The sequence below is a fragment of the Lissotriton vulgaris genome, chromosome 3_1 (genome assembly GCF_964263255.1).
Source record: "Lissotriton vulgaris chromosome 3_1, aLisVul1.2, whole genome shotgun sequence".
In the NCBI taxonomy this organism is placed as follows: domain Eukaryota; kingdom Metazoa; phylum Chordata; class Amphibia; order Caudata; family Salamandridae; genus Lissotriton; species Lissotriton vulgaris.
In genome coordinates, this window is record NC_141689.1 from 1,571,495,686 (window position 1) to 1,571,784,043 (window position 288,358).

Here is a 288,358-nt window from a genome sequence, read left to right on the forward strand (position 1 = left end):
TCCGATGAGCCCCAAAAGGTGCGTTTTTCTCAATCCTCGACCAGTGCTCAACTTTGAGTCTCAGTTTCCCAGAGCTCGGTGGCCCCCTTCACATGGGGTGGTGCAGGCTCAGCGGCAGGACGGCCGCTTGATATGTTCTGCTCAGTGGGGTGTCCCTTGCACAAACTGCTCACTAATGCTAGTAAGCTCTCCCCAAAGCTCATTTATTCGGTATGAAAAACAGCGCCTTTTAGTCTATATAGCATCTGACTGCAAACGCTGAAGCGCTTTGAGAAAATCCCTTCTTCAAAGCACAAGCAGTCAACGAGTGCGAGATGAGCCCCACCTTCCTTAACCCATTCCATGCTGGTGACAGAACCACTCCGTCACCAGCCTCAGACGCGCTGTGCTGGTGACGGAGCGGTTATGTCACGGCCCGCCCGGCACGACTGCACGGCAGCGATTTCGCGCCTGCGCAGCACGTTCTATTGAGCGGGCGGGGCCGTGACGGAACCGCTCCGTCACAAGCACAGCGCGCCGGAGGCTCGTGACGGAGCGGTTCCGTCATGAGCATGGGAGCGCCGCTCACCCCACCCTCCCCCTAGTGCTGCGGCGGAATTACCGCCGCAGCCAAGGGGTTCATAAGCGCTATCACACGCCAATTGGGCAGCACTGTATGAGACTGTGTGTTGCTTGATGGTAGATTGAGTTCTTTACTTTTTGGAACTCGTGAAAATTAAATGCAAATTAAAAGCTCAGATGAGTCTCAAAAGGTGCGTTTTTCTCAATCCTCGACCAGAGCTCCACTTTGAGTCTCAGTTTTCCCAGAGCTCGGGGGCCCCCTTCACATGGGGTGGTGCAGGCTCAGCGGCAGGACGGCCGCTTGATATGTTCTGCTCAGTGGGGTGTCCCTTGCACAAACCGCATACTAACGCTGGTAAGCTCTCCCCAAAGCTCATTTATTCGGTATGAAACACAGCGCCTTTCAGTCCATATAGCATTTGACTGCAAACGCTGACGCGTTTCGAGAAAATCCCTTCTTCAAAGCACAAGCAGTCAACGAGTGCGAGATGAGCCCCACCTTCCTTAATAAGCGCTATCACACGCCGATTGGGCAGCTCTGTATGAGACTGTGTGTTGCTTGATGGTAGATGGAGTTCTTTACTTTTGGGCACTCGTGAAAATTAAATGCAAATTAAAAGCTCTGATGAGCCCCAAAAGGTGCGTTTTTCTCAATCCTCGACCAACGCTCCACTTTGAGTCTACCATCTACCATCAAGCAAACTCGATAGAGCCGTTTTTATTCTCATGAAATATTGTCGCCTTGATTTAATAGCCCCTTGCCAATGCCCTGATTGATTAAACACAATGGTCAAATATGAGAAGGAATCTGTAAACTGGATGGTTGAACCCTCAATAAAAATGTTGGACCCGATTCACAGAATGAACTTACTACTTTTGGCATTCACAGAATGCACTTACTACTTTTGGTATTCACAGAATGAACTTACTCATTTCAGTATTCACAGAAGTTAGGACTACTAACATTAGGACTCCTAAATGCCTTCTGTGAATACCGAAAGTCTTAAAATTAGGATTTTTCTCAATTTGGTAGTAGTAAAGTTAGGACTACTAACTTTAGGACGCCTAAATGCCTTCTGTGAATACCAAAAGTCTTAAAATTAGGATTTTTCTAAATTTAGTAGTAGTAAAGTTAGGACTACTAACTTTTGGACGCCTAAATGCCTTCTGTGAATACCGAAAGTCTTAAAATTAGGATTTTTCTCAATTTAGTAGTAGTAAAGTTAGGACTCCTAACTTTAGGACTCCTAAATGCCTTCTGTGATTACCGAAAGTCTTAAAATTAGGATTTTTCTCAATTTAGTAGTAGTAAAGTTAGGACTCCTAACTTTACTACTACTAAATTGAGACAAATCGTAATTTTAAGACTTTCGGTATTCACAGAAGGCATTTAGGCGTCCTAAAGTTAGTAGTCCTAACTTTACTACTACTAAATTGAGAAAAATCCTAATTTTGAGACTTTCGGTATTCACAGAAGGCATTTAGGAGTCCTAAAGTTAGTAGTCCTAACTTCTGTGAATACCGAAATGAGTAAGTTCATTCTGTGAATACCAAAAGTAGTAAGTGCGTTCTGTGAATGCCAAAAGTAGTAAGTTCATTCTGTGAATCGGGCCCGTTGTGACTAGACGCTAGCCTTCTTCTCAATTTTCATGGCAAAGGTTTTACTTATGTTGATTTTTAACTCCAAATTAGACATATACTGAGCAAATTTGTCCATCAGGCGCTGCAGAGCAATGGGAGTACGGGCCATTAGCACCGCATCGTCAGCATAAAATAATGCTGGAATAGGCCTTTGTTCCACCTGAGGTAGATCTACACATTTACTTGGCAGTATATCTCCTATGCTGTTTATATAAAGGTTAAATAGGAAGTGGGTCATTACGCATCCCTGCCGCACCCCTCTATGGTAGGTAATGGATAGCTTTGGACGGATACCAGGGCCAATTGTCTGGTCTTGTTGAAAAAGATGCCAGTGCTTCAACAGAGCCTTCCTAACACGGATATGTTGTTGGTTATAAGTGGAAATGAATTTGCATTCAGTTTCTGTCGCCAACCATTCCTCTGTTTGTTTAAAGAGTATTTCAGTTCTAGAATGTGCATTGGCTCTGGACCTTGCTGTGTTTAAGGTGTCATTGCTGTAACCCCTCTCTTTCAGTCTGGTTGACATCTCACTTTGTGTCTGATCATTGAGAACTGCTGTGCTGCAAATTCGCTTTGCTCCTAAAAATTCCCCATAGGGTATACTGTTCTTCAGTGCTACAGGGTGACAGCTCTTAGCATTCAGTGTGGTGTTCCCTGACGTCTCTTTCCTAAGTACTGTGGATGTCAGAGGAGACCCTACCACTTGTAGTTTGACGTCAAGGAACTCAACACAGCTGGTATTGATGTGACTGATAAAAGATAATTAAGATTGTTCACATTTCCTCTGCCTCCTTTCCACACTGCCTCCTAATCAACTGCAGATCGACCTCACTACACGCAACGGACTTAGCCGAAGCCATCCTCACACATGACATTGACGTTGCGTTCCTCACGGAGACTTGGCTTAAATACGACATCCCCTCCCTGCCTAGACATGCTGGTTCCACCCGGCTTCTCCCTCATCTCCAAAGATAGGAGTAAACAACGAGGAGATGGGATTAAACAACGAGGAGGTGGGGTCGCTATCATCCACAAGGACAGCTGGAGCATCACAGAAACCTCCTCCTTCGAGTATGACTCCTTTGAATGCCTATCCACCGTCATCAAGACAAAATACAATGACTCTCTACTGTGCCACCTACTCTATCACCCCCCGGGCAGAAATAACGAGTTTGGAGAACAACTATCAAACCTGATTGCACAAGACACACTTGGCGACTCCAAAAACTTAATTCTTGGTGATCTGAACATCCGATGGAATGAGACCCATAACCCTCTAATCAAAACGCTATCTAGCCTCCTTGATGAGAACAACCTCACCCAACACTGTACTGAGGAGACTCACTACAAAGGAGCCACACTGGATGCCATCATTGCCCATAAGAATTCTATCACGGTCAACCACATACTACCAGTTGACTGGTCAGATCACCACATGATCTTATTCCACATCAATCACCCCATCGTCTCGCTTAAACCTCCGCAAGACCCCCCTAAATGGTCGAGAAACCTCTTCCAAGTACCCCAAGACATCTTGGAAGGTCAACTAAGCGCACTTCTTCCAAATAACACAATGCACCTCTCGACCAACGACCTCGTCGACCACTATAACTTGGGGGTAGTCTCCATACTTGACAATCTAGCTCCTCTAAAGCTCAAAAGAAGCCGAGCCACTCCATCCAGAACCTGGTTCACTGCGGACCTCAACGCAGAAAGAAGAAACCTGAGAACCAAAGAAAGAAAGTGGAGAAACAACCCAACCGCCATTCTCCTCCTTCAACTAAAATCAGCCCGTAGGAAGTACAACAACCATATCAAAAACAAGAAATCCAGCTTCTTCCGCGAGGCATTTGTCAAATCCAAAAATAGACCCAAGGAACTCTACAACATAATCAGACAACAAACAACAAAGCCCCTGCCCTCAACCCTACAGGCTTCCAAAGAACTCTGTGACAACTTTGCCAACTTCTTCAATGATAAAGTCCTAAAAATCGAACTATCTCTAGACATCAACAACCCACACCTCCAGAAGAGCTACTCGGCCACCCCAGTGGCACTCCCATCCGACTCCTTTCCCTCCCCCTGGCTAAGCTTTCGCCCCGTCCAGGAAACTGAGATAATCGCGCTGATTTCGAACTCCAAACCTTCAGCACACATTTTAGACCCCATTCCCCCATCTTTAATAAAAAAAATGAAGCTTACCTTAGCGCCCATCTGGGGAAGATTCATAAACAGCTCCTTACAAAGCGGTGTGGTCCCCGATTGTCTAAAATTGGGACAAGTCACTCCTCTTCTGAAAAAACCCGGTCTCGACTCAACTGACTTGAACAATTTCAGACCGATATCCAACCTCCCTCTACTCTCGAAAACACTTGAACGCTGTGTACTCCTGCAACTGACGCAACATCTGGACAACATCAATCTCCTGGACCCCCTCCAATCTGGCTTCAGACAAGGCCGTAGCACTGAAATCGCGATGCTGAACATCATAGACGACATCCATGGATCTCTTGACGCTGACAAGTGCTGCCTCCTCATACTCCTTGATCTCTCAGCAGCGTTCGACACGGTGGACCACAAGCTCCTCCTCATGACTCTTCAAGAAAGAGCCGGCCTTGGCGAAGTAGTTCTCAAGTGGTTTTCCTCCTTTTTGCATAACCGTTCGCAATTAATAAAAATCAAGAACTTCACCTCCGATACCCAGCAAGTCAACAAGGGTGTCCCTCAAGGATCAGTGCTCTCCCCCCAGCTCTTTAACATCTACATGGAACCACTCGCCAAGTTACTCAGGAACGCCAACATCCACTTCCACCTCTACGCGGATGACACGCAGATTTACCTGGAAACCTCCTCTCTCAAAGACATCCACAGACTCAACGATGTCCTAAATGAAGTGCAAGACTGGCTGACAAAGAATCACCTGAAACTCAACCCCGATAAGACAGAAACACTCCTCATCTCAAACAAAGAAGATAACCCTCAAATCACCGAGTGGCTAAAGTCGATTGATGCTCTCAAAGGTAACCTCACGCTAGCCGACTCTGTTAAATCCCTGGGCTTCACCCTAGACCCCAAACTAACCCTGACAAACCACATCAAGAACTCAGCGAAAAGCGCATTCTTCAACCTCAGACTTTTGAACAAGATTAAACCTTACATTCCCAACAAGGACCTCAAACTAGCCACGCAATCTCTAGTTTTATCAAGACTGGACTATGGGAACTCAATCCTAACAGGCATCCCCAAATCGCACCTGGCACCACTAAAAACAACACTTCACGCGGCAGCAAGAATGATCACAGGCTGCAAAAAATATGACCACATCTCCCCGGCACTCAAAGAACTCGAATGGCTCCCTGTGAAAATGCGAAGTACCTTCAGAACGGCCTGCCTAACCCACAAGGCCCTCCACACCGGCAAACCGGAATACCTGGCTAACAAGCTCAAAAAAGCAGGCCAAGCCAGAAATTTGAGAAGCTCCAACTCCCTGCTGCTCATCCTACCAAAAACCAGAAGGAAGAGAACTGCGGACTGCTCTTTCTCAGGAAATGCCCCCAAAATATGGAACGCCTTCCCCCCGCACATCAGAACTCTACCGTCCTATGCAGAATTCAAGAGCCAACTTAAATCCTTGTGCCTTATCCGCTCCCTTGGTTGTGGATAACTTGGAGCTGCAAACGTCTCAGAATCCATGTGGTAACGTTGAATCCAGCACCAAGAAGCCCTGCTGTCCGAACTTTTCTTCTTTCCAAATTGTCTCTCGCCGATTGCTTTATTGGGTTTGTCTCATGTTGTTCTCTTTCTCATGTCCTCTACTGTGAAGCGCTCTGATACCTTCGGGTCTTGTTAGCGCTATAGAAAACTTCTAAATAAATAAATAAATAAACATTTATTTTGTCTACAAATTCTTCTGCAGATCTCTGACTGCCTTTCCACATCAGGAAAGGGTTGTCTATATACCTAGTCCACAGTACAATGTGTGGGGACCATTCCTGTAATACCTTGCCATGTATCACCTGCTCCTCCCACCAGCCCATCTGCAAATTAGCATTGCTGGGGCGAAGCAGGTGCCCGAAGGAGTCTCCTGTAGTTGTTGGTGTATGACATTATTGAACAGAACTTTTTTTCTGGCGAGACACCACTTAATCATGTCAGGCAGCATGTCATTGTGTTTCAGGTAGCCTATTGTTCTGGATTTGAGAAAGTGTTTTACAGCCCTTAATCCATCCTCATGTCTGATGCTTGCATATAATGAGTTAACATCTAGACATACCATCAGAAAGTCGTCTAATCAGAGTCCGCGTTAGGCTGCGCTGCCATGTGGGGGTATCGTGTGATCCGGGCGCGGTACACAGCCTCAATAAATCCAAACGGTCCAAGAAGCCAAAGGCATGTGCATGCAGAATCGGTGGAAACTTCAGCAGCCCATGCAACGAGTTTCTACCTCCCAGTCCACTCATGCGTGAGCGAAGCCGGCAGGCTGAAATGCATTACATGAGCTGGTGAAGTTACCTGAATGCATCGAATTCCTCAACGATCCTGAGTGCGCGTGCCTTCATTCTTCTTCGAGCTTTTGGATTTTGCACACACACACATATATATATATATACATACATGTATATACATACATACATTGATCACCAAGTATAATATATGGAATAAAGTACCCCCTTTAGTAAATGATATGGGTATTTCAAGTCACAGAGGAGTTCCATGACCAGGGCCAACTTTTGGTATGGGTGAGGCCCAGGGCACCAATCTTCGGAGAGGCGCACAGAGCTGCCTGCATTTAAGTCATGCAAACAGTTACATCCAGTAATTCAAGTTCAAGTGCTTTTAGTCACTTGTTAACATGCTGCAGATGTTTTTTAACACCCGTTACCCTGTTCCTTCTCCTTCCCTTTCACCCTCTGCTGCCACACACCAACACTACTCCCAACAAGTAACTTGGTTCCAGCATGACAGGCCTGAGCTGTTAGTGATTCCGGTGAGATGGGTAAACTGTGGAGATGTTTGTTTTTAGAGGCAGTCACTGCTGTGATGTTATCAGTTTGCAGCTGATCTATGAATACACAAGGGGCTCCCTGCTGCTTTATTTTATTAATCATCAGCAGCAGCAAGGGTGCCAACTTTCTTTGTGCTCAAGCTCTATCCGAGAAAGGGGGGCAGAGTTGTCCGGCTAGTGTTCGAAGCCAGGCTTTGTGGTTTACTATTGCATTAAGAAACCCAGACACACAACAAAATGATCATTAAATTAACAAAATAGGAAACATTTTAAACCAGGGTTCTCCAACCTTTTCTGTAGTAAGAGCTACCTTGGATCAGTGAAAATTGTGAGCTACTGAAGCCTAACCAACTTGCATGTTTTTTTAAATTTTTTTTAACTTTATTTTTGTTATTACAAAATAGAAATAGTCCAACCAACTTGCATGTTAATACCAGGTGCCCTAGTTCCCAGCTTAATTGACTTTTGGCCTAATGTTCATAGAGCCAGATGCTATGGTTTGAACAAAATACTTTGACTAAACAGCACTATGACAGGGCTGCCATGTTTGTCAATGAGAGTGTGGTATGTGGGGATGTATGCACATGTGTGCATATGAATGGGATATATGTGTACAGGCCACTGTGAGACTGTGTCGGATGCACAGGACATACCTTTCACCATAAGTGGCACCATGTATAAAACAAATGGGAGAAATTTAAAGAGCAGAAAAATATTCAGCAAAAATGTTCCGATTATGGAATATTTTTCTATACTTTAGATTTCTCCAATATAAAATTATGGCTGTATTTTTCAATTATAAATATGGCACTGTATCGAGAAAATTAAGCTGAAGAGTTAATTTTGTTTTTTTGGATTCCATAAAACTCATAATTTAAATTTTCTCACATTTCCAAGTGTCACATTTTCAGACACCAAGCATCTTGCTCCCAGTGGCCTGTAGACATGGTGCCATATTTATAACAGAAAAATACATTTGTATTAATGGGATGAATTTTAAGTGAATAAATGTGCTTCATAAAACATTAAGACATATTTGGCTTAATTAAAAGTAGAGAAATACATTCATATTTCATATTTCATATAAAAAGGTTTCTTCGCTTTAAATGTATCCCATTTGAAAAAAATGACTATTGTTCAGCTATAAATATGGCACAGTGTCTAGTGGCCATTGGGAGCAAAAGGGCTGCTGCTTGTAAATGGAACACTTTAAAATGGGAGAAAATTAAATTGAAGAGTTAATCATTAAGGTAAATTTTCTTTTTCATTTTCTCCAATTTGAAAGTGCTCAGAAAAATAATTTTGTTCTCAAATTCCAATCAACAAGGACTTTTATTTAAAAGTGTAATATTTTAGTTCTTCATCCCTGTGACCCAACCTGGCCCATAAATCTGACTGAGCACTTCTCATTATTAGGCTCTGCCATCTACAGCCTGATGATAATAATGTAAAGTAAACACAGGCTTCCCTTAACATTAAAGTAAAAATGTGACCTTGTGTTTATTTAAAAATGAACTCAAGGCTTCCAGCTACTTTGAAGGTGTCTGGGAGCTATATCAACTGGTGGAGACACCTGTTTTAAACCAATGACCTATGACCCCTCTGTGTGTGCACTGCAGTATTTTGCAACAAGTGAACAATAATTACTCCCTGATATTGCCTGATGATTCAGTTCAAGAAGATATGCTTTTGCTAGTTGACAGATTTTGGGAGGCTGCAGATGAGAGTGTGATACAATCTTATTCAGAAACTTTTAAAGGTGCACACACCTTCTTAGGACAATACAGTGCTAATGAACGCATCATCAGCAGCAATAGTGCCAAATTTATTACCGCCAGGGTACTCTCCTAGCAAAGGACGGCTCTGTCCCTGACCAAATAGAGGAATGAAGCTGAAGGCTGAGTTCCTTTTTAAGGTTATGGAACTCTGTGGTGACTTGCAATATCCTTATCATGTAAGGCAGGGGATACTTTATTCCATATAATACATTTTCCCACCGTTACCCTTCAAACAAATCACTTGAATCCTTGGCGCATAGTTCTTTCATCTGAAAGAGAGAGCATGTTTGCGAACATGTAGAATAAAAATTGAATCTATTGTGCAAAATAAAACATGTAAAAACTGATACATTTTTGTTGCAACAATAAGAAATAGTTTAATACTTGCCCATATTTTTTTTTAAAAGAGAGGTAGCTCAGAATTTGTAGAAACATGAAGAACGATTTTAACTTTACTATAATTACCCAAAGAGTGCAAAAAATAAACATATTGCCATAAATATCTCCTTTCTGCTTGTCGCTATATAGCTAGAAAAACAGATCAGAAGAAACAAAACCAATTAGAGTTGAGGTATGGTGTCATTTCTATATAATTGGTGACTGGGAGTGTCACAAGTCACCTATTATGAATCACAAGTCACCTATTATGAAACAAATTAAAGACAGGTTTTTATAGAGGGATTGCAGAATCTGGGATGTGGCTAGGGTATTTTACAGAACAATATTTAAAAAGCAATATTCTGATAGATAGTAGGTCAGATTGGCAACAAGGAATTGGAAAAGAAAGCATACACAAGAAGCCTTACGAAGGCATCAAGGAGACGTCACAAGTGGATGCCAGAAAAGTTTTTAAATATGAGTTTCAGATGTTTCTTTTTTCCTGAAGAGGATTTGTAAAGTTCGCAATTTTTGTGCGTTGCATAGTTTCTGTTTTTCCACATTTCCTTCATTTTTCTCCATGCTAAGCTTTGTCTCCATGTAACACTTTCAAACTGATAAAAAATAGCTGCACCTAAAACACCCCCTCTTGTGCAATTAAATCCTTCTTGCATAATTACATCATAATTCAATGCTGGAAATTAAGTGCAGAAGTTTTCACTTCAAGTTTGCATTTTAGGGGGGCGCTAGAGGGCGCACTGCAGCATGGCCGCACTGCCGTGAGGCTCCTGCAGCCCGGAGCCTTCATCCGTCTAGGAATCCTGTTTGACCGTCGCCTTTCCCTGCCCTGATCCCGGATTCTGCTTTGGTGGACCACGGACTGCCCTCGGCTTAAATCCTGTCCCGATCGGAGGTTCCTAGCCGAAGCTAGAGGATCCGGAAACTTCACCGCCGCACGCTCTGGAGAGCGGACGCTCTGCGGCCCGGCGTGCCGGCCCACTTTTGTCCGCGGCTGCACACGTGGGTGAAGGCCTTCTCCCCTCCCCCTCGGTGCTTCTCCGTGCCTACTCGGCTGGAGGCGACCGGTGGCTGCCCCTGTGGCTCTTGATCGGCGGCGCGTGGTGAGAGGCGCCGGTGCGGGTGGCGCCGGGGATTGTGGCAGCGGAGTTGCAGTGGGAGCTCCGATCTATCCCTGGAGCTGGACGCGGCCATTGCGCAGAGGGGAGTGGCGGGGCATGTACGCCTGCTCGTGCCCCCCATCTGCATTACTGCTCTAGCCGACTGGAATCTGCATGGTGTGGGCAGGAGTGCACTATGGACCGGAAAAAGGATTATATGTGGCATTAAGGATCGTGATACTGTGAAACTGGGCTTTTTACATTTGGCGCCTTTTCCCACCGCAGCGGTCGCCATATTGCGGAGCCTGCCGTGATAGGCTTCACGACGGAGTCCTCCACTGGACGTTGTGGCGCCAGCCTCATCTGCCTGCCATAGTCCACGGTTGCCCCCTGCTGCGCCACCTTTGCCTGGCGATCTTGGATTGCACCGCCTTGGTCCCTGAGAGACGATATTGGTGCTGACTCCTGTGCACTGTCCCTGTCCAAAGCTGTAAGTGGCACTACCCTTTCTACTCTGTGGTGTGTTGGGCCGGGCCGCTGCAGTGCCCTATCGGACTACATCCGATTGCCTTCAAGACGGCTGCCCTGCTGGCAGCGACGGCGTGCTGTGACTGAGCTGAGGGTGCTGGCGGCGCTGTGTGGAGGTGAGCATCCTACGCCCCGCTATTGACAGTTCTTGCGTTACGTGTCCTGTTGGGTGCATAACAGTGTTGGCCGTGGACTTGTACTCGAGGATCACCCCCCTTGCCTCTTTATTCACGTCGCTGCTGCACGCTGTGTGTGTATCAATATGGGCAAGCCGGACAATAAGCAACCTAAGCTCTCCTTTGACTCCACGGCTTCTAGGAGGGGCGCACACCTAGTACAGGAGGCGGGGACCTCACGATCTCCCCCTCCGCCTGTCGCTGATGCTATCTCGCAGCCCGCCACCCCGGATTTCCAGCAGATGATGCAGGAGATGCGACAGGGCTTCGCCACCATAGTGGACAAAGTGGACAAACTATCCTTCCGCATGGACGCGGTAGTACAGAAACTTGATGTCCATGAGGAGCGCCTGACCACGGCGGAGCAGCGAATCTCGGATCATGACGACACTGCGGCCACTCATACCACTCAATTGGCGAGGATGGACAATATCCTAAGAGTAATAGCTGCCAAGAATGAGGAGTTGGAAGCGAGGAGTCGAAGCAACAACATTCGCGTGGTAGGTGTGCCGGAGAGGACGAATGTTGGGAAGATGGAGACATATGTGGAAAAACTACCGGTTGGAGCGGTTGGGGCGGAAGCCTTTTCTACCCAGTTTATTGTGGAGCGGGCACACCGATCGCTCGGACCGCGGCCGGCCTCTGGCGCGGCTCCGCGCCCTATCATTGCTCGCCTCCTGAACTATCGGGATCGTGACGCGGCTCTTCGTGCGGCTCGCACTTCCCGCTCACTTTCCTTCGAGGGGATCAATTTCACCATCTACCCGGACTTCACTCCCATGGTGCAGGAGCAGCGGCGCAAATTCTTGGCAGTTAAGAAGAAGCTTAGGGATCTGCAGGTGGACTACGCCTTGCTCTACCCTGCGAAGTTAAGGGTCACTCATCAAGCGAAGCAGACTTTCTTCACGAATCCGCAGCAGGCGGAAGACTTTGTGAAGCGGCTAAGGAGGGAACGGGCTGCTGATGGCCGCCAGGATGGACTTGGACTGGGACAGAATGGTCACCAATCGGCGGGAGAGGAGGAGGACGCCTGATCGGGTTTCTGATGGCGAGATGACTGAGCTGAACATTTCGTATTGATACTGATGTACCTGCCTCTAGAGGCTGTGTTTCCACAGACATGTGCTCTTGAGGGCGGATGGGTGGATCTCCGGACTGCTCCGAGCGTCCGCTTGTTAAGTCTATTAATGTGGCGATGGTTGGTTTTTATTCTTTGCTCCGGGCACCCACCCCAGCACTGTGCCTGACTCGGACCTTTGCCTTGCGGCTGGAAAGTCGGCATAGTGTGTGAGGGTGGTGAAGTGCACCTCTGGTGGGCACCCCCAACGGGAATACCCCTCCAATGTTTAACTTTTATTTTTTTGTTGTGCGACTGATTTACTGGACGGATGGATGGATGTATGTGGTGTGGGGAGGGGGGGTGGTAGGGGGTCCTGCCAGTTTGGAGTTGGTCAGGTGGGCGGTGGGAGGAGGGGATGCGTTGGTAATTTCTCTTTCACTTGCTGGTTGTAACGCAGGCGGAATGTTATTGAGTGGTGCTGCGTGCCTGTTGCACGGTTGTGCTCTGTTTGGTTCCGGGAGGGGGGGGGGGGTTGGCTCTGTGTATGGAAGACGGCATGGATGGCTGTGATGTACGTGATGCTAGATGGCAGGTGTGTGCAGCGGCTACGGCCTATTGCATTTGTTCGTGTGGTGTGCCTGATGCGGGGTTTCAGGGTTCCCTGTCACATGTTCCTCATGAGTAATGTCGGTCGAGATGTTGGATAAGATATCGATTTTATCTTGGAATGTGCGTGGGCTCAATGATGCCAGGAAATGTCGTTATGTGCTGCACTATCTAGATAGACATGCCATACAGGTGGCGCTTCTGCAGGAAACGCATCTGCGCCGGTCGCCGGCACATGCGTTTGGAGGGAGGTGGGCCACTGTGAGGAAATTTTCATCGTACTCCTCTTATGCGAGGGGGGTTGCAATACTGATCAAGAAATCACTTACCTTCCAGGAGTTGGGATCACACGTAGACTCAGACGGGAGATATGTGCTGTTGTGGGGGAGGATTGGGCAGATCACTGTGCTTTTCGTTAATTGTTATGCACCGAATGTTGATACTCCTGCCTTTTTTCTTGCACTATGGGGTCATGTACTTGCGGTAGACGCTTCCCATATTGTGTGGGGGGGGATTTTAATCTGGCAATGGGGGCTCTTGAAGACAGGTCGGAAGGGAGTCATCAGTACAACGTCCAGGCCAGGGATGTCTTGCGGGGCATTGTGGAAGAAGCAGGTCTGGTAGACAGCTGGCGATATGTACACCCCACTGTTAAGGAGGGCACGCATTTCACGGCGCAGGCCCGTACCTGGGCGAGGTTGGACTATATCTTCCTTTCCAGGGGACTGGTGGCGGGATTGCATGGTGTGACACACCTCCCCAGGACATACTCTGACCACTGTCCAGTTCGGGTTGTGGTATCGGTGCCTGGACTGCACCGACCGCAACCACCTTGGAGGCTTTTCCCTTCGGCCCTTTTGGACCCTATCTTTAAGGCAGAGCTGGGCGAGGAAATAGAGGCTTTTTTCCCGAGGAATAAGGGGTCTGTAGACAGTGTGGAAGTGATATGGGAGGCATTTAAAGTTACAATCCGGGGGGTCACGATCTCCAAGAGTTGTGGGGTACTCAGGACTATTGTTCGCACGCTCGCTGGCTTAGAGACCGATCTACGACACCTAGAGCGTGGGTTGCTTGATGGCTCTGACCCTGATCTCATGCACCAGTTTAGAGGTAAACTTTCGGAGTACGAGGAGGAAGCGGCCAGGGAGGCGAAGCATAGGGGGAAATACTGGATGGCTAGAAGGTATTGTGAAGGTGAGAGACCGGGGAAGGTACTTGCTGCTCTTACGAGACACCAAAGGCATAGTTCGGATGTCTTGGAACTGGTCTTGGCTGATGGTACGCGCTGTACAGATACGAAAACTATTCAGGACACGTTTCTGCAACATTACACACACTTATACACTTCCCAGCACTCAGGAGACGTGCGATATGGGGGGTTTCTGGACGAGCTGTCGCTTTGCTGGCTATCCGACGATCATAGGGCTTTTCTGGGTAGGCCCCTGGAGGTTGATGAAGTCAGGAGTGCCATCATGTCTCTTAATAATGGCAAGGCTACAGGCCTGGATGGTCTCCCCGCCGAATTTTATAAATGTTACGTGGATATTATGGCTCCGGTGTTACGGGAGGTATTCGAGGAATCCCTTGAGGTAGGGCGTCTACCAGGGTCTATGAGGGAAGTTGCTATCACCTCTTTGCTCAAACCTGGAAAGGATCCCCTTGACGTGGGATCCTATAGGCCTCTTTCATTGCTCAACTGCGATGTTAAAATTCTAGCTAAAGTGTTGGCGACACGTCTCTCTGAGCTTATGCCCGTTATAGTGCTACCTGACCAGTCAGGATTTGTGCCTGGCCGGGCGACGTCCCATAATCTTCGAACATTATTCTCCTTGATTCCGACCATAGCTCCAGAGCTCCCGGTGGCTGCTGTTTTTCTAGACGCGACGAAAGCGTTTGACTCGGTGGAATGGGGTTATTTAATAGACGTTCTGTGCAGGATGGGCTTTCCCAGGATATTTATCTCATGGGTTAAATTACTTTACACTGACCCTATGGCCAGAGTGGTTGTGAATGGTGTGTTGTCCTCCCCTTTTCCGATCACGAGAGGGACCAGGCAGGGGTGTCCACTCTCTCCCCTCCTGTTTGCCATTGCCATAGAGCCTCTTGCATGTAGGGTTCGACAATTGCATCAACAGAGCGCGTTTAATTGTCTTCAGCGTCAAATTGGTATATCCCTGTATGCTGATGATGTTACCCTTTATGTGAAGGATCCGCAGTCGAACCTTAATGCGATACTGCATGAGTTTGTTGTCTTTGGCGGTATATCTGGAGTGCATATCAATTGGCAGAAATCCCAATTCTTTCCGCTCACTGCAGCGGTTCATCGTTTCCCACTTGACTACCCCCTGGAGTGGTGTGACTCGGAGCTGCGATATCTGGGTATTGTTGTGTCATTGCTCAAAGAGGAGACGCTACGGCTTAATTACGGTGTAGCTATAACTAAGTTAGCAGATAACATAACGAGATGGATGTCCTTACCATTGTCTATGGCGGGTAGAGCCTCTCTCATTAAAATGGTGGTGTTACCCCGCTTCCTGTACTTGTTTCAAAATATTCCGTATCATCCTGGGGCGTATTTCTTCACACGTCTCCGCTCGGAGCTGCTTCGGCTGTTCTGGGGGGGCAAACAGCCGCGGGTGGCGTGGTCTACACTGACGCTGCCTTATGTCGATGGGGGCTTCGACATCCCTGATTTTGAACTATATTATGTCAGCGCCCAGGCGCACTACGCCTACCACTGGATGCGCCCCACGCCGTTTATGCCTCAGGTGGCTGCTGAACAGTGGGTTGCTCATCCTCTCCCATTGGAAGGCATGGTCCTGGGTAATGTTGGGGATATTGACACACACCAGACGACGGTTACCTGCACGGTTGATGCCTGGAAGCGTGTCGCAAGGACGCTGGATGTTGACTTTCTCTACTCGCCTGCGTTACCTCTGGTATATCACCCTGCTCTGTCTCTGCTGCAGGAGACAGGGTTCCAGCGCCTGTGCAAGCGTCTTGCGATACTTACCTGGGGGGACCTGTTTCGTGAGGGCACCTTCCGTACCCTGGAGCATTTCTTTGGGGGTGGGGAATATTCCCCGCTTGAAATGTTTTATTATGTCCGGCTACGACAAGGCCTGAGGACACTGTTACCTGAGTTCCCCGGGGAGCCGGGTGTGACCCTACCGCTTCACGTGCTGTTACTTTCTGATGGGCGCCATTTGGTGTCTAGGTTGTATGGTGCCATCAGGAAACAACGAGCTGCCTCGCCTGGGCGGGCGCGAGCCCAGTGGAATGTTGAGCTTGGAATTTCTATCTCTGATGACCAGTGGACGTATTGTTGTGGTGTGACTGCCAACATCTCCTCTAGCTGCCGCCTAAAGATCATACACTACAAATTCATACAACGATTTTATTATACTCCGGCTAGGAAACTTAGGTTCCGGTTAGCGGAAGATGATAGATGTGCTCGTTGTCATATGCCGGGTGCCGATTTTCTTCACTTGGCGTGGGAGTGTGGGGTTATTTCGGAGTACTGGGTGCAGGTCCATGATGCTCTTCAGGTCATGACTGACAACGGGGTGCCACTCGACCCTATGGTCCTATTGTTGGGTTATACCAAGGAGGTGCCAGCATTATATCGTAGGTTTGTGGATGTGGCTCTGCTGCTGGCGAAGAGACGTGTGGCCTGTTGCTGGGGGCGGGGCAGAGTGCCGCAGTTCCGGGACTGGTTGAAGGATATCCTCTATTGTCAGGACCAATATAATGTTTATGCAGAAATGATGCCTGTGCGCTGTAGGCCCAGAGACTTTTGGAGCCCACTTCAGGTGTATCTCCTTACCAGGGCTGTGCAGGATTCTGATTCTGATAGCGCGGATCGGGTTGGGGTGGGTTAATGGAGTTTCATTTGTTGGAATTACACGTCTATTTGCCACATGTCAGGTTTACACGATGAGCGGGTCTGTCTATTTCCACTACTGCTTATTTAGTTACGTGGGGTATGCTATATGATCGTCGGTGGGGGAGCGGGGATTTAAGGCCCTCTCCCTTGTGGTGCTGCTTGTGATGCCTTACCTCAGGGACTGATGAACTGTGAGTGCACACCCACTGTTCTCCCGCTGCTCTCCTCCCTGGAGAGATGTATGCTTGTTATTCGCATTATTGGTGTATTTATATGCTCTGTACAGATGTGTAACGCCACATGTCATTGCTGTTAACGTGACCTCATTTCCGCCTGCTCTGTTCCCCCATCTGGACCTGGCGCCTGGTCGTCCCTTGTGTGCCGCTGCACTACACTACACCTGAATCCCTGTATGCTTTGTATGTATGTCACTGATGATCTCTTGCTTGTCTTCCACTACTTGTTGAAAATAAAGGTTTAAAAAAAAAAAAGTTTGCATTTTAGAGGAGAACAATAAGAATCAGTGTCATGAAAATGATTGTAAATCTGCACCTACCTGTTTTCACAAATGGTTGGCGGCAGATTTACGGAATTCCAGGAATTCCTAAACCTTTCCAGGAGTACTCCGACAGTTGCAGGTTTAAACCAGTACTAGGTACCGCTCGTAGCTGGACTTTGGAGCTGCTGTTTTCACCCGGGGACCACAACAACCAGGAGCCCTGCAACTCTCCCACCTGTGCTGGAACCCGCCCACAGCGCTACTTCATGGCTTGCGGCCCCCGCTTCGTGGGCGCCGCTCGTAGCTTGTCTTTGGAGCTGCTGTTTTCATCTGGGGAACACAACAACCAGGAGCCCTGCAACTCTCCGTACCTGTGCCGGAACCCGAACACAGCGCTACTTCATGGCTCGCGGCTCCCGCTTCTCGGGAGCTGCTCGTAGATGGACTTTGAAGCTGCTGTTTTCACCCGGGGACCACAACACCCAGGAGCCCTGCAACACTTCCCACCTGTGCTGGAACCCGCCCACAGCGCTACTTCACGGCTCGCGGCCCCCGCTTCGCGGGAGCTGCTCGTATCTGAACTTTGGAGCTGCTGTTTTCACCTGGGGATCTTGTCGTCCCGCAGGACAGTGCATGATTGGCATCGAGGAACCGCTGACGAAGCATCGTTTTTGTCCACATTGCGTTCCTTGCCTCACACAATCAGGTATTAGAGCTCTACATACGTCCTGCCACTATTCACAGTTTATGTTTTAACATCTTTAGACTTAATACATTGTTTGACGATTGTCTAAATGTTTATCGCTAGACTCTGCAGATATGCTAGGTAACTCAGTTACTATTGTGTATTTTCACCTACCGCATGCGATTTACACCCGCAGTAATTAATGATCCCTTTAACTTTTCACTAGTCGGCAGCCCTGTATTTGTTCCTTTTTCTCTAAGTTAAGACCTCATCGCTCGGTCTTAGAACCAAATAATCTTCTTTAGTTTTTCCATTTATGCCACTAGCTTTCTCATGGGGCCACCGGGATAACATGTTGCTCCACCCTCTCATTCTAGGAGGTTACTACATTTACCTTACCAGACGGCTTTCCCTCTCGATTTCATTCATTAGACTGCGGGACCCAATCTTTTTGAATCCATACCTTCACATATCACAGGCACTATAACAGTTACAGTCTGTTTTTGAATTCACTCCTGGCTTATTTGTTTGTAATGCAAGGACCGTCTGCCACGTCTTTAGTTTTTTTATTATTTCTTTCCCTTCTGGTATCTCCTCTATGTACTCTATCAACAACCCCTTGGGGGATTGACAGTCGGCATTGTGTTCCTTTTTCACATTTTAGGAACAGAATACTGGGACCCCCCCAGTTTGGTGCATCGATATTTGCTTGATTAGGACTACGCTGGGATAGTACTGGAAGCTACAAACCTCATTCCCTACAGGTACTTCAGCTTGACCACCATATCTTGTAAATCTGTATATAAGTCCACAGAGTTGTTATCCCTTGGAATTTGGCCCCCTATTTGTGGGACATACTATTTTGAATCAACAGCACTATTCCAGGAGTTCCTGTTGGTTTACAATACCCCTTTTTTTCCAACAGACATTATCATCTCTGTTTACTGACTACCTCCAACTGGAGCTATTTCTTGACCAGAAGTGATTTCCAAAACTTGCTCAGTCTCAATTGACCTAAAGGTGTGTATGATCTCCGTCATAATACAAAGGTGTTCCTCTAGACTGATCATAAGCTTAAGCATTGGGTATAGTTTCTTTAGGTGTGTATAGATCACCGTTACAACGCATAAGTGTATCTCTCAATTTATCACAGTTTTATGAATTGTCATTTAGGGACCCTCCATCCCCTCCCCTTTTTTTCCTTTTCCTTGATTGCATGTTTATCCCCTATATCTCCCCTCCACACCATTCTGAATGATGTCTACACTCATATTGTCATTGTGTTTTTTGTATACTGCCTTGTTCCTTTTTTGTTACTCGGAATCATAGTTCTCATATACTTTTCTTCTCCTTTTCACCCACAGATATGCTTTGTCAGCCCAAGATTGAAATTATTAATTGATCCTTACACTAATGGTGTGCTATTAAATTTGGATCGTACTAGACCGTCCAGATCCATCGAGAAAATACATGCGCCCTGATGAAGGATTCTCTTAAATAATTTTTAGTTTCCGAAACGCGCGTCGGCGCTTTTTTCCACTGTATGTTGTTTTTGATATGTTTTCGAGTGTGTATATATGGTTTGCTTGATAGAGAGAATGTATATGAATGATTGAATGAATGAATGGTGTGTCATGCTTTTACTATCGTATTTGCACTTGGGCTGAAGTCTCTTTATGATTCTATAATCCAATGTACTTTTATACATTAAGAAGCTTACCTTTTTCAATGATGGACTAAATGATTTTATTAAAAATGATCTATTGAAAATACATTTTCTAAAATAACTTAGCTGCTCTGTGGGTGTTTCTGGCAAACTTTTAGTGATGTATTCCTTCTCCTTGGGGAAGCTCCCTTTCATGTTTATATAAGTTCACCTGGGGACCACAACAACCAGGAGCCCTGCAACTCTCCCCACCTGTGCTGGAACCCGCCCACAGCGCTACTTCACGGATCGCGGCCCCCTGCTTTGCGGGAGCTGCACGTAGCTGGACTTTGGAGCTGCTGTTTTCACCTGGGGACCACAACAACCAGGAGCCCTGCAACTCTCCCCACCTGTGCTGGAACCCGCCCACAGTGCTACTTCACGGCTCGCGGCCCCAGCTTCGCGGGATGCGCCCGGGCGCGGGCCGGCCCTTTTGAGCCCTTTCGAGACTGGGAGAGGCTGGACTGGGCACCCCCTCTAAGGCCTGGAATAGCAACGCTTGAGCTGCCTATAAGTAAATGGAAATAAAGACCAGTATGTGACTTAATTTAAATTATCTCTGTTTTACTCGCCGAACCGTATATACTTTATATGGCAGCACGTGATGGCAGAGGGAGGAAAGAGGCAGGAATTGGGTATGTCGCAGGGACAATTGATCAGTTTATCACCAGGGCCACTTCCGTGCTCGCACATGAGATTGCTATCACGGACCGACGTCTGTCCCTTGACCCGGTGTTCGCAAAACGATCATCCCTGGGGGCATCATGAATGCGCGATCACCGTAAAGACACTGTCAGCCTGCATCCGAAATGGGGCCCCAGTCTGGAACTATAAATGTACAGCAAACCCGACAACTCTCAGTGAGACCGGAGATCCCTTGAATTCTTACACATTGTCAGGCAGTAAATTTCCTGGTCTACCAAAGAGCACGATTACGTGTGCGGCAGAAAGCCATAAAGAACCCTCTCAACCTATGGACCACACGCAGGGGGTGGCCACTAAAAGAAAAAGAGGTGGTACATGAGGAGGTGCTCAGCAAAAAGGAAAGAAGGCCAAGATCTCTAAACCACAGACAGAGCCGCTGCACACAGACTGGCCACTTATCGAAGTCTCACAAGAAACAGTTCCCGCAGCAAATGTTATAGCTATGGGTGAAATTGCAACTGGCTTTCCATTGTCTGAGGAAATATACTGGCAGAAAATAGGGTCCCTTATATCCTCTTCTCTGGAGCCACTATTGAACAGACTTGAAAACAGACTTGAGAAAATGGAAGAACTGATAATGTCAACCTTGGGAGGGATCGAAAATAAAGTAGTAGGCTGGGGCCATGCAAAAGAACCAACGAGGGAGGGAGGGAGGGACTCTGTTGCACGTTCTATTCTCAGCATCCAACGGGCCAAGACAATGCAAGGGGAGGGATAAGGAGTGGTGGAAAGGTGGTTCCTACAGAGACACATAGGGCAAGTGGCCGTAATGACAGGGATAGGTATAAGAATGTAGGAAGGAATCTATGTTCCCATCTAGATCTACCCCCAGACTGTACACCTTATGTGGCTGTTCTGACAGGTGTTCCTGGGTGGCTGAACTGGAAGATGGCAAAGTTGAATTGTATGATCAATTAAAAAACAAGGCAATACATTGGCTAAACAATAATAGACCTCTGCCCGAGACGTAAAGTGTAAGATTCTCTTCGTAAGGAGAGTTAGCTGGGTAGGAGGAAGGCCAAAAAATCTAACAGGAGACTGTATTGTCATCAATTTTAATGACCCTAAGGTGGTGGACTATGTCTGTTGGGAAGCCCGGACACACTCACGATCTTCTATTGAGGCCCGGAATTTAAGTTATTTTTATATGCCATCGGACTATATACCCAATTTTGAGCATTCTGAAGGCCACAAGGAAAGGATTTGTCAGTTTGGAAGGGCAGGAGCAGGGGTGGTGCGGGTGAAGAATGAGCCTCGGTTTGCAGTATCAGGGGGAGGAAACACACACGGACAGCAGGTAGCATCAATGAGGGAGGGGGGAGGTTCGGCACTCTCACTGTATAACAGATATGCACCACTTCACTGGGGCAGACACCATAGTGAAGTTGACTGACTGCAAGGAGAGAGGTTAGGTCAAGAAAATGTGTTAGCTCTGGCTTCTCCAAAATCAAGATCACAGGTTGTGGAGCAGGAAAGGGGAGTTATATCGAATACATATCAGTTGCTCTCAAATAAAAAAAGACTTTGCGAACTGAGGTATCCCAGGGTACCGAGAGCCCAAATATAGATATTTGCTCTCATGCAAGTACACCAGTGAGTGCAATAGAATTAGTATCCTGGAATGTAGCAGGCCTGTCAGCTAAGTTTCAGAACTAGGAATGGCTGGAATACATTAACAAATTTAAAATAATTTGCATCCAGGAAACCTGGGAGGTAGACCATTTTAAATTTCACCTAGCTGGGTAAAAATCGTTTGGGATCCCCGCAATTAAGTCCATGGCTGGAAGAGCGAGGGGAGGTCTCCTAATATTCGTAGATTTGTGCTTGGAAGGGGAGTTGACTGAATTAAAATGGAATTCAGAAAACATAATAGGCCTCGGTTTTAAAAGCAGGGGCCTCAATATAATTCTGGTGAACTTTTATAACTCGGGAGGCAACAGAGTGACAGAGCTTGATGAAAGATTATGCCGGCTGAGGGAGCAGTAGCAGGGGCATACGGCACCCATGCTTTTAATAGTGGGGGATTTCAACTGCCATCTGTGTCCCAAACTATTACTAATAAAAGAAGTTTGGACTTCACGTAACACAGAGGAGGGACCACATTTCGAGCATACATTGGAGGGAAAGAACTTGACCAGGGTGATGAAAAATCACATGCTCGAACACACAATGGACTTACTAGTGGTGGAACCTAACAAACTGATTACCCCCACCTTTAAAGGAAGGGGTTGTAGCTCCTTTATTGATTTTATTTTAGTGTCCCAATTGCTTAAGAGGCGGTTACTGGGATTTTCAATAGAACTGAGTGGTTTTAGCGATCACAACCCCATAGTACTGTCCCTAACAGACCCAATGAGAAGGAGGGTCATAAAAAAGGGGATCGGGTCTTAGAAAAAGTCACTGATCAGGGCAGGCGTTTGAAATGGTCACGTATTAATGGTGAAAAATGTTATAGGTCGCTAGTAACCTACGGGAAACGGCTCTTAGAGGAATGCCTAGACTTATCAGTGGAAGGGCCGCACTTAGTGGAGTCATTTGAGGAAATGGGCTACCTAATTGACGGCCTTTTAAAGACAAAAGGGCATGGTAAGCTTAAAAACTACCCCAGATGGTTTGATAATGCATGTTACCTTGCACAGAGAAAACTAAGAGCTGCCCTAAGACTTAAACCAAGGGATAAATATAGGGTCCTGCAATGCAGGCTAAATTATAAGCAAGCAGTAAAGCGTAGGAAGTGTGCTCTCCAGACACAAACCTGGGAGGACCTGAGAGGAGCGGCCGAAAGGAAAGATATGACCACCTTTTGGAAGATAATCAATACTCCTTGCTTCCAAGATGGGAACAGCTTGCAGATAGGATCTAATGTTCTTCCAGAACAGTGGTTGCTGCATTTCAGAGGGCTATACAATCAGGGGAACAGCGTGCCATCATATAATGGGGAAGGGATGGGGGTGGGGAATGTAACACTTGAATTTACCCTGGAAGAGATTACCGCTGGCATCCTGGGTCTTACCAGAAATAAAGCACCGGGTCCGGACGGGATCCCCCAGGACCTTTTCCTAAGTCAGGTGAATCTATGGGCACCAATTGTAACAAGAATAATAAACGCTGCTATAGCCACGGGACTCCCTCGTTTGTGGTCATCGGCTATAATTGTGCCCATTTTTAAAAAGGGGAATAGAGACAACCCCCAGTGCTTTCGCCCAATTTCCCTTATAGATGTCACTGCTAAAATTTTGGGACGGGTTGTTTTAAATCATCTGATGAATTGGGCTGAGGAACACCATATTAATCCTGATGTTCAGTACGGATTCAGGGCTAAAAAGATCTACAACAGACCAATGTCTAAATTTATATCTATTGGTGGCAAAATACACTGTTGCCAACAATGAAGGGGTCTATTTAGCCTTTAAGGATCTTACCGCAGCGTTTGACTGCGTCCACAGGGAGAAGCTATGGGCATTATTGACCACACTTGGGGCAGATCAAGAACTGATTAAGATTATGAAGGCCCTACATTGGAATACCACGGCCAAAGTCAGATACAACTTAGAGGGCGGATGCACTGAGTCTTTTACTTGCACTAGTGGCGTGCGACAGGGGTGTATTTTGGGCCCATTCCTGTTTTCCCTATATATAAACGGTTTAGAACAAGCCCTAGTAAGTCTAATTGTGGATTCACCTAGAGTAGGCAGAAGAGCAATCCCTGTTCTGCTTTATGCAGATGACTCAGTACTGTTGGCACGCGCTCCACTGGGACTACAGCGATTAATAGACGGTTTTGTCGATTTTATGAATAATTTAGAGCTGTCTGCCAATCTGACCAAGTCATATGTAATGGAAACAGGGACCAAACCAAGGAAAAATTTCAACTATAGAATAGGTGACCATAAACAAGAGAAGGTGCAGTCCTTCTCGTACCTGGGCATTTTATTTGATGGGCATTTAAATTTTAAATTATTAACTGAGGAGCGTTGTAACAAGTTAGTGTCCAGCACAGGGGCAATCATGAGCTTTGGGCGCAGACTTGGACGCTGGTCTCTGGCTGAAATTATGAAATTAAATAACTCAATTTGTTATTCTAAAGCGGCATATGGGGCAGAACTCTGGGGATTTGCTGATCTTAACAAACTGCAGGTAGGAGACTAAATTTATGAGAAGGTTCCTCAAAGTTCCACAGCGCGTCCCATCTCATATTGCTCATGAAGAACTGGGTGAGACTTCGTTATAGAGGACAGGCTCCAGGTCAGACCCCTGATAGCATGGCTAAAGATCTGGGACAATCCAGAGGCAACATTGACTAGACAAATAATCATGGATTGTCTTGCTAGGGACAGGGGACTGAACATCCCATGGCTGAAGTATTTAAAGGCGGCATTTGAAAAGATTGGCTGTATAGACCTCTTCTCAAACCCGACCGGAATTATAGGTCGGGACAAGGGTTGTGTGAAGAGGAAGTTTTTTATGCACAAAGTCCACACAAGAGAAGAGAGGGTTTGGAGCAAGCAGTCGATCAAAGACTACAGTCTAGTGAGGACTAGCGATGGAATGGAACTGTACCTCGCCCTCATACAGAACGCCCAGGATAGATTTGTAATCACACGTTTTAGGCTCAATCTTTTACATTATTTATTAGCCGACCCGGCAGGTTTTACCACTGTAGCTGTGCCAAAGGGTCCCTGCGGCTGCGATCAACGATCTCTGCAGGAAACCCTTCATTTTGTATTATTATGCCCTTTTTATTCAAATCCCAGGCGCCGTTTTTTACTTAGCCTACTGAAGAAAAATAAATTTAAACATGCTAAGGTGGCTCTTTTATATTTACAAAAGGTACAAGACCCCTTGACCCTACTCTCCATTACGAGTTTTTTAAAATTAGCAGTCAAACTAAGAGAGACAAGAAGGATCCGCTGAAAGGAGGGCCCCCGAAAATAAAAGTAAAATGCAGGGGTGGGATTGGGGTTTAATGAATTGTAATTGACACAGTCTATATGTATATATTAATGTTATTTTAAATTGTACTTTTATGGTGTTTCTTAATGCCAATTAAAGAATTATGATGATGATGAACCAGTACTAGGGTCGGACTGGCCTATAGGCAGGGAAGTAGTGGGATGAAAAAACTGGGGGGTTTGTCAAAGGAGCGTGGCCAAAGTAATTAAGGGCATGGCTTAAAACACATAAGCTAAAAATCTGTGCTTGGCATAGTGTGCTGCCTGACTTGTGTTTTCGCTGTTTCTGTTATTGCATCCAAATATATGATACAACAAGCAATATCATACCTACAACGTCAGTACAATTTGCTTTGTCAATGGTTGTCAGTTGCATCAGATAAATAAGCAGCAACTATGGCTTGTGCATAATATCGAAAAAGCTTCCACTTAAAGCCCTGCTGACACCACGATGATGTTGCTACTCCTGAGTTTCAAAAAAGAAGGGAAATCCAAAGACAAAATGACTCTCTGTAAAGGATTTCCCTTCCCCTACAACGCTCACCTGGAATGACGTCATGCTGTAACTTCTCCACCAGTGAGAAGTGAGCATTGTGAGCATGCGCACACTAGTGAGAAGTGAGCAGTGTGAGCGCGCGCACATCGATGTGCCTGCTGTCAACTGCAGTCCGGAAAAAATGGACCGCATGGGCACAAAACGCAGCCGACAGAGACCCGTTTCAAGGCCCACTTAAAAAAACTACCAGTGCTCAACACTGGTGAGACTCGGCCCACTTAAAGCCCTGCCTATAGAGCAATCTCGCAGTGTCCGAAGGGCTGAGCTAACAGGCCAGTGTGGTAGACGTTTTTGGGCTGTTTGTGGACCTTTTTTGGTCTGATGGGGATGGGCCTATTTTTTCTCCGGAATTACTTCAAACATTGCCTCTAGCAAGCATAAATGTACGCATTTGCCAATACCGTGCAGTGCACATACACTATTTGTCTTTACAAGTTTAAAACTGTCCTGATTTACAAATGCGAGTCATTTGTTCCGCTATCTGATTCGCTAATGGGGGGCTCTTTTATTTTGATGCCTGGGGCTTTTTTCTGCCCCAGTCTGACTCCGAAGAGTGCTCCTGAAAAGGTTTTTATGAATTCCTAATTACGTCTGTGCGAAGGCGGTGCTGCATGCTTAACTATGCAAGGAAGGAAGATCCTCTACCGACTGACCCGGTCCCCTGGCTGCCGACGGATTCCACTAAGTTCCGCGGCCCCCGCCGCCCGATTTTGGGCGCCGTTTTCTCAGCTGCCAATTAATTCGAATACTGGCATTTAGAGGCTATATATTTTTGTTAAGGCTTTCAATGTAACTGTCCTGATGATGGTCCCCGTGATTCACTAGGGGTCCGAAACGCCGTCGACCTTTTAAGCACCCAAACAAAACGTGATTACTATGTGTTCTGCGGTGCTTAGTTGTAATACTCTGTACATTTGCATTTATGTCAGAGAAACTTGTTTTGCCTTATAAAGCCCTTCTTTGCTTTGTATATCCACCCTTTGTACCCGTTCTGTAAGTGCTGGGCACAGGCTTGTGTCCCACACTGGTTGATCTGTGGAAGGTACTCTGTGTGATATGACTACATGAAAATTGAGTAAAAACTCTGAAAGACCACTGTCCGGCTGGACATGTCTCTCTAAATATAGATTGACTCTGTCTATGTTTTATTTGCTCTCAAGTAATTTGTATGCATGGGACCAATGTTGTTTGATAAAAATAACTATGCAAAGGGCACACTTGTGCAGGTGAATCGCTTCTAAGTGAGCGTAATTGGACTTTTCTGTTTTTTGTTTGTTTGTCTCTCCTCAGATACATTAATTTGCCACTTCGGGAAACTCGCCTTGCACTGCACCTCAAACAACACATGGATGTTCTTTTTAAGTTCCAAATCTGTAAACGGATTTACTCCTACCCATGCCAGGAATACATCTGCAACTGTTTCCAGGGAGGTTCCTAGTAATTCTCATTTTTATGAATAACTATTTATGTGCTAAGACTTTCAATGGCAATTGCGCCCTGGAACGCCCACTTCTTTCCTTACTTATATTTAGCCGGTGTTTCAGGAGGTGTATTGTATTGAAATTGTATTTATATAAGGCTTTCTACCCCTGACGAGGCATCAAAGCGCTTTTCGGCGACTAACACACTACTCTGAAACCTAAATGGATTAGTGTGAGTCTGTTTGTTGAATTGAATAGGGTAATGTGTGTGTGTGTGCGTGTGAGATAAATCATGAGCATTATGAAACTAGATATTTATTGCCTTCATTACACCCACCACCGCCCAAACACAAGCCATCATTTCTGGCACTTTTCCTAGTCAAATGATCCTTTGTGTTTGCTAAAAATACTCCCTGCCCTCTGTGACTCCATTCAAAACAGCTGCGTCACACCCAGGATGCTCTTCTCCGCCTACTGGACCCAGTGAAGAAATGCTGCGCCTCTCGGAAAAGTTATCTCACCAACCATTAATTTAACGTAACTGTAAGATCCAAACAGACACTGAACTGACGAAACAATATTTGTGACCGCTCTTACGAGAAGTGGCAGAACCAGTGTTTTGCGAGCCCCGAGCAAGGAAGGAAATTGCCGCCTGGCTGCGGTTTTAATTATAAAATACAACAATAATCAGGCTTCAGTGGGCCCCTCAGGCCTCTGGGCACTGCTGCACAAGCTGCACCAATGGAAGTTACGCCACTACTTAAAGGCTGCTGAGGGGGATATTTTGTTAGGGAAGAGAGCTGTAAAGTGTGTTGAAGCAAATCAATGCATAAACTATGGGTGCCGTGCTTAAAACCTCTTTGAGAACTTACACTAAATAATGTGCTATGCGTGAGAGAAAATCTACTGTCGTTTACTACTTTGCTTTTCTTTTTCTGTTAGAATATCTTGATTTTTCGCGACAGTTTGTGTTGCACATGTATATTTAACAGTAAGTTTTTACGGGGTGGTGCCCAAGTAAAAACAATCCAACCAGGGGCGTTAGCACAGTACGTTTCAAAAGGTAGGTTGGGATAGTTAAACAATTAAATGCACATAATTAGTGTTGTCTGTAAAACAAACAGTTAATTATACGATTCATCACATATAAATGTAAATGTGGCGTATTTGTATAGCGCGAACAGTGACCCAGAGGCATCCCGGCGCTTGTACTCCTACCACAAGGGAACCCCTCCTGGCTTTTCCTTGTGGGGTGTCCACTCCTGGGCATCCCATGGTGAAACCAGGCATCCCTTGTGCATCGGGGGCCTTTGTGGAGACTAAGCAAGCTATTGCCCAGAGTTGCAGCGTGGGACCCAAGCTTAGAATCAGCACTGAGGCGAGAATATCCGGTCAGAGGAATTTAAGCCCGAAACCCGCCGAGGCGGGAATCGAACCCTGGTCCCTGGCCAGCGTTCTGCATCAAGGTCTGCCGCTCTAAGCATTGAGCCACACTCCTCCACGCTTGCAATAAATCAGTTAGAAAGAATTTAATTTCCAAAATATTTAACAGCATTCAATGCAATTAGTTCTCAAAGCACCGATATACATTTTATATTTGTAGTGCTCATGGGAGTTGGAAATGGAGGGATTCAAGGGTACTCAAATGTAACCCAGAGCAATGTATATCTAGGAACGTACTGACTATACATAGGCTGTGAAGGTCTTATTTGTAAATATTGTGTATTTTACTTTCTGTCACAAACACCTTTACCCTGTCCCCCTTGAAACTTGAAACTTGAATCTCTCCATTTCCAACACCCATGAGCACTACAAATATGAAATGTATATCAATGCTTTGAGAACTAATTGCATTGAATGCTGTTAAATATTTTGGAAATAAATTCTTTCCAACTGATTTATTGCAAGTGTATATATTTTTTGGTGAATCGTACATTAACTGTTTGTTTTACAGACAACACTAACTATGTGCATTTAATTCTTTAACTATCCCAACCTACCTTTTGAAACATACCATGTATATTTAACAGCAACAAAACGGCTCTGCATAAGGTATATTTCACTAAAAACAGTTAACGCCCTTCTGCGCTATGCCATTGTGCATAGATAACCTGCACAAATGGTAAACTTGGAAGACAACACTTCTGCAAAAATTAAAGCAAAAGCCTATGTGATGAAAATGATTTCGCAATGTGAAAAAAAAAATTTGCAGGCAGAGGTAAACAGAGAAACTGTAGAGAGCGGAAGTCAGTTTCTTTGCATTATGTCACTGGTGCAAATCAAAACCTTTGCACAGATCTGAATTAGAGCACAGCTGCACATTTAGGAGAGGAAGGAAGAAAACAGATGGACTGTTGCTCCACTACCTCACTGCACCTGCACTCACATAGGATATTGGTGCATAAGTGTGCACTTTCCAGTTACAGGCATTCAGAGGTACTTGGAGGACCCAGCAGCGCGCCAATACAACCTTCGGAGGTCATTCTTCACACTGTCCCTCTCACTACCCACCCCTAGCTTTAGCAGAAGGAGTCTCCTCGTGCCTAAAAAATATACGGAACGCATCCCCTTGGATCGTAACTGGTGTTCATGTAAAGTGCTTGAATAGCTTCGGGTCGACTTTGCTACATACAATTACAGAATAATAAAAAAAAAGCATTTGCAATGCAGTAGGTCTGCATTTACGAGAGTTTGCGCTTTGGCATAGTAAATGGCAAAGACAATATCTTAAACTCTCACAAATGCGAGATTTATTCGTTTCCTTTGTGATAACTTTATTTCGGTCAACGACCATAAAAGCACAAGCAAAGTATGTACATACAATAAAATACATAAATAATTAAGAACCAGCGGTTAAAACATTATTAAACAATCAGTTATCAAACGAAAAATGGCCATCATTAAAATTAGTCACAATTAATCAATGTGAACCTTCTGCGCCACATACCGTACAAAAAGATTTATTGCACCGCATATGTAATTTTGGGAACGAGCCCCAGGCTGCACTTTCATGTTAATGTCGGTGAAGAGAAGCGTCCAAAGAAAGGGGCGCCGCCGCCATTAAAGTTAAAGCACAGTATTGGGCGGATTTAAGATAAAAAGCATCTGTTTGTCAAATTGACAAACAAATTGTTTTTTTTTTGTAATTGTGCCCCATGCCCTAGCTTCACTTTAATAGTGCTTACAGACTAATTTAACATACCATGTAACAACAGAAGTAACAGGGCAAGTCCTCATGGGAGGTTACAAATTAAGACAAGGCAGTACTAAGGAGGGACTAACAAGCCTACTATTGAATCAGAAGCCAGCATTTACGAAGGACAATGACACAAGCCAATGAAAAATATGGGCAGAGAATGGGTGTGGCTTCAAGTCCATACTTGAATACTACATGCCACGCAGAGCAGTGCAAGCACTGCCCAGGCTCGACCTAAAAAAAATAATACAGAGTATGTTTTTAGGGGTGTCCCGCTGATGTTGACCTGGATAAGAAACTCATTGATTCCATCAAGGCTCAGACCTGGTTTGACATGCCACAGTGGTCCAACAACATCCCCAAAATGTACTTAGACACAGTTGCTAAAAAGGGAAACGTGCAGAGATTTGGAATGTTTTTAATATTAGTTTGATGCTTCCTTCCACACAATGGTATTCCTCTCTAGTCGTGTCTAGCCAAACTATATATAGGGCTGTACTATGTGAAAATTCAGTACAAGAAGCTAGCTAAGCTTTCCTATGGTTGTGGAATATGTGTGTACTTATGAGAATGTGTGTTGGACTTGGCCCTTCTGGCTGGTTCACCCCTAAACTTTTTGCTTGTTATATGTGACTTAGTGTTAGTTATTTTTGGCTTCTGCGCACTTTCACTGCGTCCTAATCGAAAGGGCGTGCACACTCTGAGTGCGTGTGGTGAGATAGGCCTGCCCTCCCATAGGAATGCATGGGGAATATATGTGTCCCTGATAGTTCCCGATGCGTGGGGTGTGCAGGCTAGAGTTTGGTATGTGCAGACTCGTGTGATTAAATGCTGCGCGAGGATGTGTGCTGCATGAATGTGACTAGTGTGGAAGTCAAACTTGTGGTTAGTGACACCTAGGGTAGATGCCAGCTCTCTGAGCACAACCGCAATGAAACAAGCAAGTTTCTTTATCAAGTGTTCCAAATATCGCAAAAGATTAAACCAAATTTGTTTTCATGTTCCTCATGTTTAATTCACATGAATCTCTCATCAAAATCCATGAAGTTCCATTTCATTTGTAAATCCAAATTCATTGTGTACATAATGACATCATATCCCAATGCATTTCGGACACATGGTCCTTCGTCAGGGGAATCCTAAAAAATGATAATAATACAATCTAAGTATGATCCACCGAGTAACAAATTAAATGTACAAATTTATTCTTGTAATCATGAATGTGTCTTATAAGTGATAGTAAATGGTGAGCATAGCGTAGGAAAGAAAAGCGCCCAGAAACGTGCTAGTCCCAATATCACCAATCGTGAAGGAAATGAAAAACGAACCAAAACTACAGTAAATGCTGATAACTGAGCAAAGCCAGATAGGTCGAGTGTCATCGGAGAAAGGAAATTAGTCAAATAGTCACCGTGAGCGAGAAAGACAAAACACATAACATTTGTGAAAAGACCGCGAGTTCAGAATCAAGTTAGAACGCATTGCGTGATGTGTCAGCACTTACGGAGAGAATGAAGCAAGATCACGCGTCCTGCTGATGCGCCCTTCGCCATAGCATGTGAATCACGCGTCCCATATATACGGAAGTAAGTATGAAAGGAGCAATGTGTATGGAAAGAGGACTAGAGATTTGGCGGCCATGTTGGAGTGGTGCCACAAAGTAACGGAAGGAACCAAACATAGACGGACAGGTTGACGACTATGAAGGGAAGGAAATGAAAGAGAAACTAAGCGAAACAATACTCAAATAAAGTAAAACCTATGAGCAGATAACACAAAACATAATAGAACAGTACATATCAAAGTCGCTTCTCTGCAGTTAACAATGAAATTCTCTACAAATAACATTGAAATTCCATCCGATCATTAAGACCAGATGGTTTCATAGATTGAAGGAATTTAATCCAATGATTTTCACGCTGCAATAAAAAGTTATTATTGTCTCTGTCGTCTCGCTTATAGACCACTTCCACAGCAGCGAACATGAGCTGACTGATGTTATGTCTGTTGTCTTTAAAGTGTAGAGCCAAGTTGGATTTCATGTTGACAGTTCTTATATTGCTCTTATGTTCATTTATTCTCAGTTTCAGTTTGCGTGTGGTTTTCCCAGTATATATCAGTCCACACGGGCATTTAATGATGTACACGACATTTTCAGTGTCACATGTAGCGTTCAATTTCAATTTGATATCGGTGCCCTTCATAGGGTGTTTGATCACGGAACCTTTGATCATGTTGTTGCAGTTCTGGCAATTGAGACAAGGTTGATTGCCTTTGTATTTGACTGTGGATGTGGATTTAGGGTTTTTGATAAGTTCTTTGAGATTGTTACCTCTTTTGTAGGCAAACAGTGGCTGTTCACTGAAAATTCCATTAAAATCCTGTTCTCGACAGATGATGGGCCAGTGTCTCAGAATAGCAGTTTTATATGCCCTTGAGGCCTCAGAGTATTTGGATACGACCACAGGTCTTTTCTTGTTGTCCTTGGGTTTTGTGATCAATGCATCTTGCCGTGTGATCTTGTCACAGCGTTCTTTGGCATGGGCCAAGATGGTTTGAGGATATCCTCTTTTTACAAAACGTTCCAGCATATTGGATGCTTGTTCATCATATTTGGTAGTGTCAGATGTGATCCGTTTAACACGGAGAAGTTGTGAGAACGGCAGGTGATTTTTCAATGGTTTTTGGTGGTAAGAACTGTAATGGAGGGTATTGTTTTTGTCAGTGGTTTTCCTGTAGAGATCAGTCTCTAAATGATCTTGAAACCTTGTCACTCTCACATCTAAAAATGTGATGGTTTGCTGGTTCATCTCCGATGTAAATTGAATCCGATCATTGATTTGATTAAGATCAGTTACTGCTTTGTGTAGGGAGTCATGGTCTCCTCTCCACAGAACAAAAATGTCGTCTATGTATCGCAAGAATGTCATGGCATGCGTGGTCCAAGGTGTCTGATTCAAGATGTTGTTTTCCTCAAAGTATATCATGAATGCGTTAGCATAGACAGGTGCAGCACAATTGCCCATAGAAGTCCCGGACAACTGTGCAAAGAATTGATCATCCCAAGAAAAATAACTCTGATATAGAGTGAAATGCATAAGTTGCATTAGAAAAATTTGAAAGTCTTGTGCGAGATCAGAGTGTACTAGGATATTTTTGATTGCTTCCATGCCTAGATCGTGAGGGATACTTGTGTATAAAGATTTCACATCTATTGAACATAGCCAGATTGTTTCATCCTCTTCAAAACTGATTCCATTTATTATCTGTAAGAAGTGTGTGGTATCCTTTATGTAGGTACGAGACTGTTGAATTAATGGTTGAAGATATCTGTCAATGAGTTTACCCGTGTTCTCATGAATGCTGCCCCGTGTAGACACGATGGGTCTGAATGGGGGTTGGGTTATGCTTTTATGAACCTTTGGCAGCATATACATGCTTGGTATGCTGGGATTAATGGGTGTCAAAAATCTATTGGTTTTTGAGTCTATGGTTCCATTTTCTTCAGCCATGGTTACAATGTTCATCAACACTTCTCTATATTGACTGGTAGGATTAAAGTGGATGAGATCATAAGTGTTCTTGTCTGACAAATGTTCTCGGACTTGGTCCTTGTAGAATGTGGTGTCCATGAGGACTAACGCACCCCCTTTGTCGGCAGTTTGAAATGTGATATCCACTTTGTTAGCTAGGTTGTTGAGCAATGAGTATTCCTTTTTGGTTAGATTCAAATGTTTATTCTTCCTGGTGTAATTGATGTTGCTGATGTCATTCTTACATACTTACTTCCGTATATATGGGACGCGTGATTCACATGCTATGGCGAAGGGCGCATCAGCAGGACGCGTGATCTTGCTTCATTCTCTCCGTAAGTGCTGACACATCACGCAATGCGTTCTAACTTGATTCTGAACTCGCGGTCTTTTCACAAATGTTATGTGTTTTGTCTTTCTCGCTCACGGTGACTATTTGACTAATTTCCTTTCTCCGATGACACTCGACCTATCTGGCTTTGCTCAGTTATCAGCATTTACTGTAGTTTTGGTTCGTTTTTCATTTCCTTCACGATTGGTGATATTGGGACTAGCACGTTTCTGGGCGCTTTTCTTTCCTACGCTATGCTCACCATTTACTATCACTTATAAGACACATTCATGATTACAAGAATAAATTTGTACATTTAATTTGTTACTCGGTGGATCATACTTAGATTGTATTATTATCATTTTTTAGGATTCCCCTGACGAAGGACCATGTGTCCGAAATGCATTGGGATATGATGTCATTATGTACACAATGAATTTGGATTTACAAATGAAATGGAACTTCATGGATTTTGATGAGAGATTCATGTGAATTAAACATGAGGAACATGAAAACAAATTTGGTTTAATCTTTTGCGATATTTGGAACACTTGTTAAAGAAACTTGCTTGTTTCATTGCGGTTGTGCTCAGAGAGCTGGCATCTACCCTAGGTGTCACTAACCACAAGTTTGATTTCCACACCTTCTCTGTCAGGGGGTGATATCTTTGATGCACACCACAACTAGCTCACCTTAATTTCACTGAGGAGTGCGTGACCCACACCCCAATATCACTAGTGTGGAAGTACCACTTCTAAAAGTTGGCATATCTGTGTAATTAAGGTGAAATGACTGGCTGGCTTGTGATTGGCTGGAGCTGGCTGGTGTGCCAGGCTCCAGGAGTTAGGATGGGTCTTCCCCAGTGGTGAAAGGGAGATCTGCATGTTGATGGCCGGGGAGGAGTGCACCTGGGGCCTGAATAGGGCCGGGCTTCCCCATACAATGCTGGCTCCGCCCCCTGTGGTGCGACTGATGACCCTAGCCTGGCCAGTGAATAGGGAGAGGGGCTGAGAAAAACAAAGTGTTCCAAAACCAGCTGCGACTGATTTTTGCCCCACCCTACAGACACAGACAAAGGGATTTCTATGTATAAAAAGGGGCCGTGTCCCCTTACAAATTGCTCTTCTCTTGCTGATCCTAACTTGAGGGGGGCCTGCTGCTGCTGGGGGCCAGGAGGAACCGCCACTGGGACAGCCTCCTTGCCTAGGAGGACCCTGTGAGCTGGACCCTGGGCCCAGCCCTTGCCCCCCTCTCCTGCCTTACCTCTTGGATCTGGTCCCTGCACCTTTGGGGCTTTTTGTGGCCTGCCAGCCCCTAGGGAGTGCTTCCCCCCCAAGAATAGCGTGTGGCGCCGCTGGTGCTGCAAGCCCTACCTAAAGGGATTCTGTGCCTCTTCTTTCAGAGCAGGTGCCCACCCTGCATTTGGCCTGCATCTTAATTAGAAATCACTGGCAGGTGCCCACCCTGCATAGTGTACCTACCCCACTGTAGGGGTTAATTCGAGGGAGCCCACCCCTCATCCTTTGCCGTGTTAAGATCACCGCCCCCGGTCCGGGGATCCTCTGTGAGGCACTGTTACCGCCTCCACACCCCAGGGCCCTGCTGCCATTGGCTACCACAGCCGCAACCCGGAAGTACCCCAACCCGAAACCGAAACTGGAAGCAGGAAGCCACGGGAGCCTACCCCGCACTCCTGCGTGTGCTGGAGACACCTTGCCGCCCATAGCCGGTCCCTCGTGTGGAGAGGGAGACCGGCAGTGTTCCCCGCCCCAGCAGCCGTCAGCAGGGAGCACCGGCCGCCAGAGCAGCGAGGCTCCCTGAGTGAAGGGAGAGCCCCGCAGACCGAAGCAGAGCCAGAAGAGCCCTGCCTGATGACCGGATCCTCCGCGAGTGGCCAAGGACTCCCGGAGACCGGAGCCCGGTAAGGTGGGGGCTTGGGGTTGTCTCTGGGAGTTCTCCCGGGTGGTCCCATGTTGTAGCGGGACGCCCCCGCATTCCGGGGCATTTCGTACTCTGAGTCCCCAGAGGCGGGACTCCAGCGCATTTGGGGGCATTGTTCATTCCGGTCCACGAGGGTCCAGCGGGCATTTTGTGATTCAGAGTCCCCCGAGCGTGACTCCAATGACCTGGGCATTCTTTCTTCGAGCCCACAAGAGGCTCAGGGGGCATTCATTGTTTAGAGCCCACGAGGCTTAGAGGGCAGTTGTTGATTCTGAGTCCCCAGAGAGGGGACTCCCAAAGACGGGAGCATTTCTGTCGAGCCCACAAGGGGCTCCAGAGGGCAATTGTTTCTTGAGCCAGAGGGCTCCAACGTGGTGCAGGTTATTCACGGGGCTACAGAGAGCCCAGAGGAGACCCCCCAGCTGCCCAGCACTTAGTGGGCAGCTGCTTCATTTAGGCTTGCCCCTCTGTACAATCTTCCCTTGGGTGCCTGCGCAGCCACCCTGACTTTCTGGACACAGGGCATTTCAGCCCCTGGGAGGCAAGTTGGCCTGGGGGACAGTTCTACGTGTTTATGCCCTCTGTGATATTTTTTATACAATTGTGATTTACCTGCATAATGTGCTTTCTGCATCATGTGTAATTTTGTATACCTCTGAATGTATGTGATGCTTAGGAGGTTGTTTGGCCTAGTACAGTGACGCTAGTGAGTTCATGGTTCCTTGCGTGATATTTTCCTAAGGTGGTTATGGTTGCATAGGTGGTACTTACCTGTTACCAGTGGTTACTGGTTGTGTGCTACATTTGCTAATTGGTGCTACAGTTATTATATGTTCTATGTGCTAAGCGTTATTCCTACAAAGTGCTAATTCTACCAAGTGCTAGTTCTAAAAGTGCCTATCCCTGACAGTGGCCCACGTGGCCCTGTCCCATGTCCATACTCCCCTGTAAATTCTTCCCGTGCCTATGGCACATTGTAAAGTGTGTGTTTATTATCTAATGTGTTTGGTATAATACAAAGGCTATTTTTATATATAACCTTGTGTGGAGTTTCTTTTGTGTTGGGCCTTGGGTGTTGTTTCTGGGTGCGCGCGCAAACGCTTTACACCATGCCTCCGAGATAAGCCTGACTGCTCGTGCCAATCTACCAAGGGGGTGATCAGGGGTTATCTTGGCGGGTGACTTCCTTGCCCTGACGTAGAATGGTGGTTTCTGCCTGACTTTGGCGCAAACCTTAGCCAACCAGAAATCCCTTTTCTAACAATGTGCATATGTCTGCCTTTTCAGATGTTGTTAATAACAATGTTTAGAAAATATACATTTCTTTTTTTTATTGCAAAAATTGTGTTTGGTGGAATATTTTTTTAAACTTTGTATTTATCTACCAAAAAAATGGAGGTCATAAACATTATAAAATATGAATAATTAGTACTTCATGGATTGGATTTAGTAAACACTACAATTCTTGACTCATTCACATGAACACATTGCGACATTCCTAGTTTTATCGTGACAGAGTTGAATCTTCTTTACAGAAGTTTGGGCCAAATTTAGAGGTTGGCATACAGGTTCTCCATCACAAACATGATGGTTATCCAGTCCAACCTGTTATAAGTGCATTAGGATATAATACATGGGATTTTCAATCCCTGTTTAAATGCCTGCCTCTATATGTCGTACCCAGTCCTCGATTATAAAGAAAAGATGTCAGAACTCCAATACTATAAGCTATTACAGTCGAGTTCTGATGTCACAATGTCTGCTGCCAGAGCCAGCTTCGAAGGTAAGCAAGCATTTGTAATGCAATCGGTCTCGCATTGGTGAAAATTAGAGCTATTGGTGTTGCAAGTGACTGAGAATGTTTCTTAGTTATGTTTATGTTTTTTTGTTTGCAGTGGAGTGAGGATTTGACCTATTTAAAGAGATAGAAAAGAAAGAGGATGGAGAGGAAACAGTTGAAAGTAGGATGGAGAGGAAACAGTTGAAAGTAGGTGAGTACCAGTTGTGCTTTAAAAGAAAGCGGAAAGACAGACAGTAGCATAAGCAATAAAATAAAATCCGTAAAGCAAGGAAACGGTGCAGTACCTTAGGCTGTTACTAGGTGTCTGTCGGAGGGAGGGGCAGAAACAGAAGCTAAGAGGCTGGATACAGTTCTCAATTTTGGCTTGTTTATTCAATGATTGTAAGTCTGAACAGCATTATAAGGCTGGAAGTATGAAATCTCCTTCGAAGCATTGATGGACTATTCTCTTCTTTTCTACAGGATGTTCTTCAACCAATGGATGGTTCCGTTGGAGGCTGAAAGAGAGAAGACATTGGCGGTAAGAAATTGGACTTACTTTCATTTTCTTTGTAGTAACCTTCACCACACCCAGTGGAAAGTGTGCAAAGATGATTTGTCTCACTGGATTAGTGCTCAGAGTATGGCTCAGGAGTGAAAACAGAAACAAAGTAGGACGTAAGTGCAAGGGTAATCTCCAGCTCATTTCCTATTGAGTTACCCGTGTAGAAAAAGAATATAACTAAAGAGGATAAGGAAAACAAAGAAGTCTTGATAAACCCCCCCTTCAAAGGACAGCAGAGGCATGATCAAATGATGGCCGTTTTTTACGTCTCGCCTGGCGTTGCAGCGCGCATACGCTGCTTGCTCTGTGAGGTATATTGTAGTAGGGTAAGTTTTAGAAGCGGGTGGAAGCCCCTCCCCTTCTTTCCATTGGCTTGCGTCATCGTTCATGCTAAACGCTGGCTTTTGATTGTTTGTAAATGAGGCTTCTTAATCCCTCCTTGTTACTGCCCTGTCTCCTTCTGGGACAGCCCATCCGGACCGGATCATTTACTTGCGGTGTTACACAGTGTCTTTTAATTACTGGGTAAGCAGGTTTTTTTTACCATTCGTGTAATGGCCATATAATATTGCAGTAGCTTCAACACTCATAATGGCTGCCATGTTATTTTGTAAGTTTGTAGCTTGTTATTGAGTTTATTGCTGTGTGTTTTTCCAATGGCCCGGCCCGGCCCGACACAGAGTACTGAAGCTAGGGAGACGGAGAGGTAGGCTTTTTTATTATCGTGTGAATGTGCTTTTTTTATAAGGTGTAACTTTAGCACCCCTCGAACCTCATTATGTCTGGGGTCCGTTAAAGGCAGCTTCTGCGTGTTTTTGCTTTCACTCTTATTTTAAGTGTTTGTGTGTCCCTTCCAAAACTAGCTTCTGATTTTCAAATAACATATTTATTTTATTTCTGTGCTGAACCATTAAAACATTCATATTTTTTTCCGTGTATTCAACCTTGACATTTTATTTGCTATTTATTCATCTATGCAGATGGTACCATCAGTACCACCACCACTACTCGGATGATGTCGCAAGCCGGTCTCTTCCTCTGATATTTACAATGTAAAATGCAATCGAGAAGGCCCTTTATTGCAATGGAATAGATCTCACATTTGCAAAAGTTGAACCTATTAGTATTATAAATAACAATGCCTTTTGATTTAAGTTTTAAAACCCAAAACATAAATTAAAGACATTGGGGCATATGTAGGTAGGCGTTTGCGGTTCGCAAACGCCGGAATTCGCAGAATTCCGGCATTTGCAAATTGCAAACGGTGCTTTGGTATGTAGGTGCATATTAGCAAATTAAGGAATCGCAAAAATTGTGATTCCTTAAATGCTATGTAGGAGTGAATTTTAAAATGCGATTGTGGCTTAAGGAATCGCAAAATACCACCTACTCCAAGTAGATGGTATTTTGCGATTTCCTTTCAAAATGCATTTTTTTTAAATTGAAAATGCCATGTGGCGCACAGACATGCCCTTAGGGCATGGATGTGCGCCACATGTACTTCGAGGCACATTCCAGGGGTGCAACAGGTGTTCTTTGGACACCCTGGCCCTCTTGGAATTGCGGTTCTCAAATTGCGATTTTCTCATAGAAAATCGCAATTTGAGAATGTATCCCCATTCATTCCTTTGGGCCTCTTAGCCCATAAGAATGAATGGGACACTCATTCCTTAATTGCGATTCGCAATTTGCTAATCGCAATTAAGGAATGTTAGAGATTCTCAAAAAATTGCGAAATATTACCTACATTCCATTTTGCTATTCTCAAATAGCGATTCCTTAAAAATCGCTATTTGGGAATCGCAAAATGGACATTACCTACATATGCCCCATTGTCATTTACAATGGCAATAGCTCAAACTCGTGTCAATGCGAGACCTATTGCATTGCAAATGCTTGTTATTTCACTCCTTTGAGGGACCTGGCGGCCGGGGTCTCCTGACTGGTTCCCTCCGTGGGCGGGCATTCCGTCGGCGTGCACAGGAGAGGGTGTGGCAAAGGGTTTATCCCTTTGGTTAACGTTCTCTTCCCCTCCATGACAATGACGTATTCTTGAGCTGGAAAAAGTGGCTTTCGGTGTGCAAATGGGTTGTTTTCATAGAGGTTGAAAATGGCTCAATGAAAATTTTAACCTAAGGTTAGTAACTTTAGTATTTGCAAGAAAGCTTGTGAGATAAAAAGTTTGCACAAGCCGTAAACAATGCAAGCCACGGAGCATCAGGACCGCCAATTCCGTTGAAAAGTATTTTAGAAATGTTTAAATAATTTCAGATGGAGTATTAGGACAAACAATGGCGTAAATAACATATAACAAAAAAAAATTGACAATTGTACATAAATTATTTTGAACCTGACAGCAGTTGGCTGTTGCTGGAATCGCAAAACAAACCAAAAGGCTGTATATTTTTCTGAGCGGTGACAAGCTTACGACGTGACTCTGCATCCCATTACAGCCCTGGGGCCTTATTTATGAAGGCCTTGCGCCGCCGGTGCGCCACTTTTAAAATGGGAAAAAGTGACGCACCGGCTGCGCAAGGCCTTCATAAATAAGGCCCCTGGACTTTGTATTTTTTCAATAGCTTGCACGTGACCCTGTGCCCTGCATATCCCGTCGCAACATTTGGATGTTTAACCAGCAGCACCGTGCATGCTTGGATTTTCAAGCAGATTATGTTGCTGCCTTGCTGGTTCCTATCAGAAGAAGGAAGTGACAACCTCCCTGAGTTGTTTCATGCCGGAAGCAGCTGTCCTTAACAATGCCCTTTCATGTCTTCGCTCTGCCACTAGACACCCGAGGCAGGGTTTCACGCCCATTGTATTTCCTGAATATTTGTAGCTTTTAGGTATGCCAAATTAGCATTGCACTTAAGGGAATCAGATGCTTCAGTATCTAATTACACTGAAGTTCACCTTATTCATAGTTCTTTCTGTAGGTCTTGCAGTACCACGTTTTTGCCAGCAGTACAGTACAACCAGCCTGGGGGTGATGTAATTTTTTGAATTTGCATACCCATAGTTGCACCTGCACTACAATTGTTGTAACGCAGATTTCTTTTCCACATCTAAATTTTTTTTAAGGAGAAGGTGTAACTAATGTTGAAGGGAAGCTACTACAAGTGTAATACCCAGCTATCTAGTATGGGATGGCCTCCCTTAGTAAGTAATTTTTTGCAATACAGACTTCAAATACTCCTCGTACAACATTAGGTTTGCGCTCACTTCGGCAGCACACAGGGCAAAGAAGGTTATCCTAAGATATTGAGTTGCACGCTTCATTAACATGACACAGAGGCCTACTCTCCTTCCAGGTGTGGATCTATTTAAAGGGGTGACTCCTAGGCTATCCACGTTTCCCCTGATGTCACCAGATGTGACCGATTGGCTCCTGGAACGAGTAAAATCGGGGTCACCCTTGGATCCCTGCCCCTCAAGGTGCTAAAAATTGACCATGAGCGGTTCTTAATGTTGCCATCTCAGAGGGGCAGTATCCCACTTTGTGGAAGACAGCAGTGGTCAAGCAACTTTTGAAGAAGCCTTCTTTGGATCCGGTAGAATTGTAAAGTTATTGGCCAATTTCTTTACTTCCTGTCCCAGCCAAGATTCTGGAATCTTACTTAAACTCCCATCTCCATGCCTACCTGAAGGACCATCAATTACTTGATGGCTCACAACATGGGTTTAGAAACCACCGTAGTACGGAAACAGCATTGATTGCTGTTTTCAACAATGTCTGTATTCAAGTGGACGCAGGGCACACCACCCTGCTTCTTCTACTTGACCTCACCACAGCCTTTGATACCCTATCTCCTCTGAGGCTGGTGGAACGCCTCAGAGAGATAAGGATCGGGGGGTCGGCTTTGGGACTTCTTGCCTCGTTCCTCAGTGATCGGGCACAGACAGTCAAATTTGGCCAATTCTACTCGGCCGCTAAACCCCTGTCGTGCGGTGTCCCTCAGGGCTCTTCCCTTAGCCTGACACTGTTTCATATCCATGTTGCCCCACTGGCCAAGGCTGTGAGATCCTTTGGGCTAGAGGTGTTGTACTATGCGGACGACACCCAAATTATGGTATCCATCTCTCACAGTATCAGGGACTCTGCCCTCAATTTCAGGAATTGTATGCAGGCAGTCTCCTCCTGGATGGTGGAATTTGATTTAAAAATTAAACAGGGAGAAGACGGAGGTCCTGATTTTTGGCAGGAAACCTGAGATTTGCTATAGGGATTGGTGGCCGGAAACACTAGGCGTCTGTCCCTCCCCGGTATCCCATGGGAAAAACCTAGGGGTCATAGTGGACAACTCACTCTCCCTTAGTTTGCAGGTCAACAGGACGATTTCAACATGTTTCGGGATTTTCAGGATCCTCAGAAAAATCTCCCATTTCCTCTCTTATGAGTCACGCATGCAGGCTGTTATTGCTTTGGTAACGTCCAGATTGGACTATTGTAATGCCCTTTATCTGGGCATTAGGAAAGACCTGGTGTGACGTCTGCAGCTGGCAGCTGCGGCCCGTGGAGGGAGTTCCGTGGGGCATTGGGGCGGGGGAGGGGCAGGGTGGGGGGGGTAGTAAACACTTGAATATGGATGTACAGAGGTAAGTAAACATTTAAATAAATAAAACAAATTTTGTTGTGCGCGCTGCATTGCATTTTGCGATGCAGCGCGCACAACAAAAGTTGTTTTATTTCTTTAAATGTTTACTTACCTCTGTACATCCATATTCCGGTGTTTACTACCCCCCACCCTGCCCCTCCCCCGACCCGCTTCACTGCCCCAGAGAACACCCTCCACGGGCCGCGGCTGGCAGCTGGTACAGAATGCTGCGTCTAGGCTGGTGATGAACTTACCGAAATACCTTTCAGTCACAGCTTTCATTAGGACGCTGCACTGACTCCCCTTGGACCAAAGGATACTTTTCAAAACACTGTGCCTTACTCATGATGCCTATTGCGGCTCTGGTCCTGATGGGATTGAGGCAATTTTCCATCAATATGCTCCTACCAGACAGCTTCGCTCCTCGGATCAAAATCTGCTAACAGTACCCAGGTTTAAAAAGGCAAAATGGAGAGGCAGGGCCTTCTCCATTCCTGCTGCGAAGCTGTGGAAATCCCTCCTGGAAGAGCTCTCCAGACAGTTTCTCATTCTCTTTTCTGCAAAGCCTTAAAGATCTGGCTTTTCGCACAGATTTCAGTATCAACCCCCACAAAAATACCCTTTCAAACATGATCAAGCATGCCATTGCAGGTCTGTTGGGGCGCGCATTTGCACTTATGCTCAGGTTGGTCTTTCTAAATCAGTGGCCAATGCTGAGGGAGCCTTTTACAGACACAAGAGCACCCCTAGGGTGATCCATAGGGAGTGGAGCCAGTGATAGTTGAAAGGCAGGGCAGGTACACATGTGTGCTCCCTGCCCAGGTAGTGAAGAACCCCCATGTGTGTTTTCACTACCTATGAGGTTTGTTCTCCCCATAGGTTAACATAGAGGAATGGCTGAGATTGATTTAAGCTGCAGTGGTGGCTTACAGTGGAGCAGCCTCATGTTGTTTAGTATCATTTTATTCCCAATGAAAAATCCTCCCCTGTGGTAAAGGTGGATGTGTCATTAACAGCTGAAAAGTGCCACTTCTAGAAAGTGAAAAACAACAATAGGGGGTTGGGCCCTTATCTGCAGCCACCATGGACCTCTATATACAATCAAAAAACAAAACAGTTGGTGGTTGTGTTTCTTTCTGTTTTTTTAGTCTTCACACAAGATCATTCTATTTAATAAATATGACCTGTAAATCAATTATAACATTTTACCATCCTGACATAACATTGCTCAATATTCAAGAACGGAGAGTGACAACAAAAAGAATCGCAAACCTACAAAAACTTTTTCCATATCCCAAAATAAATCAAACATTAATAAACAAGATGACACAAATCAAAAATAGAACCAATCAGTTTTAGCTAGTCCAAAGGTATAAACCAGAGCGACCCCTTTTAACACTCTTGATGTCAATAATGGGTTCCAAAAGCATCACATATGGAAAATGAAATACAAATAATTGCTTTTCATAGAAAGTCCTTAGTTGTCCTGCATATTAGTGTAGTTTGAACAAGAAAACCCAAAATTAATAGTCAACACGTTTTGAACCATATATATTATAGGTTCTCCTCAGGACCAGGGCTGGATGATTTCTTAGATGTTCAAATATGATGTAAGAGGAGGAGCCTCTTTCATTCGTGTCCGTGTTTTCAATCTGGATATGATACTGAGTGGCAGCAAAATGCAGTTCTACATGGTGACTGTGTTTCATTCCTATTTAGGAAATATCTTGAAGAATATAGGGGCATATTATCAAAGGGGTTTATCTCCGCTTTTTTGGCTTTAAAAGCCAAGAAAGCGGCGATAAAATTATCTCCCTATTACCTAACTATCGCTAACACCAGTAAGCGACAGCTAGTAGGAGATAGCGACCATCTTGGGCCCCACTTTGCATGTCAGTGATATTTATCACTAATGACATGCAAAGTGGGCGTACCAAGATGTTAGCGACTGGAAACAGTCGCTAACATCGCTATCTCCTATTACCAACTTTTGGAGTTATTCGCGCAAAAGCTAACACCTGCCCTGAGCAGTTCTTAGCCATGTTATCCAATGGGAGGTGGATAACATGGCTAAGAGCATTAGCTCGGTAATGCATGAATATCGCAGACTTTTCAGCGATATTCATGCATTGCGGCCGATTTTTATCGCATTTGCGATAAACCTTGGTAATACCAAGGTTTATTTGCGATAAAAATCGCCGCAGCCCAGCGGTACATTTTTGCCTCTAACCAAGCAATAGCGATAACTATCGCTATTGCTTGGTAATATGGCCCATAGACCTTTGACCTTTCATTGAAAAACCAGTGAACAAGACCCCAGTTTTCCTCCACTCCAACTTCAATCGGATTTGCAAATGGCGATCTGCTGCTAAGTGGACATTTATTAGCGCTAAACTCTTTTGTGGGCCTTTTAGTTTAACTCCAGTCCAACCTGGAATATTCTATGCATTCCCCAGAGTCAGCCATAAAATTGGGCATGCAACTGGAATGACAGCCCTCTGCCATTTGATGGCTTGGCTGGATAGATTGGGGAAGAGGTTTGGATACTAGACCTCTGGAAGCCAGATCATGGGCCCACTAAAGATCAAGATCTGCATTCCAAGGCCTCCTGGCAGACAGGACTGAAATTTAGGAAAGGCATCTGTTGTTCAAAGGAGAACCCTCTGAACCACCCCAAACTTCAAAGGCACTCTACAGTATAACTACTGTTTCATACTTCAGCAGGGCAGAGATACACTTGTGGAAATGTGGGACCAGAGATCCTATACTGCGTGGGGCTCGGCCTCGTGCCCCGGTAGGCTCCCCGCCGTCTGCGCCGTCTCGACCTCCTCTCTGGCCGGCTGCCGTCCACCAGGCCTGGGGGCCTTGTCCCTGTCCACTACCCCGTCTCCTCTAGCCAGTCTCAGACTTCCGACGGGTCATCAAAGAAACGGGTACCTTCCTTCGAGACCACCCTGAGGCGGGACGGGAACAGCATGGAGTAGGGCAAGTCTAGCTGTCTTAGTTAACACTTCCATGCCATATAGGTGCTTCTCCGCCTCTGCACCACTGCTGTGTAGTCCAGGAAGAACATTACCCGACTGTTTCCCACAGTCAGGTCACCCAATTTCCTGGTTTCCCGGAGCACCACATCTCTTTCCCGATAATTAAGGAGTTTGAAGAGAAACAGGCGAGGTCGAGCTCCAGGCCTTGGCTTCAGTGCTGGCACTCTGTGCGCCCTTTCCACCACAAACTGCTGCGATAACGCCCCCTGGGGTAGGAGGTTACGCAACCAGTTCTCAACCTACTGCTCTGGATTTCTGCCCTCCTCACCCTCCGGAAGTCCCACCACACATACATTGTTGCGCCGAGAGCGCCCTTCTGCATCTTCTATGCGGTCTTCAAGCGCGTGGACTCGGTCGATCATGTCTTGGTGTGCTGTAGTGTGATTTTGGACCACAGGTAGGATCTACTGAAGTGTTTGACTTTGCGAGGCTACCTACTCCACTAGTGTACGATGATCGGCGTGGAGAAGGATGAAATCCGACGTGACTTTATCGATCCGTGTCTCTAGGGACTCCTTGGTTTGCTCCATGGTGGTGCCGATCCGTCCCACCGCTGCAAGCACAGCGTCCATTTTGGCTGCAAGGGCCGCCGCCTGGGGTTCCATGTTTCCACTCTGGCGGCCCAGCAGAGGGTCAAGACTGTCAGCCCTCCACTGTCCATGCTTCGATTTGTTCCACAACTGGCCCATCACTTGCTGCAGCGCCGTTGGCATCCGCAGAGGGGCTGTAATTCGGACAGGCGTGATCAGCTATAGGCCACCAGAACCTAGGTCTCTTCCTGTTGTCAAAAGAGGAGTCTGCCTTCGTGCGGCTGCCTCCTGTCCCGGGCCCGCTTCACCTCGTAGCACCCCATAGCGGCTGTAGGCAGCAGGGGATGTCCCCACACCTCAGCAACGCACTGCTTGTGCACCCTCATCAGGACGCCATACACCGCCGGGGCAAAACAGGGACAGGTTCTCAGCGCCCCTAACAGCGTCGTTGTGCCGTCTCAGGCTCCGTTGGCAGCCGTTGGTTCTCGGAGCACTTTTTGTGCCCTCTCCTCTGAAGCCGCGCCACTCGGCCAGACCGCAGCCCTCTCTTCCACGCCTCACAATCGGGAACCACCGGGCTTCACAGACTCCCCGCTGCGTCCCCTCACCATTCCCATGTGCTGCAAATGTGAAAGACACCTCAAAAGGAGAAATGGCAGGAGAATTATGGGTTGTTGGTCGGAGCGCTAACAGCTCGCGTCCGCCATGTTGGCTGGCTGGCCACACCCCCTAGTGGGAGGGGAAGGCTTTTAACATTGTTTAACATTGTTTCAGTATACTTCCCCCCAGCTCTCCATGCGATAGATCACCCTGCACTTACTGCCTTTTTACTTGCTCTCACTGCAGGAGAGATGTTAATTGGAGAAGACTTCAATGATATAATGGATGGCACCCTGGACAAGTACTACCCATACACCAGGGTTAATAGATGCCTTGGGACTTACAGATGCATGGAGGTATCGGCACCCCGCCACACAACAATACACTTTCCAATCTAGTGTACACAATAGCCTTTTGCGAATTGACTACTTCCTGACCTTAGCTGACTGCTTGACAGGTGTGGTGGACGTGGAGATCCGCCCTAGGGGTATCTCCGATCATTCCCCAATAGTACTGACATACACGAATCACCACAAAATACGGTGGTGCATATATCCCATATATCCTGGATATCTGCTTATACCCAAGGTATTGAAAGACATTGCTAGGGCAACTCAGCAATACTTCCAGGACAATGTCTCGTCGGTTCAGTCATCCAGTATCTTATGGGAGGCTTATAAAGCGGTTGTATGTGGGCAAGATATAGCATCGATCACGGGACATAAACGGAGGGAACAGGCAGGGTTGGACACCATGGAGTCTGAACTTGTTGGGGCCACTGATCGGCATGCAGAACACCCCTAAGCCCAGACCTCTCAGGCTGTGCGTCTTAAGCAGCGCAGGTTTGTGGATTATCAGAAAGAGATGGTTAATGCGCAGCTTCAGGCCACTCATCATAGAGTGTACGGACTAGGTGATAAGGCGGGTAAATTGTTAGCCTGGCTAGATAGGAAGGAACGGGAGGACAGAACGATTGCGCAGTTGCGAACTCTGACTGGTTCCTTGGTGACTGCTCCACAAGACATAGTAGATACGTTGCCCGACTATTTTGAGCAAGTATATACCTCGCGCTCAGCCTTAGCGATAGAGGAGGCTCAGGACTTTATTAAAGATATCAATATGCCTAAATTATTGCCGTAGGCGGCCCTACTGCTTAAGGCTGACCTCTCGATTGCTGAACTGCAGACGGCCAGAGGCTTCCTGCACTCCGGAAAAGCGGTGGGGCCTATTGGAATCCCTTGCAAACTTTATAAAAAGACTGCTGATTTGACAGCCCTCTACCTGCTAAATATGTTTCATGAAAGTCTTGAGGCAGGGGAACTGCCACGAGATCAACGACTGGCCACTATAGTAACGATCCATTAACCGGGTAAGCCTCCCGAGGACTGCTCCTCCTACCGCCCAATATCGTTGATTAACGCTGAAGCCAAAATTCTTGCTTAGCTTCTGGCGACGCGCTTAATCCCTCACCTCATGACCTTAATTCACCCAGATCAATGGGGGTTTATGCCGCACAGGAGCACAGGTCTTATTTTACGGCGATTGCATGCAGTTGTTAGGCTCCTGCCCAACCCACACACTGCAGGAACGTGGTGAGTCCCAACCACTTCCCCGACTCACCGGTCACTCACTAGATGGTACAAATGAGTTAACCGTTGAACCAGAAAAGGGGGTGGAAATAAAGGCTCCAAACCTTCCACCCCTGTAGAACGGAGATTCAAACAACACCCTCCTCCTCGCTTCCGCACCTGCATAGACAGGGAAACAAAAAAGGTATAGCACACAATAATCTTCAGTCCCCAATCCTGACAAAGCAACAAAAGACCATATCCAGCAGTTCACCACACTAACACTTACCAGTAACAAATGCAGGTTTTGTTTCGAGGGGGATTATCTGGTAACCACAAGACAGGTATATCGGTGTTTAAGGTTTGGGCGTGATGGGATTTCACAGGGTAAAAAACATGCAAAAGAAACGTGCATGAACAAAAAACCCCTGTATACCAAAAAGGGAGGTGAGTGGGGATAACCAAAAAACTGTGAGAAACGATACTACTCGTCTCACGAGTGAATGAGTGTAAAAAGATTCCCAGCCAGGATAGTGCTCACTACGTCAGATCCGCCCTAAACGAGGCGGATAGTTTCCACAAGACTTGCCGAAAGAACGAACGGCTAGCGCCCGTACTAAATGAGCCACAAGTCTTTGGTTCAAATAGGAAACAAAAAAGATACTAAAACAGTGTCTGACAAACAGGAGCCCCTGGATGTCGTTGGTTAGTCTCTAACAAGAGACGGGGGGGAACGGGAAACAAGTACGCTAACTAACTCACTACGGGAACAAGGGGCGGATAACAACAAAGGAGCAGAAGGGAACAGGAACAGGGAATTTACCACACTGGGAATCAAGGTAAGGGATGAGGGAAAAAAGGGCAAGATTTCCAAGGTTCCTCACGAGCCTGTGAGGAACGTCAACAACCAACAGCTTCACAGGAACCAAAAATAGCAGGAACCCACAGGTTTGCAATAACAAGCAACAACACTATGGTAGGACTCCCTTTTATACTGCTGGCGTGTCATGTGATGGTGAAAGCTATGGTCAGCAAAAGAGGACTGGGGACCGAATCCTAACAGCAGTATTGGTGCGTCAGTCATACATCCAAGAGCCCGCAGTCATCCTTTCATAAGATGCACGTATGGCATTCGATGTAGTGGAATGGCCTTATCATTTCACGGTTCTTAGACACCTGGGCTTCGGTCCAACGTTCTGTGCGTGGATACACCTGCTGTACTCCAACCCACTGGCGAATGTTGTGGCCAACGGTCATATGTCAATGGACTTCCAGCTTTCGTGGGGTACGCACCAGGGATGTCTGCTATCCCCATTGTTATTTGCCTTGGTCCTAGAACCGCTTGCGGCATGGATCAGATGGGAACCATAGATTCGTGGGCTCCGATGGACACAGAGTTGGGAAGACCGCATTTCTTTATATGCGGATGGTGTGTTGCTATGCCTCAAATACCCTAGACGGTCCATTTTAGTACTCCTGGATGTGTTCTAAAACTTTGGTCGGGTGTCAGGGTACACCATTAATTGGTCTAAGTCTGTCCTGCATGTCCTACGAGGTCCGCCGCCATTGCTGCCCGGGAATTGCCCGCTGCGGAGCACCACTGAGGCCTTTAAGTATTTGGGCATTTATGTGACATCTGACTTTGTTGACTTTTATAAAAAAAATCTAAGGCCCCCGCTGGAGCGGTTTAAGTGGAAACGACGTATTGGCGCAACCTCCCGCTGACACTGCTGGGTAAGGCAGTGCTTTTTAAAATGATGACACTCCCCCGCTTTTTATATGTCTTAGAAAACTTCCCGTTCGCTGTCCCACTGACATACTTTACGGCAATAGCGGCTGAAGTCTCTAGTTTGTTATGGGGGAATAAGCCAGCGCGCATTGCAAAAGATAAACTCGTACGACGCTGGTATCATGGGGGATAGCCCTCCCAAATATACAACTGTATTATTGGGTAGCTCACCTTAAAATAATTAATCAATGGATACATGCCCCCCAGACCGATCCAGAGTTTAAAGCAGATCAGCAGGGGTTGGGAGAAGATAGCATACTATTGGCACTATGTAGCAAGCTTAGACCCCCCTCCCTGATTGGCCCAACAGCACACATAGTTGACATATGGTACAGGGTGCAGGCCAGATTAAAATGCACAGGGATTATCACACAGATGATGCCTCTCTGGGACTCGTGGCAGCTTGGGCGACTTAGAAATAGTAAAGGGTTTACGGCTTGGGACGTCATAGGTATATTCACAGTAGGCAACCTTTGGAGAAAGGGGGAGGTGGTCAAATTTGAACATTTGAGAGCCCAATATGAACTGACGCCGACGGAACAGTTTAGGTATATGCAAATTTGGCACGCGCTACAGACAATCTTATCACTTGGTGTTGTCCTGCCAGAGGCTACTCCTCTGGAGGATAGACTACTGACGGAACATATGTACAAAAGGGCCACATCTTTCACATATCATAAATTAGTTAATAACCTTCCAGACCCGATGACAACGCTACGACAAAAATGGTCCCAGGACTTGGGAGACTTCGAGGATGCGGAATGGCAGGAGGCATTATCATCTCCGAGAGAAGCTGCCATACCCTCACGATTAAGGTTAGTGCAACTAAAGGTGCTGCATCGTTCATACTACACCTGGTCCACCCTCCACAAAATAGGAAAGGCTCAACATCAGTTTTGTTTACGAAATTGTGGGGAGGAGGGTACATTTTTTCACACCCTGTGGCAATGTCCACAAATAGGAGCCTTCTGGGCTAAGGTGATGCGCACCACATCACAGACGGTAGAAATATCATTGTTACCGGAAGCAAGACGATATCTGTTAGCTGTGTGGGAGCGCAACAATCTTACCCACCAGATGCAGGATTGGGTGACGTTAGGACTGAATTTTGCTAAACGTAATATTGCTGCGCTGTGGGGGTCAGGTGAACTACCTACACTCCGGAATTGATGCAAAGTTATGGATGAGGCCATGGTAGCAGAAAGGGCGGTCTTTATCCACCGCGGCTGTCCACGGAATTGGGAAAAAGTCTGGGGAGCGTGGAACAAGTTTAGAGGTTATATTTGCGATCCCCCTGAACTGGAGGCAGACGATGTGTCTGACTAATGGACAAGAAAAGTGGGACGACCGTGAGCAGGGGTCAGCTGCAGCATTTGTGCCAAACTGGGTGTTGTTGAAATATGTAATATTGTCTAATCCTAAAGCTATGCTTACAGCCATGTATGTGTATCATGTGACTGTATTTTGTTCTGATATTAGTACCAATAAAAAAGTTTTTTAAAATAAACACAGGTAGGATGTCTGCAAGGCACATTAAAGGCAGACTGGCCATTGTCATTCTTTATGTGATGATCAACAGCAGACAGAATGACAATGGGCCTGTCCACAGTCTGCTTGAGGAGCTGCTGCAGCCTCTAGAGTTCAAAGAGAAGTGCGAGAGGCCCCAATGTGAGAGAACTTTTAAACTCCTGGGGCTTCTCGCAGGGGAACAGCACAGCCTGCTGTAATTGTGAAAATTAAGGGGACCAAAGGCGTCCGTAAAAGGAATGTTGACGGCCTCCCTGTGCGCTGCCTGAGTGATAATACCACATGATCACTGGGCCAGCACCAGCGATCCAGGGGGGGCAAGCGCACCCCCTTGCCCCCCCTGTGGACGCCCATGGGGCCATGAAAAATCCATTTAGCAAGTCGCAATTTATTTGCGATTCGCTTAATAGGAATTGTGAGTCGCTATTAGGAAGGGGCGTTATCAGGGAGTCCGTTCCTAATAGCGAGTCAGAGACCTATGTAAGAATGTTTTCGAACGCAATTGCGGTCACAAAAACACTCACAATTTACTGCCCTCTTCAAGAGGGTGGTAAAGCACTTGCAAATAGGAAGGGGCCCCCAGGGGATCCCTTCCCCTTTGCGAATACAGGCAAATATTTTTTAGGGGCAGGCAGTGGTCCCAGGGACCACTATCTGCCCTTAACAAAATGAAACTAAAGCGTTACATTTTTCTTTTTTTAAATGCATCCCGTTTTCCTATAATGTGTTAGAGAAAACACAGCAGTGCGCCGTATTGTAGTGAATAAGGCACTTCCCTGCGCTTTGAAATGGTAGAGCGCGGTGTTGCCAAATTTGGCGCAGCTCGGCTCTCCAACATTTTCTGGTAAATAGGCCCCGTCTTTCCTTAAACACTATATTTGTGACTGATTTAGGAATCACATACCAGTTACTATATCTGCCCCATAGAAACAAACCAATTAAGAAGCACAACTGTATGAAACCCAATGCTATACTGAAATCATGCATGATAACGGCAATAAGAGGACGCGATTGTAAGTGCAGCCTCTAGCATACGTTGCGTCATCCGAAGGGACCCCCTGGCGTTGGTGATGGAACATGGTGACATTGTAGTGTGGGAAAGGGCAATGTCTGGTGTGGCTGCCAGAAGAGCTGTGGAGCAAGACATACTAGTACTTAACTTGCGGTGTTTTTTTTATCAGTGGCGAAATGGGCTCTATCTGCGTATGCGACAAGTAGTTGCGTGTTCAAAGGAGTTGAGCAGTTGTGAATATTACCCTGAAGGCAGTGCCAGAACTCTGCGTAATGTCTGAAGAAAAGGATTTACATATGTTAGAGGAAAGAGAAATTCATACGATGACCAATAGTCCTGGGAAAAAGGTAAATTACACGATTGTCAACATACATTGTTACTTCCTAACGCATCCTTCAGCAGTCAAAGCACACACCTGACGTTCTCCTTGGAAGAAGCTTCCTGCAGGCCAAGCTTCGAGAGCACAAGCCGCATTGACGCTCATGTATTAAGTAAATTAAATGGGGTGATAGCTAGGGACAGTCCAAAACTGTGGTGCATGTTTTTCATAGGAAAAGGCTTATTCCTTTTAGATTTTGGACAATTTGCAAATTTTCCACGGATTCTTAACAGTTTGGGAATTATGTGCACATTTTTTATCAATGCTTGAATTTCTAGGCAGAAAAAATAGGTAGAAACTTCAGAAAGGAAGGACGAAGTATTGGGGCCAAAGAAGCTAGGAGACAGTGTTAAATATTAGTATAAATTAAGTACACTATAAGCCCTGTCTGTGTTACACATTGTAAAAGCTTCTAAGCTGAATTGGAGGCTGGGCGGTGCAGTAGACATCTGTATAATGAATATGTACAGGAAGCACCCCAATTCACTCACTGACGTCTGTCCCAAATAAACAGAGCTTTAAGTGGGCTGCGCCCCCCCCCCTCCCCGGTCTCAGACCCGGTAGTAATTAAAAGTCGACATTGAAACTGGTCCCTATCTGGCCCTATATTCATATCTTTAACATTCCCGGGAAAAACACTGATCGAGTTCTAAACTATGAATTAAAAAAAACGTTAGTTATCCATGTCAACAATGTCATTTCGAAATGCTAAAGGTGGTAACAGTTCCTAAAACAAAGAAAGAAGGTTGCAGCCTATTATGTTTGCAAGTAAGGGTGTGGTGTCCCCAAAGAGAAGGAATGAGTGTGTTAGAGTGAGGAGTGGTACTCCTGTGTGTGTTGTGCCCTCACACACCCTTGCGAGTGTAAAGCATCATCATTGGGCACTGCTCCTCGTGGGGGTGGCGCTGCAGTCCCTCACGGGCCCTCAAAGAGGGCGCTTTGATGGAGATTTTTCAGGAGTTGCCGCAGTTGTTCATGTGGGTGTGTGGGCCAAGTGATGAGGGTGAGTGACGGTAAAATAACCAGTTGGTAACCACGTTAACGCATCAGGGTCTGGCGCTTTACCGTTAGGTAAAGATTTAATTACTTCAGTTACCTCCTCTACTGTGATCGGCAAAGACAAGTATTGATGCTGCGCGTCCGATAGCCAGGCTATTTCTATGTCCTCCAAGTATTTCATTATTGTTTCCGCAGATGTTTTGCATTTGGAGGAATACAGGTCGCCATATGTAGCCATGAATTCCTGTAGTATTCCCTGTGTGTCTTGATGTAATGTCCCAGTATTATCCTTTACTGCTCTTACCGTCTGTGGCGCGTGCCCTGAGCAGATTTTAGCAGCTAGTGCCCTCCCCTGTCTACCACCCTCACCATAGGATCTTGCTTTCTATCTCTTAGTGACATATTTGAGTTCATTCTCTGCATAGTCTTGGTATTCTGACATTACAGTTCTGATTTGATCCAGTGTCTGTGAACTTTGTGTACGCTCATTTTCCTGCTCCGGTATTCATAGTTTATTTTCCCGCATAGTGATTTGGTGTCTAATGTCCTTAAAAATACCTGCTGTGGTGCTTATACAAATTCCTCGAATGGTAGCCTTAAAGGCTTCCCATAGGAGGCTTGTATCGTCAGTAGAGGGTTGGTTCAATACAAAGTAGTCCGTGATAGCGTGATGGATAGCATCAGTATACACCGTATCCAATAATGCTTTTGCATTAAACCTCCAAGTGTAAAGTGGTGGCATATAGTTAGGCATAATCAAGGAGATGAGCACAAAGTTATGGTTGGACAGTGTTCTAGGTAGATGTGTCACTGATAACCAATAGTCAATACGCGACCAGCTATTATGTGCTGCTGATACATGCGTTGCTTCTAGTTGGTCAGGGTGTCGTGACCTCCATATGTCAGTCAGATGCATGTCCGCCATGATATGTCGTAGTTTACCCCTAGCCCTTTTTTTGTGGTTCTGTAGTTCCACCAGATCTGTCCAAGTCATCATGTAATGCGACATTAAAATCTCCTCCCCATATTAAAGGAATGTCTGGTAGCTCATTAAGTTTGTGCCATATGTCATGGTAGAAATCAGGGTGATCTATATTCTATATTCGTTCTGTATGTACTGATTATAGCCAGTTTTTGTCCCCTTAGAGTGCCTGTCAGCATAACGTAGCATCCTAGGTCATCAGTTATAGTAGTGTCTATACTAAAGTTCAGCCCTTTCCTGATTAATATAACAACACCTCTAGAATATGAGGAGTAAGATGACGTATACATAGATTCCGCCCACCTCCGTCCAATATGTGCAGTAGAATGTGGGGCAATATGCGTCTCTTGGAGGAGAGCAATGTCAACCCGCTGTCTGTCTAAATAAGCAAAAATCTGCCTAATTTTCTTCAGGTTGTTCAGTCCCCTTACATTCCAAGTTTACAAGTTCAATTGTTTAGATTGCAGCTTCTCATTCGACATTTCTATCATGCCATATCCAAAGCAGCATCATGTATATCTCACAACATATAGCATTGTTATTTCGCAAAAAAGTATTTAACGTGCAGCATATCACAACAGTTTCCTGGATCTCAGCGATGTTTCTTATATATATTGGTCTCAGTAACTGTACATAACAACGCACTCTCCACCCCCCCCCACTTCAGCATCCCAATCATGCCAAAGACAATCCCCTATTGCAACAGACAACATATCCCAAGTTTTTATTGGGGAACACCCGCTTGAGGGGTCCACCAGATTCACATAACACCATCCAACTGAATGGAAGTGGCCGGGCGTGTTTTGGTGATGCAGAAACAATACCGTCTATTATGCATAGAGTTTGTAATAATCATTGTGTGTGTGTGTACCCTTCATGCATGGAAAGTCCCAACGGTTTTGGTATGTAACCAACTTAGACATTTTATTCGGTACTTAAGGCCCCAGGTGGTATATTTGGAGTCACAACAGGTCGGCAATGTGCTTGGCAACCTAGTGCTCGTACTTACAGTATCTTATTACAGAGTCTTCTAGTTTAAGGTAATATCTTAACATTTAGTTCTAGTGCATGGCTCTGATAGCCACCACAATACCCGGAAGATACCATATGACAGCTTGCACACATATTAACATCCCATCACAGGGGGAACCAGCACATGGTTTGCAGCCACAGATCTTACATATTAGGTGTCTGCCCCTGTCATGCACCAAAGTTTGTCTGTTTAATATCAGACAATTAGCCCTTGATCAGGTTCTTTTTGTTAGCAAGTGAGCCGCATATGGATCTGTTTCTTGTCACCCGTCAGTGACATCATTGTGTGTTCGGGCCCAGTGACCATGTTGCCCCTCCCCTTTTGTTCCAATACTGTTCGTTTCTAGTGTGCTATTTTATACTTTACCCATTTGCACCATTGAATGTCAATCATAGCTGTTCTCTTCCCTGTCAGCTATTCTGAGTCTTGGTTTCGCTCCTGTCTTTGCTGCTCTTTTCGTCGTCCGTTGAATTTTTTCAGAAAGTCTTGTGCTGCCGCTGGGGTTTGGAGAATCGTAGCCCTGCCCTCGTGTGTAATCCTTAGTCATGCAGGGTACAGCATGGTGTATTCTATCCCCAGCTCCCGCAATGTCTTCTTTGCCCGGTTGAACTCCTTGCGTGCAAGTTGAACTGACATAGTGAAGTCTGGGTAAAATTCCAACGAGTTACCCTGATAAGAGATCTGTTTCTGTTCCTGAGGCAATCTTAAAATCACATCACGATCTCTATAATTTAGCACTCTGGCGATTATGATACGGGGAGTGGTGCCCGGTTTTGGTCGCGGAGCCAGAGACCGGTGCACCCTTTCAACCAGGAATACCGCAGATAGACGTTTCGCGCCAAAGATGCTTCGGATCGTTTCTTCCACATACGTTCGCATCTTTCCGGTATTTGTGGATTCCGAAACTCCTGTGATCCTAATATTGTTGCGGCGGGATCTCGCTACCAAATCCTCTGCTTTGTTTCTGACAGTTTCCAGCAGCTTCTCCATCTCCGTACATTTTTTTGTTGTGTCTTGTGTTACATCCTCCACCGCCGATAATCGGGTTTCCGCTTCCACCAGTCTCTCCCCGTGCTTGTCTAGCTTGGCCGCTATGTTGTCTACTCGTAAAGTGATGGTGTCTAATTTCCCATTGATATCCTGCAGACTCTACTGGATTGTCTGCAGCACCCCTTCCATGCTTGCACTAGGAGTCTGGCCATTGTCTGGTTCAACATCGGATTGTTCCGTTGCACCCTGCTGCTCTTTTTGGCTTCGAACTGCAATTTGGATTGCTGCTTGTCTTGCTTTCACATTTTTCGCTTTGGTCACACACCTTAGATTGGTGCTACAGTCACTGCAGGTGCACCTTGTATCTATGTGAGACGTCACTCTTCTTGCACCTCAACAGCCAGACAGTTACCTTGCGTCGTCTTTTCGATGTTCAATCAACCTCCTCTTAGCCGTGTAATCTCTGGCGGACACAGCATTGTCCGGTAGCAATGGGTAGTAACGTTAGAGACACAACTGCCTCATGGGGGCATGTTGCACCTTTCTTCCCATTTGGCACCAAGAGCTACACCCAATGCTTCAGCAATATTGTTTTATTTATTTTTGTTGTACATAAGTTCGCTAGTTAGTCTTGTTATATAGCTTGTCATCCATGTGCCACATTCGCCGTTTCGCCGTTCTGTGTTCACTCAGGGTCCAGCAGTGTCTCCGCCATCAATTTAAGCGCATTCTGGATTGGCCCGCAAATTACTTCAAGATCATTCAGCGCCCATATGCAATTGCCCAGCTACACTGTTGTCGCTATATCGGCCATTTCGTTGGGCGTGCATTTCTTAAGGCCAGACACTGAGGCACTCTGACGTACAACGGGATTATGCCTTTGCCAGCCCCGCCGTTCCTGCATTCATCCGCAACTGCTGATCTCTCCAGAGCTGCCCGCCATTTTGTACCGAAGTCTGAAGCGCATTGCCGTTCTATCACGCCTTCTCCCTGGTGTATCGCCTGTGTCAGCGTGCCACGGAACGTTAACTATTTGAGTTCTTATTTATGCCAGGCACAGGGTGGCTTAGCTGCAAATCACTTATTTTCCGCGATTGACTCACCTTACTCAGACCGATGTAGAGACTCTGCTGGGCGCCGCCATCTTAGCCAGCTCAGTGTTCTGTACAGCGTCAGCTCTCGTTTACATTTTCCGACCTGTTCCGTCAGTTGTTCAGGCTATTTTTGCTTCCTTCCCACTCCAGACACCTTCCGACACATAGCACTGGTATTTTTGGCTAATTATGAGTCTGCTCTCTGCTGGAAACCTCCATATTTTGTTCCTGACCGGCGGAGCTGCCTCACAAGGCAGCCATTCCGCTGTGCGCCCTCTAGCGCCCCCCAATAGTCTTGTTTAATTTTATTTGCTGTTATTCATCTTCCCTTATTTCCATTCTTCTCTTCTTGTTTCGTCCATTCTTTTTTATTACCCTACTATCATTCCCTTTCCCCTTCTTTCCATCTATCTTTCTTTTTGTATTCCTTCCATTCGTTAATACTTTTTTCCTTCTTTTGCCTTTCCATCCGTCACTCATTTGTACTTTACATTCTTTCATTCTATTTTTTCGCTTTCCTACTTTCTCTCCTTTCATCTCCTTTCATCTCCTTTCATCTCTTATTTTTATTTCTTTGTTCCTTTTTTCTTCCTGCTATCCTTCTTTCTAAGCTTCATTCTTTTCTTCCCTCTCCCTTCCTTTTTTCCTTAATTAATCCTTTTTTTCTATTTTTTATTTGTATTTATGTTCCAGCAAGCTTTTTTTAAACTTTACTTCTTTACTTATTTGCATTCTGCTTTCCTTCCGTCCTGCTATCGAATTGCCTTTGATTTGAACTTATTTTTTCTTTCCATTTAAATAAATGATCTTACTTTTGTCACAGTTTTAAGCTTTATTTTTGACACACTGTTATATCCTGGGTCTTTATTAGTCCAGTATTTATAAGTTTCTCCTTCGGACTTTCAATGGCATTCGAGCCAGAGATGAAAGTTAAGAAGAGCTGTAGAACAATTAATCTGTCCCAAGCACTCACGCTTAAGCTGGTATGCTTCCCTACGTCCTTGTCTGCTTATATTTCACATTTACATTATGTTGCATTACAGTAGGGTGTGAGCTATTTCCAGGATGATATGTTTAACTTTTTTTTGTAAAACAGATTTCTATTGTAATGCATACTTCGAACTAAATCGCATCGGGAGTGAGGCTAGCTACAATTGAGAGCTCTGAATTTGACCCTGAAGACAGTGCAAGTTTCTCATAGTGTGTGCCAGTGAGTTAGAAAGGTGTTCAGAACACATGTTCACCCAATCTCTTTGGCCTCTCTGTAGAGTGCACGTAGCAATGGTCACGTATTTGAGTTGCATTTGTAATTCTGTGGAAATTAGTGTGAAAGAGGTACACAGCTGTCAAAATATTCTTCAAGGTGTAAGTAAAAGAGATAGCAGTGCTTACAGGCAGGTGTGTTGGGGTGTGGTGAAGAAGATGCTAAGAAGTGGATTTAATACAGATTGAAAAGAGGACGCTGAAGAGGAAAGAGGTGAGGTGTAAGATATGCAGATGGATGGGCAGTGCAGAGAAGAAGGGCGTACCTGCCTAACATAGAGAACACATAACAGGAGGGTTTGAGACACTATGAACACTACAACCCTTTACACAGGCCTCAATAATGTTTAGTTCACAGCCTTGGTTTCAGAATTGAAACATTTTCAAAATGAATTGTTTAAAATAAAATGTATGTTGTTTCTTATTTAGTTTAAACAGCAAACCACCTCTGGCAAAGCCAATAGTTTTGGCTGGTTTTGGTGTATGGCAGTAGTTGTGTTATGTGGCTTCTCCAACGAGTAGCTCTCCAACTACCTTTGAGTAGCTCTCCTTTGTGAAGCCCAACATACTTTCGAAGCTTTTGCTTGCATGAATTAACGCCTTAACCACAGCGGCGATTCCGCTGCGGTGCGGGCGCTCTGAAGAGTGGGCGGGGCCGCGTCGGCCAACAGACGTGCGCAGCACTACGAAGGTAGTGCTCGCGACGGCCGTTGGCCGACGGCAGCAACAAAAAGGTTAATATATGTATGCCAAAATTGAAAATTGTGTATTCAAGACATAAAAGTGGGTATTTTCAGAACTCATTCAATGGTGTTTGGAGAAAAATGGTTGAATTTCCAAAATACCTTTAAAGCTGATATTTGAGTAGTATATTATGTGGTGTTGAGGAGACTTAGTACTGATATTATTACCTTGGTGCCACAAGCTTTGTGACTATGCATTTTTGTATTACCTATGTAAGGGCTTTCAAATTGACAAAGCTTTTTTGACGTTACTACTGGCAACCATGCCAGATGCCCTTAGGTTATAACTGCTGGTACTCTTGCTTAGGGTGGCCACTAATGTAACCTTGTTGGATGGTGGTTACAATTAAAGCTCTAATAATATCAGTAACATGGGATAATTTTCGTTTAACATAAGTAGCTCTTCTTTCAGAAAAGGATGGAGATCCCTGATTGGCTGTAATAACAAAAAGTGCAGAGAGGAGCCAAAATATAGGTTTGGTGGCACACTTTGGGAATTATGGTAATTTTGTTTACGTGTTTAAGCCACACCCTTAATTTGATAGGCCACACTCTTTTCAGAGACACCCCCCCACACACACACACACAATTTGTATTCCACATAAAGCCCTGCTCATAAGTGAAAGCATCACAGAGATGTTCACTGTTAAGTATACAAACCTAAAAGGGCAGCTGAAGAGAGATGTGCGGATACCCTCAGAAAGATGTGTTATGGAGTGATTTAGAGTTTCATATGGAGATCCCCATAGACTAGGAGTAATATTCCTTTTCAGTTATGAAGCTCTTGCAGTGAGCTTGATTTCTGAAGCTTTTGTTAGGAAAGATGTTAATTCAATATTAGTGATACTCGAGTACCTACATTTGGCACCTGCATTTTGTAGGTTAGGGCTTTTTTTCTCAAATTACTTTATCATGGAGCTTTTCTATTCTGATGGGTTTTGAAGATTTCTTCCCGCTGAAAGTCTTTTTTGTTTCGTTTGATACTGTAACAGTCTGGATCTGCTTTCTGATGTTGTGTGGGTTTACTGTTGCAGTCCTTTTTAGGTCAAGCATTCAAGACCTCTTGTATATACTTTAGTATATATTTATATGTTTATGTACTTTGTGGGCTCTGGAGATCAGTCCTACGACTTGTCTGCTTCCGCTTAGGGACTTTGGTTTCTGTACAACTGCCTCTATTCAACTGTCTTGATAGAAAACGACCAGTAGAGGTCAGTAAAATACCAGAATTGCTTTCTGCTAGTTCAACTGCCTCTATTTAACTGTCTTGATAGAAAACGACCAGTAGAGTTCAGCAAAATACCAGAATTGCTGTCTGGTTAGGGACTTTCTTTTTTAATTTTTCTGGCAACTGCCTCTATTTAACTGTCTTGATAGAAAATGACCAGCTGAGGTCAGTAAAATACCAGAACCCCTTTAGCATTCTCCAGATTCCAGGCAATTGAAATTATCTTCCACGAGCACTTGTGAAATGCAACATTTCATGTGTTCCCATACCTGGCGTGTGACACAGTTTGGTGCTTACTTTACCTCCATGTTAAAGAACAGTAGATGTTTCAGCACCCAGGGTAATGTGTGCATAGCTAAATACATATAAGTTCCCAAAGGCAAGACCGATTGCACTGCAAATGCTTGTTTCCCAATGCAGCCTGCTTCTTACTGAGATTACAACTGGTTGCATGTTTTATTGAGGTTGTATTTATGACACTGTGCTGTGATGTTAGTGGAGTAGTTGTGTTTTAATGCTGTGTAATATAATGTTGCTCTTCTACTTGTGGGTTACACACTCTCATCTGTTTGAAATTGATTTGCATGGGGTTATTTGTGGCTTTTGCGCCTGTTACAGTTGTGATCTGCTCCACTTAGAGTGCATTGTTGTTTCATTAGCATTAATTAACTGATCTTTTTCGGTAGAGGAGAAGGTAACACATCTGAGCTTTCCACTAATGAATTATAAAGTTCCTCTTTGGATAGGAGGCTTTGATGATTGTTTGTCCATCTCCAACCATTGTCCTTCCTGTGCATCGCTCTATGAAGAAAGTACTTCTGTCATTGTGATTCTCAGCACTTAAAATTGCGCAAGTCACAGTTATTTACAGTTTTATTGTGAGCTAGCTGGAAAGAGGAAGCGGTGTCACATCTCTTCCTGGTACTTGAACATTACATGGTCATTGAGGACAACAGTCAGAATCTTATTACGTTTACAAATCGTCCCAGATTGATCTTGGGGCCAATCTGATAGTACTTGGTAGCCAGGTTTACAGATGTTGGGTCTTTTCATTTAGGAATTATGAAGTCAGGTATAGTAACGTTCACTTTATGATTGGATCCCAATAAGTGGTTATTTGTGGGTGTTGGTAGTAGTGTTCCAGTCCTTGTCAGAGATGCTGGTATAGTTTCTGCAGGTTGGTCTGGCGGTGGTGCGTGTGCATTGGACCAGGATGGGGATGCTGAACTTGATGAGGGAGTGGTCTGTCCAGGGGACTGGTATGGGCTCATCGACTCAGATGTTGTAGAAGTTAGTGAAAATAGGGTTGAGGAGGTGTCCCGCAACGTGGTTTGGTCACTTTACCCCTAGGGTGAGGCCCGGGCTTCCAAGGTCTTCGATGAATGCTCTTAAGTTGGGGTCAGCATGGCCTTCCAGTTGGAAGTTCAGGTCCCTGAGTAGGATGTATTCCCTAGCATCGAGGAGGAGTGGAGTGACGAAGTCTGTGATGGTGTCGGTGAAGTTGGTATATGGTCCTGGTGGTCTGCAAATGAGAGTGTCGCTTGGGGTGAATTGGCTGTGATGTGGAGCTTGAACAACAGGTGTTTCATGTTGGAGGATGACATGTCTGTGGATGTGTTGCAGCTGATGGTGTTTTTGTGGAAGATAGCGATTCCGCCTCTGGGCTTGTGGAGTCTGTCTTGCCTGGCAACCTTGTAGGCAGGAGGGATGACTATAGCAATGTCAGGAGCCAATGCAGGGTTGAGCCAGGTATCAATGAGGAAAAGTGAGTCAGGGGCATTGTCATTAAGCTGGTCCCAGATCTCTGTGACGTGTTTGATGAGAGAGTGGGTGTTGAGGAGCACGCATGCAAGTGTGGAGTGTTCTGTGGGTGGTTTCAGGAAGGTGTGCGTGTGAAAGAAGGGCGTATTGGGTGCTGGTGGTGGGGTGAGTGTTGGGTGTGTGTAAGTGCATTAAAACTTCTCGGAAACAGAGGAGAATGCTCCCTTGGTGTTGTGTTGTGCAGCCTTACAGCTGTACATTGGATCTAATGGCACAAGCACAGAAATCTGTTTCTGTTGAATTATAACAAGCCTGACTGCATAGTAATCCATAGATGGCTCCCAGAAACTCCTCTGATATGCTCTTGTAATGATTAGCCTGCATAAGCTAGATTTTTGCATTGATTTGCCTCACGAACTAGCAATCAAACTGGGAGGAAGAAGGCATAGCAGAACCCCTTGACTGGTGGCCGAGGTCTCTCAATCAGATGGATCTGAAGATAGCCACTGCAGAAACCAGTCCCATTAGCCCTGCGGGTGCTCAATGCTGACTTAGTGTGTGGCATCCTGACAGGCATCCCATCAAGGAAAGACCACTCAGGCTGAGAGTCACTGCAAACAACTGCACCCCTCAGTGACCAGTGGCTTTTCAACATTGTTGTTTTGCCCCTGAAACCGAGCGCCACACTGTGAAAGGTAATAGTCTGTCATTACTGCACAAACACTATAAATGCTTTTTTTTGTTCAGATATTTTTTATTTTAGACAAAAATGGAAAAGAATATCAAACAGCAAACAATACAAAGATAAGCAGTACACTCCAAACTTCTTTCTAAAGAAAATTAGTGCTATTTTAACTGAAGTAAGAAACATCTGGCTTTGTCCTTGTCCACTCACAGTAGATGAGGTGCCTGGATTCCAGGATGGGAAGCCTTCAGCGTTTCCATCATTGGACCTCGAGGCCTCAGCACAGTCAATGGCAGCAGTTAAATCTGGCTCGCCGGAAGACCATTGCCCTCCCAAGAATGACCTTTCTTGTGGTGGGGGTGAGCTGCTTTCCTTTCTGAACTCTTCCCTGGTGTTAGGGAAAGTGCCACTCGGTTTTAAGAAAGCTATGGTAAGCCCATAATTGAATAAGGCTGGGGCAAACCCCAAAAACCTAAAGAATTACTGCCCAGTATCTAGGTTACCTTTCCCTGCTAAGATTGTGGTACAACATGTAGACAGAATTCTTGTAGAGTTTATGGAGGAGCACCAACTGCTCCATGCTTGCTAGGCAGGGTTTAGGGCCCATCACAGAATGGATCTGGTGTTGCTTTCAGTACTGGATGATCTCAGGCTGGCGGCTGATAAGAACATGCCCTCTGTGCTGATCCTATTGGATCTTACAGCCACATTCGACACAGTTGACAATCAAGTGTTGATGGATCGATTACGGGTGCAGGGAACCACAGGTTTAGTGGATCTCCTTGTTCCTGAAGGACCGTCACAGAAGGTACGGCTGGGTTGAGGTGTGTCTAGCGAAAGAGTGCTCCTGTGTGGGGTTCCCAGGGACTTGCTCTGTCCCCACTTCTATTTAATATCTATCTTCAGCCTTTGGTGGCAGAACTAGCAGAGTTAGACTGCCAACTGTTTAATTATGTAGAGGACACCCAGCTGATTCTGCGGATTGATAATTTTAAGCAAGCGCAGTTGAACATGCACAATATGCTTAGGTTTACGATGAACTGGATGATGGTTAATTCGCTCACAGTTAGCCCAGATAAGACAGAGGTCTTGGCAATTGCCATCAATGGTAATCTTTGGATAGATGGTTTTTGGCCCTAGGTGTTAGTTGTTACCCCAAAATCTGCGCCTATTGTGAAGAGCCTGGGTATTAAGTTGGATAAGAAGTTGGCAATGACCGGGCAGGTGACCACAGCGGTGGGAAGCTGCGTAGGCATATTTAGGCAGCAGCGGAAACTTGTGCCTCTTCTATCTTTCTCAACGATGCGAACAGTGGTGGCAGCATTGATTGTGTTGCTGCTGGATTATGGCAATGCGTTATACATTGCGCTCCCGGACAAGCTGCTGGGTAAACTCAAAGTAGTTATGAACGAGTCTGCAAGATTAATATATAATCTACTAAGATGGACGCGTACCTCGCCGTTGTTGTAACAATTGCACTGGCTTCCAGTAAAGCAGAGGGACAGGTTCAAGAGCCTATACATTGCACATAAGACCCTGCATGAGATGGTACCAGTGTACATTAAGGACTGTCTAAGGCGATATGTACCAGGACGCTGTCTTTGCTCTTCTGAGGCAACTTTGCTGACCTGTCCACGCTTTAACAAATGGACCATGGCTGTTAGGCTTTCTTAGTCTTGATTCCTCAGCTGTGGAACGGATTCGCAGAAAGTCTGCGAAGAGAAAACGTTCTCCTTCTATCGCGGAAGAGATGGAAAACATTTTTGGATGAACAGGCCTTTGGTATAGCCGGATCGAATGTCTCTATAAAGTATTAGTTGGTGCTAGGTGGCTAACCCTTTGACAAGTGCTAAGAGACCGATGGAAATTAGGTAATGTGTGACTAACATAACATAACAAATGTCAGAGGGAAGAGTGGGACAATGACATCAATTGCATGATATAGCTGGTAATAGTATACACATAATAACAAGTGGTTGAAAAATGTCTCTTACTACAAAACAGACATGGTATTAGTTATGTCAAGCGATTGGTTGGTCTAGTTAATGCAAAAATAACACTTGATGAACAGAATGCAGAACAATGTCATACATTCACCCCAGTACAGAGATCTGGGCCTAAATCCATAGTTTTTTTGCTCACCATGCCATTCCAGTTTGGGCCCAGCCATATGCAAATCAGTCTTGACCCTGCGCCCAATGGGAACAGTCCAGCCCGAACTGCCAGGCCAGGTCCTAGGATTTAACCCAGATCTCTTGACTGGGGGTGAATGTTTTGATTTGTTCTGCATTCCGTCCTTCAATTGTGTGTCTTTTACTTTCTCGCCTAAGTGTGCCAGGTATGCCCAGACGTGGGTCCATCAATTGTGTGTCTTCTGGTTGGTCTAGTCAATCACAATTCAGTCTGTCTGATCAGTTTCCAGAATTTGTAGAGCGAACAGCTACCCGAAATCGGGCTTCCCAGCGCTGTCAGACTGAGTGGAGTGAGTGAGTTAAAAGAATACAACAGAATTCAGAGAAAAGATATGCCTCAAAAAATTGTCCTTCATTCTGAGGGTGGTAGACAAAGAGTTCCAAAGACTGGGTGCAAGGTAAAAAAAAGACCTGCCACCACTTCTAGCTCTCTTGAGTCTGGGGACAAACATCAGTTCAAGGTTGTTTGATCGCAGGTCCCTGTTGGCATAGTAGGGGATGGCACGTTGCTGCAGGACAAATTGGCCTGTGTTATGCATTGTCCGATGCAAGTGCACAGTGCCTTATATTGTACTCTGCAGCTTATGGGCAGCCTGTGAAGAGTTTTGAGCGCAGTGCCAGCTGATTGTGTTTTCTGAATACCTAGGGGTATCCGGGCAGCGGTATTTTGAGTAATCAGGAGTTTATTCATTACTATTTTTTAGTTGCCTCAGTACAAAAAGTTTCCACAATCAAGCCAGGGCAGGAGTAGACCTTGAATCACAATTCTATGTGATTCTACTGTGAGCCATTTCAAGACCTTTCACAGGCCTCTCGAAAGGCGATAAAGCTGCCATCCACCGTTTTTGCTTGGGTTGTCCAGTGTCATCCCTAAGCTCTTTACTTATGACTCGGGAGATGGCCAAATGATCTGATCCCAGAGCATTGGGTTGTTACCCAAGACCATTCAGTGTCAAACAGCTGGCTGTCATCCACTCAGACACATTTACTAAGCAGCTGTTGAGTCTCATGGAAACAGAGCCCATGTCTGGTGATAGCATATCAATCAGCTGGGTATTGTCCGCATAAGATTCCATCTTGAAACTAAAGAAACACATGGTATCTGATAGGGAGAGGACATAAATGATAAAAAGCATAGGGCTCAAGAACGAGCCCTGTGGGACTCCACAGTACGGCTGTTTGAAAGGAACGGCCCCTCACTGACCTGGATGCTGCGTTTATCCAGAAATTAGGCCAACCCTTTCAGGGCCTCCCCTGTAATACCAGCTTCTTCCAATAAGCGAAGAATGGTAAGGTAGGAGACCGTATCAAAAGCGGCACTCTGGTCCAAGAGGACAGATCCACCCTAGTCCAGGACCGCCTTCAGATCCTCTGTGGCCTTAGAAGAGCTGTTTCTGTACTACAGCGTGCACAGTGTGAACAGCAAACACGTTTGCTGGCTCATGAGAGGAGGGAGGAAGAGAGCAAAGAGGGGAAAAGGAGTAGGTAAAGAGAGAAGAAGGATACGGCTACACTGGGCATGGGAAAACTAGCTATATCATCAATTCTGGGCATTACCACAAACAAGAGAGGAAACAGAAGAGGACTTTATGATGGTTTGTTCTCCTGTAAGTATTTATTGTATATGTCCCAAAGCCGCCTGGGGGCTGGAGGAGCCATGGAACTTAGAGTATAAAGTGTTATCAGTGCCTCTAACTGAGCATAGTAAGTTTCATCATTTGTCAAAGGTTCCAGAAAATGTGAATTTCCAGACCAAGAGAACTGTTTTGGTGCCTGAGGAGAGGAGGGGCTTCCCTAGTGAGGAGGCGTAAGATTTAAGTTCTGCCGCACAAGAGTGGGCAGATAGTCCTAAAACAGTTGTTAGGAAGTCAATCTCTATTGGAACTATTTTGATTTGATGTAGCAGGTCTTGGATTTTTGTCCATAATGGAAGTGTCATCTTGCATTTAAGAAACATGTGTTGGAGGTCCCCTGTGCCCTCTTCACATCGTCAGTATGTGATCGCGCCTCTTAGTCCAAGTTTGCGTAATCTAGCTGTGGTCCAGTATGTTTTGTGAGTATACCAGAATCAAGATTGTGCAAGAATGGGGGTGATTTTTGCATTGAAGGGGAATTTCTAGATCTTTTGCCATGTTGTTTCACTAAGGTGTGAGGCATCCTCCATTTGTGTATGCAGTTCCCATTTTCTGTTAAATAATCTCAGATCCTGTCCATTGTGTGTCAAGACATTTATAAAGGTGGGAAGCGGTATGACCTCTTGTTTTAGGGGGGCCTAACAGAGCAGGGTGGTCTGGTTCATGAAGGGTTTTCAGTTTGCTTAGTACACTTTTGAGTCGTAGAAATTTAAAGAAGTCTATATTTGGTAGATCGAAGTTAATTTGCAGGGTGGCAAAGGGGACAGGATTGGCCCGTGATCCTAGAGTGTGCATAGTGTTTACACCTTTTTGAGCCCATGTATGCCAGAATAGTGTTTTCTCATCCAGTTTAATCAAGTGGTTACACTACAGGGAGGCTAGGGTCGAGTCATGTAGTCGAAGTTCTAGGCATTTGTCAAGTAGGAGAAGTTACACTACGGTGTCCATGAAAATTTACCTGGAGTGTTCCAGTGGTAGCTTAGAAATGTTGTGAAATGGAAGGGTGGAGCTAAGGGGTAGTTGGTTCAGTGAGGCTGGCTTCAATGTTGAGCCATGGACGGGGGTTAAGTTCCTGTGATCTCAGCCGCCAACTTCCCTAGGAAATCAGGAATGCTCAGTGGTAGCGGGGATAGTCTGGGATATATATAGCCCTAGAGGATTTGCTTATTTTTAATATTTTCACAGTGATTCTCGTTTTTTCCCCTTTCCATATGAATGTGGGAATGGCGATATCCAGTGATGTAAAGAAGGTGGGGGATAAGAGCACTGGGATCATGCTAGATGTGAAGTTAATCAGTGGGAATATCATCATCTTCACTGTTCCCACTCGTACCTACAAAGAGATATTTTTTGGCGGCCATGTGATAAGAAGTTCTTTGATTTTGGTCAGCGTTTTTTGATCATTAACATGCATGTTTTATGGGAATATGTCAATTTTATCTTTATTTAAGAAATAACCCGCAACTTGTGAGTATCTGTTTATTTCTTCCATGATGATTGGCATGGCTTGTGAGATGTCTACAGTGAATAGCAATACGTCATCTGCGGCTAGTACTTGTCTGCCAGAAGAGAAGTTGATACCCGTGATTCCTGGCTTATTCTTAAAGGCAGAGATTATGGTTCACATTTTGCGATGCTACGGTGGCACAGGGGCCCGCTCCTTATTTACCAGGCAGCACCAAGCCACTTTTTTTTAAATTAATGCTGCCTTTTAAATATTGTTCCCTCTAACTTCATTTTCTGCATTAAAGGGGCGTGCAATGGGTGCTGGTGGGGGCATTCCCAGCATCATCCATAGCTTTTTGACACTGCCCCCGATTTTCAAGCAATCATAACTCAGAGGCAGAGTCAAAAACGTACACCTTCCCAGGGTAGGCGTAAGGAAGGCACAACGAGGAGAAATATCTTTATTTCTCCTTGTTTTTCCTTTTTCTGTGTGTGCTGTTGATAGATACAGTGCATTCCTGCCCTTTACTTTTGCCGTAGGGCAGTGCTGCAGGAAGGCCTAAGGCGCTGCCCTACGTCTAAAACTCACATATGAGGCCCTCACTGACCAGTAGGAAGAGCAATGGGGAGATTGGGCACCCTTTGCGAGAACATTGTGAGAGACTGAAAGGTTGGGATAAGTGACCATTAATCCTTACCCTTTCCATTGAATTCGAACAAAGGGGCATAGTCATGTGTATACATTCCTTGCCTAGGCTGTATTTGTGTGAAGTGGCACGTAGGAAAGGCCGGGAGACCTTGTTGAAGGCTATTTCTGTGTCAAGGTCTAGGGCCCCTGATGGTGAGTGGGATCATTTTTGTCTGCGGCGAGTCTGCCCTTAAGGAAACCGGTTTGTGAATTCGGGATCAACTGTTATACTGAATTACCAACTCAAGTCTGCGGACATCAATTTTTGCATAAAACTTCCAGTCGACAGAGATTATGGATAAGGCAGGCTGCATGCAGCGTTCCCTACCAAACATCGCCCAAGTTTTCGCTTTTTACTATGAAAAACTATACTTTGTTCCGGTGGACAAGGATCCGATGACAGGCAGTCTCTTCCTGGACACAACCATCCTCTCAACTCCCTCCAGGGAAAACTCCCAACTGCTTGATGGCCCAATTTCAGTGGAGGAGATTGGGGACACCCTCTTGGGATGGAGCCCTGGGAAAACGCCCGGATGGGTCTTCCCTGGAGTACCTAGTGAAAAAATGTTTTCGAGCATAGTCAGTGTCCTATAGTCCTCGCCCCGGGTGTGCGTGAATGGGGTTCTAACAGACTCCTTCCCCATAAGGTGAATTACGAGACAGGGTTGCCCCTTGTCTCCTCTCCTCATCGCCTTAGTAATGGAACCCCTGGCCCAGCTTATCCGTGGTGACCCGCTAAACAATGGGTGGCTGTGGGCCGCTAACCATGATGATCGCTTTTCCCTATACACAGACGACGTCCTACTGTACTTGGCAGACCCAGCGAGGAGTGGCCCCCTCCATGTCAATTAAGAAGAAGGATTTCCTTCATGGTAGAGGAATTGACTTCACCTCACCTGGACCTTGCTCAGGTTCTACGGTTCTGAGACTCAAATGGGAGCTTGAGGTACCGACCGAGAGTGCGGGGCCTCGTAGAACCTGAGCAAGGTCCAGGTGAGGTGAGGTCAATTCCCCTACCATGAAGGAAATCCTACTTCTTAATTGACATGGAGGGCTAATGTTTCCAGTTGTTACAGGTTGTATCGTATTCAACCGTTTTCCTTATTATTCCACTTTGTGTTGGTGGTGTTTCTTTTGTTTTTGGAATCACTAAGTGCATCTACTGAAAGATCAGAGGCCATGATGAAAGCCAAGGGACAGAATGCCCGATAGGCAGAAACATGTTGGCCCATTACTAGACAGATATTTGTTGACTGTCTCTCTTGCACTGTTCTAGGTTTTTAATTAGGAGGTGTTGTACGCCCGCAGAATAAAATTTATATAAGGAGGACACATCATCCTATTTTAAATTCACTATATTGTTTTTGTTGCACTACAATTCACTTAACCATCAAAGATCAGCCATCATTGGACGGTTCATTTGTGTTGGTGGACCAAATCCTAAACCAGCAACAAATGGTGTGGCTCTATAGGTCCCAATGATCAGGAGACTAGCCTTACTCACACCTGGGTATGGCCAGATAATAGGACTGATCACCAAGTCAATTTGATGGTAACCCATTGCTTAACGGTTTGGATTTTGTAAACCATTTTCTGAATGACCTACACAATGTCTGTGTTTCCTATATACATAGTGTTCATCTTCATTTTAATAGGCTGTCTTTATGTGATTTAGACACTCTGAGATTTTGGTAATTCGGATTGGCAGCTCAGCTACATAATTAGGCTGTTAGACCCCCTGTGTTCTTGTGTTGTATATGTAGAAGTAGCTGGGGATAATAACCAGGTATGGGTCTTTAAACTTTATATCCCTCAGGCCCTCTCTTAATGGTTTGTTTTTGATATTGACTGGCAGTCATCCATTCCTCTTCACAGATTGAGCTTCAAGTACCTGGGCATGTGGGTGACATTGCACCCAGAATTCACATGGGCACTTAACCTGCAACCACTGCTCAAAAAGGTAAAGGCGGTCCAAACTAAGTGGTAAATTCTCCCCCTTAATGTAATAGGCCGTATAGCGCTGTACAAAATGATGGCACTTCCCTGTTTCCTCTATATCTTTCTAAATTTCCTCTCCAGATTCCAAGGTACAGATTCCAAAAACTGGAAGGGGACACACTGACCTTTTTATGGGGGGGGTCACAACCCGACTAGTTTGACGGTGGTCTGGGCATATCTAATCTGTACCACTACTATCTCGCCTTTCACCCCCTCCTCATCCACGACTGGTTCAACAGGGGTGGTCAGACCCTACCTATAAACTAGGGCCCGATTCACAGAACTAACTTAAGCCCAAATCATAAACTTACTACCATTTTGGTATTCACAGAAGGCACTTACTCATTGATGAATAAGTGCCTTCTGTGAATACCAAAATGGGTAAGTGGCTCTATTTTATCCATTGATGAATTGTTTTTATGAGGAATTTTGGAAAAATTAATGAATAAACATTGAAATATTTGATTGATTGGCTAGTGAGTAAGGCTAAATGAACCAAAAGGGGGAGGATAGAGGTATGAGTGATAGAAGCAACCTCCAGTACAAATGTTGCCAAACAATAAGATTCTATCAAATAGTATTTTTATTTTTTACTTTTAAATATATATAGTGAAATATAGGTAAAGTGAGTGTTACTGATCCTTGTAGTTGATAAGGAAAAGCACTATGTGTTTTTAAAATACCCCTCACACACTATGAATCCCATAGTGTCATGCTTCATCATTGGGGTCTTCCCGTCCCTCTACGGGGCGGGTCGTGCTACGACCTGTGGACTACACGGGAGCACTTGTTGGTATGAAGATAGGCTATGTGCGGTGTGAAAATGGTGTGAGTGGTAGGGAGTGGAAGGATTGTGTGAATGATGTGAAAAAATTAAAAATTCCCTTGCTAGTAGAAAAAATAATTTATTCACTTCTCTAGCTGGAAATGTTAAAAAAGGGGTTATGGTAAGGTTATTTTTATGCCCTACTTGGTCAACAAATGGAGCGGCACTGAGGCATAACATAGAGGTATTACCAGCGGCAAATGACCGTATGAATAGACCTCGGGTGCCAAGCTCATGGGGCACGATAACAATTGAGGAATAGACCAGACTAGGTCATCATTTTTCTCCAAAGGGCCCACTCAAGCCCTGGAATAATGGACTAGCTTATTTTTGCTAGTCTATTTTAGGAAAGTAGGCATATGACACACCAGTTCGTTTTTTGAGTGTAGTAGGGATCAACATAGGTCCTGATGAGTAAAGCAGGGGGGACAGCTTACGAAACATGTCGACCAAGTAGGGCATAAAAATAACCCTACCATAACCCCTCTTTTAACATTTCCAGCTAGAGAAGTGAATACATTATTTTTCTACTAGCCAGGGAATTTTTAAATTTTTATCAAAAAGAATCCCCTTTGGATGAATATGAGAGTAAACCACAGTTTTCTATCAAACAAACACATATACATACAATAAGGAGCAATAAATGATTAACATGAATCAGACATACAAAAGACCTTGTACATTTTATTCATAGAAAAAACAAATTAAAAAGCAGTACATTGTCAGAATTAAAATTCATAATAAAATGTGGGACAGTGCATAGGGAAAATGATTCCAATTAAAACCACAATGTCTGGAAAAAACAAATACATACAATAAGATATACAAACTCTTGACTGTCTAATTACAGATGAAACAACATGTAATACAGTACTGCTCCTTAAACAAACACAATGTCACAAACTATGCACATATCTGCGGAAATACATCACATATATTACACAGATAAATAAACAACTTTTGATATGCCTGTTAAATGTGTACAAGTGCATATACGACATACCGGTTACTTCGACTCGGTGCATATATAAGGCATTGATTTGTAGATATATCTACACCTAACAAGGCCAGTATTTTTAGGTCCAATGATAGATGCGAGAGAGAATAGATATCAGTCATATGTCCTTATAAATATTTCGAAAAAAATGTTGGTAAGTTACCTTCGTGGAAATTCAAAACAAGTGTTGTCTTAAATACGGCCACTTCTATTACTTCACCACCTTCTCGGTGTGTCTACAAAGAAATATTCATCGTCACTATAGATACTCTCTATATATCTACATAAGGCGATTCTTCTGCTATCATTTATACGGGATGCATTTAGAGATGTGCATGCTAGGGGAATAACTTACACAATTAAAGCACTGGTAGCTTAGTGTTGTGGGAAGTTTTAACGTCTTATTGCCTAATATGCCCCCCAATTGTATAAAAAACCAAGCACTAGAGTGCCCGTGATCCTAATACGATCCCAATGAAACTCCATTAACAAAAGCGACACTAAATTAAGGAAACATTTAGAGCAATGAACATTATGTAATTGCAGGCAGAGCTCAACAATTATCTATGGACCGGGTAACAAACATTAGGGAATGTTGGGTTAAAAACACCGTGAATAGGAAATCCCAACGTTTTAGACGTGAAATATCAACACTAAACATGTATGTAGTAATGCGTCACTCCAGGTCACAATGTTAAATTAAAACGTAACGGCCAAGCATAAGTACCTCAGAATAGTAATAAGATGCGCATAAAACTATGCTGCACCATGATGATGAAAGACGGCACGTCTTCAAGATTCGCCTTCCTCCCGGTCAGACCGCCCGCAGTCTACAAAAAATATAAATAATGCGGAAACTCCAGGTTAGCAAAATACCGGCATCGTGATTCTAACCAATATTCAAAAGGGATCCCTATCATACTATCACCCAACTCGCACGTACCTGCAGGTCAGATGGACGAAGTAGTAACGTGGGGTACTGCGTGGTAAGACCTCCGCTATTAAGTGAAGTCTGATGTAGAGCGGTTTATATCGAAAAAAACGCGCGTTTGGGATAGAACATATCCGGGTTAGAAACAACTTCCGAATCGGCGGTAAGAATAATAGACAACGGACTACCTGAAGTCCAATGTTGTTTGTATTGGCGGTACTGGATAGCCATAGAAAACAAGCATCCAGCTATGTCAGCTTTATAAGAAACAAAAAGCGGACTGCTATCTGTCAGTTTTAATGTCAGCAGTGATGAACAGGGTTGTCTATTAGATAGCAAAAAAACGGCCTTCATATGCACCATGTTGTCTTGCCATATTACCTGCTGTTATCGGACACACATTTCTAATTGGAACATTGACTGGGCATTAAATGCTGAATGATCATCAATATATGTATACTCTCATAATAGTGACTGAACTTTACAATTAATTTTCACAGAAATGGATGGTATTAATTCATCATGAAAAGCCACCTGTAACATTATAAATTAGTTACCTAGCAAAAAACGTCTTGAATACATAATAGTCAGTAACAATTTATACATAATATATCAATAACAGTCTGTACATAAATACATGCATATTTATTAATGCTACCGTGGCTAACCAATTTACACAAACAGTCTCTTATCTTTAGTTTTCAATATGACATATGCCAGAGTACATTATGTTGAGAACAAAAAAGACTAATTATTCAAAAAAGGGGTTAATCATCACAAGAATATGTTCAGAACATAGTTATTTCAGAAAAGTCAATGCAACAAAGTTATTTCCATAATTTTTTGTAAATAAATAAGCATTTGCTAATGTATTTACAAAATATCCTCAGTGTACTAGAACAGCCTATTGAGGATTGGTTAGTGTTCAGAAAACAATCTCACAATGTGGGACAAATATTACGCTTTAGTACACGGATTCTTATATTCTTTGTAAAAAGCTATATGTCCATTTGTTATTTATTAATTAAGTCATCGATTACAGATTATTAGTCCTATTTCTCACACCTCAGACAACATCTATTTTAGACCTAAACCGGTCTAATAAGGAGTTCCCATTCCTCTTTTGAGTTCAGACCGTTTCTAACGGTATTGAGGATAGATATATACCACTGTTCACGTGATTTGCGTTTTAGTTGCATGTTACCACCTCTCTTTCCAATGGACACCTTTTCCAAAATAAACCAGGTGAAATCATTCTCACTATGGCATAATTTCAAAAAGTGTTCCACTAGAGGTGCCGTAATCTTTTTGGTTTTTATGGCTGACCTATGTTCCTGAAACCTTGCCCTTGCTTCTCTACCGGTTTCTCCAACATAGCCCAAACCACATGGGCATTGTAGAAGGTAAATGATGTTTTTACTCCTACAGTTCGTAAAGCTTTTTGAAGTCAGTTTTCTTCCATTGAAATTGATCTCTTTAGTTTGTATACATTGCGGGCACATATTGCAGTTTCCGCATTTGTAGTTTCCTACTGCCGGAGTATTGTCAAGAGTTCTCTGACATATTTGCGGTGCTTCTCTATACGTGTGAACTAAAAGATCACGTAAGTTTTTGTTCTTCCTGAACGCAAACATCGGTCTCTCAAGTTTGTTCTGCTCATCGTGATTTAGGATATGCCAGTTTTTGTTTACAACGTTTTTAATCTGATTACTTATATTTGAAAACTGGCTAACAAATACAATTTTTTTGAGGGGTTCTTTCTCTTTTTTCTCTTTGTTGTTACTAACGAGTGCCTCTCTATCGTAGAACCTGGCTCTTTTGAATGAGTGTGATAGGAGTTTCTTAGGGTAGCCCCTATCTCTAAATTTCTTTTTCAAATTTTCAGAATGTTTATAAAAATCATTAAGGTTCGAACAATTCCGTCTCAGCCTAAGAAACTGTCTGAAGGGAATGCTCTCTCTTTGAGTTTTAGGGTGGAAGCTCGTAAAATGTAAAAGGATATTTTTAGCAGAAGGTTTTGTGTAGAGTTCAACCTCTAGCGTACCCCCCACATCTTTGATGGTAATATCCAGAAAGTCCACACTGGATGTTCTATATGATGATGTAAATCTAAGGTTCAAATCACCCAGATGGAGCCAACAGATAAATTCTTTCAGTAGGGCAGTGGAGCCTTCCCAAACAAAAAAAATGTCATCAATGTAGCGGTACCAGCCCGCTACATTCTCAAAAAAAGGCGCTAACTCATTATAAATATGTTTCATTTCAAAGGCTCCTACATATAGACATGCCAAACTGGGGGCACAGGTGGCCCCCATGCTGGTGCCCTTTAACTGCTTTTTTTACAGAATTTTTAAATTTTTCACATCATTCACACAATCCTTCCACTCCCTACCACTCACACCATTTTCGCACCGCACATAGCCTATCTTCATAACAACAAGTGCTCCCGCGTAGTCCGAAGGTCGTAGCATGCCCCGCACCGTAGAGGGACGGGAAGACCCCAATGATGAAGCATTACACTATGGGATTCATAGTGTGTGAGGGGTATTTTAAAAACACATAGTGTGTTAGGCTCCTGACGTTTGAGTGGATTGTAAGGATTCAGTGTGCCATCATTGATTCCCAAAGGGATCAATTTCTTTAGACAATATAAATATCAACACATACTTGTTTTTACATTATGAACAGGTAGAGGGGAGAGGATCTGGCGCTGACACAGAGATGTACACTTATGTAAATCCCATTAATAATGTGGAGTTGTACTAGGATTAATACAATTTTTTGACAGACAGATATAAACCCCCCATAATTGTATTAATCCTAGTACAACTCCACATTATTAATGGGATTTACATAAGTGTACTTCTCTGTGTCAACACATTTTTTTTTAGAGTTTTATATAGCACAAACTCGACCCGAAGATATCAGGTACAGAGAGCTTTACATGTGCACCAGTTTTGTTACAGATGGACAAGTTCATTTTTGTTAGGCGCGGGAAGATTATGTGATTTGCCCAGAATCACAAGATGTTGAGCGTTCTTGCCGAGACTCGAACCTGGTTCCCCAGCTTCAAGGTCGACCGCTCTAGCCGTAAGGCCACATCCTCTCCCCTAATTCATGTTATCATTGAGTGATCATCCCACAAACATCTTTTTGTTCCTTAGATCCTTAGGGGGCTTGAGGAGAAAGAGAGAAAAAAAGAGTGAGATGTGTTTACAAGAGAGAGAAGAGAAACAGAGAATGGAATGGGTGGATGGGGAAAAAAAAGAGAGGAGGAAGGCAGGGAGTGGGGTTGGTTTTGGTTCCCAGTCTGGCCCTGGTGCTGCTGGTGGATGACGTCATTGTTTCATACTGTGCTGTATGCTCTTATTGATTTTTTCTCCATGCTTTGTCTTAATAAAGCAGTGTATTTGATTCATTTTCTTCTCGCCATTTCAGTGTGCCAATGCAGTGTGTTTTTCATTTCTTCTGCTTTATGTCGCTGACTATCTGGCTAATGGTGGTGGATCAGTGGGGTTGCGCCGCTAATTCTGGGTCCAGAGCTCATTATGTCAGCTTGTGATCATGTTTACAGATGGTGCAGTTAGTTGTGCAGCAAAGAGCCCATTATCTGCAGTGTCTTTGTCCATCCCTCTCAACTTTCTACTATTATTTTGCCTCCATATTGCTCATTGGTTAGTCGAGCTCCGGTTTCCCTTGTTAATCATCTCAAACACCTAGTATTGTAGATGGGGAACTAAAATTTAAGTGAGGGTTGGTTGCCACCAATTGCATTGGAAATGAAGCTAGGCAGGGAGCTGCCTTCAGGGCTGAATGGGCTGCCATTAACGGATGTACGTTGTTACAACACATGCTTTTAGCACGCATGCTGTAACACGCAGTTTTTATAACGCATTCTTTTACAACGCATAATACAAAGGGGTGTTGGAAAGTGAATATTTTAATTTACTATTCCAACACCAGTCCCAGTTGACACTAGGGAAGGTGTTGGATAGTAAATTTAAAGTATTCCCTATCCTTGAGCGCCCCCCAGAGTCATGCGTTGTAATAGAATGCGATTTAAAAACCGCGTTGTAATAGCACTGCGTGCTAAAAGTTGCGTCGTAAACGACGTTCCCCGCCATTAACAAGTACTGAAACTGCTGAGCCAATATAAATTATTTGCAACTTTTGAACTCGCTTTTCTTTACAACATTTGCTTGTGGGAAACGCCACCTACACACACCAACATCCCACAGACGCAGGCTTGCTCTCTATATGCTCTCTATACTCACTAGTACAAAGCAATATGTGGCTGCTTTGAAATTTTCGCCATGGCTGCTTTTAGTTCCCAGACCCTCCACTGAACTGGAACATTGCTTTGCTCTGAAAAAGTGCATGTTTACATATTGTATAACTATATTTGACATTCTGAAATCAGGGCTCTTTTGAACACTTCTGAGCTAAAAGTAATCCAATTCAGTTGTAAGTCAGAGTATTGATAACAAAAATATTGTTTGATAAATATTTCAGCTCCACCAAAATATCGTCCATTGGGTGTAGATTTTAACTCCAGTTGGGTAATTTTTTTAAATAAACTATAGGACATATTTACAAGCCCCTATCGCCACAAGAAATGTCACTGTTAGTCAGGACAGGCTTTAGAGCTGGGGGCGCCCAGTGCAACAGTCATTTTTGGCGCCCCCACACCCATTGACCGCCTCTTCGGATTCTCTCACCGCCACTAGGCAAAAGTTCCCCTCATTTCTCCAAGCATAAGTTATTGCTAAACACAGAGCCCCACCCCTGAGATCAGCACCCCCTCCATAGATCAGCACCCTGTGCTGTTGCACCGGTCACACTGCCCTAAAGCAGGCCCTGCTTTTAGTGACGTTCCTGTGGCGATATGTGCTCCACCTTATATACAAGGCTAAGTTTAGGCACTTAATGAGGCTTAAAGCTGATTTGTAAATAAGGCCCCCTTTTAGACTGTACATTGCGTGAAAGGGGTGGGCAATTGGTGTTACGGTGGGCATTCCACTACAACACCCATTGATTTTGAAGCTGCCCCATATTTACACAGGCAGCGTAAATATTGGGCAGTGCCAAAATTAAGACCAGGGAAAACCTGATCTTAAACAGGCTAACAAAATGTTTCATTTCTCCTCGCTTTTGCTGATTCCACGTGTGCTGCATTGTGCAATGCCCATAGAAATAGCAAAAGGCCTTTGACTGTTTTTGTGCAGGAAGGTGTCCCTTCCTGCACATAAACAATTGATAAAATAATTACGTTTTCCAACTTCTATGTGTGCTGTATTAAGCAGCACACAAACAAGTTTCAAAATGCCATTTTAAGATTTTTTATGTGCAGGAAGGGACACCTTCCTGCACTTAAACAATCTTCCCCTCAACGCAGACACCCAGCACTATGATGCATAGGTACCTGCGTTGGCGCTAGGCTGCTAAATTTAGCGCTAGCGCAGGGGAAACGCAGGACTGCACCATATTTTTGTAAATATGGTGAAGCCCAGCATTTCAAAAGTGGCAGACCGTGAATTTAAGCCAAAGACGCTACCACCACACACTGCCACTTCTCTAGTAAATATGCCCCTATATTCAGAATAATATGGGGCTATTCACAAAGGTAAATTCAGTCATAAACATTACTACATCTGCCAGGAATCTAAAAAGGTATTCATGACAAGCACATATGCATTTGATAGTGCAGATTTCTTCATCACAAGTGCAGAGAATTACACACTTGTAAACCCCACGGAGGGGGTGGGAAATGGGAGTTGTACAGATGGTACGCTTTGAAAATCAGGGTACTCCCAAAGTCTCTCTGTCATATTACTGCTGTGGAAATGGTTAGAGATTTACTTGAGCTAAGGATTGGAGTAACTCCCTTTCCAGGATAGGAAGGGGAACAGGTCATCTCAACATCTGATAGGAGTAAACGAAAAGGACTTTTTCCACATAGAACCACGATTTCTACATGGAGAAAAAAAGTGTGTTTGCACAGGTGGCCCCATTCCCCTTGTGCAAACTTCTCTGCTATGGAAAACTCCATAGAGGTATTTAGCAGTGGCGTAACAAAACGTGAAGGGGCCCCCAGAAAGATATACTGAATGCTGAAGGGGCCCCTCATACTCACATGAGTCGGGGCTGAGGGGGCCCTCTCCACTATGGGTAAGCCTGGGGCCCCCTGCAACACGGGGCTGCGAGGGCCTTTGTTACACCCCTGGTCCTTAGAGTGCTTTGAATGGCCTTTGTCCCAAGTATCCATGTGCTATCAGGAAAAAAAACTTCAAGATAGTGATTCCTGATTGCTCTATAGCGTGCCAAAGGCTTTCATAGAGAAAGAAATGAAGGGGCATATTAGCAACAAGTAGCGATATTTATCGCTAAATGCGTTTTTTTGAATTGCTGCCTATCGCCAGATATTATCGCAGAGATAACGTGCTATTAACAACGTTTATTTCCAATGCAATAAAATATCTGGCAAAAGTGACTCAATGCGAGAATATCGCTGGAAATCCAGCGATATTGACGCATTAACGCCAATGGGGGCTTAATGTGATAATCCACCCCCCATTGACTATACAGGTAAGTCAACTTTTTAGCAGTCGTTAGATTCTAGCGATAATCGTGCCTAGCGCGAATTTTTTTATCGCTTCGCCTGCTTTGCTAATAGGCGATAGCTGTTTTAGCAACTGTTTTCAGAGGCTAAAAGTTTGGGTACGCCCACTTTGCATGTCATTAGCGATGAATATCGCTGACATGCAAAGCGGGCCCCAAAACTGTAGCTATCGCCTAAAAGCTGTCGCTAACTGCTGTTAGCGACAGCTTGCTAATAGGATGATAAAAATATCGCCGCTTTAGCGGGAAAAAGTCCTGCTAAAGCGGCGATATCGCCCTTGCTAATATGCCCCTAAATTCCTCTTTATATGCGTGAGTGGTAGGCATTGACAGGCATGTACTCATGGTTAAATTAATATGATGATTTAGTGGTGGTGCTGACAACAGGCTAAAGATTGGATTGCTCTAGTTTATTTTTGGTTGCTGTATTTCTGCTCTTTGCGATGTGGATATCGTTGGTGTGGGTACCGAAACATGTTGATCTGTATATGAATAGAGGAATGTTAACAGGATATGTATATAGACAGACAGATCAGTCCTCTCTTTTTGAGTGGATCAAATGCCGCTTCCAAAAGACAGCCTGCATATTGGGTTGGGTCTTGTGTCTTTAACTAGGGTAATCTTAGAAAAGTTGCTGCTTATTTTGCTCTGTCATGGAGAGAAGATGTCAGATGACATTCACCTCTTCGTATTAAATATCAACAGCCCTAACATTGTGCAAGGAATTGATAGATATATAATAAAGTGGTAGTGTGTTTAATCATTCCATAATGGCCACCACATGAGCCTATGGTGGACAATATTTAGCTTCTTAGATAAGTCATTAAAGGGAGTGCTTCCAATTACCCATGAGTTGATTTATGGTAGATGCCGCTGGGTAATCAAGAGAGTAAGGGTTACCCGAGAAATAGTTTGTTATGAGATATATATTGGTGAATGAATTGTCAGGCAAAAGGAAATATATATTATAATATGGGGGCTGCAGTACCAATGAGAAACAGCCACAACTTTGAAAGGGAATATCAGGCGAAACAGAGATTGCAATTAACTATCAACAAGTGAAAAGGTGGTGTATTCCCAAAGTATTTACAAACATCAATATTTGTTGGATTTTTAGAATTTCATCATCAATACCAGCCATGCCAAGTACCATGCATCAGGTGTTAGATTAACGCATTTTAGTGCTGATGTCCTCATCACCGCAGTAAAATAGGCGAGTATGCTTTTTAGGGGTGGGCGGAGCTCACATAGTTGCACTACGCAGAATTCCACGGAGTTGCATAAAAGCTCAGTGGAATTCCGTGGAGTTCCGCTGAGCCCAAAGTTTTTTTAATTTTATCTATTTTATTGAGTTTTAGGGTACGGTATAGCATTAGGTATACAGGATCAAGCACTGTTTGAGGGGACATCTAGCATATATGGTTTAGTGCATACTTGCTGATCCCGAAGTGTTTGTATCAATTAATTTAAACAAACTCTGCATCTTTGTCAGAAGAGCTGTACAATATTTAACAAATATGGTGCAACATATCAAGCCGGCCAGAGGTCACATACACTGAGAAGTGGCTTCAAGGTGAAAAAGACATTTCGGTGAACCAGTGGCTATGTGAAACATAAGCAACAGGCGCTGCACAAGCCTCAATTCAAACACAGTATGCACGGAGATAGAGCACACAGTTCCACAAAGCGGTTTAGTTAGCAGTGAGCTCTGTAAATCTTTTCTCACTCAAAACCCAAGTAGCGTAACTTCTATTTACTGTGATATCAGTCAAGTTGCATAGGAAAACGTGCAAAGAGAAGCTAGTCAGCAATGCAACCTATTCAGAAATTGCAATCTTAGTTTCTCTCTACTTCAAATCCCTATAGTGATGTATCCAAATTTTTAAAAGATGTGTAGTAGCAGAGAAGGGTTGAGTCCCAGAGTGTCAGCCACTGATTTTAAAAACACTTAAAAAAGATTTAAAACAAGAATCACGAGCTGGAGGAGGCACTGCACCATGCAGGCCGACCAGCACGTCCCCGCAGGGGACACAAGTAAGAGGGCGGCCCCCATAGTGCCACAAGATGGCATACGGGGCAGCCCAGCGCTATGAGATCCCGTAGGGTCCCGCGCGTCACCTGGTGTGGGCGGGGAGAGTATATATTCCTCCCCCACCCACCTAGCGGCCTCTTTGTCCGCTGTCCCCTCACCCTGACGCCGTTTCCCTCCCTACCGCATACCCGGCGCTTCCAGGGTGGGGGGGAAATGTCTTCTAATCTTTCTCATTTGTGTTGCAGGCAAAGTTAAAGGGCGATCCAGAGGCGGAAAAGTACCCGGGAGTACCCTCTTCAGGAGCACAAAGGATGCTGAGGCCTAATATCCCCAGGAAGTCTGTGCGGTGGACCCTGGTGTGCGACGGCGCCTCGCTATCCTACGGGCGGTTGGAAACCTGTACAACCGGGGGTCGCTTGAACGCTCCGCCCCTCGTAGGGGGGGGCGTGAGCAAGAGGGTGGACCTATGGTTCACCGGAAATGGGAGGGGCTATCTTCTCACCACAACCGCTAAGCAACAATTGGCTAAGGCCACGTTGCAAATTGGCCCATCAGGTGGTAGGCCGTGAGGGGCTGCTTGCCTTTGGATCGTCTGTAAGATAACCCACCTTGTTGGCATGTGTATATGCTAATAAACCTGCAGCTACTTTTCTCCAACAAAAAGTTGTCTTGTCTGCTTATTTCTGCGACATGCATGTTGCTGCGAGCGGGCTGAGTGGGCGATATTGGCACTATGATAAATGACGCAGAACAGGGTGTCCCCGTAGAAGGAGCTGAGGGTTTGCAGCAGCTTCAGTGCATGCTGGGGCCAGCACTGACACTGCCTCCGGCATCTCCAAAAGTAGAGAGCTCAGGCCTGGGAAGGGACTGGGAGTTGAGCTGGCGGGAGGGGTCGGCGCCCCCAGCAACGTGCAGTGTGCGCTAATTGCTGAACAGAAGGCTATTCCCTAATGTATCACATAATCCTGCACTGAATATGATGCACTCTGGCCCCTCCCCAGCACTCCGTCTGCCCTGCCTTCTCACAAATTGATTTCTGTGTTTTTAACTCCACCCACGTCACAGTCCCACCCATTGTACTGTTTAACCCTGCCTCCCAAGTTAGTTTCCGCATAACAAAAATGTTCCTTCAGAGTTATGCCTGACTCTAAGATGTCCCTTTCTCAGGACAAATGTGCACTAACTAGCCCAAGTCCTTTGGCAGTGGCATGCAAAGAACGGCTGTAAAAGCAGGTACTCCGGCCAAACAGACAATTATTTGTCAAACTCTGCATTCCAAGCGGAGCACGGAGTGGTAAAAACTACGCAAACTACACAGGCAGAGCGGAGTTAACCGCCCACCCCTACCTTTTAAAGCTCCTTGGAACAACGTAATAAGGATAGTACCTCTATTCATATAAAGCAGCCAGCACGTTTTGTATTTGGCTTGCCCAGCTGCAATTACCATCATCAGACTCTCATTTACGCAGCCAGGCCAGGAGGGCTACTTTATTTCATAGGTGTCACCTTAAAAGGAGATTTGAGTTTGTTTTGTGTAAAGATTTAAGGGGCCTCCTATTTCATACAGACCTTAAAATACCTTATACAGAAGTGACATTAAGTTTGCGGGACTAGCACAAATCGCACAGATCTCTTTCAATGCAGAAGCAGGCACAGCGGCAACAGAATCCCAGAGTTGCCCTTTTCAACAAACTGCTTTGGAAAGGAATAGTTCCCCTCGCAGTGTCATAATGTTGCTAAGTTTATCTGTGTTTTGTGCGTAGCTGACTTCACACTCACTTCATCCTTGTTAGTGTCAAAGCTGCTGTAAGTACCGTCTTTACAAGAAGTGCAGCAATTTGAATGTGTTTCATTTAGTCAGCCTCAGCCCATCCTAATGGGCAAGGGGGCCATGCCCCCACACCTTTAGCCCAAAACGAATCGTGTCTGTCAGGCTGAGCAAAGGTCAACCTGACAGACACTCTTCATTTTCAGGTAAGACAGTCAGGAACTAAACGTGCTAACTGCACAGGCTCCTAGATGCCTGAGCTGAACTTTGCCGGACTGAAGATATCACAGCTCCTCTGGGCATTACCTCTTCAATCTCACAAAGCACCTTAAGGCCTTCCCCCCTTATGATGAAGAGGAGTGTCACTGATTGCCTCAGACATGGGCACTTCAGTTCTAATCCCTGAACTGCCTAGGTCTGTGTGTCAATCACTGACACCTCATCACAAAGTTGGGTGGGGTCATCAGATCTCATTGATCACATCCCACTGTATGACAAGTAGGGTCTGCTGTCTCCCCTCATTGGCTGATCTATGGTTAGCCAATGAGGGATGGCAGGAGTCCCAACCTTCCCGAGACCTACGAGGCAGAGCTGCTGTGCAGGTAAGTGTGTTTTAAAAAAAATGTTTGGTGCATGTGTGCATGAATATATGGGAGTGAGTGTTGAGAATGGATATGTGTGTGTGTGTGTGTATGCATGCTTTTGAGTCCCATCTGCCCCCTCCCTGCTAAAACTACCGGCTGCCACTGCAGTCAGTGCACTCTCACAGAGTGTTAGTGTATTAGCAATATCAGAGAGTAAAAAAAAGAACTGTGTAATTCTAGGTTGGCCTAAAATAGGAGCTGTGTTAGCAATATCAGACAATTAAAAAAATCATTGTCTCATGCTAGACCTGCCTAAAATACAAAGAGCCAACATTGCATTAGTGTGTTTAACTCCATAAAGATCTGGCGCACATGTTTTCCAGCACATTTATTATATAGCTCCTGGGACCAATACATTATAATGGGAGCTGTATTGTTAAACTGCGTTGGCAGCACGTTTGCAGTAAATAAATAATTGCCTGACCTCTCTGTACCATGGATCTGCCGTCAATGTAGGAGAAAGAACAGGAATACAGCCTGAATGAATGGTGCCGTATTGTGTTTCAGCACAGACTCCTAATGATTGGCCCGGGCAGGCAGTTTATGTTTTGCAGCTATGGCTTAATTTGTGCTGGTGTTTTCCATTGCCCGGCACTGGCACTTATTTGTAAGCACTGGCACCTACTAATGAAAACCTGCCACATGGTGGTGCTGTGCATGTAATTTAAGCAAAGATCATTAGTGGGGTATTTAACTGTTTAATTTATCTTTTAAAAAAATGATAAAACTCGGACTTCAACCTGAAGTTTAAAGTGGCATGTGGGTTGCACAAACTGCAGTGGACCTATGAGAACCCTGGCACTTAATTATTTGCAAATTAAGCACTGATCACTGTGTGACCCTTGTGCTCTGTGTAGCACTGGGGCAGGAGATCAAGGTGGCAAGCAGCGGGCAGAATAGGATGTTTTCTTCAACAATTCCCAATGGTTTCTCTTCCCTCCCGCCAACCCCTTTAGGCCCCTGTTGGATGCTGTTGACTTAAATGTCAGCAAGCTGAAGCTTCATCTGCCCTCTTGCCTTTTGCGTGGGGTCCCTGTAGTCTGGTCTGATCCCGACGGCCTAGCACCCATTTCAAAAGCGCCAGTCAGTCTGCCCTCAGCTGTCACAGGTCTCCCCTCTTCTGCGCCTATAGCAGTATGATTGTGATTATGCCTGAGCCTGCCAGTAGTGCTAGAAAATGGCCTGCAATGCTGCACTCAGGGGAGCACAATCATTAAAGCCAGTACACAGTTTGCATCCTGTGGTCCTCACCACGGTTCCAGTACCAAGATTCTCTCTGCTGGCAGAGAGTTGGCCTGTCTTGGCAGCAGTGACGTTACACAGGCCCCCGCAATGCGGGGCCCAAGTTCCAGGGGGCCTCCTCAGCACAGTACTCTTCCCAGAGAGCTCCTTAATGAGTCCGGAGGGGGCCCCTCCAGTCACCTAGCAGAAGGGCCCCCTCAAGTTTTGTTACGCTAGTGCATGGCGGGTGTAGTGTCGGAGCCACCTGGCCCGTACCCTACATTGTTGCACCATGTATCACCCCGGAGGGGGGCCCGAGGGGATAAATAAATGGGCACATGACCACTCGAGGTCTTGGCCCATACACAAATACTGTGTGCGTGTCTGTTACTGCAGGGTTCCTTTACCGGCAGTAGGCCTTGCCGCGTGTCGCCAGGTCATGCGCCACCTTACTCACCACATTGGCGATGAGGCTGGTCTCACCCACACGTCCACCGCTCCAGGCAAAGACTCCAACACGGTGATGCCGCAGCAGTTGGAGCATCACCCACACGGCAGCCCCTGTGCCTTCGGGGGATACCTGCGTGTGGCTGGTGCCACAGGCCTGGGGGTTCTCTCGCCAGCCCCCCTTACACAGAAGACTCCCAGAGGAAGTCGGAGGACTGGAAGACTAGAGAAGGAGGCCACAAACAGACGCGGTCACAGCACAGACCCAAAGACACCACCCTGGCAGTGGCGAAGGAAGCCCAATGCCCAAGGTCAGTCTATGGCTCCATGGAGCACACTGATGGGAGCTGCTGTCACGTGGCCCACTCCATCTCAACCCCTCTCCAGGGGGCCTCTTCCTCCACGTTGAGAGCCTGTAGACACAGCGCTCCCAAAGGCCATCTCTCTCTCTCTCTCTCTCTCTCTCTCTCTCTCTCTCTCTCTCCCCTCCCCGAGGACTCTGCTTAATCGGCGAGGGCGGAGGGCAGTCTACCGGAAAGCAACGGTGATACACGTGCCACAGAGACACGATAGGGGCACAGAAAGGATAAAGTAAAGCAATAAGAAGGCACAAAGGAGGAAGTGAGCGAGGCAATCAAGCACCTCTCCAGGGGGCAACAAAGTAGGAAAAAAAAGCAACATAACACAAGAGTGGAAAATAACATTTCGGTGCACACAGTTTTGAGCCCACGTCAAGACACCATCAGAGGTGTGCGGCACAGGCCTGTACTCTCCACCTCACGCACATAAAAGAAAGGGCATTCTGAAGGTGTTGGATGCCCGGATACACAGGCTACAAGGAGCAAAATGCCCACGTGCCACACCGTGAAAACATGGGTGCACCAGCTCAGGCAGCAGAGGCCTGCCCACAAACAGCTGCCCCGCCGCCACCGCAGCAACACCCACAGCCTCATGGCCGCACGGCTTTGTTACCCCTCCCACCATTCAGCAAACTAGAGTTCCCCGCCACAGCAGCCCCACGTTGGAGGTCGTGGATTGGCCGGTAGGATCACTACTTCACCGGCATGAGGGAAACAGATGGCACGGTCAAGCGGTCGTTGCTCATGTGTTATGGAGGAGGGGAACTGTACGACCTTCTCAAAACACTCCCGAACACCGGGGTCAATGATGACTAGAACGCGGCAGTAGCAGCACTGAATCAGCATTTTGACCCTCAAATCAATCCAGACTTTAAGCGGTTCCAGCTCTGCCAGGCAAAGCAAGAAGAGTTGGAGTCCATCGACTTGTTCTATGCCCGGCTACGGAAACTGGTCAGATTGTGCACATTCACGGACCAACGTGAGGAAACATGGACACAGATCATACAAGGGTGCAGATCGGTGCTACTACACTGGCTAATCCTCAGACAACTGGGGATGTCGCTCGATTAAATATTGGTGATGGCAAGATCCCACAAACTCTCAAATGCTCAAGCAAACGAAATGGAAGCGGCCTTAAACCGGCACCCGGCCTTATCAGGGCCACACTGACCTCTGACAGTCAAGGAAGAGAGGATAGAAGCCATCCAAAGATGCCCAATGGCACCATGTGCAAATCCAAGGACGTCCACGAGGGGGACCTGTGGAAACTGTGGCATGGAGCACACTCCAACAAGCCCATGCTTCGCAAATGGCAAGACATGCTCATGGTATGGCAAGCTAAACCACTTCGCCAAGGTGTGCAGGAGCGGAAGGTCAAGAACAAACGCCACCAGACAGCACAGAGCGTCGGCTGCCATCAGACAGCTATCTCTAGATGACCCCCTTGGGCAGAAAGATGCCTCAGGCCCGGGCTACGGCCTAGGAGTGGATGATGACGACATATTTGTGGTGTCATTTGTCAGCTGCACTGGTCCGCGTCGTGGGCCGCCTCCCATGTGCTCGATACTCGTAGCAGGATCCACCATTCAAGCACTCATTGATACGGGAGTGTCCATCAATGTCATGGACAGTGCATAATATGAAAGGGAAGGGTGCCGCATCCCCGCCAGATTTCATGTCACAGAGGTGAAGAGAAGCACTCTCCTCAGCTACCATGTGTCTGAGGACTTAGAGCTGGTCTTCTTCACACACCAAGTCTAAGACCTACATGTGTACGCTATCTTGCGAGAGTCCCCATGCTGTTTAAAGGTCTCAGACGACTCAAATGAAAACAATTCAAGTTACACATCGACTCATCAGTCAAGCCAACTGCACTGAGGCATTGAAGAGTGCCCTCCACTTGCACCCGCAGGTTGAGGAGGAGCTGCAGAAGCTGGAACAACTGGGGGTCATTGAAAGGGTATCCGGCCCCACACCATGGGTGTCTCCTCTGGTCGTCGCCCCCAGTCAGGCTGTGTGTCGACATGTGCCTATCCAACCAGGCAGTGAAGTGAAAGTGAAACCTAACACCCACAATGGATGATATTGTCGCTGACCTCAATGGAGCAAAATGGTTCTCCAAACTCGATTTAAATGCCGGATACCACCAGCTCGAACTCACCCCGGAGAGCAGGTACATAACCACCTTCTCCACACAAGTGATGCTGAGGAGAAACAAACGGTTGGGCTTCAGGGTGTCGTCGGCCGCTGAAGTGTTCCAGAACGCAATCCGAAAGACCCTCTCAGGACTACACGGAGTCATCAACCTTAGTGACAACATTCTCGTGTTTTCAAAGACCCTCGAGGAACACTACATGCACATGAGAAGCACTCTCCAGCACCTTTCAGACAGGGGACTATCCCTCAACAGGGCAACATTCTCATTTTACCAGGAATCGGTAGAGTTCTTTGGGTACATCTTTTCCCTTGAGAGGTTATACATGGACCCACAGAAGGCCGTTGCCATCCACTCAGCGCCAATGCCCACATCCCCGACTGAGGCCCGCAGGTTTCTGGGGATGGGCACGTACTGCGGCTGTTTCATCCTGAACCTGGCATCCCTATCTGAACCCCTAGGAGCCCTCACGGAAAGCAGGGTGCTATGGAACTGGACAAATGAAGCCAATATGTTGTTTCAAGCCATCAAGAAGGCTCTAATGGACAAGACCGTGATGGCATATTTCCACCCCAACTGCCGCACAGCGGTAGTCATTGATGCCAGCCTGGTCAGACTGGGGGCCGTCCTCCTACAAGAAACAGCCAGCAAGGAGTGGGTCCCCATGACTTACACCAGGGGAGTACTGTCGGAGACGGAGGCGAGGTATGCCTAGATGGAGAGAGAGGCTCTCACCATTAAGTGGGTTTGCCACCACTTTCACCTCTACCTCTATGGGCGCGACTTCAGAGGGTGATGGATCACAAACCGATGATCCTCCTATTTGCAGGAACGACACGCCTGTCTCCACCAAGGATTGAAAGGTGGGCAGTGCAGCTTCCAGCACATAGTTTTGAAGTGGTGTTGTGTCCAGGGGTTAACAACCTGTGGATTTCCTGTCACATCACCCCATCAGGGCAGGATCCTTGGCACCACCCCCTGACGAGGAAGACAACAAAGAACTTGTGCGAATAATAATGCAGGAAGCATGCCCCAAAGCACTAACCCTGAAAGAAATAGGAACCGCAACGATTCTTAATGAAATTCTGGGCAAGGTGAAGGAAGCGCTGGCCGACCGGAGGTGGCAGTATTTCTTGGACGGTGCCCAGACTCTGAACGTGGAAGACAACAACTATGGAGAGCTTGCAGTGAGCTCAGTGAAGGCCACCACAGGGTAGTGTTGAGAGGCACTGCCAACGTGGTCCCAAGGAGTTTACAGCAACGAATAGTGAATCTCGCCCTTGTGGGACACCAGGGAATAGCCAAGACAAAACTCTCCGCAGCCGAATGTGGTTTTTTGGAATGGACGCCATGGTTGATGACACCATCTGAGCATGTCACTCCTGTGCCATTACCAACAGTGATCTGGCACCTCACCCTATCCTCACTAAAGAACTGTGTCTAGAACCCTGGTCACAGGTCAGCATTGACTTTGGGTGTTTCCCCGATGGACAAAGCACGATTGTCCTAATAAACTCCAACTCCAAATTCACAATTATGGAAGTTGTACCATCCACGGAATTCCTGCAAGTCAAGGCCACCCTCGACTGGACCTTCACAATGATGGGCCTCCCTGAAGAGATATGGTCAGAAAATGGACCGCCCTTCAAAGGAAAGGAACTCCAGGATTATCTGCCGGCCTATACTGTCCAACACCGCAAAACAACACCACAGTGGCCGCAAGCCAACAGGGAGGTGGAGGGCTTTATGAGAACCCTAAATCTGGCACTGAGGATCGGGTTGTAAAGAGGTAAAGGGGAGGAAGAATGCCTGCAGCGGTTTCTGAACGCGTACCACCAGACCTGACACTGAACGACCTGAGGCGCTCCATCGCACTTACTGTTCCAGCAAGCCCCACGATACAGCATACCTACAGACCCCGCCTGACGTCCCGTTGAGCTCGACCGTGAAGCTACTCAGGCAAGGAGGAAGGCCAGCAACCGGCAGTCAAGCAGGGCAAAGAGGACACAGGTGACCAACATACATGTGGGTTACCACGTGATTATCAAGGATCAGAACTTCCAGCTGGGGTGCCGATCGTCAAGGATCGGCACCCCGGCCGGAAGTTCCAAAAGCCATATTAGCCTGACGTGTGGGAAGTCGATGGTGTCTGCCAAAAGAGGCTTGCGCACGATCACGAACAAGCACAGAAGGAGACTCTGAGCAGGACTTACTGGGGGAAGAAGCCATAGCGCAGCCACACTCTCCAATGGCGAGTGGTGTTTTACTCCCAGATGAAAGAGTGGGAAGACCAGTCACACAGGAAAATCCCATCTGCTCAACTCAGAGGCGGCTACCTTCTTCTAACAGCCCGACAAGTTCCAGCTCCCGGAGCCAGACGTATGGTCCCCGGCCAAACCATGCCCCAAGCCAGATTCTCCAAGACTTTGTGTGTTGCATGCTGTAAGAAGCATCACCGAACAAGAGTCAGAAGCTAAAGAAAAGAAGGGATGTAGTGTCAAAGCCACCCGGTCCGAACCCTACATTGTTGCACCATGTATCACCCCGGAGGACGGGCTCGCCCGAGGGGATAAATAAACTGGTGCATGACCGCTCGAGGTCTTGGCCCATACACAAATACTGTGTGTGCGTGTGTTACTGCAGAATTCCCATACCAGCAGTAGGCCTAGCCGCATGTGCCAGGTCACACGCCACCATCCCCACCACAGCAAGCACTTCTGGGTGGCACAGGTAGGCCTGACAGCAGAGCACTGAAATGAGTCCAAAGGCGACAATGTCAGAGCATGTGAGAGGCTATGGGAAAGACATGTTTAAAAAGGCCAATATAATTCTATTTTTTTGTTGGTCTTTTACCTTCAGATAACTACATATAAAATAATGCACACACCTTACATGAATGTTAAATGCAAGTTCAAATAATGGGTGGGAAATGCACTCTTTTACGTTCTGAAATCTCAATTGGTTAATGCAACTTCTCTGCACAGGGCTGTCTGTGTGTAACCAGAGGGAAACAGAGGAGAAATTTGGGTGGCTTTGTACGGAATAGTGACTGGTCTACTTATAGTGCTACGAGGTCCCATCCTCAGACTCCTCGAACTGGTAAAGCAGTTTGACTATGCAAGCCATTAATTATATTGAAGACAGTGTAAGGTGTGTCACTCAAAGTGTCACGCATTTAGCTATACAAAGTCACTCCTAAGTACACTGAAACCATGGATATGTCACTTATCAGCAATCTGAAACCTTGGTAGCTATGCATTACCCTGTCTTCAATGTGAGTCAAAATCTACACATTTTGAACTCTGTTTCCTCACATGAACCCATGAAGGATTTGGTGGGCAATATTTTTACTGTGGCAGATACCAATAGCACTAACTTTGTAGGTTAGAGCACTAGATCAGGTTTAAAAAGTTACAAAGCGACCATTTGAGTTAAAATAGTTTCTTGCCTCTGTAGATAGTATCTGACTAGACTCTCGCTTGAGTTTTGTACTTGATAGAAATTTATATCTTGATACACACGCTTATAGGTTACTAGCAGCCAGTCCCGACGTTGTCCGGGTATGAATTGCTGCCGGCGAGTAGTATATTGTTTTGTAGGATTTCGTTTTGATAGCATTTCTTATCTGTGACAGGCCTGTGAAACGCTCTGATCCACAGTGCACTGCTGATGCACTTAAGAGTGCGCGTTCAGTAGTGTGTGAACTCGAGTTTCCCTACTTTATTTTTCCTTGCAATATTATATAGCACGAACTCGACAACATGGCATGAGCACAATTTACATTACAGAAGAACACATTCATTTGTGGTAGGCACGGGGAGACAAAGAGATTTGCCTGGAATCACAGGATGTTGAGCTGATGCAGAGATTCGAACGTAGCTCCCCAGCTCTAAAGTTCGCAATTCTAGAACTTGTGGCAGGAGGTGTGTCTAAAAGTGTATGTCGGTGCTGGCCATTAATGAAAGAGACCTGTGCATTTTTCAAATGGGTGGTGAAAAAATATGAGTATGTTGCTGGAGATGTGGGCCGCCGTGCCACCAATGTACTTACCGGGGGAGGGTAAACACCCATTATTCCGCAACTTTCTTTCCGCATACCATCACTCTGCATACTTTCATTACAAAAGTACCATGACTCCGCAATGCCATTATAACGCATGGCATTACATTTTATATGCTTTTACCACGCATACATTTACAACGAAATTCGTTGTAAATGCATGAACGGTAAAAGCGTGTTTTTTTTTATGTTTGGATAAGGTAAGTATGGGTATAGGGGTATATGTTTTGGGGTACTGAGGTATATGTTTTGGGGTGTTTGGTTATTTTAAGGGTTCAGATATCATTTTGGGTTATGGGGTACAGGGGTAGTTTTAGGGTTTAGGGATAGGTATGGGTTTTGGGGTACAGGGGTATTTTTAGAGTTCAGGGGTAGGTTTGGGTTTTGGGGTACAGGGGTATTTTAAAGGTTCAGGGCTAGGTTTAGGTTTTGGGGTACAGGGGTATTTTTAGGGTTCAGGGCTAGGTTTGGGTTTTGGGGTACAGGGGTATTTTAGGGTTCAGGGGTAGGTTTGGGTTTTGGGGTGCAGGGTTATTTTTAGGATTCAGGGCTAGGTTGGGGTTTTGGGGTACAGGGGTATTTTTAGGGTTCAGGGGTAGGTTTGGGTTTTGGGGTACAGGGGTATTTTAAGGGTTCAGGGCTAGGTTTGGGTTTTGGGGTACAGGGGTATTTTAGGGTTCAGGGGTAGGTTTGGGTTTTGGGCTACAGTGGTATTTTTAGGGTTCAGGGCTAGGTTTGGGTTTTGGGGTACAGGGGTATTTTTAGGGGTTAGGGATAGGTTTGGGTTTTGGGGTACAGGGTATAGTTATAGGGTTAAGATGGGTTAGTGTTTAAGGGTGTTGGGGTATTTTAAGCAGTACGGGTGGGTTATGATTATGGGGTGCAGGGGTATTTAACGGGAGCAGGGTGGGATTAGCACACGATATGAGACATGGCATGAAGGGCGGAACGTACCACCCGCCCCCAGTGTTTGTCACGCCCCCAGCACACGCCCACAGCACAACGCAGACACGCCCACAAGGGACTACTTTGCTGGCACGGTTCTTTTACCTTTTAAATGAATATGTTGGGCGTCTGCATAGCCTATGTCCTTCTGCTGCAACTGCCCTTTCCAACGCTGTATTGGGTGTTGTGATTGGTGCTGTGGTTCCTGAGATTACCCGCCTCAAAGGTTTGGGCTCTCTCATTATTATATTAGTATAGATAATAATTTTGGAGATAATGACTATGTTGTGATTTTTTTTTTGGTGGGATGGGAATTAGGTGTAGCTGAGAGTGTGGCCCATTTGATTAAAAGTCGTAGTATGCAATATTAATGATCTATGAAAAGGCGTGTCAAATTATGCAATGATTTATTGCATTAAGTGTGCTGGAGCTCTGGCCCACTCAAATGATTTTCACCAGATCGATGATCGTTATAGGTGCATGACAGCTAAAGGGAGAAAACTATGACTAGTTAACATCTCATTACAGTGTAACCAATGTGGTCACACAATAACTCACTCAACAACTTAATCATTGTTCTAAAAGTCCAGATTTTCACGCTAATGTGGGGAAACCACAGCGGTGCATTTTCCACAGAGCTGCAAAACATTTGTGAGAAAAAAGCTTTTAAACTTTGCACATCCGGCTGCACGCTGGTCTAACTACAAATTAGGAGAGGAGAGTCAGGCATTAGTAATGGCAGAGGTTCTCTGACGTATACAAACAAGTTTGAAATATCGATATGCCAGCGCCTCAGATGTAAAGGCTTGTAGAATTGGGGTTGAGCCAGTCACATCATGTAAGGTCCTCAGCTTTTTAGAGGTACCACACTCCTGCCAGATAAGGGCATATTTTCCTGTGCATCTGTCGCAATCAGAAAGCTGTGGGGTGGTTGAAGTGGAAGAGTAACAGAGACACAGAAGAGGCAGGGTCAGGGGTTGAACAGAGCAGGCATGAACTGGAAAATGGATGCTGGAAGCTAAGCATCCTGGCGTCATAGGAGGGGCTTACAATGACTTTGGAGGTTCAGATCTGCATGGAGAATGTGGATCTTGTGGTGTTCATAGAGTAAATTGGCAGGTTTTGTGGCTAGGCTATTTTGGAAGAGATGTGAAGGATGTAAAGGGTCTTTCCAAGCAAATGGCACATTTAGAAAGGCTTTTCTTGAGGACAAAGCTCGGAATTTTGACTTAAATTGCTACAAATACACAATGCTTGCAGTTTTTGGGCTTTCCTTTTGGAAGTCATTGCTTCATGTGTGTTAGTCCCTTATCTTGTCAAATGAAAGTCCAGGATCAAAAAAGTTAAGGTGCTGTTAACACAGAGCCACTATCTATCCGGCAGGTATGGTTTGTGCGGACTATCATTGGAAATGTGGCTTCTTAACTCCTCCCACATGTCACCAAGTGAACAAAGTCTCTTATTTTTGTTCAAAATGTTGTATTAATTTAAGAGAGAGAGTATAAATAATTAAGGTACTAAAACATGTAACACATAAAAAAAAACCATCTTGAACAATAACTAATTCATAAATATGAGCAATAATATATATAATGGATAAACCCTAATAAAAACAGATAGATAAGAACCTAATCATGTCATTTCATTTGTATAACATTTAACTAAGAATAATTGTACACAGAAAGGATAAATAAAAAGACCTACAAGAAAAAAGAAAAACTAAGAGAGAAAGAAGAAGAGAAAAAGGAAAGAAAAGAATAAAAAGATAGAGAGAAATAAGAAGAGAAAAAGAGAAAGGTACTGCAGCCTTACTAAAAGAAAAGGGAAAATCAATCAGCAGTGATAAAAGGATATTGAGCCACCAGACCCTGAGAGGCTAAATGGATATATTTATCAAGTAATCTCCAGACACCAGAATAGATAAAAGGGGTATATTGTCTCTCCTCCACCGAAGTGTGAGCACCGCAGAGAAACAATACCCATGCCCACCATGTGTGATACGATAAGGAATTAAAGGATATCCATTCTAACAATATAATCTTAATAGCTATTGATAACAATAGATCCAGAAGTTGTAAATGTAACTCGTCTAAAGGAAGTGGAGATGAAGCTGCCCAAGCACCCAACAAAACTAGAGGAAAGGGAAGCTCAAATTGGATATTAAAAATTAGTAGTAAGTGCTTGTGGATTAACTCCCAAAACTTTGGAGAAGGGAGCACTCACAAAAAGAAACACATGCTGAGAGGTACCAGAAGCACTTTTAAAGTTCTAGCAAAGATGATCATCTTTAAGTTGGAGTGTATACAGACGAGCTGGGGTCCAATGTAGAAGATTGATGGTGAAAAACTTAGATTGAATCAGAGAAGGAGCAATTTTATTACGAAGGGAAAATTTCCTAGTGGTTTTCCAAGTGTCCAGTGTAATATGTTTGAATACATCAGAATCAAAATGGTGTATCCATTTGAACTGTGTAACCGTAGAAAGTGATGGCAGAGTGATAAACAAAAACTTATATATCTTAAAAGCTACATGTCCTGCCTTACCCCAAAGCTGTAGGAGAGAAACAGTATTTGAGTCCGGATGAAAAGTACTTTTGGACAAAGCTACCATAATTTTAAGGAATGAATAGAAATCAATAATATTGAGACTATATATTGAGGCCAACGAAGAGAAAGGTAAAGTATCATTGTTAACATCATAGAAATGCTTGACCAATGTAAAGCCTTTGTTGGCCCAGTGTAACCTTGTCTCTGCGTCCACCTGAATCTTAATCCTGGGATTGTGCCACAAAGAGGACCATCTGGAGTTTTGAATGTGTAAGGACACTCTCCTATCAATCTTTTTCAATGCCAAAATGGTGTCTGATATGATACGTCCAGAGAAGGGGAAAGTCAATGTAGACGCAGTCATCAAAGCAGAGGTAGGATAGGGAGACCACAAATGTTATTCAATATACAGCCATGACGGAATATGCCTAGTATCAGAAGAAAACCATAGAGCCCCCTGAGAGGCTAAGAAAGCTAACTGATATAAGCTCCAATCTGGAAATTACAACCACCCATATCATAAGATTTCCTCAATTGTTTGTACACGATCCTAGCACGTTTGTAATTCCAGAGAAATTTAGAGGTGATCACATCTATTTCATGAAAAAAAGAAGGGGAGAGATTGATAGGAGCATCAATGACACAATGTTGACAATGGAAGGTATCATCATTTTCAATATCTGGAGACGTCCCCACCATGAGATGAACTTAGGCGACCAGGCATCCAACAGCTTTTTCAATTTATCTAATACTAGAGATTCATTATAAGAGACGGTATCCGACAAAGTTGCACAAAACTAAATCCCTAAGTATTTAAGCCGCTCAGACTGCAACTTGTATCCCGCATCTCCCATGTGATAAGAAAAGCATAACCGATTAAGAGGAAACATTTCAGTTTTGTCTTTGTTTAAAGTATACCCTGAATCAAGAGAATATTCTTTGATGATGCGATAAATAGCAGGAATTGCTCCTTCTATATCTTCTGAGAAGATGAACCAAATTGAAAGCCCCGAATGTTCTGATTAAGATTAAGTATTCGAAGAAGCGGGTCAATAGACAATAAAAAGCGAAGTGGTGATAACGGGCAACCCTGCCGGGTGCCCTGGCCATTATCAAAGAAGGATGAAGTAGCTCCATTAATCCTAATATTAGCCTTAGGTTGAGTATATAATGACATAACCATTCCAATGAACACAACTCCTAAGTTATGGGATTGAAGTACTGCTTGAAGGAAAGGCCAGGAGACCTTATTGAAAGCTTTCTCGGCGTCAAGTGCAATAGCTGCCGACGGAGAACTAGACCCCTTTGCTTTCTCTAAAATATGACAGAAAGTGCAGATATTATCCCTAGCCAGTCTTCCCTTAACAAAACCCGTCTGGGAGGGATGAATGAGTATAGGAATATGGCGCTCCAATCGTTTTGCCAAAATGTTTGCAAATATTTTTGCTTTCATGTTTAACAAAGAAATTGGACGGATATTCTTGGGGTCCGAAAGATCTTTCCCTTCTTTGGGGATAACCACTATAGTGGCTTCTGTTGCCGAACCCGATACCTTCCCTGAGGAGACAAAAGTGTCAAAAACCTTTTGGAGTTGTGGAATTTCTTTAAAAAACTCTATAGAAAAACCATTTAGTCCTGGAGCTTTCCCTGATCGAGTTGCCTTAATGGCTTGAATAATTTCTTCAGGCTCGATTGGTTTACTTAGAGATTCTATATCCGTGTCAGCAATGGTGTAAGTAGGAATAGAGGCCAGGAATTGTTGGCACTGCGCCAAAGAAGATTGGTGTTTAGGGGTACATAGATTGGAATAAAAATCACAAAATACCTCCAGAATATCCTTAGTCAGGAATTTCCGAGTACCCGCAGTATCTGTAATACAGGTAATCTGAGTGGATTGAACGTTAGTGTCCTGATATTTTTAAGTCGCCGCTAGAACTTTACCCGCTCGATTTTTTAATAACAAACATTTTTATTTTTGTAGTTGCACCCCAATGTGTGCCCTCTTGGTCAAGAAAGAGTTATACTTATATTTAAGATTTTGAATTTCCTGCAATAACATTTTCTCTTTAGGACCTCTATATAATGATTCTTTATGCTTAATATTATCTGTCAGCGAGAGGAGCTCTTTTTTAATAACACTGTTCCGTCGTGCCATTATGTGAATAATATCACCCCTAAGGGTACATTTGAAAGCGTCCCATAATACTACAAGGGATGTCACGGATGCTTTGTTCTCTCTAAAAAAGGTATGTATAGCTGCATCAAGCAACTCAACTTCTTTGTCATCATGTAAGATTTCTGTATTAAGACGCCAAGTACGTGGTCCACAACTATCCGTCAAATTAAGAAGAGTGAAAGAAACTGCGGCGTGATCAGAGACAACTATAGGATGAATTGTCACATTTGTAGTATGTTTCAACATATTAGCTTGAATCAAGAGGTAGTCAATGCGAGAGAAACTAGAATGGGGAGAAGAAAAAAAGGTAAAATCACTACAAGTAGGATTATGCATTCTCCACACATCAGTAAGCCGTTGGGAAGAACACATGTTAAGCATTTGTTTGTGCGCTATTTGTGAACGGAATTTGAATGCAGAGTATCTGTCCAACATAGGATCCATTTGCAGATTAAAATCCCCCCCAACAATCAATTTATCACTTATAGATAGTTCCAAGAGCTTCTTGCTTATTGTTTGCCAGAAGGATGGGTCATCACTATTGGGAGCATATAGATTCATAATATAAAGATCAGATGACCCATTAGATAGATGCGTAAGAAGCCACCTACCCTCAAGATCGTGTTCCGCCGAGACAATGGACAGACCCGAATTTTTAGAAATTAACGTGACCACCCTATTTCTTTTCCCAGGAGCCTCTGAACACGACACATCAGAAACCCATTGCCTACGCAAACATAAGGCTTCTTTATAAGCCATTTTAGTTTCTTGCAGTAACACTATATCGGTAGAACGACTTTTGCAGTAATCTAGAATTTTTGATCTAGAAAAAGAGAAGCGTAGAAAGATGAAAGAAAGAAGCGGTGAGAAAAACACTACAAACTGCACAAATGAGGAGAGAAACCCCACCAGGGGAAATCTATAATAGTTTTATAATCAGAAGGGGGAAAGGATCACTGGTCCTGCTTAAACCTTGGGCTCACAAGTCAAGGACCTGGTATCTCCCAAACATATATGACTCTCATACACGTGTATATTGATGGTGATGGTCTCTCTTTTGCGGTATATACTGTGTCCCCGCTTTTCTACACGTGCGTGCGTAATCATTGAGTCATTTTTTGTCTTGTGCACCCTCCACCAGGAGGTTTGCCTTAAGGTTTAAGGCAGTAGTGATCGTGGAAAGTGGGGGGTAGTGGTGTGGTTAATAAAAAATCCGGAAAGCCAGACAAGAACACTTTAATAAGTCTGGGTTCGGACTATAGTTAAAAATTACGGATGCACTTTGCGAATTGATAAGGGATTCTAGTGCATTGCATTGGTATTGTTAAAAAGAGGTCAACATGTTTCAGCCTTTGGTAGTCAATAGATCTATAGGCTTTCGTCAGGACCAATGGGGATAAGTGAATGGTGAAAAAACTGTGAGAAGAATAAAGGAATATTGACCTGATTCTTCGTGACTTTAAGGTTTCATTGTACCTGCAAATGTAAAAAACACGCACACAGACAACGACAAAATAGGGAGAAGGGGTATGGAAAAACACATAATTATGTACAATAGTACCTTAATTTTTATAAGGAACTAGAAAATGGCAATACTTCCCGTCATACTCATATCGGGCGTCAACTCTTCCATTCTCATGCTTCGTTTCGACTTATATTGAGGTGCCCATAGTTCTGACCATAATACTGTAGTGAAGTGCTCATAGTTCTAACAATTTCACTGTGCGTGGTCTATAGTGAAATGCGCTAAACAGTGCGGATGTTCTGTGTCACTGCATACATTCTGAGTATCCCAAGGATGTGGTTATGTGGGTTAAAGGCGTACTAATGGTACCAATAAGGTTTTCCACGAGTCGTTGGTTTAGCGTGGCTGCATTCATGCTCAATACGCTGCGCGCGCTCTTTAAAAATGCGCATACCTTGTCTTATTTCGGAAATTGCTCCCTCGGGGATTTAGGCTGATCGAGAGAGGCCTTACTGCAAGGTATCAGAAAGGAGGAGTTATCGAGTGCGCTTTATTTACTTACGGTTTCCCGTTTGTTGAATGCGTCTAGTTTTACCCAGTACCTTAGTGCCTTCTTACTCGGTCCCGGCAGCATGTGCTGACTCTGCCTGTCCTCACCCGGAACTACAGGGTGATACGGTTCCTGGTCGATTTTAACTCCGTGGCGGTAAAAATAAAAGAAATACTTCAGCAATTGGTGCCGAAGGTCTCTTCTGAATTAAACCCACCATTATTATTGGTAATTGTAAGGAGTGCAAATCGGTTCTTATGATTAATTCATAAATAAGGAAAAAATGGGGGAATTTTTTGTATATATAGGAATCGTTGTTATTTTGTTTAAATATCTCATTTAGTGAGAGAGGCTAGAGTGGGGTCATGAGTTGTTGCGCTTAAGATAGAATGCAGAGATTTTGTTTGGTGGGTCTTTTTTTGAACTACAGTATCGGGCTTAATTTTTGGGATCACTAGTAGAGTACATATTTTGTGGTCACCAAGGATGGGCAGAGATACTAGGCCATTGGGGTACCCTATTTAGGTGGATTGTAGGGAGTTGAAGTCTCAGATCATCTGTTGAGAGATAGCCATGGAACAGAGTCGTTCAGGCCCAAGGTATCTGTTTTTAACCTGTGAACCCAACGTTGTTCTTTCTCGAACAGTATGTTTTCCGCGTTTCTGTCGATTGTCTCAAGGCTTTCCAGGATCACCCAGTGGAGATCATTAACAGTGTGTTGTTTTTCTTTATAGTGTGATGACATCTTGGTTGTGCTTTTCTGACAGTTAACATTACTCCTGTGTTCACTGAGTCTCTGTTTTGCTTTTCGGCATGTCATCTCAATATATCTCATGTTGCACGGGCATGTGATCATATATACCACGTGACTGGTGTTACAATTGGTGTGTCTTTTCAATTTCCATAACATGTTTGGGAGTAATTGCAATTCTTTTGTTGGTTTTGTAGTAGCACAGGCTACGCAGGAACCACAAGGATAGTGTCCAGTAATTGGAGGATTATTCCAGAGGCCTGGTTGTTGTTTCTTTTTTCTTGGTGGAGGTCTTGTGTGGACCAGCAGATCCTTGATATTGGTGCTCCTTTTGTTCGCAAATCTTGGTTTTGGCCAGGTCAGGGTGTTTGATGTTATAATCTTCCAGTTGCGGTTGACTATTTTTTTCACCTGATTTGTTATTGGGCTATACGTTGTTACACACGTAGTCCTGTCTTCAGTCTGTTTTGGGTGACTTTCGAGGAGAGATTCTCTCGGTTGATTTCTTGCTCGTTTCGCACAGGAGTTGATTATTCTTTTTGGGTAGTCTCTAGTTGTTAGTTTCTCACAGAGATCTTTTGCTTGAGTTTTATAGTCATTTATTGAGCTGCAATTTCTTCTTAGCCGTAAGAACTGGCTGTATGGAAGGTTCTCCCTTAGCGGGCGGGGGTGAAAACTGTTGAAGGATAGTAGACTGTTTTTTGCAGTGGGTTTGAAAAACGTTCTTGTTTGTAGGCTGTTCTCCTTGGCAAAAATGGTGATGTCCAAGAAGTCCAAGCTCTGTGCATTGGATGTGTATGTGAACTTGAGGCATTCGTCCTGATCGTTCAGCCACCTGTGGAAATCTGTTAGTGACGTATTGTCTCCTCTCCAGATTAGGAAAATATCGTCGATATATCTCTTCCAAAAGAGTATATGACGAAAGAAGGGGTTCTGTGCGTTGTGTACATAGGTCTGTTCAAAAGTGCTCACGTACAGACCCGCTACGCTAGGCGCAAAGGTGCTGCCCATAGATGTTCCATGTTGCTGGAGGTAGAGGGTGTCCTTGTATTGGAATTTTTTTTCCATAAGGGCCAATCTACAACACTCCAATACGAAATGTCTTGGGGTCCGGTGTGGCCAGTCAATGTTAAACAAGATGGTTTCGAGAGTCTCTAAAGTTTTCTGTTGAGGAAGACTTGTATAGAGACTTTCGACGTCCAGTCCTACTAGGAGCATACAACTTTCCGAGTACTCGAAGTTTTGTAGCATATTGATCAAGTCTCGTGTGTCTTTTAGGTAAGTAGGAGTGGCTTGGACCAGTGGTCTCAAGTACTGGTCCGCAAATTGCGATAGTGGCTCTAAAATAGAATTGATCCCCGAGACAATTGGTCTTCCTGGTGGTGGCATCTTGTCTTTGTGCGTCTTGGGCAGAGAATAAAAGTAAGGCGTGACTGGTGTTCTTGTTACTAAATAGTCAGCCTCTTTCTTTGATATCCAGTTGTTACATTCTGCTTCCTCAATCATTAATGATATTGTTCTTTGTAGGCGCGCTGTTGGATCGGTTGTGATCACTTGATAGAATTTGGTGTCTGCCAGTAGGTCCATGCATTGTCTATCATATCCTTCTGTTGTGAGCAGGACAATCCCTCCGCCTTTGTCCGCAGGCTTTATGACTATGTCATGATTGTCTTTTAGTTCTGTCAGAGCAGCTTTTTCTGCTTTAGTTAGATTCTGGAAAGTTTTTTGAGGTTGATGATTCAATTCTTCAACTTCTTTCATGATGGCCTGTTCAAATGTGCTTATTTCAATGGGGATTTGTGAGTTAAGCGGGCAAAAGGTAGATTTTCTTCTTAGAGTTGTGTCTCCTTCTCAGGGTTGTTGTTCTCCTTTGAAAAAAGCTTTCAGTTTCAGTGTGCGGCAGAAGTTGGCGAGTTCGCATTTCGTTTTGAAGACGTCTGTTTTTGGGGTTGGCACATACCCTAATCCTTTGTTCAGGACACTGGTCTGGTTCTCTGTGAGTTCTAATCCTGTCAAGTTGACTATTAGATTGTCGGACCTTGTCCTGTGTTGGCTTTGGTAACGCTCCTGGTTTGGACCTGTCGAGCCTGGTCGGACCAGGTCACTCCTTTTTGTCTTGACCTTCGATTGTTCTGGCCATTCCCTAAAAAAGGACGGCTTTGTTGATAGTTTTGGGCCCCTTGTGGTGGCATTTGTTGATTCATGGGTACTTGAAAATATGGGTTTGGCCAACCTTGGAACTGGGGATTGAATGGGTGGAATGGTATTCCTTGCAAATTCTCTTGGAAAAAAGGGGGGCGCCAATAGTTGCCTCGACCTCTTCGTTGTCCTCTTTTATTCCTAAAGTTCCCACGGCCTCTGATTGTTGTTTCGTCTCCGCTCTGATCTGAGCTATTGTCTGAAGACATACTTGTCGTGTCCGAATTGTCATTGGGTTTGTAGTCTTTGCTACTTTAGGGGTGAATGCGTTCCAAAGAGAATCTTTTTAGTTCTTTTGCCAACTTTTGCAATTTAGTCTGCGTTAGGTATTCTTGACTGTCTTTCATTTCTTTATTAATTTCGTCAAGACGTGTTTTGTAGATGGTTATGTTGATTGTGTTGTTCAGTTTTGTTTCCAAGATCTCGATCTTGACCGTGAGTTCATCCGTAAGTCTAGTTGCCGTTTTTATTATTAATACCAGGTAGTCTCTGGTACATTTCCAGGATATGAAAGACCAATCCTTCCTAAATGCCAGGTCTTTTAGGAAAATCCGTGGTGCATTCGTCACCCATAGACCCCTTGGTGCAGCATTAACTCGGAGGTACTCGGTCATTATTATACCGTGCACTGCTGTTCGTACTTGCTCTTTCTTTAATTCGCTTAACTCGTCCCATTCTGCCGTTGAGGACAGAGTCTGGTTGAGGTCACCTTCTATGAGTAGAGGCGGAGGGATTGTCCTGCTCACAACAGAAGGATATGATAGACAATGCATGGACCTACTGGCAGACACCAAATTCTATCAAGTGATCACAACAGATCCAACAGCGCGCCTACAAAGAACAATATCATTAATGATTGAGGAAGCAGAATGTAACAACTGGATATCAAAGAAAGAGGCTGACTATTTAGTAACAAGAACACCAGTCACGCCTTACTTTTATTCTCTGCCCAAGACGCACAAAGACAAGATGCCACCACCAGGAAGACCAATTGTCTCGGGGATCAATTCTATTTTAGAGCCACTATCGCAATTTGCGGACCAGTACTTGAGACCACTGGTCCAAGCCACTCCTACTTACCTAAAAGACACACGAGACTTGATCAATATGCTACAAAACTTCGAGTACTCGGAAAGTTGTATGCTCCTAGTAGGACTGGACGTCGAAAGTCTCTATACAAGTCTTCCTCAACAGAAAACTTTAGAGACTCTCGAAACCATCTTGTTTAACATTGACTGGCCACACCGGACCCCAAGACATTTCGTATTGGAATGTTGTAGATTGGCCCTTATGGAAAAAAATTTCCAATACAAGGACACCCTCTACCTCCAGCAACATGGAACATCTATGGGCAGCACCTTTGCGCCTAGCGTAGCGGGTCTGTACGTGAGCACTTTTGAACAGACCTATGTACACAACGCACAGAACCCCTTCTTTCGTCATATACTCTTTTGGAAGAGATATATCGACGATATTTTCCTAATCTGGAGAGGAGACAATACGTCACTAACAGATTTCCACAGGTGGCTGAACGATCAGGACGAATGCCTCAAGTTCACATACACATCCAATGCACAGAGCCTGGACTTCTTGGACATCACCATTTTTGCCAAGGAGAACAGCCTACAAACAAGAACGTTTTTCAAACCCACTGCAAAAAACAGTCTACTATCCTTCAACAGTTTTCACCCCCGCCCGCAAAGGGAGAACCTTCCATACAGCCAGTTCTTACGGCTAAGAAGAAATTGCAGCTCAATAAATGACTATAAAACTCAAGCAAAAGATCTCTGTGAGAAACTAACAACTAGAGACTACCCAAAAACAATAATCAACTCCTGTGCGAAACGAGCAAGAAATCAACCGAGAGAATCTCTCCTCGAAAGTCACCCAAAACAGACTGAAGACAGGACTACGTGTGTAACAACGTATAGCCCAATAACAAATCAGGTGAAAAAAAAATAGTCAACCGCAACTGGAAGATTATAACATCAAACACCCTGACCTGGCCAAAACCAAGATTTGCGAACAAAAGGAGCACCAATATCAAGGATCTGCTGGTCCACACGAGACCTCCACCAAGAAAAAAGAAACAACAACCAGGCCTCTGGAATAATCCTCCAATTACTGGACACTATCCTTGTGGTTCCTGCGTAGCCTGTGCTACTACAAAACCAACAAAAGAATTGCAATTACTCCCAAACATGTTATGGAAATTGAAAAGACACACCAATTGTAACACCAGTCACGTGGTATATATGATCACATGCCCGTGCAACATGAGATATATTGGGATGACATGCCGAAAAGCAAAACAGAGACTCATTGAACACAGGAGTAATGTTAACTGTCAGAAAAGCACAACCAAGATGTCATCACACTATAAAGAAAAACAACACACTGTTAATGATCTTCACTGGGTGATCCTGGAAAGCCTTGAGACAATCAACAGAAACGCGGAAAACATACTGTTCGAGAAAGAACAACGTTGGGTTCACAGGTTAAAAACAGATACCTTGGGCCTGAACGACTCTGTTCCATGGCTATCTCTCAACAGATGATCTGAGACTTCAACTCCCTACAATCCACCTAAATAGGGTACCCCAATGGCCTAGTATCTCTGCCCATCCTTGGTGACCACAAAATATGTACTCTACTAGTGATCCCAAAAATTAAGCCCGAAACTGTAGTTCAAAAAAAGACCCACCAAACAAAATCTCTGCATTCTATCTTAAGCGCAACAACTCATGACCCCACTCTAGCCTCTCTCACTAAATGAGATATTTAAACAAAATAACAACGATTCCTATATATACAAAAAATTCCCCCATTTTTTCCTTATTTATGAATTAATCATAAGAACCGATTTGCACTCCTTACAATTACCAATAATAATGGTGGGTTTAATTCAGAAGAGACCTTCGGCACCAATTGCTGAAGTATTTCTTTTATCTTTTATCGACCAGGAACCGCATCACCCTGTAGTTCCGGGTGAGGACAGGCAGAGTCAGCACATGCTGCCGGGACCGAGTAAGAAGGCACTAAGGTACTGGGTAAAACTAGACGCATTCAACAAACGGGAAACCGTAAGTAAATAAAGCGCACTCGATAACTCCCCCTTTCTGATACCTTGCAGTAAGGCCTCTCTCGATCAGCCTAAATCCCCGAGGGAGCAATTTCCGAAATAAGACAAGGTATGCGCATTTTTAAAGAGCGCGCGCAGCGTATTGAGCATGAATGCAGCCACGCTAAACCAACGACTCGTGGAAAACCTTATTGGTACCATTAGTACGCCTTTAACCCCCATAACCACATCCTTGGGATACTCAGAATGTATGCAGTGACACAGAACATCCGCACTGTTTAGCGCATTTCACTATAGACCACGCACAGTGAAATTGTTAGAACTATGAGCACTTCACTACAGTATTATGGTCAGAACTATGGGCACCTCAATATAAGTCGAAACGAAGCATGAGAATGGAAGAGTTGACGCCCGATATGAGTATGACGGGAAGTATTGCCATTTTCTAGTTCCTTATAAAAATTAAGGTACTATTGTACATAATTATGTGTTTTTCCATACCCCTTCTCCCTATTTTGTCGTTGTCTGTGTTTTTTACATTTGCAGGTACAATGAAACCTTAAAGTCACGAAGAATCAGGTCAATATTCCTTTATTCTTCTCACAGTTTTTTCACCATTCACTTATCCCCATTGGTCCTGACGAAAGCCTATAGATCTATTGACTACCAAAGGCTGAAACATGTTGACCTCTTTTTAACAATACCAATGCAATGCACTAGAATCCCTTATCAATTCGCAAAGTGCATCCGTAATTTTTAACTATAGTCCGAACCCAGACTTATTAAAGTGTTCTTGTCTGGCTTTCCGGATTTTTTATTAACCACACCACTACCCCCCACTTTCCACGATCACTACTGCCTTAAACCTTAAGGCAAACCTCCTGGTGGAGGGTGCACAAGACAAAAAATGACTCAATGATTACGCACGCACGTGTAGAAAAGCGGGGACACAGTATATACCGCAAAAGAGAGACCATCACCATCAATATACACGTGTATGAGAGTCATATATGTTTGGGAGATACCAGGTCCTTGACTTGTGAGCCCAAGGTTTAAGCAGGACCAGTGATCCTTTCCCCCTTCTGATTATAAAGTTACCTACGGAGACTGAAAGGATTCTCACTCTGCCTCCCCCACCCCCATGATTATACACAGAAATCTATAATAGACCAGAAACATATACGGGGGAAACATGAAAAGGGCAGCCAAAGAAGCCATTATTTATCACCAGCCATGGAAGAGATAAAATAGAAAATGGAAGTATTAAAGAAAGGAGAGCAACACATACATAGAGGAACAGTATATAACAGAATCAGCTCATTAAAAGATTTTCCTTTAGAAAAATTTAAAAAAATTAGCTATCATGTACCATATTTCTCTACAATAACAAATTCATAAAAGATAGGACTGAACAAGAGAAACATACCACTGTTACAGATAAGAAGTAAAAGACAATCAGAAAAATTCATAAATATATAACCGACATTACCATTTGATAAAAAATGTAATACAGAGCCGCATTTTACATATCATTAAATGCTATGAAACGAATAATTAATAACATTTTGTTTAAATAAATACATTTCTAAAACCTATGAAGAAAAAGATTATCTAGGAATCCTCAACAGCAAAAATAGTCAAATTCCATAAAAAGCAAATATCCTTTAGGTACGACCCTCCTCAGAGGAAAACCCAAACATACATATCCATCAAACAAGTCATAAAATATGGAAAATAAAATAGAAGCATGAGTTTATAGAGATAAGAATGCAGCCTCTAAATAACATTCAGTAACACTTATGAAAAAATTAAACTGTGAGACAAGAAATTGAAATACCTAAGAGAATTTGAAAAAGCAAACATTATACAATGAATTGATAAACAAAAATTCATATAACCGCTCCAGCTAAGACCTGTGGGAAAAAAGAGTTGATAGGAGACACAGCTAATAATAAATGACCCTTTTAAACAACCCATAAATTTTAACAGCAACTCGCATCCATACCAGGTTGTAGAAACGATATCCAGAAACACCATTTACACCATAAGCTGTAATTGGAGAGATGAACCTGCAAAGGAAAGATTATTGCAAACAAAAATATGAAAGTAACATGAAAGGCACATATACATGATGAAAAAAGGGAACCTCTAACTTCCCACAGGAGAAAAAAACCTCAAAACCTGTAACGGGAAAGATAAGCACAGAAAGGTTCCAAATTCCAGTTACATAAAAATATATCTCTTTTAAGAACCAGAGGAGACTGAAGGAGAGTCAGATTCCATGCGTGATTCAGACTGATTATCCAGAAAAATTGGCAGCTCGGATGGTTCATAAATAAATTAGAGCGACCTTTAAAAAGTTATTCTAAAACGGGAGGGTCCAGCGAAGGCAAAAGGAATGTTCATTTCCAAAAGTCTCTGTCAAAGATTCAAGAAACCCTTCTGCCTGATGACAATATCTCTAAGAAAATCTTGAGATATAGCAATCCTGTGACCCTCCCAGGTAATTGATCTGATATTCCTCCTCTGAGACAGAATAAGTTCTGAGTGATGATGTTGTAGAGGTTTGAAAACTATAGGTCTTGGATGTGACAAGGATTTAGGTCGAAACGAGGGAACTCTATGAGCACATTCTATTTCAAAATCTTTCTGAAAGGAGATATGGAGAACCGCAGGAATCCAGTCCAGTAAAAAATCAAGCATTGAAGGAGCAGTTTTCTCCACTTCCTCTGGTAATCCAAAAATATGTAATTTACTCCTACTTTTCGTATGCTCCTGCTCTGTAAGATCCCTCCGCAAAGAAGCCATAGAGTGCTCCAAACTCGGCACATGCCTGGCCTGTTGAAGTGATGTGTTCTCAACTGAACTTATAAGAGATTCTGCATTTGAAACAGGCAATGAAAGACTTTTGAAGTTACTTCTGATCGCTGCAACTTCAACCTGAAGTAGGTCTGTGTTTGTTTTAGTGCTCTGCGCGATATCATGAACCGTATTTAAACGTAAAAGGATTGTGTCTAGTGTAGTAGTGGATTCCTTAGGTATTAACTCAGGCATGGGAGACGTGTGCTTGGATCTCTTAATAGTACCTTTTGAATCTTTATCCTTTGCAGAGAGACCCATACTGTCTGCCATTGGAATAGTAATATGCAGGTGATAAGAAGATACCCCCACCATTACTCACTCCACCAGACCACCTAAGGACTGCCCGGAAAGACCTCTGAGCAAGCCCTCCAGGGGACAAGCAACAGTAATCAGACCCTTAAATGAGCCCCATGAAATGTCACCATCCTGACCAGATAGTAACCTCCACCACGTTGTTGGTCAGTGCTCACATTAGAGCGTGTCTCTGAAAAACTGGTGTCCAATCAAAGGTGTTAATAGAAAAGCAGTTGCAAATAATCACACTCTGTTGTCACTATAGCAAAAAAAAAACAGAACTAGTCAATTAGAAAGCAGGTGTAGAGGCGTTACATGTCAGAGACTGGTAACCGGGTGGTCGTCACATTGACAAATATTTACTATCATATATATTTGAACACAAAGGGACCTTTGACAACTCGTCTTCTAAGCAGTGTTTCACACGTTCAAATGGTGAAGGGATAAACCATTTAGGGCCATATGTATCAAGCCTTTTGCGATTCGTTAGGGCCGAAATTCGTAGAATTTCGGCCTTAGCGAATCGCAAACGGCCTTTTTACCGATTTTGAAATGTAAGAAACATTAGCAAAATAAGGAATCGCAAAAAACTTGTAGTTGGTGGTAATTTGCGATTTCTTGTAAATATGCACAATTGTGCATTTGTGAGGGTGGCATATGACGCACATACATGCCCATTGGGCATGTATGTGCGCCATATGCACACACATGTAATTTACAGGGGTGCAGCAGGGTGTCCGTGAGACACCCCTGCACCCTTGCAATAATTCTCAAATTGCGATAAGCAAATTGCGAATTCCCAATTTGAGAATTATTTCGCAATCATTCCTATGGGCCTCCTGGCCCATAGGAAAGCATTGGAAATTATTCCTTAATTGCGAATTCACAAAATGCGAATTCGTAATTAAGGAAGATTAAGGAATCGCTAAAAAAAAGCGATGTTCTTCATACATACCATTTTGCGATTCCTAAATAGCGATTCCTTAAAAATTGCTATTTAGGAATCGCAAAATGGAACTATGATACATATGGCCCAAAGTCACAGGTCTCATTCGATGCTCTCCTGCTCGATGTACTGCTCCTCAGGGGAAACAAAATGCCATATGCAAGAAGAACAGCCTTCCATAAGTTGTTAGGCAAAATGGTTGCAGGTAAACACAGCCTGTTATCACTTGAAAATCTCCTCAGGGTGGGCAGCGTTTTTTGCACAATCAGTCGGTGAAAGATTAAAGTACCACTCAGACCCAGTGCTCATTGAAAAAAATACCCTCAACTGGATGTATTTCATTTTCAATATAAAGTACCATGTCCAGGCAGAACAGAGTTCCATACACTGCTAGGCGAAATGCCCTTTCCACCCTCACCGCCATACCTCAAAGCAGGATAGCCTCTAGCATAATGGGCTTTGCGGGGGTGGCCGACCGGAGGGAGGCTCTCCCCCCCGGGGAAGTTTGGGGCTCCGGGAGGAAGGGGAGGGGGGAAGAGTTAGACAGGGACACAGGAAGGGACATGGGTTTTGGGCTAGTTGGTAGGATTGGGCTCCTTTTCGGCTAGTGGGGTTAAAACCGGCCATTTTGAGTCACTGGGCACCATTTCGTGGACAGTGACCCAGCAGCCGGGGGGCGTGGTGTAGCGTTGTGTATTAGAGTTGTGGCGTGGTTCGGTTTGTGTTGTGTAGGGCTGGTTAGCGTGACGTTTGGAGGACGGGGTGTGCGGTGCTTTAATAGTGCGAGTTAGGTGTAGGGCGGAGGTTGAGGAGATCGACGTGTGAGACGAAGGCGGAGAGTACCTGAAGTCTGATGGCGGCGGAGGCACTGGCGGATCCTCGGGTGCGTGAAGCGCTGCGCCTCCTGGGGCAGGGCGGACCTCCTGCGTGCAGAAGTTCGGGTAAGGCCACCGCGGCGCACTGCGGATGGCGCCGCGGCGGCAGTGGCGGCGTGCGAGCCTCCGCGGTCTCGCGCGAAGAAGGGGGAGGGGGCGGGAGCTGGGGGTGGAGCGGCGCGAGGCGGCGGTAAGAAGGCGGCTGGGGCACAGAAAAAAGGAGGAGGCAAGGCGAGGGGGCGCGGCGGCCGGAACAAGGCGCCGCTTAGCTTTGCGAAGGGGGCGGAGGGCCTGGGGGGGGCGGGGGGGAGTGGGAGCAGGCGTGAAGGGGGGATGAGGGGGGCGCGAGGGGGGGGCGGGGCCTGTCAGGGGCCGAGGGAGCGTGCAGGCTAACAGGAAGAACACCAGGCAGGGGGGGGTGGTGGGGGGCGACGGGAGGATGGCAGTGGGAGAACACGAAGGAGTGGGGCTCAGGGTGGGGGAGAGACAGAGGGGGCGCGAGGGGGTGAGGAGGGTGGGAGGCAGGAACAAGGGGACGAGACCAGGGTGGGGGAGGAGGAGGCAGGGGGCAGGGGGAATCAAGGGGGGGTTCGCCGTTACTCATTGAGGAATCGGAGGAGGAGGTGGGGGACGGGGAGGGGGGACAGGTTGATTTAGAATTGGGGTCTTCAGCAGATGAGGACGTGGTGGCTCCCAGTAGACCGGTTTCGCCGCGGGGCCGGGGGAGGGGCATGGGGCAGAGAGGGTGGGCGAGGGGGGGTGGCGAGGGGTGTAGCGGGGCGGGGGGGATGCATCGGGAGTCATGGGGGGACGGTGGAGGGGGATGGGGGAGGGGGGATTCAGCGGAGGAGATTACGGTTACAAGGGGGCCAGGGGAGGTCGTGGAGGGGGGCTGAGGGGGGGCGGAGATTACTGGGGTGCGAGGGGGGTGGGTGGGGGGATGGGGCGAGACAGGGGCTTGGGGGTGGGGGGAAGGGGGTTGGGAGGGGGGCTGCCGGCGCGGCGAGGAGGACATTCGGCGGCAGGGGGGAGAGGGGGGTGGGGTGGCGACGGGGGTTTTGCCCCGGTATGCAGGACTTCCCCGTTTTTCTCTTGGCAGGAGCAGCTGGTAAGGGGCTCGGGTGAGCAGCATGCGGCTCCAACCCGCCGAGAGGATGGGCCGGCTCAGCCTAGTACGGGCGGTCGCGCTCCACCGAGGGACCATGTGCGTGCGGGCAACGGATGGCAAGGTCATAGGTCTCCAACGCCCCCCTCCCGAGGGGTCGCTCCGGCCACCGGGGGACGGGGATGGAGCGGCAATCTGACAAGAACTAATGATTACCAATCTGTGGACAGGAGTATGGAGAGTGTAGATTTAGGGATGTTGATGACAGCATGTAGGGACAAGGCAGGTCTGAGCAGGATGTCAACAGAAGTGGTCATGGGAGGAGGAGAGCGTGAGATGGAGTCGGAGGAAGAAGGGGAACTGCGGGAGGAAGGGGGGAAACTGGTAATGTTGTTGGCAGTGTTTTGCAGATATGCCCCCGGCAAGTGGTGCCGCGAGTGACGGCCCCCCCAGCAGACCTGGTTAGGCGGCGGGATCCGGTGAGGACGCTAGCCTTGACGCCAGGTAAGACCAGTACGGGGTCGGGGTGTGGCTTGGGCAGGCCTCATGGAGGTCAGGAGGGTGGGAGTGCGGATGGTGGATGCCAGAGGTCCGTGGGGACAGATGCTGGCGGTGGTGATGAGGTGCGATTGGTGAAGGGCAGATACGTGGCGGATGCGGGGGTGGGCACAGAGGCGGTAGGGGGCGCGGCGGCGGGGAGTACGGCGCCGGGGGACGCGGCGAAGGCCGGTGGGTCGGGGGCGTCTAGCGCGGGGGCGAAGGAGAGTTATGACGTGCCGGTGAAAAAGCTGCCGTACATGGGGGTGGCGAAGCCACTGGGGGCGCACTTGTCGCTGGCAACTAAGGAAAAGATATGGAAGGGGGAGTACGTGGAGATCTTGAGGTTGCTCCACAGGGAGTTGATGGCCAAAGAAGGGTCGAAGGAGGAGGAACAGGAATTAGCTAGGCGTCCGAAGGTGCCTGTCACTATTGAGAATTGATCGGCTGCTTTTCTGATCTATGCCAGCGTGTACTGTGAGAAGTACCCGGATAGGGCGGTCGCGCTGTTCAAGTATATGGATGTAGTGCGACGGGCTCAGGTGACTTACGGAGGTAATGCTTGGTCGCATTACGATGAGGAGTTTCGGGCACGCATGGCGTCGGACCCGGAGGCTAAGTGGGGGGAGTTGGACTCCGACCTCTACCAGCAGACGATGAGTGGGGCTAAGTTTGGCCGTACCATTTTCGCGGCCAGTGGGTTGCCAATGGCGCCGCCCCCCTTTTCGGCCCGCCCCACCCGTGGAGGGGTGGGGGCGTGAGGTGCCGGAGGTACTCAGGGTGTCGGAACCTGTTGGGATTTCAACAGGGGTTCCTGTCTCCAGCAGGCGTGCCGCTTTCGGCACGAGTGCTCCGCATGTGGGAGACGACATCCAGAGGCGCGATGCTGGGGGCCTTGGGGAGGCCCAGCGCAGTCACAATACCCGGCTCCCGGCCCCAGCAGGGGGAGGGGAGGGGTTAATGGGGGGGCAGGTACCCTGGGAAAAGGCTCGTACACCGGTTAGGCTGGATCGGCTAGAACCGTTGTTGGAGGCGTATCCGCGGGCGGATGATGCGGCCGTGCTGCGTCGGGGTTTCAGGGAGGGTTTCCGGTTGGGGTACGAGGGTCCGCGGATCGCTCGGTGGGCGGAGAACCTGAAGTCCGTGAACGCACACAAAGGTATCATCCGGGAGAAGCTCTTTAAGGAAGTGAGGGAGGGGAGGATGGCGGGGCCTTTTGCAGAGGCGCCGTTGCCGGACTTGATCATCTCCCCCATTGGAGTGGTCCCGAAAAAAGAGCAGGGCCAATTCCGACTGATTCAACATCTCTCATGGCCGGAGGGCGCATCGGTGAACGACTTTATCTCGGCGGAGTTGGCGTCCGTGTCGTACTCGTCCGTGGACGTCGCGAGGCGTTTGGTGACGACGGCGGGCACGGGGGCGTTCATGGCGAAATGCGATGTGAAATCGGCTTTTCGGTTGCTGCCGGTTCACCCGGCGGATCATCAGTTGCTGGGAATTCAGCTTGATGGGCAAATTTTTGTGGACAGAGCGCTTCCTATGGGGTGTTCCGTGTCGTGCGCCTTGTTTGAACGATTCAGCTCCTTTTTGCAGTGGGCTTTTTCCTGGCGCACAGGCTCTGAGGCGATTACGCATTACCTGGACGACTTCTTCCTGGTGGGTCGGCCCGTTTCGACGGACTGCCAGCAGAGTCTGGACAGTTTTACGGACCTGATGGGTCACCTGGGGGTTCCGTTGGCGCCAGAGAAGACGCAAGGGCCCAGTACGGTGCTGTAGTTCCTCGGGATAGAGCTCGACTCGGCGGCCATGGAAGCACGCCTGCCGGAGGAGAAGGGCGCGGTTATGGTGGAGTTGGTGAAGAGCATGTTGGCCAGGCCGAAAGTGTTGGTGCGCGAGGTTCAGGTGTTGCTGGGGCATTTGAATTTCGCTTGTCGCGTGGTGCGCGCGGGGCGGACTTTCTGTCGGCGGCTGGGTTTGGCATTGTCCGGTCTGACACGGCCGCATCATCATGTGCGGATCTCGGCGGGCGCAAAGGAGGATCTGAACATGTGGTTGGCTTTTTTGGAGCGTTTCAATGGCGTGCCCATGGCACCCCCGGAGGACTGGGAGTGGGACGTGACGATGTCATCGGATGCGGCGGGAGTTGGAGGTTTTGGAATATACTGGGCAGGCAGATGGTGCGCGGAACAATGGCCGGAGCATTGGCAGGCAGGGGGTAGGAGCATTGCTTTCTTGGAGCTGTTCCCGCTGGTGGTGGCTGTGACAGTGTGGGCACAGGAGTTGGCGCACAGGTGGGTGTTGTTCAAGGTGGACAATATGTCAGTGGTGCAGGTAGTGAACCGGCAGTCCGCAAGGGAACCCCAGGTGCTGAAGCTGATGCGCGTTTTCGTCTTGAGGTGCTTGGAACACAATATCTTGTTTCAGGCTAGGCATGTGCCGGGAGTGGACAATGACATTGCTGATGCTTTGTCTCGTTCTCAGTGGCGGAGGTTCCATGGGCTAGCCACGGAGGCAGCGGCGGTCAAGACGGAGGTGCCGAAGGAGATGTGGTTGGTGGGAGAGCGCGGGTCGTTCAGTTGGTGAGGTCATCCCTGGCAGCGTCCACATGGAAGAGTTACGAGCAGGCCTGGACGGAATTTCTGCGCTTTGGAGCGGTAAGGCAGCGGGGCAAGTGGTGTCGGGAGGAGCAGGTGGTGCGTTTCATGCTGGGGTTGATGGAAAAAGGTTTTGTCGAGAGTGACCATCGCGGGTAAACTGGCAGGTGTGGCCTTCATGGGCAAGCTGTGGTGGGGGTATGCACCCTCGGCGGGAGAATTGGGGGGGAGACTTTTAGAAGGTTGGGAGAGGGAGAGAGGGGCTCGAGCGCGGAAGAGGCGGCCGATTACGGAGGACATGTTGGCAGGCCTGGTGGGCCAGTTACCGCGGGTGTGCAGGGATCGGGCGGAGACGGTGCGTTTCTCCACGTTGATGTCGTGGCTGTACTTTGGAGCTTTTCGGGTGTCGGAGTTGGTGGGTTTGAGGGGCGATGCGGGTTTGAGGTGGGGGGATGTGGAGATCGAAGGCCGGGAGGTAGCGGTGCGGCTTCGGCAGTCCAAGACTGATCAGCGGGGGAAGGGTACGTGGGTCTTGTTGGGGCCAGGGGGAACAGAGTCGGTGTGCCCGGCGGAGTGGGGGAGACGGCTGGCGGAAGAAGGGGGACAGGATGTTGCGGAGGTCTTTGGCAGGAGCGAAGGGGGTCGTGTGACGGCGGCGCAGTTATTGTGGGTCCTGCGGCACGCCCTGCGGTATATGGGTGAGGACCCGGGGGAGTTTGGAACGCATTCATTTCGCATCGGGGCGGCGACAGAGGCAGCGCGAAAAGGCTGGGGGAAGGAGGAGATCAAACGGCTGGGGCGCTGGAAATCAGACTGCTATAAGTCGTATGTTAGGTTGCGAGGGGTAGCGTTGGATTAAGATTGGATGTTGGGCTCGCTGCTTACATATGTCTCTTTACAGGTGCGGTGGCGGGGCCTACGGCGGCAGCAGTGTCCATATATGTGGTGGGCCATTCGTTTGTCAAAAGAGCGGAGAGGGCTGAGTGGGAGAAATGCAGGAATCTAAATCTGGAGCTGGATGAGAATTTGTTTAGGTGTCATTGGAGGGGCAAAGGGGGCATGCGTTGGCACGAGTTGGTGCCGGTTTTGAACAATGTTGTGCGGGGGGGATCTGCCCAGATGTTGTGGTCATTCACCTGGGGGAGAACGACTTGGTGCCATGCAAGGGACTGGCGCTGGTAAAACAAATGAGGAGGGACTTGCTGGAGATCAAGAGGCAGTGGGCAGGGTGCTATGTCATATGGTCCGAGTTCATACCCAGGAGGTGTTGGAGGGGAGCCGAGAGACCAGGGGCTATAGATAGGACTAGGAGGAAGATTAACAGAGAGATGCGGGCCTTTTGTGACAAGGAAGGGGTGGGGAGGATGGAACACCCGGAGCTGAAATATGGGGCGGTCTACTTTTTTCTTGAGGATGGTGTTCATTTGTCGAGATATGGGATGGAGCTATATATCGTGCAATTGAAGGAGGCATTAGACCGGGCAATAGGGGTGCGCAGGTATCCAAAGGTGCAAGGGCCCTAAGGGGGGGTCGTCGAAAGCCATATGGGGGCTTTCGAGTGGCGCTTTTCCTAGTTAAACGGGGGGGGGGTAGGATAGGAGGAAGGAGTTTTACTGGCTGAGGAGAGGGCTGATGTTGAAACAGTGAGAAAAGTGTTGGTTTATTGATAATGATGTTATGTTGTTGGCGGGGAACGGTTTAGGGGAGGGGGTGGGGGTTTCTGGTCAGGTACATGTATAATTAGTTAGGCCTAGTTTTGTACTGCAAAGGCCAAGGTTGGGGTATGTTTTCAGGATGCACCTGTTTCCCAATAAAGCGGCCTTTATCACACCTACATCTGTGTCCGGTCGGTTCTTCCCCTCCTCCTCTCCCGATGGGCCCCAAGCGCACCTGTGTTCCTCGCGCCGCTGCCATCTTAAGCGTTGCGTCTGAGGAGAACACGAGCACGGCCAAAAACGGTATTAGAGGCACTCCAAAAGCGCCGCAACTCCTCCTCCGTTTCCTTACTTCATTCCGCCTCCGATATCCGGAGCAGGAACCGGCTCACAAGAACTCTGAGCTCAGGAATCCGATTGGCCTCACGGAGGCACACAGGAGCTCACAAATATGCGGCCATCCTGGCTGCGCGCAGACCACCCCCGAACAAAGTCTCTTTTAATAGTGTTCTCGCTTCTACTCTTTCACATTTCTGTTCCACGATTATCTCAATCAATACCTGCTTGTCATTCTCTGCTTCTAGGCCTCTTGACTTGTCATTCTTATTGACTGCCCATCTCCTCTTCTGCCCAGTCTGCCAGGAGCTCTCACTCAAACAATGTCTGTCATTTATCTGCAAAATTATATTAACTCATGAAACTATTATTTTTAAACGCCCTTAAAATAAAGTTACTGTTAAAGATTGCATTTTTCTAGGGCATTGGATGATGTTTGATTACATGCGCAGAATTTCCTTGTCCAGCATTCCTTATCCCATTCCTTACTTTTGCTGTATTAAGGCCGTTTCTCCCTATAGCATCCCTCCACACCTGTCATTTTTCCCTTCCTTCAACAAAACCTAGTACTGTATGAGACACCAACCCCCCACCCCTAATTGGCACATTGGCACAGTGGCTTCAGAATAGAAGACTCCAGTACGTCACACTGCACAGTGGAGAGTGAAGGTGTTGTGCTCCTCGTTCTGGAGAGCACGGCCTGGGTTTGGGGCAAACAGTGTATTTCACAGTAGTGCCTCCCTCAATGAAAATGTAAACTGTCCAATCAGTTTGATGCATGACCCACAACACCTGATCCTTCAAAGTTACACAAGCGCCAAAGTCCGGTGTGCTTTCAATATACTGTCCCCTACAGCTTGGTTGACCTCTTCCCATGGACTTCCCCCCCTACTGGTGCCTCTTCTGGGACAGATGCTGGTTCTCGTTCATGGGGACACAGAAATCTATGAGTGTGGGATGCATGCACCCAATTTGGAAGACCACCACACTTCACAGCAGTCGTAGTGCCCAAGATCACCTGGTATGGACCACGCCAACGAGGCTCAAGACTGTTCTTCCTCACATGCTTCTTCACTATAACCCAGTCGCTGGAACAAAGGTCGTGGCACTGATACTGATGTGGTGGTGCTCTTTGCCACTTCAACCTGGTGAGACACAGAACAAACCATGTCAGCCAATTCTTTCACAGTAATCAAGCACTAAATTATCTGTGATGTTTACAAGCACAAGCATAATTTGCAGGCACAGCAGGTGTGAGAAGTTGGCCCGATATGCAGTGCTCACTATTCTAGTGATCACTATGCATCGGTCCAAACGACCCTTATGGTGATTGGTTGTAAGTCAACCTTAGACCAGCTATCCTAGTAGCGTGGATACGAGCAGTCTTCGGGCTAAACTCTAGAGGGCGTGTTAAGCCAGCTGTTATACCATCACATACCCCTTGAACACCAAGTGAAAGGACACCACACAAGTGTTATGAAAATAAACAGTGTATTTATTAGAATCACAATAGCCCTGTACTCTTTATGAGGACAGGGTACTAAGCACACAACGAAACTCTTAGGAAAATACTTCAAGTGCACAATCAATACAAGTGCCCGAGGGCACGGAAAGTTTAGTGTTCTCGGGCGAACCCGATAAGGTAAGTCGGAAGCGACAGGGACTCGGGACCCTTCAATAAGGAGGCTATGCGGGCACCGAAATGCCGAAGTTACCTAGCCCAGGGGCTGCGGCTGCACAAGTCTTTACAGACGTCGGGAGTCTTCGCTGACGAACCAGGAGCCGGAAGGAAGGAGTTGCTGGCCGGCGACCAGTGGAGATAGTTCGTAGAGATCCAAGCCTGGATCAGAGATAGATGACACCTGAAAGCAGAGGGGACCAAGTTCGTAACTACTAGCCAGTAGTCAGAGGGTACCAGGATGGCACCGGATGATCGTCACCTCGACTAGGTGAGTGGGCGACGCTAGGCTCTGCAGTCTCACGGACCAGGAGGCGTTGTCGGCGACCAGGATGGAGGTGCGAGCTGTCCCACGAAGGTTGATGCTGTCGGCGTCGCTGGGCCCAGGATTGGGGCAACAAGCCTTGGCAAATTCAGGGCCACGTGGTGGACCTAAAATGGCGTCTTGAGTGGACCAGGAGGGTCCGGGGTGCTCCTCTCTCAAAAAGGGAGCAAAAGGCCAGTCTGGAGCAACCAGACCAGCAACGTTGGTTGTCGGGCGTCGTCAAGAAGGCCACAAGCCAGCGGCTAGTAACCAGACAACGTGCTGAACAGCAAAGAGCAGAAGGGCCCCACGCAGATCGTGGAGATGCTGGGAGGCTGCACTTCGGTGCTGGAGCTGCTCAGGGTCGGGGCTTCTCGGACCCCAGAGCACTCACCAGAGGATCCCTCGGCGGTCGTGCTGGTTTAAGAAATCGTGCAGGTTTTGAAGATGGCCGGTCCCTCGAGGTCTCGTCGCACCCACGGATCTCAGCTGAGCTGACGATGTGGGTAGCGGTCAGAGGTGCCAGGGAAGCCGGTTCTCGTCGAGCTGGGCAGTCGGATTCCTGAGGAAGGACTTGCAGCAAACCGCAGAGTTCTTAGATGGTGCCTGCGGATGCAGGGTGACTACTCCTTAGCCACAAGGGAGAAATCTTGAGAAGAGTCGAGAGTTCCTTTCGTAGAAAGTATTCTTGATTCAAAGATGATCTAATTTGAAAGGGTCCCCGCTCCTGCCTTTATCCTAAAGAAAGGGGTGGGTACGCGACTAGGTCCTGCCCTAGGGGTGGGACCAGGAAGGGGGTGGTTACGCCCCTCTCCCCTGCCGGACTTTCCCCAGGTCAGGGGCTGGGTGCCCCTGGAACTGGTTCTAGTCGGCAGATGCGTAGTGAGCACCGGGGTGCCACTCCGCATTCACCTTCCTGTAAAGCCCTGCCTACCCAGGATACACAAAACCCTGTCTGGGATGGTGCGAGCACCACCCCGGACAGGAAACCCTTTGTCCAAGCTCTCCTCGCTGGAAGGACTCCCAGCAGCAGGAGGTCAGACTCGTGTCTGTGGTGGCAGCATCCATTTTGTGGAGCTGAGGCTTCAGTTAACTTTAACCGGGGTTCACAGTTACGTACATGTCGTGTCCCTCTAGAAGGGCGGAATGCTAACCCCGTCGCCAGCATTGGTGAGGGGTCAGTATCCCGATTCGTATGACACCTTACTCGACATGTCTTGATAACGCGATACCGAAGTTAGCGATATGGCACGCGTTATCATGGAACAGCCATTGGGTCTTGGTTCCGCAAGCTGAAACCGGGCCCGGCTCATGCCAGAGCCCAATTCACACGATTCCACTCACTCTGCCTTCAGGATTGTCAAGGCCTGCCATAGGAGTGACTGATAGGAATGCGGGTGTCCATTTTAGGGTTAGATATAGGTATACTATATCTAAAGCAAAGGGTGAGTACACCACCTTGCCCCAGCTGTCGTGCAGCCAGTTGTGTCAGATTTAGATGGCCATCCAGGGGTGGCATAATACATGCTTCAGCCCCTGGTAGGCCCTGGATACACCGATGCCCTGAGTTACAGGGTCTGACAAGGTGGCCCAGTTCCAATTGGGTAATGCACCTAAGGTACACATATCAATTTAGCGAGAGAACAGCTGGGCTGTGGGTCTGATTGGCAGGCCCACAGCCCGAGAAAGTCGTAAACCAGTGAAACAAAAGCAAAAAGTCTGGGTGATCATAGGATTGCAGACCCTACTCTCCTACATGACCCCCCCCCCCCCAAACGTTGGGACAATAAACTAACCTTGACCAGGTGAGTCTTCTTGTTCTAAGTGGAAATACCTGGAGAGCCCATCTGCATTGCCATGATCAGTGCCAGGTCTATGCTCCACTGTGAAGTCCATCCCGTGTAGGGAAATGGACCACTTAAGCAGTTTGGGGTTTTCACCCTTCATCCGATTTAGCCATAAGAGGGGCTTATGGTCGGTCTGAATCTTGAAATGAGTGCCAAACAAGTATGGCCTCAGTTTCTTCAGGGCCCAAACCACAGCAAAGGCCTCCCTCTCAATAGCTGACCAATTTTTCTCTCTGGGGGTCAGCCGTCTGCTTATAAAAGCAATGGGCTGGTCATTACCATCAAAATTCAGTTGAGATAGAACAGCTCCCACACCCAACTCAGAAGCATCTGTTTGGACAATGAATGGTTTGGAGTAGTCTGGACTCTTGAGGATAGGGGCTGTGCACATGGCCTGTTTTAGGTCATCGAATGCTTTTTGACAGCCTGCTGTCCACTGAACCTTTTTTGGCATTTTCTTACTTGTCAGTTCATTAAGCGGAGTCACAATCGATCCGTAATTTCTGACAAACTTTCGGTAGTAACCAGTCAGGCCCAAGAAAGCTCGAACCTGAGTCTGGGTGGTTGGAGGAGCCCAGTCCCTGATTGACTGTATTTTGCTCTCCAGTGGTTGAACTTGGCCTCCACCTACAAGGTGGCCCAAGTATACAGCCTGTGTCTGCCCTATCTGGCACTTGGTGGCCTTGATAGTGAGACCTGCTGCTTGCAGAGCCTCTAACACTTTCCTCAGGTGGACCAGGTGATCCTCCCAGGTGGAGCTAAAGACATCAATATCGTCAAGATACGCCGCACAGAAGTCATCCAGCCCCGTGAGAACGTGATTCACCAACCTTTAGAAGGTGGCAGGTGCATTTTTCAAACCAAAGGGCATTACCACAAACTGATAATGCCCACCAGGGGTCGAAAATGCGGTCTTGGGCTTGGCGTCCTCAGCTAACCTGATTTGCCAATACCCAGCTGTCAGGTCAAACGTACTTAAGTAGTTGGCAGAAGCCAATCTATCTATAAGCTCATCTGCCCTTGGTATTGGGTGGGCATCAGTCTTAGTGACTGCATTGAGACCCCTGTAGTCTACGCAGAACCTCATCTCTTTCTTACCACCCGGGGTGTGAGGTTTCGGCACTAGAACTACGGGACTAGCCCAAGGGCTATCCGAGGGTTCAATGACTCCCAACTCCAACATTTTCTGCACTTCAGTTTTGATGCAGTCTCTAACGTGATCGGGCTGCCTGTAGATTTTACTCTTGACGGGCAAGCTGTCACCAGTGTCAACCTCATGGGTGCACCAATTGGTCTGACTGGGTGTTAGAGAGAACATATGTCGGAAGGATTGAAGAACCTGTTTACAATCCTCCTGTTGATGTTCAGAGAGGCTGCCGCAAAAGACAACACCATCTACTGATCCATCATCAGGATTCTGAGTGAGCAGGTCTGGGAGAGGGTCACTCTCTTCCTCCTGTCCCTCGTCTATGGCCATGAGCAAGCTCATGTCCTTCCTGTCGACATACGCCTTGAGCCTGTTGACATGGAGCACCCTGTGGGGGCTCCTGGGAGTTCCAAGGTCCACCAGGTAGGTGACCTCTCTCTTTTTCTCCAGGATGGTGTAGGGCCCAGACCATTTGTCTTTGAGTGCTGCTGGGACCACCGGCTCCAACACCCACACCTTCTGTCCAGGCTGATAAACAGTCAGGACAGCCTTTTGGTCATGCCAAGTTTTTTGGAGTTCTTGGCTGGCCTTAAGATTTTCGGATGCCTTCTCCATGTACTCAGCCATCCGGGAGCGGAGGCCAAGCACATAGTCCACTATGCTGGTTGCAGGCTTTTTGAGAGGTCTCTCCCATCCTTCCTTCACCAAACACAGGGGTCCTCTTACAGGATGCCCGTACAGAAGTTCAAAAGGGCTGTAGCCAACCCCCTTCTGTGGGGCTTCTCTATAAGCGAATAAAGGGCAGGGAATCAGGACGTCCCATCTACGCCGGAGCTTTTCAGGTAGTCCATGAATCATCCCTTTCAGGGTCCTGTTGAACCGTTCAACAAGCCCATTGCATTGTGGATGATAGGGTGTGGTGAACTTGTAGTTGACACCACATTCCTTCCACATAGCAGTCAAGTAGCTCGACATGAAGTTTTCACCTCTGTCAGAGACAACCTCCTTAGGGAAGCCCACTCTGGAGAACACTCCAACTAGGGCTCTTGCCACAACAGGTGCTGTAGTGGTCCTAAGGGGAATAGCTTCAGGATACCTGGTGGCATGATCCACTACCACCAGTATAAACTTGTGCCCTGATGCTGTTTGAGGTTCCATTGGACCGACAATGTCAATCCCCACTCGTTCAAAGGGCACCCCCACCACAGGCATTGGTATAAGGGGGGCCTTTGTCGTGCCACCTGACTTACCACTGGCTTGGCAAGTGACACAGGAGCGACAAAACTCCTTGGTATCTTCGTTCATGTGAGGCCAGTGAAAGTGTGAGACAAGCCTGTCCCACGTCTTCGTCTGGCCTAAGTGTCCTGCTAAGGGAATCTCGTGGGCCAAGGTAAGAAGGAAACCACGCTGAGACAAGGGGATAACCAGCCTCCTGGTCATGCCAGGCTTGGGGTCTCTTGCCTCAGTGTACAGGAGTCCATCCTCCCAGTATACCTTGTGGGTACCTGTGGCGTTCCCAGCAGCCTCAGCAGCAGCCTGCTGTCTGAGTGGTTCAAGGGATGGGCAGTCTAACTGATCGTTCCCCAGGTCTGCTCGTGAGGGTCCCCCTGTGCCCAGAAACTCAACTTGATCAAGTTCGAGTTCTTTAGGTTCAGTTTCCCGCAATTCCTGGAGGTCAGCCTCCTCTGAGACTTGATCCTCGACCTGGGGCAAGGGGGAAGGCGATGCCTTAACCCGACTGCTCTTCTTCTTGGGAGGTGTCTGGTCCATTGTTCCCGGATCCAGCACCGGTTCAGTGGGGCATCTTCTGACCTGTGACCTAGTCACAGCAAGCACATGTGCTGGCAAGCCTAACATCTCCATGTGAGTCCGGTGCTCCACTTCTGACCATTGTGATGACTCCAAATCATTGCCCAACAAACAATCCACTGGGAGGTCTGAACTAACAACAACCTTTTTCTGGCCATTTACCCCTCCCCAGGAGAAAGCAACAATCGTCATACTATGACTGGTAGTGACGTTGCTGGCATTGGTCACCAGGAAATCTGTACCTGGCATGATCTGTCCAGGGTCCACAAAGTTAGGCGTCACCATGGTGACACTGGCACAAGTGTCCCTATAGGCCTGAGCCATTCTTCCATTGATTAAAGGCGTCTGTCGGTATTTGCCCAAGGTATTGGGACTGACATCAGGGGATATATCCACATCCCCTGTACAGACAAGGACAGCCTGAGTGAGTGTGCCAACTAGGTTGTCACACCCCTCAGAACCCAAGGCTAACCCAACTAGTCCCTTGGGAGGTGCACTACTACTACTGCTGGCTGTACTAGGGGGCACAGGTGCCTTAGGGGCTGCAGTAGCAGGAGTCTGCCCTCCTTTCTTGGTGCACTCACTAAACCAGTGAGTTTTACTTTTACAGTATTGGCACCACCTTTTCGATTGGCCTTCTTGATTCTTCTTTTTCTGGGAAGCCTGACCCCCCCCCCTCTTTGGGTTGTTGGGGACCTGTCGAAGACTTCTGGTCATTTTGTTCCCCTTTAGAATCTTTACCCTTCTGGTCTGCTTTCTTCTGACCACCCTGGTTCTGGCCCTGGTTTTGCTTAACCCTTGTTCTGACCCATCTGTCTGCCTTCTTTCCCAATTCTTGGGGGGAGGTCAGATCCGAGTCGACAAGGTGCTGATGCAACAACTGGTTCTGACAATTGTTTAAAATCTGTTCTCGCATGATCAAATTATACAATCCTGTGTAATCAGTAACCTTACTGCCCAGCAACCAGCCCTCCAAAGCCTTAGTGGCACAATCGACAAAATCAGACCAGTCCTGAGACTGAGTTTTCTGGGTATCCCTGAACAGCAACCTGTACTGCTCAGTGGTTAGAATTCAACTGGGTGGGTTTTTAGGTAATTCCAGATATGACCAGGCGCACACCTGAGTAACCGCAAGGTATATGCTACTACAGAGTACAGCACTCCAGGCAAGAAGGGCGGGCGGTAATCCCTCGTAACCGCTCAGGTGGGACCCAAAAGATCCACACTAATTGCACAATAACAACAGAGCCCCTGCGCTGGATAGAAGCAGTAATTTCTAGGTGATTTACAGTTTCAAATGAGAGAAGTAAACTGAGCACATCGAGACTTTAGAAAGTCGACTGATTGATACAATAATAAAGTTCGAAAGATGTAGAGTTCTTGGTGTATAACACCGGTTTAATGTTCCTCTGTACTGGCCAACACGTGTTTCATCGCAGGGAACAGACTGCGAATCTTCAGGGCTGGGTATAGATACAAAAAATGCATTTGTAAGGGTGTTCTACATGAAATTGGATTGAAGTGGTTTGTGTGACCATGGTGAAAAACTGGCATGCCATGGAGTGACATTGTGTCAAATGTGACTTGACAAGGTAGGTGACTGTAGTGAGGGTGAAATGTGAATTTGATACTGTCATGTATCAACAGGTAGTGAAAATGTGACCATATTCTGCGAGTCTAGAACATTTGTATTGACACTGACCAGTGTGAGAAAACGTGAAGGTGACGAAGTGAATAGTGGGTGTTTGTGTATTTATTCATATCGAATGCCAAAACCCCCCTGTGACTTATAGTGACTGTCCAAATATACGTCTAAATAATATTGTAAAACATATTTATATTTAAAAGAATATACCTAAGCATAGTTTTTTCAATACGTGATTCATTTCACTTGTGGATTGCATTCTGTTTCAGAAATCATACACTGCTCACTTGACTTGTTTGACCTTGTTTAAATTGTTAAATAAAAATATTGTAGGTATTTTGGATAAAAAAAACCACAAAGCCCTGTGGGATTTCAGTTTTACTGTCTGGGGGGGGCGTCAACAGTCGTTAAAGCTACATTAATTATGCTCGCTACTGGTCAGTAGGAGTGCTAGAAAATCAGTGAAAAAAGGAATGACATAATGGCAAAAGGAGGATAACAGGGAAAATAGGTGTAAGGAAATGAAAATTTTAAAATTAAGTACACCCAAAAAGAGGCACCAACTTTAGACAAAATCCTTAGTGTTAAAAACGCGGATGCGGTTTAGTGGTTTGTTGCTTAGTGATTAAGCGGAATGGGGCGACAATAATTCTGACAGGTCGTGCCATGGAAAAAAGATAATTTGTAAAATAGTTTCAAAACACACGTAATAGCACTAAAAAAGGACTTACCCTCATAAGCTATGAAGCGCAAAAGGGTGATTTGGCTACTCGGATGGAAAACCGATGTGTAGAGAAATAAGCGTTACTCGCGTAGTTGGCAGTCTATAAAAATATACATAATGCGTGTTTTACTGATGGTATAAAACCACCATGGTTTTGTTACGAAAATAAGCACGTTGGAAATAACCACTCGTTTAATCGTCCTACCTCATTAGTGTTCAAATGGAGGCCAAAACCGGGAGGAGAAGATTTAGCGCAGTAGCGCTCGACCACATAGACAGGCGGATACACCTGTGTATAAAGTAGAATGACACAAAATAAGATAAGGTAGATATACCATCCTTAGTATTGGGGCACTTGTAGTGAATGTTAATCGAGTAAGGCCAAAACGCGAGAGTAGCTTACCTGACTAAACGCATTCCCCCTCCTGTAGTTCCCGGCGCCGTGTTTCAAAAGACGGTCATGTGACAGGAAGTGGGGACGCTATTTATATCATAGTTCCGCTTTCATTTACCAGAAGAACTAGACCGGCAGTATCGTATGCCATTAATACAAAGCCTGTCTAAATCTAGAAGAAATACTATGTTAAAGCGTAGTGTGGTTTGGGAAAGACGTAGAAGGAAGGGTTTTTTGGAAAAGTTGTATGTTGCTCTAGAAAGTTGGTGTTCAGAAAGGGGGCACATTCTTTAAACTTCCGAAAACCAAAAGGGGGGCAGCAGAAATTAAATGAATAGTCATTGGTCTCGTGGACGATTGCCCCTAAAGGAATACAGTGTTTTGGTAGGAAGAAAAAGTGTTGGTGATGTGAATGTATGTCCGCTATAAATGCAAATTATTGCAAGGAATAAACAACATCGGTGAACAACATAGGTAAAGATTAAGTAAAAGTTAAAATTAAAATTAAAGTCAAATACAGACGTCAACATGTTGGATTCATAGATTCTCCAGGAATCGTGTGACATTCATAAAGAACAAGTGTACATCCTGCTGGTATTGGTGTACGTAAGGAATCTATTATTTCTGATATTGCAGTGTGATAATGGGCAAATAAGAGTGCAACAAGTCTCGGTTCAGTTCCCCAGGAAATATTGCATCTCAGGGTCGTAGTTTAATCCGAATTCTATACTGCGTAGACGCATGATCCAAGTTGCTTCTTTGCGTCTGAGGGCTAGTTCACGGTTGCCACCTCTCACATGTACTGGCACCGTTTCAATACCATAGAAACATATACGGAAATCTTCAATAGCAGGTTGACATTTGGCTATATGTAAGGCAACAGGATATTTTGGGTCTTGTTTCTGGATGGCTCTCATGTGTTCTGAGATTCTGTCTTTCAAACTCCTGATTGTACTGCCCACGTATTGTTTCCCGCATTGGCATTCTATTATGTATATTACATATTTGGTGGTGCAATTAATATTCACTCTGATATCATACGTGTCTCTGTTTGGTCCATTAAATTTCGTAGTTTTGTGTTTAGCCCATTTACACATTGCACAGAAGCCGCATTTGTAAAACCCCTTGCTGCGTTGTGTCAGCCAGTCAGGGGTCATATCTGTTCGTGGAACAGTGGGGCTGAGTCTATTCCTCAAAGTTCTTCCTCTGCGGAAGGTTATTTGAGGAGATGAAGGAATTATATCTTTCAGTACTGGATCATTTTTAAGCAGGCTCCAGTGTTTAGTCATACTATTGCGGATTGGTTTGTGTAGACTATTAAATTCGGTAATCATTCTCACTGTAGAATCTTTCGCCTTATTAGAGTTGTTCATTTTCAGTGTCTCTGATCTAGTGATAGTTGTCAGTCTCTTTTTGGCTGAGGATAGGGTATCTTGAGGATATCCTCGTCTCTCGAATCTTAATTCCATGTCCTGTAAGGTGTTGACCAGATCACTCTCTTTGCTGCAGTTTCTTCTAGCTCTAAGAAATTCCCCAAAAGGTATAGATCTGATCTGGTGTGGCGGATGGAAACTGTCTGCTCGGAGAATAGCATTGCAGGACGTAGGGTTCCTGTAGAGTCTACTATGTAGTTCATTTTCAAGGACATAGAATTCCAGGTCTAGAAACTCCATTTTGGTTTTGCTGGATTTCATGGTGAACTTCAGTTCCCAGTTGTTATGGTTGAGGTATTCAAAGAAGCTTAGGAGTAGTTCATCTGAACCCGTCCAGAGTAAAATACAGTCGTCGATGTAGCGTCCCCAAAGCAATATGGAGTCGGTGTATGAGATGCCTTGGGTACCCCAAATGTGGTCAGCCTCGAAAGCACCCATAAAAAGATTGGCGAAAGACGGTGAAAACTTTGAACCCATGGCTACTCCACGTTTTTGTCTGTACCAGTTTTTTTGAAACATGAAAAAGTTGTTGTTAAGGATCAAGTTCATCATGGAGATTAACATTTGTGTGTGAGCCCACAGGGATGCTGGTCTATTGGACAAAACCCGCGTAATTGCTTCAATGCCCAGGACTGGATTGATGCTCGTATATAGAGCGACAACATCCATTGTCACTATAATGGTGTTCGGTTGCCATTCTAGGTCGTTTAGTACACTCAAAATATGTTTCGAGTCTTGTATGAAGGAGGGTAGGTTTTTTACCAATGGGCCTAGAAATACATCTACGTATTCTGCCAGTCTCTCAGTGGGGCCCCCTATTCCCGAGACAATTGGTCTGCCTGGTGGAAAGGGGAGATCCTTGTGGATTTTGGGAAGGGTGTATAGCCATGGGTGTGTTGGTTTGAGTACTTTGAGATAAAGGTGTTCATCTTCATTTAGGAGACCATCTTCTTTCCATTTTTGTAGATGGTTGTTGATGGTCACTGTCAAAGTACCCATAGGATTTAGTGCGATTGGTTCATAACAAGAGGTGTCTGCTAGTTGATTTAGTATTTCATTGTTGTAATCGTCTGCATTCATGATCACAATGTTACCTCCTTTATCCGCCTCGCGGATCACTATGGTGGGAGTCTGTGTAAGTGTAATGAGGGCAGTACGCTCTCCTTTGGTGAGATTGTCTTTAAAAGTAAACGTTTCATTGAGTTTTTTGGTGTTGATTTTGTTAATGTCATCGAGAACCCGTTTGTAAAAAGTGTCAATGTTATTACCACCAGGTAGTGTCGGTGTCCATGTGGATTTACTTTTAAGACCGCTGACAACCCCAAGGTCTGTGTCTATGTTTAGTTCTTCTAGAAGCTGACCCATCTCTAGGGGGCTGTCCTCACAATCAGTGATAGATAACAAAAGATGAACGGCTTGTATGTCTTTTATTGTTGTTACATCATCAGTAAGAAAATCAGGAATATTTCTAACATTTTTAGGGTTGGTGGTTTTTCCAGCAAAGTACTTTTTCAATTTAAGGCTCCGTACAAATTTGAAGAGGTCTATTTTTGTTTGGCATGTGTCTCCTGTTGAGAAGGGATTGAAATTAAGACCTTTTGAAAGAAGGTTAGTCATGTCAGGAGTTAGTGGGAAGGAGGAAAGGTTCACCACTTGAACTTCATTAAGCTCTTTTCCTATTTCTTTGTTCCTGACCTTAGCTTGCTTCGATAATCTTCGTTTGTTGCCCCGGCTGCCTCTATGGGTCTTTGGTTTGAAAAATCCCTTTGGGGTTGGGTCTTGTTCCCTTTGCGCATGCGTTCTAGTTCCACTAAAAAAGGAGTACTATTGCTATCTTGCATATCACCCCTTTCTTGTTCAGGTTCGCTTACACCTGCAGAATTTAGGGATGCGTTGCTGGATGAGACAGAGCTGGGGGCAGATGAGTTGTTACCACTTTTCTTAGGATTTTTGGGTCGAATTAATGAGTCATATTTGCGGTCATAAGTGAAAATTCTACCATTCCGGTAGTCTGCATCGTCTCTCTTAATTTGCCTTGCCTTTCTGTTTTTTATTTCTTCCTGATGTTTCAATAGTACCTCATCTAGAATCGTGTAATTCTTAACAGTGGGTTCAGGCATGTTGAGATCTTTTATTTCTTGCTCTACTGCCGCAATTTCTCCCAGTAATTTACTGGACTTGCGGTCCGCGCTCTCTATCAGGATGTCCATGAGGGCAAAAGAGTTGTTCGTTACAGAATCTTCCCATTTCTTCACTAGGTCTAAGTCAAGATCATCATATGTTGGGAAGGTATGAGAGCGTAAGCCTCTCGGTATTTGTTTGAGGCGCATATATTGTTTAAGAGTCGTCGAGTCCCACCAACGTGAGTTCTCTTGTTTTTTGAGTCTTTCTAGTTTCTTGAATTTATCTTTAAGGCCCTCCACTCGGGGTGGGCCAGCATTGGCCGTGGCAGTGTGGGTGGGCATGCCTTTGGCTAGATTTTCAAATAAATCAGCTGCTATTTTATCCCTATCCATCTTGGAGTAGAGATGTGGTTGGTCGTTGAAGAGTCGATGTGCTTGATCGGGAATCGAGGTTTAGAGAAGATAGGAGCGGGGGGCAGCCTTTACTGGAAATCAAATTACTAGAATTCAACTGGGAGGGTTTTTAGGTAATTCCAGATATGACCAGGCGCACACCTGAGTAACCGCAAGGTATATGCTACTACAGAGTACAGCACTCCAGGCAAGAAGGGCGGGCGGTAATCCCTCGTAACCGCTCAGGTGGGACCCAAAAGATCCACACTAATTGCACAATAACAACAGAGCCCCTGCGCTGGATAGAAGCAGTAATTTCTAGGTGATTTACAGTTTCAAATGAGAGAAGTAAACTGAGCACATCGAGACTTTAGAAAGTCGACTGATTGATACAATAATAAAGTTCGAAAGATGTAGAGTTCTTGGTGTATAACACCGGTTTAATGTTCCTCTGTACTGGCCAACACGTGTTTCATCGCAGGGAACAGACTGCGAATCTTCAGGGCTGGGTATAGATACAAAAAATGCATTTGTAAGGGTGTTCTACATGAAATTGGATTGAAGTGGTTTGTGTGACCATGGTGAAAAACTGGCATGCCATGGAGTGACATTGTGTCAAATGTGACTTGACAAGGTAGGTGACTGTAGTGAGGGTGAAATGTGAATTTGATACTGTCATGTATCAACAGGTAGTGAAAATGTGACCATATTCTGCGAGTCTAGAACATTTGTATTGACACTGACCAGTGTGAGAAAACGTGAAGGTGACGAAGTGAATAGTGGGTGTTTGTGTATTTATTCATATCGAATGCCAAAACCCCCCTGTGACTTATAGTGACTGTCCAAATATACGTCTAAATAATATTGTAAAACATATTTATATTTAAAAGAATATACCTAAGCATAGTTTTTTCAATACGTGATTCATTTCACTTGTGGATTGCATTCTGTTTCAGAAATCATACACTGCTCACTTGACTTGTTTGACCTTGTTTAAATTGTTAAATAAAAATATTGTAGGTATTTTGGATAAAAAAACCCACAAAGCCCTGTGGGATTTCAGTTCTACTGTCTGGGGGGGGCGTCAACAGTCGTTAAAGCTACATTAATTATGCTCGCTACTGGTCAGTAGGAGTGCTAGAAAATCAGTGAAAAAAGGAATGACATAATGGCAAAAGGAGGATAACAGGGAAAATAGGTGTAAGGAAATGAAAATTTTAAAATTAAGTACACCCAAAAAGAGGCACCAACTTTAGACAAAATCCTTAGTGTTAAAAACGCGGATGCGGTTTAGTGGTTTGTTGCTTAGTGATTAAGCGGAATGGGGCGACAATAATTCTGACAGGTCGTGCCATGGAAAAAAGATAATTTGTAAAATAGTTTCAAAACACACGTAATAGCACTAAAAAAGGACTTACCCTCATAAGCTATGAAGCGCAAAAGGGTGATTTGGCTACTCGGATGGAAAACCGATGTGTAGAGAAATAAGCGTTACTCGCGTAGTTGGCAGTCTATAAAAATATACATAATGCGTGTTTTACTGATGGTATAAAACCACCATGGTTTTGTTACGAAAATAAGCACGTTGGAAATAACCACTCATTTAATCGTCCTACCTCATTAGTGTTCAAATGGAGGCCAAAACCGGGAGGAGAAGATTTAGCGCAGTAGCGCTCGACCACATAGACAGGCGGATACACCTGTGTATAAAGTAGAATGACACAAAATAAGATAAGGTAGATATACCATCCTTAGTATTGGGGCACTTGTAGTGAATGTTAATCGAGTAAGGCCAAAACGCGAGAGTAGCTTACCTGACTAAACGCATTCCCCCTCCTGTAGTTCCCGGCGCCGTGTTTCAAAAGACGGTCATGTGACAGGAAGTGGGGACGCTATTTATATCATAGTTCCGCTTTCATTTACCAGAAGAACTAGACCGGCAGTATCGTATGCCATTAATACAAAGCCTGTCTAAATCTAGAAGAAATACTATGTTAAAACGTAGTGTGGTTTGGGAAAGACGTAGAAGGAAGGGTTTTTTGGAAAAGTTGTATGTTGCTCTAGAAAGTTAGTGTTCAGAAAGGGGGCACATTCTTTAAACTTCCGAAAACCAAAAGGGGGGCAGCAGAAATTAAATGAATAGTCATTGGTCTCGTGGACGATTGCCCCTAAAGGAATACAGTGTTTTGGTAGGAAGAAAAAGTGTTGGTGATGTGAATGTATGTCCGCTATAAATGCAAATTATTGCAAGGAATAAACAACATCGGTGAACAACATAGGTAAAGATTAAGTAAAAGTTAAAATTAAAATTAAAGTCAAATACAGACGTCAACATGTTGGATTCATAGATTCTCCAGGAATCGTGTGACATTCATAAAGAACAAGTGTACATCCTGCTGGTATTGGTGTACGTAAGGAATCTATTATTTCTGATATTGCAGTGTGATAATGGGCAAATAAGAGTGCAACAAGTCTCGGTTCAGTTCCCCAGGAAATATTGCATCTCAGGGTCGTAGTTTAATCCGAATTCTATACTGCGTAGACGCATGATCCAAGTTGCTTCTTTGCGTCTGAGGGCTAGTTCACGGTTGCCACCTCTCACATGTACTGGCACCGTTTCAATACCATAGAAACATATACGGAAATCTTCAATAGCAGGTTGACATTTGGCTATATGTAAGGCAACAGGATATTTTGGGTCTTGTTTCTGGATGGCTCTCATGTGTTCTGAGATTCTGTCTTTCAAACTCCTGATTGTGCTGCCCACGTATTGTTTCCCGCATTGGCATTCTATTATGTATATTACATATTTGGTGGTGCAATTAATATTCACTCTGATATCATACGTGTCTCTGTTTGGTCCATTAAATTTCGTAGTTTTGTGTTTAGCCCATTTACACATTGCACAGAAGCCGCATTTGTAAAACCCCTTGCTGCGTTGTGTCAGCCAGTCAGGGGTCATATCTGTTCGTGGAACAGTGGGGCTGAGTCTATTCCTCAAAGTTCTTCCTCTGCGGAAGGTTATTTGAGGAGATGAAGGAATTATATCTTTCAGTACTGGATCATTTTTAAGCAGGCTCCAGTGTTTAGTCATACTATTGCGGATTGGTTTGTGTAGACTATTAAATTCGGTAATCATTCTCACTGTAGAATCTTTCGCCTTATTAGAGTTGTTCATTTTCAGTGTCTCTGATCTAGTGATAGTTGTCAGTCTCTTTTTGGCTGAGGATAGGGTATCTTGAGGATATCCTCGTCTCTCGAATCTTAATTCCATGTCCTGTAAGGTGTTGACCAGATCACTCTCTTTGCTGCAGTTTCTTCTAGCTCTAAGAAATTCCCCAAAAGGTATAGATCTGATCTGGTGTGGCGGATGGAAACTGTCTGCTCGGAGAATAGCATTGCAGGACGTAGGTTTCCTGTAGAGTCTACTATGTAGTTCATTTTCAAGGACATAGAATTCCAGGTCTAGAAACTCCATTTTGGTTTTGCTGGATTTCATGGTGAACTTCAGTTCCCAGTTGTTATGGTTGAGGTATTCAAAGAAGCTTAGGAGTAGTTCATCTGAACCCGTCCAGAGTAAAATACAGTCGTCGATGTAGCGTCCCCAAAGCAATATGGAGTCGGTGTATGAGATGCCTTGGGTACCCCAAATGTGGTCAGCCTCGAAAGCACCCATAAAAAGATTGGCGAAAGACGGTGAAAACTTTGAACCCATGGCTACTCCACGTTTTTGTCTGTACCAGTTTTTTTGAAACATGAAAAAGTTGTTGTTAAGGATCAAGTTCATCATGGAGATTAACATTTGTGTGTGAGCCCACAGGGATGCTGGTCTATTGGACAAAACCCGCGTAATTGCTTCAATGCCCAGGACTGGATTGATGCTCGTATATAGAGCGGCAACATCCATTGTCACTATAATGGTGTTCGGTTGCCATTCTAGGTCGTTTAGTACACTCAAAATATGTTTCGAGTCTTGTATGAAGGAGGGTAGGTTTTTTACCAATGGGCCTAGAAATACATCTACGTATTCTGCCAGTCTCTCAGTGGGGCCCCCTATTCCCGAGACAATTGGTCTGCCTGGTGGAAAGGGGAGATCCTTGTGGATTTTGGGAAGGGTGTATAGCCATGGGTGTGTTGGTTTGAGTACTTTGAGATAAAGGTGTTCATCTTCATTTAGGAGACCATCTTCTTTCCATTTTTGTAGATGGTTGTTGATGGTCACTGTCAAAGTACCCATAGGATTTAGTGCGATTGGTTCATAACAAGAGGTGTCTGCTAGTTGATTTAGTATTTCATTGTTGTAATCGTCTGCATTCATGATCACAATGTTACCTCCTTTATCCGCCTCGCGGAACACTATGGTGGGAGTCTGTGTAAGTGTAATGAGGGCAGTACGCTCTCCTTTGCTGAGATTGTCTTTAAAAGTAAACGTTTCATTGAGTTTTTTGGTGTTGATTTTGTTAATGTCATCGAGAACCCGTTTGTAAAAAGTGTCAATGTTATTACCACCAGGTAGTGTCGGTGTCCATGTGGATTTACTTTTAAGACCGCTGACAACCCCAAGGTCTGTGTCTATGTTTAGTTCTTCTAGAAGCTGACCCATCTCTAGGGGGCTGTCCTCACAATCAGTGATAGATAACAAAAGATGAACGGCTTGTATGTCTTTTATTGTTGTTACATCATCAGTAAGAACATCAGGAATATTTCTAACATTTTTAGGGTTGGTGGTTTTTCCAGCAAAGTACTTTTTCAATTTAAGGCTCCGTACAAATTTGAAGAGGTCTATTTTTGTTTGGCATGTGTCTCCTGTTGAGAAGGGATTGAAATTAAGACCTTTTGAAAGAAGGTTAGTCATGTCAGGAGTTAGTGGGAAGGAGGAAAGGTTCACCACTTGAACTTCATTAAGCTCTTTTCCTATTTCTTTGTTCCTGACCTTAGCTTGCTTCGATAATCTTCGTTTGTTGCCCCGGCTGCCTCTATGGGTCTTTGGTTTGAAAAATCCCTTTGGGGTTGGGTCTTGTTCCCTTTGCGCATGCGTTCTAGTTCCACTAAAAAAGGAGTACTATTGCTATCTTGCATATCACCCCTTTCTTGTTCAGGTTCGCTTACACCTGCAGAATTTAGGGATGCGTTGCTGGATGAGACAGAGCTGGGGGCAGATGAGTTGTTACCACTTTTCTTAGGATTTTTGGGTCGAATTAATGAGTCATATTTGCGGTCATAAGTGAAAATTCTACCATTCCGGTAGTCTGCATCGTCTCTCTTAATTTGCCTTGCCTTTCTGTTTTTTATTTCTTCCTGATGTTTCAATAGTACCTCATCTAGAATCGTGTAATTCTTAACTGCTCAGTGGTTAGGCCGAACCCATCAATCAGTGTGTTCTTCAGGACCTGGTAATCGTTAGCATCCTCAGCTCTAGTAGTGAGGAGCTTATCTCTACCTTTACCTTCAAAGGAGAGCCACAAGATAGCTGCCCACTGACTCTGGGGGACGCACTGTACAGTGCAGGCCCTCTCCAAAGCAGTAATCCATTTGTGGATATCGTCCCCTTGCTTAAAGGGGGGCACTATCTTACTCAGGTGCCTAGTGTCTAAACTCCTGTTTTCCCTTGGGGGAAGGCTGCCACCAGTGGGGTTTTTCCCACTCAATTCTTGCTCTCTAGCAAAGGCGAGCCTTTCTTTGGCCAGGGCAAGTTCTTCCCTTTCGATCCTCAGATTGACTTCCCGCTCTTTAGCTTCGTACACTCTTCTCTGAGGGGATGTCATCCCTCTTCGAGAAGAGCCTCGAGAGCCATTGGTTCGAATGGATCTATTAGAGCCTCTCGACAGAGACCTAACTCGTCCATTCCCAATGTTAAGCTGGCCTGAGAGGGGCCCCGGGGGTCTCCTAGTACCACTCTCGTGCCTGCTTAAGTTGTCCCTAGTTAGCTGGCTAACCACTACTGGACTTTTGTCTGCCTCGTCCCCAGATGGCTCTGGATCCTCGTCCTCCTCTTCACGTTCTGCGGATAGATGGATAAGGTCAGGGTCACCTAAGGTTCCCTCGAGGGGGGGCATATTCCCTTCTGGATGAGAAGGGTCTGTGTTACCAGCCCTCCTAGCATCATAAGTCTCCAAGAGACAAATCAGAAACGGAATGGTAGGGTTTGCACCCTGTTTTAGCTTCCGAGATGTACAGATTTGTCGCATCTCTTGGAAGCTAAGTGCAGCATATCTGGAAGTGACCTGTGGAAGGTCGACTGACACGAGGGGAGACTCAGTGTTTCCTCCTTTGTCTGACATGCTGCTTCTAGTGTGGTGTAAGTGATGCACCTACCTACACTATATGTTTACCTACTGATCCCTTGCTAAGAGTTGCAGCCAAGGTGTGCTAAGCCTTGAGGAGCTACAACAGCTGGTTCAGTAGAACTCAGAGTATTCTAAGCTAAGTTATATTTACCTGGAGTACTTATGCGATCTTTCACAAAATATTCTTAGGATACGCGTGGTAAAACAACAGCAAGCTCAAATCCCAACCGGTGCTCACCAATGTGAGAAGTTGGCCCGATATGCAGTGCTCACTATTCTAGTGATCACTATGCATCGGTCCAAACGACCCTTATGGTGATTGGTTGTAAGTCAACCTTAGACCAGCTATCCTAGTAGCGTGGATACGAGCAGTCTTCGGGCTAAACTCTAGAGGGCGTGTTAAGCCAGCTGTTATACCATCACATACCCCTTGAACACCAAGTGAAAGGACACCACACAAGTGTTATGAAAATAAACAGTGTATTTATTAGAATCACAACAGCCCTGTACTCTTTATGAGGACAGGGTACTAAGCACACAACGAAACTCTTAGGAAAATACTTCAAGTGCACAATCAATACAAGTGCCCGAGGGCACGGAAAGTTTAGTGTTCTCGGGCGAACCCGATAAGGTAAGTCGGAAGCGATAGGGACTCGGGACCCTTCAATAAGGAGGCTATGCGGGCACCGAAATGCCGAAGTTACCTAGCCCAGGGGCTGCGGCTGCACAAGTCTTTACAGACGTCGGGAGTCTTCGCTGACGAACCAGGAGCCGGAAGGAAGGAGTTGCTGGCCGGCGACCAGTGGAGATAGTTCGTAGAGATCCAAGCCTGGATCAGAGATAGAGGACACCTGAAAGCAGAGGGTACCAAGTTCGTAACTACTAGCCAGTAGTCAGAGGGTACCAGGATGGCACCGGATGATCGTCACCTCGACTAGGTGAGTGGGCGACGCTAGGCTCTGCAGTCTCACGGACCAGGAGGCGTTGTCGGCAACCAGGATGGAGGTGCGAGCTGTCCCACGAAGGTTGATGCTGTCGGCGTCGCTGGGCCCAGGATTGGGGCAACAAGCCTTGGCAAATTCAGGGCCACGTGGTGGACCTAAAATGGCGTCTTGAGTGGACCAGGAGGGTCCGGGGTGCTCCTCTCTCAAAAAGGGAGCAAAAGGCCAGTCTGGAGCAACCAGACCAGCAACGTTGGTTGTCGGGCGTCGTCAAGAAGGCCACAAGCCAGCGGCTAGTAACCAGACAACGTGCTGAACAGCAAAGAGCAGAAGGGCCTCACGCAGATCGTGGAGATGCTGGGAGGCTGCACTTCGGTGCTGGAGCTGCTCAGGGTCGGGGCTTCTCGGACCCCAGAGCACTCACCAGAGGATCCCTCCGCGGTCGTGCTGGTTTAAGAAATCGTGCAGGTTTTGAAGATGGCCGGTCCCTCGAGGTCTCGTCGCACCCACGGATCTCAGCTGAGCTGACGATGTGGGTAGAGGTCAGAGGTGCCAGGGAAGCCGGTTCTCGTCGAGCTGGGCAGTCGGATTCCTGAGGAAGGACTTGCAGCAAACCGCAGAGTTCTTAGATGGTGCCTGCGGATGCAGGGTGACTACTCCTTAGCCACAAGGGAGAAATCTTGAGAAGAGTCGAGAGTTCCTTTCGTAGAAAGTATTCTTGATTCAAAGATGATCTAATTTGGAAGGGTCCCCGCTCCTGCCTTTATCCTAAAGAAAGGGGTGGGTACGCGACTAGGTCCTGCCCTAGGGGTGGGACCAGGAAGGGGGTGGTTACGCCCCTCTCCCCTGCCGGACTTTCCCCAGGTCAGGGGCTGGGTGCCCCTGGAACTGGTTCTAGCCGGCAGATGCGTAGTGAGCACCGGGGTGCCACTCCGCAGTCACCTTCCTGTAAAGCCCTGCCTACCCAGGATACACAAAACCCTGTCTGGGATGGTGCGAGCACCGCCCCGGACAGGAAACCCTTTGTCCAAGCTCTCCTCGCTGGAAGGACTCCCAGCAGCAGGAGGTCAGACTCGTGTCTGTGGTGGCAGCATCCATTTTGTGGAGCTGAGGCTTCAGTTAACTTTAACCGGGGTTCACAGTTACATACATGTCGTGTCCCTCTAGAAGGGCGGAATGCTAACCCCGTCGCCAGCATTGGTGAGGGGTCAGTATCCCGATTCGTATGACACCTTACTCGACATGTCTTGATAACGCGATACCGAAGTTAGCGATATGGCATGCGTTATCATGGAACAGCCATTGGGTCTTGGTTCCGCAAGCTGCAACCGGGCTCGGCTCATGCCAGAGCCCAATTCACACGATTCCACGCACTCTGCCTTCAGGATTGTCAAGGCCTGCCATAGGAGTGACTGATAGGAATGCGGGTGTCCATTTTAGGGTTAGATATAGGTATACTATATCTAAAGCAAAGGGTGAGTACACCACCTTGCCCCAGCTGTCGTGCAGCCAGTTGTGTCAGATTTAGATGGCCATCCAGGGGTGGCATAATACATGCTTCAGCCCCTGGTAGGCCCTGGGTACACCGATGCCCTGAGTGACAAGGTCTGACAAGGTGGCCCAGTTCCAATTGGGTAATGCACCTAAGGTACACATATCAATTTAGCGAGAGAACAGCTGGGCTGTAGGTCTGATTGGCAGGCCCACAGCCCGAGAAAGTCGTAAACCAGTGAAACAAAAGCAAAAAGTCTGGGTGATCATAGGATTGCAGACCCTACTCTCCTACAGCAGGCAATCGCATAGCCCTCCCCATGATTATCTCATGAGGCGACAGTCCTGTTCTTCGATCTGGGACATTGTGAGGACTCATCAGCGCCAAAGCATCAGGCCATTTCAGAGAAGTCGAACCACACACTTTAGCAAGTCTGGATTTCAAAGTGCCCTTGACTTGTTCCACGATACCTGAATCTTCTGGTCCATAACAGCAATGTATTCACTGCTCCACTTGTAACGCTGTACATAGCATTCTCAGGAACTCATTATTAAAATAGGATCCTCGGTCTAACTCTAAAGAGGTTGGAAATCTGAATTTTGGAATAAGTTTACTCAATAACCTCTTAGCTAAAGTAAGGCAATCGCATCTCCTATTTGGATAGGCTTCCACCCAACATGAAAAGATGCAAACCACTACTAAAATGTACCTCAATCCATTGCATCCTGACACCTCAAGGAAATCCAGCTGCATTTGTTAAAAGGACCTCCAGATCTCCTTGTGTGACTCAGGGTAACAGCAGTTTGCTCTCTCACATTTATTTACTGGCAAATCACACATCGGTTACACAATGCCTCAGTCATCACTCAAAACTTCAGGTTAAATCAAGTCTGTATAAACAAAATCACCGTGGCATCCCTTCCGACATGCATCGACCCATGATAGTACCTCTTCATTGGTGACAGCAAACTATTAGGCAATACTGGTTTTCCATCTCCTGAAACCCAAATGTCATCATCTCGTTTTACACATCTTGCTCTGATCCAAGCTTGCTGTCCCTCATCAGTAACTTCATCTTGCAACCTCTTCACTTTCTCCAATGTGTCAGCAATTGTAATCAAAATGCTGAAATTGGTTTAATATGTTCCCACATTTGTGGATTCACCATTGAAATTGCAAACGTTTAGTGCACAGTATCGTGCAACGTCATAGACATAGCAATTTCCAATTCTCACAAAATCGTTTCCTTTACAATGGGCAAAGCACTTAACAACAGCAACTAGTGCTGGCATCTGCAGGGCCTCTAACAGTTTTCTCATGTTTTCTCCATTAGGGATTGGGGACCCTGATGTGGTCATAAATCCCCTCTGAGACCATAACTGTCCGAAGCCGTGAACCACTCTAAACCCATACTGACTTGTCTCTTTTAGCTGGTCTGAAACGCAGAATGCTCTGGTAAGAGCAATCAATTTTGCCACCTCTGTGGAGAATACTTCTTGAAGCCAGGTAGCTTCCTCCACTCCTTAACATTTCAGAAAGCATAAGCAGTCCTCAGGATTCTCTCATTGTCCCTGAGACAAGAGCCATCCACAAACAGGGTGTAATCAGATTTAGGCAATGGCACGTCAGACTTGTCGGGACGGGGCTTGGTGCATAGTTCAGTGGCATCGAGACAGTCATGCTCTACTTAAATCTCATCCGCATCACAATTAGGTAAAAAAGCAAAGTTGCAGGGTCCAGAACCAAGCATCTTTTCAGGATAACATTCTCAGCTGCTAAAATAGTCTGCTCATACCTTGTGAGCCTACTAATGGTGAGGTGCTGAGTAGGAGTTTGAGTCAATACTATCACGACTGAATAGGGTATGTAGACAGTCAAAGGGTAACCCATTACGATGCTCTCACATCTCTCTATGCTGACACCTGTTGCAGTAATAGACTTGAGACATCTGGGCAACGCTGATGCTATTGGATACAGAGGAGCTGAAAAATAGGCAACTGGACTATGGGCACTTCCATGATTCTGTGTCAAAACTGAGGGCCTGATTAACAGAACTAACTTACGACAAAATCCTAAACCTACTACTTTTGGTATTCACAGAAGGCATTTAGTAGTCTTAAATTAGGATTTTCTCTTAAGTTTGGATTTTGTCCTAAATTAGGATTTTGTCTTAAATTAGGATTTTGTCTTAAATTAGGATTTTGTCCTAAATTAGGATTTTGTCGTGCACAGCCACTTTATGCTAGTACTTTATGTGTTTTTCCGTGCTCCTGGGTATCACTCCCCGCCAGGAGTGTGTTCAATCCATTGGTAGGTTGCAGTTATAAATCCAATACAACTGTCAACCTAGGCACAGGATGATTGCTGAAAAAACCAGCCCTTTTTTATGTAAATGATGCTTCACTCCATGTAGGTTTCATTTGTTCTGTTTTATTTCATTCTACTTGAGTTTCATGTTCAATTCACACTAAATATTCATTTATTAAAGAATGTATTCCATCCAATGCATTTCGGTGGTTAAACCACCTTCATCAGGGAAACGATCTGAAAATCAAACAATGATATCACTAAGCATATGATATTATAATATCAACAATTTATAACATTCCAAAAGCATTCGATTTATACCTCTTGTGTTATTAATCGACAAAAACTCCTACAAACGGATTGCCATACTCTATGCCGTCTATGTTGATGCTACTGTTCTAAAAGCACTTGATTAGTGAAACTTGTTAGTCTCTATGTACTGGAATTGGTTCTAAAAACGCTGTTGATGCGTTATACTGCTATTGTTACTAAGACAGTACTCTTGCATTATAATCGGTACGCAAGTGGCTAAGTGACGTTACAAACAATAGTTTTCCTTCCCTTTATATTGGTGGCACGTTGCCTTTGGTACGATTATGGCGTTTCTATGGTCTTAAGTCCCTGTTCTTTAAACCCGCTAACGCTCTCACCTCCATTATTCTGTCTCACGGCTCAGCTGTTACGCGGTCTGTCTTGTGTTACGCGCTGTGCTTGCTTCCGGGTTTAAGACGTAACGTGATTCCCTGCGCATGCGCCTAAGGCTCTATAACGCTAATGTTGTGTGCGTAAAGGTTTTTTTTTGTTTTACGTGCTAGGAGCTAACTTTATTGACTATTAAAGATGGCATAGTTTAAATCACTATTAGAAGTTTGGTTAAGTCTAGCCACACCTTAAAGCCATGGTCTAAATTGCGATGTGGTACATCTGCCAATAAGTTACTCATAATCAAAAGTTACAAATTATGCTAAAAAGTTCAGTTCGCAGTTAACACGTCACTTGATCATAAATATTTGGTACCAAAAGTACATAAGCATTTAACGAGACCAGCATGCCGTCCTATAGTATCCACTAAAAAAAGCCTGCATGAACCCATTGGGAAATTTTTGGATAAACACCTTCAACCACTGGTACTCAAAACCCAGTCTTACATAAGGGACACCACAGACTTCTTGGTCAAATTAAAAGCCATGAAGATAGAGGATACCCGGAACAAACTATACAACAATCGCTTCAAAGGACACAATCTAAAACTCGACAGGAACTACTATCCTGTAAAAAGCGATCAACAGAGCAACGGCTCACATGTGTCAGCAAGTACTCCAATGTAAGCCAACGATTCAAGGCGATAATCAAAAGACACTAGCCAATACTGACACTAGAATCCGATTTCAAAGGAATATTTGCTAGTGAACCCATGTTCGCTTATACTAGAGCTAAAAATGTGTCAGATTTCTTAAAATCACCTAATAAACCTCGTCAAAAAAAGACCTTCCGAGGCACCACACCGTGCTGAATTGCAGCAACTGTCATAATGTGATGAAGAGCAATTTCATTACCCATCCAATAAAAGGAAACAAAATCTACCTTAGAGTTAATGCAACTTGCGACACCACCAACATAATATACATGTTGAAATGCCCGTGTGGTTCTGTATATGTAGGTCACACAGAAAGAAAATTCAAAACTAGACTAACTGAACATAAAATCAATAGTCATACGAGTTCATCAAAATCAACAGTGGCGACACATTTTCTGGAGAAGAAACACCATATAAGCCAACTAAGGGCATGTGTTTTGGAGGAGATTAACAGGAAAAAAGGACCAGTGAACTAGAAAAACTTGTTGAAACGTGAAAATTATTGGATTTTCCATTTGAACAGCCTGAAACCGAATGGGCTAAATGATAGGACTGAATTTACATGTTATTTATGATCAAGTGACGTGTTAATAGCGAACTGAACTTTTTAGCATAATTTGTAACTTTTGATTATGAGTAACTTATGGGCAGATGTACCACATCGCAATTTAGACCATGGTTTTAAGGTGTGTCTAGACTTAACCAAACTTCTAATAGTGATTTAAACTATGCCGTCTTTAATAGTCAATAAAGTTAGCTCCTAGCGAGTAAAACAAAAAACCCCTTTATGCACACAACATTAGCGTTATAGAGCCTTAGGCGCATGCGCGGGGAATCACGTTACGTCTTAAACCCGGAAGCAAGCACAGCGCGTAACACGAGACAGACCGCGTAACAGCTAAGCCGTGAGACAGAATAATGGAGGTGAGAGCGTTAGCGGGTTTCAAGAACAGGGACTTAAGCCCATAGAAACGCCATAATCGTACCAAAGGCAACGCGCCACCAATATAAAGGGAAGGAAAACTATTGTTTGTAACGTCACTTAGCCACTTGCGTAGCGATTATAATGCGAGAGTACTGTCATAGTAACAACAGCAGTATAACGCATCAACAGCATTTTTAGAACAAATTCCAGTACATAGAGACTAACAAGTTTCACTAATCAAGTGCTTTTAGAACAGTAGCATCAATACTCAGTTCACTGAACTCACTCCTGAGGCGAAAAGCCGGGAGCTAGCTTCGAAATTGTACTTGTGCATAACTTGTTTTTAAAACTGCTAATTTGACCCAGGCCACTGCCTCCTGATCGCGCAGACAGCCGCCCAGCCGATTGAAGGCTGACGCGGTCGACTGTTGCCAGGGCAACGCCGCCATTCTCCAGCTGCGGACACGCCCATCTACGCTGACCACGCCCCCTCTCCACACTATATGAACGCTCGCTGATCAAAAGCGAGGCGTTCACTGAACTCACTCCTGAGGCGAAAAGCCGGGAGCTAGCTTCAAAATTTTACTTGTGCATAACTTGTTTTTAAAACTGCTAATTTGACCCAGGCCACTGCCTCCTGATCGCGCAGACAGCCGCCCAGCCGATTGAAGGCTGACGCGGTCGACTGTTACCAGGGCAACGCCGCCATTCTCCAGCTGCGGACACGCCCATCTACGCTGACCACGCCCCCGCTCCACGTCACCCTCGCTGGATGATAAAGCATGTACAGTAACCGAAAGCGCAGCGGGTGCGACGAATGCGCGCCGAAGGCGCGCATAAGGCAAGCTTGTCTGCGCTCGTCCGCGCCGAGGACGGGCCCAGGGCTACCCCCCCTGCCGCTCCTGTCCCACGTCCGGATCCTGATACGGTGAGACTTACTTACACCTCTGCCGAATTACTGAACCTCAGGCACGTAGCAGTAACACCCCATGCTCTACCACATTTTGGATATACCAATCCCATCCTAGGCCCATACAAATGTTCTACTTGTATAAAGAAACTCCTACCCCCCTAAGACTGTCCCACAACAAGTGCTAGCAGCTTTAATAAACGCTAGATCACTTCCCAAACACAAGTTGGAAATTGCCGACTTGATCGATACGCATAAACTGGATCTTCTATTCATCACAGAGACATGGGGGGATGAATCCTCCGGCCCAGACTTCAGAGCTGCCACTCCAACCAACTACAGTGTCTGCAGACTGGACAGACCTAAAAAAAAGGGTGGAGGCATAGCAATCATCTATAAAGACCAGTTCAAACTTACAATGGTACAATCAAACTGCCCTGAGTATGAGGCTTTCCTCTTCACCATAGGCCTCTCGGCCAAAACATCTTTTAAGGGTATGTTAATTTATCGCCCTCCTGGGTCAAGATCTAAGTTTTTAGCCAACATAGACAACAAGATTGAAGCAGCCGCAGGCTCCCCACACTTCACCATACTAGGTGACTTTAATTTTCACCTTGAAGCCCTCAACGACCCTGATACAACGCAGCTAACGACCGACTTAGCCGCCACCGGCCTGCTGCAAATGATAAAAGCACCCACGCACCAAGCAGGCCACACTTTAGATGGTCTATTTACCGACAACCCGCATATAGCCGTTACCCAATTAATCCCCCTGATCTGGACAGACCACGCAGCGATCTGCTTCTCTATCGAAATCAACTCCGTCAAACCCCCTTCCTCATCCTCCTCTCAAGTCTCCTTCAGAGACTGGAAACATATTAACCTTGTTCATTTAACGGAGATGATGCAAGAGAGCCATATCCCCAACGAACAGGACCCTACTCTAGCGTCCGCTAATTATCTGACTAACCTAAACATAGCTTGTAACAAACTAGCCCCGATTAAAACCTCCCACCGTAGTAGGAAACTTCCCTCAGCTCAGTGGTTTACGGAGCCCCTACGAACTCAGAGACAGTATTGCAGGAACCTTGAAAGGCAGTGGCGCCGCCATTACAGCCCTGCTGACAAAATGACCTGCAAAAATGCCCTCTCCAAATACAAAAGACTCATAATCTCAGAAAAAAGTCGCTGTTATACTTCACGAATCAACCAGGCGAAAAACTCGGTAGGAGAATTATTTCAGGTGGTCACCCATCTGTCCAATCCCCCCACCCCGCGCCTAGAAGGCTCACAGTCTCTATCGGACGCTCTGGCCAGCTTCTTTGAGGACAAGGTTAGTTCAATTTTTCTGACCTTCTCTCACTCCTCCTCTCCCCCCACCCCCGTGGCACCCACCATCAGTAACCCTCCGATCTTTACATCGTTCAATCCGATCAACCAGGAACACATTCAACACCTGGTAGCCAGTACCAAATCTGGATCCCCCCTCGATCCATGCCCCCCGCTATCTTGAATCTTGTCCCGGAAGCTGTCTCTCCCGCATTATCCACTATCTGTAATGCTATGTTTCTAACAGGCACCTATCCATGGGTTTGGAAGAAGGCTATCATTAAGCCACTTCTAAAAAAGCCAACTCTGGACCCTCTTCTCCCTGCCAGCTATAGACCTATCGCCTGTCTCCCCTTCCCAGCTAAGATCTTCGAAAAGATAATGAACACCCAACTCTAGAAATTCATTAATGACAACGACCTACTCGATGACACCCAGTTTGGCTTCAGACAGGGTCACGGAACGGAGACAGCACTACTCAAAGCAGCAGATGAAATTAGAGCCACGATGGATAAGGGAGGAGCGGCGGTCCTAATACTTCTGGATCAATCCGCTGCCTTTGACACGGTCGATCATGTCACTTTGATCGACCGTGTCTCGGCTTTAGGAATAAGAGGCAAGGCCAAAGATCTTATTGCCTCATTTTTGGCCAACCGCCCCCAGACAGTTAAGATGGGCAACTACACCTCACAGACCTTTTCCCTCCCCTGCGGAGTTCCACAGGGCTCCTCGCTAAGTCCGACGCTTTTTAATATCTATGTATCGGACTTAGCGAGGGTGATAAAATTTTACGGAATTGCCCTAACAACGTACGCAGATGACACCCAACTAGTGTTATCGGTACACAATAATGGAACTTCAGTCGCAGTCAACTTCCAAGAGGGAATGAAGGCAATAAGTTCCTGGATGTCATCAAATTGTCTCAAACTAAACTCCGATAAAACGGAGGTGATGACATTCGGAAACTTGCAGCCTGCCTGGTCCCCTCAGTGGTGGCCATCTCAGTTGGGTGCCCCCCCCCCAACCGGTAGTCAAGGTGCGTAATCTGGGAGTAAGCATGGGCGGAAAATCCGTTTCGCTCGCGGATTTTGCGGATTTTCGGTAAATTCGCAATCCGCGAGATTCGCGAATCTCCCGCAAAATCCGCAAATCCGCGAGCAGCGGATTTTGCTCGCACTGTTCGCACTGTTCGCGTGAGTTCGCGGCTTCCCAGTACAACTTCGCGCCCCGCGAATAAGTGCAAAATTGCAGAAATACGATCTTAGCAAAACTGAAACTACTTACCAGGTTCAAAAGTTCAGGCTCATCATTAGTAGCCATTTCCTGTAGTGCTTCCTGAGGGGCCCCTCGAGAGTTCAGTTGCCAGTTGCAACTATTATGTGACCCTGCTCTGAACCTCAGAATAGTTACACATATGCCACAAAGGTCCTGAATTACAGCTAAGGGAGACAAGCAGGAGCCAGGCTGGAAGTTCAAATCCATTAATCAGCCCCTAATTCATTATTGTCAGTTGGGGCAGGGCAGGTGTTGTAACTAATTTTGCAACAATGAAAGCACTTAGCAAGTGCAAAAGATCACTAATCAGGAAGCACTAAGGAAGCAGGTGCCAGCTAAAAAAATATTCTGTGACACATTAATCAGCCCCAAATTAATTCAGGTCACTTGAGGCAGGGAAGGTGTGCTTGCGTTGCCACAATAATGTACACTGACTGGACAACCAGAGGGTGCTGTGATGAAACAGAGGGTGGCATGGGTGGGCCAGAGGGTGGCATGAGTAGTCAGAGAGTGGCAGTGGTGACAGAGAGTGGCAGTGATGAAGAAGAGTGTCCCAAACAGGCTGGACACGTAGAAACAACAAGTTCGCGAAACTTGCGACCCGACAGGTAAGTTCGCAATTTGCGACATTGTACAAAACCCTCGCGAACTGGCAGAAACCCGCGCAAACACAAAAAAAAAAAAATCCGCAAATTCGCGAGAATTCGCGGATTTTGCGGATTGCGAGTTCGCAAATCCGCAAAATTCGCGAACGCGAGATTCGCAAAATTCGCCCATGCTTATCTGGGAGTCACATTTGACAACAAGATGACTTTCCTCCAACACGCCAACGCGGTGGTATCTTCCTCCTTCTATATCCTAAAAAGGATAAAAAAACTACTCCCCTACTTACCGCCATCCGCGGGCAAAACCTTGATCAGCACCTTAGTGTTCTCGAGAACTGACTATTGCAACTCCCTCCTTCTGAATGCTCAGGAAAAGGTACTCAATAAACTCCAGACGGTGCAAAACGCCGCGGCCAGAATTCTATTATCCATCCCTAAATTTACTTCGACCTCTCCCTACATCAGAGAGCTGCATTGGCTCCCAATCAGGAGTCAAATCAAATTCAAGGCTCTATGTATAGCCTATAAAGCTATCAACAATCCGGGCCCACAGTTCCTAAAAAAGCCCTCTGTCCATTGGAACATTCTAGGACCTTACGATCATCCTCAGCCCATCTGCTGAAAGTTCCACGGACAAGAAAGACCAACTGGGGAGACAGATGCTTCACCATAGCAACTGCTAAATTGTGGAACACATTACCACTCCACATCAAAACCTCCCCCACGCTATTAAATTTCAGAAAGAGCCTCAAAACATGGTTGTTTTCATCCTAATTCCCTTACATCGCAAGAAGTTAGTTCTGTAACGATAGCGCCGAGACACCCGTACGGGTATTTGCGCGCTCAAAAAATCGCATTAAATAAATAAATAAATAAATAAACATAGACGGCATAGAGTATGGCAATCCGTTTGTAGGAGTTTTTGTCGATTAATAACACAAGAGGTATACATCGAATGCTTTTGGAATGTTATAAATTGTTGATATTATAATATTGTATGCTTAGTGATATCATTGTTTGATTTTCAGATCGTTTCCCTGATGAAGGTGGTTTAACCACCGAAATGCATTGGATTGAATACATTCTTTAATAATTGAATATTTAGTGTGAATTGAACACGAAACTCAAGTAGAATTAAATAAAACAGAACAAATGAAACCTACATGGAGTGAAGCATCATTTACATAAAAAAAGGGCTGGATTTTTCAGCAATCATCCTGTGCCTAGGGTGACACTTGTATTGGATTTATAACTGCAACCTACCAATGGATTCAACACACTCCTGGCGGGGAGTGATACCTAGGAGCACGGAAAAACACATAAAGTACTAGCATAAAGAGGCTGTGCACAACCCAAATTATTAGCGAATCTAAAACATTATCACAGATGGATTCAGTACCACAGGACAACAAGGAACCACTATATTATTGATTTTCTGGAGATCCTGCACTATGCGTTACTTACCACTCGGCTTCTGCAGGCCCATAATGGGTGAATTACATGGACTCCCCATGATTTCCTTCAAAATTCCTTACTCAATCATAGTCTCAACCACACATATAATTCCAGCAACTGCCTCGGGCATCAGGTTATACTATGGTGTTCTCGGATATTTGGCATTTGGCTTTACTTGGATACAAACCAGCCCAACTGCTCAGATGAGTCTGATGTCCTTTCCAGAAAAATCCCAAACTAGGTCTCCCACTGTATCTCTGAATTCAAACGGTAAGTCTTCCACTGTCAACATGGGGAACAGTGAGACGCACAAGTTCTGGTTTGTCAGTTTATAGGCAATATCCTCATCATTTGTCTGAAGCTCAATACCCTTCAGTGTACAATAGATGGTACAATTTAACTTGCAAAGCAAATCACATCCTAACAGGCACACAGGACTAGATTCTCCCACCACAAATTGATGATTATCTTCAAATGTCCCTATCTTCACAGGCACTTTTTCATTAAGGGGGTTTGAAAATTGTTTATTTGCAACTCCTACAGCGTGGATTGTTTTTTCTAAGAGGGATAGGTTTGGAACCTCCGCTGTTCTCACAGGAGAGTGGGTAGCACCAGTGTGAATCAGGAAAATGACATTGTAGCCATCTACATCCGCATTAATGTATGATCCATTCTGGTCCTCCTCTAAGACTGCGTCAAGCCTACAGTCTTCCTCCCCCCTCAGGTAACGTCATAAGGACTGATCTGAGATGTACTCATTAGAGGGGTCAAATATGGGAAACTGCTAGTACAGGCCATTATGATGGGACATATTCTTATTTCCATTCATATCTGTGTTCTGATTAAATCAGGTACTATTTACGGCTCGCTGTGGCATCGGGGAATGTTGTACCTGCATCATCGGAGCATGGGAACCAGCAACATTTTGGAATCTTAATCTGGGCACAATCTGGGATTGCATAGCATTACCCTGTGATTGATTAAACCCTCCATCCTGTTCTTGATTTGCAGGATTAAAGGGACATTCACGCTGCTAATGCCCCAACTTGTTACAATAGTGACATGGGTTTGACTTTGTTAAAATGGCAACATCAACTCCAGTCTTAGGATCTATAGGAACCCCACATCCCTTTCCTTGTCCATGAAATCATCCACCTTGTTGCATTGGAGTCCCAGATTGTTAGACTCCTTGCATAGGGGAATTATTCCCTACGATAGGCTGTCCCTGAACTCTTTGAGCAGCCTTCATCTGTGCTACCATGAACTTCTCAAACAACTTTTTGCGCTTCATCTCAATTCCTTCACAACAATACTTTGTGTAAAGAAGAATTTAATTGACAGACTTATTATGCCAACAAATCAAATATTGTTGTATCATCATACTAATTTCAGGTTTCAGCCCAGTCACAAATCAGGACACAAACTGTCCCATATCCTTGGGTTCTAGAATGTCCATCCCACTATACTGTTTGAAAGCCTGCAACAACCTTTCATAAAATGCATGAATCATCTTCTTAGGTTCTTGAGTTGTCCTGTCAATATTTACCCAATCAATATCCTGCTGTGGCACTTTAGCTCTTAATTACGTAACCATCTGCGTTTACTTCTTCATCGCTACAGGTGACGCACCATGTGTCACTGGATCTTTCTCAGGTTCACCTTCGGGCCCTACTGTAGCTATTTCACATTCTGACCACAAATCACTGGGGACTACAGTATCGGGCAACGTCTTCAGATTGATCCACAACGCCTTCTAAATTTTCCCAAATCGATCAACCTGTTTGCACCACTCTACAGGCTTTTCTTTTAGCCTCTGGAAATCATTTGCAAAAGCTGCAAGATCACCTCTACTGCCAGGTACATGCACATAACCTCCACTTGGTACTTCCTCCAAGGGGAAAGCCTTGACACCCATTCCTGTTTCTCCCAAAGGAGGAGGTTCTCCTATTGTTCTTTTAGAATCCTTTCTTTTCGTCAGCAGCAGCCGGCACAGGTGAGCACGGTGGGGTGAGAGGGGGGAGTCAACAGATGTTGGAATAGGTATAAATAAATAAATAATACCTATTCCATTGTCTGTCGACTTTCCCCTCTGCCCACTGCGCTTACCTGTGCCGGCCGCCGCTGCTTTTTGCCCATCTTTCTTCCCATTTGTCTAATGTGCCCCAAATCTGAATGTTGAGAATTAACTCTCAAATGTGGTTCTTCAATCCTGGCAATCTCAGATTCTCTATTTCCTGAACGCTAAATGTAAGTCTATGATTTTTCTGTAAAGCCTTTGTTTGTTCTATATCAACGTCATATCTCTGAGCCAAATCAGATAATTTCTTATGAGATCTCGCTCTCCTAGTGATATCTTACTCATGAATAACAATTCATTCTGTTGGTATGTGTTGATTCGATTAAACTCCAAACTCACACTTATCATTTCATCCAATTCAGTTTTCAATTTTACCACATCTATCAATTCTACCTTTACAACTTATTTTATAGTTCCATGGCTCATGCCTGCACTCTGAGTTTCATTTCAATATGTTTGAGAAAATCTCTTGGCAAAGTGGATCACAATCTAACACAGGCACATTTCATATTAATTTAACTTGTGCATTGTTTTTATGATCTAAAATAATCAACTAAAGACAAAATAATAATTTTTGCAAACAAATATTTAAAAGAATAAAATAAAAATATATTTTTGATATAAGGTTGTCTCCTGGTGCAAATAATACATACATAAGGTGATTTACATAAATTGCAGAATATAGAACATGTTGAACAAAGTTAAATTAATATGAAATGTGCCTGTGTTAGATTGTGATCCACTTTGCCAAGTGATTTTTTCAAACATATTGTACCTTCTTTCTCTGTGACCTTGTGCCAATTCATAAGCCAAATAATAGTATGGAGCCCTATTTTTGTTGCAATATATTGAGCTGGCGTATCCTCCGGTGGAGCTTCCTTGACAATTCTAGTAGGCACACCTACATCTCCTCGTCTCATATCTCTTGTTGCTTTAAAACATCTCATTTTTCAATCTTTTATTTCAACAATTTTAACAAATCAAAATTAAACAAGTTTCAAGTTCCACTGCAATATGATCACCAATAACAGCACAGCATCCAAGGGACAATTTCAATCAATCCCAGTGCTGCGTTACACCAACCGACCTATCCCAGCTCAGCACACTCTTACATCACTCTCACTCCTCGCGGCAGTTCACCCTCCTTCACAATCTTTCCCACACTAGCTCTCTTGTTCACTTCTGTTTATACTAAAACAACAACTAACAATTGTCTGCTTCTCTAAAATAAACAATAGAATCAATCACACAAAGAATACACATTCACAAACGAAACCTCGACCAGTGGGGATTCACTTAAATCAGTATTGTTTCTGTTATGCACAAAAGGTTGTCCACACTAATTACAACTCTGTCATGCACACGAAAGTTCCCTATCTCAATTGGGGTGGTGACTACGTCTCACGACAATCCCCACAAAACCTTAGCAGACAATTACAACACAGGGTCTTCTGCACCTTTATTATATAGCCTGAGCTCTTAGGTCACATCAGACCAGATAACAACTTCGACAACTTAACATCACATCCACATGACTCTCACAACATCTCCACCAGACATCACACAATCAATATTGTATCACAAGCTAAGCACAACCCTCATACTCACATGCCTACTGATACTCACTCCTCCGCCGTCACTGTTTCAACTCACGCCACTACAGCTCTGTCTGTGTTCTCCACGTCTCAATCCTGGATTCTGAACTAGGGTCACTGGGGTTGGGGTCTAGACTGTTCTAAGTTAGGTACTATCTTCCTTTACTTCAAGAGCTAACCATCTGACAATGCTACCAGCTGCTAGAGCTTGGGCCCACTCAAACATTTATCTCCAGATCAATGATCGTTATAGCTGTATGAGAGGTAAAGAGAGAAAACGTATCTGAGTTTAGTAGGGTTTAATTATACCTTTAGAAACTATTCAATATAGACCAATCTTAACATGATCATATAGAAATACAGAAACATTGGTGATCAGCACATTCTCCTCAAGGGGCTACACCCATGAGCCACTAGTTTAAAATGCTTGCTGGGGTTTTAGAGAAAGAAAGTTGCACTTGTAATTGTAGTATCCTGTAATGATGTAGTCCAATACACATCTTTTGGTTTCTTGTTCATTTATTTGAGATAGGTCCAATATGGCAAAGCAAAAATAGACAAAAGCTGCCGGCAAATATGTTACTTAATTCACTAATAAAAAAATGCAAAATCGAAATTCACTTGGGAGATTGGAGCTTTTTCAAAATTTAGTTTGGTTTCTGAAAGGTGAATCAATGTGCTATACTCTAGCAATGTTACTTTGGCGTTTGTGGTCATAATGCATGCTTTCTTTTGCCGTAGCATCTCCAGTGCTGTTTCGATTAAAGCTACCAATCATCCATGCTAGAATCAGTTTGCGGTACTTGCGCTGCTCCCAAGAATCAAAATAAAAATATCAACATAGGGGCTTATTTACAAGCCCCTTCCGCCACCGGCACGTCACATTTTCCCATATTAAAAGGGGCGCTCCGGCGGCGCTAGGGACTTGTAAATAAGCTCCTTAATATTTAGCATCCAATTGCAAATTGCTTCAAATTTAAAGATCATTTTAATACTTAAAAATGTTCTTAATGTAATTTTGTGATTTGCTAATCACATTTAATTTTCTAAACCATTGTGAACCCCTGAGAAGGCACCGTGGACACCCAGGTGCCCACAGCCCCCAAGTTAAGAACCACTTGTCTAAAATAAAATGAATTTGTTCACAAAAAGCACCAGTTAAAATGGGAAAGAAAAGACCAAGGCAGTTTATTAATCAGAACATCTTATACTAAAGAGGAAGGCTCAGTGAGGCAAATCATAGTTGGTTGGAGAAACAAACGTTCATGCACCAGTCAACCGGTAAACTTAGATGACACAGTCTAGCACGGTGACACAATATTCCTTCCAACAAAACTCTATACAGCTCATGTGCCAAACTCACCTATTAATAGAATGAGATATTCTCACCTGAGAATTTCCATTCTATATACAGCTACCATTGACATTTGGGATCTCAACAGCAAGATGTTCTGCTTTTTCTCATGTGGAAGGCAGAATATTTGGGGTGTTAAACCTGTTTCTTACTTTGCGTCCTTTTCCCTTAATAAGACCTTAGATTTCGCCTCCCTACCATCATACCATCACATTTTAAACCTACCTTCTTACATTCTACAACTTATACTGAACTTTCCTACTATTAAATCATGTTCTTGAACCTCTGTGCCTCCAAACTGATTGGTGTTTCAGAACACCTGTGCAGGTGGTGCACGAACATAACTCAGAGAGGTATTTCCTTCAGAATACCATGTGCACATACATAGATGGATGACAGAATATTGAGCACAGAAATATTCTGCTACCGAAACATTGTACCCATAATATGGACTACCAAATTATTGTAAAGGTAAGCATTGAACATGTAAGTATAGGTTTAGTAGATTACTAGTATAGATTTTCTATTCTTATGTTCCTATCTATGTACCTTAAATATAGACGTTATCAAGGTACATATAGGTGGAGTTAAGTAAAGTAAACTTTTAAATCCTGGCTTGTATGCAGGGCCAGCTCCTCCATTTGAGCAGAGGAGTGTTGCCTCACTTAATTACCCAAGAAATGCCCCAGAAACAAAAAATAAAATGGTAATGACGTTAATTAATTACCATCATTTCCCGTCAACCCAACCTGAAAAGTGTGTCAGGATGGGGCGGGCCTGCTGATTGGCAGCAGTGGTGGGCTGCCTGTGCACTAGTTTATAGTGAAAATGTCCCTTTGGCCAGCCGTCTTGCAACAGACAGCCTGACATGCTCACAATAAACCTCTCACCCCAGATGTCTTAGACAGCCGAGTTGAGAGCCTACACAAGCCTCTAGTGTCCTTGGAAGCTGCAAGAGAGGCCGCTCCCTCCAATCCTGGCATCACCCTCAACAGCATAAGAACAGCGCCGGGATAGTTTAGGCCCAGCTGGACATGACGTCAGGAGATGAAGATGACAGGAACGAGTAGGAAAGCATGGTAAGTACCTTTTTAGTTATTTCTTTTATGTATTTAATTTTATTTATGTATTTTATATTGTATTAACCCATGTTATCACCCTTGCAATCGTCACTGCTTGTATGCTAGGGTGTGGCGTCTGTGTCCATGGTTGGTGCAGTAACGTAGAATCTTGGTAAGCAGTGGATTCCACCAGTCAGCTGAAAGGGGTCCAACGGTCTACGGTGGAGTTGGTCGGTGCTATTACATATAGCTTACTTCAATAAATAAACTTAAACCTACATCAATCTGTGGATCTCTGCTCATCTTAACAGAAAGCAATCTATACACTTACCTTCACAATATTTTGGTAGTACCTTTATTTTATTTTTATTTTTTTTTATTTTTTTAATATATTTTTATTGCAGGAATTAGCCAAAGTTACATGTTAGATCAGCGACATATCAGCAGGGTAAATAAGAAAGAAACATCCGATCCCCCGTGGAAAAACATCTTGATTACACAGCCATTCAGCCCACAACCCGAGGGTTGGGCGGCGTCTTCTTACAAAAAAAAACACAGGTGGGGATCTGGTGTAAAGTTGAAGCTGATCCGGATAATCCAACGGCCTTCATCTGCTTTTCTAGATCAACCTAACAGAAAGAACCCCTCCCCAACAGTCGCTCAGTTCCGCCCCCTCCCCCCACCCAACCCCGCCATTAGTGTGTAGTGGTACGTGTAGAAAGAGCTTGTGGGAAGGAACCCTAGGTGACTGGGTAGAGGTCAGAGTCGTAGACGTCTAATGGGACTCAAGTTGTGCTGCATCATCACCCTCGGAATCGCTGGAAGCGCAATAATCTCTAAGGGCCTGCACTAGTGTTTCCCATTCCAGCGCTGTTTCTAGCGCCCTCTCGTTTTGCTGCCGCCTCGCCAGTTGATATCGCAGAGTACTCTCCCCTGTAGCCCACTTCAGAAGTTCGTTGTGCCATTTAGCTCCTGTTGGACCAACTCTTGCCTTCCAATTCCTGGTTATCTCTCGTTTAGCGAGAACGAGCCCTAGATCTATAAATTTGCTCAAAATTTTATTTTTAGGGGTATGCGGGAACCAATGTAGGAGCACCACCGCTGCGTCGACCGACAAGGATCTCCCAGTAACCCTATTAAGAGTGTCCTCGATCAAAAGCCAGTATGAGGACAGCGCCGGGCAGGACCACAGCATGTGAATTAGGTCAGCCTCAGACGCCCGGCATCTGGGGCAATCTGCAGTGTCCGTGGCGAAGTATTTCTGAATTTTCGCCGGGGTTAGATAGGCCCTGTGGAGTACATAAAACTGGACCAGTTGAAACCGGGCATGGCGCGCTCCCTTCCAGGCTCGGAGCATTAGTTGTGTCCACGTAGTTTCTGGTATCTCTTTTCCTATGTCCGCCTCTCAGCGGCTCCGCAGTGTGGCGAGCGGGGGCAACCCCTCGTTTATCAATCTATTATATAAGCACGTGACTGCCTTGACAGTCCCCGCGGACATCATAACATATTGGCACACCGGAGACGTAGGCGGTTCCTCCAAACCACTTTTCCAGTGCGTCTGAATCGCTCTAACCAGAGCCGTGTGCAGGAGGAAGTCGCCTCGGGGAACGTCGAAACGGTCCAGGATCTCTTGGAAGGGCATGTAACACCCCGTCCTCATAGAGGTCCCCCACCAATTGCAGTCCTGCATCTTCCCAATGCCCTAGGCGCGACCAGTCTCCCCCGTGCGGTAAGGCCGTTAACATCCCTAGCGGCATTTCCGGTGCATATGGGAGTTTCAACTCCCCCCGGGCGTGGGCACGATTCCAGCATAACCTAATAGTCTTTTCTTCGAGCGTTAGGTCTTGCAGGGCTAAACGCTGGTGTAGTGCTATGAAGGAAATATTATGTCTGGGCATTCCCCTGCCCCTCCCATCCTCCGGGCCACGAAACTCTCTCGCTATCTCCTGGGTGAAGGTCTGCAATTGAGCTGCCATATAATATTTCTCGAAGTCTGGCACCGCAAGGCCGCCTTCCGATTTTGGTCTCATCAGGGTTTTGAGAGCCACTCTCCGGCGGCCCGATCCCCAGAGGAACCCCACCACCATGGATCTCAAGAGCCGAAAGGTGGCCGGCGGGATCCAAATCGGAAGCGCCCTAAAATAGTATATCAACCAGGGAAGTGGCACCATTTTCAACAGTGCAATACGCCCCGCCACTGAAAGCGGCAGGGTGGCCCAAAAATCCATGTTGCCTCGCAACGCGCGAGTACAGCGTGCTATATTGCCGTCTAGAGGGTCGGCGGGGTCATGGTATACGTACACCCCCAGGTACTTGAGGCAGCTAGGTTCCCACCTAATCTCTCTGCTGGTGTCGGGTCTGGGTTCACCTCTACGTACCGGGAATAGACAGGTCTTGGCCCAATTCACCCTAAGGCCCGAGACCTCCCCGAAGGATGTCAGAGCCTCTGCAGCCCCATCCAGAGCAGAATCTGAATTCTCAAGGAAGAGCAGCAGGTCATCAGCATACAGTGAGATATAGTGCTGACCAGACAGGGTCCGCAATCCGCCGAATGAAGCTCCAGATTGGATTGACAGCGCCAGTGGCTCCACCGCTAACGCGAAGAGCAATGGGGATAACGAGCATCCCTGCCTCGTGCCTCGTTCTACTGGGTACTGTTGGGAGATCAGTGGGCCTGCTCTCACCCTGGCCGACGCCGAGGCATAAAGCACCGTGGTCCACCTGATAAAGCCCTCCCCCAGACCAAAGCTCAGCAGCACCTTGCGTAAGTAATCTCATTCAAGGCTATCAAAAGCCTTTTCCAAATCGACCGAAAGGACTAGCGGGCACAGGGCCTCCGTGTGCGGCTCCTCTAGCAAACGAAACAACCTGCGAATATTCATGGTCGTGTTACGTTTTGGGATGAATCCTGCCTGGTCCTCCTGCACCAAGGAGCGCATGTGCCCCAGCAGCCTCGATGTCTGAATGCTGCTTAGAATCTTATAATCGACTGTTAACATTGATAACGGTCGGTAAGATGCCAGGTCAGCTGACTCCCTACCAGGTTTGAGGAGGGGAACTACTAAGGCCTCACACATCGAGCTGGGGAGTCGTCCCAACCGCTTCGCCTCTTTGTAAACTATCAACAGTCGGGGCGCCAATAGGTCTACGTAGGCAGAGTAAAACTCGACCGGGAGCCCGTCAAGGCCCGGGGTCTTATTTCTCGCCATCCCCTTTATGGTGCTACGGATTTCCCCCAGTTCAATATCGGCGCCCAGGGCCTTCGCCACGTCGGGTTCCAGCGCGGGAATCTCTAAGGATTGCAGATAATCATCAATCAGGGTGGGATCCCGGGTCAGGTTACTGCGGTACAGCCGTTCGTAGTAGCGCTGGTAGCAATCTAATATCTCCGGTTGGGTATACACCTCAAGACCCTCCGCGGTGCGCATGGACGTCGTCAGGGAGGTCCGGCGCGTGGGATTGGCCAGCCAAGCCAAAAGCGCACCCGACTTATCCCCCTCCGTGAGCGACCTGGTGGTGTAAGCTTTATAATCAAAACAGCGCAGTCTTTCGACCTCCGCTGCCACCGCCTCCCTCGCCGCGGCAGTACGCTCTTGAAGTTCTGGATGGCCGGGGCAGCGAAGTTCCATCTCGCGGAGCTTCCGGTCAGCTGTGACCAGGTCATCAAGGATGACACGCCGCATTCCCACTTTCTTAGAGATACAATAGCCCCTGACCACTACCTTAAACGCATCCCACTCTGACGCTCTCGACCCAGCAGTGCCGCCATTGGTCGCGAAATAATCAGAAATGTTGTCCTCCAGGTCCGCCCTGAAGACTATATCCTCTAATATCTCTGGGCGCAGTTTCCAAGTAGGTACACTAGGGGCCCCGGGGAACCAACGGAAGTCCGCTAGGAGGGGGTTGTGATCAGAGATGGTCCTAGCCAAATATTCAGAGCGCACCGTCGCGGACACCAACTCCGCCGACCCCAGAAATCCGTCTAGCCGCACATGTAATTTGTGCAGGCCAGAAAAAAATGAGTAGTCTCTAGTGTCGGGGTGTTGCGCTCGCCAGATATCTGTCAGCCCCCAGTGTGTCTGCCATTCCTTCCTGCCTTTAGCCACCCGCCGGACCGGGGAGTCCGGACGGGGGCGGTGTGAGCGGTCGGCGTCAACATCCACCACCGAGTTAAAATCACCACCTAGCAGGAGGGTCCCCGAACGGAAATGGGCCAAGGAGCCCGACAACCCGGAGAGGAAGGCGAGCTGGCCCACATTAGGTGCATAAACACAACAAATATTCAGGGCCCTACCCCCCAATGTACCAGAGATAGCCACGTAACGACCCTCCGGATCCACCACCGATTTCGAAACCTGCAGGGGAACCCCAGCTCTTATCCATTTCAGTGCCCCCCTCGCGTAAGCTGAGTATGTAGTGCAGTAAACCTGCCCTCTCCATCTACGTTGCAGCGCCGCCCCTTCCGCCTTGGTGAGATGTGTCTCCTGCAGCAGCGCTATTTGCACCCCTCTACGCACTAGATAAGCGTGAACCTTGTGACGTCTGGACATAGTGTGGAACCCCCGCACATTCCAAGTGATGCATTTTACATTAGTGATCTCAGCCATTGTCCCGCATCGTCGTTCCCGGGCTCTCCCAACAACGCTCAAACAAAAAACAAGCAACAGTCAAGTCAACACTAATGGCGGCCATCCCCCCCAACAACAACCCAACACCCGTCTGAAACAAACCCCTCCCCACCCAACCCAGAATAGGACCCAAACAGCACCATCTAGTTCCCATCCAAACCGTGTCCCCGGAAAACCCCCGTTCCCCGACTAATCCTGCGGTCGCCACCGCAGGTAAGCCTTAAGGGCTAGGTGCGGGCCGGGCGCCAGCAATGGGCCGTCGAGTCCCGGTCTACCGAGACTAAGTCGAGCCCCAAGTTAAAAGTGTCAGCTAGATCAGGGCCCCCCAACCCCACCAGTGGTTCATAGTGTTAACCGCAACCCCACATCCCCCAAGGTAAACCCCCGCCCAAATGGAATCAGCTCACCCGAGTTAATCCCTGCCCATCCAGCATGCCCTCAGCCGAGTCCGGAGTAACCACTGGCAAGTGAACACTATCAGTTTCTGATTCCTCCATGTCCGAATGAGCCCCCTCGCCGCCCGGTTCTGACTCTTCAACAATGGGGCCGCCCTGGGAGCCAGATAAGTTAGAAACCATTTCCAGCACTCCTCGCCGCTCAGCCATAGTCTCTACAGTCGAAGGCTTGCCCGGTTTGCCGCAGCGGCTCCGAAGTCTCTTGGAACGTTGTTGCTGTCCGGGTTCCGAAGTCGACTGGGAGGAAGAGCCGAAACCATCTTTGCCAGCCCTATATAGTTCGAGCCAAGTACAGACGTCCTCCGGGGTATCAAAGAACTGGGTCCTATCGTCAAGGATAATGCGGAGCCTCGCAGGAAAGAGGAGCGAGTATTGAATACCCTCGCTCCGAAGTTCACGTTTGACCGCTAGGAAAGAGGTCCGCCTTCGTTGGGTCTCATAAGTGTAGTCTGGAAAAATGTTCACTTAGCTATTCTCCACCTGGTAAGGGCCATTGTGTCTGGCAGCGTTGAGGAGCAGATCTCTGTCCCGAAAATGCAATAGGCGCGCCACCACCGGGCGTGGGGAGCGACCTTGTTGCGGTGGTCTCGCCGGCACTCTATGTGCACGCTCCAGGGTATAGAAGGAGGACAGCCGGTCTTGTCGAGTGGTACTGTCGTTCCGATCGTAGCCTCCGGCCGCTTGCTTCCAGCCTGCGCCGAGAGAGAAGCGACTATCAATCAGTCTAGGGATGTCCACGGCGTCCAGACACTCCCAATCCGCCAGCCGGATGGTCGCCTCTCGGAAAGATGAGACGTGGAGAAAGCCCAAGCAGATCTGGTAGGCTTTTCCGGGCCAGGGGTCTCGGCAAGGCTATCGAGAGGGTCCGGGCGCCATCTTGGGCTCCGCTCCGTTTCCTCCGCAACTTCGCTTTTTCGTCAGAATAATCAGGTTTCGGGTATTCCCAGGTGCCTCACCAGGTCGGCCTCAACCCGATCTCCGATTTGTGGGGGTCGGGCGCCCCAAAATCCTCGATCTGCAGGATAAAAGCGGGCTCAGTCCCGGAGCCGAGCTCTCAGGCGACCATCGCCATCGGCGTCCAAGCCACCCCCCTTTGGTAGTACCTTTATATTGGAAGCAACTTGTTTATACTCAAACTGCCTTGCAGTGAATAGGTGATTCAAATCTAAACAAACTCAAGCTAAACGTTATCTAAGCACTTCAGGCACTACCAGGACAAAACTGTGAAGTTAAATAAGATTAAGAAAAAGCAGTGTGGATAGAACTCTAAGTGTGACACTACGATAGGCAGTAACTTGCGTGTGGAGCTGCCCTCAACAAATATCGCCACTGGATTATAATATCTTCTAGAAGACATTAGGGGGCCGATTTCGATCCGGTAAAATTCTCGTCCGTACGATTCGCATCCGGAGCCATTTCCGTACGACTCGTACACACACCGTACGACTTGTTGCGTACGATCCGGACCGGGGTATCAGAACGCGATTTGTACGGTCCATGTCAGGTAAGGGCGATTCGTATGGAAAAGCGCACATTCACAAACACAGCCTACGGTGCATACCCCCCATGATCGCAGGGGTACGCACCGTACCCCTGCGATCATGGGGGGTACGCACCGTACACCCAGCGGACATGGGGTATGCACTGTATACCCAGCGTACATGGGGTACGGTGCGTACACCCCGTGATCGCAGGGGGACTGTGCGTACCCCTGCGATCATGGGGGGTACGCACCGTACTGGGGGGGGGGCGTTCCGTACCTGTTTCGGGGCGAACTCTGCTTTTACGGCTGTTTTCAGCTCCCGTAGAAAAAGGGTCGTACGGTGCGTACCAACACGAATCGTACTTGCCGGTTCGGAAAAAGCAGCCGTGAACCGTACAGATTTCCCGTACAGCGGGTTCCGAGGGAGATTCGGGATTCGATTCGTACGGTCCCTGTACGATTCGTACGGAGTCCAGCTCCTGGTACGGATCGTAATTCGTCGTACGTACGGGGGACGTTGCAGAGTACGATTCGTACGGGAAAAACACTCCGAACGGCAATCCAGAGCGCTTTTTACCGGATCGGAATCGACCCCTAAGTGGCAATCTACTCAGCTGCATTCACTTAAAGATAAAGGAATACCTATTGGCCAAATGATATGGAACATCTCACATAATGTGACAACCTAGCAACAATTTCCACAAGCCAAAACTGCTTTCATTTTGTATGGGGATTTTGTGTCCCTTTACAAATTGAAAGCCTGGTATGGAAAGCCTGCCCTATAAATGAATAGGGCAGAGGGCTGCTCAGGTCACATAGAAAATGCCATAGCAGTAGTTTTGGCAGGAATCGCCCCATAAACGACTGAGTCAGTTCATTGCTAACTGACATCTCCTGCAAGAATTTAACAACAGTCCGGCTGTTGGAGGTAAGCCAAAGGATCTAGGCTGCGCCGAAGGCTCTTTGATAGCTTTTCAATTTTACCTCTTTATGCTCCATGTGCACCTAGACCTCACCTCTATCTTGTAATTTGGCAAGCTTTACATGTTTTATATGCACCCTATAATGAAACATATGTCATCCAGGCGCCCATAAAATGTTCAACTATGATGATTATCTGTGCCAAACTCTCCAATACTGCAGTTCGGACACAGGGACGACTCCATGTTGAGGTGTTCTATCTTACGTTGACCTCTCCTCCTCTCGTCGCCAGTGTAAGAAGGCGACACTGCAAAGGACCACACTAAACTGAATGGTGGATGAGTCTTCTTTATTGAACACCTCAGCCATCAACTGTCACCCCTCAGGATTCCAAGTCTTCCCAGCATACATCTGGGATTCCTAGATGGAATGTAAGACATCACAGAGCATTCACACTTTTCTCTAGAACAAAGCTTTGACCACTTAAAAATGCTGCGTTCCACACAGAGAAGAATTTTCAGCTCTTAAGCAGAGAGAAGAGAAGGCGTGAGCACTGCATAGCTAGTCTGATGCTCTGGAGTTGTTTTCAGGAACAATATCACGAGCTATGGGGAGCCTGAAGGCCTTAGAATCACTAGGAAGCCATCAAGTGTCACAGGATGAAATCAAGAAGGCAGAAATCGGAGAGACACTGAACAGACAGAGGAGGTCATGTAAAACATCTACAAGGAAAGCCGTGCCAGACTTTCAACGCATAACCTGATGGGCTTCGTGGTGGGTCAAACATACAAGTTATATGTATCTCAGAGTCCTAAAAGCATTGGAACATCTGTTTGGATTGGCAGCTGAGTTACCTAATGTTGAAAGCAAATACACCAGAGGGACATCCGTTGCCAAGTATGTTCTTGGAGAACTTTAAAGGCTGCACCTACCACCATTTGTGAAGTAATCAGGATATCACCTTACTGATCAATAAGGGGAGGAAAATGGTGGAATAACCGGGTGTCCCTTAAATGGAGCAAAACTCTGATTTGTTCTCCTACGATTCACCGTATCATTCGAGTCCAGCTGTAAATATGCCGTAATTAAAAAAAAACTAAGTGAAACAGTCCAGGAGAAACGAAGAATAGTGTTAAAAGGTAGAAAAACCTTGACTAGTTGTCTTGTCCACGGTACTAATGATGTACCTGAGAATTTGATCACTGTCCGAGGGCGAGCAGCAGCAGACACTTCACTCATTGGTACTCCGCCCTCACCAATCTTCGGATTTAACCCGATAGCTGTATAGTCTACAATTAAGTTCAACTTCAAAATATGTGGAAGGTTCCCCTGTTGAATATACACAGGTAGGGTTAGAGTATTGTGAAGAAAGGAGAGACCTGTGGTTTACCTGAAACTGAGTAGAGTCACGAATGATGACTGAAACTAGACTATGCTAGGTGGAAACTGATTCATATAAATCAGTTAATGCAACACTAAATAGAAATAATTTAAAAAAAGAAGGGGTCAAAGTATTGTTTACACCTTCTTCAGGACACTTTGACGATTCACAGTTAATCTTTCTCAATTCCTAGATTAACTGTGAATCGTCAAAGTGTCCTGAAGAAGGTGTAAACAATACAAAACAACACCGAAACGCAGCGTCGACCTTTGTACTTTGACCCCTTCTTTTTTTAGATTAATTTCACCTATGTGAATATTTTATTGTATTTTATTTATATTGTAACCCTCATAGGGAGGTATTTTAATAAATTGTGTTTATACCTTTTAAATTCTTCTGTTGCGTATTTACAGGTTAGATTTTGTTCATTAAGTATAATTTTTTGTGGGGAGTTATACATCATGGACAGTGCTTAAAAATTTTTTTTTTACATTATTTCTATTTAGTGTTGCATTAACTGATTTATATGAATCAGTTTCCACCTAGCATAGTCTAGTTTCAGTCATCATTCGTGACTCTACTCAGTTTCAGGTAAACCACAGGTCTCTCCTTTCTTCACAATAGTCTACAATTAAGCCCCACACAACATACTCTTGTCTTCGAGTTCCTTCTGATTTCCACGCAAGCACCTCTGTGACGTTTCACTGAGAATGAAAACATCCCACCTTTCTACTTTGGTTAAGAAATTGTCCAAGAGAGCGTCCTGCTCATGGCAGGAAAAGAAGAACATATATTCTTGGCTTTCTTTATGGTAAAGTTATCTTCCCTGTGGCTCTTCTGGTGGAGCACACATGTCTGATGTGGCACATCATCGACTTCAAATGTCCCTCCTTTGTTTCTTTTTTGCTTGGGTGGACTCTTAAAGGCATACTGCCACAGTACAAGCCCTTTGGATTAGTAAACACAGACATAATAACACTTAAAATGTCAAGTTATTGGAGAAAATAAATATTTATACAGTGATATAAGCCACTTTCAACAAAGTTAAACTAAGAGGCACGGAATGCTGTACATTGACGACTGTATTTATTTTGTCTATCAGTATCCATAGGCCAGAAGGGTACCTTTCATCGCAGAGGGAAGGTGGTCAACAGAAAACACAAGTTGAGAGTTTGTGATTTGTATAGTTTACACACACTATGGCTGAGTATAAGCATCCAACACAGATATATTCGTGGGTGAAAAGCAATAGATAGTAATAGACATAGGCCGACATACACTCGAAAGTAAAATTACTGCCATCTGCAAATTTACAAAGTGGGAGGTCCGGATAAGAGTTACCTTTTACCTCCCACGTGCAGGAAAATGCTGTTTATATGACCATATTAAGTTCCAGTCATGAAAAAAATGAAATGACAAAAGTTCGTCCATAAACATAGTGTAAATTAAGCCTTTTGGGGCTGCTTCTCTGTCAGCGAAGATCAATTAGCAGATGTCACTGCGTGGTTTATTCCGCCATTTTGCAAGCTCGGCACTCGCATTCCAATTCTTTTTCAGTAGGCTTTGCTGGGAATGTTAAACCCGGCAGATTTAATTTCCAAGTGTCACTGGCTTGGAGGTCCTTGCGAACATCAGAGATGAATCTGTATTTAATCTGGCTTGGATAACCTTCGAGTAAACTGGTTTTACGATGAAAGGACCGCTATATCTCTTTCACGTGCCCCCTAATCCGTCTCAGCGCGGTCTCATTTCTGGCATTCCAGGCTGCTCTTTTGATCAAACTTCCAAAACGATAAAACGTTAAAAAAGTTGTTATTCTGCTAAAGAAATGATGGCCAGTTGGCAATTTGAAGTTTTCTGAAATACAAAGTTCTCTGCTTGTTGTGAACAGCCTCTACTAAACTTTGCCCTTTTTACCTGGTTGGTCGGGTCCTGCCTTTTTACATACATTTTGAATTATATAGTTTACAGTTTACCGTGTTAGGAGCCCTGCAATAAGGCAAGTGTGTACATTGGTCTTCATTTATGAAGCCCCTTGCGCCATCGGACCGTAATTTTTTTAGACTTTCCGGGCGCAGAAGCCTGCGTGATATTTATCAGGCAGCACTAAGCCACTTTTTTTGTTTTGGCTTAATGCTGCCTGATAAATATCAGTCCCTTTAACACAGTGTTCTGCGTTAAAGGGGTGTGCAATGGGTGTTGCTGGGGGCGTTCCCAGCAACATCCATGGCCTTTTGACACTGTCCTGGATTTACAAGAAATCGTAAATCTGAGGCAGTGCCCAAATCTTACGCCTCCCCAGGGGAGGTGTAAGGGAGGCGCAACGGGAAGAAATATCTTTATTTCTCCTCCTTTTTCCTTTTTCTATGTGTGCTGCATTCTGCAGCATACGTAGAAAGTTAAAAAGCCTCTTGTGATTATTTTTGTACAGAAAGGTTTCCCTCCTGTACAAAAATAATCATACCCGCAACGCAGGCACCCTTGCACCATTGTACAAAGGTACCTGCGTTGGCCCAGGCACGCCATTGTGCGCCGGCGCAGGGGAACAGGACAGAAATGCGCCGTATCTTATAGATGCGGCGCATTCCTGCCCTTTTCTTTTGCCATAGGGAAGTGCAGCAAGGCCTGCTGCGCTTCCCTACGGCAAAACCTCATAAATTAGGCCCATTGTTGCTTTCAGACTCAAGCGTAGCGCCTAATCTCAGTATCACACAAACACAGTGGCTGTGTCGCCCCATTGCTTTTAGCAGAGGAAATGAAGGAATAATAACATGATAATAACTGGAAGTTATTATAATTTTATTTGTTCTTGCGTCTTTGTGGGCGGGCTGCTCTACTCTCAGAGAAGGGGAAGGAGTGGTGGCACTCTGTAAAGTGCGCATAAATGTTTGATCAGCCCTCTCGAGCTTGCCAAACAGTCATGCACACTTTGCATGTTCTCCTTGCAGGCTGCATTACAGCTTGCATGGAGGACATGCCCAGGCCCCCATTTCCCATTGGAGCGCTGAAACACGGCGCTCAAACAAATAACAACGCTGTCTTGTAGCGTTGTGATTGGTCAAGCGAACCTGGCTACTTCCTCTACCAGCTGGTGCGTAGGGATGACGACGAGGGACGACGCGGAGAGATCCAAAGAGGTAAGTTTACTTTTCTTTATCTCCCCCCTTCCCCCTTCCCCCGCCCGCCTCACCAGCCCGAAAAGTGCCAGCCTCTACTGCACAAACAATGCTAGGTGTTGTTCTAACCCTTCCGCTCTGCATGGCAGTTTCCAGCATTTCAACCAGATAGTACAATCTTTGTTCAAATTATGCAGCCATTGAATGCAGAGAGTCTCTATGACAAATTTAGAAAATCCAGAAGCTGCAAATTACATCTTCTCCGGGCTTCCACGGTGTCATTTTATAGATTTTGGCAGCTTCAGCAAAACATATTTTGGGGGCCCCTGTTCAGAACAACTTTTAGTCCCATGATGCCAAACAATACTGAATATAAGTCAAAATTCAGAAACAGGATAAGAGTTAAAACAACTGAGTCATAGGTCTAGCAAAGTGAACGTTCGTCTTCTCAGAGGGCCCCTTGGAAGGTGGTTGTTGGGACAGAGAAGCACTCTGCATGGTAATGGAAGTGTACCCCTGCCCTGAGTGCCCAAATGTACTGTTGTCTGGATCCCTAATGCTGATTTTTGTTGTTGTAAATTAGCACAGATGAGGTGTGTGTGCCCATTTCATGGATTCAGTAGCGGTCGGTGGTGGGAGTGCTGCGGCGGTGACGTGGGGCGGGGCAGGGTGGGGGTAAACTACGTAATACGGCCAAATACAGGTAAGTAAACATAAAAATAAATAAGACGAATTTCGTTGCGCGCACTGCATCGCATAATGCGATGCAGTGCGTGCAACAAAATTTGTTTTACTTATTTTTATGTTTACTTACCTGTATTTGGCAGCATTCTGTAGTTTACTACCCCCACCTTACCCCTCCCCTGCCCCACGTCACCACCCGGCAGCACTCCCACCACCGACCGCTACTGCATGGATTGTGGTCTTGTTGTACCGGGAGGGGTGCCCAGAGTGCTACTCTAGTAGTGGAAGGCTACCGCCTTCACCAAGAGTTAAAACAAAAGGGTTAAGCCTATATAACCCTCTAGAGCCGAGGCTATATTATAAAAGTATATTGGAAGGGGAAGCTCTTGCAGGATAGATTCGTCAAAATAATAACAAAATAACTTTTTGTTACTAGTGGGACAAAGGAAATTTGAAACAAGTTATTAGAAATTTATTTGCATGCATGAAAATACTTTCTATTATTGGCCAGCACTTCATTATTATGCAGAGCAAAACAAGCAACATAGGCAACAAAGTAAAGTGATTGTTTATAACTAGACATTAGTAGAAAAAGTACAAAAAAGGTACAATTGAAGTATATGTGCAAAAAACATTTTATGATGGCATGTATTTTTATAAAACACATGTAAATATATCAAGTACAATCCTTGCTGAATGAACAATGTGTTAATGTAGAAGGTGAAGTCTGTTGTTAGAATCCAGGTAGGTCGCCTAGAGTAAGCGAAACAGGATGGAAGACCCCTTGTAGAGTAGCGTATCTAATGTCTCTATAAAATTAGAGCAATGGTCTATCGAAAAAGTTTTTAACTTGAATTTGTAAATCTTGTGAGGAGAGCTCCTGGTGCACAAGATCGACGAGTTTCAACTTGTGATTCTAGGCCTCCTCAGGACTATAGGCAAGAGTATGTACCAATGCATTAGCTGCATGTGCTTGAAAATAATTGGCAAACAGCTTGCAAAAAAGATGCTACGAGGCACAGAAGTAACTGCAAGAAGGCAAATAGGTGGTTGCAAGTTGCTCAAAAACTACAATCGCCTCGGAGTGTGGAGAAACTCTGTTCACATCCGCGATCATCAAGGGGCCCCACTGGGAGTAGTAGTTTTGGTGCACTGGTTGGGGCAGCGAGTCAGCAAAAAATGAGACGTAGATTTTTTTTGGTATGGTTTGAGCAACACTGCACATGAGGACTAAATGTCACTTACTCCCCAGCCCGACCAGCGCACCAATGCTACAATATCCGGTGGGGTCCCTCGAGGAATACTACTAGATTAAAACATAACCAATACACATAGTGGTGCCTTCGAGAATTTAATATAATTTTTTATCAACATTTTAAAATTATTAAATAAATATGTATTTCTACATTATCACTTACATGAATTTAACATAATGTTTTATGCATAAAATAAACATAAACCAAAATATATAGTTATAACTCTAAATTACTTCTTGCAACCCCAACCAAAAACTAGCATCACTTACTAACCTCACAATACTATAATGAACAAACACACACAACACATCAACTATAACTCACCATTGTAAATGTGCAGTTTAGTTTTACATGATCTTATTTTTCATGTAATAACTTTTATTGTGAAAAATAGAACTTTATACCATATAAATAATTATTAATGGCAGAGTGTAAGCAGTGCAGATAGAAGGCATGATTTATAGTTAATGCGGTGTGAGATTCTTTTTCAATATATTGTTGTGAGGTTATTGAGTGATGCTATTGTTATAACTATAACTTATAGATTTCAGATGTTTGAGCATAATAATTAAAGTATACTAATTATAACTAATAAATTCAAGAAAAAAAAGACCTATAACTGAGCCTTTTCAGGGATGGCTCAGAGGATCTGAAACTCTCTTACCCCCGAAGTCAGGGTGAACCCTTCAACTGTCTTCTTAAAAAAAGAAGTCAAAGGGCTCCTGATGAAGACATTTCTGCCTGAGTCTGCCACTGTCATCTGACTCTGGGTTCATAACCGTTGTCTCTGGCCCAGCCACCTGGTCCACGATTAGGTCGGGCATTTCTAGACTTTAATTTTATGCTTTTCCTTCACAAGATTGTTGAACAATTTGACAGTCTGATCTTGTCGTTTTGTTTTTTCTTGTTTGTATGCTTATATCCTGTGATGCATAATCTGTATTATTCACTTGCGATGCACAATCTGTAGAGCGCTCTCATACCCTCAGCAGTCATGTTCGCGCTCTATAAAACTTTCAAAATAAATAAATAAAATAACTAAGCTTTAAACGTATTCTAATTATAACTAAGCTTTTACTTTTTTACTTTAGTATTTTCCCTTGATATATATATATATATATATATATATATATATATATATATATATATATATATATATATATATATATATATATATATATATATATATTACCTACTGGCAGTCGCCAGTAGGTAGTTATAGTTAGGATAGGAAATCCGCAACATTCTATTGGGAATAACTTTGGCGCCGGTTGACAAATCTTCGCGAATTTCTCCAAGAAAATGGCCCGCTCCTTCCCTGAAAGTTTGGGGGGGATTCGTCAAGTGGGGGCCGAGATAAAAGGGGGGTCCCAAAACGTGTTTTCTCCATGTTAATTTCCATAGGGCGGTCGACTTCACTTTTAGCCCGAACGGCTGAATGGATTTCCACCAAACTTGGCAAAATTGTAGGGACTGGTAGCCCGATGTGCCTTTGCTATGTGCTCCAGTGGATTTTGAGTAATTTAGGTTAAAAAAAATATATATATCTATGGCCGCTCCCCGGTACGCGCACCGGGGCGCTAACCAGCGCACCACGCGACTTGCACACGGAAAGATGATTGGCTCTCGGGTGTCTGTAAACATTCGAAACAGTCCGGAGCGGCCGCCATCTTGTGTCTCGGTAGGATCGAGACACAAGAGGTGGACAAAACAAAGGGGGAAATGACCATAAGGGGGCAGGGTAGACCCCCCTGACTCCCTAGGTTTGATGTAGGGGCTATAAAAGGGCCCCGCGGGGCAAAAAAAAAAATTTTCGCGGCGGGAGCGCCCGGTACGTGCACCGGGGAGCGCACTGGGAAGCGCACAAAAGAGAAAAAAGAATGCCAAAGTTTAAAATTTTTAGCAATATTTTATAAATGGGAGGTAGTTCTGAAAAGAACTTTTTTTTAATTCTTTTTGTTGTTTTATATTTTTTTATTATTTTTCTAAACATTTTTTTTTTTGTATTTTTGAACAATTTTATATTTTTTTGGTGTTTTTTAAGGGAACAAACAAAAAACAGGGAATTAGAAATGGCTCAACAGGAGCAAAAAAAGAATTACTGCTTCCTTTCCATGCTGCATTGGTGGTTGTCCACAGCATTATTTATTAAGGTGACACTAAGTTCACCATAACATAACGTTTTGCCACAGAAAATGCAAACTATTTTTATTTTGCCAAATTTTTGTTGAATATTTGGCACCATTTGGCGTCCTTCAGGACCAGAAAGTGAGTGTTAAGTAGAGGAGGTGCTGGCCACAGGGGGTGGGTTGTTCTGAAGTTCCTGTACTTCAGCCTGGGCTAAGTTATTGGGATGCCACCTCTCCATGTGGCGGATCATGGTAAAATTACCAAAAGAATATTTCATTTTGGGATTGCCCCTGGAGAGGACTTTGCCACAAATTAGACAGGTGACTTTGGGGGCGTTCACCTTTTTCTGGTCTGCAGGGAATGAAAAGAATTGCCAAATAAAGTGTACTTTAACGTGCCTTTGCCTTGGTTCTTCAGGCAGGAAGCGTCTTGGTTGTTCCTCCTCCTCCTCTTCTTCCTCCTCTTCTTCTACTCCTCCAAGGAACTGTGGTGGTGGACCTTCTTTTCTTGGTGGTGGTGGTGGTGGTGGGGGTGCACCAGCTGCAGCTACAAGTGATGCCATTGCACAGATCAAAGATAGCTCTTGCTCTCTCAATGAAGAAAGTTAGAATGAGGAAAAAAGGGGGGGGCTTTCATCATTTGGAGAAAAAAAATGATGAGAACCAATGAAAAGTGTTATTTTTAGGTCACATGACCCGATGCGCTTACGTTACGCGCTCCGGCGCGCTTACGTTACGCGCACCGGGCCGCACCGTGGAGCGATTCCGGGTGCGTTTACGCAGCGCGTCATAAAACACGTCGCGCGGCAACGCGATATGTCGCACTTACGCGATGCGCCATAAGATGCATCACGCGGCTACGCAATACGTCACGCTTACGCGACGCGTCACAATGTTGTTTTCAATCGCGGCAATAGCGCTAACGGGGCGCTCACCGGAGCGCGCACCGGGACGCACCACGAAGTTGCGCTTACCAGTGCACTCCCCAGCGCGCGCTCCGGGAGCGCACAGGGGCAAAAAAAAAAAAAAGAATATTAACAACAAAAAAAAAGTATTACATACATACATAGAAAATATAGTAAACATTATAAAGAAGAATATATATTACAGCTATAGATATTTGCTATTAAAAAAACCATTGAAATTCACTGAAAAAGCCATAGGTTTGAGACCATATATAGTTAGAAATTAGCATTTACAAAACCTTGAAAATTCACTGAAAAAAACATAGGTTTGAGACCATATATAGTTAAGAATTAGCATTTACAAAACCTTATTTTACTCATACAAAACCATTGAAATTCGCATATATAGTTAGTTGGACTAACTATTTTTCGCGCACCCGCCAAAAGTATGGCACACCTGAAGTCCTCTTGATTGGAATAAAGTGGTAACACTTAATACATTTAATTTGAAAAGGAACAAAATGAGGGGTTTCATTTTGCCATATAAATATTATATATATATATATATATATTCACTGAAAAAACCATAGGTTTCACACCAGTTATAGTTAGGAATTAGCATTTAAAAAACCTATTAAATTCACTGAAAAAACCATAGGTTTCACACCAGTTATAGTTACCTGGAAATTTTACTGACCTAAAACCATTGAAATTCCCACGTTATAGTTAGTAGGACTCACTATAACTTGCGCGTGTAATGCACTGCTGATGACATCACATATTACATCACTCATAACATGGTCAGTGACATCACTCATGACATCACTCATGACACCATCCAGTGAATGTGTGTCTTTCTGAAAAATAAATATGTTTTATATATGTATATGTAAAGGTCGATGGAAGAATAAATGTTTAAATAAGTGTCTTAATGGATGTTTTGTTTAAAAAAAATTGATTGGTTAACTGGCTTATTAAGTGTATCTTAATGAATACATATATTAGCGAGTATTGTTTAAATATTTATATGTTTGTATCAGTGTTTCACTTTGTGTATAAGTGGCTGCATGGGTTGGTGAGTAGCTACATGTATGTGTATATGGGTTATAAGATGTTTTTTTTAGTATCAGTATGAGTGTCTGTATGGTTTGGTGGGGCTGTTTGTATGTGTTTTGAAGACAGCATATGTGCAGGACTGTATGGGTGGATGAGTGTGTATATGTGTGTGTTAGTGAGTGAATGACTGTCTCACTAGTGTCTTTATCAGTAACTACATATGTTTTAATCTAGTATATGTGAGTATTGATGTATATAAGTGAGTATATGTGAGAGTGAGAGATTGAAAGAGTTCTTGTTTTAATAAGTATGTGTTTCTATAAGTGATTCTTTAAGAGAGTAAGTATGTGTAAGTTTCCTTAGAAGTACGGTGGTAGTGTGTGTATAGCTGTATATGCAAAAAAATGGATGTTCAATAATTTATTTGCATGTGTGAGTATGTGCGTGAGCAACTTTTGGAAGACTGTCGGTGTGTTAACGGATGTATAGGTGTCTCACTACATATGATGAGTGAGTATATGCATGAATGACTATATAGAACTGTTGGTGAATGAGTGGATGTGTATATAAATGGTGGAATTACTGAATTTGTTGTTGTAACTGGTATAGGTATCTCCACTTTTTTGAAAATGTTAGTTTCTATTTTTGAATATATGTTTCAAGGGCTACTTTACAGTGAAAGGAGGTCAGTCACTCTGTCACAAGGATGGTGTCATCAGTGATGTCATGAGTGATGTCACTGACCATGTCATGAGTGATGTAATCTGTGATGTCATCAGCAGTGCATTACACGCGCAAGTTATAGTGAGTCCAACTAACTATAACGTGGGAATTTCAATGGTTTTATGTCAGTAAAATTTCCAGGTAACTATAACTGGTGTGAAACCTATGTTTCTTTCAGTGAATATATATATATATATATATATATATATATATATATATATATATATATATATATATATATATATATATATATATATATATATATATATATATATATATACATATATATATATATATATATATATATAATAAAGAATTCGCTGATTGAAATATTAAATGCTATCACGGCAATCACTACAGCTAATAGAAGTTGTCCATCTCTCTGCTTGGTGCCTGGAAGCGCTTTGGAGTGGTAAGGCTTGCTCACCATCCATCCACACTGTCACCAGAACTGCTGAACTCAGGGCGGGTGCTGTATCCATGCACAAGGGTGAAGCTCGCGTTTGTTACACAACTTTGAAAAATGGGGGCCGGAGCAATCATAGGATTATTTTAAAACAATTTATTTTCATCTCCCCTGCATACACATTTTGGCGTCTTGCCATCTTCCGTGCTGGATTTAAGTCATTCTTGCACAGTACCTGATTGGTTAAAATGCTGAGGCCACCGTTCTCATTGGTTGTTAACAGGCCAATGGGGGAACTGTAAGAATATGTTGCAGTTCTCTTGATCCAAATGCCGACGTGGCTTTACGGCAAGACAGGTATATCTCATAATGAGCAATTATATCAATTGTCTGTTCTTTCAATTATGACCACTAGGATAACTGCCACATCACCAACTAATTTCATTTAAACATCCCACACATTACCTTCATGTAAATCATATGCTGAGTGGACATCTGCAGGATGCCCGTGGTCCCTGCAAGGGACCCCATAGGAGGCTGCCCCTCTCCAGCCAGGTCGCGTCCCAGGCTGCTCCCAGGCCACCGCAGCTGCACCGGCCGTAGGTAGTCCCCATCCCCTTCCAGGACCCTTAGTCCAACCCTTACCAATTCGGAGGATATCAGCGCGAACAGAGGTAATGGTGACTCGCTCTCGCCTCCCCCCGGGCCCCGTCTCTGGGCTAAACCCAGGTTGCACAGGGGTCCGTGGTTTGGAAACCACGGGGAGGTGGAGGTGTCCTTTAAGGGGAGTGAATGCGGAGGCGGTGGGGGGAGCTTTTGTATAGCAGCATGGGACCGCTCCAATGAGGAGGAAGCCTCCCCCCAGGCCCTGTCCCAGGGCTAAACCCAGGTTGCACAGGGGCCCGTGGTTCGGAAACCACGGGGAGGTGGAGGTGTCCTTTAAGGGGAGTGAATGCGGAGGCGTGGGGGGAGCTTTTGTATAGCAGCACGGGACCGCTCCAAAGAGGATGAAGTGATGGATGAGGCACGGGGGGCCGATCCCCGAAAGGGACCGTTTGCAAGCCACCGGTAGGTTCAGACATGCTAACTGGTGGGGGGGCTGCGAAACACATCCCAAACCCCCCCTCACCATGGCCAGCAGCGACGGGTTGCCGCTTCAGGCCGCAGTATCCGCACTGTTCATTTGTCCGAACAATGAATGGGCCAAAGACACTTAGACGCGAGGCATGGGCTCTGCTCCATACCGGGTGGATCACTAGAAGGCCGTATCAGTTTCATTAGGCCATCAAAGCGGCGGGACCAGGGCCGCTTTGGCGGAAATGCCGCCACCCCGCCCCCCCCCAGTGCATGGCTTTCTGCTGTAGTGGCTCATTGGTCGCTAGGGCAACTTCTGATGCCCGCTATGCGGTCGGGCGGCTTAGAGGTGGCGGGGCTGCGGCAGGCCGAGTTAGTCATTAATGCGGCGCGACGATCGAAAAGCAGTTTGGCTCAGTTGGTAGAGCAGTTGACGGTGGCCTGGGAGATCTGGGTTCGCGCCTAATGGGCAGCACAAACAAGCGCATATTTCCCCAGAGTCCGAAAGGGTTTTTTACTTCAGAACAGACTTTGTAGTAAATTATAGGAAGCACTATTACACTTTTGCCGCAGTCGCGCTCCTGCACCCCACGCCCCCACGCCCAAGGCCACTGTGATGGGCGGCCGGGGCACATTGGGCCGTAATGGCGTAGGGGTACTGGACCACAATGGTGGCCGTCATGCGGTCTGGTGGCCTGGCCTTATGTGGCGCCAAAAAAGCCGCATTTATGCCTACTGCACCCCCCCCCCCGCGCAAGGCCACAGTGATAGCAGTAGTGGTGATAGCGGTAGTAGCAGATGCGTATAGGGCCACAGCAGGCCCGCACCGGTGGCCGCATGCAACGGGCGGCCTGGCCTTAAAACGGCGCGACAATGGCCGCATTTGTGCCCTGGCCCCGGCGTGGGTCAGTGTACAATGGCGGCGCGGCCAGCCGCAGCAGCGTGATACCAAGATAGGGTCGAAATATGGGGTGTATTTCTCTTTGTCTAACCTTTGAACAAAGTAATAACAAGAACAGGTGTGAGAATTGGCCTGCTTTAGCCTCCTCGAATGTTATAATTTCAAAGCTGTGTTTACATTTGCTGGATGAGTGCAACCAATTGATAAAGCAGACTTCGAGGCAGACGCAGTGCAGGCATTTAGCGGATGCACGCACGCACGCATAAAGAAAGACAGCGCGCCAGTGCGGCCAAATGTATCATAGTATGCCCTATCAAAACAACGCATAATATTTAATGTTGGAAGAAACAACAAATACACGTGTTAGTGTCAAGTACATCGATAGCAAGCTTAGTATGAGAACGCGACACTTATTATTTATTATAAAAATTAAGATATAAAGTCGTCGATTTAAGTGGGCCGGGTTGGAAGTAGGTTCTGAGACGGGTACCTATTTGACTCTCTAATTTTATCCTCACGATCGGGGTGAAAAAATCTTAACTCTGCAGCAGTGCCACCCTTCTCTGCCTCTGATTTAAGTCAACGAGACCCATTAGATTTTGTTCACAGTCTTACCATTCAAGGCCTGAAGCATTCGAAATATTATACCAACGACGCCATAGTTGTTGCCTATTTGTATTATGCAGCAAACAACCACGAAATGGCCAATATCCCTGACTAGTTGTAGGTTTAATGCTACTTGTTGTAATATATATCTGGATGCAGTGACATAGGCAGCAAAATATCAGTTTGGAGACACACTTTGCTAAGCTCAGAATTGCAGCTTATGTGTTTTAGGCCACGCCCTTACTCACAGCGGCCACACCACTTTTAGAGACCACCCAGTGTCCCATCCCAATTAGGCAGCAAAATATCAGTTGGGAGGCACACTTTGCTAAGCTCAGAATTGCAGCTTATGTGTTTTAGGCCACGCTCTTACTCACAGCGGCCACACCACTTTTAGAGACCACCCAGTTTTCCATCCCAATTAAAGACCGAACAAGCACATGTTACACCTCTCGGGGTGTATCAGACAAAGATTCTACCACTTGTCTGAAACGGACAAGGGGGCTGGCGAACAAGGAGAGAAGGTGGCTGAATACCATTTACCATTAGGAAGGCAGGGAATCACCCCCCACTTCCCTTTTCCATGTTGTTAATGAATAAAAAAGCTATAGAACAACCTCCCTACCTAGCGGGGGAAGGCCCAAAAAATTCAAAGGGGGAGTCAAGCGAGAGGCGAGCCAAGGATCAGCACTGGCTAATAGCTCGAGCACGTGCGAATACTTGAAAATATTTGGCATGCAAATCATGCAACAAAGTTCATGCTCTAATATAATAAAGTGTCTTCAAAAGTCAAAAAAGTATACTGCTTTAACACGATTAAGCGTTTCACCTAGTACATCAGATTAGATCTCTACAGTTAGAAGGAGTTATTGAAAGTGAGAGTTCTAAACAGGCACTGGAGAAACATGGGAAGAAGGGCAAGGCAATGACAAAACTAGCAGTTCTGCAGAAGCTCACAGACTCTCTGCTTTCCCCAAAGCGGTTTAGGGACCGGCCAGGCTGGGTGCGGGTTCCCTTACCCCCGGTCCGGGATCAATTCTCCCGGTGCCCGCACCGGGGCGGGCGGTGCGGGACGTCAGAAGGATATTAGTGCCAGCACTGAGAATTGCCCAGGCCAATGAGGGTCTCACCATATTCGGGGCGTTTAGGGGTAATATGCAAGGGGAGACATCGCAGACAACGTTCAAAATGTATGTTATGAGCCTAACATGTGTGTACTTGCAGGAAGTGTTTACCTCGCTTCTGCCGGAGGAAAGCGGAAGGAATGGAAAAAACATGCATTATGGGTATTGTAGTCTTGATTTACTTCAGTTGACCCAATTTAACCAACAATCCTAAAAACAGGTTGCCAAAGGAAAGTCCAAGACTGAACACTTGGCGTCATCAGGTAACCATATCATGCATCTATATACATTTAAAATAACACTTTATTTATTATTAAAATTTTGCAGATTTATATAGCGCAAACATGACCCAAAAGTAGTGGAGCGCCTACATGAACACCATTTACTTTACACAAGGACACATTATATTTGTGGTAGGCACGGGGAGATTGAGTGATTTGCCCAGAATCACAGGAGGTGGACGCGACCCTGAGGCTCGTACCTTGGTCCCCGCTCCAAAGTCGGCAATCCAGGTGGCAGACCTTCCTTTTTGTAGAAGTAAAAGCGGGCGTTCTGTACACAGAACGTTACCTGATTTATTTATGCCACTTTTATAGCACAAACGTGGCTAGGAGTGTTGGAATGCTTTCAAACAGATCAATTTTGGGGTACAGATAAAAAATTACATATACAGCTTTGCCAACGGGTGTCGGCGGCCAAATCTGTCTCACATAAACGTATCCAGAGCGCGCCAAAGGCTCATAACAGGAGGAGTGTAGTCCCTATACAAATCCTGGTGCTCCTCGAATGTACCCGTCTCTATCTTTTGGAAGTTCTAGTAACTATATTACATTGTAACATTATCAGTAAGAAGAATAGACACTTGCCACAGTTTTAAGGGCATATTTAAAGAATTAGTAAGGCAAAATACATAAAATATATCATAAGTAAAGTTAGCCTCAATGCATCCTGATCATAAGTACAAATAACTCAGTAAAGTTCTAGTAAATCCAGCATAGATCTGCCTTCTAAGAGTGAGAAAGAGGGTTCCGTTAAGGTGAGAAAAAACTGTCCTTTTATAGGACTTCAGACAAAGGATTTCACACATTACTACACAAGTACATAGTTCGCAGGCTATGCATCAATGATCAACAAGCGACAAGAAACATTTTACTTTCAAATATATTCAAGGATTTTCTCATAAGACCAATACATTGGATTTAGGGATCCTCAGAATGTATCCAAGGGACGTGAATTGTAACACTGTTTACTGAGCGGCCTGGAACTGATAGGTTGTCCTTGGTTAGGGACATCTTAGTTACAAAGACTGGGAAACCTGCAATCGCTATGCATCAATGATCGACAGGCGACAACAAACATTTTACTTTAAAATATATTCAAGGATTTTCTCATAAGACCAATACATTGGATTTAGAGGTCCTCAGAATGTATCCAGGTGACGTGAATTGTAACACTGTTTACTGAGCGGTCTGGGACTGATAGGTTGTCCTTGGTTAGGGACATCTTAGTTACAAAGACTAGGAAACCTTCAATCTTTCGTTTACGGACATCTTAGTTACAAAGACTAGGAAACCTTCAATATTTCCATGGGAAGCTCACAATTATTAGAGCAAAGGCAACGACAACAATTATGCGGTGCATCGCGACGTCATTTTAAATTGAAAGACAGTAAAATTTCAATTTCAATTCATGTCAGCACAAACCTGATTTTGCACATTAGGAGCATAAGAAAAAGTCAAACAATGTTCACACTGGCATGTGGGTAAAATTAACATTGCCATGGCCCTCGTGCCACTCAGAAGAGCTATCATCTCACCCGAATAATGCTTCTCCTATGTCGCCTTTAGAGAAAATGTGACTGGCTGCACTGGCCTGTGAGGAAGTTTCCAATTTCCATATGGGCCAACCTGCAGCGTCTTTTAGGTCTGCCAATTTTTTAAAGAATAATTTTTGCATAGCAATTTGAAAGAGTTTGTCTTTAGTTCACCGCTTATGTCTGCCTTGGTGAATAGTGCTTGTTAATTCTCGTCCTTCATGGTTAACTGAGTGAGATAATTTGGAATCTCATACAGCGAACATGTTTCTTCTAAAGTAATATCTTTTGGTGCAAAAGCCCTCACAGTTCAAGCCTTTGGACGCCTGGTTCTGTTATCTTGATCAATAAAGTGTCACTGCTGAACCTTCTCTGTAAATGAAGGGCCAGATGTTTGAATTACTTGTCACAAAATCTGGCGGAAATTTGTGAACAGGATTTTGCTGCAAGTAAAGAATTTAATAAAACAACCAATTTACTAAAAGGCCAGTGTAAAAAAGTGAGTACAGCTCAAAACATAATACGAGGCCAGCACATGTGCTTTCTTGTTTTATTTACAGAGAATAAAAGCCCACACGGAGGAGTAACAGCAAGGATGACAAGTGCGGTCTCTACAGCTGGCAATCATCCCAATCACCAGTAGTCCTCTCAATTATAACACTCATACAGTATAAAACCTATTTAAGAACACCGAGCATGTTACCTAAACCTAAGCAAGTAACACATAGTTAATAAATACATTATTAAATCTGGTACAGCATGTCCCTCCTTTTAGTTATTTAACAAGACAAACATGCACATGGGAAAATTATATGCTGCAAAACAAACTTAAGTGGTATAAAATAAATTCATTAAACTTTTCAAGTTCTTTGACAACTCTTTGAAGTATTTCAAAACATGTCTCCACCTGGCGTATCTAGTGTATTAACATCATAGTCCATGATACTACCTCGCAACACCTTATCAGAAATTGTAACAGCAGCTGGAAACTGTACAGAAGAAGTATAGTTTTCAGAATAAATAGAATTATTTATATTAATTTCTGGTCCACAATCGTTGACCTGAGGCAGTATTTAAGTGGGGGTTAGTCTGTCTCGAGAAGGAGAGCTTAGACAATATTTTTAGGTAGGGAAGGACGTAGGGGAAAAATAGTAGTGTCCCATAGCTGCCCAACATGGTATAGGCTCTGGGTTAGGACAATTGCTTCAGACACCTGGGTCCAACGAGGGCCCCAATGTGGCGACGTGTGAGACATAATAGGTTAAGTTACGGCAGGGTAGACGAAGGGTTGCTGGCTATGCAGGCTCATACCAGCCTTTTCGCTTAAGGGGGACACTCACCGGCAGGACAAAAAAGTGGTAATCCTGGGGTAGAGGGACGGGGTGCCGAGGGAGTCAGACTAGTCTGCTCGCACTAGCGAGAGTGGGATCTTTGAGACCTCCAGGACAGGTTGCAGGCATGCACCAGAATTGGGTTCATCCAGGACAGACAAACACTCCAGTCCCTATCCAAGACACGGGCAGTAGCTGGCTGCCAGACAGTTAGTGAGGCAGGGTGCTAGACTCTGAGGGGATCATGGGGTCAGAGCATACCTTGGCCTTAATGATGGATTTAGGAGTGTTTGGCAACACCTGTACTCAGGAATGGCCAATCTTGGCTTCGCCAGGACAGGGATAGCCATTCTCACCATCTGGAGCAGGTAGAGGAGAGAAAGGTTAGAACCACAGTCGGGAGAGTCCGGGCCAAGCTTTCTCTCGCTGGAGCCCCGGGGGGGATTTTAGACTCATAGGGGACCGGAGGGCAAGAGGCGACTGCTGGAAGCAATGAGGGGGGACCTAAGTACATTGAGCAGTGAGCGGGGATCGTGTGGCCTCTGGTGGTCAGAGATGACACCTAGACACATATGGCACGGGGCTAGATCCCAGGAAGCGTGGCAAGAAGCCCGAAAGCACGTAAAAGCAGCCATGCGAAATTCACGGAGATGCGGGGGTAGGGATGCATAAGGCACGGCCTGCTGCATGCGAAATCCGTTGAAAGCTGGGAAACAGACGGGGTGCACTGGTCCAAGGTAGGCATGGCGATATTCTTGCTAGACCTGGAGGAAGCTCTAGAGGCAGCGGGTTGCAAACAGATGAGATTCGGGGAGCTAAGTGGTGGAGGCTCTGGGTGCAGCGGAGGCCACATCCAAGGCTGTGGAGGAGTTACAGGGCGATCCCGAAACAGGAAAGGCGCAGGAACAGGACCTGAAGCCTCCAGTACAAAGCGCACCGTGCATAAGTCATACATGCTCCAAGGGGTCCTTCTTGGGAACTTGGAGTATGACGGCGCCCCGTTAGTCCTTAGGGCGGTTGTAAACCTGAGCAACCGTAGGCTTGCCATATAGCGCTCCGCCCCGCTGGGTAAGGTGTGAGTCACTCTCCCTTGTTCAGAGGGCGGAGTTGGTGGACGATATGTTCACTGGTGGGAGGAGTATATCCTCCCAGGTACAATACTGGGCTATGGCCGCTGGTATTTCTTTGGCTAAACGTCAGGTGCCCTGCAACGAGGGGTTGCGGGGCGGATGGGATCGCCTGTAAGATAACCCACCTTTTATTTGTATATCAAATAAACCTGCAGCTCCTTTTTCCAAATAACACTGTGTCTGTGTATTATTGTGTGAATATTGTGGGGTGCTGTGGGTGGCGGCGTACCGATAGAGGTACTATGCAGGATCCCCGTGGTCCCTGCAAGGGACCCCATAGGAGGGCAGGCCCCGTAGGGATCCTACCAGAGGCGGCCGCTCCCCCACGCAGCTCCCCACCCCGACTGCAGTGGTATCGTAGCGCTTGGCATTGATTGTGATTTCTGCCTCCTCGCATTGCTCGTACTTTCAAACTGTGCTGCATTTATTGATTGCTTCCTCCTCGCATTGCTCACACTTTTAAACTGTGCTGCTCTTACTTAGCCGCGCTGCAGAATCGATTTAATCGAATTAATTTAACTTGAACACGCTTGTTGGTGTCTGTTGCTGCCGGATTCTAGAAAGTGACAAATCTGAAGCGCGCAGTCAGCGAGTCCGCATTGTGCCTTAATTTATTTATTTAATTGGTTGTGAATGCATGTTTGCATAGCGTAGTACTGCGCAATCCAATTTGGTTATTTTGCTAGCAGCCATCTTCACGTTTGTTGTGGTGCCTCCCTACTCGGACCTACACTCCGCCCTCGGCCTCCCAGCTGTCCCTCCCTTGCCCCTCCCCCCTCCACTATCCATTTATAACAGATGCATTTGCACGCAGCGTTCACACGCCCCATGCGCGCCGAAGGTGCGCCAAAGGTAAGCCCGTCTACGCCCGTCCGCGCCTGGACCGCGCCCAGCGCCAGACCCCCTGGCCCTCGCAATACCCAGCCCACTAGATACACATATGATGCCGCAACTCTCCTCGCCCTCAACCCCGGACGCACACCACAATGCTGCAAAGCCTCCCCAGGACGGACCCACGGCCCATTCGCCTGCTGCACCTGCAAGTTCACCTGCTCCAGGACCCTCAGCAAATCCACTTCCTCCAGACATAGCTCCGAATCTAACCACCTGAAGTGCATCCTGCTAAACACCCGCTCGATCCACAGACACGCCACTGAACTCTGGGACCTACTCGGCACTGCATCACCGGACATCGCCTTCCTCACTGAAACATGGATGAACACATCATCAGCACCCGACATCGCTATAGCCATACCGGACGCTTACAAGATCATCCGAAAAGACCGCTCCAACCAAACAGGAGGAGGCATCGCCATCATCCACAGGAACACCATCAAAATCACGACCAGCATCAATGATAGCCTTGCTACCACCGAACATCTCCACTTCCAGATCCACACCGACCCCAGGACCACACTTAGAGGCACCCTCATCTACAGGCCCCCAGGAACCCGCACTAAATTCAGCTATGACATCACTGACTTCGTCAGCCCACATGCCCTCGCCTCCGACAACTACATTCTATTAGGAGACCTCAACTTCCACCTCGAAAACAAACAAGACAGCAACACCAACTCCCTTCTGGACGACCTGGCCAATCTCGGACTCAAACAACTTGTGGACACCCCCACCCACGTTGCCGGGCACACGCTCGACCCTATCTTCACCTCCAGCAAGCACATTTCCTTCGACCGCACCACAGCTCTCCATTGGACGGACCACAGATGTGTTCACTTCAGCTACAAAACCACCTTGACCTACAACTGCACACAACCTATTCCTCAGAGAAATTGCGGCCACCAATCTAAAGCAATGGATCACCCACAGCGCTGACGAATTAGCTCCCCTGAAAAAGCACCAGATCAATTCAGGCAATAAAAAGGCCCCCTGGTTCAATGATGACCTTAAAAAATCCAAGAAGCTATGCCGCACCCTAGAGAAAACATGGAGAAAAAACCCAACCACCGACAACATGGCCACCCTCAAGGCGGCCACCCGCAAACATCACCAACTGATTCGATCCACCAAGAAATCTGCTTTCAAGGATCGTCTCGACAACAACGCCCACAACAGCAAGGAACTTTTCAACATTGTCAAAGAATTCACCAACCCCGCCGCAGCATCTAACGACATCACTCCCTCCCAAGACCTCTGCGATGCGCTATCCTCCTTCTTCTACAACAAAATTGCCGACATCCACAACAGCTTCGAGAACACTCCCTGCGAACTACCCTCCCCACCCTCCTCAGATCCCACACCGCCAACTAACATCCTTAGCGCCTGGAACCCAATCACCACCGAAGACACCATCCGCCTAATGAACTCAATCCACTCTGGCTCGCCAACCGACCCCTGCCCCACCACATCTTCAACAAAGCTAACTCCATTATCGCACCCCATCTCCGTGATGTCATCAACTGCTCGTTCAACTCTGCCACCTTCCCAGAAAGCTGGAAACACGCCGAACTCAGCGCCCTCTTGAAGAAACCCACAGCAGACCCCACTGAACTAAAAAACTACCGACCCATATCCCTCCTCCCCTTCCCCGCCAAAGTTATTGAGAAAGCTGTCAACAGCCAACTCGCCACCTTCCTTGAATCCAACAACTCACTCGACCCCTCACAGTCTGGATTCCGAGCCAAACACAGCACCGAAACCGCCCTCATCGCAGCTACAGACGACATCCGAACGCTACTGGACAACAGAGAAACAGTGGCCCTCATCCTTCTCGACCTCTCCGCCGCATTCGACACAGTCTGCCACAACACCCTTATACAACGCCTCAGCAACATCGGCATACAAGGAAAAGCCTTGAACTGGATCATCTCATTCCTCACCGGGAGAACTCAAAGAGTCCGACTTCCCCCATTCAACTCTGATGCCACTGAAGTCATCTGTGGAGTACCACAAGGATCATCACTCAGTCCCACCCTCTTCAACGTTTACATGAGTCCACTCGCCTCCATTGCGCGTCAACACAACCTCAACATCATCTCTTACGCCGACGACACCCAGTTAATTCTTTCCCTCACCAAAGACCCTAACACTGCCAAAACCAATCTTCACGAAGGCATGAAAGAAGTAGCCGAATGGATGAAACATAGCCGCCTAAAACTCAACTCTGCCTGGGATGACTTATGGTGGCCTTCCGCTCTGGGCACAGCACCCACACCCACTGACCACGCACACAATCTGGGCTTCATCCAAGACTCCTCTCTCTCGATGTCCAGACAAGTCAACGCAGTCTCATCCTCCTGCTTCAACGTACTCCGTATTCTCAAAAAGATCTTCCGTTGGATCCCCCTCGAAACAAGAAAGACTGTCACCCATGCACTGGTCACGAGCCGACTGGATTATGGTAACACACTTTACGCCGGAATCACAGCAAAACTACAGAAGAAACTCCAACGCATCCAAAACGCATCAGCAAGACTCATACTGGACATCCCTCTCCAAGATCACATCACCGGACACCTAAAAGACCTCCACTGGCTTCCCGTCAACAAGAGAATTACATTCCGTCTTCTCACCCACGCACACAAAGCCCTCTACAAACTAGGACCCGAATGCCTCAACACTCGATTGTCCTTCTACACACCCACCCGCCAACTTAGATCGACCAATCAAGCCCTCGCCGTAGTCCCGCGCATCCGAAAATCCACCATGGGTGGCAGGTCCTTCTCCTTCCTTGCAGCCAAGACCTGGAACTCACTCCCTACTCACCTCCGCCTTACACAAAACCACATCTCCTTCAGAAAAGAACTCAAAACCTGGCTATTCGACAAAAACTGAACCCCCCTTCCCCAAGCGCCTTGAGTCCCTCTGGGTGAGCAGTGCGCTATACAAATCCCTGAACTTGAACTTGAACTCGTAGTATCGCTGAGCGCAGCCAGTCAGCACATCCTTGGGGGCGGTGTGAGCGAGCTGCTGGGGAGGGGGTGGGGCTGCGGGTATATAGGGGTGGCCCCTTCTCCCACGCGCCCTCTTTGCTGCTGCCCCTCTCTAGCCAGGCCATGTCCCAGGCTGCTCCCAGGCCACCGCAGCCACGCCGGCCGTAGGTAGTCCCCCTCCCCTTCCAGGACCCTTAGTCCAACCCTTACCAATTCCCCTCCCTACCGCTCACCCGATGAAAGGGTGGGAAGTGGAGAGGGGGACCGCTAATAATGTTTGTCTCTTGTTGCAGGAGGAGTTACAGGGCGATCCCAAAACAGGAAAGGTGCAGGAACAGGACCTGAAGCCTCCAGTGCAAAGCGCACCGTGCATAAGTCATACATGCTCCAAGGGGTCCTTCTTGGGAACTTGGAGTACGACGGCGCCCCGTTAGTCCTTAGGGCGGTTGTAAACCTGAGCAACCGGGGGCTTGCCATATAGCGCTCCTCCCAGGTACAATACCGGGCTATGGCCGCTGGTGTTTCTTTGGCTAAACTTCAGGTGCCCTGCAACGAGGGGTTGCGGGGCGGACGGGATCGCCTGTAAGATAACCCACCTTTTATTTGTATATCAAATAAACCTGCAGCACCTTTTTCCAAATAACACTGTGTCTGTGTATTATTGTGTGAATTTTGTGGGTTGCTGTGGGTGGCGGCGTACCGATAGAGGTACTAAGGCATAGTGCAATGTGAAAACCCCTCGCCGCGCCGCTGGATGTATCTCCACGAAACGCCTGTAGGCGTCAGACATATGGCTTGGCATCCTTATGTTTGTACTACCCTTCTTCAGTGGCTGCCGGAAAAGTTGATCCGCGGGGGTTCAGGCTGTTCAATTATATATATAATTATGTTATGATGTGATCAAGGCTGTGGCAACACGGCCGAAATGCGTCATGCTGAGACTGCAATAAAAGCACTTTATTTGAATTATCACAGTGAGGTCCGTATCTGTTTTGTTACCGGAAGAGGTAATTCAGGAGTTGGTGTCTTTTTATATATATGTATATATATATATATATATATATATATATATATATATATATATATTCTCGGCATAAGACGTCCGCAGCAGCATGCAGCAGCAGCAAAGTAGACGAAGCAAACCCGGTTTCCGTGAACGTGGTAAGTTTTATTTAAGTAAATCACTCATCACCACTCCGCCATGACGCGTTTCGGTGCACACAGCACCTTGATCACATGACAATCGCTGCAAGGCGGGCGTGCTCATTTTAAATTGCTTGGAGCCAATCAGAGAAACGTCATAGATATAGAAGACGTATGTTACAAAAGATTACTGCATAAATGCAATGCTGTATATGTACACATAACTGCGGCAATATTGAAACTCATATAGTATTTACACAATGAAATAAAATTGGTAAAACTATTGAGACATGTGCAAATGAATTTAAATTTAAAATCCAATAAATAAATAAATACATATAAATATATACTTCTAAAATTTCGAAGTTCATATATATATATATATATATATACATTCACACATAATTAATTAATTCAACAATGGCAGTACTAGGTTAAAAATTAAATATAAATAACCACTTTGATAAAAGCTTAAAACCCTTTCTTTGAAGAATTCTATACTGCATGAGAAAAGTGCATGATACAGTAATAATCATTGCATAATGCATTTACAGATCCTATTATATACACATTATTGCCTGCTAACATATACAATGCATTAAATGTATTTTCTCGGTTGCCTACTCCAAGACAATTGTGCTACCCTGTGAAAATTAAATAAAATAATGATAATTAAAATGTGATATGTGGTCTGAGGCAGAAACTGTGAACTTAAAATATAGATATGCTAAGATGGACCAGACTAGATTTAGTTACAGATACGTATGGCAGTCCTCCCCCGCATTAAGGCCATTCGGGCTCTTAGTGTCGAGTAAGATAATGTGTCGTGTTTCTAATCTGCGTAATAATAGGTCACGGTCCCCACCCCTTCTCTGGGGAGGGACTGTGTCTATCACGTAGTAGCGCAGATCAGCAGCCTTTTTGTTGTGCATGGTCTCGAAATGTCTGGCTACTGGATACGTTGTGTCACCATTCGTGATGGCCCTGAGGTGTTGGAGTATCCGTTTGAATACTTGTGGCCTTGTACTTCCCACATATCGTAGGCCACAAGGGCACTCCAACACGTACACCGCGTATTCAGTGCGACACGTCAACTTATACCTGATGGTAGTCGGTATTTTGTTGAAAGGCGTAGTGTATTCCTTCTTACTGACTCCATTCTTGCAAGCCTTGCAAGTTGGACAGCATAAGAACCCTTTGCTCTTATCCATCCATGGAGTCTCAACACGGGTTTCAGGACTACTTGAAACCAGACAACTGCCCAAAGATCTAGCACGTTTGTAAGCAATCAAGGGAGCCCCCTTGAATTGGTTACCAATAACTGGATCGCTAGTAATTAGTGACCAGTTACGTTTGATAATGTTTCTAATGGTACGGTGCTGGTTACTGTAAGTTAAAATCAGTCTGGTTGTATTATCATCCTGCTGTTTGGTTGTCTGTAAAACAGTGGAGCTTATCACAGTGGTTAAAATAGGGGCACTAGCAGGGATGTTTAATAATGAGGCTCTTGGCTGTGAGTTAGCACGATTCATAGCCCTCATTATTATTTTGTGACTGTACCCTCTTTCTTTAAATCTAGCCGCGCAATCCTGCTGTGCAACCAAACAACTTTGTTCTGTACTACAAATCCGCCTGATGCGGAGCATTTCGCCATACGGTATACTATTGATTAAATGGACAGGATGATGGCTACTGGAATGGAGGATACTGTTGCCAGCTGTTTTCTTTCTAAAAAGCTTGGTTTCCAATTTACCTCCATTTACAAAAATCTCCACGTCAAGAAAACTAATGGAAGTGTTACTGATTTGACTGGTAAACTGCAGATTCATGTTGTTTACATTCAAACTGTCAATGAACCCTTTAGCTTCCTGTAAACTTCCACTACAAATTGCAAAAAGGTCGTCTATGTACCTTAACCAAGAAATAACTTTGGTAGCCATAATCTCCGAGTAGTTTACCGATAGGACCTGCTCCTCCCAGTACCCCATATGCAGACAGGCATAACTGGGGGAGAAGCAGGCCCCCATCGCTACTCCTCTGGTTTGTTGGAAATATTGCTTACCGAATAGAAAAAAGTTATTTTCTAAGCACAAAGTGTTCATATCCATGATCATACGTGTGTGAGTTTTACAATGGTCCGGCCTAGCACTGAGATAATGCTGCACAGCTCTAAGGCCATCCCTGTGGTGTATGCTGGTGTATAATGCAGACACATCTAATGCTATCAACAGGTAACTTGGTTTCCATTGCACATCATACACTTTTCTGAGAAAGTCGCTTGTGTCAAGTACATAAGATGGTAAAGATTTGACAAAATTTTGGAGAAAATAGTCCACATATTTACTTGTGTTTTCCAGTATACTATTGGACGCAAAAATGATAGGACGTCCTGGTGGCACACTAATGTTTTTATGTATCTTAGGGATGAAATATATGACAGGAGTAATTGGATTGTCATTTTTCATGAATTTGAATTCATCCATCGTGATTACTCCAGCACTTCTCCATGCCATAAGTTTAGAATGTATTAAGTTTTTTGATACCATGACCTCATTGTGATCTGCCCTTCGATAACACGTGCGATCATTCAATTGGCCCATCGCCTCTTCTAGATACATTTGTAGTGGCCACAAAACAATATTGCCACCTTTGTCGGATTGTCTCATTACCATTTTTGTGTTACTCTTCAATTTCTTGACACATTGGTGGTAGGCAAAGTCTTGATACTTAAATTTGTTTACAACCTCATTGCGTTTGAGATAAAGTTCCCTTATTTCTTGTGCAACTTTATCTTGAAATTGGTCCAGATTGTCCTTAATCATTAATGGGCAAAATTTCGATTTTGGCTTAAATGTAGTAGTTATAGAAAGTTGTTGATGACCCGGGCCCGGGTCTGACTGTGAAGATATAGGTACCATCTGCATATCACATATAGTAGTTGAAGGACTCTCATTCAACATTGGAATTGATTGTGAAGTCACCTCGGCTGTAGTAGGCAATGTCATCGGTTTACGACCCATATTATATTTTATATATATATATATATATATATATATATATATATATATATATATATATATATATATATATATATATATATATATATATATATATATATATATGGCAAACCAGAATTTGTCCGGACCCAAAATTGGCAGGGACTTCTGAACTGCGCTTCTGGTGTGCGCAGAAAATGTCTCCAAAGTGCCTTCCTCCATTGAAAGAAGCAGAAGTCCAGACGAGGAACAGTTGGAAAGGCTTTATTGACATCAGCATAGCTCCGGTGGCGGCGAATGCATTTCAGGCCGGTGACAATGGGGGGTGGAATTCACGATGTCAGTAATCGGGCCCATGATGTAGCAGGGTGGGGAAACAAACGCTGGTGCTGGGCGCTGAAGAAGGCGGATAGCCGAAATGCATTTCTGCGCACACCAGAAGCGCAGTTCAGAAGTCCCTGCCAATTTTGGGTCCGGACAAATTCTGGTTTGCCTCACAGGTAATCCCCATTGCTCCAGGTATGGATAGTGTCCGGCCCCCGCCCCTGACTACGGAGGACTCGAGCAGTCGAGGTATTTACCCCTCTCGTGGCAATTTGCATTGCATTTGTCCCTGCATAATGGACTCTCATGATTGAGGGCGGTGGTAGTATCGACGGGGACTCGAGGAGAGGCTTGAAAGACTTTGGCGTTTGTTTCCCCACCCTGCTACATCATGGGCCCGATTACTGACATTGTGAATGCCACCCCCCATTGTCACAGGCCTGAGGTGCTGTGCATCAAGCATCCTGGGAGTTGTGGTTCAGAGCAAACATAATGAACTACAACAGGTGAGCCCATTGGTGAGGGGGAGGAGCGGACCACGCCAGTCATTCTTCAGGCAGCAGGGAAGGACTCACCGTTATTTCCACTCTGGTGCTGGGCACTGAAGAAGGCGGATAGCCGAAATGCATTCGCCGCCACCGGAGCTATGCTGATGTCAATAAAGCCTTTCCAACTGTTCCTTGTCTGGACTTCTGCTTCTTTCAATGGAGGAAGGCACTTTGGATATATATATATATATATTCACTGAAAAAACCATAGGTTATAGACCATATATAGTTAGGAATTAGCATTTACAAAACCTTGAAAATTCACTGAAAAAACCATAGGTTATAGACCATATATAGTTAGGAATTCGCATTAACAAAACCTTATTTTACTCACACAAAACCATTGAAATTCCATATATAGTTAGTTGCACTAACTATATATCGCGCACCCGCAATCCACTGCTGATGATGTCACATATTACATCATTCATGACATGGTCAGTGACATCACTGATGACATCACTGATGACATCTCAAATGACATCACTGATGACATCTCTAATGACATCACTGATGACATCACTGATGACATCTCATTTGACATTACTGATCACATCACTGATGATATCATTCACGTGATAATACGATGAACCTCTTCAGACTCTAATATAACCTTAGATACAATCAGTGTAAACAGACACTCACAGACTGTCACTCATCCATGGAGTTACTTACACACCTAGTCAGTCATGCAAAGAATCAATCACACCTCCATTTCCTCAACTATACAGTTATACAAACTTTACTTATTCAAACATATACTAACACATATTTACTCTCTTATACAATCCCTGATACAAGTTCACAATGATCCATACAGCCACTCAAACATTCACTGGCTCTTATGCACAGTTATTTATATATGTCAACTCTCACATGTACTGTGTTTTACATATGTACTTACTTTGACATGTAGCACTGAGATATCCATTCACTCTCCAATACACTCATGCACACAGTCAACCGCCCATACAGCTGTTTCCACATGCACTTTTGAAACCATACATCTAGTGAATCAACTGCTCACACATCTATGCACAGAGTCATACACCTCCCAGCCACCCACACACACACTCAGTCTCCCATACAAATACTTGGGCAACCAATCAATAACCCATATAGTTACTCATATAGCTACTTATCAACACATGCAACAGTTTACAGACATAATGATGCACAAATTAAGACAGTTTAGTCACTAACCCATGCACTCAGTGAGACACATTTAATCACTCACTCATACAGTCAGTCATGCACCTACTAAATCCTTCATCCAGACACTTATACATCCACTCATTCTTCAATATGTAAGACATATTTTAACTTTACAGAAACATACAGTCACTGGATGTTGTCATCAGTGATGTCATCAGTGATGTCATTTGAGATGTCATCAGTGATGTCATCAGTGATGTCACTGACCATGTCATGAATGATGTAATATGTTACATCATCAGCAGTGGATTGCGGGTGCGCGATATATAGTTAGTGCAACTAACTATATATGGAATTTCAATGGTTTTGTGTGAGTAAAATAAGGTTTTGTTAATGCGAATTCCTAACTATATATGGTCTATAACCTATGGTTTTTTCAGTGAATTTTCAAGGTTTTGTAAATGCTAATTCCTAACTATATATGGTCTATAACCTATGGTTTTTTCAGTGAATTTTCAAGGTTTTGTAAATGCTAATTCCTAACTATATATGGTCTATAACCTATGGTTTTTTCAGTGAATATATATATATACATACATATATAAACATATATCATCTGTATATCTATATAAATACAAACATAAATGCATGCATACATATACTTATATGCATACAGATGCATGTTATTTACATGAAAGTTGAAAAAACACTAATAAAAGCAAAGCTAAAAAGCCACCTCATTACAAACAGAATGGCTTTAACTTAAACGAGGGCGAGATCTATTGCATTTTCAATGCTTGTTTACTTTGGTTCCATCAAGAAGGCATTCAGATGTGTCACACATTTGCCATAAATTCTGAATGTTAGCACTCTAGTTGCACATTAGATCACTGTAGTAAAGCTACTGCTCACCAGGGACGTCTGCTGCTGGTATTCAAAGTGCATGTTTCAGTCTGCATGTCAGAATTTTTTTAATGAAATAGAAGAGGATTTGAGAAGTCACTCAAAATGATCCCTAATTTTTCTTTCTGAAGCACTAATCATACTTTCTATGGCAAAATTAACCCCCTCATGTTGTTCCTTTTTAAATTGAGTGTTTTCAGACCTACCGCTTCATTCCAATCAAGATGGCTTCTGGTGTGCCATACTTTTGTCATAAGTAAGACTGTTAGCGCTCTAGTTGTTCTTTAGGACACTCTGGGACATTCTGTCATTGGGCTATACTTGGGGTACATCTGGGTGATATTTGGGCTACATTTAGGGTCTTTTGTCTCTGGTGGCCATCTTGGGAGACTGTATGTCAGAATGTGTTAATGAAATTGAAGAGGGTTTGAGAAGTCACTCAAAATGTGCCCTAATTTTTCTTTCTGCAGCACTAATCATAATTCATATGGCAAAATATACCCCCTCATTTTGTTCCTTTTTAAATTAAATGTTTTAAGAGTTACCACTTTATTCCAACCAAGATGGCTTCAGGTGTGCCATACCTTTGTAATAAGTAGGACTGTTAGCGCTCTAGTTGTTCTTTAGAACACTCTGGGACATTCTGTCATTGGGCTATACTTGGGCTACATCTGGGTGATATTTGGGCTACATTTGGGCTCTTTTGTCTCTGGTGGCCATTTTGGGAGACTGCATGTCAGAATTTTTTAATGAAATAGAAGAGGATTTGAAAAGTCACTCAAAATGTGCCCTAATTTTTCTTTCTGCAGCACTAATAATACCTTCTATTGCATAATATACCCCCTCATTTTGTTCCTTTTTAAATTAAATGTTTTAAGAGTTACCACTTTATTCCCATCACGATGGCTCCAGGTGTGCTATACCTTTGTAATAAGTAGGACTGTTAGCGCTCTAGTTGTTCTTTAGAACACTCTGGGACATTCTGTCATTGGGCTATACTTGGGCTACATCTGGGTGATATTTGGGCTACATTTGGGCTCTTTTGTCTCTGGTGGCCATTTTGGGAGACTGCATGTCAGAATGTTTTAATGAAATAGAAAAGGATTTGAGAAGTCACTCAAAATGTGCCCTAATTTTTCATTCTGCAGCACTAATCATACTTTCTATGGCAAAATATACCCCCTCATGTTGTTTCTTTTTAAATTAAATGTTTTAAGAGTTACCACTTTATTCCAATCAAGATGGCTTCAGGTGTGCCATACCTTTGTAATAAGTAGGACTGTTAGCGCTCTAGTTGTTCTTTAGAACACTCTGGGACATTCTGTCATTGGGCTATACTTGGGCTACATCTGGGTGATATTTGGGCTACATTTGGGCTCTTTTGTCTCTGGTGGCCATTTTGGGAGACTGCATGTCAGAAAGTTTTAATGAAATAGAAAAGGATTTGAGAAGTCACTCAAAATGTGCCCTAATTTTTCATTCTGCAGCACTAATCATACTTTCTATGGCAAAATATACCCCCTCATGTTGTTTCTTTTTAAATTAAATGTTTTAAGAGTTACCACTTTATTCCAATAAAGATGGCTTCAGGTGTGCCATACCTTTGTAATAAGTAGGACTGTTAGCGCTCTAGTTGTTCTTTAGAACACTCTAGGAGGCTGCAGTAGAACACAAAGGAATCAACTGACAGTCTCTGTCCTTGTTGGATGTACATGTTTTACTGAGAATGTCAGACTTCATTTTCACATGACTGAGAAAGATAATGTGAATTTACAGAAAATATGCTTTCAGTTTAGCTTATAGATCCCCTTCCAAACCACTGTGGGAAAATCATGAGATATTAGTTTTCTTTCAAACAATATTCATGATATCACAGCAGAAGGTTTTTTCACATGGTAAAATCACCTTAGAACCCACCACAATTCCTAAAACGAGTATGGTACCATCAACAAATGATTTATAATGTAACTAAAGTCCTAAAACCCTCTATTAACTACAATGCTTTTTAATGAGGTGCTATCATGTATATTGGTCCCAAGATGGCTGCCAACACTTCTTGGATGAAGTGCTGACAGCCAATCAGATCAGATGTGTGGTTAGGCTCCGCCCAGATATATATCTTTTTTTTAACCTAAATTACTCAAAATCCACTGGAGCACATATATTGAGACCTAGCAAAGGCACATCGGGCTAACAGTCCCTACAATTTTGCCAAGTTTCGTGCAAATCCATTCAGCCGTTCGAGCTAAAAGTGAGGCCAACCGCCCTATGGAAATTAACATGGGAAAAACGCGTTTTGGGACCCCCTTTTTTCTCGGCCCCCCCTTGATGAAACCCCCCCAAATTGTCAGGGGCTGCTCAGAAACAAAATGTTCCATTTTCCTGAAAATTTCAGCCAATTCCGTCCACAAACGCCAAAGTTATTAGACATAGAATTTTCAAAAATCCCATAGAGAAAAAATCCCAACTATATATACCTACTGGCGACCGCCAGTTGGTAATATATATATATATATATATATATATATATATATATATATATATATATATATATATATATATATATATATATATATATATATATATATATGAAGAAGCAGTCCTCCCTCCCTCGCGAAAAGACCAAAGGACACAGCGGGGGTACCGGGTAACCTTTTGTTTAATAATTGTAGATTTTCAGCACAATGCATTTCGGCGAGTGTCCATGCCTTCCTCAGATACCTGTTCTGCCCTGGTTTGCTTTAGCTCCCTCAAATTGTCTTGGAGATCCAAAATGTCTTTATTGCCTGCAGCTGTAGTTCAATACCGGGCGGGCTCGCCCTCCCAGCATGCAATGCAGCTGTAATGCAAAGTGCGAGGTAGCGCTTCAGTGTGCCCTGTCGAGCCTGTTCAATTGATGGAGATGGCTGAGTTTTTGCCACCAAAGTTCTACGCCTCAAACCCACGGAGCAGTTCCAAACGGGCCGTAACGCTGAAATACCATGATCCAGCGTTCCTGTGAAGTCACCGACTACATGTAGCAGCAACCCATGTCCGTCGTGCTATATATATATATATTACCTACTGGCGGTCGCCAGTAGGTAGTTATAGTTAGGACCTAGTTTCCATAGGAAATCCACAACATTCTATTTGAAATAACTTTGGCGCCGGTTGATGAATCTCCGCGAATTTCTCAAAGAAGATGGCCGGCTCTGCTCCACTCCTTCCTTGAAAGTTTTGGGGGGATTTGTCAAGTGGGGGCTGAGAAAAAAGGGGGGTCCCAAAACCGGTTTTCCCCATGTTATTTTCCATAAGACGATTAGACACGGCTACAGCCCGAACTGCTGAACGGAATTACAAGAAATTTGGCAAAATGGTAGAGTCTGATTCGCAGATCACGCTTTTGCTTAAATGGTGTAAATCCCTCCAGTAGTTCCTGAGAAAATCAAAAGAAAAAAGAAATATATATCTGTAAGCACGCACCGTACACGTACAGGTCCGCGTACCGTACGCATTCCATATGCGTACGTACGCGTACATACGCGTACCTTCCTGAGCACGAGCTGCATGCTGATTGGCTGTCAACTGTCTGTCAACACTCCAAACAAGAAATTGTTGGCAGCCATCTTGTGCCTCGGTGGACTGAGGCACAAGAAAGGAGAAAAACAAACATGTAGAACTCAAAAAGGAGGCAGGGTAGAAGCACCCTGACCCCCTAGGCCTGCTCAGTGGGTCCCACAAGGCCCCTCAAGGCTCAAATAATTTTTTTTTTTTTAAACCACGGGGTACACGTATCGTCCTTCCCGAGAAAGCTGCATGCTCATTGGCTCTCAACACTCCAAACCAGGAAGTGTTGGCAGCCATCTTGTGCTCGGTAGACCGAGGCACAAGAAAACAGAAAAACAAATTTGTAGAACACAAAAAGGGGGCATGGTAGAAGCACTCTGACCCCCTAGACCTGCCCAGGTGGTCCCACAAGGACCCCCAAGGCCCAATTTTTTTTTAAACCCTTTTTTTTTCAAATTACCCCCCGGGGGGAGCAAATTGCGGGGGCATAGTGAAAAAGAAGTGTGGGGGGCCCCAATCCCCCCACACTGCCCCGGGGGCTGCCACCCCCGGGGCAAAGCAACGCAGCCCCTGGCACATACTGGAGTCTCCTGGTGGGCTTGTTGGCCCCCAGGGACTCCCAGTATGCAAGGGGAATTGGTTCCTCCTCTGCAAACGCGCCAGGGGGCTGCATTGCAGAGAGGTGTAAAAAGGGGCATAGCCCCATTACACCTCTCTGCAATGCAGCCCCCTGGCGCATACTGGAGGTTCCAGATGGGCTAGTTGGCCCCCAGGGACCCCCAGTATGCCTAAAGAATTAGTTCCCCTTCTGCAAACGCGCCCGGGGTCTGCGTTGCAGAGAGGTGTAAAAAAGGGTGTGGCATCATTACACCTCTCTGCAATGCAGCCCCCTGGCGCATACTGGAGGTTCCAGGTGGGCTAGTTGGCCCCCAGGGACCCCCAGTATGCAAGGGGAATTAGTTCCCCCTCTGCAAACACGCCCGGGGGCTGCGTTGCAGAGAGGTGTAAAAAAGGGTGTGGCCTCATTACACCTCTCTGCAATGCAGCCCCCTGGCGCATACTGGAGGTTCCAGGTGGGCTAGTTGGCCCCCAGGGACCCAAAGTATGCAAGGGGAATTAGTTCCCCCTCTGCAAACGCGCCAGGGGGCTGCGTTGCAGAGAGGTGTAAAAACTTTTTTTTCAATTTATATTAAAAACATGTAATGTAATTTAAAAAAATTAAATATCTAAAAATAATTTTAATTAATGTAGTAAATCAGTATAAAAAATATAACAATTAATAAATTTAAAAATTATCTTTTACAAAACCTTTGAAATTCACTAAAAACCATAGGTTTCAGCCACGTTATAGTTAGGAATTAGCATTTAAAAAACCTTTGAAATTCACTGAAAAAACCATAGGTTTCAGCCACGTTATAGTTAGGAATTAGCATTTAAAAAACCTTAGATATTCACTGAAAAAACCATAGGTTTCATACACGTTATAGTTAGCTGGACATTTCACTGATACAAAACCATTGAAATTCCCCCGTTATAGTTAGTTCAGCTAACTATAACTCGCGCGCCCGCAATGCACTGCTGATGATGTCACATATTACATCACTCATGACATGGTCAGTGACATCACTCATGACATCACTGATGACATCTCAAATGACATCACTGATGACATCATCCTTGTGACAGAGTGGCAGACCTCCTCTCAGCGAAATATAACCTTTGATACACACATTCAAAAATAGAAACTAACATTTTAAAAAAAATGGAGATACCAATACCAGTTACACCAACCTATTCAGTAATTTTAACATCTACATAAACATCCACTCATTCACCAACAGTTCTATATAGTCACTCATACATGTACTCACTCATCGTATGTACTCATACACCTATACATACTGTTACACCCCAACACTTATCCATAGAGTTACTCACACACATACTCACACATGCAAATAAACTATCTAACATCTATTTACTTGCATATACAGTTATACACACACCACTACACTTACTTCTACAGAAACGTACACATACTTACTCTCTTAAACAATCACTTATAGAAACACATACTTATTTATACAGGAACTCTTCCAATCTCTCACAGTCACATATACTGACTTATATACATCAATAGTCACATATACTAGTTTAAAACATATGTAGTTACTCATAAAGACACTATTGAGACAGTCCTTCACTCACTAACACATCCATACAGACACTCATCCACCAATACAGTCCTGCACACATACTGTCTTCTAGACACATACAAACAGTGAGTCACTCATTCATGCATCTATGCACTAAGTAATACCCCCCACCAAACCATACAGACACTCATACTGATACTTAAAAAGCCAACTAATAACTCATATAGACACTCATGTAGCTACTCACCAACCCATGCAGGCACTTATAGACAAAGTGAGACACTGATACAGATATTTGCATATTTAAACATTACTTGTTAATACACTTATTCACTAAGATACACTTAACCACATGTCTGCTGTGGGGATTTTTGCCCTGTGCTGCAAATTACAATTTTGCTGCTTCTATGACGAGCTCAGCTCGTCATCAGCACACGACACCCGTGGGTGATGACGAGCTGAGCTCGTCATCAGCATCGAAAGGGTTAATAAATCAGTTATGCAATCATTTTTAGAAAAAAAACATCTATTGAGACATTTATTTATCCATTTATTCTTCCATCGACCTTTAGATATACATATAAAAAAAAATTTTTTTTTTCAGAAAGACACACAATCACTGGATGATGCCATCAGTGATGTCATCAGTGATGTCATTTGAGATGTCATCAGTGATGTCATGAGTGATGTCACTGACCATGTCATGAGTGATGTAATATGTGACGTCATCAGCAGTGCGTTGCGGGTGCGCGAGTTATAGTTAGCTGAACTAACTATAACGGGGGAATTTCCATGGTTTTGTATCAGTGAGTTGGTGCTTTTCTTTTCAATAAACTAGAAGCTGATTTTCAGTCCTGAGTGTGCATGTTTTAGTCATAACTGGAATGTTTTCAATTGATCTGGATGGTCTGGTCTGCTCCAGATATCACGCGCCACCCCTGTTGAATAGAGCAGACTTGTTCTTTGAGATATTTAAAGATATATGTAAATATATGCAAAAAGAACAATTGATGGATGGAATGCTGAACAATGTCAAACTCTCACCCCCAGTACAGAGATCTGAGCCGAAACCCATCGTTTTTTGCTCACCATGCCACCCAAGATTTGACCTAGCCAAATGCAAATCAGCCCTGATTCTGCTCCCCATAGGAACAGTCCAGCCTGAACTGACAAGCCAGGCGCTCCCTGGACCGGAACCAGGCATCCAATGACTGGTTTCACAGTATCACGTCTCATTAACCAGGATAGCTTGAATCTAGTTGCATAGCGAGCATGGGACCCATGACTGGGCATCTGCATCCCTCTTTGGGTGACAAATGCAAAAAGAACAATTGATGCAAGCAATGCTGAACTATGTCAAACACTGACCCCAAGTACAGAGATCTGGGCCTAAATCCATATTTTTTATGCTGACCACGCCACCCCAGTTTGGACCTAGCCATATGCAAATCAGCCTTGACCCTCCTCCCCATGGGAACAGTCCAGCTCGAACTGCCAAGTCAGGTCCTCCCTACAACATAGTGTGACCTAGGTCACAGAATTGATTGTAGATTTTACTAGGAGTTGTTTAACCAAATAGGGCCCTAAAAGTCAGTATAATGTAGTAAACAAAATACCTTTTCTTAGATTCAACTGCGGTCATCATGACATCATGTGACACCTCACTGTCAGTTCTTCCGAAAGGTACCAACAGACATTATGCAACTTGGTGTATTTTAATTTGATTTGATTGATTTGATTTAGAAATTTATAGAGCGCAGCAATCACCGAATTGCATCAAGGGGCTGAAGTTCAAGTAAAAAACTTCCTAGGCAATTGATCAAAGGAAACAAGTCAATAAGAGAACAAACCGAAAACAGGATATATATAAAAAAACATTCATTTTAATGACATCAATTAAAAAGTATTTATTAAAAATTAGTGTTGTGACATAATACATACAGTTATACATTTAAAGATAAATCACGTATAAAATCTACATAAAAAAGAAACCAAGACGAAATTCAATACAATTAGTGGCACAAATGAATTCCGACGCGCGTTTCGGCGTACACAACGCCTTCTTCAGGAAAAGCCACACATTTACCTGTAAATAATCATAGATTTACATTCAAATATTACATTTAAATATTACATTTTTATCACGTATATATTTTTAACCATCGTTTTCTTAAATATTATTCTTACATAGAACAGTACAACATTGGTTACATAATACATTTATTTATTTTAAAAAATCATAGTCTATATTCCATGCTATTCTCTTAGTACTAAAACAAGTTTCCATTACAGAGAATTCTGATATCTGAGTACTCATATCATTTGATGGCTGTAACTAGATGGGTTAAAACAAGGTTGCTATAACGGGCGGATTGATGAGTTTAAAAAGGTCTTGGGTAGCTTTCTATGAGCCCATATCATCATATACAAGAATATCATAATTGAAAGAGACTGAACATCCACTAAGATAACAAGGTGTTCATCGAGGCTTATAGTCTGGAATAAGGACATACTTTTGGATAAAGAATAGGACATCTAAATATTATCACTCCAAAGTTTAAAAATCCTGTCTCAACGTCTATCTCTGACAGGGATCTTATTGGTAGGTAGGGTATAACTATACCTATGAGTACATCGGATGTCTATACATGACAGAAATCTACCTGTTAGTGATGAAGTATATAAGGGGAACTTATGTTCAATTCTCAGGTAGTCGATAGTTCTAAAAAGGACCTGAAGATGGAGATGTAATGATCACAGTATGGTGGGTAGTCTGTTCCTAAATTAGGGTGACAAAAACATAATTATAGGCTATATATATTGCCTTCTCAACTTTTGTCTAGTCTATTGGTCTCTAATGTGTTCATAACTACTTAAATGTCCTTTTATCTAGATAGTATAGTAGTTAAATGAATATCTATATAAGAAGGTACCTCAAAAGAGCCCGAGTCGTAATTGAGGTTCGCATCCAACAGTGATACTAGAGTAGCTGGGATGTATTCAATGAAAATAAACTGTGGAGACAAGGAGAAGAAAGAAACAACATAAGTATTTTTTTCTTAGGCTATAGTGTGACACTATCGTCTCATGGATACAGAATACTACAGTTAGTACCTGATAAGATAAATAGCCAGTTCCTATAGGACGGTATTCCCACGGTAAGGCTAGAGCGACACGGGCAGCAGCATAAAACTATATGGTCTGTATTATCAAAGCTACCAGCAGATCTAGAAAATCTCAACAGGCATATAAAGTTGATCTAACCTGTATAACAAACACATAAATAATATATGAATTGTAAGAGTGTCCCAACCATTACCTGGGCAAAAAGATAATCCCACGATACCATTAAATGTGGCCGGACGACAACGTTAGGGTAGATGGTCTAGATCGGCGCGCCGAGAGAAAACACAATAACACTATATGGTGAATGTTTCCTAATAGAAAGGGTGTCATATTGTATGTCAACGATAAAAAGGTCCGCTCATTACCTTGATAATTGAATAAAGAGCCAGTATTCTAGATATGCTGATGATGATCAAGCACCTCACGAAACGATATGTTCGAGGTGTGTTAATCTAAGGAAGGAAAAATATATATATACCAGTATAAGAGAATAAATATCCCGCTCGTTTACCATGCAGGAACTATATATCCCTTTCAAAGCAAAGCATTTACCTTACGATGTTCAAGGATCCGTCACGTAGTAAGATGAAAGATGGCCGCCGGCGTGTTATGTCATGTGGGAGGAGATATCATTCTCCTTCCGATCTCTTGACTCTTAAATAATTCTCTAACGGGTCACGTGAGTAATAACGTGACGAAATGTCCGTGACCTCAATTATATCAATAAAATGTATTTAGTGCTAACTATAATAAAAATAAAACATTGGTGTAACAAATGAGGTAGAGCAATCTCTAATTATAATGCCTGTTAATAAACTTTGCTCAAAAAAATTAAAGACAGTATGTATTAACACTGAGTAACCGGGTAAACTGTCATGAAATAGGACAAATGTGCTCATTCCCTAGTGTTAGACGGGATGTGTTTTTTTCTCAACTAAACTTTATTAGTCTGAACAGGGTAAATAACCAGTCTAAATGTATGTGTAAGAAACCAACTTAATTGTTGTTAAAATTCTAGCTTTATATTTGGCTAGGATGCGAATAAGTCACCAATATTACAAGGGCTGATGATGTCAGAAAAGGAATTCTAAATAAAAATTATATGTTATCCCACTGTCCCAAATTGAACAGTCGCCCTATGTATTACTCTAGTCAGATAATAAAAGCATTCAAACAGGATTAATCAATAATATGTTAAATCCTCCAGATCGCTATACTTATATTCATTAGATTATTGCATTTTCCCAAGGGATCTCGCTGTTTAGCCCATTCTTAAAAGTATCCAAAGAGAAAATCCAATAAACTTCTCATTTTTTACTTATCTTGTGTCCTCCTTTAATATCTGCTATTCTGATTCTCTATAAAATTCTCCACTTGAAGTCTTCTGGTTTATGATTTTTCTCAATAAAATGTTTCACCAAAGGTGCTTGAATCTTACCTGTTCTAATGGCCGAACGATGTTCAGTCATCCTAGTTTGGATCGGTCGTGATGTTTCACCTTTATAACCCAATAAGCAGGGACACAAAATAAAATATATGGTGTTTTGTGTTTTGCAATTCCACATATGGGTTGCTCTGGTGGTAAAACCATTGTGAGTAAAAGATTCTCCTTCGATAATCATGTTACAAGATTTGCATGTGGAGCATCTTATTGTTCCTTTGATAGGCAAAGTGCCATCAATTGATATTTGAACTAACATGGAATTGGCAGTATCTTTTTCAAATCTAGAGAAGACAATCAAATCTTTTATATTTTTGTTCAAGGGGCTGAAGATCAGCCGTCCAGAAGAGGTCCACCATTACACCCGCACCAGATAGGGAATTACCCGGAGAATAGCCATGTCTTAAGAGCCTTCCTAAAGGGCAGGAGCTGAGGGATGGCCCTTATGTTTAGGGGAAGGGAATTCTAGAGTTTGCTTGCGGCCACAGAAAATGCTCTATTGCCCCATTTCTTTTTTTTAGTTCTCGGTACCGCGAGCAACATTTGGAGAGATGAGCGGAAGAGTCTGCCAGTGTAGTCTCAACTGAACATGGTTTTTGATCTTGTAGGATAGGGAAGATGTAGCACCTTATGTACCATACAGAGTGATTTAAAGCTAATGCGTTTATTGATAGGGAACCAGTGCAGGGTTTCTAATCCCTTCCCAGCAAACTGTCTTCTGGGAATGTCCAGAACAAGTCTCGCCAGTGCATTCTGCACCACTTGGAGTTTGTGCTGCATGTTCTTGTTGAGTCCAGGTACAGCGGGTTACAGTTGCCCAGTCTGGACATTACTAGGTCAAGAGCTACCTGCTTACGTAGCTTTCTTGAGTGAAGATTTTCTTAAGCATCCTTATAATCCAGGTGCAGGTGGAAATGGTATGATTCATTTGGGCATTAAAGTTGAGTTCAGTGTCCATCAGTACTCCAAGATTCTTAGCCTTCTAACCTAGGGTAGGACACATTCCTAAGGACTGGGACCAGCAGTTACCATTCCAGCTTGATGTCCCTGAGCTGAATATCATAACTTCTGTCTTGTCCCAATTAAGCTTCAAAAAATTACATGACATCCAATCTGCCACTTTAGTCATGCAACCAAGAATATTCTCTGACATTGAAATGTTTCTTCCTACACTTTTATTGTGATTTTGATACAGTGGGTTGAAACAGCACCTCGAATTTCAGCTAATGTTGACATTAAACGACCATTTTATAATTTAAAACCGAAAAAACATAGGTCCTTGCTCAATTTCCGCAGTAAATTACACATTTCAGTGCAACAAAGAACATTCATGCTTTAAGTATGGACATAATTCCTAGGCCTGAATTTCCATTATCGTTGCGGTGGTGATCTGCATTTACCAGCTAGACGAATGCCACCATTTTGGCTGAGATGTCGTATCTGCCAAGTACAGAGTATAATGGACTGCCACCTGATAAACAACGATCTTGGTGACTTGGCTAACATGTCTCTCTCAAATGTAAAGTTTCACTTAGTACATAAAAAATTAAGCTGGAACATACGATTTAACAGCACGATGTTATAATATACAAACAAAATGTATGTTGCAGTTACTCAGCGGAGAGGCAAAAACAAAAAGCAGCCATGTAGGAAGGGGCACAATCACAGGAGCCACAACCAGATAATAGAGAGCTCCATGGGAGCATGCATTAGGGGCGATACAAACCTGCACAAGGGGTGGATGCCAAAGCATGGTGTCCTCATTTCTCCTGCTCCGTCACTGGGTACGGCTGATGGTCCAAGGCCGTGACAGTAGCCACCATGACCAGAAAGCACTAGACAGACAGTAAGGGGGTGATCGAGGACTAGATTGAGAGGGTACAATGCTGCTAGGACTGCTTATGAAAAATACAAAGCAACAACTGATACAACTCACCCCAAAGAAGGAGGAATTTAATTTGTTCAAGACGGCACAATGCAGGCCTAGCAAGTCCCCCTGACTGCCCATCCTCTTTGCTGCAGGGTTTGTGAGGGCGGATGCGGGGGACGGTGGCTCGGCTCTAGGCCCGGGTACAATCAGCTTGGCACAAAAGACAAAGCGAGACCCTTTCCTTGTGCCAGGACGTATGGAATCAGTGCTTTTATTCAGGGCACAAGTCATAAAAAAAGAAGTGGGGGGACGCTGTCACCGGAAGTGACGTCACGACAGGAAGTGACATCACGAAAGGTGCCGAGCTCCTCGTCCCAGAGAGGCCAAAGAGTGAAGTCCAGCTGTTTGGCAGGGGGGGATGGCGTCCTCACGATAAAACAAGTGGGGGGACGCCGTCCACCCGCGTGGTACCCCGACTCGAGCCCTGCTCTTATCCATTCCTCACTGTTGGTCCTCTCCTGCTTCCCTGGACGAGGCCTCAACACTCGCCTGTGTCTCCCATTGGCTCTGACGGAGTTCATATGTCGGGCTAGCAAAATGGCTGAAGGTGCGGAGAGGGGGGCCGGCGGTGGTGCTGTGCATGGGGAAGGCTCGGGTCAGAGAGGTCGGATCATCTGGAGACGTTGGGGCCTAGCTGCCGCAAGCACTGGAGCAACTCGCCTTAATCTCTGCTCTCAGCCCCAGTTTTCCGTGGCTCGAGGAGCCATTGCAGGGAAACACGACTGCTAAAGCCAAAATGAGCAACATAAACCCCCACAACATTTGCAATACAAACCAATTTACCTGAAAGAAAACCTGGTCAGTGATGTCATCAGTGATGTCACTGACCATGTCATGAGTGATGTAATATGTGAGGTCATAAGCAGTGCATTGCGCCAGCGTGAGTGACAGTTAACTCAGCTAACTGTAACGGCTGAATTTCTCTGGTTTTGTATGAGTAAAACCTGACCCTAGCTATAACGTCCCTGTAACCTTTTTTTTTTGTGTGAATTCCTGAGTATAACGTCTCTATAACCTTTGGGTTTTTTGTGAATAAAAGTCACAAAAGAAATACAAATATATAATTACCCTGTTGAGGTTTGTCAATACTCTCCATAGAAGTGCCTATAATAGCCGTTCTGAGAAGGGCTCCCACTGTCCAATAGAAGTATAACGTTCTGCTTCCAATTTTTCACTGTGTCACATACATTTTCAGTGCGTTCTGTCCTCTATTTTCATTTCTCTCATTAGTTCAGTTTCGCATTTTTTTTTAGATAATGGTTGATAACTAAGTACCACGCCTATGCTGCATGGGGTCAGAGCGCCTCAGAATAGGAGATTTGGAGTGTGTCAGAGACAGAGGAACTCAGAATATGATATTTGCTTGGATGGGGTCCCTTGCTTGCCACTCAATTTGAAGGCTAAACATATCTCTCAAGTTGAGCAAGTGTGTGTTTGTGTGTGCATTCCCATCACCCCTCTGTTTGAAGATATACACACATTTTTAAGAATGATTCTACTATAAATAATTGTCAATCCAAGAAGTAGATGTGTGCGTTATATTGTTATTGTAGCCACGTTCAAACTAGACTGCAGACACCAGGAGCGGCTGAATAAAGTTGGTGAAATGAGGTAATGGAAACAGTACTAATAAGCAAGCTGCAGTATATTTTGCACATATTTGCATTTTGCATTCTTGAAAAATGCAGCATTTTATTGTTATGCCAAATTTCGACCTGCCCCATTCAGTACTATTCTATCCCCAAATAAATATTTTTCTATCGATCTTGGTAACATATAGGTGGACAAAAACATGCATTTGCCATTTCAAATTCCACATACAGCAGGATAAATCGTATCTTAAAATCACAGAGTGCAGTTACAATGGTGGAAATGGCGGATTTCCCATCACTGTAAGTTTAATGTTACGAGTGGCACGCTCCTAAGTTGTAGGGGCATATTATCAACAAACTGCGATAAATATCGCAGAGCGCGCTTAGCACAGTTTTTTCTATCGCTGGATTTCATCGCCGAGTTAGCCATTATTATCAATGCTTATCTCAAAGGCGATAAGAAATCCAGCGATAGACTGTGATAATGATCATAAGCGTGTGAAATCCAGTGATGATTTCACAGCGCTAATGAAAATCTTGGTAATAGGGGAGTGTGTACTTAACCATCCACCTCCCATGGGCATTAATACTAAGTCAGGTTTTATTCAGGCGTTAGGATAATGCGATAATGGGGGCTTAGCGCACCTTTTCTCATAGCTTCACGAATCCGGGGCAGTGTTGATAATACAGCAAAGCTGTGTTTGCGACGTTATTCAATGGAGTTATTGTAAGGAACGCCTACTTTGCATCTGATTAGCGATGTATATCGCTAGGATGCGTAGCGTTAGAAATTTGGTTGCTAACATGCGCTGATGCATGTTAGCGCCGCCTTGTTAATAGGACGATAAGAATATCGCCGCTTTAGCGGCAAAAAGTGCTGCAAAATCGGCAATACTGCCCTTGATAATATCTTAGACTGTAGACACAGTTGCCATGGCAATTCCCAGCCTGTAAACATTGATTACTCTGCTTGTGAAAAAAAGAGTTGGGGATGCTTTCAATCCAAGGTAGGAATGAGAAGGGAACACCCCAAATTACATGTGAGTGTGGTTAAAATTATTTCGACATTTGGAATCACATTTCCCTTGTGCACAAAAAAAACCTATCTTAAACGTGCAAATGCACATTGCCACGTGTCATACTATTTGCACCTTTTCTACTTAGTGGAAAATCAATTTGAGTAAAGTATGACCTTTTGTAGAACTTCTGGAAACCTGGTAATGTTGATCATTGCCTCGACTACTTTTACTGATGTTCATGAGCCCCCTCCAAAAATTGGAGACCCACTCCAAGCATAGGAGGAAACCCTTGGGAGTTGACTTTCGACATTTTAAAACAGGTTGTAAGCAGGCTAACAGTTGCTTGCATCACAATCCGCAAAGATCATCCGACCTTCATCACTGTTGTACCTTGAAGCAGAGACATTCTGCTCTTCAATGGAAATTGAAATATATATACTATTCAAATGCACATTTGTGTACGCCTTTCCTTATTCCTCGTTTGCTGTGCAGGGTTGTGCTTGGCTGCACCCCACACTCCTTCCTCAGGCAAATGCGTGCAAATAGTTGACACTTGGGAGTATCACGCTTTCACGGTGTGAGTAATCATTTGGAAAACAAATCTGGCAATGGAAAAACACTGTGGTGTCTTGGGACATGTTCAGAGGAGTACTGTACACACAAAATTAAAAGATAGCGCTCCCTTGTGAACAGGGGAAAGTATTGATTTGTACTAAATCTCTGTTACACCTTCTGTTTCCCTTCTCCACGGGGATCAAACATGTACAATTTATTGCATTATGCATACTACAGTGTCATTTAATAAACAATTTTATCAGCAAACATCTCTTTGACTATTATTTAGGATACTTTACAGGTGGGAGTATTTGTGAAAATCTTCGCATTCCACTGAAAGGAATATTTTTTATTTAAATAATGCTTATTTTTCATTGATAGCACTCTCATGAACAGTACCAAGTTTTAAAATTGCATATAAATGCATTTCAATGCTCCAGCTGGTTATATTTCACAATGCGTGTTCAGAAATATCGAACAATGAAAATATTGCATCCACAATATATATAAGCTATCACTATATCGTAATGTAAATAAATATAGGGCAGGTTTATTGAACGCCTACAAGCAATAACTATCCTAAATTCAACCACTAGTGGACAGTAGTGGCTGCTACCGGACCCAGATGTTGGGGCGAGGGGGGGGGTAAAAAACACTTACCTGGAACGGGCCACCACCTCTTCTGTGTCCACTGTCATCTTCCTGCAGACTCCAGACCAGCAGCAGGAAGTACCTGCCTCCCAGGCCCCCTGAGCCAAATACAATGCTGCAATGCAGCATTGTGATTGGTCTGAGCGCCATGGTTCAGCACTCAGACGGGGACAGGGTGCCTGTTGGGGAACATAGAAAGTGCGCATGATTGTTTAGTCAGCCCAAGAGGGTCGGCCAAGCAGTTGTGTGCACTTCAGGAGTCCAAACCACTCTTCTCCCTGCTCAGCTAGCCCCGCCCCATCCGAGAGCCACTGACAACTATAGGAAAAATGAAATGATAATAACAATAGTTATCCTTTTATTTTTCCTTTTGTTAAGTGGGGCGACGCTCCTCCGCCTTAGCAGAGGAGCCACCACTGCTGACGGCAGGTGACACTTATAAGCAATGGAGTAGAAAGATCCATTGTGAATTGGACCAAGCGAGTAACTAAAGTGAGGCAGTCCATCTCTCCCACATGGGGCTAGGCAAGTGTTCTCTCCAAAGAAGAAGGGACTCATCCAATCCACGGCCCCTCTGTCAGCCGCCTCACCACCGCCACAGTACGAGTCCTCTTTACCTCTGGCTTACGTTCAGAAACTTGCTTCTCTTCCCTCACCCCATATGCGCTTCATTTTAGACATGGAAAGAAATTAGGAGGCAGTCTGGGATTTTGGAAATCTGGCTGAATTAGCATTTAGTCAAGAAATCTGGGTGGGAGTTATAGTGATGGGTCCCTGATTACAGCCCTATTTTAGCTTTCCTGCACAAGTCCGGTAGTTACTGTGCATAGGCTGCTTGGGAGGCACTAGTGCCATAATCGATTCATTTAACACGGCTGACTATGTTGTAAATGCAATATTTACAGTGTGTCTTTACCATAAAGTATACATTTCAAGGAGAGTAAACAAAACAGTATTTATTTAATGACACTTTTATAAAATCATTTATGCTACAGACACATGAAGCGTAGAGGAAATGTAGGCTGCGCATCCTTAAAACTGAACTTCAATTAATTGATGTGCGCAGGTACAAAGCAATCAGATTTGATAACACACTTACACACGTTTTCCTTTTTCGTATGCGCCCATGAATGCTTCAGTAAGCGAAAAAATTCCGGCAACATGTTTGCTGAACTTAAAATGGAACGTGGGAACGAAATTCTACCACTAAAAAATGTGTTCAAACCTTCGTGGTTTGTGAGGCGTTGCATGTCAATAAATGAAATGTTCTACTGCAAACTGGCAAGGGAAAGTCACCCATAAAATGTTAATGTCTTGAATATAAAATCAATAAAATTCTTTAAAATCAAAAAAAAAAGAAATTGAGAAAGAAGGTAACGTTTGTGACTCGCTAAAATGTATGTTCATTTAAAGACACTGACATTTTTCATTGTTAAAAAATCTTAAGCACATGCAATGCTAAGAATTTAATTAGAGCACAATTTACAGTAGCTGCAGTAGAGATAATGTACAAATTTGTTCTGACTGCATTTTGTCATGGTGAACCTTAAGGCTTCCTGGCTCACCCACAGGCATCAGCTAGGCCACTTCACGCTCACTAGCAGTCACTGACTAGAAGAGGGTCTACATGTAAATATTGAAGATGGACTGACAAACTGAGGGGCATATTAGCAACAACTTGCGATAATTATCGCAAACCGCGCTTAGCACAATTTTTTTTATCGCCTCCTATCGCAGGATTTTATCACGGCGATAACGCAGTATTACCAACATTTATCTCCACGGCTATAAAAAATACAGCGATAGCGGCGAATCCCATCTTTAACGTCAGATTTCCAGCGATAAAAATTCTATCGCTAAGGAAAATCTCGCTAATAGGCAGGTGGGGACTTAGCCGTAGAATCCACCTACCATTCGCTATTATGGCTAAGTCAGGTTTTTACCAGGTGTAAAATCCTGGTGCTAATCGCGGTCAGCGCACATTTCTTTATCGCATAGCGGGTATTGCTAATAGGCGATAGCTGTGTTAGCGACTGCTTTCAGTCGCTACCAGTTTGGGTACACCCACTTTGCATGTCATTAGCGATAAATATCACTGTCATGCAAAGCGGGCCCCAAACCGGTTGCTATCTCCAGCTTGGTAATTGGGCGATAAAATAATCGCCGCTTTATCGGCAAAAAGTGCTGATAAAGCGGCGATCTGGCCCTTGCTAATATGCACCCAAGTTCTAACACTTACGAGTGACGTAAGCAGTGCCTAATTTGTAAACAAAACTAAAACATAAGTACCCGGACTCTCGTATGGAGGCCACTGTATCTTGCAACACACATTGCCCTTGCCATGCTGCCAGTGATAGTAAAAACACAATCATTAGCCATCACACAACTACAAATGTGACGATTCTGACTATATCAGGCTCCCAAGTTATAAGGATGGTTTGGGCGGCAGGTAATATTCATTTTTAATGTATATTAAATTAACAATTAACTGTGGTTGTGGTCATCACTAAATTAGCCAGGCAGCGGCACCTTGTGGCAGACTGTCAAGAGCCCTGGTGTTGACAATTAAGTGCCTGTGCAGAGAGCCGGAAACCACCAGCTCAAATTAAGTACTAGTCGTAAGGGTCTGATGGCATCATGCAGGACTTCTGTTTGTATCGCCCTGTGAAACTAAATTCCCTCAGAAATGTGCAGTTGACTTGAATACCTGCAAGAGAGTGACCTCATATTCTCAGAACGAGAGACTGGCACCAGGTATTATTAGCATTCCATGTTTCAGGGGCCGGGCCCCAACACCCTAAAGCAAAAACAGCCACTGACTCCAACTAAGGCAAGACGGAGATTGTGATGTTTGAATCTGCTACATCTGGTTTTTATTGGCCAGCTCAATTGGGTAGCAGCCCCCCCCCCCATCAAATTCCCCCCCAACTTGGACATCATTTTGGATGGAACATGGTACTTTCCGGTGAAGTACATCTTTCTACGACAACTTAAAAAAAAGAAAATCAAAAGTATCAAGTTATTTACTGGCCTTTCTTTAACCAAGGATCATCTTTTTTGTTATTCAGGCTACAGTTGTCTCTAGACTTGACTAGTTCAATTGTCTACACTATCAAATTACCTTATTCATTGTGTTCAGTCAGTGCAAAAGAGATCTGCAGACTTTGCTTAAATCCTCTTTAACAGTCTTGTATATGTCCCTTATTAAAGACTGCATTAGCTGCCCATTGAATGAAGAGAGGCATTTAAATGCCTATACATTGGCTAAAAATAAACTCTATCCAAGTCTGTCCTTGGAATTTTAGATTTAAGTTTCACAGTTTTATCAACCATCTTGTTTTATTCAGTCACCTCATTCACTCATTGTATCAGGTCATAAAATTAGGAAGGTTTGCCAAAGTTCACAACAAAGCAGTTCATGATATGCCTTATGAGAATGGCCATTACATTACAAACTACCAATACTTTGGGATTACCTCAGACTTATTGCAAAGATTTCAGCCTTCACAGAGTTAAAATGCATACATTTATTTAGCAAACACTTTGCGATTTGATAGAGACATTATCAATGGATCCATAACTCCCAGGAAGTCTACCCAGCGTTAGCAAATGTCAACTTAGTACTAATATCTGCTCCTGGGACCAGTACTCAGACAGATCCATATACAATGAGATAATGTGCACCTTCGGCTTAAAGCGAAAAATCATTTCACTTTAAGGATGAGTGCAACAGCCCAGCTCTAACTATTGCCATGATCGAGCTTCATGACCTCTAGTGGGGTGGAATGCCTACTTCCAAACGTTTTTGCCTAGGAAAGTCCTGTGGCAGGTCAACAACCTTGCTGATCAGGGCGCAACACCCATTGGGCTCACCTGGCTTCAGCCCCCCCCCCCCCCGTTTTTTGTGTCAGCCCGGGCTGAGACAGCTTTGCGGGCTGGCGAAGTCTAACTGCAGCCGCACCCAAGTACTTCACAGGTCTTTAAAAGAACGTGTACTTGTAAATGAGGCTTTTGTTGTGTTTTCATCCCTTTTTACAGCCGCTCTGGTTACGGCTGGAAGAATTAGCCCCCCCCCCCAATCTTTATCAGTCCCCCCCCCGAAATTTGGCTTTAGTTGCCCGCATGTTGCTGATTATGGTCCGCCCCACTGGGGTAACATACATAATTATCAGTCTGACTTTGGCTTGTTGTAAAATTAACAGCCATGGAGCGCATTCCCTGTGATTGCTGGCAACCTTTTTTGATGACCAAGTGAGGGCTCCAAGTCAGCTTGTCAAAATAACCGGTAAAGGGTTTATACTCCATGACCGGCAGGATGGTATTACCAGGGTGCTAATTGCCCCTAAAACTGCTTTGGCCTGAGGTCAGGACCAGTGTTTTACTTCGGTTAAGGGTGAGCGAGCTATGTATTCAATAAATCAATCAGGGTTTTTTAAAGCGCAACTACTCAATAGAAAGGGTCTCAGAGCTCTGAAGGGGGTGTGGGGCGCACAGTTCCTGTCTGATTACGGTGATTCTCCGAAGAGCCTAGTCTTGAGGTCCTTCAAGAACTTGGAGAGTGTAGGAGTCTGTTGGAGGCGGAAAGGGAGGGTAAAAGTAGCATAATTCTGTAATACATCCAGTGATTTCTGCAGTACTGTAGACAATAGGTCTTCAATATAATGGAAAAGAGATCATCGGCATAAGAAACAACTCAGATGCTATGGGTGCCTCAACTTGGAGGAACAGTTTGCAGAAACTTAAGTAGAGGGTGAAGGTTGCTGAAGTAGAGGTTGGGGGGAGAAGGTACAAAAAACAATTACCTTGTACTCCGGTATTAATGGGAATATTGCTAATGAGATGCATATGGGAAAGTCCTGCACAGTTACCCTTGTGCAAATTGCAAAGCATCTCTTCAATGCCAAAATAAACCCAGGCGTACAATTTTGCCCCACAAAAAGGACCAGTTATCATGGTAACACGCTTTTGAGAAGGCCACTTATACACAGCCCAGAAGCATAGCAGCTCCATGAAGTTCTTTACTGGCCAGGAGAGTGACCATTGCTATATTGGGCATTGTGTTCGGCATATTTGTGTGAAAGACCAGATGTTTACATTTTCAATCCAATCAGTGAGACAGGTTAACAGAATGTTGGAGAACTTAGGGGAGAGGAGTTGGCCTAACAGATAGGGCGGTCGACCTCGAATCTTGGGAACTGGGTTCGAGTCTCCGCAATGACGCTGAACATCCTGAAATTCTGGGCAAATCACTTAGGCCTAGATGTATCATCGTTCCTATTTGCGATTTCTTAATAGCGATTTTTACCGAATCGCTATTAAGAAATCGCAAAGTGGGATGTATGTTTTAAATCGCTATTTTTTTGCGATTCCTTATTATTCCTAATTTGCGAATTCGCAAATAAGGAATAATTTTCCATTCATTCCTATGGGCCAGGAGGCCCATAGGAATGATTGTGAAATAATTCTCAAATTGCGAATTCGCAATTTGCTAATCGCAATTTGAGAATTATTGCAAGGGTGCAGGGGTGTCTCATGGACACCATGCTGCACCCCTGAAACTTACATGTGTGTGCATATGGCGCACATACATGCCCTACGGGCATCTATGTGTGTCACATGCCACCCTAAAGATTGCCAAATTTGGGTTTTTGAAAGGATTTCTCAAATTAACACGAACCTCAAGTTGGTGTTAATTTGCGATTCCTTAACCTGAATTCGCAAATTAAAAAAGCTTCATACATGGCATTTAAGGAATCGCAAAATTGCGATTCCTTAAATGCTTAAGCAAAATAAGGAATCGCAATTTTTTGCGATTCCTTATTTTGCTAATTTCACATACATCCCAAAAGATGCAAAATGTCTGTTTGCGATTCGTTAAGGCCGAAATTCGCAGAATTTCGCCCTTAACGAATCGCAAAATGCTTGATACATCTAGGCCTTAATCTCCTTGTGCCTAACAAAACTGAATTTGTCCTCATGTAATGCAACTGGTGCTATGTAAAGCGCTCTTATACCCGATTCGGGTAAAGTTTGCTCTATATAAAACTCTGTAAAAAAAGAAAAAAAACTTCTTGGCAGGGCAGCATAACATTGCCAGGATTTTGTGGGCTGAGGACTCAGCAGCATTGCCTTCTTAGATAGGGGACCAGGAGGGCCCCATCCATTGAGCTGGACTTAGACCCCATTCGGAATGCAGCTGAAGAGAGGGGATAGAATCATCATCCACTAATCAGAATTAGATTTCATGGTTTTGGCCACCTGAGAAATGGTAGTAATTTGAGCGGCTATCACTAATTGGGCTAGATTAAATATTAAAACCTTTTCTTTAATACTAACATATAGATTAGCTTCATAGTCAGCCCCATTATCACCTGTAATCTTGATACTGGATCTGGAAAGTGAGTGAAAGTTAAGCTTTTTAGTCAGAAATTGACATCAAATTTTAGGGTTATTTCCGTGCACTGCATGGTCTCCCGCTTTTTTTATATGGAAATTGCTCTCTTTCCATAACTTTCTTCAAAGTCTGCTTAGCTCTACTAAGAGTTGCAACCACGCTGGCTTGTTATCCGGCCCTCATTTTCTGAATAGGTGTATGAATCTAACGCATGTGCCAGGTACCTCATTATCATTTATGTTTGGACATGCTATTCCCTGGGACATGAGTAAGCAATCTACCTGACTGGATTTAGTACTCAGGAAGGGTTCTCAAGCAACAAAATGTCAAGTACATCCTCAGGTAAAGAGTAGAGTGTGCCAACTCACTGCTTCTTTCGGGATCCTTGGCGGATTCTTTAAAAAGACCTAAGTTCCAAGTGGTGATCATCACTATGATCAACTTGTGCAGTAACATCCAGGGGCAGGCAGAGATCAATGGCCCAGTCCTTCCAGAAATGATTGCTCTCCTCCCTTATTTCTACTCTAAATTACTTGTGAAACAGTTATTTGAACCACAGGCAGCACCACCTGCCGTTGCGTAACAAATGTTACTGTTTAGTTAATAACAATAATATACGGAGCAATACATCCTACGTTATTAATGACACGGATTGGATCTTGCCTCAGAGGCCAGATATATCTCAATCATACTGATATCACCATTGGCACCTACAACACCCTCAGTGAAAGCTGGCTGAGAGTTTGAAGTCAAAAAGGATTGTCCTTTCATGCCAATCATGGAAACGTTAGAGAACATAGAGTATCATAGACGGATTTCCTGGTTTGGTAGTGGCTGGTTGGCTGCTATATTTGCCTGAAATATGCAAGGAACTACTCAAAGTGGTCACTACCTGCTTTGAGAGTGGTGAGGAGGAACCTTTGTCTGAGCCCTGTTTTCCATTATTTCCTTCCACTAAAATATTTAGTGCACACCTTATGCAATTTGATCCAGCTTTCACTAGGCACTTGGTATAGCTTGGAAGAGAAACTGAACCTACAGTAAGATCATCATCTTAATCGTTGCTATTCGGCCTATCCAAGAGAGATACAAACACACAAGCTATGCCAATAGAGGAGATCTTTCCGAAAGAAGAGAGGTTGATAGTTTGTCGGGAGGGACAAGGTTGGATCAGACAGGGAGACAGAGAATTCATCTGCAAAGATTGTAATTGTAAACATATCAGTGCATAACCAGATTCTTTTGACCGCCTGGTAGCTGCAAAGTCTTGAAGCCCATGGCCCCATGAACTAGGCAAAGGACAGGGGGATAGAGGAAAACCTTTCCTCGACCTCCTCCCTTTTACAACTTCACTGGATTCAAAATTGTTAACTCTGACTTTTTCAAATGTGTTTTAATAAAATGGATAAGACCTCAGTCTACTTTTTTATTTTTGTAACCATCACATCAAAAGGGTGGAAGACTCAGTAGTCTGATTCGGGTGTGAAATGTTCTGTCACACTTCAGGCAGACATGAGATGACACTCTGGGTGATGTGCAGGCAGCTCTGGACTTGCGCAGCTCATGCTTACTCTGGGCCTCATTTATGAGCCCTTGCGTCACTTTTACGCTGCCGGTACGTCACTTTTTGTGACGCACCAGTGGCGTAAAAAATGTGCCTTGCTGCGCCATATTTACAAAGTGACGCATCTAGGTAGATGCGTCGCTTTGTAAACCCCTGCGCCACATTATACCTGCACCAGGTATAATGTATGCAAGGGGGGCGTATTGACGCGAGAAAGGGTCAAGGATGTGACGCAGTGAAATCTATGAGATTTCACTGCGCCACTTCTAGGACTCGATTGCGTCAAAATCTTACGCTTGCCTCACAGCAGCATAAGACTGACGCAGGCCCTTTCACATGGGACTTGCCCCATGTGAAAGGACACATTGCGAGAGTTGCGTCACTTTTGTGACACACTCCAGCAATGCGTCACTTTTGCGCCTACAGATAAGTCAGAAATACTGACGTATCTCTAACTCCTTGCGACATGATGCGTCATACTGTAAATATGACGCATCATTGGTGTCGCAAGGAGGGCGCAATGAAAAGTGACGCATCGCTGTTTTCACGCAGTGATGCGTCGCTTTTCATAAATGAGACCCTTTGAGTCTAAGCAGTACACCTCGCCTCAAAGGTTTGACAGCCATTGTGAATGAGGCTGCGCCATGCTGGACGGTTCAGTGCGAGGGTTTCCCAGATGGCGCTGTTGATCTCATTTGATTTCAGGGAGGCATTCAGCATGTCCTTGAACCGCTTCTTTTGTCTTCCACTGAAGCGCTTTCCCTGAGTGAGCTCCAGGTGGAAGAGCTATTTGGGGATGCTCTCCTCTGACATTCTGACAACATGCCTAGCCTATCTGGTCTGGGCTCTCATCAGCAGTGTATGAACTGACGGTAAACCGGCTGTGGAGAGGACTTCAGTATCTGGCACTTTCTCTGGCCAAGCTTCGGAGACAGGACATGTGAAAGTGATTGAACCATGGTGCATGACTCCAGCAGACAGTGCACGTCTCACAGGCGTACAGAGGAGTTGGAAGTTCCATTGCTCGATAGAGTTTCAGCATGATTGGTAGGCTGATCCCTCAGCGTTCCCAAACGTTGAACCACAATCTGCCGAAGGCAAAGCTAGCTTTCGCCTTTCTGCAGTTTACTTCAGCATCCATTAGCACTGCTCTGGAAAGGGTACTTTCCAGGTATGTGAAGTGGTCCACTGCCTACAGTCCCTGTCCAGTTACAGTGATGGATGGTTCTGTGTACCCAGTGTCGGCTGCTGGCTGGCACATAACCCCAATCTTCTTGATGTTGATGACCACACCAAAGTTGCTGCATGCAGATTAGAACTTGTCCATCCTGGCTTGTAGTTCTCGCTCTGTACTAGCATTCAGGGCACAATTGTCGGCAAAGAGAAAGTCTTGCAGCACAATACAGTTTACTACCCCACACCCTGCCCCTCCCCCGCCCCACGTCACCGCCCGGCAGCACTCCCACGACCGACCGCTACTGCTGCTTTTGACGACGAGACCATTTTATTGCCAGATCATAAATTGTAATCCTTCTCATAAAACACAGTGACCTAGGAACCAGCATCAAGAAGCTGCATGTTAACAGCGAATCATGGGTTTACATCCTTATTGCTTTTTTTCACAATCTGTTGGTATTCTATGTTTGCAAAGAAGGGTTCGTTAGGGTAGTAATAAAGTCTTGTTAGTAGAGACAACCCCAAGTATTGCCTTATGTTTTAAATCCTGATTTTGTGCTTCTCCCGACCATGCACTCCTCACATATTAAGTCTACAACTATGTATGACATGTGATTCCTACACCTTATATTAGTCCTTGTCTTTTGTAACATTCCCTGTACACTAATGTGCTCACAACCCCAAAAACACACACATATCTAACATCCCACTTCAGTGGTCATCTAAAAAAGTCTTTTACAGCCTATCGGCATAAAGGATTTACTACCGTCCTGGAAATCATCACACCAGACGAATCAATGTCGCCTTTGCGGGTACAAAACCGAAACACTTGTCCACGTTTTCTGTTTATGTCCGGCCCTGATAAGTCAGAGACGACTCTTATTGAAACCCATCTTCAATGCTCTAAACATTCGATCCTGCAGACACGCAGTCACAAGCTGGCTCGGTGGTTCCAACATAATCCTAGTATGCCGTGGAGTCAAATTCTTGGCAGAAGCAAGAAAACTTTTAGACCTAATAGAATATGAGGACCATCCAGTTGGTGGGCAAACAGGGCCAGCTTAACCCCAGGACCTCACAAGCCCCGCCCCCAAACAAAACAATAGCCGAGAGACAATAATTTTAGTAATTTTTTTAATACATTTTGTATCGTTATTTTGTTATGTGAATTTTGTAATACTTTTAACTAATTATGCAAATAAAAAAACCTGTGTGTATTTAACCTTTGTGCTCACTTATCTATGTTTGTGTGATATAAAGTGCTCTGACACCCTACACTAAGTTGAGAAGTGTTACAAAATAATTAAATAGAAAATATATTAGTAAGCAACATATAAATTATTTGAGTAATTACTCATACACACAGATACATCTGGCATTCTTACAGTGCATGAATTTCTCTTAGATGCCTCCAAATCATAGTTTCTTTAAAATACTTGTGAAGTGATAAGCTGTGTGTCTTATTTTCCTTCCATTGAATTGGAGTTGAGGTGTTAGGCTCCAGATAGGTCACATCAAGGATGATACTGAACAAAAGGAGGGCTGATGGAACTTTAAATCAGGCTTTTGTTTTGGCCCCAGCTGCAAGTGAAAATAAGAAAGCCCGCCCACCATCTGCAGGTTGCTGCTCCGAAACACAGAAAGCAGACAACATATGGTCACTGCCAAATTGTGTCCCAGAACAGGAAAATTACAGCTTAATAGATCAGCATATTTTAAGGGTTGGCCGGATCCCAGATCCAGCTCACAAATACCTTCCAGAAACTGAGATCTGGTGGGATCTCCCTCATTTCCTGCACTGCTTTTCATATACCAGTGAGCTCATACTTTGATGAGTTGCTCCAACAGCTTGACAACAAAGTGTGTGAAAGTATCCATGACTGCAGGCATACAGTACAAACACTGCTAAAGCCAATAGATGTGTTTTTTTTATATCTGAAAGTTTCCACATGTGTCCAGGCAGTAGTTCATTCAGGTGAACTCTTTTGACGTCATTTGTCCAGCATCACACAATGGGGTCAAGTGGGAGAGCCGGGCTTAGGGGGCAGACCTAAAAGTTGCAGAACTCACAATTAACCCCCAGACCACATTTCCTGCCACATACATGACACATCAAGAATATCCCACCAGAATACCTTGAAAGATTGCAGTGGTTTAAAAGCTTGCGAGGAAATCACTATATTTTGAAGAGAAAAAAACACACAAATCGTTCTTTATAGAAGGAGGCTTATCTGACTATGAGAGGTAACGTTATATAGTGTTGCATAGCGCCTACTGCGCGCGTGCAGTTAATGTAGGTTCGCGGCGCTGATAAAATGTGGGTATGTCCCAGGTCTTTCTCCAGGATTCCGACACGTTTTTTTTTTTTAATCTTTGTGTTGGACCCTCTGGAATGGGGATGCAGGTAACAATTTTATGCTTCGTGGTTTAATTTCAATGCAAATGCAAGCGTTCACGCCCATTTTTGCAACCGTGTGTGGAATCGAGGTACGTTGTCCATTTCTTATCTGTGTAACAATCTAAAACATTCAAACTGTAGGAAAATATGCGAGGGTGCGGCAGCCACGTGGGGAAAAGCTACACGTCACGGGGTAACATGAGGTGTAAAGCACGCAATGCTCTTGAACACCACCTGGTGAGATAACATTCTGTCTCTGACTCTTTCGATTATGTCACCTTAGCTGTGCTGAAGGTTAACCTGAGATAGGGCGAAACTGGTGGCGCGAGCAGAGTGTCACTGTATGACCTCACCAGCAATCTGGCTTTACCCTGCTGGGGGTGAGAGGCGGCGCCACCCGCATTGTACGATTCGGTGCAAAGAATTCCAGTTTTCTTAGAAAGACATTTCACAGCATGCGCGCCTATCGCCTCTCTCCAAAGCGCCTCGAGAAGAAATAACCCCGCGTGTGTGGACAGGCACAAGCACTGCCAGAAGAGAGCGCGAGCCTTCTGAATATTTCAACAAGCACTCACTTGTATTTAACCAATGAGATTGTAATGAACTCCCGAACGCACTAGTAATTTATACACACACGTTATGTTAAAAGGCAAGCATTGCTGGACCTAATAAGTCGGGCATTTTTTAATGAAAGTGCGTCGATTAACGATTTGCATGTGTTTTTCAGCCACATGCATCAAATGAAATTACATTCGCAAACGGTGCGAATCGCAAAATTCGGCCGTTTGCGAATGCAATTCCCATTTTTGGGATGCATTAACATTTTTGTTATTTCCGCAATTTAAGAAATCGCAAAATTGCAATGCAAAATTGCAAATGCAATGCGTCAAACTTTAAAAAATTGCGAATTCGCAAATAAGGGGAGCAAATTACCATGAAGTTGACCTTCATGGTAATTTGCGAAAACTAAAGTGCATTTTTCAAAGTTCCATTTTACACACTCACATGCCCTTGGGGCATGTGAGTGTGCAAAATGTACTCCTAAGCAGATTTCAGGGGTGCGACAGGGTGTCCTTTGGACACCCCTGCACCCTTGAAACTGCATTCCTAATTTGGGAATTTTTAATGGTGAATTGAAAATTGAGAATGTCTTACCATTCATTCCTAGGGGCCTCTAGGCCCATAGGAATGGATGGGGAAGTATTCCTTAATTGTGATTCTCAATTAGAGAATCGCAATTAAGGAATTTTAAGAAATCGTTATTTTTATAGCGATTTCTTGATGCATTGCAGTTTGCAATTCCTTAATTGCGATTCCTTATTTTTCGCAATTAAGGAATCGCAAAATGCAATATTGATGCATGTGCCTGTTTGTGTGAATTGGTGAAAAAGTCAAAGAGTGGATCAATGGACGAGGAAGAGAATGGATGAATGAATACTAAATGAACGCATGAAAAGAATGGATGAGTGACTGCATATTAATGGAGTCACGAAGGGCTGAGCAATTGAATTCCTGGATGAAGTCTCTTAGTACGTCTTATCACCCAACCATTGGCTTATTCTCGCATTCACCCATCCACACAAAAACGCACATAAACTCCTCTATGAAAAATGAAAATTCTGTACAAGGCTGTTGCTATAGCTCTAGTGCAGGACAGCACACAGCAAAAAAACCTCTGGGGCATATTTACAATAAAATGTTAGAGCGCGGAGCTGCGCCAAATTTGGCAGCGCCGCACTCCGACAATTTTAAAACTCGGGGATGCTCCGTATTCACAAGAATACAGCGCACCCCTGTGTTTCCCCTGAGGCTGGCGCTAAAAAATCTGCCTAGCGACAGCGAAGGCACCCTGCTGTCATGTTGCAAGAGTATACCTGCCCTACAGGGACGATTGTTTATGTGCAGAAAGGGTCACCTTCCTGCACATAAACAATCAATAATGGCGATTTGCACCTTCTATGTGTGCGGCAGGATGCACCATACATGGAAAGAGCAAAAAAAATGGAGAAATTAATAATAATTCTCCTGTTTCTATTCTAACACCTGGTATTCCATGATGTTAGTTTTTGGTGCTTCCTCAGCCTTGTAAATCTGGGGCAGAGTCAAAAAGCAATGGGTGTTGTGGTAGGACTGCAGCAGAAAGGAGCATATTTACAAGGTGGCTTATTACCAACTAGTAAATATGGAAAATGGCCCTGCGTCTTCTGGAGCGTTAAAAATGTTATGCTCTGGTGGTGGTGAGGGCCTGTAATTATGCCCCGGTGTGTGCCTTGAAAGCTGCAGTCTCCACGGCTAAGGCACATTATAGTGAGTGTAAAATGAAACTTTCAAAAATGCACTTTTGTGAATTTTTGTAACTTTTCGCAAATTACCATGAATGTCAACTTCATGGTAATTTACCTCTCCCTATTTGCGAATTCGCAAATTGAAAATGTTCATGCATTGCATTTAAGAAATCTAAAATTGCGATTTCTTAAATGCAATCGCAATTTTAGAAATCGCAACATGATTGCGATTCCTAAAATTGCGAAAAACATGATGCATCCCAATTTTGTCAATTGCATTCGCAAAAGGCCGAAAATTGCGATTCGCACCGTTTGCGAATGCAAATGACAATGATGCATGTGGGCCTACGTGTCTAATATACCCTATGGGCCCCATTCACAAAGGTAAACTTAGATACTAGGAATTCTACTAGTAGTAACTTTACTACTAGTACCTTTACTACTAGTATGTTTCCTAATAGTAAGGTTGCCAGTTGTAACTTACCTTTGTGAATACCAAAAAGTAGTAAACTTAGACTTAAGGTGTAAACTTAGACTTAGGTCTAAGTTTCCTACTGTTTGCATTCGCATAGGTAAGTTATCCCATGGATCCTATTCACATAAAAGTAGTAAAAATGGGTGGAAATCCATTCCTCCACCTGAACTCACTTTTATGGCTTTTTACTATTCACCAACATCCCTAGCATTACACCTGGAAAGCTCTAGTAAGCACAGGTTTCCACGGATGCTTCGTGGAAGGACAGAGGTCTTTTAGCAGGGTCCTATAATCTGTATGTAACTGAGAACTCCATAAAGGGGGAACGGAGGTCACTGTTCAAACACACAATTTTTTCTCCACAGAGAGTTTGCATTCATGATAAATGCATGAGCACATCCATCACACAATGGAAGACACCCAAAAAGAGTCAGACGTTCTGAAAATGCCCATCTGCATCTTACATAGGACACTTGGGGTGCCTCAATATAATCAACATTGACGTCAACACATTGCGTAATTTGTGATTTTGGCTGTTGGACATTGATCCTGGACCTCGTATTTGGGGACCAGACATATCTATCATTCATCATCAGACGTTGATGCAGAGCAAGAGAGAAAAAGGTGGAAAAAAGAGGAAGAAGCAGCAAGCGAAAAACAGGAAAACAACGATAAAGGGAGGAAGCAGGGAGGAATAAAAAGAACCTGCAACAGTGAGATAAATAGACGGAAGTGTAGGGGGGTGGAGGGAAAAAACTTGAGGGGGAATAAGAACTAGACAGCCTTGCTCCCTCCCCCTACTGACTGGTGTAAAAAACAGCGAGGTCAAATAACACAGCACGCTTGCCCACGAAACCTATTACATTTACAAAACAACAGTGCACCACCTTGGGCTGGAAACCCATAAACAGCAACACAGAAACTTTGAAATGCCTCTGGGGTCCAATTATCCATAAGCAGTCAAGGTTATTCTATTTTTGCAGTATTCCTTTGAACACATGCCCAAAACATATATCACATTGTTTTAAGTGTTGTAAGGCATTCGTCAAAAATACACTCTAGTGAACTGATGCAAATTATTTCCTTGGAGGAAATTCCAATTGAATAATGGATCTGTGTGAGGAAACAGGCGTTTTGCAAGTTGCCTCAATGCTTATTGCCCACATTTTGACTACTGGCTGTTAGTTGTTCGACTCTGAGATTGCACTTAGGCCTGCTAACCACTAAATACATGCTGAATTGGCTACCTCTATTTGGCATAAGCTGACTTACATTTAAGTACCTAGTGTATGGTACGAAGGTTAACCTGGGCAAGTAAGACAGAAGGCCCCCCAGGGCTGCAGCACTGATTGTGCCACCCTATGTGTGACAGAGTACAAAATAGCTCCCAACCTGCCATTGCATCCTGGAAGAGCAGTTTTAAAACTGCTAGTTCGACTTTGCCATTTAAAGCGATAGCAAAGTCCCCTCTTCCCTTCACATTATATGTAGTTCTCCCCTAAGGAAGACCTACTGAGCCCTTATATTATTAAGTAGAACATATACCTTTAATATGTCCTAGCAGTAAAACTTCCAAGTTGTCATTTTTGCAATGGAAAAGTTAGCAGTCCAATTGGCTAAAACAGAGTTACCAGCAGACCTCTCAGTCCTGCTAACTTCTGAATGGGACTACTTAAATGAGAAATTCAATGTATCAAATTAAGTGTGGCATTAAACCTGACTTGATGCCCAAGTCAAATTTAATGTCACTTTTAAGGAAAGGTAACTCTGTTGCCCATTTTTTCCAATGGCCATGCACAGTTGCTGGCTACCAGACATCCTTTTGCCCTCAGGGGGAGTAGTGTGAATGACCCCCCAGGCTCAGGAACAATAGAAGTCTGCTACAGGGAGAGGTGTTACCTCCCCTTGCAGGAAGCCACTGATGGTGTTGGCCCAGAAGGTGAGCTGCTGAGGCAAAGCCACCTTTGGTGGGCAAAGGTCGATCACACTCCTGAAGGGCTGTCCTTTTGTTCAGGTAGAAAGGCTGATGGGGTAACAGAGTAGGGAAACCAGTGCCTAAACCAGTTTTCCCATGGGTGTGTAGGCCACAGGTAGTCATATCTCTAGGGTGGGCTACAAAACTCCTAACATACAAGGAAGGGTTCAGAAATCCTGGGAGGAGGCAGAATAGTGCACTCTGAGATTGCTAGATGCTACACACAGCTGGAAGACTTCACAGGGCAGGAGGGATCCTGGTAGCCATTTGGCTAGTGATCACATCATCTCCCCCAGGGCACTGTCTTGGCATAAATATAGTACTCTTGGGACCATGAGCCTCAGATCGTGACAGAACTGAAGAAAGGACCAAAGAAAGACTGCCCCCTGGACCTGGCAAGAGAGGCTGCACCAACTGCTGGACTACACCTGCAGCACCTTGGGGTAGTAGACTGTGCCTGGGGCTCCTGGCTTGTGAAAAGGTCACTCCAGAGCCCTAGACCAAAGAACTGATTCCAAGGGTTAGTCGGCTGACCCCCTGGAACCAGTACCAGGCCCATCAAAGCTTATGAAGTCCACTCCAGCAAGTCAAAAGCCACAATCTTTGAATCACGGCTGACTGCAGCTGGGTGACCCAAGAGAACAATCCTCGACAACCAAAGGTTGCACCCGAATCTGCTGGACCTGGGAGTGTTGTCTGAGTCCAGACTGGTTGGGGAAGAAGCACACCAGCCTTTACCAAAGTATATCGCTGGACCCGCTGTGTGTAGAGACCGGTGGACCAGCCACAGCTGGCCTTCTGTTGGCTCAAAGAGGACTGTGAGGGGCACCGGCCGCACGTGGCCAAAGTTACCCCACCTTACATGTGGCCCATAGAATAACCGCAAGGACACCCCCTGTTGACCACACAGTACAGAGAGCATCTTTTAGCATTCTCTGCATCCTGCATTCCCAGCATCAGGACCACTACATTGAAGTCTATGGCGGTCTTGATGTAAACTGTGAAACAGGTCTTCACACTGCTTTGGTGACCAGGTAACTGTCCAAATTCTCCTAAGTAACTCCCTGACCTTCTGCTGGATTTGGTCATCCAAATCAGGCTGGAGTTACCAAACACAACTCTTTCAAACGTTTCAAAAGTGTCAAACTATACGGTTACCAATGCTTGTTTGATCCAAAAAGCTGAGATTGATGTTTTACTTAAAAATCGATATAGCAAACTCTCCTGTGGATTTTGCATATCTTGGTGTCTAAAATTGATAAAAATACAATCTATTTCTATAAATTGTGTTGGATTTCTTTTGTGTTGTGTCTTTCTTCTTTCGTTATTTTGTTCTTCTACATGCTTTAAACTAGTTCCTTTGTTTAAGCCTTACTCCATAAAGCCACACCTACCCAGAATTCCGCCAAAGGTTTTATAAAGAAACCTGACTGGACCCAAGGCAATTTTGCAAGTGTATTGCACAGTAAGGTCGCACAGCCATACCCTATAATGCACCACAATCCTCACAATCTGGAATAGAATGAGCCAATACTTGTTTTATTGGTTTAAGTGCGATTGTTATCAGCGGGTACAATGGGCCTTGTTTGTTCTGCTGTCTCTCAATTTTTATATAAATGCCCAAAAACTCTAATCTCAAGTGGATCTGGTGAAGGAATCTCACTAGTGGTAAAATGGAATCCCTGCAAGAATTTACCCTTTTATGTAAAACACACATTAACATTATCAAGACAAAAGCTTCACCTCATTAGTACCATTGTAACACCTAGGGAGGAAGTGTGGGCTATTGTCTTGCACTGCCTACTTTGGAATTGGAGTACCAGACTCGAATCTTGGCCTTGGATCCCGACCTATGACTCCAGGCAAATAATGTGGAGCAGTATTTAGAGTTTGGGAATGAGATACTCTATCTCAAACATGGCGGATGTCCCGTCCATCGTATTACAAGTGCATTATAGCCTCTGGCACAAGTGGCATAGCCAATGTGTCGTGAAGCCTAGTGCAAGCAAGGAAATGGGACAAGTGGCAGGTGTTTAAACTGTTAAAAACAGGCATAATCAAGGTTTGGAGGTCCCCTGTGGCCTCTGGGCCCCAATGCCACTGCACCTTCTCCACCAATGGAAGGTATGGCATTGTATGGCACTTGTAATAAGGTAGAAAGGTAATCCGCCACATTTTGGCAGAGTATTTCGTCCGCCATACACTAAATATGGGCCTTAATCCCCATGCCTAAACATGTGTAACTAGTATGGGTCACTTGGAAAGCACCCGAAGCCCTGGGATCAGGATGGCACTGTAAAAAGCTGCAAAAATACATGCAGAAAAGCACCTGAATGGTGCAAGTGAAAGCTGACCTGTTGAATTTTTGAAACAGGTCTACAACAAGTGGCACTTTTTTAGTAACTTTTGAGCTTTTGTTCCAGATCTAATTTTTTATGTTAAAATCCTCAAATTATGTATCTGATGGTGGATTATGTGGCAAGCGTTTTTAACCCATAATTATATGGAAAATGTAGCAGCTGCTGATATGAATCATTCCCGTAGCCCTGCTGATGGTTTATCATCAACCAATATTTGTTGTCCTTTGACCAATGCCAGAAGCTCTTCAGACAAATGTGCCCTGAACAAGCAGAGAAAGGGCTGAGCCAAGCTCAGTGTGAGCTGCATATAGCTCCCCAATTAACCCAGGGAGATCTGCCCTATTGTGCATTTTTAATGGTTGGGTAACCATCGGGTGTTTCTGCTTGTCAGTGCTCATAAAACTATATCAATATAGTAATTAATGCAATGATTTCTCTGTTTATTAGAGTCACTTGACTCCTTACCCAATGAATGTTATCACTGCACCAGCAGTCACATGCGTTAATGCTGTTGACATAACATTGTGCTGCAGGCATATCAGTGATCACGCCATGACTTATAACACGGTTTTGCTGGTGTATTTACCCAATACATAAACTCCCTGTGACATTGTCTGAGCTCAAAATCTGACGACCAGGGCTGGGGTGATTTAGTATTACAGCAGAAGAGTTTTCTGCTCGTTTTCAGTTGTTTCACAAACCGTTCATCTTTTTCGTGGAGTGTTGGAACCCATTAAGGGGGCACAGAAAAGGCAGAGCCTACTGGGGCATATCCTTGGTGGTTGAGTTTGCTTGCCAATGGCATGCTGGTTTTTTTTCCTACTGTGGCTCTGCAAACTGGGCCAGGTACACTTTTTCAGCGTTTGTCGGTCAGAGTAAAGGGGGGGGGGGGGCAGACGAAGGCTTCTCAGGGAGGTAGGGCGATATTATCAGGAAAGGGCAATACATTATCGCCGCTTTTACGGCCGCTAAAGCGGCGATAATGGGCTTGATAATATGCCCATGTGAATTCCCATAGAAGCCCAGGTTAACACCAGAACATGGGCTTCTATGGGAATTCACAAGGGCGTATTATGAAGGCCATTATCGCTGCTTTAATGTATCGCCCTTTCTTGAGAATATGGCCCATAGTGTGGGGGGGACTATAGTTCAGGACTCAAAATAGCCAACCAACATATACAGCCCACTGCATATCTTCTTAAAAACAATAAATTACTTTAATCACTCAGCGTAACATAATGCTATACAACTACAATGCAGTTTGGGTCTTCAGAGACAGAATTGAAATCCTGTTTACAATCTTCATTGAGGCACTGCACACTTCAACATACTTGCCCCAACATACATGATATGTGGTACGTAACATGAGCTATAACGATTAGGCACAGTGCCCCCAGTTTAGTATACTTTCACCAATTCAAGGTCACCTGACAAAAGTCTTGTCTGCTTCCTCAGAGTCTCATTGCATGCATGATTTAGGCCCCACTGTTAACTGGTTTCTGTATATGAACTTCTGGTGGTCTGAGATGGGCGTAGGCTGGGGTCCTGACTCTGTGGCATCTTTTAGACTGTAGACACCATGGCTGTGGCTTTGCTCGAAAATTGACAAAGAGGAGAAGCCAAGTGCTGATGGGGCACTTTGTCAGTTGCTGTCTCCGGGCAAATCAGGGTTTCCACATTGGCTCGCCAAAGGATTCAATCTCTAACGTCAACTGCAGCAGCCTAACAGTCACATGGTAGGGTTCCAGTCACACACAATGCTTGTCAATTTCAGAAGTCTTCCTGCAGTTCACAGCAAGAACCACAGACTGCGGGATCCCTTCCCACCCACGTTACACTCGACTTTGCTCCCTTGTTGTTATTCGCTTTCTCTGGCTCCTACCCATGCAGGGATCACACTGGGCTTCTCCTCATGGACAGTCTCCCCTCCCGCAGGGCTATGCACACTCCTTCCCTCCCTCAGCAGACTGGCAGTCTTTTACACTCAAAGTAGACCCCTCACCTCAGAGAGACGGGCTATCATGCAGACACCAGCCCTTGTTACAAAACAGTTATCTGCATAGCTGTTCCTTCCTTGGCCTTGTAGAACTTGTGCAGTTGCTTTGACCACACTTTTATACATATTTTCCCAACATGGGGTGTTGATCTACTTTCTAGGATTTCAGTACAGTTGTGTTGGTCCTCTTTAAAATTTAATTTTTTGGGAAGGAGGGCACTAAAGGGCAGCGCACAAGATGTTTGCCCAATCAGTGAGCTATCCTGGCCCACATGGAATAGCAGCCGACATCCACTCCTGTAAGCCCACTCCTGTAAGCCCACATTTTTCGCTGTGAGCTATGCCATAATCAAGATGCAACCCTGATCCCCAAGCATCGTGAACATTGTGGCTGACAGGTGTGTTTTAGGGAACAGTGCTCCGAGGGCTCCACGGTGTCTGGGACATTTGGTGGAGCAGAACGGAGCTGCCACATTAATGGGACTGTGAAGAAACTATTGGTGACACAGTGGAACAGTGAGTGAGTGCTGGGATGGCTGCTGGAGTTGGTGCATAGCACGGTGCCTGGAGCCGGTGCATGCACATGCTGGGAGTAGCCTGCCCTCTTCTTCCCCTCCTGAAGGATATCTCCCATTGGGGTGGGGAAGAGTGGTCCGCAACCTGGCAGGGACCTAGGCACAGACGAAAGTGTGGATGCGCCTTCGACCCAGTGCCGTGTTTATCTATCTGGCGCCCCACTGCAGCGGAGACCTAGAACAGGGGATGTAAACACTGGCACAGATTCAAGAGATGGGATCTCAGGATCATCGCGGTGTCGTGGCAGACAATTCTGAGGTTTCATGCTGATGAATAGGATGGAATTGAGCCCACTCACTCTTTATTACATCTGCAGCATTGTGACCAGTTCTCTAGGGGGATGCTTCTGATTGAAGAGGAATCCATTTCAACGAGTCAACCATCAAAGTTCCTTCCCTTCCCTTCCCTGATACTGAGTGTCCCACACAGAAGGCAGGTACTCACCCCCCATGTAGAAATGCCCTATCACAACCCTACAGGGAAGGCCTAGGTATAGTTCATCACAGCTATTACAACACCAGACAACTATGTGCTACCTGGGAAAAATCCCCTTTTCACCTGAATAACCAGCAACTCTATCTGCCCAAAATTCCAGATCTAACAAAACCATAACTATGGGAAAAGCGGACCAAAAACAGCTGAGAATCCAATTTGATAAAAAAACAAAGGGACAGTCATATGAATGAACCTCAACACACACCCACACAGCCTGTTGACTCAGAGGTGGCAAGGCTGCTCAAGGAGCTGAAAGAGAGTCTGAAGGCCATAGATTCCAAGACTGACCACCTACAGATACAAATGGATTATTTCTAGGCACGTTTGGACAAACAAGACACTAGACTGAAGGAAGCGAACCCTGAATCTCTAAAACTTCATGCTCACAAACTGGCCACCCTCCCCAAAGAGCATTCCATGATAAAGCTTAAAAATTATGATTTGGAAGGCCGCTCACAAAGGAACAATGTAAGGATAATGGGGGTGGCAGAAACGAGGCGGGCATCTAACATGGAAACCTCTGTGGGACAAATGGTCACATCAAAGCCTTTTCCCCTGTTTTATTGTGGAATAAGCCGCTAGATTCTTGGCGCCCAAACCCAAGAACCCAGACAGCCCCCATAAACGATCATTGCATGCTTACAAAATTAAGAGACAGAGATACGATGTTGCGCCTTAATAAGTCCCGACCGGATCTACAATATGGTGGCTCTCAGGTGGCCTTCCTCCCGAATTTTACGCCTAAAGCCCAGGAGGCACGGCAGTCATTTCTAGAAGTGAAAAATCAACTGCGCAAATGATCGATCAAATACTCACGCTGTACCCGGATAACTAAGAATTAAACTAGCTGGCAAGGCCCATTTGTTTATACAACCAGCAGCGGCATTAGACTTCCTGGAAACTTGACCCCAACCCGGCGGAAGAACAGGAACAGATGTGACCAAGTCAGTGGAAACCCGGCAAAGGTGGAAACAACCCTTGCTCTGCATGGTTAATGACTTACTCTGGGGATAAAACAATGCATTGTTACCTTTGTCCTGGTGACACTTTTTTAAGTATTTGCAAAAATGCTGGTTTGTCGCTGTTTCTACTAATATCATGCTTCTAACTAATTGATCTGACCCCATATTGTATCGGGAGCTGTCTTTATTATTTCATTGAGCATTGGTAGCCATCCCTTTGTGGATGTAATAGATAGACCAGGGGGTAGCAATCATTAACTACAACACAGTACCCTTTACATTGCAAGAATAGGAGGCAGACACTCAGGGCCACTGGATACTTGTAGTGGGCACATAAACAACACACCGCTGGTTCTACTTAACATTTATGGTCTGAACACAGACACCCCAAATTTTTGACAATTTAATGGCCAAATGCCATAAATTTGGTCATTTCCATATGGTCTGGGGCGGGGACTTCAACGCGGTGCTCTCCATGCAGTGCGATAATTTTATACAGACATATCGCCTAACACCACAAGTAACCTTGTCTCTTAGTAAGATTATGAAACTGTATTATTTGACAGATGCTTGGAGGATAATGCACCCACAATAGGCAGGCTTCACGGGCTGATGAGACGGTGTGTTTGAAACATCCCTATCACAAAATTTATCGAAGGGAGCCTAAGGGGACTCACAGTTGGAGCCGTCTAGAAACACAGGAGGGTTTCGCCCTCTCGGCTGGTATGAGTCCAGTTGGGCGATTGAGGTTGTGAAGACTACGTTTGTCCAGTGCAGTGGCTTAAAAATGTGTGAAGCCCTGAAGAAATTGCCAAAAATGTAGATGGCAATGAAACATGTTGGCAAGTAGAGTATGGTTGGATAAGGAGTAGCCATACCCACTTTTTTAGATTCCACAACCAACACGAAAGAGACAGAATAAAGGCATATATCCGTGTTGTTTGTGGGTTATATGTTGTTTTGACACTATTTGTGTTGTCTGTGGTTTATTCACACTGCACCCTTTTCACAAACACATTGTCTTGTTTGTTATTTGGACACATTTTTCTTTCGAGCTTGATGGTGCCAATGATGAGATCAGTGATTCAGAAAAGGGGGTGGTGATGAACAGAGTGTCTGAATTAAGCAGACCACTCTTACCCCGTCCAAAGATCAGGGCTTTATCCATCACAGTTTTTTTAGCTCACTGCACCATCCCAGCTCAGAACTTGGCTATATGCAAATTAGTCTGACCCTGGCCCAGTGCATCATGGGAACAGGGCAGACCAAACTACCAAGCCAATTCTTATCCTGGGAAGGAAACAAGCTACCGGGGACCGGTTTCTGGCATTTCAGCCATCTTCGGCCCGGCTTGCTTGAATCCTGATGGTGCAATGAGCTAGGGACTCACATCTGAGTATACCCTTCCACGCTTATGGTGGACAAAAATGATTCAGAAAAGGGGGTGGTGATGAACAGAGTGTCTGAATTAAGCAGACCACTCTTACCCCGTCCAAAGATCAGGGCTTCATCCATCACAGTTTTTTAGCTCACTGCACCATCCCAGCTCAGAACTTGGCTATATGCAAATTAGTCTGACCCTGGCCCAGTGCATCATGGGAACAGGGCAGACCAAACTACCAAGCCAATTCTTATACTGGGAAGGAAACAAGCTACCGGGGACCGGTTTCTGGCATTACAGCCGTCTTCGGCCCGGCTTGCTTGAATCCTGATGGTGCAATGAGCTAGGGACTCACATCTGAGTATACCCTTCCACGCTTATGGTGGACAAAAATGATTCAGAAAAGGGGGTGGTGATGAACAGAGTGTCTGAATTAAGCAGACCACTCTTACCCCGTCCAAAGATCAGGGCTTTATCCATCACAGTTTTTTAGCTCACTGCACCATCCCAGCTCATAACTTGGCTATATGCAAATTAGTCTGACCCTGGCCCAGTGCATCATGGGAACCGGGCAGACCAAACTACCAAGCCAATTCTTATACTGGGAAGGAAACAAGCTACCGGGGACCGGTTTCTGGCATTTCAGCCGTCTTCGGCCCGGCTTGCTTGAATTCTGATGGTGCAATGAGCTAGGGACTCACATCTGAGTATACCCTTCCACGCTTATGGTGGACAAAAATGATTCAGAAAAGGGGGTGGTGATGAACAGAGTGTCTGAATTAAGCAGACCACTCTTACCCCGTCCAAAGATCAGGGCTTTATCCATCACAGTTTATTAGCTCACTGCACCATCCCAGCTCAGAACTTGGCTATATGCAAATTAGTCTGACCCTGGCCCAGTGCATCATGGGAACAGGGCAGACCAAACTACCAAGCCAATTCTTATACTGGGAAGGAAACAAGCTACCGGGGACCGGTTTCTGGCATTTCAGCCGTCTTCGGCCCGGCTTGCTTGAATCCTGATGGTGCAATGAGCTAGGGACTCACATCTGAGTATACCCTTCCACGCTTATGGTGGACAAAAATGATTCAGAAAAGGGGGTGGTGATGAACAGAGTGTCTGAATTAAGCAGACCACTCTTACCCCGTCCAAAGATCAGGGCTTTATCCATCACAGTTTTTTAGCTCACTGCACCATCCCCGCTCAGAACTTGGCTATATGCAAATTAGTCTGACCCTGGCCCAGTGCATCATGGGAACAGGGCAGACCAAACTACCAAGCCAATTCTTATACTGGGAAGGAAACAAGCTACCGGGGACCGGTTTCTGGCATTTCAGCCGTCTTCGGCCCGGCTTGCTTGAATCCTGATGGTGCAATGAGCTAGGGACTCACATCTGAGTATACCCTTCCACGCTTATGGTGGACAAAAATGATTCAGAAAAGGGGGTGGTGATGAACAGAGTGTCTGAATTAAGCAGACCACTCTTACCCCGTCCAAAGATCAGGGCTTTATCCATCACAGTTTTTTAGCTCACTGCACCATCCCAGCTCAGAACTTGGCTATATGCAAATTAGTCTGACCCTGGCCCAGTGCATCATGGGAACAGGGCAGACCAAACTAACAAGCCAATTCTTATACTGGGAAGGAAACAAGCTACCGGGGACCGGTTTCTGTCATTACAGCCGTCTTCGGCCCGGCTTGCTTGAATCCTGATGGTGCAATGAGCTAGGGACTCACATCTGAGTATACCCTTCCACGCTTATGGTGGACAAAAATGATTCAGAAAAGGGGGTGGTGATGAACAGAGTGTCTGAATTAAGCAGACCACTCTTACCCCGTCCAAAGATCAGGGCTTTATCCATCACAGTTTTTTAGCTCACTGCACCATCCCAGCTCAGAACTTGGCTATATGCAAATTAGTCTGACCCTGGCCCAGTGCATCATGGGAACAGGGCAGACCAAACTACCAAGCCAATTCTTATACTGGGAAGGAAACAAGCTACCGGGGACCGGTTTCTGGCATTACAGCCGTCTTCGGCCCGGCTTGCTTGAATCCTGATGGTGCAATGAGCTAGGGACTCACATCTGAGTATACCCTTCCACGCTTATGGTGGACAAAAATGATTCAGAAAAGGGGGTGGTGATGAACAGAGTGTCTGAATTAAGCAGACCACTCTTACCCCGTCCAAAGATCAGGGCTTTATCCATCACAGTTTTTTAGCTCACTGCACCATCCCAGCTCAGAACTTGGCTATATGCAAATTAGTCTGACCCTGGCCCAGTGCATCATGGGAACAGGGCAGACCAAACTACCAAGTCAATTCTTATACTGGGAAGGAAACAAGCTACCGGGGACCGGTTTCTGGCATTTCAGCCGTCTTCAGCCCGGCTTGCTTGAATCCTGATGGTGCAATGAGCTAGGGACTCACATCTGAGTATACCCTTCCACGCTTATGGTGGACAAAAATGATTCAGAAAAGGGGGTGGTGATGAACAGAGTGTCTGAATTAAGCAGACCACTGCACCATCAGGATTCAAGCAAGCCGGGCCGAAGAAGGCTGAAATGCCAGAAACCGGTCCCCGGTAGCTTGTCTCCTTTCTGGTGAAGAATTGGCTTGGTAGTTTAGTCTGCCCTGTTCCCATGATGCACTGGGCCAGGGACAGACTGATTTGCATATAGCCAGGTTCTGAGCTGGGATGGTGCAGTGAGATAAATAACGGTGATGGATCAAGCCCTGATCTTTGGACTGGGTAAGAGTGGTCTGCTTAATTCAGACACTCTGTTCATCACCATCCCCTTTTCTGAATCGTTTTTGGCCACTATAGGTGTGGCAGGGTATACTCAGACATGAGTCCCTTTCTCACTGCACCATCAGGATTCAAGCAAGCCGGGCCGAAGAAGGCTGAAATACCAGAAACCGGTCCCCGGTAGCTTGTCTCCTTTCTGGTGAAGAATTGGCTTGGTAGTTTAGTCTGCCCTGTTCCCATGATGCACTGGGCCAGGGACAGACTGATTTGCATATAGCCAGGTTCTGAGCTGGGATGGTGCAGTGAGATAAATAACGGTGATGGATCAAGCCCTGATCTATGGACTGGGTAAGAGTGGTCTGCTTAATTCAGACACTCTGTTCTTCACCACCCCCTTTTCTGAATCGTTTTTGGCCACTATAGGTGTGGCAGGGTATACTCAGACATGAGTCCCTTTCTCACTGCACCATCAGGATTCAAGCAAGCCGGGCCGAAGAAGACTGAAATGCCAGAAACCGGTCCGCGGTAGCTTGTCTCCTTTCTGGTGAAGAATTGGCTTGGTAGTTTAGTCTGCCCTGTTCCCATGATGCACTGGGCCAGGGACAGACTGATTTGCATATAGCCAGGTTCTGAGCTGGGATGGTGCAGTGAGATAAATAACGGTGATGGATCAATCCCTGATCTTTGGACTGGGTAAGAGTGGTCTGCTTAATTCAGACACTCTGTTCATCACCACCCCCTTTTCTGAATCGTTTTTGGCCACTATGGGTGTGGCAGGGTATACTCAGACATGAGTCCCTTTCTCACTGCACCATCAGGATTCAAGCAAGCCGGGCCGAAGAAGGCTGAAATGCCAGAAACCGGTCCCCGGTAGCTTGTCTCCTTTCTGGTGAAGAATTGGCTTGGTAGTTTAGTCTGCCGTTCCCATGATGCACTGGGCCAGGGACAGACTGATTTGCATATAGCCAGGTTCTGAGCTGGGATGGTGCAGTGAGATAAATAACGGTGATGGATCAAGCCCTGATCTTTGGACTGGGTAAGAGTGGTCTGCTTAATTCAGACACTCTGTTCATCACCACCCCCTTTTCTGAATCGTTAATGATGAGATCAGGGCAATCCTGGTGAGTACCTGCCAGGTTCCCGTGGGTGGTGCGCCCGTGAGGCGCCATCTCGCTTTTACACACTTTTTCTTATGTTTGTCTGAGTTTGACACTAAGGTGTGTGATATTCGTCGTCTCACAACTGTTGTTTTATATTAAGGGTTTGGGCAATTTTTTAAGATGGCACAACATGGTTGTACCTCCTACCTCAATAATTAAAATAGAGGAGTCAGTTGCAAAAGCTTTGTAACAATTGGTACAACATGAAAATAATGAATTTCTAAGTGTCTTGGTGGTCTGGGTCATTTTTGTGATAGTTCACTTTTTACTCCACAGTTCATGAAACAAACTCTCGGATCAATTACTGGTTGGTGGTACCCCAGGTAATGGAAATGGTTTGAGACGCTAACATTTTACAGAATACCTGATCTGATCCTTCCCAGATCGTATTGTTGCTTAGGGTTCCCTGTTCCCTATGACCAAATAGGCAATGCTGGTTGAGGGGGACTGAACTTCGAGATCCTGTCCTTAAAGCTGAAGTTGGGGAGAGCATTCTTTACAATTTGAAATACAACGAGGGCTCTGTGTCCAAGGTAGGCATTCTCTGGGACGCCTTTCAGGCATATATATATGTGGCATCAGCATCCCCTAGGGTTCTGGTATTCCTAAATAATTGGCGACACAACTGGACGTGCTTAAAGGGGAAATAAAAAGATTGCAAACAGGATATGACAATAACCATTACCATCCCTGCTAGTCGCTCCACAAAAGAACCTGGAAGAATTTAGCAAAACTGCTGATTGGGAGATCCTGCACTGAAGGAAGCAGACAAAGGTCAGAGTATTTGGAGAAGGGGACCACCCGAGCAGAATACTAGCATGAGTGTTGCTAGCACATAGACTGCTTACACAAATTACTGGCATACGGAGTTCCGACGGAGTCACGAAAAGTTCCCCCGCAGATATTTTAGAGACAGTTCAGGATTACTATGAAAGTCTATATCCATCTAGAGTGCAGCATGCACAACCTGATATAGCTAAGTACCTTGGCAAAGTGGCCTTTGCATGGGTGGAAGGAAACATCAGGAAGTTGCATAAGTCCTGAATAACATTAGAGGATATAAAATTGGCAATAGCATCCTTGGCTAAAGGTAGGGAACCAGGAGGAGATGGCATCCCGGTGGAATTTTAAAAGGAATATGTAGATCTCCTAGTGCCGAGGCTATTAGATGTGTATAATGAAGCAAATGATAGAGGTATTAATTGCTGCAATCAATGGTAGAGGCAATGATTACAGTCCTCCAGAAACCAGGTTGGAACCTAGGGCTATGCCCTTTGTATTAAGTAAACTGCGATATGGCCTTGCGAGTAGTCTCTCAATGTAATAGCATGTATTGGCTGATACTGCTTCTGCTAGGAGTGAGATGATTTGTTGTTCTTTCTTGCATGTAAAAACTCAAAAATAAAAATATATCAATAAAATGTCATTTTCTGGCTGCTTCTCAGATGGTATTTCAAAGAAAATCTAATGTAAAAAATATTGTGGCACAAATATCATGTTAAAAATATAGGAATATCAAGAATATTGTGGGACAGAATATACAAAGCATGATCCTCATATTTTTAGATATTCAACATTGTTTCCTTAAATAAAGTTGTATAAAACATCATTATTAATATTATTTTTTAATTGGTTTGATAATGTTTGTATTTATTTTGGAATTATAAGTTATAAGTATTGTAATGATACTTGTGTATATTTTGTGTTATTATATGTTGTAATGTTTTATTTGAAATATAATTTTGGGAAAATGTGATTAGAAAATGTTTAATTTAGTAGTGAGTTGCTGGGTTGGGTTTGTAGGGGATTAAGGTTGAAAGTTGTTTTCAAAATATGAATTATTATTTCACATGGATTGTTTGTTTTTATTCAATTTATGTATTTAATTGATCATTTGCTATGTAATTTAATTAATTGTTATTTTATTAATGTGTTTATATTTTATTAACTGTTAATTGTTTGGTAAATGTATTTATTGTGTTAATTCACTTTTTATTCATCAATTGTATTAATTTGTATTTTTATTTCATGTTTAATGCAATATATCAGTAATTTATCATTTATTATATTACTCATTTTCTCATTTAAATTCAATTGCTTTTCAGTGTTCCTTTTTAGGGTAGTAAGGTGGTAAGTGTTCTAATTTGAAATATTTTTATATTTCTAAACACTTTGTATGACATTTGTAATCTAATGTTTGTATTTAGTAAATGTAATTTTATTTGCTTTTTTATTTCAGAACATGTTTACCACTGAAGAGATTTAAAAAAAAAATGTTTTGTTTCTATTTAAATATTTTATTTAAAAGATTCAGGAGTGGCAAGAGTAAATCTTACCCTTTAAAGTCCCTTCTGTTGCTCAGACTGGAGTGGCAGTAGTAAATTTAATCCCTCTAAAGGTCAACACCTTCCCCAAATATTGCTGAAGTTGGAGTGAGTATAGTAAATGTGACCCCTCCAAAGCATACCTTAAGTAATTGTTGCTAAGATTGAAGTGGGAATAATGCATTTGACTCCTCCAAAGTTCAACACTTTATCTACTGGTGCTAAGATTGGAGTGGAAATAGTAAATCTGACTCCAGGGTACGACATATTCCCTACTTTTGAGTATGTTGGAGTGAGAATAGTGAATCTACTTTTGAGTACGTTGGAGTGGGAATTGTGAATCTGACCACTCCTAAGTCCCAAATGTTACCTAATTTTGCTATTGAATCTGACCCCTCAATGTCCAGCAATGCACCTACTTTTGCTTATCTTGGAGTAGGAATAGTAAATCTGATCCTTCCAAAGTCTACCACTTTCACAACTTTTGCTTAAGTTGGAGTGGGAATATAAAAACTGCCCCCTCCCGAAGTCCAAAAAGCTCTCTTCTTTAGCTCAGATCAAGGTGGGAATAGTGAATATGACCCCACTAAAGTGCAGCACTTTCTATACTTTCTATACTTCTATACTTGTACTATGTTGGTGAGGGTTTAGTAAATCTAACTACTACAAAGACCCACACTTACCCTACTGTTGATCAGGCTGGAGTAGGAGTAGTGAATTTGAACCCTCAATTGTAATTTAGTATCTGATTTCTTCAAAATTGTTTTAATACATATTTTTGTTGTCATTTTAAAAGTATGTTTAATGTACTTTTTTTGTTTTTTTTCCTAACTGTTTATCAATGTAATTCCCATTGTAATGTTAGCAGCTATATATTTTAAATATTGTAATATCTAGTCTTTGTGATTATAAATAATTATCAGCAATTGTATTATGTTTTACTAATTTTTTTCAATAGCTTAATTCTTTAGTGATTATTTCAAAGTATATGAATTTATTTTATGTTTGTAAGTTATAGTGTTATATTTAATTTTATATATATTTTAAATAATAATATTTTCAAAGTTAATATATGTTTAAAATTAACCGATAAATCAAGCTGCACTTATAATATAGAGCTGCTTATCACTGTGAGGGTTTCCAGTCGAAGAGCCAGGTCCTGAGTCCCTTCCTGAAGTTTGCCTTTCTGGGAGCTGTTCGAAGGTGGAGGGGAAGGGCATTCCAGGATTTGGCGGTGAGTTGGGAGAAGGATCCACCTCCGGTGCAGCAACGGTGGATGCGGGGTGCCTGTGTGAGGGCGATGTGGGCAAAGCGGCGGTTTCTCTGTGGTTGGTGAAAGTTCAGGTGGTGGTTCATGTATGCCGGTCCTTGGTTGTGGGGGACTTTGTAGGCATGGGTCAGAAGCTTGAAGTGGCATTTCTTCTGGAAGGGGGTCAGTTGAGGTCTTTCAGGTGCTGGGTCATGTGGGTCCTTTTGGGCAGGTTGAGGATCGGTCTGGATGCTGCTTTCTGGAACGTCTGGAGTCTTCTCAAGAGTTCACTTGTGGTGGCTGCATAGAATGCGTTGCCGTTGTACCAACCACAAACCCCTCAACTGCATGCTGATCAACTGTAGGTCAGCCTCATGACACGCTATTGAAATCTCTGAGACTATCCTCAATGAAGACATCAACATTGCCTTTCTTACGGAAACCTGGCTCACGGCCCACTCCTCCTCTATTCTTGACATGCTCTCTCCCCCGGGTTACCCTATCCTCCGAAAAGATGTACTCCCACTCTCCTTGGTAAAGCACCCTGATCATGCCTCTTTTGAGTACATGATAGTTGAACTTAAAGCCCAAGTGGCTCCTGCTATTCGACTGCATAACATTTACCATCCTCCTGGTGAACCGCTGACCTTTGTGGAGGAATTGTCTGACTTACTTTCCCAAGCCTCGATTTCCAACTCCAAAAACATCTTCCTTGGAGACTTCAATATTCACTGGAACAATAAGGCTGATCCCTCGGTCGTCATCCTCAATGATCTACTTGAAGTTACTGACATGAATCAACTCTGCCATTCCCCAACACATAACCAAGGAGCTACTCTTGACGCCATCATCACTAGCAAAGATTTGGCCTTCCTTTCGCACATTATCCCCATTGATTGGTCAGACCATCACCTTATTCTCTTCACGATCAACAACATAACCCCTCCTCTTCCCCCTGAAAACGCCAACCTCATGAAAATATCCAGAAACCTTCACCTTATTTCTCTGGGTGAACTGGAGACTAAACTAAAAGCGAAACTTCCTCCTTCCTTGCAAAACGCTAATGATCTTACTAAACACTACAGCAAATCCATCATCGAGGTCCTTGACCAAATTGCCCCAGCCAAATCTAAATCTCAAAGAAACATCCCCTCAAAATAATGGTTTAATGCTGATCTCAACATTGAGAGACGTGCGCTCAGGTTAATAGAAACGCACTTGGAGACAACATCCCTCCCTCCCAAACCTTGCCCTCCTCAGATTGGCTCAGGGTTATTACAAAAAACACATCCACAACAAAAAGGCCTCCTTCTTCCGCGCCCAACTCGACCGAGCTAAGAATAGACCTAGGGAACTATTCAACATTATCAAAAATCAGCGCCCCCCCCATATTGATTGCCACTACCAAAAGATGTTAAGAAATTACTAATTTCCTTTCTGATAAGATTTCCAAGATTGATCTTTCCTTTACGGTTACTCCACCACTACAGGGCTCCTCACCCCTACATACCCCCCTCCCAAGTCCCCCTGCTCAACTTCACCCCCTCCAGACACTGTTCTTCTCCAGCTCTCCGCCACTCCCCTGGAACATCTCCTAACCTGCCCGCAGCCCAAAAATAATGCATCTTGGCTTCACTTCTGCCCAGTTACTGAACGAGAAGTCCTCAACATCATCTCTAAACTTAAACCCTCTTCTCATACCTTTAACACGCACCCCGCCAACCTCATCCAAGATTTAAAGTATATAATCTCACCTTATTGGGCTTCCATCATCAACACCTCCTTGGCCTCCGACTGTGTCCCTGTTTCCCTCCAACTTGGCCAAATCTCTCCCATCCTCAAAAGTGCTACTGCCGACCCTAACAACCTTAACAATTTGCATCCAATTTCCAACCTGCCTCTTCTTTCCAAGGCCCTCGAAAAATGCGTCCTCGACAACTGGACAAACATATCGACTCATTCAATCTTTTTAATACATTACAATCAGGCTTTGGAAAGGGCTGTAGTACAGAAACCGCGATGCTCAACATTGTTGGCGAGAACAGTCACTCCCTTCTCAAGGGGGAGGCTTTCCTTGTCATCCTCCTGGACCTCTCCGCTGCTTTCGATACTGTCAGCCACCCTACCTTATTCAACACCCTCAAAGATCGATTTGGCTTCAATGGTCCTGTTCTCGAATTGTTTTCCTCCTTCTTTCAGCACAGAACCCAGAAAATTAAAATCAGCAACTGCCTCTCTAAACCTATGCCTGTCTCCTTGGTTGTTACTCAGGGGTCTATTCTCTCTCCTGCTCTACTTAACCTCTTCATGGACCCCCTCACCCTCATTCTAAAGAATGCAGTTATCAATTACCACCTCTATGCTGATGATACCCAACTTTACTATAAAATCAAATCTCATGCCGACATTCTGCACCTAATTGATACCCTGACTAAGATTCAACAATGGTTCCATCACAATAACCTGAAACTGAATCCTAAAAAAACTGAAGTCATTCTCTTTGCCCCAAAAACAACCAGCTCCCCATTCTACACTGGCTCTCCGACCTCAAAGCACTCAACTGCTCCCTGGCCTCCTCGAGCTCAGTTAAATCTCTCGGAATTAGCATTGACCAAAATATCAGCCTTTCTTCCCACATAAAAAACACAGCTAAAGGCACCCTCTTTTTCCTACATCACCTCAAGTAAAATAAAACCCTTCATTCCTGTGGATGACTTTAAATCTGTGGTCCAATCATTAGTTCTCTCCAGATTAGATTATGGTAACGACTTTCTCGTCGGATCACCCAAAGTACACCTATCCCCTATCAAATCTGTCCTTTACCTCGCAGCCAGACTTATTTCCGATTGCAAGAGGTTCGATCACATCTCCCCCATCCTCAAAGATCTCCAATGGCTTCCCATTGATGGCAGATCCAGCTACAAGACTGCATGCATTACACATAAAGCCTTACATCTTCAAACCCCACTGTATCTCTCACAAAGACTTCACAAAGCGGGCTGCGCTAGAGAATTGAGGAGCACCAACATTCTTTTACTGGTTCCTCCTTCGGTTAACAAAAAATCGACCCAATTACGCTCTTTCTCCGGTAATGCGCCTACAATCTGGAACTCTCTCCCCAAGGATCTACGATGAAACCCTTAGACTTCAGCTTCAAAAAAGATTTCAAGCGACACCTTCTACTCAAATACTGGGGTCCTTAATGCTGCCACCTTACAGTTTTCTCACATCCTGCTCATTATTATGTTATGTTTCTCACCGCCTTTTTCCTGACTGCCATCCCTCCTCTCTTCCTCACACCTACCTCCATCCTCATTTGTCCAGCCCTCTTTTTTTGCTTTATACTCCTCCCCCGTTTCCCCCCTGACTCCACCCCTTCCCCATACCTCTCCCCACTCCACCAAACAAACCACACTGGCTCTGATATCCAATGCACTTTATGTACTAAATGTTACAGTTTATTTCCTTGTCTTTTTATTTATTGTTCTGTACATTTTGCTCATACCTTGTTTTTCCATTTTTTGTACTAATGTAACACTGCATAGTGAGTTCACTCACATCCCCTGTAAGCGCTCTGATACTCTTGGGTCTAGCCAGCGCTATATAAAACCGTTTAAAGAATAAATAAATAAATAAATAAATCCCCGCTAGAAGGGTGTTGCGTGCACCATACATCGCTAATCTCCCAACCCACTGCCCAGGCATGTAAGAAATCTGCAGTCTTAGTAGTCAATGCACCCTGAACCGGGAGGTGAGAGGGGTCCAGTTGCACATCCAAGACAGAATTAAAATCCCTATCAATAACCCAGGGGCACAGTACCCAGTCCATTAAAACCACCCTAAGGCTAGCAAGGTAGGTAGTCTGTTCGTAGATAGGGGGAAGACACACTACCCAGAACAATTGGAACTCCGTCAAGTTTACCCCGCAGGAGGACAAAACGCCCCGTCATGTCTACCCTCCGTTCCAGCGACTCAAAAGGTACCCTGTTCTGGACCCAGACAAGTGACCCCTGTGTAAAGACAGAGTAGGACGTATTATAGAGTTGCCCTTTCCATTTCCTCTGCAGTTTAAAAACCTCTGAGTCCATCATGTGTGTTTCTTGGAGAAGGGCTATGTGAACCCTATGCCTGTTCAGTTGGGCGTGGATTCGATGCTGCTTGTGTACAGACCCCATGCCCCTCACATTCCATGTTAATATTTTATATTTAGCTGAAATAGCCATATAGCGAAACCAGTGGAGAAAAGGGCACCCTAGGGAAACATTGTAAATACTATACAGTAAAAGGTGGAGTGTGGACCGGGAATCAAAAACTACCCCAGAAAAAACAATCCTCAATACTAGGGCCAGCTACGTACTATGCTGGTCCAAACATATACTAACAATTGTTAAGTCCACCATGCAATAATTACAACTGCAAGGGGGTGGGCCTAGCACCAAACATCTCTATATACGTATACACAGAGCTACACCCCCCGCGGGACTATGTAGAATTCTGAAGTATGAATTATGCTGAACCTGGAAAGAAAGAGCAAGTAAAAAAAATCACATGTTATGCAGATATTAGGAACATCGTACTGTCCCCCAGCAAAGCAGATCAGAGTCATAATTAAGGAAGAGCCGCAGAGGTCAGACCTCCACGTCAACCAAACAGGTCCTTGACTATCTGCGGAGTAATCGAAGGGAACAGAATGTCATTACTTCCAGAGTCCGACGGTGCTACTTCATCGTCAGATTGTTCCGGGGATGTAGAGATCTGTGTAGGATCCCGCATGGTGGCAGCCACCTCCAGCGCCGATTCCTGTTCCAGCACGGCCTGTTCCAGTGTCGGTTTCTTTGTAGTGGATGGCAATTGCAGGGCTCCACCGAGGCGGGGTCTGAGCCGGTTGGACTGCATTTGCACCCCTTGCACCCGTTGACCGATGTTATGCAGAGACTCGGAGGGTAAAGTATGTTGTGACCAATCATTCGCCACTTCAGGACAGTCAAAAAAGTGGGTTTTCTGGTTGTGGATGATTTTTGAACATGCAGGGAATAGCAAAGGATATTTCAGATTGAGGGCTTAGAGCTTCCTCTTAAGCAGCTGGTAAGAGACTCTTTGGCGCTGAGGAACTGTATTTTTGAACAACAATCATTTTTACAGGACTCCATTGATTTTTACATTGCCATCTCGTGGCAAACACTTTCCACACGACCCACCTGGTAGTTTTTCCTGATGTACGAGGAAAATTCTATCAACAGGACAAAAATCCTTTTTTGCAGGCTTGCATTTCTGCCCAGGAACTGTCACCCGCCCAACCTCCTGTTCTCTTCAGTTCATCAGAAAGCCACATGGCCCACACCCAGAGTGAATGATTCATTTTTCCTCTACTCCTCCCAGCCTGATAAAACATCCTTGACACAGCGATCAGGTTATCTAGACAATGGTCTGACTGCTGGACTCTAATCAGGGTAAATAAACAAATGAGTTGAAAGACCAGGCTTTGATCAGTCAATTGAACAATGACCTGAAAAAAAGAGCCCTGATCAAAGCAGAGTGGACAATGCTCTGTGTACCAAGCCTTGACCAGGTCACCAAGTACAAGCATAGAGTGGACAATGCTCTGTGTACCAAGCCTTGACCAGGTCACCAACTACAAGCCTCCCTTTGATCAAGCTATAAACACTGCCCTGATTGGACAATGGACTGACAGCCAAAAGAATGGTATGAGAAATGTATAAAAGGATTCTAAGCTACAGAGTAAAGTAGCAGCCTCCTGGGTTTTGTCTCTGACTAGCTTGGCATTCAGTTCCATAGCCCGGGCTATTGAATAAATATGGGTTCCTCCTGCAGACGAAGGCTCCTGTGTCTCCTTTTACTACGTATGAAGGGTATGGAAGATTTGGCCGGTTTCCCCGCCACCGAGACCCTGTAAGTGGGTTATTCCGGTTCTTCAGCGCTACACCTGCACAGTGTAGCCCGTATATAGGGAGATTCAGGTATTTTCGAACTGTATTGGAGCATTTTTCCGTGCTCTCTGCAGCAGAAGATCGCGATCTTTGTAATTGAGAATGTGGGCTATGAGTGTTCTGGGTGGCCGACCCGCAGCCAGCCTGCCCATAGGGATACTATGTGCATGCTCCACGCAGGTGGAGAGTCCCTCTGGGGTCACCCGGACCCTGAGCCATTTCTCAACAAATTGCATTGCATCATTACCTTCGGAGCGTTCTGGCATTCCAATAATGCGGAGGTTATTTCGTTGCGACCTCTGCTCCGCATCCCCCGCTCTGTCCAGCAGGATTGCTCATTCAAGTGTGTTAACTGGTTAGAATGGCCTTTTTATTGAGGTACAAGATCAGTTAGTGTTCGGGTGTGGTCCTTGACAGTGTCTGCGAGATTACCATGATCTGCACGCAGGAGATTGAGGCTAGTAGTAAGCATGCCAATCTGGTGCTCAATTGCCTGGCGTGAGTCTCTTATCTCCTGCAAAATCAAGTCCAGTTTGTCAGGGGGGACAGGGCTATCAGCGGAACACAACTGATCGAGGAGGACGAGTCAGCAGCCCCCTGAGCCGTATCTTCGGTGGTTGGCCCTTCGGGTTGCCACCCCCGCTGGCACCCCATTGTAGCGTTCCCAGAGGCGAGAAAAAGTAGTGAGAAAACCCACAGGCATCCGCGGCAGTCGCTGTGCCCAGCACAATAAGAACTCTAGGCACCGCCAGCCAAGAGGGCAGCCCGCGTGCAGAAAGCCTGCAGGCCGCAAACAGAGAGCCAGGGCAGGGAAGGAAAGGCACCCCAGTCATGAACAAAGGCAGGCATCAGGGGGCCACAGGCAGTACTCACAGTCTCCAGCCCTAGTCGTTAGTACTGTAGTCACTCAGAAGGACAAGCGTGTGGTCCAGGCCTCCCCAACACAGCAGCCAGCGCCCAAAATGGCCGTCCGGTAATATGCGCACATAGGCCGCTGCCAGGCCGCAGAACCCGCTCACCTCACTGCCGGCCTGTGCTCATCCGGCAGGGTACCCTCGCAGTCCGGGGTTGATGGGGCAATCAGCGCAATACAAATGTGACTCCAATTTTGCAGCTGCAGGAGCCTCAGCGGCAGTCGCAGGGCGAAAGTCGAAATCACTCTGACAGGCCCAGTGATGCAGTTAGCGCAGCAGTGCGGCGTCTGCACGCCCGGCCTCCCGCCGGCCTGAGTCCAGAGCACAAGGCTCCAGCAGACAGCGGATGAGGAGGTCACGTTAGTGAGGCACCTCACACCGTTCCCATTCCTCTGTAAATGCTTCCATGCAGAGCGGCATGTGCGCCGCATCTCAGGAGGCCTCATTGTGTGGGCTGGGGCCCTCTGACTCCGGGGTCCCCATTTCAGCACCGATCCGCACCCTCCACAGAACCAGCGCAGCATCTGGGCATGCGCCAGGTCCACGCTGCCCTCATTCATGCCCACAGCAGGATCGATGACGGCCGGCCTTCAGCCTCTGTCTCCTGGCGACCCTCCCCCTCAGTGCTGCAGGGTCAGGGAGAGCCGATGGCGCCCAGACCGGGATATCTCGCTGCTCCGGAGACTCATGGCTTCATTGTTGCAGGTAGGACACCCGGGTAGATCTGCAGGCAGGAGGACAGATTAAATGGCAGGGAAATGCCCAGGTTCAGCTGGAATTACAGGATAATTCGAGACCCGGCGGGGAGCTCCACTACAGCGTGACGCCCATGTTCAGTGCCTAGCCACGCCCCCATTAACTCATAGTTCATCTGACTAGCTGTGGGTATTCTCCCAGCGATGTCTGTTCATCCTTTGGGCAAGTGGCTCTTTACAGTGACAGCTTTAGACACATCATTCAAAGCCTGCACTCTGCAAGTTATCTCAAAACCCACAAACCATTCCAGAACGTATTTGACTTCACACACCCACAAGCGCTTGAGAATTTTGAGAAATGGGTGCAGTTACTCCTGAATAGTTGGAGGGGAATTGCCTTTCCCTTATGTGGCAGTCTCTGCTGTCAGAGTGAGATTTTATTTTTCTTGTCTTTCTATTTCTTTCTTTCTCTCGTCATTTTCTCTTTCTCCTGCCTTTCCATTTACTTTCCCACTCCTCTGACTCTCTCTTCTTCTTTCCTCTCAGGATCAGTCCTCCTGTCTTACTCTCTTCCTTTACACTTGTTCCTGGAGATCATCTTATCTTCTCCCTCTCAAACTCCCCCTCCTCTTCCTAAGCTTTAGCTTTCTGGAATGTCAACTGAAAGTTCATGGTTTTAGTCAGACTTAACCTAGTCAAGAGAATGACTCTTCAAGTCCCTGGAGGGGCAGCTATGAAATCAGGGAGGATGGGGCAGTGTTTTGGGAAAATCATAGAAAGCAAATGCAGGGACACTCTTAGGGTGTCTAGAAAAATCATTGTTAAAGGGCTAAGAGGACCTAACACTATAGTACTCCTTGGCTTGGATGCTATTAGGGCACGCTTCCTGAGTCAATCACAGTTTCTTACCTACCACACAGTTGCCATAACTGATCCTTAACAACACCTGCAAGGATCTCCCTATCTTGTTTCTGGGAGACCTTCTCCCACTCTCCAAACATAGATCCCCGAACTGATCAGAGAACACAGTGTTAAGGTCTACTCTGACCAATCTGCCATTGCACTGTATAGGTAATACTACCATTAAACTGACTGTTCAAGATAATTGGAACTGAAACTTTAAGATCCTACACCACTGTCTGCCAATTGTCGGATACCGTTGGAAGGTGGGGGTGAGCTGAACAGCAGGCAGGGGCTAGTGATGGACTATGCCAGTCCCACTACAGCTTAACAAATGGAGCAAAGTCCAACCCTTTCACACTTGACTCTCAGGGTAGTGAAGGTGAGCAGTCAAAGGCTTCTCAGAGAGGTAGTTTAGGAGAAAATAGCTAAAAACTCAGTGGTTATCTGTTAGGTAAAAGAAAGTACTTCCTGCATCTTACTGCAAAACTAAACTCTACACGGTTCATTCGGAATTCAGTTTCACAATTGTAACCTAAGTTATGATTCTCCTTCTGGCCTAATCCCCACAGTGGTGTAGCTAGCCTTACGGCCGCCCGTGGCAGTCCCTGCTTTTGTAGTCCTGCTGCAATCCCATTAAAGAGTGGGAGGATTGTGCTGGCAATATTCGGTGGTGATTGCCGCCCCGCGACGGCCAAAATGTAGAGGGGGGGGGCATTTCCGCCCCGGAGAAGGCATGTAGAAGTGGGAGGAGGCCACCGCCCCTAAATGTTGTGCCGCCCGGAGCGAAGCGCCCCTACTAGCTACGCCACTGAATCCCCATTAGTATTCTCTCTCAAAGGAGATAACTCATGTTTACAGACCCCACTATACTGTTGGCATAGACTTTGATTAGGCACAGAAGAAGATTACTTCACATTCCCCACTGATCCGATGCACAACTAATTTCAAAGACTTGTAATCTTTGCATTCGTTCAGGCAATACATTCTCAAGCCCCTGCAACAGACTCTACTGCCTATTCTAGTCTTTTGTTTTGATTGCAGGCTATGCCATGCTTTTACCTGGTGGTTAGCATTGCAGTTCATGAACATGCAGTGTCTGCTTCACTTCTTCTGGGGTGGTGGTAATGTTCTAGCATTGGAACAGGGACAGATGAATGATGTAGGCATGCCGGTCCTGTGCAGAAGCACTCATCTTTAGCAGTGGCAGCCTCCATGGCTGGGTGGAAACAGGTGCTCAGGTTTGAACATTTGCAGTTTCTGTGCTAACTCATCTGGGATGTGGTGTTTTCAGTAGTTTTGCCCTCCACGTCGACCAGGGCTTTCTACATTGGTGGCAGCAAGGCTTATCCTCCTGACCTCATCAAAGGCAGCACTAGTCATTCAGGCTGTCAGTAGTTTACCAAGCAAAAGGGCTGCACTTGGTCTTGGAACAGTCTAGGTGTAGTTCACACAGGAACAGCTCAGAGAGCCTGGTAAACCCCCACAAAGCACTGATTTACTCCTGTCTGGGCTCTCAGTGGCAGTCAGACTTCCCTGTTTGTTCTGGGAGTACGATTGGCTTCTTGTGGACTGTCTGTCTCTCCTGCAAGGCCAGGTACAATCCATTCTCTGTCAGTAGGCTGGCAGGCTTTTAGGGATTCAGGCAGACTCTCCGCCTCTCCAGCAGAAATTACAAACTTCAGGTGATGTCCATTCAATTCTGGGACACTGGCTGACAGGAAGACACCTGCTTTAGTTATACCGCAGTTCTTCGTGTACTCTGAAGAGCTCTACCTTCCTTTGTCAAGATGAACTAAGAAGAACTACAACAACGTGAGGTAGTTTGGATTCAAGTTTGATACACATTTTCCATACAGGGAATGTGGATCCACTGTCTTTGGATTTGGAACTGGTTTGGTTTGGTTCTTTTCAAATGGCATTTTCTGGCTGATGCTCAGACAGCTTTTGTTCAAAGTGTCTCTTTCAGCAATGGGATGGGCTATATGCAGGAGTACCCAAAAACATGACTACAATGAAGTGTGAGATCCCTGAACCTAGCTGTCATCAGCTTTTGTTAAACAACCTTCAGAGACAGATAAAAAGGGCAGGTCCTGCCTAAAAATTCCCTCATGAACAAAAAAATGAAGTTCCTCACCCCACCATTCACCAAATGGCAGTGCTCAGGTTGAAATAATCAACTGTCTTCTACTACCAAAGCTCTCATTGAGGTCGTCCAGATTTAGCAAGGACTTGCATTGCCCTGGTGTCACACAAGGCAACGCAAGCCCTTAAGTAAGATTTACCATGCCTCATAGACCCACCTTGCATGGCTCTGCTTGGAATAGTAAATCTGGGGCATTGTAAGGTACTGCAAGCCCCTGCCTTGCTTTACTCTGCATTGAGGAGACATTCCATTGGTGGAGTGTGGGTGTTCCCACACATCCACCCATGAAATTTGGTGCAATTTTGGTGTAGTAAACCTGGGAATGCATCAAAATTGTACGCCTTCCCCAACAGAGGCCTAATGAAGAAAAATATATTTATTTCTTCCCATCATACCCTCTTTCCACACACATAGATAGAATAAAATGTCTCTGGGTGTTGATTTTGTGCAGGAAGGTGCACAAAAACAATCCTGCCTGTAACGCATGCCTCCTTGGAATCACTGACAGAATTTCGATGTCTAAAAAATCGACCTCCTATAACATCGAGTCTCTATTATCGATAGCACTAATATCGACACCCTATACTTAACATGTAAACTACAATAATATCGAGCAAACTATATCGATGCACAAAAATATCGTATACAGAAATATCGTTAGCATTATTTTCGAATACAATAATATCGACACTCAATACTACATATAACACACTACAATAATATCGATTACTAAAATTTCGATGGCACTAATTTCGTACATATCAAAATATCGATAGCTAAATAATACTACTTTTTTTAGATATAACACCAATAAATCTATTATCTACGTAATACACACATTTCAAATGACTTCACTAATGTAATTTCAAATTATTAAGTAACATTTAGTGTACAAAAATTTATTTTCGCCAACTAACGAAATTTTTATATAAACTCGTTGTAAACATACTTATTTAATACTTAGTACTCATTTTACATAATCTTTATTTATTTAATAAGTATTTTTTAACATAAATATATCATTTCAATTCTTCAACATAAACTATTTAAGAAGATATATCTTAAATATTTAACTTAAAAAAAATTCAAACTAACCAATAGTAACTCGTCTTTACATATCTGACCAATCAGATAGCAAACTTAATTATACATAGACTATATAAACCAATCACAAACAGCCATACAAGTTGCAGGAAATATTCTTCGTGACCACATACTGCCAATTTTGGGAGCACCATCTCTATTCTTCTCTCCAAGAAAATTCGTCCAGAAACTACAAGTAAGTAATCATATAGCTCTGTTACTAAATTCTAATGTTATTTTGCTATTACTTATAGACCAAAATTTGTAAACTAATTTGTTATTTCTTTATGTACTTTACCTTTAAACAGACTCTACAAACAAATAAAGTTATACTTCAACTTTAAGATACAGGACACTTTACATTTAAAAAAGGTATCTACATATGTTTAACATTTACTTAACGTTATTTGCCAATTATTGGCCTAATTTAAAACTCTATACTTGGTTTCTTAGCCTGTAAATCTTAATACATAGTGTGAAGCCTGAATGTTTTGAGGAAAAAACGTTACAATGCTGTGTAAAAAATGTTTTCTTCCTGTTCTTAAATATGTTTTTCTGTGCTTTTACTCATAATACATATGTCATCCTCGGTTCTTTTTTGCAAATAAGTAACAATGCTTAATCACAAATGTGCATTCTTTATATAACATATAAACGCATTAGTAATTTTCATCAACTTTCTCTCTAAACAGAACTCAAAAGTACAGAAATCAGAAAATTCACATCAAAGAACAAACATTCTGATACTACTATAATTCTCTTGGTAAGTTCATACATAAAACATAACTAGTCTTTATAAACTCTATATAATGTACTAGAAATAAAAGTGACTCTTTTTATGCATCTGTTACTATAATCTTCCTGTTCTTAAATATGTTTTTTTGTGCTTTAACTCATAATACATGTATCATCCCCGGTTCTTTTTAGCAAATAAGTAACAATGCTTTAGAACAAATGTGTATTATTTATATAACATATAAACGCATTAGTAATTGTCATCAACTTTCTCTCTAAACAGAACTCAAAGATACAGAAAAGAGATAATTCACATCAAAGAACAAACATTCTGCTACTACTATAATTATCTTGGTAAGTTGATAAATAAAACATAAGTAGTCTTCATAAACTCTATAGAATGTGCTACAAATAAAAATGACTCTTTTTATCAATCTGTTAGTATAATCTTGGAAATTTCTCTGTTTAAATCCAAAGAAACTAAACTATTTTTAGAGACGTTATAAAGTAAAACAAATGTTACCAAAAAACAAATAGTAACTTTTCCTATATCATATTTAATTATTTCTGTACAGACCGTGCCAATGGAAGAACAACATCAAAGTGAACAAGCATCTACTTTCGATAAATAGAACATTACTGCTGGTAAGTAAATTACTAGAAAAATACTAGCTTTATTTAAAATCTTTTTTACATTTCTGATTATATTAATATTTGTATATTAACTTTTCTAGATACCAGAACTCAAGAATGACTGATGATGCAAAATTTATTACATCTCAGAAAGGCAAATTTTTGTTATGCTATATGGGCTACATTTATACTCAGGAGAAACAAAAAGACCTTAAAGTGAATTGGAAGTGTACAAAATATTACTCCAATAAATGCTATGGCCGTGCTACAACAAGGGAAACTAGTGTTATACATACCACTGAACATAATCACCCACCAAACATCTCAGAAATAAAAGTGAGATCCACTCTTGAGAATATCAAAGAATTAAGTACCAGATCAGAACTACCTACCAACGTAATTCTTAAAGAATTACTACCTAAAGTTCCCAAAGAAGCAAGAAGTCAGCTACCATCTATTGCTTCCATTAAAAGAACAATAGCAAGAACAAAAAAAGCAAGTAGACCCAATATACCAACTCCTAAAACTTTTGAAGAAGTCATAATTCCACCAGAGCTTGTAATTACTCATAATGACGAGCCATTTATTTTTTTATGATAATCATAGCAAGGATAAAAGAATTATAATGTTTGCAACTAATAACAATATAAAAAAATTGACTGAAAGTACTACTTGGATGATGGATGGAACTTTTTCTATATGCCCAAAACCTTTCTACCAGTTATACACAATTCATGGGCAATATCATAATACCTGTATCCCCTTCATATATTGCTTATTACCAAACAAACAAGCCACAACTTACTCTGAAATCTTACAAAAAATAAAGGAACAAACTTCTGATTACTTCCCAATGAAAATCATCATAGACTTCGAGCAAGCTATGATTAATTCAATTTTGAAAACTTACCCACACACATCCATTCAAGGATGTTATTTTCATTTCAATCAATGTCTCTGGAGACATTTACAAAAATCTGCCCTTAGTGTTGAGTATGCAACAAATATAACTTTTGCATGCCAAATCAAACATCTCATTGCTCTGGCATATGTACCAGTAACTGATGTTGCCGAACATTACAATTTGTTACTTGAAAGTCCTTTCTACACCCAAAATGAGCAAAGACTCGCCCCACTTTTAGATTACTTTGAGGACAACTGGGTAGGAAGACTACACAGGTCAGGCCACAGACGCCAGCCAAAATTTGCAATTCCCTGGTGGAATGTCTATCTACCAACACTCAACCAAGAGGCAAAAACGAACAATGCTGTTGAAGGTTGGCACAATGCCTTCCTCTCTTCTACTGGACGTACAACACCCACATTACACAAGCTAGTCACAGCTATACAAAAAGAGCAAAGCTTTCAGGAACTACGTATGCAGCAATCTGTCATACAACTGAAACCAAAACTCTCTAGACAAACTGCTCAAATGTATTTATATCTTCAAAAGCAAGTCCAACTATATCCTACAACAAGAGGACTGGAATATTTAAAAATGATAGCCAAAACATTGAACTAATTGCAATAACTAAATTAATTAATAGAGATTAAACAATATCCTTAATCTAATAAAACACATATTTTAATATAATATAAAAATATTTATTTAGTCTAATTTATATTTTAACACTATTCTAAAAAGACTAAATAAATATATTATTATATCACAATATTTGTTTTTAAAAACTGCTTCCATCCAAATAAAATAACATAAATTTATAACTTACCTTTAAATAAAACATCATAAAGATAATCCTTTACCGACAATACGATGTGTAAATATCAAAGACTTAATCCAACAAATCATTATTTATGTTTGTTTAACTCTGCTAAAACTCTCCATCATCCAAATTAAACGACTATTTAAATGCCATTTAAAATAACGACTGTTATCTTAAAGTGTGAAAAATATTTCACAGAACTGAAAATATAAAGGAAGAATGTAAATCATCTCCGTTCTAACAACTGAAACACACTTCCTTTCCCAAAAAAAAAAAATTTGGAAACGGAAATAGCTGTTTCAAAATACGAGAAAAAAAAACAGCTAAACAATCACACCGACATAACACTAACGAGTATCCCATAATATATAAACATCAACATCCTATTAATTTTTATTTTAATAAAATTATACCACATACTCATTAACTCCAATTTTTTTAAATGGCTCAAAAAGTCGTGAACGAAAATACGTATTAATTCCACTCCATTATATGTAAATAGTCATACTTTAATTACCAACCCCAAATTAACAAAATATAACCTTTATTTGTAATTTACATTACTTTAAAAATATAAAAGTAGAATCGTACCTACTCAAAAGTGAACCTGCTTCCAACCGCGACTTTCCCTTTACCAAAATAACGCAAAAAGACAAAGAGTGGTTACAAAATAAACGAGCCAAATTATATGTAACTGTGAAAAGTGCTACTATAAATGTCCATTATTGTTATATATATAGCTCGAAATTATGTGTACTCTTAAAAAAATTGTATAGTATATTGTAAATATAAAATCTTTTTGGCTGTATATTAATTATATATTACATAATTTTAATATTTATTACATTAAGTATGAAAATATATAAATATTTAATGTAATATTTATTAAAATTATTATATAACTAAATATGTAATATTGTATTTGTTTATCAGATTTAATTGTTTACAATATGACTAATATGTGAAAATTGTTATTATTAAAACGTATTTATTAATAATAATAATCATACATAAGAATATTGTAATGTTAAAAGAATCATTTATGATGATGTACATGTTCTCATTAGGATATTTATCTTTTATTAAACATTTGAAAGTGTTCATATGTTAATATCATCATCAGTATATCACAATATGTATAAAAAAATTGTGACTTATGTTTTTCATTACACATGTCTGATGTTTTATTAAGAAAAAATAATTGTATTATGTATGTATAATATCATACATTGCATTATGTGAACTAACAATTTTTTCTCTACAAATTAAATTTACTTGTCAAGAAAATTACTCAAAAATGTGATTCTTCAAAGAACATTATCCTCCTTTTTTGTTTATATGTATACCAAACATAGCTTGATAAAATGTATATGTTATCGTATATTTCAAGTGTTGAATAAAAAAATATACAAAAAAGAAAACTGGTGTCATTATTTTGTATTACCTATGACAAAATCATTATTATGTATTTTAGCAAATGTATTATAACTGTAATGTTCTATCTATTTCTATATACCACATATAAATAAATAACATACTATACACTGAAGTTATAACAATTATTAATCATACACCCATATACATATAATATCAATATTTGAAAGACACATAATTAAATTTTTTAATATTCCGACTCCAATAACCATTTACTTTAGGTAATTGCTTCTCAAAAACCGTGATTGATTTACTATTAGAACAGCATTCACCATTTAATTAGAGTAAGTGCAGGACACAGAACATATTAAATTTACTCTTCCAACTCCAAATAACAATTAATTTAATTAACTGCAGGACATTAAATAATAATAAATTATTATAGTAAATCAAATGTAAAAAAATGAATAATGTAATATAATTAAATTTAATTTAATGTAATAAATTTAATTTAAATAGAATCTTAATTAATGTTTTCCCTGAACACCTATAACTAAAAACTGACCCTGAAACCTAAAAATACCCCTTGACCCACAAAATAAAAACTGACCCTGAAACCTAAAAACACCCCTTCACCCACAAACTAAAAACTGACCCAGAAACCAAAAAATACCCCCCTACCCACAAACTGAAAACTGACTCTGAAACCTCACAAAACCCCTTTACCCACAAACTAAAAACTGACCCTGAAACCTTACAAAACACCTTCACCCACAAACTAAAAACTGACCCTGAAACCTAAAAATACCCCTTGACCCACAAACTAAAAACTGACCCTGAACTCTAAAAATACCCCTTCACCCACAAACTAAAAACTGACCCAGAAACCTAAAAATACCCCTTTACCCACAAACTGAAAACTGACTCTGAAACCTCACAAAACCCCTTTACCCACAAACAAAAAACTGACCCTGAAACCTTACAAAACACCTTTACCCACAAACTAAAAACTGACCCAGAAACCTTACAAAACCCCTTCACCCACAAACTAAAAACTGACCCTGAAACCTAAAAATACCCCTTCACCCACAAACTAAAAACTGACCCAGAAACCTAAAAATACCCCTTTACCCACAAACTGAAAACTGACTCTGAAACCTCACAAAAACCCTTTACCCACAAACTAAAAACTGACCCTGAAACCTTACAAAACACCTTTACCCACAAACTAAAAACTGACCCAGAAACCTTACAAAACTCCTTCACCCACAAACTAAAAACTGACCCTGAAACCTAAAAATACCCCTTTACCCACAAACTAAAAACTGACCCAGAAACTTTAAAATACCCCTTTACCCACAAACTAAAAACTGACCCAGAAACCTAAAAATACCCATTTACCCACAAACTGAAAACTGACTCTGAAACCTCACAAAACCCCTTTACCCACAAACTAAAAACTGACCCTGAAACCTTACAAAACACCTTTACCCACAAACTAAAAACGGACCCAGAAACCTTACAAAACTCCTTCACCCACAAACTAAAAACTGACCCTGAAACCTAAAAATACCCCTTTACCCACAAACTGAAAACTGACCCAGAAACATAAAAATACCCCTTTACCCACAAACTAAAAACTGACCCTGAAACCTAAAAATACCCCTTTACCCATAAACTAAAAACTGAGCCTTAAACCTTACAAAACTCCTTCACCCACAAACTAAAAACTGACCCTGAACACTTAAAATACCCCTTCGCACATACACAAAAAAGACCCTAAAAGCACAAAAAGTACCTTTGAAAAAACTACCCACCCTGATCCACTATAAATTCGACATCCCACTCCAAAAAATATGATACATTTATTTTTAAAATATCTACTAACTTATATATTTTTATACTTTTTACTACATACACAAAATACCTCAATTTAGAACACAAACATAATAGTGTTCATAATTTCGTATTTAAAGCAAATGTTTATAAAATTTCCAAGAGAATTTTTTTTAAAATAAAATACGAAATTTTTCATTCTATGATTAGAGTATACTTTGTTTATACACTACCCACCCTTATCCCCTTGAAACTATACATCCCACTCATAAAATAATTAGACAAATATTTTAAGAAAATATCTAAAATTATTATAATTTCTAATCTATTTTAGTATATACACAACAGCAAACTAAAAAAATAAGTACTATATTCGATAACAATCGATAACATTTCGCATGATTCCAAATTTTTTTAATTTTAGAAATTTCACAATTTTTTCTGAAATTGCGAAATTTCATTTTATATAATTACCCTATATATTTTTAAAAAACTACCCTCCCTTATCCCCTATAAACTCTACATCCCGCTCCTAAATTTATAGTACAAATATTATATAAATATAATGTAATATTTTATTATTTTTTAATCTTTTTTGTACATACACAAAAATTAATCATAATGTTTAATATACTCCCTTAATTTCGATAAAATGTCGACAACTACAAATATTGTTAAAAATGTGCGAAATTTTGAAATTTAAAGGAAATTAAAAATTTTAAAGTGTACAATTTCGATATACTTTTTTAAAACACTACCCACCCTTATCCCCTATAAACTCTACATCCCGCTCCTAACATTAAAATACAATTATTTAGTAAAAATTTAAAAATTTAGATATATTTACACAATTAATTAATATATATCCAAAAGCAAAGTACAAATAATTTAACAATACTCAATAAATTTATATAAAAATTCGAAATTTTAAATAATTTGAATTAAATTTCGCAAATTTAAATTTTTTTTCAAATGCGAAATTTATTATTCCATATTTACAATATACTTTTTTAATACACTACCCACCCTTATCCCCTGTAAACTCTACATCCCGCTTCTACACTTCTAACTAATAATTATAAAATTATATGTAAAAATTACATTATATATAAACAACATTTAACTATATCATTACTTAACATACTTTAAAACATCACTTTTACATATCGATATTTTTGGCATTCGATATTTTCGGCATCAATATTACTGATTTCGACATTAATGTCTTCGATATTTTTGACACACACATAAATCGATATTTTCTACTACGATATTTTGGTTTCCGATATTTCTTACCATCGATTTTTTGGACTCGATAATATGGTACATCGACATTAACAACTCGATATTTTGACTGTCTACCGCCTCCTTGCACCATGACAAAAGAGTGCCTGTGTTGGTGATAGGTCATATTGTATCTGCCAACGGGGAGAGAGGGAGAGAGAGAGAGAGAGGGGGGGAGAGAGAGAGAGAGAGAGAGAGAGAGAGAGAGAGAGAGAGAGAGAGAGAGAGAGAGAGAGAGAGAGCAGGAATGTGCCATATCTTAGTAGATAACGGCATTCCTGCTCTCTCCATTTGATGCAGCGCAGCACAGCGAGTTGTCTTGCTGTGTTTCGCTGCTTCAAATGTTAGTAAATCTGGGCCTGAATTTCTGAGGGAAACCTGTCTCTATCCTCCTCTTTTCAATGTCTGAATCTCCGTCCTCTAGACACAGGAATGCAGTCAATACGTGTCCACTAACTCAGGATGCTGTCCTCACTCTGCATCTTGTGCAGTGCTACAGGAGGGGCATCCAAAATGAATCCCAGCACTCAGGCTCATATCACACACAGAGTCCTACTACCACACATGTTCTACACATTCATTGCACACACATGAACTCAGCATGCACACAGGATGCCAGCACAACATTATGGGGGGTTCACATAACAGTGGAAGTTACATAGGCACGGTCAGTAGATTTCAATCTCTGATACAGAGAAGCAAGGTCCGGTCATAAAACACAGTACTCTGCCATCACTGCTTTGAGTGTTGCACCTCGGGGATTTACAGTAGTCCTATGCCCACTATGAGGGCATGCTTGGTGCGCCCCTTCTGGTCCCAGTACAGGATCTGGACTTCACATTACCATGGAGATGCCTATGCTTCTGTGCACAGGCTAGATTAGTGTAAAGAAAGGGCCACACATAGTGCCAGGATACTATTTTAATAGGCAGGTGGGCACCCATGGCAGGGGTACACCCCCTATTTACTATGCATAGGACACTCCCTTTCCAATAAGTATATAAAGATCAGTTTAAAGAAAAGTGTTGTTTGGGTGTCCCCAATGAGTGTTGGCCGCAATATATTTTACAGAACAATAGTCTAGTAATTGTGGAAACCTTGTAGGAAATTAGAGCAACTTCAACCAGGGTTTTAACACACCTTGCAGTCTTCCATTTAACCACTCCTAGACGTTTTTGATGATTATAGCATTTGCTCAAGATTAGTTGTGCTATCAAGGGGGGTCCTTGAGCACCACGTACAATTTGGGTTGTTCTCAATTTTGTTAGTTGTATATTGCAGTGCTGCAATAACTGCAAATTACTCTCTCTGTTTTGCCTTTTTCCTAAAAGATTTATATAAATGATGCCTTGAGCACATGCTATAATCATACAGAGTCTCCTTGTTTCCTTTTGGATAATGTTGTACTCATATCCCTGCTAACTGCCTTTAAATCCTACCAGTTGGGATACCATATGTTTTTACCTTACCATACCCCAATCCCAACACGGTTGACAGGTTTTTGCTCCTGTAGTTGTTACAAGACTGGGCGAACAAAGGCACAGCAGTGTAGAAATCTAGTGTTCTATTTAGAAGGCCTCAGAACTCCAAAGAAGGTCAAAATTATGGGTGCCAAAAATGAAAAATAAATGGGGGGAAACAAGCAACATGGTTACAGTTTCACACTGCCATAATAAACAGTTTCTATTATGGGCCAATTAGCACATATTGTAAGGTCTGATGTGTAACACAGTTTTACCTATTCTGTGTTTTTAGTATAAGAGGGTCACAGGTTCCAAAATCCTATGGCGGGCCCACCTTAGAGAATCGTAATTTTTGCCTAACTGGCTAGTAGGGCACTGGCCACTAGGTACATCCAGTTTACTTAGGGCAGACGTTCTGTGGTGTTGATTGGACCCCCCATTTCATGACCCAGGCTACAAGATAAGAAGAAAGCATCAGTACTGACAACACAGGTCAATGTGGCCGCCCCAGTGGTAACATGTGGAAGGCAGTAAAAGCAGAAGCATCTCGTATGGACTGAAAGCATGAACCATACTATGTGGGATCAATGACAGATATTATTATGATTAGTTTGGACCCTGTTCAAGGAGGTCCATCACCCTGCAGCATAAACCCTTCCACTGCTAATAATTTAAAGCACTATATTTTGGATGTTTGGAACAGTATTTTCAGCCACTAAAGGTAAGTGTTGAATACATATGTGTTCATTGTTCAAGCTATATATATGAATAATTATTACTAACATTTTTACTATTAGGCTCATAAGTACACTGTGCTCAGCATACATTACTGACAGTAGTTCCAGAGTAAATATTTGTACACAGGTTTGCAATATTGACTAATTTGAGGCTATTTATAAATAATACTTCCTAGAGTGCCCCCAGATTATATGCAAATATAATGCTATCCTGGATGATGAGGGGTAATACTCCAAAACCGGTTCCAGGATGCTCGTTTCCGGTGCAGAGAGCTTCTGTCCTGGCAGTTCGGGCTGGACTTTTCCCATGAGGAACAGGGTCAAAACTGATTTGGGTTTGGCTGGGTCCAAACTGGTGTGGCATAGAGAGCAAAAGAACAATGGATCAATGCAGATCTGTGACTGGGGGTGAGTGGTTGAAAAGTTTCAGCACGACGTCCATCATCTTGTTGTGTTTGCTATATGCAAATATATGCAGAAGCATGAAGCACGATTGGTCATTGTTTGCTTACAAAAAATGTATGCAATTTGCAACTAGAAAAAACGTTTTGCTAAACAATTGTGAAACTTTGAATGCCATTTTTCTGAGGCATAGTTTAGCAAAAATGTTTGAAACGTGTTAATATTGAAATGAAAGAAAGACTAATGATGGAAAATCTGAGCAAAACCGTTATGGGCAACTTGGAAATTTATTCAGGGACCAATTTCTAAAGGAAGGCACAAAAGGGCGCCTGCAGGCATATGTGATTGTATTGGTGCAGGTTTCTGACATTCAAGTTTTAGCAAGAACTTATAATGGTAGGCCTGGAAACCGTACTTCCAGAAAAGTTTGTGATTTCCATTTCACATCAGTGAATATACTAAGTAAATATCTGTAAATATAATTAGTAAATATCTGCTAATGAGGAAAACTCATAAACAACTGCAAATTTTCTTTCCCTACAATCCCATTTTTCCCACTCTGGAGTCGGTTTTACTTGTGAAGAGTACATTTACAACCTTTTCCGATGTGGGAAGAAATTAGAGGTGAGCTGGTGAATACCCTTAAACATGTACATTTGTGGGTGTGCACTGACTTGATCCAGCGCAACACCAATAATTGATCAGGGATCAATACTAAATAACATCATAATACAATGACCCATACACATTCATCCAGAGTACCTGATGTGCTGGAGTCAATTTATTTTCATTCATAGGTTCAAATGTGACATCTTTTGACATATATCTAACTTTTACATGAATTTTCCTACCATTTGGTCGATGGACCAATTAGTTGATTAGTTAATGGTAATGATAATTCTATCTAACAAACTGTTGAGTCAGCTAAACAATCACAGACTCTCTGTAAAGTTAATAAAGCTTTATCCTAATAAAATTTAGAAAATGCTCAATGCACACATCACAAAATGCAAATAATGAATTCACAAAGGGAGAGAAACATCAGTATTTCGAATGAATATAAACTCATCATTCAGGCAATGACATTATGCTTGAAGAAGTGGATAGATTAAGAGACAAACTTTTCAGCAAAATTCAAATGCGAAACAAAATACAGCGAATGGAGGGGATAGATGAAGAGACAATAGTTTCATCTAAAATAATACGTTTCAATGTACCTATGACAGAGTGGATAGTTAAAGAGACAAAAGTTTCAGAGGCAAAATGACATTTGCAAGTAAATTTGAAAGAACGAATCAGACTAATACAAGCCTAACGGTCTGTAGAAAACCACCACCTTGGCCTAGGTGATGGTGGGGGTTCCCCAAAATAGAATCAAGGAACAGAGATTAAAAGGACAGGTCAGGATAAGCTAGGCCTCTCTGCAAACCGACGGACAGCGACGCATCTCCCCTTTTTCACTCCTGTTAGCCTAAGCAATAACCACACCCCAAAAGGCACCCCAATTATACCCTTAAACCTACATGTCCATCCCACATTTGTTGCAACATTTCACGTAACTCGAAAGGGGATTGGTAGGTTTTTGACGTGGTATTATCACACCACTGTGACTTCATTAAGATTTTAGGCACATTCATTGTTCTACACCCGTACCCACAAACTATAATAGTTCAGTTCACACAAAATGTATTATATGTTTGAAATACACATGACTTTAAACAGTAGAATTCTTCTTGTCCCAAGGTCAAGCACGTCTCTTGGAAAATTATATTCACATTGGCCTTCATCTTGTGCCCGTACTTTGCAGCATTCAGCACTTCTGACTGCTCTGTCATGACATTTTCACTCCTCTTTCTGACCCCTCCCTTCTGTGATCAATTTAACGAAGATGGCGGTTTCATCCAGCTCTATTTTAGGAAAAAGGAATACAGACATTTATTAATTACATCATAAAGCACTTTTCACTGTTTACCTCCCACCCTTGCACTATTCCCTGTTATCATGTTTTCTAGCATAACATTTAAACACAAGAGGCATTATTTATTATTGCAAAGCAAAATGCAACATGCAAATTACTGATTCACATGCAGCCTAGTCATGCAATATTTCTCGCTTCTTTCAAACTACAATGTTATTATAGTTGTAACTCTTTCATATATTCATTTTTGTTAGTTAATGCATGCGCAAAGCTATTTCCCTTGTGTTTATGTAAGGTGCACATTAGTTTTCTATTACTTCTGTTAGTACGTATTATGGGGGTGTTAATTCGAGCATGTTTCTTTTTGCGAACCCCTGCTCCATCAGACTCACAGGACTTTCCAACCCTGGAACTACAGCGTCCTTCCTACTTCCATGCCCTCTATTTAGATTTGAGCAAATGTAGTAAAATCACACCCAAGAATCCAACCCTTGATAAAATATATGGCCTCCCTAATCAGAGAGGCTATTATCAGAGGTCTCATATAATGAGAATGCTGCCATAATTTGTCACATCACTGTTTGGGATCAAAAGGGACAAGTTAATTTTTATACAGTTTCTACTTTCTGAAATATCTGCATGTCCTTTGCACAAGTAGAAATTTTATAAAATTCCACACCCCTGCCTTAGTGCTCTGCTAGACAAACCCAGGAACCAAATGATGGTGAGTACCTGGAGAGAAGAGTACCAGTCAGCACAGCCTCCACAACCTCCCCTTCGAAGAAAAAGAAACGCTTACCCAGTAAAGCATTAACGTAAAGCATAATTCAAGAATCACATAATAAGTAATACATTAGGGTGCCAGGAGCACCATGCTACTTATGTGCTATACCTTGGCTATCACTGATGAACAGGTTTATAGTGAGGAAAGAGTTAATTGATTATAAGATGGATGTGTTGAGACTCGATCGAAGGCGGCATATTTCAAGGCAGGCTTCTGACAAGATTCCACCAATCTCCTCCCTTGAAGGTCAGGGCAGTGGACACTGATTTGGAGAGATGGCTTCCTAGACCCTGAGAAGGGGAAACTGAATAAGGGAGAAGAGAGAGAGAGAGAGAGATGGTGTGGAAGCAATATTGGTGAAGAAACTGAGCGAAACTGCAACCTTATAACAAAGCAAGTTGCAAAGCAGCAATACATTCCCACCACCGCTATTTAAAGTCACCTGAAAACACGTGCCCTATTTTTTGGCCTGGGAGAGCAACTCCTTCTCAGCGCCAGCAGCCATAGAATCGTCATCCACCTCTTCCAAACTAATCCCATTCTGTGTTGCCTATGTGATGATGCCTTCTTGCCAGGAAATCTTTCCCTCTTACTACTATTTTCAAACCTCTTGACATCCTGATTCCTAACAGAATGTAGGTTATCACTGAGTCTAAAACCCTTACCCATGAATTGACGTTCTATCCTGTCAGCAGAACAACAAGATGACACAAAGACTCATGTATGAAAGATATGCATCTTTAAGGTACTTAGGCTTAAGACAGCAATTGATACATTGGATTACTCAATTACAATGTCCCTTTGTAGTTATACTTATGAATCAACCCCCCCCCAATCAACTTATGCGTTCATCCAGATCTTTGACGCTGATCAATTTTCCTTGAAGGTTTGTAGTTATTTTTAAGGTATGTCTGTTCGCTGTTGTATGTTTATTTTTCTAAGTTATTTATTTTTATTTATTAATTTGTAGAGTTTTATATAGAGTGAAAAAGACCCAAGCGGGTCACAGAGCTCTTTACAGGGATCACAAAAGGTAGTTAGGATACACAAGGTAAGCGGGGTACATGTACGTATTAACGAGAGATAGTTAGAATACACATGGTGAGCGGTTACATGTAGAATGGTATATGACAAGAAGACAGTATATACAAATCAAAAAATAAACAAAAAATATTGATGTAAGCAGAGTCTGATAGGGAGTCCGGTCAGTGTGTAGAGGTTTGGAAAGCGGCAGAGACAGCGGGGATCTCATTGTTGTGGGCAACGGAGTGATGGAATGGAACATCAGGCAAGCAGATAATCGTTGCACATGGGGGAGGTGTATCCTCAGTGTGAGTAGAAATGTTACCTCCTTCCTGAAGGGGGTTGTGGACGGGTTGCGTCTAGTAACCGGAGGAGGAGACTTCCAGATTTTAGGGGCCATTCCAGAGAAGGATCGATTGCAGTTTTATTTTCTTACATTGTTGTGGCTTTAGTAGTACGGAGAGTGTGCTTCTAGAAGATCTGATTCCACCAGATAGGGTCAGTTTTTGGGTTAGATAGGATGGGATGTTAAGGTGTAGTGCTTTGTGGGTCATAAAGGCAAGATTGAGATGGATCCTAGCCTCATAGGGTAGCCATTTCAGAGAGTGGAGGTCAGGAGTGATATGATCCCTGAGCCTTGCTGCAGTGTTAAAGGAAATCTTCAGGGAAGCAAGACTGATTTTCGGAAAGCCCACAAGGGTAGCGCTGCCATAGTCTAATTTCGATATCACAAGAGCTTCAATCGCTGTTTTGAGGTCAGCTGTAGGAAGAAAAGGTTTTAGTTTCCTTAGTGCATGTTGCTGATTTTTAGCTGTTTTGGTTGTGGTACTGATATGTTTTTGCATGGAGAGGGTAGTGTTCAAGGTTATTCCAAGGTATTTTGCTAAGTCAATGATGTGTGGGGTACAGTTCAGGGCAGTAAGATGTGTAGCCAATCTTTTATACCTGGAACGATACTGGGTGGTGAGATCAACAAGAATTCAGTTTTGAGGGCATTTCGTTTGAAATGGTTACAGGTCAGGCAATGTTGCGTTTTTGTCAAGGTGTTATTTAGGGTGCTGATGAGCATTGTGAGATATAATTTTTATGAATAATTGAGTGCCATCCACATACAAGTGGTAAGACCAAATTGCATAGGATACACTCTAATTAGCCCCATTGCTAAGGGTTGGTATTCTTTATATGAGTACATCACCATCATTACAATCTCTCATTATTTATAATATTTTATATTTTTAAACACTTATGTCAAGCCTCTTAAATTATTTACTGAAATGATGTTGGGTTTGATATAATGTGGCCATCTGTACAATATTGTTTAGTAATATACCAATAGTTTGTAAGGATTTTTTAAACTACTTTTATGCTTTTTTTAAATGCGAAATAAAGTTCATATTGATTGATTGATTGAAGTGGTAAGAGGTGTGAGAGAGTGTGAGTATATCAGTTAGTGGCTCCATGTAAAGGAGAAACAGTATTGGGAAGAGAGTAAAACCTTGGGGAATGCCAAGCACCACAGGCAACTAGTCAAAGAAAATTGGTTTATTAAGATGCGCTGAGATCTATTGTTAAGGAATGAGGAGAACCATTTAAGTACAGTACCAGAGAGACCCATCCTGTGTTCTGGAAGGTTTAAAAGGGTTTTGTGATTCACAGAGTTTTAATCGCTGCTGATAGGTCGAGTAAGATAAATTAGCAAGATTCATTCTGGTTGAGGGAACGTAGAACATCGTCAACGACATGGATCAAGGTAGTTTTGGTGCAGTGTCTTGGTCTGAAACCAGATGAATATTGGTAGAAGAGTTGGAAATGCTTGATGTGATTGAGCAACTGTAGGTCCACTCATTTTTCCAGGAGTTTGGCCACAGTAAGGATGTTAGAGATAGGGCGGTAGTTGTTGGGGTCGGATTGGTCAGCGTTAGTTTTTTATAAAATTGGGGTAACCTGGCCCCTTTTTAGGCAGTCAGGTGTGGAGCCTTGGGAAGTGAGGTGAGTCATTGTTAATTCTGGTCCATAAGGTGAGTAGTAGGTGAATAGACTCAATTAGGAGTTTGGAAGGAATGTGATCAATGAAGTGGTTGGAGGATTTAAAAATGACAGACGTTTAGAGATGTTACTTTCATTGAACGTTTTGTAACACGATCAAGTGGTATTGCTTTTGGATGTGTGGGGAAGGCATCTTGTGCATACGTCCAGGTAAATTGGAGTGGGGTCTAGGAAGGGTTCAGGCAGTAAGAGGTTCAAAGAGGTCTGAATATCGGTGGAGATTAGCCTTGTTGTCTCATCAAAGAAGAAGGCAAAGGTTTTGCAGTTAGGAGGAGATTTGTAGTCTGACGGTGAAGCATTGGTTTTCAGGCTCATTTGGTTCTAGATGATTTCAAACTGTTTTTTTGATCAATTAGTTGTTGTATCAAGTCGATTTTGAAAGAATGTTGCTTTGGAGTTTCCAATGTGCCTATAGTAGGCGTTCTCTTTGTGAAGTAGAAGTTTGAGGTTAGACAGAGAAGTGGTATATCGCCATGTTCTTTCAGTAAATCTGAGGCATCATCGTTCCTTATTAAGGTAACAGTTGAACCAGGGGTTGAATCTTTTGGACGGGCCTCTCTTAAGTTGTTTGGGGGCTATTGTATCCATGATTTTGGACATGGAGTTGATGTAGTGATCTGTGAGGTTCTAAACGTCAATCGTGGTGGATGGAGGGAGCTAGCTGCACTTACTGATAGTACACATCATACGTCTGCTGATGTTTTGAGCATCTCTGACCCAGTGTTTGGCTTTCCTAGGTTGCCCCCTGGAGAAAGAGGCCTTTACAGATATGTGGAAGATGATGCAGTGGAGGTCGGTCCAATCGCAGGGTAGGATAGATTCGAATTGCAAGGTGGTTTCTTTAGCAATGATTAAATCTAAAGTGATCTCAGTAGAGGCTGGTGTGTGAGGTGAGGGGGAACGGATGGATGGATGATAAGACAAATAAAAAGAAAACACTTACCTGCTGTATCACATTATCGCGCTCCTCTCCACTGTAGGCACATGCTATCAGAGTCCACTGCGGGCCAATTCTTGTGCTTCTTCCATGCTGCTGAAAGCATCATCAGGATTGGCCTGAGCGCTGATGATTTGCATTCCAAGTTAGACTGAGAGCCTGTGCCAGCTCTGTCCAACCAGGCACCGTAGCTCAGGAAGGAGAGAGCTTCAGTGCCATGAAGATTTAGCCACCCTGAGACGGACGGCCAGACCATCATGCCCACTGAATAGCAGTGCAGCTACTCCTCCACCATCCTGTCATCCCCCTGGCCCCGTCCCCAAGCCTCGGCTCTGAGAGCAATAATAAATGATAATAAATAAGGGTTTATTATCGTTTTATTTTTATTTTTTGGGACTGCTAGCAGGTGAGGCTACGCTCCTCCGCCATAACGGGGGAACTGCCGCTGGTTAATATTGATATGGGTGGGGCTGTTGCAGGCCTGGTAAAGGTTGAGGTCCTGAAGGAAGGATTTAAAACTGTTCACTATAGGGTCATTAGAGTTGTTCCAATGGATGTTGAAGTCACCAAGAAAAATCTGGTTATTACCCTGGTCATTGTAGGAGGAGATAATTTCCATGATCTGCTCAATAAATGAGTGGTTGTCGCCTGGAGGGTGGTAGAACATGTGACAGAAGCATGATGTGTTGTCACTAGTTGTGATGTTGAGCTTCAGGTATTTGCAGGAGGGCAGTGAGAGCGAATGCGTTTGTTTCATAGAAAGCGTGGATCTGAATATATAGGCTAAGCCGCGGCCTAAGTGGTCTAGTCTGATGATGTCATGGCTGGGGTGTCTTAGTATATTAACGATTGGGGATGAGGATTCTTTCAGCCAAGTTTCACTGAGTATAAGAATGTCAAGGTTAAGTATAACATTGGCTATGTCAGCTGTATCTTTCACCACTTATTGACAGTTGAGTAGAATTAATTTAAGGGATGATTTTGTAGTAATTTGGTAGTATTGGCTGACTTATGAGAGATGGGTATTAGTTTTAGATTCACTTTATTGATATGTCTAGAGCTAATGCAGGATTCCCTGAGATGGGGGAATGATAATGGTCTGAATTGATTTGACAGGTAAAACTAAGTAAGTTGGAGCATTGTTATAAGTGGCGGGAAGACATAGGATATCAGTATTCGATAGCTGTCGGACTAGGCTATTCTGTCAGGAAGAGTGGTGAAGGTTCAGTTCGCAATGCCAATAACTTTGGGGGACCCAGGTGTAGGTAGGGCTGACATTAAAGTGCCACTTAAGAGTAAGAATGGTGTAATTTTGAGGGTGGAACGTACGTTGGGACCAATTGTGGTCCAGGGTGGAGGTGATATGAGCGAGTTTGGGGATGTCAGACCTAATCAGCTGATGTTCAATTTTTATGGAATCAAATTCCTGGTGAGTGTAACTGTTCCTAATGGGCCCCTGACTGGTGGATATACTGTGAGAGGAGAACTAGTTAGGATCTGATAGCTGGGACGGGGGGGGGGCAAATGTAGGTATGCTTCATGGACGCAATATTGATAAAGTCTGTAAGATAGTGTGGTAAATGTACTATCCCTGAGTATAGGAGTGTTGGTGTAGGGAGCTTTAGGGGGTTGGGACGCTGTGATGATGGTTTATTGTTGTCAAGGGGCAAACTCAGTAGTATCGATGAGGTAAAGAGAGTGGTGACCCGTGGATGAGTTGGTGTCCACAATTGAAGAGAACTGGGCAGAGGAGAAAGAGGTGATAGGAGATATGAGGGTGTCAAGATAGGAGGGATTAGTGGAGGGTAGAGGGGCGATGGGCGGGTTAGTGGTGGAGTCTAAATGGTGCTTGATGTGGGGGAAGAGATTGATGAAGAGTTCCAGGTTGTGATCAGAGGATTGAATGAGCATGGTGCTGTTGTTATAGATGGAGATGGTTGCGTCCGCCTTGTAAAAAGGTGAAGCTGTGATGGTGATAGATGGGTAACTAGGATCTTGGAGTTGGTGGTATTCAGTAAAGAGGAACACATTTCCACCATTGAGCATGTCGCTTTGTGGAGAAGATGGGGTTATTCAGTAAGGTGCCCTTGTTTATGCAGAAGTAGGAGTCGATGAGGAGTGACAAGGGTTTCTTTTTTAAATTGAGGATTTTTTGTTTTAGTTTTTTTGGGCGTTTTTGGTTAAATTAGGAGGATATTTAATTATGGAGGAGTTGCTTCCTGTAGGGAAAGGTGGAGTGTTCAATTTGTTGGCCTGGGATGGATCAATGTTGGGTTGTGTGGACAGGGGAGATCAGAGACGAGCAAATGGGGACCTCTTTCCTAGACAGCTGACCTATTGGAGACAGGAGTTATGGTCTGATCAAAGGAACTACCCCCTTTTCTGGACTGTCTTGGCCAAAAATTATTGAGCAACTATGATTGATGTCTTTCCCAAGTTATATTTGGGTTTTTCTTTGACCAATCATGGTGGAGTGCTGCTTCACAGAGGGCAAAATAATAAATATTGAGGTCCTAAGATGTTTGCTTCGTATGATCTTATAAGTGTAAATTCCTTTTGTTATGTTATGTTATGTTATCATAACTTGTATAGCGCACAGCTGCCCCAGCTAAGGGGCGTCCCGGCGCTTTGACTGGCAGAAAGAACACAGTATACATAACAAAAAAAGAGAGGTGGCAGTGGAGCAGTCCATTACGGCCCTCCTAAACAAAAGCAGGTCATCTAGGGCACGGATGTGAGATGTAGGGAGTTCCAGAGCTTGGCCGCACGAAAGCGGAAGGAGCGACCTCCCACTCTGCAGCGTTTGAATCGTGGAACTGTAGCCAAGTTTTGGCCCAATGACCTCAAGGAGCGAGAGGGGACATAGGGAGTGAGAAGGTGTTCTAAGATCTAGGGAGAAGACAGTTTAAGAATCTTGAAGGAAAGACATAGGTTCTTAAACTCAATCCTTTGAGCCATGGGCTGCCAATGGAGTTTCCGGATGGTTTCCTTCGCTGAGCAGAATCTAGGAATGTTTGGAATGTTTTGCTTTTCTGGCTGCTACTATTTTACAGCATACCAGATCAGACTGTGGCCATTTGAAATTGGTCTGTGTTAAGATATCCACTATTTACTTTTTTTCTCCTTCTCTCTTTCTTTCTTTCCTTCCAAATCATTTCTCTCTCTCTCTTTCTTTCTTGTCTTCTTTTATTCTTTTTCTTTCTCATTATTTCTCTTTTTTCTTTCTTTTTTCTCTTCTTTTCTTTCTTCCTTTTTTCCCTTTCTTTCTTTCTTTCTTTTTTTTCTTTTTTCTTTCTTTTTTCTTTCTTTCGTCCTTTTTTCTTCTTTCTTTTGGTTCCTTTTTCCTTCCCCTTTTGTCTTTCCTTTTCTATTTCTTCCTCTCTTTCTTTCTTTCTCCCTTTCTTTCCTTCTCTTTCCATTTTTCTTTCTTTCCTTCTCTTCCCTTCTCTCTTTCCTTCTTCCTTTCCTTCTTTATTTCCTTCTGTCTTTCCTTCTCTCATTCCTACCTTCCTTCTTTCTTTCTTACTTTCTTTCTCTTTCCTTCTTTATTTGTTTGTTTGTTTCTTTCTCAAAAGCAAGAGGCTTGAAGTCAATGCCAGACTGACATTTTTAGTCCTGTGTTAGCCAAGGCCTTTTGATTTTACTTTAATTCTGTGTATCACACAGTTACATGTTGGGGTTTTGAGCAGCAGGGGCGGCTCCTTCAACATTTTATGTTTCTGCTTCTCACACTGCAAGAAAGCAGAAGGGTATGCCCGGTTTGGGCCGATGGGTGGGTGTTCCTGCTCCATGCAGGGTAGGAGTGGCTTGCCCATTGAGGTGGGCGCTGACTGTCTGCATGCAGCCTACATAGAGAACATGGCCTCCCCATAGACGTCTGTGGGGTCGGCGTCCTAGCCAATCACAATACTGCTTTTACAGCTTTGTGATTGGCTTTGGGGAGGAGAGGGAGGCTGCCTGCTTCCTGTGAGGTGATGAGTGTATGGAGGTGTACATCATGACGAGCTGAGCTCGTCATGAGCGTCGAAGGAGTTAAATGAAATGTTTTGTTTTTTCAAACACCCCCCTTTCCGGATGACCCACCCCCACCCCTACGAGTCATACTGGCCGCGAGTGTTGGCAAGACTTCATCCATTAGTCTGTTATTGCTGTCATTCACATTTTTCTTCCATCCACTCCAACATGCATTAAGGGGCAATGTATCAGCCCTCTTCAGTCGTTGGCTGACTTCACTAAGAGTTGTAGCATGCTGCCCTTTCACAAGGAACACATCCACGCACAAAGTAGTTCCATTCAGCACCAGGGAATATTATAGTAATGTATGTTGGGTTTTTTGTCCCAAAAATATTTTTCTTAATTGAAGCAAATTCCTTTTATTGATATACAAGGGCCCCGCACATTCCTAAACAACAACATTTTGTAAAAACCATGACAAACAACAAAAATCTCTAGAAGGTTGGCAGCCAACACCAGACCTATTGGCTTTGCCAATGCTTGAGCTCTCATGCTAACATCCTGTTGCTTAATTGGTACTGTTTATTCTTATGGAAAGTTTGCTCACATCTTGTTGATGGTAGCAACGTAGGTATGTATTACCAGCTTTTGTTGCCTGTATCAGATTGAGAAATAGTGTCTATTGTTTGTTTGAGAGTAGTCCTTATGCTCTTAGCAGGGCTAGGTTTATCCGCGATGGGTGAGCACGGCACTGTTGGTTCTACTTTTAGTCTCTTATCATGGTTGAGTGATTTGGTATTTGTTTGTTTTCTTTACCCTGCCTTTAGTCTTTGGGAGCCGTGGGAACTAGATCATGTACAAATACAAAATAAGTTTAAGGTTGCAGATTGCAATATCCTTTGGAATTGTAGCCACTTGATGATGCCATATATGGGGTAAAGGTGCATGCAGCACTTTCTTAAGTCTAAACCTCTACTGTTCACTAAAGTGAGCTCGAAGTAGGTGTTGCTGTCGGTACCACTAAGTATGTGTTACTGGGGAATTAGAAGCAAGAAGATGAATTTTATTTGAATGCATGCATTTTTTGGTTCTTATGCTTCAAAGCTATTAATTCTTACACCCTAAGTCATATAGACGTCCTTTCTGTTTTGTCTGTTGCATAGCAGGAGCATGGTAACAATGCTGCAGTGATAGGGTGTTAATGGTTGCAAGTATTGGATTGATAAGCCACTTAAGTCAGGTAGGTTGGCCAACTTAGGGGCATAATATCAAGAACGGCGTTAAAAATTATCGCCGGTTTAGCAGCAGAAAACTGCTGCTAAAGCGGCGATAATGGGCTTGATAATATGCCCTTGAGAATTCCAATAGAAGTCAATGTTTTGGTGTGAACATGGGCTCTATTGGAATTCTCCAGGGCATATTATCAAGCCCATTATCGCTGCCTTAGCGGCAGTTTTCTGCCGCTAAACCGGTGATAATTTTAACGCCGTCCTTGATAATATGCCCTCAAGAGAGCCAATACCAACGAGTTCGCAGTACATATCAAATGCAGAATGAACGTTGCTAACTTTACAGCCTGGGATGGTGTGGAATTAGGTTCTGCATTTGTGGAACCTTCTCTCTCGAGGTACGCATGTTCTTACACCACATCACCTCAGATGAGCGTAACATACGCATTATGTCCAGTGGAGCTCTGACCTGTGGAGAGGTAATGTAATTTACGTCCTGAAGATTGGTTTCCTCATCACACGCTAATGTCAGCATGTATTACATAAATAACAGACATCAACAATTCTTGTCTTTCTTTGTATATTCTCATATGTTCTTGTTTAGTTTTTTTTTTAGTCCAGAAAACTAATTATTGCAGACTTATACTACCATGTCCTTACACCAGGGCTCATGGCTTCGTTGTTATGCCTCTGGGGGTGAACCATCCATTTAATGTCTTATTTCCCTTTTGACTCGCAAGGATTCGCAAACAAGGCATCGTGATTCTTAAATACACATGTGAATCACAATGTCACTTCAGCTAATTGTATTTTGGGATTGTGCATTCGTAATATCTACCTCTTTAAGCAGTGCTGGCTATGCGCACGCAAAATTCTATCTAGAGGCTCCAGGTTTCGAAACATGGGTTTGTAAAAATTGATTTGCTGCAAAAATATGTACACGCTTTATTCAGAATCACATAATTGTTTATGACTATTAAGCTCGCGGCTACACGAGGTATGCTGAGTTTTGGAGCAAGCAGGGCACGGCTGCTAAGGAGCATAACATAAGCAAGCTCTTCTAACACGTTTCTGAAAAGCATTGTTGTAGGCGAGGGACGTGCTATGCAATGCCTATTATAATTGCAGTAATGACCTTTTCCAGGCTTCTGTAATGGATTACTGTCGCGTGGACACCTGTCTGTGGGATCTTTCTGATCTTTTAGAGACAGTTATTTCCCTATCTCAGAGAAAGCTTATTGGGACCTGAGTGATGGCTACCCAGTCATTATCACCGTCCACAAACACAAGCATAGAAACCGTTTACACTAGTACACCAGCACGGGGTGGGCGTGTCTCACAGAACCTGCATCCGGACGTCATGTGACCAATGAGGTCAGGTGTCATTTGGTTCAGGAAGTCCCGAGGTGGCTGAAGTGACAAAACCAACTTTCCACGAGCAAGCCATAATACCATCATTGGTTAAGTGCACTTCTGCTGTTTGAATGGCCTTATAGCCAGTGAAGTAGCAAGGGTGAACTGAGCCCTAATGCAAGAAAGGACATTGGGCCTCCAAACCCCGTTTTAATAGTAAATAATTGGGAAGAAGATGGGCCTCTCACAACCCTGTGCCTCTGCACTAGCTTCACTATTGGCAGCTACACCCCTGCTTGTAGTGTTTTTTTATAGTCTAAATTAATTTCCCTCACTCCACTAGGATTCACTTCACATTTGAAGGTCGAAGTGTCAATGTGTTAGGTCACTGAAGATCCTAATGTATTGTTTCGTGATGGTTTGCAAGTGAAACTACAGTTCCCAGAATGCAATGACTAGCCATTTAAAAAGCTACAATTTGATGGAGGTTTGACACTTAAGGGGGCGCTAGGTGGCGCACACGCGTAATGGCCGCACTGCGGTGAGGCTCCTGCAGCCCTGCGTGTTTATCCTGAAATTACCCTGCTTTAGGGCAACCGTGACAGCCAAAAACAACATCCAGGTGAAGCTCTGCCATAACAGGAGACTCTGAAAGTTCTGAGCAAATTGGAGCAGATTCACCCAAGCAGAGGCGCCGAGAGAGGTTGACCGGTGAGCCACAGGGGAAGAGGCGGTATCACTGAACCGGCCCCGGTGGTCACGCAAGCCCGCTGCAGGCCAAGAGGCGCCCTGGCCTCACAACTCAGGAGGAGCGGCTGACGGGGGGGTGCTTAGAGGAGGGCGCCAGATACCTGTGGCATGGGGTCGGGCGAGACACAATCATATGCGCCACGTACCTGAGGCGGCATCTGAAGACACTTGGACGCAGACGGAGGTGAGCGGGGAAGTCTGTTGAAACGTCGCTGCACCAAGAGACCTGAGGGCGGGTGAGATCGGACCGCCTTTGCCCGCTATCGGCAGCCCGACGGAGGCGTTGGCCCAGCGCAGGGTGGAGAGTTGCTGGGAAGCGGGGATCCAGAGTGGGGGCGCAGGGTACAGTGTCGCTTTGCCCCCCCCCCCATCTGAAGAGAGCTGGTCGTCCCGTGGAGCTGCACGGGCGCCTATGCAGCGGCTGCAGAGGGACATAGAGATCGGGCCGCGCTCGCTCAACACACCATAACAACTGCAGCCCAGCAAGGAGAACATAGGCAGTGCCCCCCCCCCCCCAGGAACTTGAAGGGACTGTTAGCTGGCTGGGACCAGAGGGGAATAGATGCTGGACATTGCACTTCCACAATAGCGCTGGGGGCGCATAAACTAGCGCAGTGGTGTTGAAAGGCTGCACTCTTTGACAGCCCACTGGACCCCTGTAACAATTCACACCCCCTTTGGATCGGACATACCTGGAGGAGGGGCCGGACAGCTGCTGCTTCCCCTCGTTGCTCAGCCTGTTTTGTGTCTGGGGCTGATCAGACCTTAATCCTTGCGGACTTAGGGCGGCCCAATGAGAACCCTGGGACCTGAGTATTGGTATTGATGGGGGTCTACTGCCACATATTGAGGATAAGCTTAACGCAAGCTACGCTACGCTACACTTAACAATAACCCTGGGCGTTGTACTACGCTCCGTTCGCGGATTCTGCGAAGTAGCGGCAACTTCGCGCTTTGCGGTGAGCACGAAGTTGTCGACTACTTCGTAATCTACAGCGTAGCGTAGTAGTTTTTCTTCCTCGTGCGCTCAATAGCGTTCTCGTGTGCGCGGTAATGACTTACCGTGGTTCTGCGTTCGCCTTCTCGATTTTCTCTCCTGGTCGCGTGCGCCACGATGTTTGGAAATCTGGCTGCACAATCCCGCGCGACTGTGCAAACGCGATCACGTCATTCGGACGCGTGATCATGTCATTAGGACGCACGGTCTTCCTTGAGTAGCCATGTTGGTAAGATCGCGTTTCCGAACACGCAGAAACTGCAATCTGGCACAGAATATCTCTCGAGCATGATAAAACCTTATCAAAAATGATCGTTTTACTCAGGAAAACCCCTCAGATTGTCATTTGGCTGTATTTTTTTGTGCAAGGAGTCCTCTTTTTGTGTCTACTCTTCTTTCAAGAGTAAGGAGAAAGTGCCCCTGAGTCTCCAACTTCCTGTTCCTGTCCACCAGGCTCTTCCCAGTGCTTTGTCCATGTGCTGTTCACTTTCATTTGGATTTGGAGCTGTAAGGATCACTTTTGTGTATGTCTGCTGCATCATAGCATTTTATTGGATTTATTGAGGACTTTTGGATTGTAATTCTCTTTTTCAAGTAAGTTGGAGTAATGATGTACACTTGTTTGTTTGATTTGGGCTTTTTTTAACTACAGTTTTCTGGGCTTTTCAATCCTTGTTAAAAATTATTATTGAGGGAGGCCTGTCCTTTCATGAGGGGCCAACTTGTATTTCTTTGAAATTTCATCTAGTATAGAGGTACCCATGGGTCCAACCATGTTTCTGTGGTGTCTGTTAAATTTCAAGTTGTTTTTAAACATCATGGAGGGCATTGGATTCAATTGCAAACTCGGTTGTAGTGGATTTTTTGTGTGTAATTACATTTTGTATTTTTTTTGCAGCCAATAGGTAACCCTAGTAGTTCATATAGTTAGTGTAGGCCTGCTTGAGTTCATTGTACTGTCTTTCTGTGGGTGGCCTGGCCATGTGGTGGCAGCCATTTTGTGTTTCCAGCCACTGTGCTTTTGCCATAGGCCTCCAAGCTTGTGGCCTACACTGCCAGTAGCCCAGAGGTACTACTGGATTCATCATAGGTGCATGAAAGTTAATCAACTCTTTTTGTGGTGTCTCTATAATTTGTACATCATGTATGGCATTGATGGCTTTGGATTGATTTTAAAAATGTGATTTTTGGTGTGGAATTTCAGGTTTTGGGTGTGTGTTAAATATTATGGCACGTTCTGCCAGTAGGTAACCCTAGGAATTCAACTCACGTCATTTTGGTAACTTGGCACAGTGCGGCAACGCGACCTTACAGTTTTTGTCTACTTCGCACGCTCAATTTGCGTGCTCGGGCACGCAATAACAACGTTTTGTACAATTCGCTCTGCCGAACACGCCGAATTTGCAATCTCGCAAGCAATATGTCTCGAGTTGCATAAAACTTTCTCAAAAATGATGATTCTGTTCATTTTGCTAAAAAAACTCCTCATGTTGTCATTTGGTTGTAGTTTTTGGAGCATGGACCACTTCCTGTTTCTGTACTCTATGTAATTTGTTGTTTGTGCGTGGGCTGACCATATGGGTGGTGGTACGGCGATTTTGTGAAGCCAAGCATTGTCCTTTTGCCATAGGCATGTATTGTCTGTCTTCTCTTTCTTTTCATGTTGTTGTGGTTGGCCAGGCCATGTGGTGGTGGCCATTTTGTGTGACCTTCCTTTGTGCCTTTGCCACCTGACCAGACATCTCTGCAACTTGTGCAACTGACTGCTGCTGCTGACATCTGAAGAAGATGGGCCCAACGAAAGCAGGTCCAGGTCCTCCAAGACCAAGAAAGTTGCTGAGAAGAAGAAGGAAGAACGGAAGAAGGAAGTGACACTTAAGTCTGGTGTTGACCCCAAAACCTTTTTGGGGAAAAAAAAGTACGCCTGCAGCAGCGGTGTCCGGGGTGCAAGCTGGGTCCAGCACCTCCGCATCAGTGGGGCCAAGCCACCATGCCAGGCTCAAGCAGATGAGTGTGGAAGAGGTAGCCAGCCTAATGGTGGAAAGCAGTGATACTGAGCCTGACCTAAACTTATCGCTATCTCAAAGTAGTACACAATCAATGCAAGAGGGAACACAGCATAAAAGTGGTGAACAACAACCACCGCCCACAATAGTAGATGTTGAACAACAACAACCACAACCACCGCTCACAATAGTAGTTGTTCAACAACAACAACCACAACCACCGCCCGCAATAGTAGTTGTTCAAGAACAACAACCACAACCTCCGCCCGCAATAGTAGTTGTTGTTCCTCCTGAAGTCAGGGCAGTTCAGGAAATTGAGCCTCATGCTGAGCAAGAAGAAGAGGAAGCCACTCCTGCAGGAGATCTATCGTCTTCCAAATCCCCACCATGGAAAAGGAGGGTTAGTCCATCGAGTTCTTCACCAAGCATCCCTTCTGATGATCCAGATCTCAATTGCGAACCACAACAAACTGAGCATGAGAGGGAGAGACATCCCAAGACCAGGCTAGGGAAAATGAAGGTTCCAGCAAGCCTTACACTTATGGCTGTTGATGTAGATCAGCAGGATAATGATGATGATGATGAGTCAGACCCAGTAATCAGAAGCATTACTCCTGGTCTCGAGGACATGGAGACCAACATTTTCACCCTATCCCGAATGGCTACGACTAGGGATGTAGCATGCATGCCTCCAACACAGGCAACGCCAAAACTACCTCCAGCTTCACTTTTTTACATTAGCAAAGGGCCAGCAGTGTCCTACATCCAGCACAAGCTCCACCTTAGCAGAAGTAGGTAGTGGTCTACTACTGCGCAGCCACATAGTGAAATTCAACAAACACCCTCCAGGTCATCCAGCATTGGAAGGGGGCACCTCTAGCAGGAGACAAACGTTAAGCAACCCAGTGTGGGACTTCTTTACGGTTAGCGCAAATGAGGACAACATTGCTATATGCTCTATTTGTCATGTCTCTGTTAGTCGTGGTAAGCTTGGTACAAACTATGGTACTGGAGGCCAAATGACCCATTTGAAAAAACACCACTTAATCAGGTGGGAGGACCACCATCGTAGCATAACAACTAGAACCATTGATGTTGGTGGGGATAAACTAGTACAAGGTCCACTCATGGACAAACAGGAAGAAGAAGAGGGAGACATTCTATCTGGTAGTGGTACACAAAGTACCCCTGTCTCCAGCACTGCAGTGGTACAGCCCACATTGTCCGCATCAGCAATATCTCAGTGGCACCAGAGTAAGAGTCAGCCAGAGACACCAAGGAGTACTGCTGCGAAGTCTGCGATGCAAAGTGCTGTGTCGAGCATAACCGAAAGAAATACCAAGCAGCGTACCATTCTTAGCATGTTTAGGCAGGAGGGAAAGTACGAGCGCAACCACCCAATAGCACGTAGGTACAATGCTAAGCTTGCTAAAATGTTAGCACTGGACCTTCTCCCTTTTTCTTTTGTTGAGGGGTGGGTTTTCTGGAATTTGTAACAACCATCTGCCCAAAATGGAATGTTCCCAGCCGCTACTATTTTGCCAGAGTTGCTGTTCCAGCACTACACCACAATGTGCTGGAATTGATTGGAAAAGCCTTACATCAGAGTGCTGTTCATAGTATCCACCTGACAACAGACATGTGGAGCAGTTGCCAAGCCACCAATTACATGTCCATCACTGCACACTGGATCTCTTTTTCAGGTGTTAGAGACAAGCTTACTGCAGGCGTTGACGGTGTTGAGGTTTTTAATAAGAATCGCAGACATGCAACTGTAGCCATGTTTGCTATGGAGAAATCTCATACTGCTGCAAACATTTTGGCTGAGTTTAAGAGGAAGGTCTTTGAATGGCTGCGACCAAGAGGCCTTAAGATTGGTTTTGTTGCCACCGACAATGGCAGTAATGTAGTGAAGGCCATGAAAGATGGTGGCTATTTCAGGGTCCTGTGTTTGGCACACAGCATTAACATTGTTGTGCAAGACTTTCTGAAAAATGAAAGCAAAGTCAGCAACTTACTGACCAACTGCAGAAGAATATGCACGCATTTCAACCATTCTTTTAAAGCCTGAAAGCAGCTACGGGTCATTCAATGTGAGCATAAAATGGCAGTCAAAGCACTCATCCAGGAGGTCCAACACGCTGGAACTCAACTTATTACATGCTTGATCATCTGTTTGAGCAGTACATACCACTTAATGCTTATGTCATGACAAGAAGATTAGGGGATCCTAATGGGACCTCATTAAATGCCTTACAGAGGTTCTACTTCCTTTTGAGGTCTTCACATGTGCAGTCAGCAGGGAGGACTGTACTATGGGCCAAGCTATCCCATTGTTGTACATGCTAGAGCAAGAGCTGAAGGAGGTGTCTGAAACATACGAAGGTGTGGAAGAAAAATTTGATGCATGTTATTTGGCAGACGCCTTAGCCGCCTATCTGAGAATACAAGGATTCAAAATACGATTGTGTCACATCAACATTACATTACTGCCACAATTTTGGATCCACGGTACAAATTATTTCTGAACAGTAACGCAGTAATTCCTTTTTCAGAAGGGGATGTTGCCAAGTATAAAACTTTAATAGCTGAGGAAGCCACTGATTTAGAAAACGAACGGCTCTTAATTAGAGGCCTGCCAGTGCCAGCCCAGGACAGTGCAAGTACTACAGGGCATCCTCCAGGGTCAAGTTCTTCTTCAGAGCTTGAGAGCAGTGCGTTTGCTTCCCAGCAATCACCAATACTACCAATAACAACAGCACCAACACGATCTGATTCATCAGACACAACCAAAAAAATAGCTGCTTGGTTTCTACAGAAAGGGATGGGTAAGTCTGTTACTGTCACAAAGCCAAAAGAGGCCAAGCAAATCGGAGCACCACTGAACATTGAGCGGATGGTCCAGGCCTATCTGGATGACAGAACAGAGGTGTTCATGGAGCAAAGCCCATTGGTGTATTGGTATGGGAAAAGAAGCCAATGGCCAGTGCTCAGCAGGCTGGTGATAAAGTATCTGGTTTGCCCTATCGCAAGTGTCTATTCTGAGCGTGTTTTCAGTGCTGCTGGTGCCATTGTAACCGTGAAAAGGACCAGTCTCTCGCCCAAAAGCGTGGAGAGGTTAACGATGATCAAAATGAATCAACACTTCATACCACCAGACTATAAAATACGTGAATCACAGCAGGAAGAGGAGAGCGAGTCCGAAGAAATAGCTAGTGGGTTACATGACCTACTTCTGTCCGAACCACCAGGGTTTGAGGACGAGCTCCTCTTCCCTGACAATTGTTACTTTCTCCCTTCCTTTATTTGTGTGTATATCTGTCTTTCTGGTTCAAATCAAACCACAACAATTCCATCACAACTGTCTCTTTTTATTTACCTATTGGAGTTGCACATCTGTGCATTTAACTGTCCACTCCACTCCTCAGAGTCCTGCTCCATTTTCCTGACTCACCCTAAATACATTTCCATCTTGCCATAAATTGGATAAGGATGGAGAATAGTACAATAATGTAGCCTCTAACAGTCCCTCCATAACAAGTGAAACATACGTGACTATAGCCATCTTCTGTTTTGTTTCCAATCTGAAACTCATCACTGTGTTAAGGCTACTACCTCTGTCTGCAGGCATACACAACTCTTCATTGTCAGAACTTGAGCAGGTCTCCAAAACTAAAGTAAACTTGTGACTCGTCATCACTTGCAGAAGGCTCGGCTGTGATCTGACAGCCAAAGAGAAGAGCAAGACAGGTATATAAAATCAATGAAGCATTGGATGCTTGCTGACTCTGAGCAAATGTGCATGAAGTAGAACTATACTAGTAGTTTAATAATTAATAATCAAGTACTTGTGTTGTGACTCAAGTGATAGTCAATTTTTCCATGTTGTTTAATAATATATATTAACCAATTGTACTCCTACTACTGCAGGTGCAGTCTGGACTTACTTAACCGTAGTCACTCACTACAGACTGAGTTGCTGTTGGCCTGTTGGACAACACATACACGTGCCACACCTGATGATGATGACCACCATACTATCTTTGCATGCTGTCAGGCAGTTGGATCTGAGATGATTGATGGAAGATGTTTCAGGAAGTGGAATACAAGGTAAACACAACCAATTAACAAGAACCACAGCAGACCTAGGCTACATGTGTGTGCAGTGGTGGAGTAGAATAGTGGTATGATTGATGACTGACAATGTCACATTGATTTAGTCACTTGATTTGGAAAATGCTAGGTTGCTGTATATGCCTTTTGTCTGGCTCTGTGAAAAAATAAGGTCAATGCAGTTTGGGTCACGGGCTCACCGGCGGCCCGGTGTTGTGGGCCTTTTCTGTGCTGGCTCCTATCTTGTTGTCCTTCTAGATTAATGCTGTGCAACTAGTAGAGTTAGACACAATGTATCCAAGCCGCCTCAGTCTGAAAATCTTGTCGCTCACGAGTCTTGTCTTTTTTTGCACGTCACTGTATTTGAATTTTTTTTTTTTGTCATTCAGTTATTTTGTAATACCCCTTTTCTTTTTCCAACAACACTTACAGGCTGGCCTTTTACCCAGTGCTATTATACTTGGAGTAACAACTCACCCTTACCTTACCAATCCTCATTATCCAGCCAGTGGAACCCAAGAATGATATTCAGAGAGGACCAAGATGAATGACGAGATACACATTTTGGACCTGGATAATACAGTAACTTTAGTATCATTTTCATATCTTTCCTCTTCATTTATTTAACGCTTGGGTGACTTTGTTTGGTAATTGCTACCTAAAACTATTTCTTAATTTTCTTTGCTAGCTTTCTGCCCGCTAAAGCAGGTATTAGGGTTTCTCTGAGGGCATACAGCCTAGGCAAATGTCATATATGAGAAATACTTCCTTGTACTGTAGAATTGTGTAGTAGTAGTTTAAGTAACACTCATATTAACCATCAAGTTATAAAATGTATCTTCATCATGCATGAATTTCCTTTTCTTACCTTTACTTTAGATTTATTGGGTAGTGCATCTTCATCAATCATCGTCTTCATTGTTTTGCTTTTGTTGTCTCCGTGCGTACTGTTTTTTTTTGTCAAACCTTTCCCCAAACCCCCGTTACTATCCATTCCTCAAACTCTAACCCTCTTCCCCCGGGCTGTGTGGTTTTATATTGAGGTGTGATGTTACATTAAATCTACACCAACAATTTGATCACACGCTTGCTGGGACAGATGTGGTGAAAGCAACACTAATTAAATGTCAACGAGGCAGGGCCAGGATCTTCTTCTGCTTGCCCACCCAAGCTCTGTGTATGTACAAGCCAATTAATTTTCCAAAGGGACCCACCGAATACATCTAATTAATTGCCGGCATTGTTTAGATTTAATTTTACAGCATTAAAGTTTATGAATTAGGATTGTGTTTAAATGACTCCTTCAACACAACTACAGTTGAACTTCTTATCTTCTTGTACTTGGCAGTAACCGACACCATTGTTTTCTTTTTGTTTAGCAGTTGCAATATTGTTTTTTGTCAGTCTTGTTATGTACTGTACTTTTCTACTACTCCCACATTGTCTATCAGGCAAATGACTGCCTCTTTGTTTTTGTTTGCAAATGCTAGTGCCAGTGTCTACTACTACCATCACACAACCACAGAACCTTCTCCATTGTCTTGGGAAACTTTGCAGCCCTTGCGGTGCCGAACTTAATCATCATCAATCACAGGTAAGAAAAGTTTGCTGGGAGGCATAATGGAGGAGATACGGGTAGTTCTAATAGGACAAATATAACTCAGTGAGGGGTACCGCATCTATCTGTTTGCATGTTACAAATGTGGGCAATTAATAAATTATTTAAATCAAAAACACTGGCCGCTGCACTGCATCTCCAATTAAACCTTGTGACGTACAATAATTCGTGAAACAGTAACCCCACCACAAAACATTAACATCATAGGTGTACGTTTATAATAAATAACATTTATTCATGATGACAGAAAAAAAAATCCTATTCCACACCTCACCCACCCCTCTTCCTAACCCCAACCAATGTCCAAGTCCAAA